The sequence below is a fragment of the Eleutherodactylus coqui genome, chromosome 2 (assembly GCF_035609145.1).
Source record: "Eleutherodactylus coqui strain aEleCoq1 chromosome 2, aEleCoq1.hap1, whole genome shotgun sequence".
Lineage (NCBI taxonomy): Eukaryota > Metazoa > Chordata > Amphibia > Anura > Eleutherodactylidae > Eleutherodactylus > Eleutherodactylus coqui.
The window spans coordinates 211,138,140-211,404,439 of record NC_089838.1 but is presented as its reverse complement, the minus strand read 5'-3'; the positions used below and the strand labels follow the sequence as shown (position 1 = coordinate 211,404,439).

General features: G+C 42.7%; 4 protein-coding genes across 4 annotated transcripts in view; 3 read left to right on the top strand and 1 right to left on the bottom strand.

Annotated features, from left to right (window-relative positions):
- Positions 1-9,784: 9,784 nt before the first annotated feature.
- CYP1A1 (cytochrome P450 family 1 subfamily A member 1) lies at positions 9,785-19,349 on the bottom strand. Its single transcript, XM_066592406.1, has 7 exons — positions 19,118-19,349; positions 15,970-16,811; positions 15,460-15,586; positions 15,052-15,141; positions 14,384-14,507; positions 11,890-11,976; positions 9,785-10,861 (listed from the first exon to the last, which is right to left on the bottom strand). The coding sequence occupies exons 2-7, from the start codon at positions 16,804-16,806 to the stop codon at positions 10,558-10,560; spliced, it is 1,569 nt and encodes a 522-aa protein (XP_066448503.1). The 5' UTR covers positions 16,807-16,811; positions 19,118-19,349; the 3' UTR covers positions 9,785-10,557.
- A 63,857-nt stretch (positions 19,350-83,206) lies between these two features.
- On the top strand, positions 83,207-153,019 carry CSK (C-terminal Src kinase). The gene is made up of 13 exons (XM_066592405.1): positions 83,207-83,566; positions 120,230-120,307; positions 124,614-124,727; positions 127,880-127,992; positions 131,081-131,300; positions 136,325-136,418; positions 140,070-140,135; positions 142,701-142,800; positions 144,998-145,088; positions 145,210-145,283; positions 147,088-147,283; positions 147,821-147,907; positions 150,182-153,019. Exons 2-13 carry the CDS (start codon positions 120,290-120,292, stop codon positions 150,362-150,364), a joined length of 1,356 nt encoding a protein of 451 aa, XP_066448502.1. The 5' UTR covers positions 83,207-83,566; positions 120,230-120,289; the 3' UTR covers positions 150,365-153,019.
- A 12,004-nt stretch (positions 153,020-165,023) lies between these two features.
- LMAN1L (lectin, mannose binding 1 like) lies at positions 165,024-239,079 on the top strand. The gene is made up of 13 exons (XM_066589950.1): positions 165,024-165,228; positions 165,930-166,084; positions 167,740-167,847; positions 168,641-168,702; positions 174,687-174,792; positions 175,337-175,460; positions 177,507-177,562; positions 181,601-181,718; positions 183,038-183,225; positions 187,829-187,896; positions 190,489-190,630; positions 191,561-191,682; positions 238,898-239,079. The coding sequence occupies exons 1-13, from the start codon at positions 165,069-165,071 to the stop codon at positions 238,932-238,934; spliced, it is 1,446 nt and encodes a 481-aa protein (XP_066446047.1). The 5' UTR covers positions 165,024-165,068; the 3' UTR covers positions 238,935-239,079.
- Positions 239,080-256,474: 17,395 nt separating this feature from the next.
- The window catches only part of CPLX3 (complexin 3), a 16,292-nt gene continuing 6,466 nt past the window's right edge, over positions 256,475-266,300 (top strand). Inside the window, exon 1 of the mRNA XM_066589947.1 lies at positions 256,475-256,638. Within this exon, the coding sequence (XP_066446044.1) occupies positions 256,475-256,638 (164 nt within the window). The remainder of the gene's footprint in view (positions 256,639-266,300) is intronic.

Genomic DNA, 266,300 nt, shown 5'->3' with positions numbered 1-266,300 from the left:
ACCTGATAACTTTATTCTATGGGTTGGTACGATTACTACGATACCAAACATCAGTTTTGTGGGGTGTTTTTTGCTGTATTACTTTAATTTTTTTTCAAAGATATTTAATTTTTTTTAATTACTTTCTGCCGCCATCTTCTGTGCGAGGGCTCATTTTTTGTGGGACGTAGTGTAGTTTCTGTTGGTACCATTTTGGAATACATATGACTTTTATTATTTTGATTTTTTTTTTATTATTAATATGGCAAATATATATATATATATATATGTATATATTTTTAACTTTAATTACTTTTTTTTTTAAATTATTAGTAAAACTTTATTAATCTTATTTTTACTTTTTTTTTCTTAGTCCCCAGAGGGGACAACAACTAGCGATGCTTTGATCGCTCCTGAAGCATGTTGTAATGCCATAGCATTACATCATACTGCAATCGGACAGGCATTCTATCAAGCCACCCCACAGGGATGGCTTGATAGGCATTCTGCCATGACAGCCCTGAGGTCTTTCAGAAGGCCCCTGGTTGCCGTGACACCCGCACGGCTCCCTGCAATCTCATCGCAGGGGGCCATACAGGACCCCTGAACATCAGCAGGGGGATTTAAATGCCGCTGTCAGAATTGATAGCGGCATTTAAAGAGTTAACAGCTCTGATGATTGAGTGGCTTTATCGGAGCTGTTGCCTATGGGTATCAGCTGTAAATAACTGCCGGCGCCTGCGTTGTATGGAGAGAGATAGCCCCGCGATCTCCCTTCATGCATATCCCGACGCTGCAGGACGTAACTGTACTATAGCATTAGTGCTAATGCCAACGGATGGATTATCTCTGCGGAATTTATGTCCAAACACCCTCCACAAATTCCGCAGTGCTATGCTGTGTTAAAAAGATCCTCACCTGTCTACGAGTGGAAATCAACTGCGATTTTCCGCTCGCAAGGAAGAATCGCAGCATGTTCTATTTTGTGCAGAAAATATAAGCGGTCCGTCTTGCGATATTCAGCGCAGTGGGCACAGCGGCAGTATCGCAGGAATCCATGTCACAGCCCAGCGCCGGCTCACCGACACTCGCCGCAGATACGGACAGATGAGTATAAAGTCTCAAGGGGGAGTCGGGTCTGATTCTGCCACCATATTTTGCAGTTGGAATCCGACCCGGCCGTGGGCATGGGGCCTATAGGGGTTAAAACCGCTGTGGAAAAATGAAAACATCACTATTATTAGTTGCTATGAGCAACAAGTATAGGTTTTCTGTTAGGTTTAATAAATGAGGACTGATGTTTTAAAACTGGTCTAGTCTCCCATAGCAACCAATCATGGTCCAGGCTTCATTTTCCTAATTTTAATGTAACGTAAAAAAAGAAAAGCGGCTCTGATTGTTTTCTACAAAAAACTTTTTTTTCTAATGTTTTTCGTAGTGCTTTACCAAAACTTAAAAAGGAGGAAGAAATGGCCAAATCCATTAAGAAGGATTTGCCGCATCTTTAACTGATTTGTTCAACCAGTCAATGGAAGATGGGAACTACAAGCCAGTTAGTTTGCCATCTGTGATAGTTATCCTGATAAAAGATATCTGACCGCTTAAAACCAACAACCTGCTGGACCTTAAAAGACTTTACTGTGTAATGTAAGGGGGGTGAGCGGTGCCCACTCCCCACTTGCACATAAAAGCGGCATACAGCCAGTTGCAGCAGTGGCCGACGGCTGTGAGATGCTCTGCCCACCCAGTCTGCCCAAGAAGCAGCCAATGGGGTGGTGAGCTGTGACAAACGCCAGAACGCTGGTGAAGGTTCCCACTGCCCAGCCCAAGTAGAGAGCAGGAAACAGAAGGTCGCGAGATGCATGGAAGTGCCTGTTCAAGTCCCCTGTTGCCCTGTCAAAGAGCAGGAGCAGGGGTTGATGGGCGCAGGAGTTGTCATTTTGGAGAAGCTTCATGAGAGGCTGAAAGAGGATGCTTTGCCCCACCAATAATGTAGTGCTATCGTGGCTAGTGAATCAGCCTGTGAAGAAACAAACCTCTGATAGGGCAGTGTTTAGGGGCTGAGCCCTTTCCCCCCTGCAATGCAGCCGGTAGGAAAGTGATTATAGCTGTGTCGCAGAGACAGAACTGCAGGAGACGCAGCAGACCAGAGAGCAGGGCACTCTCGTGCAGAAAGAAGGCCTGTATCTGGCAGTGTTCAGGGCTGCAGCTCAGTGGCCAGAGCCGCTGAAGGCGAGAGACTGACTAAAAACGGTCCCGATGGCCAAGGGACCAAAGTGAGTCTCAGCTATGGAAAATGGGAGAGAGAAGGATCCCGCAGCGCATGGGAGGAGATGGACTCTCCCTCCCTGCAATTCCTGGCAATGAAAACGGGCTGATTCATGCTATGAGATTTGTGCTATGGGAAGCAGTTGCGATAAAGGCCTACGGTTAGTATGTCGTACAGGTGACTTGCTGCCGCCAGAGATCTAGTATTATGTAATGTTACTGCAAGTTAATGCGACGGAGTCAATACAGCTAACTTCCGATTTTAGTCTGCCAACTTCCGAGGGTCTGCCACTTTGTATCCACTCTTTGTGGGATTATATACCAAGCAGCTACCCCCTCTATATTAAGAGGCTGTGTGAGTGGCTGTCTCATCGGTGTCCCTCACAGGTGCAATTAGCCCCCTCAATTGGTAGTCTGCTGCCTGCATGGTGAGAGGATGCATCTATCTATATGCACTCCTTACTTAGTAAGTATATGGCTCTTTTCTGTGATTGTTTTTATGTTTTTATATTTCCCCTTCTGTGATGCTCTTGTAATCTGGGATGAAATTCTCCTGCGTCTGCTAAAATTGGATTGAGTATGCACGTTGGTATTTCAAGGGTACATAGATCATGAAACCTAGTTTGCATGTCTTCTTTTGCTTGCTGAAGTGGGAGCAAAAAATTTCTATGTCTGCATCTTAAAATTTGTCTCCGTCTTTGCGTGCAATTTCTTGAAGACTCGGAAATTGACAGTTTGCATCGACTCAGGTTATTGGTATAAAGGTCCAGTTTGGCAATGAAGGAAGAGATTATACCTTTAGCCTTAATTAAATTCATTTTGTCTCCTTGTAGCTTTGTGTTGACCTCGTTGAGTTTTTCAAATATGTCTGTGAGATATGCAACGTCAAGATGTCATAGTTCGATTGGATCTCAAAGGCTTGTGTCAAAAAGTTCAGAGAAGCATCCTAAGCACTTTCCTTTCGACAGCCACCTCACTTCGGTGTGTATGTAGAAATCAGACCTCAGGACAGCAGGGTTTCACTGGTGCAAATATTTAAAACATCCCAAGGGATGTATATTTATTCCTCACGATCAGATAATACAGCGACGTTTCGACTGCTAGCTGCAGTCTTTGTCAAACGTCGCTGTATTATCCGATCATGAGAAATAAATATACATCCCTTGGGATGTTTTAAATATTTGCACCAGTGAAACCCTGCTGTCCTGAGGTCTGATTTCTACATATGCTATGCGTGGATTTGGTTCCAGTCCACTACGGGGCGAGCAATATTAATCACTGCATGTCATCTATATAGTGTGCTGCTGTAACCAGACTGCTTGGAAGATTCACTTCGGTGTGTAGGAGTAGACATTCGAATTCTTCGTCATGGTCTTGACAGAGCTTGCAGAAAAGACATTTGTTCAAAGAGTGCACTTTTATCTTGTTAACAGCATTAATTACATAGTGCAGAGAATCATGCAATCTCTCATAAATGTTTAGCAACAAGGTGCTGCCGATGGATCACACAGTGGACTGTCGCTATGTCAGGTATAGCAGATTTTAAATGGGCTATAAATCCGTGGTATCAACCATTCATGGATGCAGCTCCATCGGTAACACAAGCAAATACATTTGTTAAAGGGATGGTTACATTTCTGGTAAAAAACAGTTCCTCCACTACCTCTTCATTCCCATTAATGAAACGAACGTAAGCTATCAGCAATGCTTCATTGTCTCTAACCGTTGACTCGTCAATTTGCATTATAAATTCTAGGTTCTTTAACACGTCCAAAAGCATTTCTTCCACATCAGCAGCCATCTCGTCAATTCTTCTTGAAACAATGTCATTACTCAAAGGAATCGATTTCACCATGGCACACGCGTTAGACCCAGCATAGTACTGACAATCTCTTTAATTGCGGGTAACAAGTGGTTTCCCAATAGTATGTGATTTGCCACATTGTGCTATTAATAAAGAGACTTTATAGGAAGCAAAGAGGCCTTTGTCAGCATTGAGAGCAGATTTTCTAAATAGCTTGCCTACAGTGCTGCGGTTCTCAAACTTTGACTTTAAACCCTGGAAAAACGAAATAGGCTTACCCACTTGGTCTGAATACATTTTTGCAAAGTGATCACTCAGTCTCAAAGGCTCCATAGCTTCATTTGAAAATGCCTTTTCGCAAACAAGGCACAAGGTAAACTGTCTGTTTGTAGGAGAAGGGATAAATACGTATTTCAAGTATTCAATTAAATACTTGCCATTTCTTTTCAGCCATTTTTATAAAATATGCTTCAAGAATGCACTGCTTATGTCGCTCTATTATATAATGACGTATGACTTTTATAACTCCATGACTCCGCTAGAGATCAATCACACTCTAAAGAACAACCTAACCCCCTGTTTTCCATAATGCCACTGATTGGCTGAAACTTTCAATTGTGTGGGTCTCTGCGAGCTGTAGTTTATATCAGTGTTCTGAAAAGACACTTGGCGTCCACCAAGACTACACCTCCCAGAGACCCACACAAGTGAAGGTTTGAAGCGGTTCCAGCCAATCAGCGGCATTATCGAATACAATGGGTTAGGTTGTGCTGTAGGTTATCCAGTGTTATGAAATGTGATTGATCTGTAGCGGAGTAATGGAATTATATGTGTATGTGCTGCGGGTATATCCGCGCCCATTGAGAACAATGGGCTCTGTGTCGCGGATGTCCGCAGTAAAATAGAACATGCTGCGTTCTATTTTCCACTAGCGGATTATACAATTCCGAGACGCTAATATGAGTGTAACTGTGTTATTCAATTCATTTGGTTAAACCACGTATTACCGTGGATCAAACGCTCGCGGAATCCACAATTCAAATTCGGTCATGTAGGTTCGGCCTTACTCATGACAGCTAAATATTGCTTTCTGCTGTACGGAGGAGAGGTCAGCACATTATCTGAGAGCTGATTATGATGCGCCCATCATGTGGTACTGCATTACTGATCATGAAATTCATGCGCCAGTTGTTCCTAATTCAGTGATCGTTAAGTGTATGATCATCAAGTTCTGTGTGCCCAAAAATGGTGCCATTATTAAAAGATATAGTTCTTTAAAAAAAAACATCATATGTCTACATCGACAAGAAATAAAAGAATTATGACTTTCGGAATGCAGAGATGCAAAAACAAAAAAAACTGCGTTCTGGCTGCATCTCTAGGCTATGTTCACACAGCAGAATCTGCTGTGGAATTTTCTATACAGATTTTGCCTGTAAAGGTGACTACCCACTACAGTTTTTTTTCACAGCGAAATTCGCAGCGTTTTTTTTGCTGCAGGGGTCTATGGGACTTGTAATGTTAAAATCGTGATTGCGCAAAATCGCAATTTCGCGGTAAATTGAGATTTTAACATTACAAGTCCCATAGACCCCTGCAGAAAAAAACCGCTGCGAATTTCGCAGTGAAAAAAAACTGTAGTGGGTAGTCACCCTAAGGCCTCGGTCAGACGGGCGATTTCTGGTGCGATCTGTGCATGCGATCGCCGTTTTTATAGAACCATTGCTTTGCAATGGTATCGAACAGATGAGCGCTTTTTATGCGCTCGTCGGATTTATTATAGAACAGAAATCGCTGTTCGCGCCTATCTGCGATCTGCGATTCCTGTTCTTCTCTATATGCGCTCAATGGGGCCGGCGGCAGCAGCGCCGACCCCATTGAGAACATATACTAGACAAATCATTCTCCTCTGCCACAGCTGTAACAGCTGTGGCAGAGAAGAATGATGTTTGCCCATTGAATTCAATGGAGCCGGCAATACAGCCGGCTCCATTGAAAGCAATGGGCTGCGGGCGATCTCAGAATGAATTTTCGGGAACTGCTTAAAAATATAAGCCCTTCCCTGAAAATCATCCAAAACTGTGTAAAACGTAAAAAAAAATATATACTCTACTCACCTTGTCCCGGCAGACGGAGTTCAGCTGCGGCCGGACGGCAGTTCTCCTGAACTGCTGTGAGTAGTATTCAGCAGCCGGGGATTTAAAATCCCCGCCTGCTGAATGAGCTGCCTCTGATTGGTCACAGCCCTCACCAATCAGAGGCAGCTCTCACTCATCCATTCATGAATTCATGAATGGGTGAGTGCTGCCTCTGATTGGTGAGGGCTATTACCAATCAGAGGCAGCTCATTCAGCAGGCGGGGATTTTAAATCCCCGGCTGCTGAAAACTACTCACAGCAGTTCAGGAGAACTGCCGGCCAGTGAGTATATATATTTTTTTTACTTTTTACACAGTTTTGGATGATTTTCAGGGAAGGGCTTATATTTTTAAGCCCTTCCCGAAAATTCATTCTGAGATCACCAGCAGCCCGTTGCTTTCAATGGAGTCGGCTATATTGCCGGCTCCATTGAATTCAATGCACTGGACAGCGCTGCACTGCTCCGGCCCGTTTCTAATGAAACGCGGCTAGGAGCAGATTTTTCGGGCGATTTTTTTTCAGCCCCGGTTACGCGATTTGCGGATGCGCATCCTTCATGCGATCCGCAAATCGCGGGAAAAAACGCCCGTGTGACCGAGGCCTAAGACTGCGGATTTAGCCGTGTTAATTAGCAAAATCCAATGGGGAATTCTGCAGTGTTTAGGTGCAGATCACTATCAAGAAGTGATATGTAACAGGCTTAAAACAGTCTCAGAAAACAAAAATCAAAATTCTGTTGGAATTTAATAGTTATATTAATATGTGCAATATGAGTATGCTCCAGCTATGTATTTTTTACTAACAGGTGAGTTTTTTTATGGTAGAATAGCCACAGATTTCTGCCAAGGTTTTGCAGTTGAAATCTGCATGGGAAATTCAGTGGCGGATTCTGCCATGTGAACATAGCCGAAGGCCCAATGCCCACGTGCAGATTTTAATTATAAAATCCGCATGTGTCTCCTGCGCGGGAGATCCGCACCTCTTACTGCCCAAAGGAAAGCATTAGCATCCGCACGGCAAGCAAAAGCATCCGGATGTGATTATTTTTTTTCCCAGGCATGCAGATCGCCCGCGTGGGAAGAAATCGTAACATGCTCCATTTTCCTGCGGATTCCACAGCAACAGCTTCCGTTGAAGTCAATGGAAGCCGTCCCCACCACAGCATACCCGCAGCTGTCACTGGGGGTGCCACAGATCCGCGGGAAAGCAGGAGATTCAAAATAGAAAAAAAAAGCACTGCACATGCACGTCGGCCGGCTCGGCCGGACACATTGCAGAATGGCCACGGGACGGACGGCTTCCATTGACTTCAATGGAAGCCGGTTATGCGTAGCCCGCACAAAATCGCAGCATGCTGCGATTTCTCCTCAGCAAGCGGAAAATCGCAATCGATCTCCGCTCATGGGCAGAAAGTCGCGTATTGTCGTAGCATGCTATGGGGTGGATTCTGTGCAGAATCCGGAGGCGGAATCCAGCTCCGGATTTTGCAATGCAAATCCGCTCTTGTGCAGGAGGCCTTACAAACATCTATAAGGGCTCCCACACACTTGCGTTTGCAGTTTTTGTTAACGCGATTGTCAATGGGAGTTTCTAGTGTTAAAAACGGAACGCAATGCACCAAAAACACAATTGCGTTGCGTTTTTAACATTAGAAAATCCCATTGACAATCGCGTTAACAAAAAACGCAATTGCAAGTGTGTAGGAGCCCTAAGGATAGTAGAGGTTGTAATTTTTGTATCTTGTCACCACCGGAAGTAGGGGTGGTGACAAGATGTAGGCTGCTTGACAGTGCGGTGACACCCCCATTAGCTGATTGGCTGAAGTGTCTGCTCACTGTTCCGGGAACCTGTAGCTTACTGTGGGGCTGCATGATTGAGTTCCGGGAGCCCTTGGATCTCCGCTGCATTCCGGCCACTGCGAGCATTGTCCCCGCTGTGAGTACCGCAACCCTGTAGTATGATGATGGACCAGGGCACACAGCCGCACCTGCTTTTCCTTGTTCTCTGGAAAGACTGCTTACTTGTGAATGGCTGCGGTGTCTGGACAGCAGGATTGGACAGCGGCCCTGTGGAGCAGACCTCGACATGGGCAAGTGGGGTTGGGGGGGGGCGGAGCTGTCAGCGCCCACAGCGGCAGAGAGCCAGCTACTGGGATGAAGCTGTGAGGCGCAACAGAGAGACAAGGGGGAGCGCCCTAGACAACGGATCCGTAAGGGCCAAGTTGTTGCAGTGTGAGTGGAGCAGATCGGCAGGGGACATGCTCTGCGCCTTGCTAAGTGACAGCGCCGCAGGGCTTTGCCAGGGGAGATGGGGGGGGGGGGGCAGAGGCTGAGAGCAGGTGGATTTGTACTGCAGCAGACCCACAGTAAGCTACTGCTTCCAGGGACAGTGAGCAGCCACATCAGCCAATCAGCTGCTGTGGGCATCACCACACTTTCAAGCAGCCTATATCTTGTCACCACCCCCTCTACTTCCGGTGGTGACATGATACAATAATAGCGGTAAAGGTTACCTCCTTTATATACACATCTATATATTGCATGGTCAGCAGTATGTGCATACAGCTTGTAATTAGTGGCTTAAACGACAGCCTACTTACATATTAGCAGTAAATGGGTCATAATTACCCTTTAAGGACACAGTCTACTTTGTTACATAAAGGGGTTTTCAGGGAGCGCTGTCTGTCAGTGCCAGGCTACACTGGAGTTGTAGTGGAAGCTGCTGCTGTGACACCTGTGTAGTGGCTGGTGTTCGTAATTGCAAGCACAGCTCTCATTGAAATCAATGCCTGAAAACCCCCTTTAGGCTGCATTCCCACCAACATATATCGGCTCGGTTTTCACGCCGAGCCGATATACGTCGTCCTCATCTGCAGGGGGGGGGGGGTGGAAGAGCCAGGAGCAGTGCTCTGAGCTCCCACCCCCTCTCTGCCTCCTCTCCGCCCCTCTGCACTATTTGCAATGAGGAGAGGTGGGGGCGGGGCTAATTCTCTGAACTTAGCCCCGCCCCACCTCCTTTCATTGCAAATAGTGCAGAGGGACGGAGAGGGGGTGGAGAGGGGGCGGGAGCTCAGTTCCTGCTCCTGCTCTTCCATCCCTCCCCCACTGCAGATGAGGACAACATATATCGGCTCAGCATGAAAACCGAGCCGATATACGTTCGTGTGAATGCAGCCTTAAGGACACAAAGATTTTTTGGAAGGTGAAATGAACACAAAAGCATTTAGGCTCAGCTTTTTTTTTCCACAATGTTTGCTGCGCATAACAAAAAGTGTGTTCAATTTAGTGTACTAGTCATTACAGATGAAATTATTCCAAATATATGTTTTTTGTTTTGCGGGGGAAAAAGAAAGGGGGAAAAGCGAGCAGAAATTTTTTTAACTGGTCCTATGAGCGATCCTATGAGCACTCAAATAATACACTGCTGTGTTATTATCTCTAAACTTTGCCATTGCAAGCCATGGCAGATGTGGAGGCCACTGTCAGGTGTCTGATTGCAACCCATCTTCTCTCCACAATTAGATGACGGAAGGCTGATGACATCTCAGAGGGAGCTTACTTACATTGAATACACACTTATGAATCAGAAATAATGGTTATTATACACCTGTTTTATTATCTCACAGAGATTATAAAAGTATACAGATATTCACAGATACATTATAAGAATATAGCATTCACATAAAACGTGTTTCTCAATAGCTTATAAGAAGGCCAAAACAATCAGCTAATAGTGATAATTCTGTTCTACTTGTATTTAATGCCCAACTTATCCTGGGTTCTTCTACTACGAGACATATAATATTAGCTACATAGATCTGTGAGAATACAAGTCCAGATATGATTCACATTATATCTCAGGAATATATGGCAAGGTTTGGCATTATTTGCATATACAATAGTTAATAAGCATTTCCATTTAAAAACAAGTTGTGAGACCCTGAAACAAATGTTTTAGGCTATGTACATGAAGTTGTATTCACTTATCTAAAAATATTAAATGGATTTCAGATACTACGGTAAGTAATAGTGGGTTGTCCATGTGTCTACCATAGTTCCAGCAGTACTTGACTTGGATGGCAAATGTCAAAAAGTGAGTTCAGAAAACCCAATCCAAGTTTTAAGATCCATTCATGACTAGTTCTGGTGCCAGGTACGAATATATTATTGTTTTGATGTCCTTAGGAATGTTTCACAACACAGGCAAGTGCTGTATAATATTTGGTTATTATGCATGATTGGGCATCTATGCAAGAATACCTAAGAACATTAGATAGCTTAAAAAATATCTATATAGGTTCCTTCATATTGAACAATTAGCATAAGCTTTGTTTCTCTGAGCCTGTTTGGGTAGATAGTAATAGAATTTCTAATCAGTAGCCATCATCGGAAACCGGAGTTTGGCAGTAAGATGGAAGCGCTTATGCTTCATTGTAAGTCCATACTGCGCTGACATGTCCAATTTCTCTCCATCTTGTCTAAAGAACTGCATCTGCTGAAGCATAATAGTGAGAAATAGGAACACCTCCATTCTTGCAATGGCCTCACCAATGCATCTTCTTTTACCCAGACCAAAAGTCATGACTTTTTCAGACTCTATTTTGTTTATTGATGAGCCATCTTCATTCAGGAAGCGTTCTGGGCAGAAGCTGAATGGGTCTTTCCATAGTTGCCTGAAATTATAAAATTGCATTTAGAGTCTATGAAGAATTTAACCCAAAGACACAAATACCTAAATTGTAATCAGCAAGAACAATTTAATGTTTTTTTATTTAAATACTTCTTCTATGTGATGTTATTATGTTTATGTGTGCATGGTATAATCTATTAGGCAGTCTATCCGTGTGATGAAAACCTGATTTAACAATCTAAGCATACTGATATTGCGGTAAATAGTCCTTTGCTTAGAATATGGTCAGAGATGTCCAGTAACTGCAATAGCTGAATAGCTTTGAGAGCTCCAAGGAATCTTGCAGCCCATTTGTTTTGTAAGTTACTTGCGATTAAGTTCATGGCCTACACTGATTACTGATGTCTTCTGATGACTATTTATGGCATTTAGATTAGCAATGTTAGATGGATTTCCCTTTTAAAAGTAGAAGATGTATTTTAAAGTACGGTTAGAAAAAAATGTCTCTATTATGAAAGCATGCACAAGGGCGGTCTTTCCATAGTAAAACCTGCAAACATTGGCCAGTTGATGAAACTTTTTCTTTGCTTCAACTAATGGGTGGGACTTGATTGGAACGTTTTAGGTAAACATTAGAGATGAGCGAGCGTACTCGGAAAAGCACTACTCGCTCGAGTAATTTGCTTTATCCGAGTATCGCTGTGCTCGTCCCTGAAGATTCGGGTGCCGCAGCGGCTGACAGGTGAGTCGCAGCGGGGAGCAGGGGAGAGCGGCCGGGAGAGAAAGATCTCCCCTCCGTTCCTCCCCGCTCTCCCCTGCAGCTCCCCGCTCCGTGCCGGCACCCAAATCTTCAGGGACGAGCACAGCGATACTCGGATAAAGCAAATTACTCGAGCAAGTAGTGCTTTTCCGAGTACGCTCGCTCATCCCTAGTAAACATACTTTCAAAGAGCATTTTATTAGGGGTTTTCAAAAGTAGTTATTCATTTTAAATGTTCTTTTCTCAACATTTCGTTTGAAATATTCCTTAAATTACGTGAATGTACATTTTCAAAATCTGCAGATACTTACGGATCATGATTGACTTGCCATTGGTTAATCAGTACACATATGCCTTTAGGGATGAAGTAACCATTCAATACGGTATCAGAAGTTGTGCTGTAACATGAGAAACAGTTTTACTCCAATGTAGTGAAAAATCAATGAAGGTGAAATCAAAAACTGTTTTGTAGATTTAATAAAAAAACAACAACAACCCCTTAGTGACCACCAATAGACCTTTATACGCTGGTCACTAATGGGCTTTAAATCTGCACATACATCCTTTTAAGGCGGTGGCTGATAGCTAGGCTCCTACTCTAAGGGCTTATTCCGACGTGCGTATATCGTCCAGGTTTTAATGCCTGGCCGATATACGTTGTCCCTCTCTGCAGGGGGAAGAGGCAGGACGGGCCAGGAACAGTGCACTGAGCTCCTGCCCACTCTCCGCCCCTCACCACTGTTTGCAATAGGAGGGGGCGGAAGTTAGCTCTGTCCCGCCCCTCCCATTGCAAACAGTAGTGAGGGGCGGAGAGGGAGCTCAGTGCACTGTTCCTGGCCCGTCGAATAAGCCCTCACAGCCAGAAATGGAGAAACCTTAGATCCTGGCATTTTAACCCCTTACATGTCACAACCAATGGGAACTGCAGCCTGCGAGCAAATGACAGAGGGATGGAGTTCTGTCACCCATCAGCACCCTGCAGTGCTTTGCGAGGTAGCAACGAGTTCCCATGGCAGCTGGAAGTCTGACAAAGGCCTCCATGTCTGTTATGTAACTCAGCCAAGTAGGCCGCTCCTCCCACAGAGTCATTGGCTTAGTAAAATGCACTACATAAATAATGCAGTGTACTATCCTAGCAAGCAAACGTTTTCAAGTCCGCCCCCCCATAAAAAAAGATAGCGTCAAACAAAGTTGACAATTAAAATGTTTTGTTATTTAATTATCTCGCATCATGAACGTCGTAAAAATCATTTTAAAAGATAGAATTGCTATTTTTCTTTTGTTTACCTCCCAAAATATGTAATAAAAAGCAATTCAAAAGTCACATCTACCTCAGAATGGTTCAAATAAAAACCACAACTCTTCCCACAAGCCCTCACATAGCACTGTTTTCAGAAAAATCTTAGGATGCAGTGATGAGTCTTAGGCCTCCTTCCCACGAGCGTGACGGGGTCCGCCGCGTAATATTACGCAGTGAAGCCCGTCACGGCGCCCCCCAGAGCCCCTATACTTACCTGCGGGAGACAGCGTGAAATCGCTTCCCCGCCCACCACCGCCGCGTCACCGCCCGTCACCGCCCACCACCGCCGCGTCACCGAGCGTGTCACGTGACGCGGCCGGCCGTGTCACGTGACGCGGCCGGCCGCGTCATTTGGCGTCAGATGACGCGCGGCGGTGGGCGGGAAAGCGTTTTTTCACGCTATCTCCCGCTGGTTACAGCGGGAGATAGCGTGAACGGACGGCTTCCATTGACTGCAATGGAAGCCGTCAGTGCGTACAGCCCGTCCTCACCCGCAGAAAATAGAGCATGCTGCGGGTGAGGACGGGAGAAATCGCGGTGCGTAATTCCGCGCTGGAATTACGCATCGTGAGCATTGTGCTATTAGGTTCAATAGAACCTAATAGCTGCGGGCAACGCAGCGGATTTTCGCCGCGAATTACGCGGCGGAAATCCGTTCGTGGGAAGGAGGCCTTAGGATGCAGATCTAATTGTTTTGCTCTCAAAGCATGTTTTATGGTGATAAATTAGTAAAAATAAATAACATTTGGTATTGCAGTTACTCGTACTGATCCAGATAAGAGCGTTATTGTGCTATTTTGTACCAAATAGTGAACACAGTAAAAACAATTGTAGAATTTCTGGCTGTTTTTACCATCTGCTCTACCCCTCCCCAAATGTAATAAAAGTTCTACAGCACATTATATGTACCCAAAGTGGTGCCATTAAAATGATACAACTCATCCAAAAAACACAAGCCCTTATACGGCTATGTTAACGAGTCATGGCTCTTGCAATACGATGATAAAAATCTCTTGGTCCTTAAAGCACAAAATAGGCTAGTCACTGAGGGGTTAAAGAGAATCTGTCACCAGGTTTATGCAACCCATTCTGAGGGCATCATAAATTAGTGACAGGCATGCCGATTATAGCGGTGTGTCATTCGTTTTCTTGAATCAATTTTCATTAAATCATGGTATATCAACTACAGCGCAAGCTGAGTGCTGAATCCTTCTGAGGCCCAATGTCCACAGGCACATTTGAATTGCGGAATCCGCTCGAAATCGCTCATGAACACAAGTCACATAGTAATCAGCTTGCGCTACAACTGATAGGCAATGCTTCTATGAAAACCATTGCAAAGAGACAGGTAAGTGAGACAGTGCTATGAGGGCGTCTGTCACCAATACTCAGATAAGGCAGCGTAACTTTGACAGATTTCATCTAATAAATTATGTTCTATATGTCCTTATAATGCAGTATACGTAAACTATACTTTTTAAATGTCCATTAATATCCGCACTTACCAATGTGGAATTGTGAAGGGAACAAAAGTTGAATGGCGTAACATCTCTAAGATGAAAGCTTCTGTGTAAGGCAGCTGAGCTCTATCTGATAATTTTGGCCTTCTCTCTCTACCAATGACCTTATCTGTAACAAAATAATAATATCTCATTTAGAAGTGGTAATTACATTCTTATAGTTTCCAGAATTTGCTAAATTAGAGAATGTGGCAAGTGTGATCAATCATAAATAGAACTGTGCAGAGACAAAGCACTTGTTTCTCATTAATGACTACTAGAAACTTGCGCTGTCACAAGTGGAGGTTTTGCTCAGGATTTTTAATGCAGATTTTTGAAGCCAAAACCAGGTGTGGATTAAAAAAAAGAAGAAGAAACAATATCAGTTCTTTATACTTTCCTATGATCCACACCTGATTTTAGCTTTAAGGTTGAATGTAGACGGCCGGGTCAGATTCCGACTGCGAGAATTCTCACAGCGGGATACGACCCATGCCCATGCATTCTCTAGAGGAATGTTCTGATGATAGAGAAGTAATCAAATCTACGCATTTAATAAATGTGCCCCAATGTGCGTACAAGAACTACTACTTCAGAGAGTAATTTGTTAATGATTTTACATTGACCTGTGTTAATTTATCAGAAAAAAAAACATTCAGCAGAAAATAACTCACCAAGTTCTTTCTGGATCTTTTCCTGTATGTCTGGGTAGACCACCAGATACATGAGACTCCATGACAAAGCAGTTGTAACAGTATCAAACCCTGTAAAACATTAAAATGTAAAACTCTAAGCTTGTGTACAGAAATACCTCTTAGGATCAATATAAAACGGCATGTTGCAAGTTAATTGTCTATTTTCCATATGTGTGTGTATATACAGTATGCACTATATAGTGTATTCATTTACAATAAGAAGAAAGAACACTGCTCAGAGTATTGTTTCCAAGCAATAATATGTCATTAGAAATCATTTTACAGTTTTTGGAAATCATGAAATATAAACCCTGTATCAGTTAGATACTACAGTGATACTTGTGATTTCTTAGGAAATTAAATGGCATACTATGACTTTACACTCACCAGCTCCAAAAAGGTCATTTACAATGTTCACAATTTTCTGTTTTGATAACTTGACATTGGAGTTTTCATCTAATTTCTGTTCTTCAGAATGCTGGATAAGGGAGTCCGTAATATCCCGAATGGCATTCTGAGATAATGAACAAAGCAATTGTTATTAAAAATACATAACTTTATGCTGCAGAGAATACACTGTATTTTATAAGGTCTGGGTTATTTAGCACAGGGGTCCCCAACTCCAGTCCTCAGGGACCACCAACAGGTCATGTTTTCAGGATCTCCTATAGAGAGAACACCTGTGGCAATGTCTGAGGCCCCGACAATAATTACATCACCTGTGCAATACTGAGGAAATCCTGAAAACATGACCTGTTGGCGGTCCCTGAGGACTGGAGTTGGGGAACACTGCTTTAGCAGACATATCTAGTAGAGCTTGTGAACTACATATTAAAGTAGTGAATAAAATGACTTATTTAAACTCCACATCACAAGCTGGCAAATGCAAGTACTTACTTTATCTATTGTTCTGTAGTGTTCCTGAACAATGTTCTGTGTGAAGGATGCAAACTTCTTATTGATTTCAATAAAGTTCTTCATGGTGCGACTTGGTAAATATTGAAGAATAGGGATGAAATCAGCTGGATTCCCTGATGCAGCAGCTGCTCCGAACTCATCAGTCAAGTTGACTAGCCCCACAAACTCTTGATCATCATGGCTGTATCGTTTTCCAAAGCACATTGCGCAGATGACATTGGCCACAGAAACAACCAAATATCTATAATGATCAAATTCACCATTCTCTTCAATTAGCTGGTTGAATTGTCTTATCAGATACTCTGCTTCTTTAGATATATGCTCTTCCACTAGAGTTATGTTTGAAAATGCCAAGGAGGGAGACTTGGCAAAGGCTTTAAGGGAGTTTTGTGCTAGTCTACGACGTGCTCGCCATACTTCACCAGAATCTTGACTGAATGACAGACTCTGCCCATCAGCAACAAGGCGAAAGGTAAAAAGGTCTGGACGTGCAGAAAACACATCACCTTGCTTCAAAAGGGCCTGTCGGAGTGTTTCCAGTCCACTTAGCACTAAAACGGGCTTTGTGCCAATCTGGATTTGAAACACATCTCCATAGGTCTCACTCATCTTGGTTAGGCTAAGGTGTGGATTCTTACTTAGTGAGAGCAAATTCCCAATCAGTGGCAAAGGCATTGGCCCTGGGAGTGGCATTGTTCCTTTTGGGACATTCTTCTTGTAGGTCTTGATAATCAGGAAGAAGATTGAGAAGAACACCCAGGCAATAAACACCTCTGTGGCAGATATACCACCAAAGGAGCTGAGCAAATTAATCATTTTATCTATAAAACAAAACGTTAGAACCCATATTAAGAAGAATGATTACAAGTAAGGAGAAGAATGTGATCATGTTTATAGAAGACAGTATTGTATTACTGTAGTGTATTGTTAAACATGAAGACATCAGTCAATTAAAGGATTTTAATTATGACATAACTTTAATTTATGCAGCAGTAATATAGCCTCAGGTTTGTTATAAATTCAAGTTGACAATGCAATTTCAAGAGCATGTGCGATTATGATAAATGTAGACTATTTCATATAAGTCATTTCAATTATATCACAGAAACTAATACAAATGCTAGTAGTTTTCAGATCTTAGTATTGTATTTTTCAGTTCTTTGGATTTAGATAAGACGGATACTTTAGGCTGGGTTCACACAGGGCAGAATTGCCGTGGAATTTTCATGCGAAAGTCTGCACGGCAATTCCGCCACAGCCCCTAATCCCGGGATTAGCCTGAAAAGTGGATGAGATTTAGCAAAAATCTCATCCACACACTGCGGCATAGCCACACGAAAACTGACATATGGCGCAGAATTTAATTCTGCAGCATGTCAATTCTTTTCTCTTTTCCGCAGCGGCCTCTCTCCTCTCTATGGGGAGAGAAAGTCGCAGCGGAATGCCGCTGGTGAAACCACTCCAAAGCTGTGCTTTTCCAGCGGAATTCTCGTGTTTTTTCGGTGTGGCCATTCTGCGAGATTTCGGCTGGAATTCCGTCCTGTGTGACCCCAGCCTTAAGGTTCTTGATTTGCATGTCATTTTAATTACAATAGGGCTTCAAAGTTCACACTTAGAAAGCCATGGATAATAGCTTCATCCAAGACTAGAATTAACACAAAATACAATAGTAAGTGTTCCACATGCAGCTGCTGAGGTAGGTGCAGAAGTGATCAATATGTTAAAGACACAAGACTTTCCAGGTATCCAGAGCCATCTGTTTTCAAAATAAAAACCCATGTTAGGGTATGTCCACACATGTGGGAGATTTGCTGTGTGTGGAGTGTCCACAGCAGATCCGCAGCGCAGATTCAGCATTAAAAGCTGCACCACTTTGCTGTTACTGTAAATGCTACAGGTTTTCCATTTAAAGGGTCTGCATAGAAAGATCGGTGGCAAATTTGCCCCATGTGAGTATATACTTATAAACCCTTCTTACATTACACTTACTGAGAAAGAAAGCTCAAGTGCTTATTTGTATACTTTGATATCCACTATCGGTCTACTCCTGCTTAAGCCACTCAATCCTCCAGGTGATGTTCATGTGGCTTCAGGAAAATAAGTTAAGAAGACCCATTTAGACACAACGATAATCGCTCAAAAGATGTCACTCAAGCAACTTTTGAGCGATCATTGTTATGTCATTTACAGTGCAAGATGAGTGATCACCTTGCGCTGCCAGCAGAGGATGAAGAAGACAAGCGGGGTATCCCCGCTTGTCTTCTGCATCCAGCTGTTCCCCGGTCCGAGCTCCCGGCTGTCATACAGGGAGTTGTCTGCCAGGTTCCTCAGCAATATCACCAGTGATACTTCTCTGCACGGTAAGGCTGGAATTACATTTGCATATTTCATGGCAGTTTTTGATGCATTCTTTTGAGCCAAATAGAGGAATAGATGCAAAAGGGAGAAAAGGGAATCTTTTTAAATACAATTCTCTTCTTTTTTGGATCTCCTTCTGGCTTTTGCACATTAAAACTGTCAGTAAACCTACCACAAATATGCATGTGTGATTTAAACCTTAAGGTTTTTTCTGTTTATTTTTTTTATTAATTACCATTAGCTACCCTAGGGCACTTTTTATGGAGAAGCCCTTCCATTGACCTAAAGTATGAGAACTTTGCCAGAGTACTCTATATTTCAACTTCTCCATACCAACACCTAAGTAAGTGTGACACGAAATTAGGATAACATTGCGTTTACTTGCATTATCAGGTATGGAGTGGAATTATGCTCTAAACTGATATTTTATTGCCAACAGATTTATCTAGAATTCCTTACTGAAAAGTCCAATTTACATTATATTGCAATGGCGAGCACGAATTTAGCCTCTAATTAATGTTTCATGATAGCATATCTAAGACAACCCTTTGTAACAAAAGCCAATACCAATGCCTTAAAACAAAAAATAGTTGTGACTATACAGTGACAGGGATTTTAGCTAGACAGTGTCACATCTGTTATACTCTACTCCCCCAGTATATAAAGCATCATGCTTAGGACATACATCAGAACTAGCCAATACATAAGACACCTATAATGTAGAATGTATGATAGGACAAAGTAATAAAGAGCAGCATTCAGTACATACCTGCAGTTTATTCCTCTGCTGGGATGTGATGTGATAAAGCTCTTCTGTGTGAGCAGGATTCAGTGCTGAATAGTACCCACAAGAGTACCATAGTGAGTGAGCTGCCGGCACTCTCTTATATACTACTCACTGACTCTTGATTGGCCAGGGCTCCACCTCATGTGACAACAGTACAGGAATGTTGCCAGCATTAACCCAAATTCTTGGCACCCGTGCAGAAGGTTGCGTGAAGAACCAGGAGCCTCCTTCGTGCCAGCTATTCCTAGAAGAGATCTAATAGCCAGATATGAAGCACAGGCTGCCAGCTCCTCACATGCTGTAAGCAGGGAGCATACCAAGTACACACTTAATTACTTCCTTCACAGTATTTATTACAGGCTAGGCGGATCCTTATGATATCGTGCAAGGAAATACAGCTTCAGGCTCAGGTAGAATATTGAATGGGCACACTGCACGCATCTACTAACTTCAGTACTAATGCTCATAAGCTGCTGTCGGCACATTACAGCACTGCTACTATGTATTGTACTTCTGATGTCCCACATACTTATAATCTGAACTTCATTGCTGCACAGACTCTTAAGGTGGCTTCACACACAGCAGTTTTTGATGCACTTTTTTGACCCTAAGCCAGAAGTGGATTTAAAAAAGGATGAGAACTATACAGGAGGGACTTATACTTTCTCCTTCCTGCAGGATCCACTTCTGTCTTTCCAAAAAATGCTGTGTGTGAAGCTACCATAATGCCAGGCTCACACGAGCAGAAGTTTATTGTATATTACGCATGTGATGTATGCAGTGAATGGAGTCAATGAAGATACATTGATTTTCATTAATCCATTCCCATTTGCGGATATTCATTGCATGTCATAAGTGCGCAATAAAGAACACAGCATGTTCTATTTTGTCGCATATTACGCAAGAGATAGACCATTGTTCTCTATGGGTGTGTAATCAAGGCTGTCAATACACAAGGACTTTGTGTATGGGCGGCGTTTATACGCGCCGTTGCGAAGCGACCGTGCAGGAAATTTAAAGTAAAAAATAACCAAGTCAAACTGAGCATGACAGCATGCGTTAAGATACGCTGTTATGTGCAGTATAAAATTGCTGCTATACGCTGCGATAGGTTGGCTCACCGTTGGCTCCACAGCGGTAAAATGCTGCGTGACCTAACAGCGTTTTACTCATGCAGTTGTGTGAGCCTGACCTAAGGGTGCGTTCACTTGTCATGATTTGTCCCAGAGTTTGGTGCAGATCTGCAGCAGATTTCACCTCTTCAATTTGAATTCAATTTAAAGGGTGCAACCTGCTGCAGATCTGCACCAAAACCTGTTGCATATCAGCGACATGTGAACACACATTTATAGTCCCTGTATGTAGTTTATGATTCATGTTACTGGGACATTCCTTGTGAGACAACAGACTACGCCTCTCATTATTCTATATGTGCAGTAGTGTGCAATCACTAGTGTTATATAGGTACATGGACAGAATCCTTCTTTTCATATGAGGAATGATCCTGTTAGGAAACCAGTCATAGCAGTCATCTCAGCAAGCATTCCTCTGTGGGTTGTAAAATATATTGCACTGCGGTAGGGAGACGTCTTAATTCCTATCAGGGACCTTTAACATGGTACATAATAGACCATCCAATGCATCACACGCCTCAGTAAATTCCATGTTTCTACGGATTTTGATGCGGATTTGAAAATGGCTGAAAACCTGCACCCCAATTTGCTTCAAAATCTGCCGTTAGATTTTGGTGTGGAATTCCACAGCTACGGATTAAGTGGTATTCTGTCCTGTGTGAGAGGGCTCTTATAATGTATATTCCCCAGGACACCATCATATAATCTGACATTACAGTAAACAGTGCTGGGGCACAATACTTGGGCACCTGGACTTATATAATACCAGCACATATTCTGCTGAATAATAATTATTCATGCTATTTTCACTTAATTTTTTTAGTGTTTCTATGATTTTCTTTCTGTGTGATTTTCATTAGTTTTGCATCTGATTTTTAAGCACATAAAAGCGCTTGATCAGTTCTGCACACTTCCTGGTTATGCGCACTTTTTTTAAGATAACCATCGTTACATGTGATAAAAACGGATCACAATCAGATCAAACAAGTGCAATCTGTCTTTAAGGCCTCGTTTAGACGAGCGTGCTTTTAGTGCAGTATGGGCGTGCAAAGATCGCGGCTATACTGCACTAAAGATCCCATGAACGGGTGATTTTCAGCAAGTCTCAAGTTTAATTACCTGTGAAATTGCCTGTTCACACGATCAGGAGCTGCGTGTTGTGTGTTATCCAGTTCCCATAGGAGTCTATGGAAACTCCCACGCATCACGCACCAAAGATAGGTCAGGTTCTATCTTTTAAAGCACCATGGACCTTAAATGTGAGCATCGCATGTCCTATCTTTGTTAGGTTGTGCATTTTGCGTGTCTAAAATTCCTTCATGCGAACGCTTCTACAGGAAACCATTGGTTCTATTAGATGCGATCTTTTCATACGCCTATAATGCGCTAAAAGCAAACTTGTGTGAACGAGGCCTGAAGCACACTCATAGACTTGAAGCGGCAATTTTTGTCCAATAATCATAACAAAATAGGACATGGTATGATTTTTTTTTTTGCTCAGGGCTCTTTCACACAAGCGTATATCGGCCCGCCATTTTCACGGTCGGACGATATATGCTGTGATCTGATGCATTGGATTCCAATGCATCAGATCACATGGCCATATTTCTGCGACGTAAAAGCACCTGGCTGGCCAATATAGCACCGGGTGTTTTTACATCGGCCCCAAAAGATAATCCTGTAACTATCTTTTGGGCCGGAATACATTGGCCATTGCATGGGCTTCTATGGGAGAAAATGACAGCGGCTGGAGAAAGTAGGTGGGAGAGAGTTTAACAGCATGACTGCTAAACTCCCCCCCCCTCTTCTCTCCTCCCCTCCAGCTGATTTCAATGGGAGGGGGCGGGGGTGGAGCTAAGTGCCGCAGCGTCCTGCCTCCTCCCATTGCTGGCTGCGGGCAAGGGGTGGAATGGGGCGGAGCGAAACTCCCTCCCTGCCCCTTGTCCACAGCCAGCAATGGGGGGAGGTGGGACGGGGCAGTGCTTAGCTATGCTCCTGCCATTGCCATCAGCCAATGGGGAGAAGAGAGGAGGTGAGCTGGCGAGGAGGAGGGAAGGAGAAAGCTCAACGGCATGGCAGCCTGTGCGTATATGCGCTGGGGCCCATGCCATCTGAATGGGCGCACAAACATTAGATTTGTGCGACCGTTTACGAGTTTTTACTTCTCACATCGTAGCGTATATCAGCCGGCCATGAAAATGGCGGCCGATATACGCTCGTGTGAAAGAGCCCTCAGACTGTTCATCTGATTAAAAAATCATATGTGTGAATATCACCATTTAAAATAATATGCATTTTTTCGGTCCAAAAATCAGGAGAAAAAATCATTAATGTGAATATACACTTAGGCTTCTTTCACATGGGCGATTTCAGATTTGCGCCGAAGATTCTCGGGTACAACTTGAATTGGACAGCAATTAGACATCCCATGAACACACCACATTGATATGTGCAATTCTCATCTGAAAATCGGACAAGAATAGGACATGCTGCCATTGTTTTTTTACTTGGACCATGTGCATACACTTATTAAAATGATTATGTGCTATTTCCGTCCGATGTAATTAACGGTTCTGCACACTTGTTCATGGTTACCATAGTTGCATATGACAAATCCTTTCTTAAATTGCTCTTGAATAAACTTGAATGGGCAATTTAGCTCGGACTGCTCTTGTATATTCACATGAATAACTTTTCCATCCAATTTTCGAACTGAAAAAATCAGACTGAAATTGTTCAGAAATAAAGCATATTATTTGAAATGGTTTTATTCACACATTTGATTTTTCAATCAGAGGAACAGTTCAAGCAAAAAAAATGAAAAAAAAAAATTACAGCATGTCCTATTTTGTTTTCTATGGGTGTGATTAAAAAAATGGATTGCACTCTTTCGATGCAGTTTCAATCTATATTTATTGCATGCAACCATAGTAACCATAAAGAAGTCTGCAGAATCTTTAATTACATCATTTTGCCCTTTTTTTTGTACATAAAATTTGGATACAAAATGGCTAAAAATTTTGCAGAAAAATCACAGACGAAAACAATTTGTGTGAAAACTGCACAAAATATTGTTCCAATTTTTCAGGACTGAAAAAACCCCACCCTTGTAAATATACCCTTTGTCCGATTTAAAATAATACGCTTTATTTCCCTCCTATTTTAGTCCAAATTTTTTGGTCCGAAAATCAGATGGAAAATTTGATGGTGTGAATAATATATCCACTTCTGTATGATCAAGCTGCCTCCCCCCCAGTTATGCCTAATAGTCGGGTGTAATACTTAGTAGGTGTCCACAGGCTTTTCACTAATACAAGACATACTAGTCTAAATGGTATAGACAGCTTTACAATCATGTAATATTAGCGAATGAACACTGAATGAATGATATGGAAATAATTAAAACACGTATTATCAGTATCCACCTCCCTTCTTTGGATATAGAGCTCAGTTCTTTGCAAGTCGTTATATTTCTAGTTATAGAATGTTGTATATGTATTCTTTTGTGCAGTAATAAAATATATTATATCTATAAGGAAATAAGTCTGATGGAATCCCAACCCTTCACTGTGACAACTCCCTATGTAACATTAAATGTCGGGATAACGTTTATAACAACCCCATTTAGTCATTATTAATATTAATTAATATTTGTTTTAGTTGAGTTATTTTATGTTTATTCTTTCTGTAACGAAATAAGAGTTTTAGCATGAATTGTTTATTAGTCATAGTAGATAGATAGATAGATAGATAGATAGATAGAATCACTACGTAAGTAATACAAATCTTATTTGCTAGTATCATTAAGTGACTGTTTCTCAATAATTGTGCGAGCTAAACCCATGAGAGCTAAAGAGATTAACTGTTGAATGAATCTTTGATTATATTAAGCTCATTTGTTCTGTAGATTAATTATGTCGTGAAGATTCTATATTATATACTTAGGCTGTGCAATATTGTTACATTATGATGTACTGATTTATACTACTATAAAAACTACTATAAAACACTATACTATACTGCTGCAGTAATAATAATGAATCATACAGTGCTAAAATAATACACTACTATACTAAGCTATGCTTCACTATATACTATAGTATAACATACTTCCATATTCTATTTTTTTTATTATACTCCGCTATACTACACTAAATAATATACGATACTGTGATATTAAATTATACTATATTTTCTGATGTACCATACTACTGTACCATAAACGAACACACAAAAGAAAACTGATATGCTCACCACCTCACTCCATGTAACACCCGCTTCAAAGTCTCAGCTAGATCTTCTTGTCCACAGGCAGCTTAACTGCACAGTCCCTCCACGGCAATCCATCAAAGCTACTTCAGAAAAATGAATATGCTGCTTGCGTGTGAAGATCCTAAGCCTTTATTTCTTTAAGTGTCAATACATAGCAGTCAGATATAGAGGACGCGTTTCGGTCTACTACATGGACACACTTGTTATATTAATATGGATGACATAAACCATGCCTACCAATATTACAGATTTCATTTATTACGCATATCAAGAGAGAATATAAATAGATGAATAAATTGAATACTAGAAAAATATCAAAATGAGTACAAATATTAACTATACATAATATACATAGATGCTACTCAATCCTTAAAAAATTGATGTTTATTAAATATTTGATGTTGTTCAGATAAATACTCTAAATATGAACTTCTAATACATTAATCCACCAAGGAAAACTCCATCAAAAATATTCTATAATCTAAATAAATTCATAATATATTTACTACATGATATAACAAAATGTCAAAATTACCACAAGATAAACAAAATTTAATGTGAATTTATAGCAAAAAAATAAAAAAACATTTTAAAGTATATATTCAATTTTAATATTATTTAATTCATTCTATTCCCTGCCAAAGATTTTTAATAAATGTATAAAAGATCAGATCTATAGTTTAAACCTTTGGGGAATTTTTAATTTCAATATTCAGAAAGCTTCCCATTTGTATACTTGTTCCTAATTCACCCTTAATTTTCTATCGTTCCGTATTCGTTCTATACCATAAAATGACAATGTATCTATATTTTGTATTATGTTTTTCAGCAAAATGTTTTGCGGCACCTGAACTCCCCAGGTCACCATGTTTAATGTAACGTACGTGTTCCATAATTCTTGTATTAAGGTTACGGCTGGTACACCCGACATATTTCATATCGCATGCCGTGTACTCAATAGTGTAAACCACATTAGTGCTTTCACAGTTAATGTAACTATTGATAGAAAAATATTTAGACTTATCATTGTTACTGAAACTATATGTATTTTGTGTTCTACTACATGCCCCACAACGTGGTTTGCCACAACCAAATGAGCCTTTGTTGTTCTAACCATTGCGAGTGTTCTTTCAAGGGGGATTTAAATAAGCTAGGAGATAGTATGTTGCCTAAATTTCTGCTTTTTTTGCTATACAAGTAATACCTTCCCTGAATATGTCATTAATTACATCATCCGGTTGAAGAATCGGCAGGTGTCGGAGAAATCATTTTTTAATTTCTTGGAAAATTTTACTATAGGTCGTAGAGACGATTAATCTACTTTGATATTTGGATTGTGTACAATGATATTTGTCGCTAAGAAGCCTCGTCCTATCTCTATGTTCTACTTTTTCAATTGCTTCCTTTAGATTATTATTTTTATATCCCTGTTTACTCAGTCTCTGCCAAATCAGATCCTTATGTGTGTCAAAATCCTGGACATTGGAGCACAATCTTTTTGCTCTCACCAGTTCACCAACGGGTACAGCATTTATGGTATGTTTGGGGCGGGGAACTTGATGTGTGCAATATGGTGTTACCGGATGTAGGTTTTCTGTATATACATATATTAATTTTTTGTGTTGTATTATTACCTTTAAGTAGTAAATCCAGAAAGGGTGTCTCTATCTTTTGGGTGGTCATAGTAAAGCTTAAGTTAAACTCATTGTCATTGATATATTTTGCAAAATTTTCCAGGATATTGTCACTACGATCATCATTTGGAATATCTTCCTATATCATTACAATGTCATCTCTATATCTATTATACCGCAACATGTGACCACAGAATGGATTATTATCCGAAAAAAAAATTCTGAAAAATAAAATATAAGAAACCCATCGGGGTTTCCAGGCTAGATTAATTAAAACTGGAGGTTTTACCTTCAGTAAAAAATTCTTCTGCTTCTGACGTGGAGAAAGTGACATGATTACCCCTTCTTTTTTATGAAATCTTTTTACTTCGGATAGATTTGTTCCTTCTATAGGCAGGATTGCTTCTCCAGCTATATACTTCATTGTGTTCGTAAGCTCTCTGATCTCGTTCCAGTTTCCTTTTTTTAACCATCATAATTGAATCTTCCATTTTTTTCAGACTATTTTTTAATTTATTATTGAAGATTTCTTACTCCTCAGATTTAATCATACCTTTTAGCATAATTTCCGTATTCTTAATATACTTCTCTAACTCTTCAAGTTTAGATTTCTCATATTTCACAATTAAATTAATCAAACTCATGGAGCACTCTGATAATGTGCTGTTCCATTCTTGTATAAACTCTCTTGAAATTTATTTCGGAAGCCCTATGGTATCATATTCAATTCAAGATATTTGCTATTCCAATCCCACCATACTCTTAGTTAATTTTTCTTGACTTTTTCAAGTGTATAGAGGAGAGTCTTGGCTTCTCCATTATGCTTGTGGGAGGGAGAGGTGTAATCAAACACCTGCTGTAGCCTATTGCGGCGTGCCTCAATCTCTGTATCTTCCAGAGAATAACTACCGTACCATACTATACTACTATATCATGTTATACTATACCACACTATACTACTCTGTACGATATTGTACTATACTGCATACTACAGTAAACTATGGTACTATACTAGTATATACTATACTACTACAGTGTACTACTGCATCAAGTATATTCTATACCATAATCTGTACTATGCTATACGTAATGCCCAATATGCTACACTATAGCATACTCTATATTCTCTCACTATATTATGATTATATATGCTGTACCGTACTGTACTTTAGAATACATGATACTATAACTATAGCATTCTCTACTAAACTAGTACTATATAATTCGTTAAACTGTTGCACTATACTATAATATTGCTTAGTTAGTATATTGATATACTGTGCCATACTTCATGGGCATTGTTGGATTCCTAGGCACATTACTTCCTAGCTCTCCCCATCATTGTGCTACATGTCTTATGTACAGTGATCTGACTTTTGTTCTCCAGTACTACACGTGGTTACATTGGCTGTGGGGCTTCGAATTGGTGGGCAGTGATATTTGATTTCAGTGTCAGAGCCAGCAGTATCCCGATTAACGTTTACCCTGCACAGACAGGTTAAAGATTGGCAAATGTTCGTGACAGCTCCAGGGACACTTCGCTGGAGGTGTAGCAGTGCCAAGACAAGGTCTGATAAGGGACCGGTGTGCAGGCATGGAGGATGGGGTCTAAAGGGTGCTAAAAAGGGTGAGGGGTTCACGTAAGGGTAAAGATTTATAGAATAGGGGCTGCTGCCCGGACTGCACTGCATGGCATATCATCACACTGCTAGACACAATCACTTATTGTCTACTTTACATAAACTACTCCTCAGTGGCACAACGTTTGTGTATATGTGGCACTGCCAGATTACCTGGCAGAATATAACAGGTCTTTATTGATAGAGAAATTTTGTTCCGTTCAAAAAAGTAGTTGACACAATACTAAAGAAAGTGAATGCAAATAGCAAATGAGAATGAAATAGCAAATGTTACTATGTCACTGGTAATTATAATATTACTAGCTCTCTGTGTACAAAATCTATAGCAGCTACTCATTTCCGTTTCTTCAGTTGAACATGGCCTATACATAATAATCATCCTATAGAAATTCTACCTTCTACCATGCCTATTCCTCTTATCAGCTCATGTGTGATCTCCATTCTATAGAGTTCCATCTCTCCACTGCTAAATATATGAATGTGGGGTTTGTCTCTTTTACAAATTGTCCACAAGTAAAAAGAAAGTAATAATAAAAGATGATTAATTCTGGTATCAGTAGTGGTGGTAGTTCTGATAGGGGGTAGAATAATTATTACATACTCTTGTGATTATTGCACTTATTGACTAAACTATAAATAACACATTTATAATTAATTGTTTCAGTTATCATTGGATCCCATATTGACTCTTCAGACTTTGTGTCTGCCTGTGAATACAATGTAATTCTGGTGTGGGTGTAGGTTGGGCTACCTAGCTTTATTTTACTTTATATACATGTGGGTGTATTCGACCCCCTGTGTCTGCAGCTGTGTCTCTATATTGCATTACATGGGGGATGGGAGAGGGCTCCCTCCAGGTGCTGGCAGGGAGAGAGGGGAGAGGTCACTGTGTTTGGGGCATTGCGTGACAAGGGGACTGGGAGATGGTTTAACTCTCAGGACAAAACTTGCCAAACTTTCCTGGGTCAGTCACGCAATGGGCGGACTTAAAGAGACAGTGCGACAAAGGAGGAGATTACACTTTTTTCCACCTTAACTGTTTAAGGTGGCATGGAATCTAGTGCAGGCTCTGCTGTGTATTCTTTACTGTGTTGTATCACTTTAATGATGCCAAGGGATTGAGGTTGTAAACCTACATAGCTGTATTAGATCATGCCTTTTCCCTCCTGGCTACTGCTGTGTTTAAATGCATAACTTAATATTTGTGAGGCAGTCTATACATGTAAATCCCAAAATTATTTAATTGCCAGAAATTTCACATTAGTAATGAAACATGTAAAATGCCTACAAATACTAATTTCATAACATTAATTAATATTCATAATATTGTTAATATATACTATGAATGGGAAATATCCACATAATGTGTAGATGCCTGTAGAGGATCTGTAGGGCCAGCTATATAACCCTTAACATCTCCAATGCTCTGAATGCTTAAAAAGACTTACATAAAATGTGTGCACGCAAGAGTTTTAGGCAGATGGGGAAAAAATACTGTTAAGGAAGAATACTTCCAAAAATGGAAATGTTCATAGTTTATTTATCAAATAACAAAATGCAAAGTAAATGAACAAAAGAGAGATGTAAATCAAATCAATATTTGGTGTGACCGCCCTTTGCCTCCAAAACAGCATCAAATCTTCTAGGTACACTTGCACTTTGTTTTTGAAGGGACTCGGTGGGGAGGTTGTTCCGAACACAGATCTTATGCACGTAATACGTGGGCAATGTATGCTCGTGTGAGTGAGCCTGTGAGTGCAGAAATTGGTTAATGGGTATACAGAAAGTTTTGATTTTTATTGTTAGTAGTAGCAGCAGTAGTATTGGTATTGTTATTTATATTATTAATTTATATATATATATTATGTTAACATATGATATGTTTAATATTTTACAAAGTTTTTATGATAATTTTAAAGACATGTAGCTTGTTTTACTGTACTAATAGATTTTAGGGTGGTTTAACATCTGCGTCGGAACCTCCAGCCAGAGGTTCCATCGCGGATCCAGCTGCACATACCAGAAGAAAAAGCGTTGCATGCAGTGCTTTTTCTTCTGTCCCAAGACTGGGCAGCAGGGCAGAAAGTGGGTGGACCCCATTATAGTCAATAGGGTTCGCACAGCGCTGATCGGTTCCATCCAGAGATAGAACTGTTTCGGCCGCGAGGATTCCCCTTTCCTGCTCCCTTTAGCTACCAGTATTGGGCTGCTTTCAGATGAGCGTATTTTTAACCCATATTTGGTCCATGTTTTGCAGACCATAATACAGAGCTAATGTAAATCTATATATCTATTTACATGGGTGTATTTTTCACTGCCATGTTTTAAAAACGCAACATACCTTACTTCTGTCTGTATTATGTGAAAAATGCTACTATTAACCCCTTGAGTGGCAGGTTTCCTACCACCCTGTCGTGCCCACCAGGGCAGGTTTTTTAAAATGGTCTAATCATTGAATTTCAACTAGTTTTGCAGTAGCGTCTCAAGAGCCATAACTTTTTCATTTTTACATTGACACGGCCATATAAGGGCTTGTTTTTTGCGGGACAAGTTGTGATTTTTTAAACAGGGGGGAGGAAAAAAAGAAATGGGGAAAAAAGAAAAAAGGGGCCATGTCATTAAGGGGTTAAATAATGTATTAACTTCCTTCTCTGGGTCATTACGACGCACATGGATACCACATGTGTGATTGTATTTTTGATTTTTTTACAAAGTAAAGGGAGACAAGTGTTTTTTTTATTTTTTTAATAATTTTTTAACTTTTTTTTTTTTTACTTTTTTAAAATTTTTTTATTTTTTTTTGTCCCTTTAGGGGACTTCCACAGGGACCCATCAGGACCCCTGATCACATTCCAGGGGTCCGATGGTGACAGCCCTTTACATGCTGCAGTGACAGCCCTTTACATGCTGCAGTCACATAGACTGCAGCATGTAAAGGGTTAACACAGCAGAGATCGGAGGTTTTCTCTGATCTCTGCTGTAAGAGCAGGTACCTAGCTGTCCTCTGACAGCTAACAACCAGCTCTCCCTGCCACAGAGACCATCGGCTTGCTTCTGACAAGCCGATGGTCTCTATGGCAACCTGTAAACAAAGCAGGACATTGCCGACATGTCGGCAATATCTTCTGCTGGTTTTTCAAAGCCCTTGCACTGCTCTGTGTGGGTCTGTGCAGGCAGAGCACACTGTCACAGCTTGTGGCATTGTGCTCTGCAGCTCCCATAGTGATACATAGCCCGGAAATCTTCCGGGCTATGTTGCTATGAGCAGTGGAGCTCGTCACAGAACTTTTCCGGGCGTGCCACTCAAGGGGTTAAGGTCTAAGAAAAGTGCTTTAAAATATTGTCATCAGCATTTCATCTGTATTTGTATTCATTGGTAATATTTTCTATTTGGCAAACATTGATTCATATTTGCCTAGTAGAAAATAGAAACAATAACAGGAATTACTGTGGAAAATACAGATCAAATACTGATGACAATACTGATGTCATATGGTTGCAATAGCACCTGTAACATGTCTGTGCTATGAATCCATATTATGAACATGTTACAATAAGCTTGTGTGAAATTGGCCTTAAAAAAATAATAAATGTTTTGAAATTCAATAAATTACCAAAAGTGTAAGGCCGGCTGGGAGGAGGAGCCGCAGCCTAATCTCCGCCGGTCAGCCCTATCTAATAGATGGGCTGACCGCGGAGAATCGAGGCAATTCGCAGCATGCTGCAAATTGCCTGCCACGAGTGGAGATTCGCAATGATTCTCCGCTCGTGGACAGGTGCCGGCGCTTTCCATAGCAATGCTATGGGAAGCGTCGGCTGGCGTGATTCACTGGCGGTTTACCGCCGGCGAAATCATTGCCGTGGACAGGGGGCCTAAGTTCACACATTGGAAATATGTTTCAGAATTTCTGGTTAAGGGCTTCTACCCACTATATCGCTGCGTTTTTTAAAATGGGACTTTCTAATGTTAAAATCGCATCACACAAAAATCGCAAGATATCGCTGTGTTAAAAAAAAAAACGCTAGTGGGTAGAAGCTGTTAGACTGGCTTCACACAGTCCTGCTTGCAAAAACACCATGTTTCTCAGTACTTTGAAAACAAAGATCTGGTACTTTTTAAGTGCGAACCAATCACATCCATATCTGTGCCTTGTCATAAGTATGTATGTTATAAGTGTGTATAAATATGCATGCCTCTTCAGATCCAATCCATTTAAGCCGGAAGAAGTACCCTGCGTTGGTACGAAAGCTCGCTATTATTACATCATGTATTTTTGTTAGCCATTAAAAGGTATCATATCTACAAGATTACGTCGTTTCTCTTGCTGAGAACAATCACATTTTTCTCAGTACTTTGTCACAGTGGCATTGTTTTTGCAAAAGACACTGTATCCAGATGTTTACTGTAGGCCAGTGGTAAGATATAAAAAGCCCTACAAACATCGTGTTTTTTGCAGTGCAGTTTTCTTCACTTTTGCTACCTTTTTTTGAATCCATGGCATTTTTTTTGCAAATCACAGCACACTGTCGGCATTTTTTACTTGCATTTTTCTGTAGGCATTGCTACAGATGTTTAAAATGCATCACATGAAAATCGTAAGTCTGTGCGTTCCAATAAAAAAGAGGCTCCATAGGTAAACATGGGCTAGAAAAAAAAATCGCTAAACACAGAAAGTTAGGACATGCCGTGTATTTCAAATCTCGTATTCACTCACTCTCTGTGCAAACGGCCTTAGGGCATTTACGTGCATGAAAAGAAATGCAAAACGCATGTAAAAAGATTTGCATGACTGAAGCAGCAGACACATTTTTAAATTTGCACTTGTTGTATGGTCACACAATGGCAAAATTTGCACATAAAAATGTGTGGTCCCATCGGTATCCCCTGCTGCGGCTTTGACATGCTTTCAGATCCAGGGGTTTTGCCTTGTGGTCAATGGGGCCGCACTTTATGTGGGAATTTTAGGTGCATTTGCGAATCACTAGTTTTTTTTGCAGGTGCAAATTTTTTCACATGTAAAAAATGGACATGTGACTGCTTTCATTGGAAAGCATTGGTTCTAATAGATGCAAATCGCAAACACACCTAACATGTGTGAAAGAAATGTTCATCTGACTGAGCCCTTAGGCTGTTTTTCCACACAGCAAAACCCACTTGCGACTGAAAACCCACCCACCAATGGCCACACAATAATGTTGGAGGTTTGGCAGAAGTTGGAACTGAATCAGCAGTATGAATTTACTCCACTTCATATCACCAACCTACTATTGGGCTTGATTTATTAGATCGAATCGTGCTGCCAGACTTTCTTTTAAGATATAGCAACATGTAAAAGCAATACTGCGCATGTACGAGACTTTACATGGACATATTTATATAATAATAGATTACATCATATGCAGAACTGATATTCCTTGTACAACATACAAATGTACCTGATATTTGATAGTCGGATTATCAAGGCTAGTAATTTATATTCAGACACATACCAGTGCCAATGAAAGGGTTAATAAGGATCTTACAGGTATAATGAAGAAGGAACTGTAAATAAAAAGATTAGGGGTGGATAGTGTTTACAGGCAATAAGATTAAATAATATGCTGTCGACAAGTGTACTATTATCCTCAGAACACACACATACGCACGCACCTTGTAAAATGACACTGTAGCATGCAATGTGATAGTAGCAGTGACACAACTCCCTTCTTGGCACGCAAGGATCTTATCATCTCAGTAGTATGGACACAGTTGAGAGCAGCACACTGATATTTTTCACTGCTGCCTTTAGCAAGCTGTACTCTGCAATTATATTTTGGGGTTTCAAGAACAGTTAAAAGTAATGTCTTAGTAATAAAACAGTATGCAGAAGATCAAAAAAGATCTTTGACAAAGGGAAACTGAATACATACATAGCATACTACTTTTTAAGGCTGGCTAATAGCGGGGCAACAAGCAAGAGGAACCCTCTTCATCACATCTCTGTGTTCTGATAGGGTATAGGGAAATAGACTCTCTTAATGAGACAACCCTATTAGAGATGAGCAAGTATACTCGCTAAGGCACATTACTCGAGTGAGTAGTGCCTTAGCCGAGTATCTCCCCGCTCGTCTCTAAAGATTCGGGGGCCGGCGCGGGTGAGAGGTGAGTTGTGGCGGGGAACGGGGGGGGGGAGAGAGGGAGAGAGAGATCTCCCCTCCGTTCCTCCCTGCTTTCCCCCGCCGCTCCCCGCCCCCCGAATCTTTAGAGACGAGCGGGGAGATACTCGGCTAAGGCACTACTCGCTCGAGTAATGTGCCTTAGCGAGTATACTCGCTCATCTCTAAACCCTATTAATCCTTGTATAATGAAAAGCCCTGCAGCAATTTTAATATGTTTTGTGTTTTAGTTCCCAACCATTTTCAACATTCCAGCTTGCTGTCAGTTAATAGGAACAGTCAGAAGCGTATAACCTGTCCTACTACCTTGTTATATCACTGTGCACTTTGTATCCGTTTGAACAGGTCTCAGATGGAATACTGGGATGGAAAGGTAGGGTGCTATGAACCAGGCCCAGGGAATATATCACCAAAAATGTATTTTTTATTAATTAAAACTAGATAGTGAAACACATTCCATTTTTCTAAATTTTTTTTAAATTTCTGATTGTAGAATTTTTCTTATTCTGTTGTCTGTACATGACTATGGGAGTTGCCATCTTTACTAGAAAGTGCTAGAAGAGTCCAGGTTCCAGCACTTGGTTTTTATTTGAAGTCTGATTGCATTGACTGTTTCTGTTCAGAATTTCGCTCTGTTTTTGACAGTCATATAATATCTAGAAGGAACCCAGTTTATCTAGAACAATTAATTCCATAGTTTGTGTCCCTGAACAGTGTAACATTATAACTCTTCTAAATAGTTTCCATGAATAAACAGTCCAAAAGGTAATGCAGAGTTCCTGTGAAATCAGGAGAGCAATGAATGGATAGAAGGCGATGATTCTTGACACTGTTCCCTGTATCAATCTGAGCATGGTGGTATACTCTTTCCCCTTGCAGTGAGTGAAACTTCGACTGGCTATGCTTTACTATCTGTATGCATATGAGTTCTGGGTGGAGTTCCTTTTCTATGTGGTATGCATAACCTTGTGTGTGGGTGTGAACAGCGACTTGTTCTGTATGTCTGTGCAGGTGGCCAGATATGAGGTGTGAACTGTCCTGTTCTGTGATCAGTGTGTGTGAACAGTGTCCTGTCCTGAGTGTTTTCTGCATATCTTCAGGTTCCTAATCAGGGAGAGCCAGGTCCCATATGCAGACAGTGGGGCTGTCCTTATCAGACAATCACCCCGCTTTTAGGCAGGGATGCCCCACTTTCCCTGATCAGTAAGGGACAGGGGTCCTCCCATCTTTTCTTGGAGAGGAGTAATTGCTTCTTGCAATTGCTATAAGTGTAGGTGTATTTTTATTAGGACATCAACCTGCGTCCGTGCTGAGGCATGGCACTTTAGTCTGACGCATGGACGTAACACTCTACCTGCCTAAACGCTCTGAATGAGCACTAACCACCTAAGGCCGCCTGTCCGAGGCCAAAGCGGAATATCACTAGTGATATTCCGCCGTGGGGGAGCAGGGGGCAGAACTGACAAGTCTCTGCGGTGACAGATAGGCTCACCGCAGAAAATCGTGGCAAATCGCAGCATGCCGCGATTTGAATCCCGCGAGCGGAGAATCGCTATGAGTCTCCTCTCGTTGACGTCGGGCTGCGCTTTGTATAGTTAGCTAATGGAAAGCGTGTCATGCGAGGTCCACAAGCGTTTCATCGCCGTGGATCTCGCAATGACAACTCGCCTGTGTACAGCTAGCCTTAGCAGTGATGTCAGCGCTTGTGCAGTCATTTAAACGACTCTCGTCCCTTCTAATTGGGACATAACTATAAATGCGTATATAAATTATATATATATATATATTCATAGGAATCACTGATGGTTATGGTCTATGTCTCAGGCTTCTTTCACATGAGCACATATCAGCCGTAAATTGGGTGTCTACGATGACATAATAAACAATAGGTAGTGCTTAGTGTTTCTAGTGTCTTTAGCTGCCAAGAGTGAATGATCTCCAGGTTTAAGGTTAATAATACACTGGAGGATGTGCTGTGATTAAGAGTTTTGCTGATGAAGACTTTGCGTGACAAGTTCTCATGCACATGAAGAGGGGGGTGTCATTTGCTTCAAGCAAATGGGAGGTTTATGACAGCACTCAATTATCTTTTCATGATTGATTCTAAGTATTGTGCATATATACACAGATAAGAAAATTCAGCTCTTTTCAGTGTATTTGAAGCAGTAATACATGTAAGTATAAGCAGATTAGATGTAGGCTATACAATCCAGATGTTGGTAATTACAACCCCCTTCATTTTGCAATATCATAGTTTTCCTCCCCTTGACTTAAGCCTACTCTGACTCCAGAAGGTTATACCACTGGGGATTCATAATTGATTATGGCAGTAAAATTGGAAAGGAAGAGCAAATATTTGATTGTCTGAGCTACAATTACAGACAGAATTTGCTTGCGGTACTAATTTATAGAAAAAAATGTCAAGAAAGACATGTTGAGAGAAAGACTTCAATGAGAAAATATACAGTATAAAGGCTCCACTGTGTTGCTGTCCTCCATCATTTAGCACAGAGCATTCAAGCTGTGGAGTGTCAGAGCAGAATGATGTGTTGAATGCATTTATAGACTGTGAAACTTTCCTTCAATAGCTGTGGTCCTGAGCCCACTGATATGTCACTGTGTTGGTCTGCATTGTTTAAGGTTGGCGTGCAGACAAAGAATGCAGGGTAAATAGGAAAGGAAGCAAGTACTGCGAAGCTTGTGATGTCAGAATATGAGGTCTGAGACTGTCTGTCACACACACATCTGCTGGCTCCAACGTTTACTTCATGCTTTATATACACATCTACAGCACTAGAAATGTCATATTCTTTCATTAAAGCATATCTGGATACTTAACTTTTACCTAGCTGAAAAAATTGATAATATAAATAAATCTACATGGGATATTGGTACACTTTTGGGGTGCATACAACTTTGATCACTTTTTATTCAATTTTTTTGGGGGGAGATGAGGTAACCAAATCAAATCCCCACAATTCTGGCGTTGCATTTTCTTTTTTTTTCCACAACATTCACAAAGTAGAAAAAATAATGTATTTTAATAGTTCAGACATTTTTTGAAACGGTGATACTTATTGTTTTTTATTGTTAATATTTTTTACATAAAAACTTTTTTAACTTTTAATATTTTTATGCAGTTTTAAACATTTTTTGTTCATTTTTTAATATTTTCTTTCAGTACACTAGTGGGACTTAAAGACACAATCTTTTAATCACTTGTACAATGCAGTGAAATAATTATATATTGCAGTGTATTGTGCCTCTTCCTGTTATCCTATTAACAGAACTACTGTGATAATGGGTCTGGCAGCCTTCACTAGGACCACAGATGCCATGACAACTATTTGAAACCCCATGATCATGTTTTGGGGGGGTCAGTTGAGTGACAGAGGGAGTCCAATCTATCTAACTGCTTAGATTCTGTGGTCAGCAATGATTGCAGCATCCAAGGGGTTAAACGGCTGGAATCAGAAATCTGAGGTGCTGCAGTAAGGTTTTAGCATTGTAACACAGTCGAAACCTGATGCATATGGACCAGGTTTGTCTCCCAAGCCCACTCCATACTCCCCTTCAGATATTATAAAGTACAGTTACGACAATGTCAGAAAAGGGTTAAAAGTGTTATCCCACAAACAACATTTATCACCTATCCATAAGACAAATGCTAAATATATGATTGCTTGGTACCTCACCACTGTGACCCCCACTGATAACTTAAATGGGCCTCCGATCTGAAGGAGTTTGAATACAATGGTTGTCACGCTTGTGCACTGGCACTCCATTTAAAGTGTCTGACAGAGATAGCTGAATGCAGCACTTGGCTATCTCCATCAGTCCCTTAAAGAGCAAATTGAGTGGCAGAGTGCATGTGTGACCACCGCTCCATTCCAGTCCCTCCAAAATGGGGTTTTGGGACTCCAGTTCTATGGAATGCTGGGGTTCCAGCAGTGGGACCTCTCAGGATCATACATTTATGATCTACTCACAGAATAGGTGACTAAAGTTTTTAGGGGATAATCCTTTAAAAGATGACATCTCAGTGATATCATAAAACAGCTTCAGATGTTACACACAATTACATATTATTACAATTTTTCTATCTTAATAGGTCCAACTCTGTGGTAATTACTTTTTGATATGTTTTATGCTATTTGGGACTCTGTTTTTTTGTTTCCGAATTTGAAATATCCTTCATAGAGTTAAGTAATGAAATGCTGCTATAATTCTGGGGGAGCTTACTGTTTATACATTCAACTTAATAATATCAAAGTATGCAGTAAGCTTCTAAACTTCCTTAGTGGTGGCAGAATTGAAATTGCCACAATTACAATGATGAATGTTAATATTGGGGTACACAAAATTGTGGATTATAATAGGAGCAATTGGTGCTGTCGCCCAAGCTTGAACCTCCAGGTGGCCATCCCAATTGCCCCTATTAAAATCCATTCTGATAAACCTCTGGCTGCAGGGAGAGGAGGGGGTTAAATTTATTATTATACAAATATCCTTTTGTCTCTGCAGGTGATCTCACAGGCTTACAGCATGCCCTGGCCCTAACTCTTGACCACCCAGGTCATCACTCTTTGCCCTGGCACTCTCTCTTCGCCAAGTACTGGAGCTGGGAAAGGACTGAAGAAGTCATGTAGTGAAATCATCTGCAGAGAAGGCTGTGTGTGTAGTAATGAATTTAACCCCCTCCTCTCCCTGAGACCGGAGATTTAGCAGCAGTGGAAGGCTCTCTACTATGGTGTCTGAAGGGCCTTATACTATAAATAAATAAATAAATAAATCTTGGTATTTGTATAGCACCAACTTATTACGCAGCGCTTTCAGGTAATTATTACTTAATTACCCCCCACCAAGCTGGGTTCTCATTTTACCGACCTCAGAAGGATGGAAGGCTGAGTCAACCTTGAGCCGGCTACCTGACGCATGTGGGGATCAAACTTGCAACCTCCAGGTCGTAGGCGAGATTTAGGGAACAGAGGGGAGGGGAGGTCCAAGTTGTGTGAATAGTCCCGGACCTATGCTACAATTAAGACACCACTAGGCACTCATACTTCAAGGTGCTATAATCAATGCTTTTATTAATCATGTTTACCAAAGTTAAAATGAAACAGCAATGTCTATAGTGGATAGTACTGTAACTGCAAGGACCTACAGGGCTGAAAAGATCATATCTCAACCTTTCAGGCTCCAAGATTTTTGACAAAAGGTTCACTCTATTTCATACTGACAAAACACAAAGGAGCAGAACAGCAAACACAGCAGGGAAGTTCTATAGACAAAAAGACCAAGGATTGAAACATTGATCTTTATAGTCTTTTCATTCTTTGTCCTTGTAATAGCTTTGCACGCCATTTACCATTTTGTTCTGTGGTTTAGAGGCAGGAGAAAACTTCTAGAAAGGAATGGTAGTGAAGGGGCAACACAGTATAAAGCAGTATATAAACTGACAGAAATGTTAAAATATGTAAAATGTAAAAATGTATGTAAAATATTTTTCAAAATGTTTTCATATATATTTTAAATTTATTGTCATTTAAAAAAAAATGCTATTAATAAGTTATATTAATTAAAATGCCTTAACAACAGGAATCCTCAAGAAGGTTGGGCTGTCTACATTTGGGCATGGATCGTGTCATACGATTCCTCCTGCTTTCTTCTTGTATGTCGTGACTGGTCTCTGATCACCACTGTTGGGGTATGTTCACATTTAGCAGAAAATGGTGCAGATTTTCCACAATGGAATCTGCACCAAAATCTACCTAAAAATGCACCAAAAATCACATAAAAATCTGCAGGTGCAGATCCATAGCAGGCTTCACTCCATTTATTGAAAAGGTGAAATCAGCTGCCAATCCGCGTCAAAAACCAAGTCAAAATCTGCACCATTGATTTTGATGTGGGTTTTCAATGTGGAGTTTGGTGTAGATTTTCCACTGCAGAAAATCCATTTCCTTTGCCATTTCCATTACGTGTGAATGTAACCTTAGAGCAGAACTGCAGCTGTGTATGACTGCAACGGTCCTGTTCCAGACTGTACAGACACAATGGCAGTGCCTATGGAAAGTGCCATAATGGCATGGTGCGGATTTTTCAATAGGTTAGGGCGTTGAATCATGCCAAATTGAACGATCGGTAGTTAAACCGAATAATTAGTGAACGAGCCACGATTATTTTTATGCCATTTTATGCATAAAATATATGATTAATGAAAAGCGAACAATTTATCATTTGTTGATTGCTCGTTGGCTACGGTTACACTGAATGATTATCGTTCATTTTCACTCGTTTGTACGATTTTCTTGAATGACAATCGTTCCATGTAAGGGCTTTTACCCACTAGTAAGTTTGTGCTTCTGCAATTTTTGTGCGATGCGATTTTAACATTAGAACGTCCCATTGACATTCGCTGTAAAAGAATGCAGCATTATCGCAGCTTTAAGCTCTAGTGGGTAAAAAAGCCCTAAAAGGGCTGTAATTTAGCTCCTGCCAGAAATGTTATATGTGAGCTATGTCTTTAACTCCACTCTACATTGTTTCAGTAAATGACCGTTTGCTCTTTATAACTGTGCTGATTGGACAGGGTTTTCTTGGGTGGAGCTGGTTAGCATTGACCAATCAGCAGCCCCTTTATGCTTCCACTCTATTTTCACAGCATCAGTCTCACACAGACACTGAGGGCTCCTTCACACGGGCGTATTTTTAATCAGTATTTTGTGAGCAAAAACCAGGAGTGGAGCGTGCAGCAAGAAAGTATAATGGAAAGATTTGCATTTTTTCCGTATTTTGGACCCACTTCTGGTTTTGGCTCCCAAAATACTGATTAAAAATACACCCGTGTGAAGCAGCCCTGAGGGTGAGACAGAGTTTTGAGTGACTAAAGGTACTATAGAGACAACCTCTCTTGGTCACATTCCTTAGCAAACAGATGAGGGTTTGGCATAAGGGTGATGGGAAGATAATGAGGAGAGAAAAAAAGCACCTGATTGGCAGCATCCCACCCCATAATTGTAAATACATACATACCAGGATTGCTGCACAGTTTCTGTGAGAATGAGCACATAGAAAATCTGCAGCAGATTACTGCAGCAATAATATCAATCAGACTTGAAAAAGTTTCATCCGCATGGCATGGAATTTTTTTGTACGGAAATATACACTTCTGAGTCACTGATGGCTGAAGTGAATAACATTGATTATATCATTATAATGGCAATAGAGATGAGCGAGCACACTCGTCCGAGCTTGCTATTTGCTCGAGTATTAGGTTACTCGAGATGCTCGGTACTCGAGTCGAGCAACACGCGGTACTTTTATTTCCCTTTCCCACATGTTTAGGGCCATTTGTTAGCCAATAAACATTCGGTGAAGGCATTACCACTTCCTGCTGTGACGTGCCAGCCCTCAGTGAGTGGCTGGCGGGATCAGGTGACCGCCGAGTACTTAAACTGGTCCCGCCCGCGGCTCGCCTCGGTTTTTTTAAGTATCTAGGCCTGTGCAGAGCATTACAGCTATAGCATTCTCAGTGTGCAATGCATTAAGCAGAGGTCTCATTGCTAAACACAGTACTCTAATATTTCCTGGGCCACTGCAAACCATTTCACTTATACAGTTCTATGTCTGCAGTGCATTAGGCAGAGGTCTCATCACTAAACAGTACTCTAATATTTCCTGGGCCACTGCAAACCATTTCAGTTATATCGTTCTATGTCTGCAGTGCATTAGGCAGAGGTCTCATCGCTAAACAGTACTGTAATATTTCCTGGGACACTGCAAACCATTTCACTTATACCGTTCTATGTCTGCAGTGCATTAGGCAGAGGTCTCATCGCTAAACACAGTACTCTAATATTTCCTGGGACAATGCAAACCATTTCAGCTCTGCCACTGTGCAGAGCGTCTCACAATACCCTTTCCTTGGGTGCAGTGAAGTAGCCGCAGTTATTCATACTATCCACTGGCTGTATAGTTTTCTGCCCCTGTGCAGAGCATCTCACAATACCATTTCCCTGGGTGCGGGGAAGTAGCCGCAGTTATTAGCACTATCCACTGGCTGTATAGTTTTCTGCCCCTGTGCAGAGCGTCTCACAATACCATTTCCTTGGGGGGGTTGAGGTATCCGCAGTTATTCGCACTATCCACTGGTTGTATAGCTTTCTGCCCCTGTGCAGAGCGTCTCACAATACCCTTTCCTTGGGTGTGGTGAAGTAGCCGCAGTTATTAGCACTGTCCACTGGCTGTATAGTTTTCTGCACCTGTGCAGAGCATCTCACAATACCCTTTCCTTGGGGGGGGGGGGTGAGAGGGGGGGTTGAGGTATCCACAGTTACCAGCACTATCCATTGGCTTTAGAGTTTTCTCCCACTCCATACAGCCTCTCTTATCTACAAGTCTCTGTGAGCGGTAAATAACCCCTAGGTATCAGCGCAAGAAAGCGGTTTAATTTTTTCAAGTCACAGCATAGAGCCTCCACTATCGACAAGTCTCTGTACAGTGGGGTAATTTATTTGGGCCCTGCTCTATCCTTAATTCATCATGATGAGGAGTAGGGGTAAGGGTCGACTACGTGGACGCGGGCATCCAAGTGAGGGTGTGGGCACAGGCCGAGTTCCTGGGCAGGGTGAATCGCAGCCAGCTGCTGAGGGATTAGGAGAGAGGCAAGTTTCTAGGCTCCCCAGCTTCATATCACAACTTGCGGGTCCACGTGGTAGACCTTTATTACAAGAAGAGCAGTGCGAGCAGGTCCTGTCGTGGATGGCAGATAACGCATCCAGCAATGTATTGAACACCCAGTTTTCTACGCAGTCCACTACTCCCGGCCTAGGGACTGCAACTCTGAATCCTCTGGCTGCTCCTCCTTCCTCCCAGCCTCCTCACTCCATGAAAATGACAGATTCTGAGCAGGCAGATTCCCAGTAACTGTTCTCGGGTCCCTGTCCTGAGTGGGAAAAAAGTGTTCCTCTCTCACTTGAGGAGTTCGTCGTGACCGATGACCAACAACTGGAAAGTTCCCAGAGTCCGGGTGATGAGGCTGGAGACTTGCGGCAACTGTCTCAAGAGCTTTTTGTGGATGAGGATGATGAGACACAGTTGTCTGTCAGTGAGGTAGTAGTAAGGGCAGTAAGTCCAAGGGAGGAGCACACAGAGGTTTCGGAGGAAGAGCTGCTGGATGATGAGGTGACTGACCCTACCTGGCTTGCTAAGCCTACTGAAGACAGGGCTTCAGAGGGGGAGGCAAGTGCAGCAGCAGGACAGGTTGGAAGAGGCAGTGGGGTGGTCAGGGAGAGGCAGGGCCAGAGCAAAGAATCCCCCAACTGTTTCCCAAAGCACCCCCTTGCGGCAAGCCTCCGTGCAGAGGGCTAGGTAGTCAAAGGTGTGGATATTTTTTAGTGAGAGCGCGAACGACCGACGAACAGTGGTGTGCAACCTGTGCTGCACCAAGATCAGCCGGGGAGCCACCACTACCAGCCTCACCACCACCAGCATGCGCAGGCATAGGAGGGCCAAGCACCCCAGAAGGTTGGATGAAGGCCATTCACCGCCTGCGGGTCACACCACTGCCTCTTCCCCTGTGCTACAAGCTGCCGCACAGATCCAATCCCCCTCGCAGGACGCAGGCACGAGCACCACCCGGCCTGCACCGACACCCTCCCCTCCATGGTCCTCCACTCCATCCAGCAATGTCTCTCAGCGCAGCATTCAGCTATTGCTAACAAGAGGCGTTGGAGCAAAAGTGGAAATACGCCGCCACCCACCCGCATGCACAAGCTTTAAACGTGCACATTGCCAAATTAATCACCCTGGAGATGCTGCCATACAGGCTTGTGGAAACTGAGGCTTTCAAAAACATGATGGCGGTGGCGGTTCCCTGCTACTCGGTACCCAGTCGCCACTATTTTTCCCGGTGTGCCGTCCCCGCCCTACACCAGCACGTCTCCCACAACATAAACCGTGCCCTCACCAACATGGTTACTGGAAAGGTCCACTTAACGATGGACACGTGGACAAGTACTGGCAGGCAGGGTCACTATATCTCCCTGACGGCACATTGGGTGAACTTGGTGGAGGCTGGGACCGAGTCAGAGCCTGTGACCGCTCACGTGCTACCCACACCAAGAATAGCAGGTCCTACCTCGGTGCTGGTATCTGCAGCGTTTTATGCCACCTCCTCCTAAAACCCCCTCTTCTCCTCCTCCTCTACCTCTCAATTAAGAAGTGTGAGCACGTCGCCAGCAGTTGGTAGCGCGTGGCGCGACAGAACAGTGGTGGGAAAGCGTCAGCAAGCCGTGCTGAAACTAATCAGCTTAGGTGACAAGAGGCACACAGCCCCCGAGCTGTTACAGGGTCTGATAGAGCAGACCGACCTCTGGCTTTCGCCGCTGAGCCTCCAACCAGGCATGGTTGTGTGTGACAACGGCCATAACCTGGTGGCGGCTCTGCAGCTTGGCTGCCTCACACACGTGCCATGCCTGGCCCACGGATTCAATCTGGTGGTTCGGCGGTTTCTAAAAAACTACCCCCACTTGTCTGACCTGCTCAGCAAGGTGCACCGCGTGTGCCCACATTTCCACAAGACCACCACGGATGCTGCCACCCTCAGGACACTGCAACGTCGGTTTCAGCTGCCAGAGCACCGACTGCTGTGCGACGTGCCCATGCACTGGAATTCTATGCTGCACATGTTGGCCAGGCTGTACGAGCAGCATAGAGCAATTGTGGAATACCAGCTGCAACATGGGCGGAGGAGTTGTAGTCAGCCTCCGCAGTTCTTTACAGAGGAGTGGGCATGGATGGCAGACATCTGCCAGGTCCTCCGAAACTTTGAGAAGTCATTCCAAATGGTGAGCATAAAGGCCGACACTGTGCAGTTACAACAGGAGACGGGGGATGGCAGTATGTCGCTTGATAGCCAGACCACCCTCACGTCTTGCAACAGAAAAGTTTCAGGGTCCGCCAATACACTTGCTACTAAAAGGTTTGAGGGATTCGCCTATACTCTTGCTACAGAAATGTTTCAGGGGTCCACCTATACACTTGATACTGAAAGGTTTGAGGGGTTCACCTATACTCTTGCAACAGAAAAGTTTCAGGGGTCCGCCTATACACTTGCTATTAAAGGGTTTGAGGGGTTCGCCTATACTCTTGCAACGGAAAAGTTTCAGGGATTCGCCTATACTCTTGCTACAGAAATGTTTCAGGGGTTCGCCTATACTCTTGCTACAGAAATATTTCAGGGGTCTGCCTATACACTTGTTACTAAAAGGTTTGAGGGGTTCGCCTATACTCTTGCAACAGAAAAGTTTCAGGGGTCCGCCTATACACTTGATACTGAAAGGTTTGAGGGGTTCGCCTATTCTCTTGCAACAGAAAGGTTTCAAGGATTCGCCTATACTCTTGCTACAGAAATGTTTCAGGGGTTCGCCTATCCTCTGGGTGCACAAAGGTTTCCCATAGCGGTGTTCAGCTGTTTGGCACAAAAACACTAAATGACTTGGGCAGAAGTTTGGGCCGAGGTCCTTGGCGGGGTGAAACTCTGCCATGTGTGGGCACTCTGTGTAATACTGTCCTTGAGTTTCATGAGCTCGCCTATGTTTTGGGTGCACAAAGACTTCCCATTGCGGTGTTTTACCTATGTGGCACAAATACACTGAATGACTTGGGCAGAAGTGTTGGCCGAGGTCCTGGCCGGGGTGAAACTCTGCCATGTGTGGGCACTCTGATTTCTTTTATGTGTAATACTGTCTTTGAGTTTCATGGGCTCGCCTATGCTGTGGGTGCACAACGACTTCCCATTGCGGTGTTCAGCTATCTGACGCATACAAAGAATGAATTGACCAGAAGTGTGGGCAGAGGCCGAGGTCCTTGGCTGGGTGAAACTCTGCCATGTGTTGGCACTCTGATTTCATAATATTTAATACTGTCCCTAGGTTGCGGAGCATCGGTCAGCATTGAAAAATGCTCGAGTCCCCATTGACTTCAATGGGGTTCGTTACGCGAAACGAGCTCTCGAGCATTACAAAAAGTTCTACTTGAGTAACGAGCAACCGAGCATTTTGGTGCTCACTCATCTCTAAATGGCAACTGTCCAGAGGTGGGATTTATTAGCCAGCAAGTAAACAGTTAGTTCTTCAAGTTGATGTGTTGGAAACATAAAAAATAGACAAGTGTAAAGATCTGAGCCAGTTTGCAAGATCCAAATTGTGATGGTTAGGTGGCTAGGTCAAAGCTTCTCTAAACTGTCAGGTCTTGTGGGGTGTTCCTGGTACGCACATGTTAATACTTACCAAAAGTAGTGCAAGGAAGAACAACCGATGAACCAGTGACAGGTTCATGGATGCCCCAAGGCTCATTGATGCTCGGGGCAGGGAAATGAGTCTGGGAGTTGTGCTGCTGATCTTTAAGGACACTAGCAATAACCCTGGATGTTAGTAATTTATCCCTAAAATATAGATCATGCATGTAAAGGGGTTGTCTCATAAAAACAACCCCTGCTTATATATCCTACTAGGCAATATGGATGTCATAGAGTGGTATCTCCTGCTCGGTGAACTAGAACAGAGAACTGCTCTGGTAGACCCGTCCTGTCCAGGTATTAGGCTGTTGTCCATTCTTTTGCATGTAATGCTACATTTGTTTTGTCATTGTGTATAAGAACATTAGTTGATTCAGATGAAATTTGTAGGATCTGCCAACAAAGTCTTATGTCTATTGCTAAAATTAGATGCAATGTTATGGGCAGGCAATTCTGGAACAGCAGTTACCATCTTCCAAAGAAACAAGAGTCAGTTCGTTTGAACAGTAACCTGTTTCATCATTTGTCTCCTCTGCAGATAAATGTTGCAAGATCTGTTCCTCTACGGAAACCACATGTCCCATTAGGCTCAGCCAAAGAGTCCGATTAACGTGAGAGTCAGGGAAAACAGCTGATTGTTTAGCTATTCTATGTCTAATTCGCTTCTTTCCTACATCATTATAGATTGCTCTGTCTTTTGCTGTATCTAGTTTACATAATACTTGTATTGTCTCTACACATCAGCAATTGTAGATGTATGTAATTTCTTATTTTCCAATGCACATACCATATATCATTATTAAATGTATGGATATATTGCTGTGATTTTACACTTCCTTAATAGATTTACTTTCATGCTCAAAAAAGGCATGGAATAGGAAACCCTTGCTAGAGGGGATTAACAATGAATAGCTTTTTCTGAAAACCAATGGACTGGAAGATAAAAAGGTTGAATTCTAGAAACTGATGATCTGAGGATTTTTTTAATGCTTCAGCCTGAGGGATGCATGTTAAAAACCTAAATGGATTACAAGCTCCAGGCTCCTGGCTCCTGGCTCCATGGTCTCTTTCTTTCTGATGAAGCTGCTGTCTTTGGTCCTGAAAGTGTTTGAAGATTTGGGATGGAAAGATTCCAGAGTGACAGTGCACTTATGTTGTTAACCCACCAGCCAAATACTAATTAAACAGTATGTGTTAAACGTGCTTATTTCTTTTTATTTCTATCTTACTGCAGCAGATAAAGGCAAATGCAGAACTGTTGGGTGTGAAAAAATGGAAAAGTACTGTGCCAATATTGAAATTATTTACATTATATACACTTAAAGAACTGATTGATGAATGGTCTAAAAAGACACACAACCTAGAGATCAATGAGAAAAAAGTAAACATCTGTTAGTCTACAAAGCTTTCTTCCAGCTCCTTAAAAGCCTTGTGTCATGACTATATAATATTATAGAGGCCAGAGAGAGCTGGGCTGGCTTCATACGACAAAAGGCTCGTAGAATCTCGGTAAAGAAATGGGTCACTTTCTTCCTGTTCTTTTCAACCAGGAGATGGAAGGTTGCTTTGAAGAGCTGGATGAGCATAGATAAGGAGGTAGGACCTGCTTGTATGTTCTCCAGAGTAGTGAGTGATGGTTTATTCTGCATAAAAAAATCTAATGGCTCATTTATACGCAAAGATAATCTTTCAAATGATTGAAAGATTAAACGTTTTAGCGATATTTTTGCGTAAAGTGTTAATGGACACTAATGTAATTAACACTTTATCATCTTCATTTGCATGTAAATGGGCCTCCAGGAGCTGTTTGGAGAGCGTGTGATTAGCTGCATTGTTCTACTCAGGCTTCCAGCAGAATACAATGTATTCACCCGACTCCTGCAGAGAACACAGCATGTGGTTTGTTGAGAGATACTTTATCTCTCTGCAGCTGAATGATGGATTTTAGGTTCACCTTAAAATGATTGTTCAGATGAAAAATGCACGATGGCAGCGTTTACATGCTTCGGTCGTTTGAACGAATTTTGAGCTATAATCATTACATGTAAATGGGCCTAAAGTCCATCACATTTCCTAAGTATATTGTATGCTAAATAATAGCTGTGGGAAAAAGTGAAGGAGGTGGAACATCAAACGGATGCTGCTGGTTCGCATACAGAAGACTTTTTCATTTTCTTTTGGTTTGGTTGCAATTTACTGTTTCTTGTATCTTGTTTTTCAATTTTTGACCACATGCCTCCTTATGAATCTAGTGGCAGCCGGTGATAACTTCCTCTTTCTGCTACATCCAGGTAGTGTATCCAGTGTAAAACCATAGAAGTAAAAGAAGTCAGTCCAGCTTTTCCAGTGAATCAAAATTTAAATGTTAAAACTTCACTTTATTGATTACAATTAAAAGTCCATTTTGGCAGCAACCCAAGACACAATCACTTTGTCTGTGTTAAGCCGGCTACCCGGGTCAGCCGTCCCCCCGCTATTCCGCTATGGTTTCTGTTTTCACTCTGCCTGTTCCGACACCAGACCAGATTCTGTTCATAGCCCAGACTGTTCACGGTGCTTTGCACTGGTGTCTCTGACCCCCGCGGGTTAGCTGTCAACCACACCGGGACTACTCCAGGAGGTAATGACCTGCTTGGTTCCTCGCGGCTAAGTCAAAATATCTGTACAGGGGTTAAAGGATGAATACTGGGGAACCACTGGGACAACACCCTTAGGTTAATTTTGATTCACTGAAAGAGAAGAACTGACCTTTTTCCTTTTTGGTTTTCCTACTTGCATCTGGTCAGATGTGACATGCTGTCTTCTGAACTTCTTAGCTATGATTCTAGCTGTATATGTAGGAATGTTTAATGCCTTTGCTATCTTTTTGTATGCTTCTTCTTGTTTGTGCAGTGCAATGATCGTGTGTCTTCACTTTTTAGACCATTGTCCTAACATTCATTAAAATGTCCCAACTGAAAAAAACCTAGCCAGTCCAGGTATTTGATGTGTACACTTATGAGGGGCAAACATCCTGAATAAGCTGTCTGTGTATGGATTCTGACTTGGCTTTCAATTCCCAGCCATTGTAATAAGGCTTATATAAAGAGTTGAACATTGACTTGCAGGAATGCTGCCTTCCAATAGGTGGCGCTGCAGAGTTATTGTTTCATCTCCCTTATTTGCTTATTTCAAGCACATCGGATGCAACTAATGAAGACATTGATTAGTTGTCTCAAGCATACTTGATTCAGCCAGAGGAGCCGGAGATTTATTTAAAATGTGTGTGGGAAAAAAACCACATATATGGAATGTATAGAAAACTAGAAAGCTATTGTTAAAAGGGGCACTTAAATCTGTTGATTACAGTAAAGCCACCAATATTCATTCATATGGCTATCATTATGACTATTGGGTGCTGCCGTATCTGCATTTAAACTACGTGTCTTTATTCTATGGTTCAAAACGTATTTTATTTTAACAGAAAAAATTACACATAAAACCAATGACTTCACTGTTATCATCAAACACCCTTGTCTGAAAAATAAAACTGTTTTCCATAAGCCGGACTCCATTTCTCATTATATCAGAAATAATCAAAAAGCTACGTAAAATCCTTCATCCCCCACTATGGAGAAATGTAAAAATAGTGTCTTAAGTCTCCTCTTCCCTATCATGTCTCGTGTCCTGGGAATCGAGCCTGCTTGACCCATCACCAACTTGGTCACCACTGTCGCTCCCCTGTAAAAAGTTAACAACTCAGGGCTTCCCACTAATGGTGTGTCTTTATTCTATGAATCATTACGATTATGATAACCCTAAACTTATAGAGGTTTTATTATCTTTTACCACTTTTTTCCTAGAAAAATACTTTTTGTGTGTGTCCACATTCCAGGACCAGAGCATTTTTATTTTACAGCTTACAGACTATATCAGGCCTATTTTTTGTGGGAGAACTTATAGTTTATATTGTTTCCGTTCTGAGATATATATGATGTTTTAAAAATTATTTTTAATTCCCGTTTAGGGGAAGTGAGCAGAACAAAAATGGCTATCTTGGATTTTTCTTAAAATTGAAATTTCTGTGATAATGCAATATTTTGTAGTACGGACTGCTATAGAAATGGCGATACCAATTATGTGAAGGATTTGTTATTGTTTTCATTTTTTCAATATTGAAAGCCTTGTCTAAAGGGGATTTTTTACAGACTTTTTCTGTAAAAACGTTTAGATGCCACAGTCAGCTATGACCGCAGCATGTGTGGGGTTAAATGGTGTAGAGGAGTGATTAGATGAACAAATCCTCATAATTTCACCCCATTTCTGGGAAAAACCCTGGTTGTAACAATTGGAGAGCAAATATGCTTTCTGATTGATGGGGGCTGATAACATGAACAAAAATGAATGTTACTTCTCTCCTGGGACCAGGTTGAAATACAGGAGAATCACAGATGTTCTCTGTTGCGGCTGGTCTCCTCTTCCTCTTCCTCTCTCTTCTCTACACACAAATTTAAAAAATGACAGCTGTGAATTCAGTATTCCCAATTCCATTTCAAACAGCTGTAACACTAAAAGCATGTTGGTAGCCCTGATAGCCCGGAGCTACCGCCATTTAAAGTAGAATGAGCTCTGTTCAACCTAAACTGTAATGTCCTTTTCCTGCAGAATGAACAGAGCTTGTCCTAAACTGCTGGTGGGTTAATGAGTTAATGACATTTGTATAATGTCCTGCAAGCTTTTTTGAAAATTTCAGGGTGATTTATGTTTTTTTTTAATCCTTATCTTTACTCTTTCTTTTTCTTTACAAGGGCAATGTTATAATAGTGTTGCTTGCCAACTTTCTTACTGACATTTACCTGGACTTCTTTCTGATTGGAGTCCAATTCCGTTCGTGCTATTCCTGTCTGGTAACCATATTTGTGGCGGGAATTTTATTTTTGGTACTTTCCTCAATTTTCTTTATTGCTTTCCAAAGTCAGTCTTTTGCTACTAATCTGGCACAGCAATGACTTACAGTCTAAGATTTGTATGCAGAGTGGAGCCCAGCAATTTTTCGGTTTAGTTTCTGATACGTTATCTGAATGTCCTTCTGACTGGAGCCCAAAACTCTTTATGTAAACTTTACTTGAGCAATACTGTCATAAATGTTTGATTTTTTAATTATGATCTGATTTAGCATTTTTACCAGTCAATTCTCGAAATAATCATTGTTCGGCATAAATAAGGCTTCAGTATTAGGCCTTAGTCACACGGGCGTTTTTTCGCGCGATTTGCGGATCGCATAGCGGATGCGCATCCGCAAATCGCGTGACCGGGGCCAAAAAAATTGCCCGAAAAATCTGCTCCTAGCTGCGTTTCATTAGAAACGGGCTGGAGCTGTCCAGCGCATTGAATTCAATAGAGCCGGCAATACAGCCGGCTCTATTGAAAGCAATGCGCTGCGGGCGAGCGCAGGATGAATTGTCGGGAAGGGCTTAAATATATAAGCCCTTCCCTGCAATTCATCCAGAAAAGTGTAAAAATAAAAAAAATCTATATACTCACCTTGTCCCGGCAGACGGAGTTCAGACTGGAGTTCAGCGCTGAGCCAATCAGGGGCAAGTCTGACTCACACCCCCTTCACACCCACTGCAGGCCGGCCGCTCTGAACTCCGTCTGCCGGGACAAGGTGAGTATATATATATTTTTTATTTTTACACATTTCTGGATGAATTGCAGGGAAGGGCTTATATATTTAAGCCCTTCCTGACAATTCATCCTGCGCTCACCGGCAGCCCATTGCTTTCAATGGAGACGGCTGTATTGCCGGCTCCATTGAATTCAATGGGCAAGCATCGTTCTTCTCTGCCACAGCTGTTACAGCTGTGGCAGAGAAGAATGATTTGTCTTCTATATGTTCTCAATGGGGTCGGCGCTGCTGCCGCCGGCCCCATTGAGCGCATATAGAGAAGAGAACAGGAATCGCAGATCGCAGATAGGTGCGATCTGCGATTTCTGTTCTATAATTTATCGGACGAGCGCATAAAAAGCGCTCATGTGTCCGATACCATTGCAAAGCAATGGTTTTTAAAAATCGCCGGACACATGCGCAAATCGCGCGAAAAAACGCCCGTCTGACTAAGGCCTTAACCGCATCTTTTACAATTCTTGTAGATTTGCCATTATTGACAGGAGGTCAGTACCTAGGCCAGTGGTCTCAACAGCCTGTGGCTTTTGGGGCCTATTGGGTCTTGCAACAGTTGGAGAGCTACAGTACTACAGGAAAGGAATTACATCAATTTGACATTGTTTGACAGTGACAACTGCTACTTCTGCACAGTGAAGATCGTGGGCCATACCTGTATCAGTAAGTGTAACATTGTGTATCCCAATATGCCATCTGCCATGAGAGCAGTGCCCCATAGTGAATCCATCCCTGTGCCATCCCCATCCAATGTCAAGCCCCCAACAGACAGTAATTCAGACAGTGATACAAGTGATGAGATGTATCAACCAGACAATATGGAGGATGAAACCCCAGTGCCATTTTCCCAGCATCAACTAAATGATTTGGTTCGCGATCTGAATTTACCTAAAGACGTATTAGAGTTGTTAGGATCAAGACTTTATGAAAAGCATTTACTGTGTCCTAATACGAGATTCTCCTGGTACAGACACCGAGAAGCAGAATTGCTTCTGTTTTTTGCTGAGGAAGGTGGTTCGGTATATTGTCGAGACATTCCAGCAGTCATGAAATAGTTCAACAATTCAGGAGAGTGGAGGTTGTTCATAGATGCCAGCAAATCCATTTTAAATTGTGTTTTACTACACAATACTAACATCCATCCATTCCAGTAGCGCATTCTGTGACTATGAAAATACATACGAAAACTTTACATTTCTGCTGGAAAGTGTGCAGTACAAGTTTCATGAATGGTCTGTGTGCGGGGATTTCAAGGTGATTGCAATATTGCTCGGCCAACAAGCAGGCTGCACCAAATTTCCTTGCTTTTTGTGTTAATGGGACTCCAGAGCAAGGAGTATACATTGGGTTCGGAAGCAGTGACCAGTCAGAAGTACCTTCACACTTGGCGAAAAAAACATAGTTTCACTTCTACTGGTTGATCCCTTGAAAATACTGTTGCCACCATTACACATAAAACTAGGCTTAATGAAGCAATTCATGACAGCTTTCTTTAAGAAATTCATGACAGCTTTCTTTAAGCAGGGACAGTAAATGCTTCCAGTACCCTGGTGTTAAGTTTCCATCAATCACTTCAGAAAAAATCAAAGCCGGCATTTTTATAGGTCCACAAATATGAAAATTAATGGTGGACAACATATTCGAGAAAACCATGAATGAGTGCGGATTGCAAGCATGGACTGCATTCAGAAATGTGGTACAAAACTTTCTGGGGAAAGCGAAGGCTGCAAATTACACCATTTTAGTTGACAAGATGTTGGAATCCTGTAAACTGCTTGGTTGCAGTCAAAGTTCACTTTTTTCATGTTCATCTAAATTACTTTCCTGACAATCTTGGTGATTTTATGGAAGAACATGGCAAGCGCTTTCATCAGGATATTAAAGTGATGTAAAAGAGATACCAAAGAAAATGGACTGCACATATGATGGCCGGCTCCATTGAAAACATAGGGAATACATCGTGGACGTCTGCCTGTGACAGCTGTGGCAGATGTCCGTGATGCTATCCCATTTCTTTCAATGGGGCCGGCACTGTGTGGCCCCACTTAAAGCAGTGGGTTTGCAGCGATGATTTTCAGGAAAGGGGTTGAAATATAAGCTCTTCTCTGAAAATCAAGGCTATCTGTAAAAAAAAAATATATATATATACTCACCTGGAAGAGCCGTCCAGCTCTTCTCTCCGGCCGGCACTCTTCTTCTGTGTTCTGGAGGCCGGGGATAGAAAAATCCCTGCCTCCAGAAAGGGCTGGTGTCATTGGTTGAGCGCTTAGCCAATCACAGGTAGCGCTCAGGCATTGATTGACAGCTAAGCGCTGCCTGAGATTGGTCACAGCGCTCAGCCAATCACAGGCAGCCATTCATTTATTCATTGATTGTGGCAGAAGTCTGCGATGTATTCCCTGTTTTCAATGGGGCTGGCGGTGCTGCTGCCGGCCCCATTGATAACAATGAGTGATATCGCAGCTTTTTCTCTGCGCTGCGAGGCACTCGATCTCACATCGCTAGAGAAAAACCGCTAGTGGGTAGAAGCTCTTACAGTAAATGGAGGTGGGCAACTTTAAAGGGGTTGTCCCGAGGCAGCAAGTGGGTCTATACACTTCTGCATGGCCATAATAATGCACTTTGTAATGTACATTGTGCATTAATTATGAGCCATACAGAAGTTATAAAAAGTTTTTTACTTACCTGCTCCGTTGCTGGCGTCCTCGTCTCCATGGTGCCGACTAATTTTCGCCCTCCGATGGCCAAATTAGCCGCGCTTGCGCAGTCCGGGTCTTCTCCTCTTCTCTATGGGGCTCCGTGTAGCTCCGTGTAGCTCCGCCCCGTCACGTGCCGATTCCAGCCAATCAGGAGGCTGGAATCGGCAATGGACCGCACAGAAGCCCTGCGGTCCACGGAGACAGAGGATCCCGGCGGCCATCTTCAGCAGGTGAGTATGAAGACGCCGGACCGCCGGGATTCAGGTAAGCGCTGTGCGGGTGGTTTTTTTAACCCCTGCATCGGGGTTGTCTCGCGCCGAACGGGGGGGGGGGTTTAAAAAAAAAAAAACCCGTTTCGGCGCGGGACATCTCCTTTAAGAGATCTCCCGTGTACTTCACCTCCATTCACTGAATATCTTGTGTGAAAGCACAGGACCAATAGTAATTAGGACAACTTAGGCGCTTATAAGCATATAAAGGTACCTTAAGAGATCAGATGCCAACTGAATTATATGAGCCTTTTTCCTTCTTCATTAATGCTCCTTTTAGATGAGCTGATTTTCCTTTGAACAAGTGAATGACATCACCCTAACTCGTTCGCACTTGTGCAGCTTTTTTAGACAGGCAGAGGCATTGTTGGCTCGATCAAACGAGAATTGTTCAAAAGGATTCAGTCCCTGTATGAACGAATAGAGAGACTGAACGATTGCTGTTTAAACCGAATGATGAATGAACAATAATCATTACATCTAAAAGCACCTTAAGAAATGTTCAGTATTGGCAACTCTGCACTTGAGAGCTTGTCTAGCGCTTTGTATAATCACATTGGCGATTAGGCTCCCTTGTATCTTATCTGTACATGTTTGCCAAGTTCATCTTGTAAAGTTATATTCAAATATAACTGCTTACATGTGTGCATAAAAATGGTTCCGCTAAAGAGGTTTAAGTGTGAATAGTTTTCTAGAAGTACATGTTTCATACTGCATACCTCCCCAGTCTATAATTCCCCCATAATCACAATGCTTTTGTTGCAGCGACAGTCTGTCCTCTTGTGTCTGAGGGGTAAAGGGGATTTGAAGAGAGTCATGCACCAATCATAGGTGTATTTGCAGGTTGAGTTGACAACCAATCAGACATCAAGGCTCAGAGGGAAGAAACAGGAATAGATGGTTGGGTGTGAAGACCCATTTTGTAACTAAAGTTAAAGGGGTTGTCCCGCGAAACAAAGTTGGGGTATACACTTCTGTATGGCCATATTAATGCACTTTGTAATGTACATTGTGCATTAATTATGAGCCATACAGAAGTTATTCACTTACCTGTTCCGTTGCTAGCGTCCTCGTCTCCATGGTGCCGTCTAATTTTCAGCGTCTAATCGCCCGATTAGACGCGCTTGCGCAGTCCGGTCTTCTCCCTTCTGAATGGGGCCGCTCGTGCCAGAGAACTGCTCCTCGTAGCTCCGCCCCGTCACGTGTGCCGATTCCAGCCAATCAGGAGGCTGGAATCGGCAATGGACCGCACAGAAGACCTGCGGTCCACCGAGGGTGAAGATCCCGGCGGCCATCTTCGCAAGGTAAGTAAGAAGTCACCGGAGCGCGGGGATTCGGGTAAGTACTATCCGTTTTTGTTTTTTTTTAAACCCCTGCATCGGGTTTGTCTCGCGCCGAACGGGGGGGCTATTGAAAAAAAAAAAACCCGTTTCGGCGCGGGACAACCCCTTTAACTTCTAAGGTAATGTCTTCATCTGCAATATCAGTGTCTTCATCTGCACAATTAAAAGGGGTGTTCTCAACAGAGACCCCCATGTGAGGTAAGTTCATCGACTTTTAGTTCATTTTAATGTCTGCAATCCCTATAGCGCTGGGTTTTATTCATTCATTTTAATTTCTAGTGTCTTCATCAGTACTGTAGCTACTATGCAATTGTGTCAATTTCCATTGATTTCTACAGAGCATTATTGGTTGTTTTTAACAAACGCTGGCATCAACTGGAACATGTCCAGTGAGTACAATTCCTCCTGTAACTCCGACCCTGTTTTGTTGGCTTTGAAAGGCCCTGATGGTCTTTACCCTTTATTATCATTATGCCACTAGCAATGGGAAACAATTTGATAATGCGGCAGTTTTGTGTCCAGTAGGCTAAAATAACAACACAAGAAGTGCCGGTGTGTCGGAAGTGTGTGATTTCACTGCTGTTTATCTTAGTGTTCCTCCTTGCACGCAAGGAGCTGTGAATGAAAGAAAGCTGCTTTTCAGGGTGTAGCAAGAGCATGTTTTCCTAAAACTCGCTCCACCCTTTTGTGGTTGCAGATTCTCTGATATCCACAGACTCGCACGCTATGTCTATCACAGCCATAAAACTTATACACACATCCAGATGAGGTGCCGGAGGTCACATGTGTGCTACATACCGTAGTGGTATCAGAATCACGCTAAGGGTGTGAAGTGCACAAATCAATCAAGTTCAAAGTATTAACTCTTATGTGAATAAATGTGTCATTAGTAGATAGGGAGCAGAGTTGTAGAACAGAAGCCAGCATTTTCTTACACGGAAACAGATGCAATTATACAATTATTGTCCAGTGAATATAACAGGAGCTGTGTAGCACATATGTGCCTCAGCACAGAGGCATAACTTGAAGCTCCTGGGCCCCAATGCAAAACCTGTAACAAGGCCCCCCAACTATAATGCTTTACTTATAGTACTGGGTTCCCTATATGGAGAAGAGAGGCCTTATGGGCCCCCTAGGCTCCTGGGCCCAGGTGCAACCATATTTCCTGCATCCCCTATAGTTACACCAGTGCCTCAGCGCATAGGATAATACAAGACATGTTTAGGTTAAGGCTACACCCTAACACGACAAAGTGTCAGCTCTATGTACAAAATATGCTTTAGTTCCTTTATAGACAGGATATCACATAGCACAGAAGACGCGTTTCTACCGACAAGCGGCCTTGATCACATCTGTAAGGCTAAACCTAGTCTTTTTATCGCTCACTACAAGAAAACATCACTATGATATCGCGGTCCATGAGAATGCATTAAGGCCGAATGCACACAGCCGGGTTGGATTCCACATGTGGGATCCCGCAGTGAAATCAGACCCTGTACCCGGCCGGAGACCCCTGCGTACCTGTCCGGATGGTTCTTTTCTGTGCTGCGGATGTGCCAGCCAGCACACATGTGCAGTACAGAAAATGCAGCACCGTCGTTAAACGATGACACAGAATCCGCGACCCTTCCGCAATGTCATTGTGAAAGGTCAGCGGATCGGATGGTTTCCATTGGCTTCAATGGAAGTTGTCTGCATGGAATCCGCGCTGGAATAGGACATGCTGTAATTTTCTCTTTCTGAGCGGAAAATCCCAATTGATTTCCGTTTATGGATATGGAAAAGCAATTTTCATAGCATGTCTATGGGCAGTATTTGCTGCGGAATCCAAAGGCGGACGCCCGCTCTGGATTCTGCAATACTAATACGCCCGTGTGCATTGGGCCTAAGTAGCTGCAAAATCTTTTCAAAATCACTCCATTCAAGTGACTCACTAGTGCTACTATTGTCAAATTACTACATGCTTGGATGTCTGGTTTGAAAAAGTATTAGCTACTTAGCTCCTCCACAGAGTTATGTGAAAATCACTTGGAAATTGCTAATTAAGGTACGGAGTACTCTGTAGAATAAGGCTACATTCACACGGGCAAGTATGATATGAGGTGGAGAAATGCAGCCTGATATCCCACTTGCCAACGTGCATTTTTCATTTAAAAACGGCTTCAATCGCTTCTGTGAAATTGTAATCCTCAGGCTCGTGTTTCACCTGCATCAGAGGATCGCAAGTGTTTCTCATTGATTTCCATGGGAAATATTGCATCGCACTAGCATGCACATCGCACAATATGCGAGTGCCATGCAATGTCTTTGAAGCTCTGATTAGAAAAAATGGCCAAGGTATTCCAGGGGAAGGCTAAAAGATAGAACATTCTGTGATTTTTATCCTCATAGAATCGCTGCAAAGGAAAAAAAAATCACTTATGTGAATAAGTCTATTCAAAAGAATGGAGTTCACATTTGCGCATGTTTTGTGCATCTTGCAGCGCACAAAACCTGCACGAGATTTTCATCTGTATGAATGTAACCTAAGGCTGCTACCGTATTACACAAGGTCTAGTGGTGGCTGCTAGCGCTCACATTTTACCCAATTGCAGAGATGAACCTGTAAGCACAGGTGCCGCCCTGCAGTTAACACTACTGCGCGAGCGTGGACGACGCTCATGTAATAGCAACCGTATGGGCTCATTCACGTATTGCATATTTTGATCTATGAATATGTAGTGTATTCAGGGACCAAAATATGATGATTCCCTCTGGATTTCTGTGTTTTTTTTTACATGCCTAAAAATGCAACATTTTTTGCGTAAATCGATTTAAATGGGCCATTTTGGTGCGGAACACAGCTGTGATGACGTCTTGGCACAGGAACATGTGACTGATGCAGTTAGTCACTGCCCAAAAGAAGCCAGTGATTGGCGGTGGTCTTTACACGCCCCTTCTGTCTGTAACATTTTTGCTGCAACAGAAAATGGAGACCCGCCATCATCGGAATAAGAATGGGTGGGGATCGCGTGAGGTGAGTATGGCTGCTTTTATGTTTTAACTACAGGATGAGTAGCTTCCCAAAAATCTTGTTTGCCTGGATAACCCGTCATCACTTCTAATAGAACTTCTCAAAATTAGGCAATAAAGTGTTGGTTCCAGTGTTAGTTCATCTTATCATTCCATATGCCCTTTATACTTACCAAATGTTAACTTAATACCCACATACTCATTTCAGTAACAGCATTTGCAAGTTTTTTATACTTTTTTTTGCTTGAGTCCTTTATTCTATTACTGTATATTTAGTAGGTGAAGGTTTGCCATGTTTATACTCCAACTCTGCACGCTATCCTCCTGAAATTTTCTAATCAACTTGTCTATCTACAAGGACACTCTGTAGTTCATTAACTTATTAACTAAACAAGCTTGCTGTCCCAGTACTATTACACACGTACAGGACAAAAGGAGGAACAAGTTTGCAGCAGATACAAATTTAGGAGGACAGTATACTATGTTTTAAAGGGAATTTGTCACCCACCCAGATTCCAATCATTGGTCTCTTTATTTTATCAGCTTTCCTAAAATCGACTTCATCATGGACTCCTAGTATTCATGAGTTCTGGTTGCCCTTGTCCTCCCGCTGTTTCTGGTATTTTAAGCGGTGTGATAACTTGGGGGTTATTAGAACACGGGACCGCCATCTTTCCTCCACCAGATGCTTGGCAGCAGACCCGGAAATCACATCCAGACTAGATTTTTATTGGAAACTGGCTTTTCTAGTGTTTATTTGCATCAAAACACACAAATCTTCATAGTGTTCCTCACAGTGTACATACCAGTACCATCAAACCAAAACCTAGCCATCTGGCTACTAAGTATACAGGATACTCATATCCCAACTAACAAAGCCTAGTGCCTTAACATGACATCAACACATGTCCATATATCATACCCTCCCGGGTGTCAGTCTAGGGGTCATCCTCCCCTGTCAGACTCATGGCACTCTCAGACAGGCAGAAGGAGCTCAGTCTCTTAGCACAGTGGACCAAGGCTTGGTCTGTAATGGAACCACAAAGGACACAGAGCTGAGAAGCTCAACAGTTTTTCTCTGCTAGAGACACTTCCAGTCAGGTGTCTACTAATTAATAGGCAGAAACACCCTTTTTCTGCCACAGTTCTCCAAATGCAACCTGCAACTAAGCCTCCTAATTTCCATCTTTGGTACAACATTCCTTCAAAGGACGGAATAGCGTAGTAGACTAAAATGTTGCGAACGAGCAGTAACTTACTGAAGAATAACCAAAGCTGGCAGCTTTAATCTCCATTTTAATTTTGGCAGCTAATGGTTTTGCTTAGGGTTCCGTTTGAATGCCGTTTTCCCACAAACGCAATGTGAGACTACCCATAAAGAAAAAGCACTAGTTTGTGCATCAGTCAGGAATCTGACCTCGGGATAGAAGAAGAAATTTCACAGACAAATCAGGCCTCCCTGCACGCAAACCTCCAAGGAGTAGAGCTTCAGGCCAAGTCAAGGAGAGTTGTTCCTGTCTATTCTTTGTACCATTCCTCTTCCTCTATCTGTACATTTAATTGAACTGTAAATCACTAGAACAGCCTCAGGCTTACACAATTTATATTACAGGCTGCTATCTGCACGCACAACATAGTGTCCCAGCTAAAAAAAAAGTTTATATAATTTAGACATAATGAGAGGGAGGAACAAGTTTAAACAATCCTCAAATGTGTTCACATTTATGACAGGAAGTACATTCTATCCATGTGATCAAATTAATAAACGTATCCTATTAAATGTTAGAAGACTCACCAAACTGCTTTATTGTATGTCAGTTTGACAAGTGCTTGGAGGAAACATTAATCCTCCCCAGCCTAATAACTAAATATATTCTAATCACAAACAACCTACTTAGGCTGGGTTCTCACTGGGCAGATTCCCGACGGAAATCCCGCGGTTTGGCCGCAGCGAAAAACCGTGAGATTTCCGCCGGGAGAACCGCTGCTTCAAAACCTGCGGCATTTTTGAAGCGGCCCGGACGCTCGCCCTTCCGCTGCGGCCGGCGCTCCCATAGAGGAGAGCGTGGCCGCAGCGGGAAAAAAAAATGGACATGCTGCGGTTGGCAAATCCGCGCCGCAGCAGCAGTTTCTGCCGGCTTAGCCGCAGCGGATTTGCCGTCCCGTGTGGACGAGATTTCTGAGAAATCTTGTACACATGGCTGGCTAATCCCGGGATTAGCGGCCGTATGCGGATTTGCCGCGGCGAAATTCCCCGGCAAATCTGCCCCGTGTGAACCCAGCCTTACTGTTGAATCAATTGGTTTAATAGATGTATACTATATAGCATTTGTAATAAAGTAACTATACTGCTATTTAGAGTTTGTTTACTATAAAATTTAGGGGAGGAGGTACAACGCTATAAGGCCTTTTTCCCATAAGCATATATCAGCCACCCGTTTTCACGGCCGGCAAATATACTCTGTGATCTGATGCATTGGACTCCATTGGTCTGTTGAGAGACACTTTATTTCTCAGTGTCTGAACTATGGATTTTAAGTTAACTTTAAAATCATCATTCAAACAAAAAGTGCACAATGCCTGCGTTTACATGTAAGGCCTCCCTCACACAGGGCGTTTGCAGAAACGCAGCGTTTACTACAAATTCCGCCCAGTTTCAGCAGCGCTGGCATTCTTTATGCCAGCTGTGCTGAAAACGCAGCCAAGGAGGCTGGAAAAAAAAAATACTCACCTAGCCGCTGCGGTCCGGATCGTTGCGGCTGGTCTCTGCTGCTGATCCGGGCTTCCCCTGTACTCAGAAGTCTATTGCCGTAGACCAGGTTTGAGAAACCCGCTTCCAGGAATAGATTGCTCTGATAGGTTCTCGGCGCTGGCTCGATGCCCAATAACAGTCCTTCATTGACTGTCTCAGCCGGCTCTGATTGGCTGAGACAGTCAAATGAAGGGCTATGATTGGGCATCGAGCCAGCGCTGAGAACCAATTATTGCATCTATTGCTGGAGGCGTGGTTCTCAAACCTGGCCTACAGCAATACACTTGTCAATGCAGTAGAAGCCCGGATCAGCGGCAGAGAGCAGCCGCCGTGGTCCAGACGATTTCTCTATCTAGTGTAGCTCGGACTGATTTTCGGGATAGGGCTTATATTTCAAGCCCTCCCCCCGAAAATCGGTGTGCCTTCAACGCTGCTAAAAACGCAGCACCAAGTATTGCCGCATTTTCAGCAGTGCTGCAACCGCTGCCCATTCATTTCAATGGGCGACACAGGGTTGAAAACGTCCAAAAATAGAACATGCAACGCTGTCAAGGCGCAGCGTTGAAGACGCTGCATTTTCAGCCCTGTGTGAGCAGCCCAATTAAAATGAATGGGTGCGTTGTACAGCGTTTAGCACAGCACTGAAAACGCAGCGCTAAACGCTGTACAAAAATGCCTGTGTGAGTAAGGCCTAACGATTAGCACTTTCGGTCGTTTCAACAAATTTTGAGCGATAATCGTTAAGTGTAAATGTGCCTTTACCATCCTCAAAAAGCCTGAAAAATCATTTTGCATCCTCAAAAATTCTGGAAAATCATGCTATGTCTTATTTTCAGGGAAACAGGGTAGTTTCTATAGGGGTGTAAATTGAAGCTAGTGTGTATATTGTGTTGTTTATAAAACAGACTAAGATAACAAGTATGCCTTTTGGGTATATTATCTCTTGGATAAACTGAAATGCTACAGAGTTTTTGTCATCACAACTAGAACATCTCTTGATTTATTAGTAAGAGATTGAAAAATTGTGGGATATCTAGGATGCTTTATGTGGAAGGCATCTTTCGATATTATGTGTGTTTCTTGTGCACAAAAATATCCAGGGATAACTTTTTTACATTTTCCCACATAAATGCACTTTTTTGTGGGCTATTAAGTCCCTTAACATTTAATTATACTATCTTAATCACCATCATTAGCAATAGCGGAAGCATATTTATGTGGAGTCCTTTGTAGTAAAAGCAGTACAAGAATGTCATTCACGGAAGCAGCTTTCTTCTGCCGTGTTGGAAATTGTTGATGCTTGGTACGTAGTAATGGAGGAAGAAAAAAAGCAAACAAACAAAAAGACATGAGAGTAACAATAAACAGCTCTTCCCACCTTGTGAATGGGAAGGAAGAAGAGCAAAGGTAGATTGCAAGGAAATTTGTAACACTTTCAGCATCGCTTTCATGGCGGTATCCCTCACTATTATGTCATTGACAAGAATATAGTCGAAACCATCCTTGATGGTGGGTGATATAGTTTTAGAAGGAATTTGGTCACACACATCTGCATCAGGTTGTCCCCTTGGAGAGCCCATGCTTTGTATCTGTTTCGCTAGGCTGGCCAAAGAAGAGGAGGCCGCATTTGCTATTGCTATTTGCTATTGCTCAGACACAGGGGAGCTTCTGGCTGTGCCATCTTTGTCCCGCGCCGGGGACTGATATGTCATGACCAGAAGTTTGATTGATGGCTGTTTGGAGTTGCTTTAGAGCCTTGGCGATTCAGGAGTTCTACAGTCAGGCTGCCATTCACTTTGGCAGCCAAGTAATGGTCCCAGGCGTCGGCTGTTGGAAGCAGCTGACACACGCCACACATGGACATGATCAAAGCCAGCTCAATTTTCTGTCTCTGAAAAGCTGACCATGACATGTCAGCCATCACCTGGGTGTGCCCCTCCATCACACCATCAGCCCCTTGCAATGCAATTGTGGGGTGCTAATGCTTGCAAAGTCAGCTCTGGGCCTGGTAAAGGTTCCCTAGGCTTCTGTGTATTCAAGCCAACTAAGCCCTTTAGCAGAGCTTAATAGGCTAATGTTAAAACCACAATAATAGGCTAATGTTAAAACACTAAAAACTGCAATACATTAGTATTGCAGTACAATGTAGAAATAATCAAATGATTACAAGTTCAGGTCCCCAAGTTAAAATAAATTTTAAAAATTAAAAGAAAAACTCTTCCCCTTTTCTCCACAAAACAAGTGAAACAATAAAAGTAAACATATTTGGTGTTGCCACTTCCAGAAAAGCCCAAATTTTTCAAGTATTGTATTATTTATCCCATGAGGTAAATGCAGTAAAAAAATCATCAAAAAATTTAACAAAAATTATACCTAAAATAGTTGCAGTAAACACTACAGTTTTTTCTGTAAAAGCTCTCACACAAGATCATGTTTTGGAACTCCGAATATGACAACAAAAAGCATTTTGAAAATTTTTAAAAGTAATAAAAAAACTTCTAAAAGCATGGTATAGTTGTAATTATATTGGCCTGCAAAAAAAAGTAAGCATGCAATTTTTATGGCACTGAGTACGGAATAAAAGCAAGCCCTCCCTCCCCCCCACCCCTCCAGCAAAAAAAAAAAATACACAATTTCTTTTTTTTTCCTTTTTCATTTCATCCAGCTTAAAAATGTGTAAACGGTTTTCAATACATTATATGGTACACTAAATGGTACATTTAAAAATGCAACTCGTCTCTCAAAAAAAGCCCTTTTTTAAGCATGGTTATTTTTTTTGTAAATGAATTCTTTTATTTAACTTTTTCAAGAATATAACAAGAACAAAGGGGTAGACAGAGGAATATAGACAGCACAGTCTTCCCACAAGAAAAGAAACTACCAGTATTTAGCAGAAAGAACTGGTGCGTATGAAACAGTTGTATAGTTGTAAAGTGCAGATGCAGAAGGGAAGGAAACCAGACCAGGAAAAAAGTAGGGACAAAAAGAGAGGGGAAAAAGTTAGGGGTAGTAGGGAGGAAAGGGAGGGCGGGTTTAAGAGGAGATGTAGGGGCAGGGGCGTAACTATAGAGGATGCAGGGGATGCGGTTGCACCCGGGCCCAGGAGCCTTGGGGGGCCCATAAGACCTCTCTTCTCCATATAGGGAGCCCAGTACTATGAATAAAGCATTATAGTTGGGGGCCCCATTCCAGGTTTTGCATTGGGGCCCAGGAGCTTCAAGTTACGCCTCTGTGTAGGGGTATTGTTTACTTCCATAGTACAAAGGGAAGCTAGGAGAATTTGTGGTCCTGAAAGTCCAGTAAGATGTGATGTATCAGTGAATATTTAATGCCTTATTCTGAGAAGTCTTAGAACCCTATCCAATAAAACCAGGACTTCAAAAACGTATTGTGCCTACCCTTAAGTGAAGCAGTAAGGTCCTTCATCTTCATAATATTCTGCACTTTATTCAACCACAACGTTAGTTAGAGAGGGGAGGTTTGTCACCACAATGTGGGTATACATCCTCTTGCCACATCGAACAGATGGTGCACCAAAGAACACTTATAGGTAGATAATTGAATATCGCTAAGGTGCAGTAGAAAGAAATCGGGCGATTTGGATAACACAAAGTTTGTGAATTTTGAGGTATTGCTCTAAACTTCAGACCAAAAGTCTGCCAACACTGGATGATAGGGTTATTTTGGTGGAAAAATAAAAAAGTGAAGTCTCTTGGAAAGGGAAGATGAAAAAAGGAACTGAAAACCTGATACCTGGAAACTAAAACCTTAGTTTGTAGTCAAAGGGTTAACAGCTGGAATATGTTGATGTTATATAAAGATTATGTTTTTAAATTGTGTGTAAAAATTGAAACTATGTATATCCTGCAAGCCACACTGCCCTCTAGTGGATTAAAATTCTCTCAGCTCCTGCTGTCACTCGGTTGTAAAACTAGAATGAAAGAGTCCTAAAAACAGGAGACTTACTTCATATTTATTACACAGTTGAGACACTTGTGATTTGCCTTCAGAAGGGACATTTTTGTTGAGGGCAATTGGTTTATTAAAGGGGAACCTGTCACCGGATTCATGCTACCTGAACTGCAGATATACATAGTGCCTAAATCAGCGGGGAAAATTTGTATGTAAAATGGATACAATTTTGCGGAATATAGGTGCTTCCAGCCTAGTGCACTGGTCGACCGAAGGTACTGTTAGAATTGCAGGTGAGGTTAAAAGAGGTAAAGTACTAGGGCTCTGGCACAATGTGTTGGTAGGTGGTAACCCATAGAATAGTGAAGACGATGAAATCGATACAACTAGAACAATGCTTTATTTCAAACCATTAAGTACCTTTAATCGTCTTCACTATGCTGTGGATTACCACCTACCAACAGGTTGTGCCAGAGCCCTAGCTCTTTACCGCCTCATAGAATGGTAGAGTTGAAAGGCACCTCCAGGGTCATTGGTCCCAACCTCCTGCTCAATGCAAAATTCACTAAATCATCCCAGACAGATGTCTGTCCACCCTCTGTTTGAAGACTTCCATTGAAGGAGAACTCACCACCTCCTGTGGTAACCTGTTCCACTCATTGATCACCCCCTTTGTCAGAAGGTTTTTTCTAATATCTAATCTGAGTCTCCTCCATTTTTAGTTTCATCCCATTGCTTCTAGTCTTTCCTTGTGTAAATGAGAATAGGGCTGATCCCTCTGCACTGTGACAGCCCTTCAGATATTTGTAGACAGCCATTAAGTCTCCTCTCAGCTTTTGTTTTTGCAAGCTAAAAATTTCCAGATCCTTTAACTGTTCTTTATAGGACATGGTTTGGTACCTTGGTAACTCTTCTCCTGTTTGTCGGTGTGTTTTTTTAAGTTAGGGGTGCCCAGAACTGGACAGTATTCCAGATGAGGTCTGACTAAGGAAGAGTAGAGGGGGATAATTACCTCACGTGATCTAGACTCTATGCTTCTCTTAATCCATCCCAGAATTGTGTTTGCCTTTTTGGCTGCTGCATCACATTGTTGACTTATGTTCCGTCTATGATATATTAGTATACCCAAGTCTTTTTTTTTTATATGTGCTGCTGCTTAGCCCAATTCCTCCCATTCTGAATGTGCTTTTTTCATTTTTCTTGCCCAGATGTGGGACTTTGCATTTCTCCTTGTTAAATACCATTCTGTTAGTCGCTGCCCACTGTGCAAGCTTTTCTAGATGTTTTTGAATACTCTTTCTTCCCTAGTGGTAGCTATTCCTCCTAGCTTTGTGTCGTCTGCAAATTTGATCAGTTTCCCATCAATTCCCTTTTCCAGATCATTTATAAAAATGTTGAACAACACTGAGCCTAGGACAGAGCCTTGCGGTACCCCACTTGATACATTCTTCCACTTGGATGTTCAGCCATGTATGACCACTCTTTGAGTACAATCACTCAGCCAGTTGTGAATCCACCTAACAGTTGCCTTGTCAATCCCATATTTGGTCATTTTTTCATTTGATCATTTTTGGTCCTTTCTTCTTTGATCACTAAAATGCTCTTCCCAGTTCCTTACTCTCAATTATACTTTGAATCTAAAAATAAATAAGCATGAATAAAGCCACTAGCCTCCATACAGTGGTGATAATAATAATAATCTTTATTTATATAGCACCAACATATTCTGCAGCGCTTACAAAACAGGGAGAGCAGAAACAAAACCACGGTTACATGTGGTAATCAAAACAGTAAGGGTGAGGGTCCTGCTCCAACAAGCTTACATACTACAAATAATGGGGTGTTACAGAAGGTAAAGGTTCTGGAGATGTGCACAGTATGAGGAGGTGGAGAGTGTGGGATGCTATACACATAGACAATGGTCAGACTTAAAGGGGTTGTCCCGCGCCGAAACGTTTTTTTTCAACAGCCCCCCCGTTCGGCGCGAGACAAACCCGATGCAGGGACCTAAAAAAAAGTCCGCACAGCGCTTACCTGAATCCCCGCGCTCCGGTGACTTCTTACTTACCTGGTGAAGATGGCCGCCGGGATCTTCTCCCTCGGTGGACCGCAGGGCTTCTGTGCAGTCCATTGCCGATTCCAGCCTCCTGATTGGCTGGAATCGGCACGTGACGGGGCGGAGCTACACGGAGCCGCTCTCCGGCACGAGCGGCCCCATTGAGAAAAGAAGAAGACCGGACTGCGCAAGCGCGTCTAATCTGGCGATTAGACGCTGAAAATTAGACGGCACCATGGAGACGAGGACGCTAGCAACGGAACAGGTAAGTGAATAATTTCTGATAACTTCTGTATGGCTCATAATTAATGCACAATGTACATTACAAAGTGCATTAATATGGCCATATAGAAGTGTATAACCCCACTTGCTTTCGCGGGACAACCCCTTTAAGCCGCATAGTGGCTGAATTAATATAACTGCAGGGGGTGGTTTATTGCAACTAGCAGGGATTGCAGTCTGTAGGACAATGTTTGTAGGGATTGCAGTCTGTAGGGAAAATGTTATCAAGGGGAGTACAGAGGGGTTTGTTTTAGGAGATATGATAAGCCTCCCTGTAGAGGTGCATTTTTAGAGCACGCCAGAAGTTTTGTGTGTCAAGGAATGCCCGGATAGTTTGGGGTTGCGCGTTCCAGTGTGCTTTAGGCCGATGGAGCGAAGCATGTTGAGGAAGAATTTGTAGTCAATAGTGTGAAATGCTGCGGAAAGGTCAAGGAGGATCTGTAGGGAGTAGTCACCCCTCAATTTAGCCGTCAGGAGGTCATTTAACACTTTAGTCAGGGCGGTTTCTGACGAGTGTAGAGGGCAGAAGCCGGACTGTAGGGGGTCAAGAAGAGAGTTTTCAGAGAGATAGCTTATAAGGTGGGAGTAGACCAGGAGATCTAATAGTTTGGAGATGTAGGAGAGATTTGAGATGGATCGGTAATTGCCAGAATAGGACGAGTCAAGAGTCAGTTTCTTTAGTAGTAGGGATATATTAGCATGTTTGAATGAGGAGGGGAAAATGCCAGAGGTCAGAGAGAGGTTGAATATAGTGGTGAGGTGGCGAGCAGAGGAAAGCAACCTAGAGACTTCTTCCTCTGTTGTTGATCTGAGTACAGAGAGTGAGCGGGAGCTAGATGCAGTATTGAAGAGACTAGGGTCAGGGCTAGTCTATGATTGGAAGGTTATTTCCTGCCGGATGTCATCAATTTTCTCTTTGAAGTAATCAGCTGTTACGATCGTGTGGGCTAATAAACAGAGGGCCCACACGATCATGACCCAAGGATGCACACGGGTTTCAAGCAACTTCCCATGTGCTACAGGGAGGAAGACATGGCCCTACCTGAGCGGGGACATCGCCGTGATAAAGGGCGGCCCAGCAGTCTTCTGATCTGGGCACTAACTTCTCCTAGGAACCACACCACCACAACAGGACACATTCATATGCCCCATGACAGGAACAAGTGGACAGAACAAGAAGACACACAGAGCCAAAAAACATAGCATAAAACAGCCAAAATGCAACCACTAATAGCAGATGATAAAGCTGAATATAAATGCCAGGTATTAGTTGACATTTTGATCAAAACATGTGAGCCATGGTTGCCACTATCTGCACCGGATGGCTTGGGTCAAGGGGGGTGCCAGTTCATCCAGGGCATGTTTGAGAGCGGTGTTGTACTGTGCGCCAGCCAAGTTGGGGCAGGAAAAGAGAGAGATAGGGGATAGAGAGGACTGTGGGGACTGAGCAAAGTTTTGGGTGTGAATGGCCTGAAGGATCCAGTATGTAAGGTGGGTAGGAGGATCTGGGGGGATGGTAGGGAGTTTTATAGAGAAAGAGAGGAGATTATGGTCCGAAAGCAGGAGAGGGGAATTAGTGAAATGGGAAGCAGAGCAGAGACGAAGGAAGACCAGATACAGAGTGTTGCCATCTCTATGAGTGGGAGAGGCTGTGAATTGTGAAAGACCAAAGAAGGAGGTAAGCACTAGAAGCTGAGAGACAGATTGGGAGATGGGGTCATTGGTGGGGATGTTAAGGTCACCTAAAATGAGGGTTGGAATTTCACAGGAGAGGAAGTGGGGGGGGGGGGGAGGGGGGATGGGCAGATGGGAAAGTGAGTGAGGGTACCAGGGGGATGACCTGGAAGGTGCATTGCAGGGAAGAAGAGCACCTATTCGTCCACCACGCCTGTTTTCCGGTCTTGGGGTATGGAAGATCTGCAGGTCATTGTAAGACAATGCGGCATGGGAGGCCGTGTCCAACTGCTGTATCCACGTTTCTGTTAGAGCTAGCAGGTTTAGGGATTTAGCAGTGAAAAAGTCGTGGATGGTGGGAAGTTTGTTGCATGCAGACTGGAAATTCCAGAGTGCACTTTGAAAGGAAACCAGGGAGGGTATGCATGGTGGGCTTTAAGGGTGTCTAAGGAAGATGAGGGGTAATAGTTAGGGGTACTAAAGGGTGGACCAGGATTGGGAGAAATATTCCCCACTGTTAATAGCAGCAGGATAGAGAGGGTGAGCAGGTCGTTAAGAGATTTTTGAGGGCAGCTGTTATGTTTCTCTGTGGCTTTAGGAGGATTGAGGCATCTTAGGAAAGTGAAGAGTGTGTGTGAAGTATGCGGGTGAGGAAAGGAGAGAGGGGCTGATATGGAGAGAATGCACAAGAGGTGGATGTTGGAGGTAGGTTTGAAAGAAAACAGTAAAGATGAGGATAGAGGCTACAGTAATAGTGTTTCAAGTCATAAAACCACAGAAGAATTTGGGAATATAAATTTATAACAACTTTTGATATGCTGAATAGTGGGTTAAATTATTCACGAGGATTTATGGGTGAATGGGAGGTATGAAACATCTATAACACAGATGAAACTGCTGGCCTGGTGAACCCCCTCCAACAGTAATTCAGGGGCCATAAACTTTCACTCCCTTATCAGTGTCTAGTTAAAAATGTTTGTGTACGTGTTGCGGCATTCCTGGCCTGACAACCTGCCCAAAAGTAATTCAGGGACCATAAAACTTTCACTCCTTTATCAGTGCTTGGTCAAAAAAGTTTGTTTCTGTTGCAGTATTCCTTTTAAGTTCAAACCAATCACATCCATGTCTGTGCCTTGTCATAAGTATGTGTGTTATAAGTGTGCATAAATATGCATGCCTCTTCGGATCTATTCCATTTTAGCCTGACGAAGAACCCGAGAGGTTTGCAAGCTCGCTATTACATCGTGTATTTTTGTTATTTATTAAAAGGTATCATATCTACAAGATTAAGTGGTTTCTCTTGCTGGGAACAATCACAGTAGTAGTGATAGTAATGAAGTGAAAGGTGTTCAGGCAATTTATGTGACATACCTGTCTCCTGCCCTGTCGAACAGCCATTGGTGATGCAAACTTGCAGAATTATAGGATTGGACTCTTTGTCTCGAATTTACCAGCATAACAAAAGGAGACAACCAAGGGCAACAATTATGGTATTAGAAAAAGCTAAATTGAATGTTAATTGAATTATAACATATAATTATTTCATCGAGTTTTATTTTGAAGGTGCATTATAGTTATTTATCACAAATTATATAAATTTATGATAACTGTGATACTGGTCACAGCAGCCCAGTATTTCGCAGTTGTTGCCTTGCACCACCTCGGCTTGACAGCATCGAGTCTCAATGTTCTTCCCATGTTTGCGTCTTTCCATCTATTCTCCAAAATGTACTTATACTTAATTGTCTTTCTATAAAACTGTCCTCTGTGTGTGTCTGAAATAGAGAAAGTACATTGTGAGCACTTTTGAGGACAGGCATGATGTGAGTGATGACAATCTCTGTACAGTGCTGTGGAATATGTTTGTGCTTTGTAAGCAATAGTAAATAAATTGATGAACATGTTACCCAGCAGAGGAATCTTATTCTGCCCTGCAGTTTGTAATGTGATCATAAGTTGCCTTTACTGGACAACTATAGAAATTGACCTAATATTCTACAAGGTAGATGTCTGCTATAAACATATCTAACATATCATTACTACAGCAAAATGGTATATCATGAGCATCATAAGACTTTCTTCACATCTGACCCGAAATGCTGCACTATTTTGCGCAGCAAAATGCCAAGTGGCAAGACAGAATCTCTGTTGACCCTAGTCAGTGGGGTCTGTCAGTCACCACTTGTGTCAGTGAAGTGTCAGATCTGGCAATTCCATTATTTTAATTTTTTGCTCCCATTATACAGCTGAACAACAGAAATTAGCACAGATGTGAAAGAGGACTTCTCTGGAAGAGGAAAACAATTATGCCCTGCGGTTATGAAACTAGCCACAAGATGGCTCCAGTGAACAACTACCGAAATGGAGCTGGTATTCTACAATGCCTGCTCTCAGCATAGCAAACGTTGCCAGTACTGCATACATATCATATTTGTCTGATGAGGCTGGTCTAAATGTGTGATCATTTACCACAGAGACTTGTGGCATAATAATTACTATTTTTTTATAAAAATGTTTTTTTTCCAGTAGATAAATTTGTATAGGTAAAATTTTGTCACTTCTATTCTGATAGTAAGTACACAAAAACAACATTTTCACACTAAACTTCAAGATGATCCCGTGTTAGTAAAATAAGTAAAAGTTTGTTAGTAATATCTTATTTACTTACATATTGCCATTTTCCTATTCTGCTAAAATTTGTCAGTGCCTTGTCATGTACCATTGAAGTCTGATTCTTAATGCATCCCCTGAGGAAGCCATAGTTGTTGGCAATATATGCAGGGACTCTAGGCACTATTCCTATAGCTCTGACACATTGGTGATATTAGTCTTTAACAGTTAAAGTGGTTGTCTGAGCTATTGCATTTGTTTAAATAGACTGCCCATGTGTGAATATAGAAACATATTCTCTCCTCATCTGTCTGGGGCCCCCACTGTGTCCAGCACAGCAGTCACAGGCTCCCTTGTGACACTGCGTTTAAAGGCTGCTTTTAGCATGTATACGGGACATCACAAGCTGCTGCAGCCATTATATGTTTGGCTAAGATATTCTGCATGACAGAAATGTATTAATCCATGAGCACCTGATACTCATGGAAAAGGCGTTCGTCTTATGCATTATGTTTAAAATTGCTGTATATGGATTTGTAGAGGTGTGCACTTTTGGGGAGAGAGCAGCTTTTTTTTTAGTTTTTTTTCCACATTTTCTTTATTGTTGTTTATTGTATTTATTTTTTACATTCTGTGCCATTATTTTCCTATGGGCATACAGGTTAGCAGGGTTCCCGACTCACCCCACATACAGGTCATTAATTAACAGTGATCCAATGGTAACAGCCCATTATATCACTGCTAGCAGAGTAGTAGACATGATGATTAGTTAGCGTAAAATGTCTATTGATTTGTATAAACTAGATGTATTACGCAACTGTAGTGATTTAACTCTGTAGAGGCTAATGGCCACATCATTTCATTATGGTAATTGCTGGACAATGGCATGGTGAAGGATGTGTGCTATAATGTTAGCCTAATGTAAAGCTCCTTTGCAGCCTCTTAGGGGTTAAAATCACATTGCTATACTGTAAGACTGAAAGTGAATCTTGAGTGTTTCCTCAGCCCCCTTCCCCCACTCTCAACTTCTGAGACAAAGAAACTAGTTTTTGCCTGACCACATGTTGAGGAGACAAAGGCTGACTTGTACAATGGACCTGAGAGGGGTGTGGAGAGGGGCGGGGTAGAGTGACAGGTATAGTGCCTCTTAATTTTATACACCTTACCCGTATGTGGATGGGTAAAGCAGTCACCCCTGAGTAAATTATTGCAATTAACGCAATTGAGACAAGCAAAATTGCCATTTCTCAAGGGGGACAAAACTCGTTGGCCACTCAACTTGTGACTAGTCACCATATTGTGCACCAATTCATCCTTAAGGCTCCGGCCCCGTCGGTCCGACATCATGGGAGGTTTGCGGAATTCCGCTATAGTCGGATGACATTGAGTAAATAGGTGCCAATGTCTATTAATAATCTTTTTCACACGACAGCTCTCTACCCCATAGGTGGATACAAAGGGGATCCTATCCGATTTCGTTTTTTTTACACCACAAGTTAACAGGTCATCTCTGTTTTTATCTAATGCCTTCACCTTATATTGTTCGGCGATACAGATCCAAGTACTTGCAAAAGGCTTGACATTCTGCCCTACACATAATACCGATTGGTTTAGACTGGATATTGATTGCAGGGCATTTCTCAGGAGTTGAAACTTCTTAAAGCAAGATGGATCAATGAATTGGACACCATTCACCCAAGGGGACTAAACCTTGACTACAACCCCTTACTATATATATAACGATGCGTTAGTGATGTTATGCAAATGTGATTTACTAGTGGTGTTATATTTAATGAAGCCGTATATTGATTTTTTGTTTTTATCTTCATAGATCTTTCTATTGAGGTCGGGACGATGCTGTTGGCTGAGGGCACTGATTTTTGCTGTCTCTCCTTTGAATAAGGAGACAACTTACGGAGAGGGTCGCAGATAATTCCTATTGTTGTTTGCAAGCTTATAGACAAGGATGGAGAATTGGACATGAACTATGTTGAAATAGTAATAAACAATGAGTGTTTTTGCAAATTAATGAGGTGTATTGAGTGAATCAATTGTGTCCATTCTATATATACTTGTATTGTATTGGACTCCTTTTAGTCAAGTTATGACCCTCATGTGGATTCGTCCATTGAGAGCATATAATTAGATAGGATTTAGAGATGCTATTGGTTCATCGGTAGGATGTCTAGACATTGGACTACGCCCCTCATAATACGATTCTAGGGTTACCATGGCAATATCCGGCATACCATTTTCTGATTGCACGATTGGTAGGATGAGTGGCTGCCTGCTGGTGATTATGTGTTACCATGACGACTACTATGCTGTGAAAGCAAGTCTAATCTATGTGTATCGGTAACCTGTGCTCCTCTCTGCCGCTGCAGCGCATGCACAGTAGGTTGGGCGGTGATGTGATGCGGATAGGTTGCTGTATGGGTCCGGCGCATGCGCCGGGGATCAGCGACGTCAGGGCGATTAATATCGCGAGAGTTCAGTAGATCCCGCACCTGCGCAACTGGACAGTAAGCTTTCTATGGGATATATTAGAGCAGCAAAGATTGCGATAGGTGTATGGACCTCGCGCCTGCGCACTTCTTAGGAGCGAACGCTGGTTTTCAATCAGTTGCTGACGATGTGTATGTATACTCTGGACACAATCAGTGCACGCAGCTGACAGGTAATGTCCCGCACCCAATGGTGATCTATGTTACTTTTAAACATGTTCTGTGTATGTTGGTGATTGGTGAACTGTTTTATTGTTTGGGTTATATATTCACTGAGTGTGCCTTGTTTCTGTATGGGCTTGAGAAAGACTGCAGCAAGCAGTTGAAACGTTGCAAAAGATGGATTAATAAAGAAGGATGCTTTTTACAGAAAAGCATCCAAAGAGGACACCCATGTTCCAGATTTTCAGATAAATCAAACAATATAATAGAACGCAAAGTAAAATAGATGAACACAGGTAGTAAAGGGAAATCTAGCGGAGGGAAAGGTGGGAAGGGACATCTGGGCCTCAAAAGAGGTTGGAAAGGAGAAATCAACCCTGCTGAGTAGAAATGTTGGCAACCCAGGCTATCTTTGACATTCTCTCATGTGAGGCCGAGGGAACCAGGGTCAAGCCCAAAGATAGCTTTTACTGTGCCATGTCCGAACCTACAGACAACCATTCTTCCATTCTGGGAGATGACCTAAATTCCAGCCATGGCTGCCACACCGCATAAAATGCATTAAGATCTTGGTCCTCCTCAGCTCTCATCTCTTCATAACGCACCAGTGTGTTGGTTGCCTCCACCCACTGAACTCTGGTTGGGGAAATGTTGGTTCTCCACAATCTTGGGATGATCTGCCTAACGGCCTGGACAAAGAATCCCAGAGCACCTTCAGCATATGGGCGAGGCTTGGGAAAAAATTCTATGTAGGTGCTCCAGTATCCTGTACCATCGTGACAATATCTTCGTTCAAAAGGTTTTTATTAGGACAAAGTTCAATACATACAAGTAATATCTGGCTGTGTCACAGCAGACACCAGATTATTTAACACATGACATGTCATATCAACTACTCTCTTCTATTCTTTACGATCTCTGGCATCCTGCTGCGTTGTTATGTTGCCCTGAGGTATTCCTAAACTAAACCTATTAGTCTAACCAGAGAATTAACACTAAGACTTAAGAGAAGGAAATGGAAAGAGAATTAGAAGCTAGAAAGAGTTTAACTACAGCAGAGAATAAGTAGAGGGAGAAAGCATGGGGGAGGAGGGGGTGGGACTGTGGTGGATGGGAGTTGGGTCGACATCATGCCTCTGTGGTCCTGATTTCATTTCCGCAAGTTGAGCTTTACCAGGATTATGCTGACCCATCCAGGAGCCAATATTGGGTTGTTTCTGGCATGTTGGTTTCTAGTGTCTCTCCTTTCCCGGTCTCATGGAGTTGATTGCATAACTAAGTTGAGACCAGACCGTGTGCTATCCATTCCGCTGCCCTGGGGATGACCTAAAGTCTAGCCATGGCCTCCAAATTGCATAAAACTTCTCAGTGGTCATGTCTTTGTCGGCCCTCATTTCCTCAAACCTTGCCAGCTCGTTGACCGCCTCGACCCAATGACTCCTGGAGGGGTGAGCAGAAGACCGCCAGAACCTTGGAATGACTTGCCTTACTGCCTGCACAAAAAAGCGAAGTAGTCTCTTTTTGGTGGTTGATACAGATCTCGGGTACATGGATAGCACCGCTATCTCTAGTGTGAGGCGCTCTTCCCTTCTGCACAGATTATTGTGCAACCCTGATACATCCTCCCATAGTGCTGCTATTGGCGGACATTCCCACCAGATGTGTGACATGTTACCCCTTACGTCTGGGCATCTCCAACATGTGGGTGAAGCCTGTGGGAACATTCTGTGCATTCTCCCTGGGGTGCTGTACCAGCGTGACACAATCTTGAAGTTTAATTCCTGTAATCTGGCAGAGACAGACCCTTTGTGTGTAAGAGCAAACGACTTCTCCCATGCCTCCAGGGGGAAGCAGCTGCCTAATTCCTTCTCCCAAGCCGCAATGTACCCCGGCGGCGTGTCCCCCATCTCCCACTCCAGCAACATCTTATAGATCAGTGAGATCAAGTGACCAGGAGAGCCAGTGGACATGCTTATTTTTTCAAAGGCAGTGAGATCCTTTGCTAGGTTCGATCCAGGTGTCAGGGAGTCCAGTGAGCCCCTCAGCTGTAAGTATTCCATCCAGGCCCCTGGAGGTACACGACTCTCTAAACAAAGTTCCGTCAGGGGCTTCAGCCCTGACTCCCCCAGTACATCTCTCAGGCGTGGTGTTGTATTCGCGGGGACAATCAGCAAGGACTTCCGCTGTTCAAATGCTTTAAATTGGGGATTTGCTAATAGTGGGGTGAGCGGTCCTGGGACCGTGACCAGCGGGTGTCCTCTCAGGATGCCCGTCCATGCCTCCACCAGCTGTCTCAGTAATGGTGATAGTCTGTGACAATATCTTAAAGTTAAGTTCCTGGAGTCTAGAATACACCGTCCCCTTGTGTGTTAGAGTGATAGCTTTTTGCCACTAGTCCCGGGAAAGGTGCCGACCCAGCTCCCTTTCCCAAGCCCCAACATACTCCGGGGGTTCGTCCCCACCTCTCGAGACAGCAGTATCCTATATAGGTACGATATTGGGTGTTTAGGAGTATCTATGGAGGTGCAAATTACCTCAAAGGGCAAAAAGTGTTTAACTAAACCTGTATCGGGTGTCAGGGAATCCAAGGCCCCCCGCAGCTGAAAATATCTCAGCCATTCTCCTGGAGGAATCCGAGTTCCCTAAAAGAACTCTGCCAGAGGCTTCAGCCCACCGGGTCCGAGGACATATAGGTACGATATTGGGTGTTTAGGAGTATCTATGGAGGTGCAAATTACCTCAAAGGGCAAAAAGTGTTTAACTAAACCTGTATCGGGTGTCAGGGAATCCAAGGCCCCCCGCAGCTGAAAATATCTCAGCCATTCTCCTGGAGGAATCCGAGTTCCCTAAAAGAACTCTGCCAGAGGCTTCAGCCCACCGGGTCCGAGAACATCCCTCAAACACGGAATGGGGTCCGAGTGCATAGACAGGAGATGCATACTGTCTTCAAAGGCCTTAAATTGTGGATTAGCTAGAAGCGGGGTGAGAGGTCCGGGGATAGAGACCAATGAACTCTGTGTGGCAAAGCATATCTAAGCGGACCTTAGTTGTAAGAGTAAAAGGGACAAATTAAGAGACTCGTCAATGCGCCCCCCCCCCCCCCCGGAAGCCATAAAAGCCCCTGGGCTAACCTGGGATCAGTGGTATATTCTATTTCAACCCAAAGCTTGGTTGCTTGATGTTTGAGCAAGTTCCATATGCAATATGCAATGTTAGCTTTGTAGTGTAGGGAGAAATCAGGAAGACTAAGTCCCCCCGAGTCCTTTGTGCAGGTGAGAATATTATATTTAAATATAGACTTGTGGCCCTTCCAAACAAACTTGGTTATTAGGGCACCAATGAGGAGCAAGTATATCCTGGTCAATCTAATTGGTAAAGCTTGGCATAAATAAAGAAATTTGGGGAGTGAGTCAGAGTTAAAGGGGTTGTCCCGCGGCAGCAAGTGGGTCTATACACTTCTGTATGGCCATATTAATGCACTTTGTAATGTACATTGTGCATTAATTATGAGCCATACAGAAGTTATAAGAAGTTTTTCACTTACCTGTTCCGTTGCTGGCGTCCTCGTCTCCATGGTTGCCGTCTAATTTTCGCCGTCTAATGGCCAAATTAGACGCGCTTGCGCAGTCCGGGTCTTCTGCTCTTCTCAATGGGGCTCGGTGTAGCTCCGTGTAGCTCCGCCCCGTCACGTGCCGATTCCAGCCAATCAGGAGGCTGGAATCGGCAATGGACCGCACAGAAGAGCTGCGGTCCACGGAGGTAGAAGATCCCGGCGGCCATCTTCACCGGGTAAGTAAGAAGTCACCGGAGCGCGGGGATTAAGGTAAGCGCTGTCCGGTGTTCTTTTTTAACCCCTGCATCGGGGTTGTCTCGCGCCGAACGGGGGGGGGGGGGGGGGTTGAAAAAAAAAAAAAAAACGTTTCGGCGCGGGACAAGCCCTTTAACTCTTCCGCACCAAGACAAGAAGAGAGGATTCCATTTGTTCAGGTCCTTTTCGAGACTGGACAAGAAAGGTTTGAAGTTGAGTGAAAATGTTTGGGCAGGGTCAGCTGGGAGTTGTATCCCTAGGTATGTAATGGAGGTACTTGCCACCGAAATGGGAATTGCTTCTGAAGGAGTGACCTCTCGGCCTGCCGCAGGGAGATATTGACAAGTTCTGTTTTTTGTAGATTTATCTTAAAATTGCTTACCTCACTCAATTTATTAAACTCCTGTAGCAGAACTGGGATACCTACGTTAGGGCAGGACAAATATAAGAGTAGATCGTCAGCAAAGAGGGACAATTTATGATCCGTTTGGCCCACTGTAAATCCCCTGATGGAATCATTTTGTCTGATGGCATTAGCCAGAGATTTCATAGTTAGGCCATATAAGAGGGGGGACAACGGGCAACCCTGACTAGTTCCGTTTAGTATACTAATAGAATCAGACAAAGACCTGTTTACTGACACCCTGGCAGATGGATCAGCGTATAAGGCCATTATCCAGGCTCTCATGCATGGGCCGAGGTCCACCTTCTGCAGAGTGATCTCCAAGAACTTCCACCTCACCCTATCAAAAGCCTTTTCGGCATCAACCGCCATGAGACATAGTGGGGACCCCATACGTCGAGCCATCGACACCAGAGAGAGTCATGAGTATTTTGACCCCACAGTTTCTTTTAAGGAATTAATGCAATTTAGAGGAGAAAAAAATAAAATTTCATATTTTTGCAAATGTGTCATTTTAAAAACAGGATTTTTTTCTATAGTGAACATGAAAATGAGGATTTGCACCCAAAATGGATACCCCCGTTTGTCCTGTGTTCAGAAACATACCCATTGTGGCCCTAATCTTCTGTCTGTATGCACAACGGAGCCCAAAGCGAAAGGAGCAGGGGGTGGGTTTCAGAACAAACATTTTGCTTGAAGGTGATTCTGGCCCCATAGCACACTTGTAGAGCCCATTGAGTGGCCAAAACAACAGAGAACCCCCACAAATGAGCCCATTTTGAAAACTAGACCCCTTAACGAATTCATCTAGGGGGTTACTGCGTATTTTGATCCCACAGTTTTTAAATGAATCTAAGCAAAGCGGAAGGAAAAAAATGACGATTTTTTTTTGTCATTCTAAAAACAGTTTCTTTTGTACAGCAGATACATGAATGCAGACTTTCACCCCAAAATGGATCCCCCTACTTGTCCCGTGTTCAATATTATGTTCGTCGATACAACAGGGCCCAAAACAAAAGGAGCAGCCAGTGGCTTCCAGAACAGACATTTTGGTTGAAGGTGTTTCAGGCCCCATTGCCCACTTGTAGAGCCCTTGAGTGGCCAAAACGATGGAGAACCCCCACAAAAGACCCCATTTTGAAAACTAGACCCCTTAACGAATTCATCTAGGGATGTACTGCGCATCTTGACCCAACAGTTTTTGAATGAATTGAAACAAAGCAGACGGACAAAATTACGATTTTCAATTTTTGGGGCAATTGTGTCATTTTAAAAATAGTTTTGCTTGTACAGCATACATATAAATGAAGACGTTTACCCCAAAATGGATCCCTCCGTTTGTCCTGTGTTCAGAAACATACCCCTTGTGGCCCTAATCTTCTATCTGCAAGCACAACGGGGCCCAAACTGAACAGAGAAACAAACTTTAACTGTCTTTTAACTTTTACGTGATCACCATTATCCATTGGATAACGGCAATCATGTGACTGGAAACCACTCACCTCGGCCCTGGGTTAGTGTTCCAGGCTCTCAGCTACCTTTAGTAGTCAGGAGCAAGGAGATTTTAAATTTCCCGGGCCCTTCCCAGTTTCTGCGCTTGCGTCCGCCATTTTGGTGACGGGCGCATGCGCCAAAGCAGGGGTAAGGTCCATGGATAAGGATCCCGTAGGGGGAGATCGCCACAAGCCTTAGATAAGTAATTTCACCTCCCCTCACAGTTCGGACCTGTCACGGGAGGTGAACGTTAGCGTTTTAAAATTATTACATGATCGCTGTCATCCATTGGATAACGGCGAACATGTGACTGGGAAATACAGCAGCTCCCAGTGACAGCTTGTGCTCTCGGCTACTCATACTAGCCGGGAGCAGGGAGTTTTCAAATTTCCTGCTCTGTGCGTGACATAATGACGTCTGGCTCACATACACAGATGCCGACTTCAGGTCCTGCAGGACCAGAACCCCGGGGGACATCTTCAACTTTTATTTACTTTCTATTGACTTTAATGCCGCCCGGGATGACAGCTCCAGGATGTCGGCTACGGCATGGAGCTGTCACGTCTACAGCCTGCAGGGTTTGAATCCCCAGAGGAAGCATGTTTTTACATCCTCAGGGATTAAAGCCCAGCAGGCCAGGATGTAAAAAGGCAATGGGGTTAAACTTTTAAATGCCGCAGTCCGTTATACACTTAGCTGCCCTGATTGTAGTTTGGTGGTCCTGAACAGCCCCTGAGGTGAGATTGTGTGGTGCTGTTCGGTTGCCATGGCAGCCAGGGGTCCTTCTGAAAGCCCCAATGACATCATTGAATGGCTGTGATTGGTTAACACCGCGCTGAGTTAGCCAATCAGAGCATTAGCTTTCTGGAGGCCCGGCATTCAAGCTCCGCATCCAGAAAGCAGTACTCTGTCGGCATGGAGGAGGGAGCGACAGCCTGCAGCTGCGCCACAGATCATCACAGAACGCTGCGGGAGGTGAGTATTGATTTTTTTTTCTACAGGTAGTTAGTTTCCCTATTGGAATGCATTAGAACGCATTAATGGCATTTCAATGTGGAAAAGTGCTTTGACATATGAGTTTTTTGCCTTACGAGCTCCGTCTTGGAACAGATTAAACTCGTATGTCAAGGCACCACTGTAATTGTGACTTAGGCTTTATTCACACTGGCGTGCGGCCGCAAATCGCATAGGCTAGAGAAAGCTGCAAACAAGTCGCAGCTGAATTCCACATTTTCTTTATTCACATGGCCAGGTGCAGCGTATATACGCCGCAGTATGGAATTCCGTTGGCTGGGGGTAGAGAGTTTAGCGATGCTGAACTCTCTCCCCCTCCCTCTGCTGGCTGATCGTGGCAATAGAAGCTCCCATAGAAGCCTATAGGAGCCGCCAGCAAAGTGAGGGGGAGGGAGTTTAGCAGCACTAATCATGCTAAACTCCCTCCCACTCCGACAGCTCTCATAAGCTTCTATGGGAGCTGATTGCTGATCTTGCCCAAAAGATAGGGAAAGACCTATCTTTTCCGGCCATGTGTAGAAGTGGACGGCCCGAATCGGCAGCTTATGTCCTATCTTTTCCAGGTGGCCAATTTTAAGCGCCAGAAAATCGCCCATTTGAAAGAATGCATTGGAATCTAAGGCTTCAGATGGCGGTGATTTTCGCAAAACAGCTGCAATAAAACATTCGTGTGGATAAGGCCTTACGGCCATTTACGCAGACGTATTTTCACTGTGTATTATGCGGTGAATGGAGTCAATGAAAGTGCATTGATTTTCTTTGATCCATTCACACTTCCAAATATTCATTTTGTGTAATATTCTCACAAAAAAAGAACGCAGCGTGATCTATTTTACCGCATATTACGCGTGTACAGGCCTATTGTTCTCTCTGGGTTGCATATTCAACGTTGTCCATATGCAATATATTGCGTATGTGCGGTGTTGAATATGCAACGCTGCTATGAGTCGCCGTTCTCAGTCATTGATGCCCTATTTCTCCCGGCATGATGTTTTTATGTGGCTGAAAATCGCTCATCTCGATTCCATGATTGCGTCCGTGCGGACGTTACGCTGTAATACGCGGGCATTGAAAGGTATGGACTTTCGAAGTTTACTGCTCCCTATAACGTTATACTACACAGTATACCCCCATACACCGCTGTTGTATACTACACTTCCATGACTCCGTCGCCCTATTATCCCGTCAGCCGCCAACCAGACGTGCGGCCGCCATCCACAACATGGAGGAGGGAGGCGGGGCGGATCACGCCCTGCACCCCTGCTCTGGCCGCGCAGGCGCGGTGCGGTGGTCGGATCTGGCACTGTTTCCTCTGTCAGGGCCGCGTCTGCAGAGACAACTGAACGGAGGCCTGTGCCTGCCGCTCCGGAGCTGCACCAGGGTCCTCTCTGAGCTGCTGCACACCGCCGGGACCCGCGCCCTGCACGCCCTCTGTTAACCTCTGCCTGCCCGGCTCCGTTATTGTAGCTCCATACATCCAGTGCTCTCCCCCGGCTCTGGTCCCTGCACTCCCCGCATTGTCCTCCTGCATGGTGCAGGGTCCTCTGGTGTCAGCCCCCTCCTCTGTGCTCCTGCCTCGCCCCCCATCACCACTCCAAGCGTCACCCCAATGGGAGATCCTGGACATCTGCCCCTCCAGGTGAGCCTGCAGGGACGTGTCAGGGAGGACGAGTGCTGCAGGGGCTCCTGCTGAGTGCTGTGACAGTGGTTGTACATGGGATGTATAGACGTAGAGCGTGGCCGTGGGGTGATGGCGGTTGTACATGGGATGTATAGACGTAGAGCGTGGCTGTGGGGTGACGGCGGTTGTACATGGGATGTATAGACGTAGAGCGTGGCCGTGGGGTGATGGCGGTTGTACATGGGATGTATAGACGTAGAGCGTGGCTGTGGGGTGACGGCGGTTGTGCACGGGATGTATAGACGTAGAGCGTGGCTGTGGGGTGACGGCGGTTGTGCAGGGGATGTATAGACGTAGAGCGTGGCTGTGGGGTGACGGCGGTTGTGCAGGGGATGTATAGACGTAGAGCGTGGCCGTGGGGTGACGGCGGTTGTGCACGGGATGTATAGACGTAGAGCGTGGCTGTGGGGTGACGGCGGTTGTGCACGGGATGTATAGACGTAGAGCGTGGCCGTGGGGTGACGGCGGTTGTGCACGGGATGTATAGACGTAGAGCGTGGCCGTGGGGTGACGGCGGTTGTGCACAGGATGTATAGACGTAGAGCGTGGCCGTGGGGTGACGGCGGTTGTGCACGGGATGTATAGACGTAGAGCGTGGCCGTGGGGTGATGGCGGTTGTACATGGGATGTATAGACGTAGAGCGTGGCTGTGGGGTGACGGCGGTTGTGCACGGGATGTATAGACGTAGAGCGTGGCCGTGGGGTGACGGCGGTTGTACATGGGATGTATAGACGTAGAGCGTGGCCGTGGGGTGACGGCGGTTGTGCACGGGATGTATAGACGTAGAGCGTGGCCGTGGGGTGACGGCGGTTGTACACGGGATGTATAGACGTAGAGCGTGGCCGTGGGGTGACGGCGGTTGTGCACGAGATGTATAGACGTAGAGCGTGGCCGTGGGGTGATGGCGGTTGTGCACGGGATGTATAGACGTAGAGCGTGGCCGTGGGGTGACGGCGGTTGTGCACGGGATGTATAGACGTAGAGCGTGGCCGTGGGGTGATGGCGGTTGTGCACGGGATGTATAGACGTAGAGCGTGGCCGTGGGGTGACGGCGGTTGTGCACGGGATGTATAGACGTAGAGTGTGGCCGTGGGGTGACGGCGGTTGTGCATGGGATGTATAGACGTAGAGCGTGGCCGTGGGGTGACGGCGGTTGTGCTTGAGATGTACAGACATAGGTTGTCCTATATGTCTTCCTACTGAGCAGTCCTAGAACAGTCACAGAGCAAAGTAATTTATGATCTCAACTTTTTTTACTTGTTTAACCCAAAACAGAAAAGTCTGCAGTTTTTGTAGCCATGGTGTTTGTGTCTGAGGACTGTCGTTTCTAGTCCTGATCTCTCTAGTACATCACACACCCGGGGAAGCACGCAGAAATGTTTTTGCTCAATGCTGCGCACTAGAGGGACGTTTTCCCCCTGATTGGCAATCTGGTATTTTTGCCATTATTAGGCCAGTTTCAGATGAGCGTATTGTAATAGGGTCCCGTTCTGCAGAGCTGTTCCCGACGGCCTGACAATCGGATGTCATCCATATTTCATCTGTACTTGCTGTCATTGGTGTTACTTTCTGCTGGGCAAATAGTGATCGGGATTTGCCCCATAGAAATGAATGCGACACAAAAGTGAGAATAGGTCATGCTGGGTTTTTAAAGTACTCGCATGTGAATTGATTCACATTACTACAACATTGATTTACATTACTACAGTCAGTAGAACATGGATCTAATACGGAGTTAAAATATGCTCGTCTGAAAGCAGCCTTAGACTATTCTCCTTCTTATAACTGATGATGAGGGATGTCCCAAATACCCCATTAGGGCAAATGAAAGATGTTGAGTGGGAACCCTCCATGTGCCAAGTGGTGAGCCTCTGAGTTCTGGTAGTTCTTGTACTGACAGACAAGGCCATCCATACGGCCATATGTATTAATGACTGTTAACTTCTTAAAATAACAACTCAGCGGTTGCTTACCGGTCCGCCAGCTCCAGTCTCTACAGGCTGCGGTCAGCCTAAGTTCGTCTACAGACAAGCATGGAAAAATTGCACCAAAATCTGCATGGCTGATGTGCGTCTTTCGATGCAGAATTCTGCCACTTTCAATTTTGTATCAAAATCCGTGGGTTTAAATGTGGATTTTGCCAGCAGAATAAACTGCAACGCCCCGTGCAATATTCTGTTCCCTGTGAAGGCAAGTCTTGTTTATAGCCTAGTGAACACCATACAAATGACTTGTAGTGCCCGACTATTGGAATATTTAAGTTTTAGTAGTTTGAACTTCCATCGACCACAATAGAAAACAACCCAAAGTGTTAGCACTTTTTTACACGGGCCGATAAGCGGAAATCTGAATGATTTATCGTTCAGTGTAAATGCATGCACCGACTGAACGCTGGGCAAGCATTCATTCACTTCTCGTTCAGTTTCTGCATGAACGATGGATCCGCCCGTGTAAACAGAACTAACCGCGTGATTTGAGGGGATGTTTAGAGGTGGGAGATTTGTTGTAGAATATATGATAATCCACGGCCTACACACCAACGGGGTTGTTCTGCAGCAAGTATGTGGTTTTCAGAAATCCTCATTTGGATGAATGGGACAGTTGTAGAAATTCTGCAACAGATCTGCAGTATGCATGTACACCGATGGGCACACTGACAATTAGCGCTTGCTTTAACAAATCTCATCCACACATTGCAGAAGAAAAGTTAGTGCGGAAATTGATCTGTGGTGCATATTTATGTCAATGCTTTTTGTAGATTTTTGCCACAGGTTTCAAATCCACAAGAAATCTGTGACAAAATCCGCATGGAAATCTTGCGTGAAAATCTGCGACAAAAGTTTTCCTATACAAGTGGATGCATTCAGGAATGCTCTGGAATCCCGTTCTCCCAATTGCTGGTGGTCCCGGTGTTATGTCCCCCAACGATCAGCTATTTATCAGCTATACCATACATGGGAAGCAACTTAATTTTGTGGGACACCACCTCTTAAGATACAGTATCCGTTAATTTGGCGTTGGGTGATTTGGGCTTCTTTCACACTTGCGTTATGGGTTCAAATTTCCAGTTTTGAAAGCCAGAAAAAAGAATCCACTGCTGAATGGATCTGTCTTTTGACGAAACCAAATGGCGTTGGGTTGACTATAATGGGGTCCACTCTGTTTCCGTCTGGCGTTATCCTGGACTAAATAGTGTAGCTCTGCTATTTTTTTAAGGGATTTTCAGCTACATTTGGAATGGAATCTCTGATGCTAATGTGAACATATGTGCTGTACTGTAATCACAACTGGTCTTTAATGGAGTCATGGTCACTAGGGTGGGATATTATTTATTTCAATGTACCATTAACCCTTTCCAATCCAATTTTGGGTTCAGGGTTTCCGAAAAGCCTTTCTCTTTTTGCTGTTATACAACAGTGCCATCTGCTGGCTCCAACAACGGAGTGGCTGGCAATAGACGGTAAGAATACCCTTTCGGACTTCTTCTGACATTGGAGCTGTATAAGCTTCAATCAGAATGCATGAAACCTGCTGTAAGAAAAAGGTCCGTGTCCAACAGTATTCATGTGGCCTATTGTCCAGTGTATGTACCATGTATGAAGCCCCTCTGACCTACTTCTAAGGACCCTTTTATACGGCACGAGAATCTCAGTGAATGGAGGTGGAGTGTTCTAGAGATCACTCTGGCCGCCCGTCTCCATCCACAGTAAACAGGCAGTTGTTTATAGACGAACGGCAGCCTGTTTACACGGCCAATGATCGTTCTATTTTTTTTTTTGCCTGCAGAAACTGTATTATCGTTCGTTAGTGTAGTTGCTACTGGTATTTACACTGAATGACTAGGCTGGGAATCTCATAGCAATCTTGCAAAATGTCCACAGCGGGACTGCACGGAAATTATGTGGGATTTCCGCAGCGAAGTGGCTGCTTCCAAACCAACACCATTTGGAAGGGCCTCTGAATGGCTTTTTAGCCTGTATAACGCTGCGGAAATCTTTCCCAATAGAGAAAAGAGTCTGCAGCGGAAGCGGCAGCAAAATTGACATGCTGCGAATTTGAATTCTGCATGCATATCAGTTTCAGCGCGGACTGTCTGCAGTGTGTGAACGAGATTTTTGCAAATCTTGCCCACTTTGCTGTTTAGTCTGTTTTAAGAATGCATGTGGAATTTTTGTGTGGAGGGTCCGCACGGAAATTCCGCAGCATTTCCGCTGCATCTGAACCCAGCTTTATTGTTCAGATACTTGCAGTCCAGTGAGAATCTGAACAATTATCGGTCAGTGTAAAAGAGCCCAAAAGATGATGACCTATCCTCAGGAAACGTCATCCATAGCCGATCATCAAAGGTCTGCTGACCAGCTTCCCCACCAACCAGCTCATCCCAGTGGCCTGGTGAGTTACTGCATGCTGAGTCCTGTTCACTTCAATGGCACTGAACCTGCAGTACCATGCCGGGGCCACTGCGCAATGTACGGAGCTGTCTGCTTCTGACAACGAAGCAGCTCTCTACATTAGAACACTACTGCCAGCAATGAGCTGTTCGGCAGTGGTTCCAGTCAGCAGAACCCCTCTAATTAGCTGTTGATGACGAATGTAAGGATAGGTCATTATTCTTAGAAGTGGAACAGTCCCGTTTAAGAAATCACATTGATTTTTTTCAAATTTATTGCAATGCCCATTCAGTTGTTTAAATAGCAGTATTATCTCTATAAAATATATAGATAGCATTGATAGCATCTCATGTAGTAATGAATAACATTTTGTATTATTCTATCGCCAGTAATTCCATAATCATAAATGGTTATATTGTGCCTTAATTACAACCCTCGTACCTGGATGTCACAGTGTAGTAGGTGTTGGAAAGTGATGTCTGTACAGAGGCATGGACAGCAGCTTGTGCTCAGTAGAATGCTCACATCTCCTTACATATAATGTATGTGCATATTTTGGATACTTGTATATCCCCAGATTCAAGGCAGAAAGCCTTTTTATGTTGCCTTGGGCGGTATTTTTCAGCCTTGCTTCTTGTGATTACCACAATGTCAGGACAGTGTGTTATCTTGAGAAAGGGGGAAGGTCTGTGGCTGTCTGTGTTCCCTGGAGATGTCCATGTCACTCGCTAGCTGGGCAGCTTCTGAAATTCCAGCTGTCCGGCTTGGTGGAGGCTAGAAAGGCTGTCATTATTGTTGGGTTATTTTTGTTCTAGTCTAACTCTCAGTAATCCTTTTTATATTTAAACAAAATATGTATCTTATTACATGCATAATACGCCCCAAAATAAGCCATGCTGTGTGTTTTTTTTTTTACACGTCTGAAAGAAACGCAGGTGTGACTGGTCCAATAGAATTCAATGGGCTTTTAGCACTGCGTATTGCGTACGTGAAAAAATATACACTTATTACATAGGCAAGATACACCCGTGTGAGTAAGCTCTGAGAAATCTCCTCTATTCACAGGATAGGTGATTGGTGGGGGTCTGACAACTGTGACCCACACCAATTATAAGAATGAGGGTCCCTTGTCTACCATTAGAATAAAACGTTGGTCAAATATGTACACTGCCATGTAATTTAAACTCAAGAGGAAAGCAGAAGGTTGTTGCTCCATTCAAGTGGGGGAAAGAGACCCAATTCTTGTCGACGGTAGGGCTCCCAGCAGTTGGACCCTGATCAGACACTTAAAGCGTACCTTAGTTTTCAACAAGTTTTCTAAAAAATACCTGGTTTTCGTTTCCTTCTCACCTGCTGCTGTTTGCACTCTGTTTCATGTTTGTAAGTTCTGTTTTTCCTATTTTTCTGCTGTCCAGCTGTTTGCAACCCACTTTCAGGCAGACGGTATGTAGCAAGCCTAGCATTCTGCCTATAGTTCACTGTCCTGTACTTATTTCCCCTCACTTCCCACACTGCATTGCCCCGTTTCTGGTCCAGTCAGGCAGGTAGCATATGAATGCCCGCCCCTCTGTTTTCTCAGGACAATTGTTTGAGTTAGGCATTCAGAGACGCGGATGCAGAATTTACCGCTGCGGAACAAAAATGTTTGAGAGTATATTAGAAGATTGATGAGACGCACAGGCTATTACAGGAGTATAACTTGTCTGAAGGGTTAGTGCCCCCTGTAACCTCTACCTGTGAAGGGACCCTTAGACAGAACAATGATCATTCAAACGAGCCTTCGCTTGCTTTTCCTTGCTCATTTTCTGCAGGCATTAAAAGCCTCGTTGGCCCGTTCACTAATCGTTCAGTTAAACGTCCCTTGTTCAGTCTTATACAGCAACTGTGTAACGCTATATGATGCTGAACAATACTCGTTGGAACGAGCCAACAATGCAGTTACCTGTCTGACCTGACTGCACGAGAGCGAACGGGTTGGCGGTGACGTCACTTGGTCGTTCAAACGAGAATCCGAAAAAGGCCACAAGTTAAAAGGTAACTTTCATCTCAGCAAGTTACTTCCTTTCCATAGGATAGGAGATAAGTTGCTTATCAATGGGGGTCCGGCCGCTGGGACTCCTTCCAAGCCAGAGGAGAGATCGATCTTGGCACATCCCTAAATTTTGATAGCGGTAGCTGTGTATATGCACACTGCTCCATTCACTTTAATGGAAACTGTTGGAGCTAGCTGCTGTCAGACTTTAGGGATGTGTTTGGGAATATCACTGAATGTGGGGGGTGTCCCAGTGGTTGGACCCCCTCCAATCGGCAAGTTATTCCTTATACTGTGGATAGGGGGATAACGTGTCAAGATCGAAGTACCCCTTTAATCCCTTCCTGGTGGAGTGACAATGCGGGCTCGCAGCTCTGCTTATGCCATTGCTTGTGGGTGTCAGCTTTAGTATGCAGCTGACGTCTCGCTCTAACAGCCAGGATCGGTGATGACTTTTATTGTACCTTCATAGACACAGCAACCTGCTAAATAAAGTTATGTCATTTATATCTTATGGTGAACACAGAAAAAATAAAGGCCTATGTTGCTGTGTTTATCCACCTGCCCACCACCACCATAAAAAGTTGTATATATGCACCCCAAAATGGTGTCATTAAAAAATACAATTCGTCCCAATAAAAAAAATCTCTCAAATGGCTGTGTTACCGGAAAAAATAAAACGTTTTGGCTTTTGGAACGAGGAGAAAAAAAATTGCCCTGTCATTAAGCTCCAAAGCAGGCCCATCCTTAAAGGGTTAATGGTGCGCCAATATTTCCTTGCTATGCATACATTTACATTTTCACCATGCTGAGAAATAAATGAATGAGCGATTGTAAGGCAAGGAAGGAGTTGTTAGAGGAAGTAAAGAAATTGCCTTGTTTTGTGACCTGGGCAGAACCTGGGATACAAACAGGAACAAACTAATGAGATTAACAGGCCTAATATTTCCCATCCCCCATCTGATAACTAGCTGCCGTAGGGAAATTAATAACACCTACCGGTAATTGTTTTATATGACCAAATGTGATTGACTTGTAATTGTATTTCTAACTGTGCAGGGAAATGTGTGTAATCTAGTGATATTTAGCAATGTTGCTTAGAACCCGGCGAGTGGAGCCCAGAACTTGTACTGAGGAGCAACTAGAGAAAAAACTTCTTGTGTAAGAACCTCACATGTAGGAAATCACACCCCGGCGTGCTGCATGATAACTGCAGTATTGGTTTCATAGCTCAGACTGCGAACATATCCGATATGAGTGGACCTCAGGGTGACTGGTTTTAGGGATGTGACATTGTTGTGTGGGGTGTGAAGCCCAGGCCAATGCAAGAGAACAATAGTGCCTAGAGATTGGGAAGGACTCTAGAGCATTACACCCAACAGTCTACAGAAGTCAATGTTCTAACAACTCTCACATTCAGAAGTGTAAACGTTTCGTAGGGTACAGCCATATAATGTGGACCCAAAGCTGCTGGCCATTAATGCTGATCTGCCAGTGAATACTTAAAGGGGTTGTCCCGTGGCAGCAAGTGGGTCTATACACTTCTGTATGGCCATAATAATGCACTTTGTAATATACATTGTGCATTAATTATGAGCCATACAGAGATTATGAAAAGTTTTTTACTTACCTGCTCCGTTGCTGGCGTCCTCGTCTCCATGGTGCCGACTAATTTTCGCCCTCCGATGGCCAAATTAGCCGCGCTTGCGCAGTCCGGGTCTTCTGCAGTCTTCTATGGAGCCGCTCGTGCAGAATGCAGGCTCCGTGTAGCTCCGCCCCGTCACGTGCCGATTCCAGCCAATCAGGAGGCTGGAATCGGCAATGGACCGCACAGAAGAGCTGCGGTCCACGGAGACAGAGGATCCCGGCGGCCATCTTCAGCGGTAAGTATTGAAGTCACCGGAGCGCGGGGATTAAGGTAAGCGCTCCGGTAAGCTTTCTTTACCTCCCTGCATCGGGGTTGTCTCGCGTCGACCGGGGGGGGGTTGAAAAAAAAAAAAACACGTTTCGGCGCGGGACAACCCCTTTAATTCAATAGCGAGATGCATTGACTTGCATCACAATGGGGGCTCTGCCGCAATCAACACATCACCCAGCTGCTTCATGGGGACCGTACCATGAATTTTTTACCTGGCCTAAACAGGAGGCCATGCCTTCCATACACACAGACCTATATATTTGCACATCTGAGGATTTCTGCCCCCTTGTTATGTTTTCTATACTGACTGTATTTTTACTTGTTTTGCTGTTTAAACAGAAACTGTCAGGGGAACTAGAAGTCGCTAACAGGAAGCACTCCATCCCTGAGAGGGTTACAATATCTAGTATACCTCACCCTAAAACCCTGATTTACCCAGTTCATCAGGGAATGGTGTCTGTCTGAAATTTGGGATATTTGCTTGCAAAGTTTAACGAGTTTCTAGGGTGGAGATACTGAAGAGCTGTATCTGGGGTCTCTAGTAATATAAAAGTGGGATCGGACATCGCCATGCGACTCAAACTGGTACTGGACGGTATGTTTAGAACAGCGGCCCCTTCGGAAGCTTCTGTTGGATGGTGCAGTTTTCCCAATTTACTGGCCCTATGAATTCAGCATTGTTGAGAAATTACAAAACTCTGCTTTCATTGGGCATTTTTCACATAGTGCAGAGTATAAACAGGTAAATAAGAGAAAAACAAAGGAGCCATTCACATAGGGCTGTGCGTGGTAATTTATAATAGCAGTACCCAGTGGATATGGCCTTCTACATCTCCCGTTTATTGTTGTATCAAAGGCTGGGTTTGCATCTGTCGGAGGTTCTGTTCTGATGAAATAACACAGCATGCTGCGCCATTTTGTCCGGGAAAATGCCTGTCAAATTCCAGAACCCAAATAGACCTCATTATAGTCAGTGGGATCCGATCAGTGCTATTTGGGTCCAAAATGTGCGGGATCTTCTGAGCAGAACAATGGAAATAGGCTGGGCCCACGGACGCAGGGGTGAATGTGCCATAATCCTGGTTTTAGTTTCAATAATCTAAATGCTAAAACCACAACAAATTTGCAAACCATTATGAAACGCGCCGATCCCACACTGGATTTCCTACTTGGTTCTGCAAGATCTGGTTCCACCTTGGAGCCACTGGCTACATGCACAGCTCACGTACTGCTGAGAAGTGCTTCCCCTTTGCTGTACTTGGTGAGGTGACCTCAATAGGTGCTGCATCTTCTTTAGACTTGTGGGCGGAATTTATTATGAGGGTACTTTTTTAGTCTCATATTGCATTACTGCCGTTAGCAGCATAGTTTATCTTTCAGTATATCTAGAGATGAGGAGTCCCTTTTTACGCCTCCCACCCACCAGTGTGAGATTGTGACAAATTTAGCTACTTTTTAAAAAGTCACAATTAAATCTGTCTAGAAGCCCCACTCCCCTCAAAACCCTGCACCCTTTTCTCTTTCCTTTTGGAAAGTGGAGTGAGAAGTGTAAATGGCACATTTTTTACAAAATACCACTGGGGCAAAAAATAGGAACTTCTTGATGACAGAAGACCACCACACAGCCCTTCCTATGTGGGCTGAAATAGTTTGAGGACCATTGTTTTATGGCCAGATCCTAGCTGCACACTAAATGACCAGCCACTGCCTGATCTCATATATCTTTATTCCGCTAATATCATAAAGAGTAAATTGAGGCTGCTGCTGTCTTATAATTGGCTATTAGCGGCAGAGCACTGCTGTTATTCTTCTCCATTGTGTCCTCCTGCTTTCTTTCATGATTTCCCACTACTGCACATGTCAATACAATCTAGTTTGGCATTAAGAATCCACCACATTTGGCTGTGCATGATGCCTGTGGTAGTCATACACAGATACATAACATTACCAGCGGATGTTACTAAAAATATAAATGTGGTCGTGATGGCTGGAAATAGAAGAAGCTGGACGGTAGTGCTCCTCGGTGACCGTTTAGCCACAGTTCTGCCTTGGCTATGGGGGACTTTCTTTCCCTTTTATAGAAGACATACGAGGCGGGTTCATATGGTTAGATTTGTGAATGACTGTATGAGTTGTATTATGTTTGCTACTTGTTTCAGCACATATTTTTCTAACAATTCTTGGGTTGTTCTTTTATACTTTAGGCCTCATGTCCACGGGCAGATCAGGTTCCGCGTATAGGAGCCCGCAGTAGAACAAGTCCCTGGCCAAGGACACTGCGGGTCTTCATTTTTTTTCACTGCGGAAGTGCCGGCCAGCACGCCACCGCACATGCACAGTGGAGTTATTTTTTCTTTTTAAACTCCTCCTTTCTTGCAGAATCCATGGGCCTCCTGCAATTCATTTGCAGACGGGACGCGGATTGGACGGCTTCCTTTGACTGCAATGGAAGCCATCCGTGCGAGATTTGCACTGAAATGGAACATGCTGCGATATTATTTCTTTTTTGATTTTGAGAAAATTTTTGAGCTGTTGAGAGCCTATTTAGCCAACACGCGTTCACTATGATGTCTGTCCATTTTTTACCTTGGAATAATAGAGGAAGTTTTGGTTGAAGAAGCAGACTTGTTTTTGGATCTCTTTTCCTTATGCTGGTCACATGACCATCTGAGGAGAAATTTTTTTCTATATCTGAAACTAGCCGATGTTACGCTAGCTCACACATAGATTAGCTATCAATCTAATCTTTAATATCGCTATACTGAGGAGATATCTACGTAATGAATGAAGAAAAAAAATCACTGGAGTGGTTTTTGGATACTTTTATTTTTTTTTTGCTGAGATTCTTTTTATTGCATTGGTTGTAATTTTAAAACCTTTTTGCACCTCATGTAGTCTGCAGCTTGTATGTTGATATCTGTGTCGGTCACAAATTGAGGTAAAATGGTGGACGTGATGATGGCAACCCAGCCCGACTCGCCTCAGGTGATGTGGATATAGCACCGCTGTCATTTTTATAGTTCTGCTTCTGTGGTGAAGTGGGAGAATGGAAATAAACAATGCACAAATCTCACACGATTTTATCGCCGGTGTGAAGTCGGCCTGTCACTTTGTTCTTGACTATAAGTCCATAGTACAGGCAGTGATGAGAAATGTTGCGATGTATCTTATACAAAAATTCCTCTTTCTCCACTCACCAGACTTCTTTCCTCCCCTGCACTTATCACTCAGGGCACATGGGCGTGTTTGCGCCGCATGCAGTAAATAGAACCTGCTGATTTCAGTGGGTTCGTACACATGGGTGTATTTTGTTTTTCACACGATGCTCAATCGCATAAAAAAATATGCGACATAACCTATTTAGGTGCGAATTATGTGCCGCCATAGTCCATTGAAGTAAATGGGCTGGTGGAAATATGCAGTGAATATGCAGGAAACCTGTATATTTGTGCAACAAAAACAGCAGCCCATCTTTTTTTGGGGTGGGGGTGCAGGCAAAATACGCAGGCATATGCGATTTTCTTCCCCCCCCCCCCCCCGCATTAACTCCTTAAGGACATGGCCTTTTTTTTTCTCCATTTCAGATTTTCCTCCCCCCCTTTTAAAAATAGTAACTCTTTAATTTATCCATCAACATAGATGTCTAAGGGCTTGTTTTTTGGGGGGAGGAGTTGTATTTTTCAATGGTACTATTTAATGTGCCTTATAATGTACTGAAAAACTTTTTAAAAAGTCTAAGTGGAGTTAAATGTTGAGAAGGCTGAACTTTTAAATTCCTATTTTTTTTATCTGTTTTCTCTCAGAAAGTAGATGGAACATCAACTGATTTTTCCCTGTGCTATTGTGAGAATAAAAGAATGCAGGCTATCTATAAGCAGAGAGATGGTGAGGTAACACTTGGCTTAAATAAATTCAAGTCCCAAGGTCCAGATAAATTGCATCCTAGGATACTAAAGGAAGCAGCAGAGGTAATTGCTGAACCACTTGCCATAATCTTTGAAAATTCCTGGAGAACAGGAGAAGTCCCAGAAGATTGAAAAAAAGGGCAAATGTTGTCCCTAGCTTCAAAAAAGGGAAGGAGGTGGATCCAGAAAACTACAGGCCTGTGAGCCTGACTTCTATACTGGGAAAGAGCTTTGAACAAATTATTAAACAGCATGTATGCAAGTACTTGGATAAAAATGGAGTAATTAACCAGAGCGAGCATAGGTTCATAACAAACAAGTCATGCCAGACGAATCAAATTTCCTTCTATGACAGAATCACTGACTTGGTTGATCAGTGAAATGTGGTATATATAGTATATATTGACTTTAGTAAAGCATTTGACAAAGTATCTCATACCATACTTATTGAAAAAATGACCAAATATGGGATTGACAAGGCAACTGTTAGGTGGATTCACAACTGGCTGAGTGGTCATAAATGACTGAACAGCCAAGTGGAAGAATGTATCAAGTGGGGTAATACACGGCGCTGTCCTAAGCCCAGTGGTGTTCAGCATTTTTATAAATGATCTGGAGGAGGGAATTAAGGTGAATCTGATCAAATTTGCAGACGACACAAAGCTAGGGAGGGATAGCTAGGGAAGAGAGAGAGTATTCAAAAAGATCTAGAAAAGCTTGAACAGTGGGCAGCGACTAACAGAATGGTATTTAACAAGGAGAAATGCAAAGTCCTACATCTGGGCAAGAAAAATATAAAAAGGCACATACAGAATGGGAGGAATTGGGCTAAGCAGCAGCACATGTGAAAATGACTTGGGTATACTAATAGATCATAGATTGAACATGAGTCAACAATGTGATGCAGCAGCTAAAATGGCAAACTCAATTCTGGTATGCATTAAGAGAAGCAGAGAGTCTAGATCACGTGAGGCAATTATCCCCCTCTACTCTTCCTTAGTCAGACCTTATCTGGAATACTGTGTCCAGTTCTGAGCACCCCACTTTAAAAAAGACATAAGCAAACTGGAGCAAGCTCATAGAAGAGTTACCAAGAGGGTGAGTGGTCTGCAAATCGTGTCCTATGAGGAACGGTTAAAGGATCTGGGAATGTTTAGCTTACAAAAAAGAAGGTTGAGAGGAGACTTAATAGCTGTCTACAAATATCTGAAGGGCTGTCAGTGCAGAGGGATCAGTCCTATTCTCATCTGCACAAGGAAATACTAGAAGCAATGGGATGAAACTGAAAGGGAGGAGACACAGATTAGATGTTAGAGAGAACTTTCTGACAGTGAGGGTGATCAATGAGTGGAACAGGTTACCATGGGAGGTGGTGAGTTCTCCTTCAATGGAAGTGTTCAAACAAAGGCTGGACAAATATCTGTCTGGGATGATTTAGTGAATCCTGCACTGAGCGGGGGTTGACTAGATGACCCTGGAGGTCCCTTCCAACTTGCCATTCTATGAAATATTAAATGAAAATCCTGCTAGCTATGGGTGCGTCTTGTTTCTACGGTGCACAAACTGCAACAAAAACGACATTTTTGAGATAACTTTATTCTATGGGTCAGTAAGATTACTACGATACCAAACTTGTATGTTCTTTTTTTTTTGTTTCAAAGCTATTTAATTTTATTAAATCCTCTTCTGCCGCCATCTTCTGACAGCTGTAACACTTTTATTTTTCCGTCGACATAGTTGTGTGGGGGCTTATTTTTGTCGGGGTCCTCCTTTAGTTTGCGTTGGCACAATGTATTTTGCAATACATATGACTTTTCAATGACTTTTTGTATTGCACTTTTTCTTGAAGACGGTGACCAAAAAAAGCGCATTTCTGGCTTTTTCCCCCCCCCCCTTTGACTACGTTCATCGTGCTGGGTACATAATGTGTTTCTTTGATGTGCTGAGGTGGCAACAAGATGTACTAGTACCGATGTCCTCGCAGGGGGCTGTCTGGGACCCCCGAGAAATCAGTCAGGGCATTTAAATGCTGCTGTCAGAATTGATGGTGGCATTTAAAGAGTTAACAGCCCCGATAAGCCACGCAGCTTATTGAAGCTGTTGAGGGCAGGTGCAGTCTGTAAGAAATAGCCGGCATACCTCCCCCGATGCTGCAGGACGTAATTGTATGCAGAGTAATTATGCAACGAAAACATGCATACACCCCGTGTGAACGAGCCCTTACCATCACATGACTAAGGTTACAGCGGCTACCATAGATGTGTATGGAGACAGTTGCTGCAGAGGCAGACGTACCGCTGCTGTACCTTCTAGTAAGTTGTGTTTTTTTTTTTTTTAAATATCTCACCCCCAATACAGAGATTATAGCTACCCAGCTCAGTATTGCTGTATAATATAGTCCCCCAAACTGCTGCATCTGAGGGTGTACAACTTGGAGCTAGAGGAACTGCTTTACTGCACACTTTAGATATAAGGTTATTTGAAGTGCTATATCCATGGCAACTAGTCATGACTGAGATGGGAATACTCATCTGTATGACGTGGCCAGAATGACAGAGCCAAGTTGGCTGCTTTGTGCTGTTTCTGTAACTCCAAATCGATTCTATGGGAGTTGCGGAAAGTATGTAGTATAACCAGCTTGGCTGTTTCTGTAACCCCAGCCAACTCTGAGATGGGTATTCCCATCAGCTTGCTTATGTAAACTTGTATGTAGTTCTCTGTGCGGTAGGTGTTCACAGTTACTTTCAGTTCTGCTTATGATTTGTTCTGATATCGCACATTTCTGTGGTAGTAATGTCTTTATTATCAGTAGGTTAGTATATCTGATATGCGGATGTAGGATACACTGAGGTGAAACTAATAACCTGTAAGGCTGCATTCACATGATGCAGCAATGCGCTAAGCATTGGCACTGATTTTCTGTTACAATGATGAGCTTTCCAGCAATACTGTTACCATTTGGCAGCCATAATAAACTGCTATTAAAAAAAAAAGTGCACAAAATACTGCCATATTTCCTGTTCACTACTCTGTTCTCTCCCTTTATATGCCAGTCTCAGCGTGCTGGAGTAAGATATGCCCAATTTCTTAAGAGGTGCATGTCTCTAAATTGGGCACAACTCTGGCCTCCGTGCGTCTGAAATTGAAATCTGAATTTATGAGCTGGAGTAGATTTTCTCTATAGATTAAAGGAATTTCTGACAATTAAATTATAGTAAATCTGGCAGATCGTAGGAGGCTACACCCCTCATAAGCCTCGCCACTTTTCAAGTGTTTTGAGCAAAAGTAAAAGTTTCACATTTTGGCGCACATCTGGTGAGTGCCAAAATGTGCTGCTTTATACACCAGTATAAACTGGCATAATAGTTCGGCCAATGTGCCCTTATGTGCGCTGAGGTCTTTCTCTGCACCTTGTGAATGAGGACTCCCTTTTAAGGCAAGCTGTCACATTGAAAATTACATTCATTCCGCAGGAGGAGCTGAGAAGATTGATATATAGAAAATATTCAGTATAACTTGTATTTTATCCATTTCCATCTCAGCTCATCTGAGCGAGTTGTCCCATCAGTGATTCCTGTATCTACAGTCCTACACAGCTGCCAATCACTGATAGGACTGCCTATTGGACAACTTGCTCAGATGAGCTGAGATGGAAATGAATAAAATACAAGTTATACTGAATCTTTCCCCATAAACTATATGTCAATCTGTTGAGCTCCTCCTTCTCTGTAACACAATGCCTGCAGTCTGACAGCGGGTTCACACACAGATTCCCTTTAAATGTGAGGTCGGAGTTAACTCAGTAGTACCTTTTTCAATACTTTTCATTCCCCATCTAAAGATTTCAAGGGGACGCTCCAGAACCAGTGCAGAAGCTTGTCAACAGGATTCATAAGGCTGGCTGCTCACGCCTGGGTCCAATTCCACATACAGGAGCCTGGAGCGGAATCCGACCCTGTGCCCAGCCGGCATCTGTGCGTACTTGACTTTTCTTTCTTTTTGTACTGCAGAATGTCCACACAGCGAGCCCTCAGACATGCGCAGTACAGTTTAGTGTTTTTTTTTTTTTAAATCCTGGCTTTTTTCACATCGTCGCTAGTCGATGACGTGGAATCCGCGACCTTCCGGCAATGTCATTGCAGAAGGGCCATGGGTCAGACTGCTTCCATTGACTCCCAATGGAAGCCATCCGTGCAAAATTTGCCTAGAAATAGAGCATGCCCCAATTTTTTTCTCTGTGAACGGAAAATTGCAATGGATTTCCACTTGTGTTTTGCCATAACATGCTATGCGCGGTGTTTGCTGCGGAATCCGAAGGCAGACACCCGCTCCGGATTCCGCAATGCAAATCCGCCCGTGTGCAGCGGGCCTAAAATAATGCCTGCAGCAGGGTTGTGAGCACAGCCTGTTACGGTACACCATCTGCACGTCCCTAGTTCCCAAATGCATCATGAACGACTCACAAACTCTCTTACTTGTTCGTATTTGGGATGTTATTTTTAGAAATTAATTTTCATTGTATGCAAAGAATCTTTGTACTGATGGCAGCAGTTCCTCATTTTTTTTTTCTATTTGCATCTTGAGGTTCTCACTATCCAGCAGCCACTTCCTCCTCCACTTCTGCCCTTGCTGTTGAGTGGTGAGAAATGCCAGAGGACACTTTGTGTCTGCCTATACAGCTAGTCGCCCCACCTATGCTTTTCTGCACTCTTCTGCCAGTAGGCTTTTCGGATTTTGGGACTGTATTGCTCATAGCAGACTATCAGATATGACGTTTCAGTTTGTGGCGCAGTTGTAAAAAAGCTCAACTGTGATTTTTATCTAGCTGCTCTTGATGCCTGAGGCTATACATTGATTTGGGGTTTTCTGCAGCATTTTTGTTGACTGATTCTTAGTTAAACCAAAATCGCTATCGAAGATTAGTTTTCATTTTCAGTGAATCTATATTTCCTTAGGTTATACCGTGTTCATTTACAGTATTTGAGTGCACAGTAGATATGTTGGGTGGGATGTAGTGGACATGCTCATCCATAGGGCTCCTTCACACGACTGAGATTTCGGCACATATTACGGCCATGTGACACACGGTGAATGGAGTCAGTGAAAGTAAGTGGACATTCATTGATCCATGCACATGAGTGTGTAAACCTTGCGTGTACATACGTGTGAGAAAAAGATCACTGCATGTTCTTTCTCCGCCTACCATGCATCTTCAGCCCTATACTTTTGTGTGGGTAGTGTATGTAATGCTGTCCATACACGATAGACTGCGTATGGGTGGCAATACATACACAACCCCACAATAAAACAAGGGAATTAAAAAAATAAGTCGCACTGAGTCATGACGGCGAGTGTGAGATACGCGGTCATGTGCAGTGCCATACGCAGTCTCTGCCGCCTAACAGATCAGTAAAACCCTGCAGGACTCCCGCAGCATTTTACAGATACGGTCGTGTGAATGAGCCCTTAATGTCCCAGTACCCAAGATCTCTCCTCCAGGAACAGTATTTTAAATGTATTTTCCTTAAGGGTTAATACAACCTATATGATTATTTTATTTAGGAACCTTTTAAAGGGTTTTTCTGAGAACCTCAAACATTGATTTAGATTTTTTTAATAAGTTGTCTCCTGAATGTCCCAAAACTTCTAAACTCCTCTCCTGCTTACCACGCTGCTTCCCCGCCGCTGCGGTGATCCTCCGGTCTTTGTTTACATCGACTGCAGCAGTGATGTGGTTGTTCACACATGTGACTGCTGCAGCCAAAGGGAGGTCGGCAGGGATGTTGTCAGTGACGCCCCTTTAACCTGCCTTGGGGCTCCTACATTAGAAGGGTGTCACCAGGCCTGCTGGCTGGGTGATGTCACCTGTCAGAAGCCTCAGGGGCGGACCACTGAATTGTTGGTCCAGGGCTGTGTTTAGTATATTTCTTTTATGGAGTTTTGAGCTTGGGGAACCCAAAACAATATAAAAGTAATAACTTGGAAAACCCCTTTAAGCTGATTGCGCATGATTTCCATTTTCACCTTTTTCGCCTTTCAATTAGCAGGAAATGTTGAACTTCAACTGTCAGATTTGGAGGGCTGCAGATAGCCGCAGAGAAAACTGTATGTTCATTCATCTATCATTACTAGTGCTGGCACAGGTCTTCCTCTGGTAGTATCAGCAGGTGCCGGAGAGTCCTGCGGCCAGGTTTAATTGCCAGCGATCTGCGCTGTCCTGCTTGTGAAGTTCTGTCTGCATCTTGTGTATGGTAATGCTGTGGGCACAGGATGCCGAGCAGACAGTCACAGGACAGACAGACAACTATGTTTTCACTCGCTGAACTGTGACAATGACATGCTGTGTTCTCTCATCCAGAAGCCTGGCAGATTAAGTTTGTGTACTGTGACTAATAACGGAAATATGACAGTGTTCAGCTCATCGAGTGTCTATATGGACTGCTATGAGAGGGTTTCATTTATTTCACCATGTTTGGTTCCAAATTACATACCTTATTTCACGTGTACTCTCCAGTTATTGGAAGGTCTAGCCAGCTTAAACAACATAATCCGTTTTTCCAATACCTAGTTTCTTAAAGAGGACTTGGCACTGGACAAAGACAGCGGGGCTGGCTGCATAGCTTTGCTATATTTTTTTGTCAAACTCTTTGCCCAGATGGGATCTTCTTAAAGGCTCATTTACACGCAAAGACAATCTTTCAAAGGATTGAAAGATTGACAGTTTTAGTGATCATTTTGCATAAACTACTAATAGGCACTAATGTCAATTAGTACTTTATCAGTTTCATTTGCATGCAAATGAGCCTCCAGGAGCTGCTTTCAGAACACAGCAGGTGGTCTGAGCTCTGCAATCCCATGGGTTGTCAGGGGCTGACAGCATGAATACAATGTAATTAGCTGCTCCCTCGCTAGATGGGTGAAAACTAATAGATCGATGGGGATCTGATTGCTGGGATCCCCACTGATCCTGAAAACGGAGAACTTATGTCTTCCCATTTTACAATGCAGGATCCCTACATCGTATTTCAGTAGTCTAGGAACAAATAGGATGCTGGTTGCATATGTGCGCACTCTGCTCGATTCATTTCAATGGTACAGACAGATAGCTGAGCTCTGTGCTCTATTTTTGTTAGCCTCATTGCAGTGAAGTGGTGCTGCTCCATTCATTTTAATGGGTCTGATGGAAATGGCCAAACATGGCACTTGGCTATCTGCGCCATTGAAATTAATGGAGCTGCTGATGTGCATTTGCGACTAGCGGCCCATTCCTAATGGTTGATGGGATCTAACATCTTGGGCCCTCTTCGATGCTGACAATGAAGCGTCAGCTCTGCGGTGTTCCCGGCCACTTGTTATCAAGGGGACTGTAGCCGACACCATTCACTTGAATTAAGTTCCCTGTATAGACTGGGAAGACCCTTTATTCTCAGGATCTGTCTGGGTCCCAGAGGTTGTTCGCCCATCGATCATAAAATCTCCTAGGGGTATGGTATCACTTTATGACATCCGAATTTAATTGATTAAATGATGATTAATAATTGCATCCCGTTTGTGGTCTGTATTATTGAAGTATGGCTGTCTGGGGTGTCTGTCTGCACTACACTACAAAGATACTGGAGTGCTCTACAAGTCCTTAAAGATCCTGTCCTCAACATATAAAGTGATTTACAGCTTCCAATAGCTATTTCTGATTTATATTTAGGTTTTTTTTTTTCTTTACTCTTAAGAGCCACTCCAGTGATTTGATTTTGTTTTTTTATTTTTATTTTTTTCTCCCTCCCCCCCATTCATTATATAACCAGCCCCCCAGTAGATATAAGTCGATTAGTATTACCTTGATTAGTTATTCCTTTCTATCTAAAGCTCCTGGGGTCGTCCTCCTCAGGCGGTCATGTGATCTCATTCTGACCACTTGAGATTTACTTGATATCTGGCAGCATAATTAGGTGCAGAAACTAATTATTAGTTCTATGGAAAAATTAGACTGTATCCTGGAGCAGTAGATTTGTTGTGAGTTCTCAGCATGGTTTCCACAGCAAATTAGACTGCAATGCAAGTGGAATGAGGTTTTACACAACGAAATTTACATATATTGGGGGAAAAAACTATCCATTTCAATAAAACAAGATTTAAAAAGAAGTCTCTCATCTGTGCCGATGATGGATCCATTTTTCAGCCTTGTTCCATTGTTGAACTCTGAGGTGACACACTGTTGGAGACTATCTAAGCTGAGATCAACTTTTTAAAGGGCTTTTCACACCACCTAAAATTGCTTCATAACCTCTCTATCCTTCCTGGTTGCTGCTGACTGGTACCTGCGACCGCTGCAGCCAATCACTGGCTATAGAAGGTCACTGCAGTGGTCAGTGATTGGTTGCAGTGGTCACCAGTCGTGGTCAGCAGCAACCAAGGAGGACAGAGTGTGAAGCAATTTTAAGTAGTAGGAAAACCCCTTTAAATACATTAAACTCTTTGTAGAGATTCTGCTTGTACAATACCAACAGTGAGTGCCTGTTCATGAAGCTGCCGCTGTACTGATTGTCCTCCGACGCTGCCTCTGCCATAAGAAAGGTTTTTTTATTAGTCCCCTTTTGTGATCCCGCGTTTTGTTCTAAATATACGGCTTCGTCATGGAGCAGTGATGTCGGTGTGAAAGGATGTAATTTCTAATTTTTGTTCAAAAGGTTTAATATTTGTGGGTGGTGTAAGTAAATCAGAGCTGTATATGATGGGGCATGCTGCAGAATAGCATTGGCTAGGAACTCGTGGAGCGTAGGGTGACCGGGTGACGTGCACAGTGCCTTCCTTCACTAGCACTGTTACAAATTTGGCGCAGTTGACTAAGCATGTTCGACACATGACTCTTACTTACGCCACCTAATGGCTGGTCTTCATACACAGCAATATTTTAGACACAAGTGATGGCACATGTCTTATATACGGTAACTTCTCTCAGCCAGGCATGTTAGACACTTCATGATCTGCGGACTTGGGGCTGTTTTACACGTGATGACAGATGTCGCAGCAATGATTGCCCCAGTGCTTTCACGTGAGAGTGATTATCACTAAGTGTATCGAGACTGAGCAGGCCGGACATGGCTCCATCCACGGGCGGCAGTTCATAGATGAATGTAATGGGTGATGAGGAGCGTTAAACGCTGAAACACACTAAAATAGAGCAGACGGCATCTGAAGCCCTATTGCAATCAGTGGAGGCATTTTACAGAGTTTAGCGCAGCGTTTTAAACGCCATACTAAACGCTGCTGCAAAAACTGTGTGAGAGAGGCCTAAGGCTGGTCTCACACGACCGGATCTCTATTGTGGAATTCGTGGCCGGCTTCTGCACAGAGGATCCACAGCAAACGGCATGCATTGAAAGCTATTTTGCTGCGGACTGCCTCCATTAAAGTCAATGGAGGCCATCCGACCCGCAGCCCATCTGCAATTGAGATTGTGGATAGGCCGCAGGCACCTGCGTCATCGCCAAGCTACAGTGCCGGAAAAACAAACATACAACAAACCTGTACTGCGCATGACTGACGGTGAGTGTCTGCAGTACAAGCAAAGAAGGCACATGGGGTCGCTGGCCGTGGCCGGACTCTGCTGCAGGCTTCCACTCGTCCATGTGAGACTGGCCTAAGGCGCACAAAGTGCCTAAAATGTATATTACACTTGTCGGATGTCGGATGCTGCATTATCTGGGGAATTTTGGGACGGAGTTCTGGTGCATTTCACTTAGCAAATCCTCAGTGTTGGTGTTCTTGCTAAATTGAAACTGTCAGGCAGCAGTTAGTAGCGTGTTCTTAGCAGGAAGTAGTGTGATATCAGCTACATTGTATATGTATAACATGGGTGAGTGTAGGCTGGGAGGGGAATGCCCGTACACTACACTGTATCACTTCCAGAATCTATCCCTTTTATGACTGCTGGACTCTAGACACAACCTTTGTATGAATGCTTTTCTAGGTGGAAATCCTCATTGCTGCAGCCGGTGACTGTCTTTACATCATCTCAGGAGTCTGATTGGCGCTGTACCATCGCTAAAAAGCTTGAAGGGAAAAGTATGTTTTTTATTTTTAGCTTTGCTGGCCATTTATGGTGAGCTATGGTTTGTGTGACAGGAAGTGGCTTGCGTCAAGTGTTCCCCCTCCACCTCCTCCTCCCAGGGAGGGTCCTCCACGTGAGAATTTCTGGTGGTATTTTTTGCATGTGACCCGTGTTGTTCACTTTACATGGTCCTTAGGCTGGATTAAACACTATATATAAATGACTAGGCCACGTACATTTTCTCAATGTAGGTCAAAGCTCTGAGCTTCACCTGCCTCCGGAATAGCAGCATCTTTCTACTTATACTATGTCCGCACCAAATGTCGTTCGTCACATGCTTTGTTAAAGCGCATTTTCTCCACACACGGAGGAAAAATTACAGCACGCTCTATTTTGCTGGGTACAACGCACGAATGTCCGACACGCAACCCTTCCACAATTGACATTGTATAAAGGTCGCGGATTCTGCATCATCGCCTAGCGCCGGCGCGGAAAAAAATATATAAAGAAAAGATCTGTTCTGCGCATGTCCGATGGCGAGCCTTCCAGATTATCCGCAGTACAGAAAATAGAGGTACGCGTGGATACCGGCTGGGCACAGGGTTGGATTCCATTGTGGGCTCCTGCATGAGAGATTGGACCCATTCGTGTGCGGGCAGCCTAAGGGCTATACCTAAATCTTTCACCTCTTCTTTTTTTAAATTTTTTTTCCCCTATAGGGTTCTATTAAAAGAGATTTTCAAGTAGCTTCTGCTATTATTTTAACTTGTTAGATGAGATTGCCAGCAGCTCTCTTGACTGGGTCGCTACTAAAGAGATTTTTGAGCTCCTCAATGTATTCATAATTCATTTTGTGGATCCACTTCTGACTTTAACAAAAAATACTCTATAGAAAACTCTGTTCAGAGCAGGGTCACGTATCAAAACGCTGCCCGTACACAATGTATTGCCTATGGACAGCGTATCATATAGCGTTTTTACGCAATTCATATGAGTGGCAACATGGCTACCTATGATATATTGGTACAGCATTTTACGTGCGCAGAATTTGTGCTTTTAATACGCTATGACCATATGCTTGTGTGAGACAGCCCTGATGTGCACTACTTTTCAATGAGCCCTTCTTATGACCTGCGCATTCTTAGCAAAGGTTTCTTCAAGTAATTTTAGTCATGTGTGTCTAATTGAGCAGTCATTCTAATTGTGGCAATCATATATTGTGCATGCTACATTTTAAATTTTTAAAAATCATTTTAGGGCCCCCTCGGTGGTCATTAGGTCATTAGCGTTGCCCTAGTGAGACCTACTCTGGAAATACAATATATTTTAAAAGTAGACTTTGTAGCAAGAAAAAAGCTTACTAAAAAGTCTACATCTTATGCAATAAAGTTCCCCATCCTGCAGGTCCTCCTGAATGTAGCAGACCCGTGTAATAGAGGTCTACAGGACCTTTTTGATGTCACCGTTATGTAGCCTATTAGTGAGAGGAGTCGTACGCGGCCAGCAGGAGCGCACCTTTTGGAATTGCAGCTTTTGCATTGGCAATGAGTGACACTAACTTCTACTCATTAACTATTAAATGGAACTGTGTGTAGAATGCCATAAATGGAGTGAAAAAAATTACCTAAAGGGGTTTGCCCTTTGAGTAAGACTTTATTTTATTTCAAAGTCTGCTGGCTATGCTTAAAAATCAATAAAAAAAAAAAAAAATTACTCCTGCCCCCTGGGTCTACACAGCTCCAGCGCTGCATCTCCGTTCTTACCGCCACTGATTTGTTTTATAGACAGCAGCCTGTTTACAGAATGTCATTAGCTGCTGTAGCCAATCACAGGCCTCATTGGTCCACTTCTGAGATCTGTGATTGGCTGCAGCCGTCTGTGACATTCTGTTTATAGGATGATGCTGCAGCTTGTAAACACTGCAGGCACCCTAGATGGGGGAGCCTAGGTGTTTTTATTTTTTATTTTTGGGTATGGCCAGGCACATTAAAAAACACTCAGAAAATCTCTTTAAATTAGTAATAAAAAAACGAGCGTAAAGCAAAGATAAAGTAGGACAAGCAGACGCATTTCACAGATATTTAAATGAATAGAAAATGTAATGAGGCACACATGCACCATTGCAATCTATTTCAGTGATGCAAAGTTTAACAAGATCGGACTTTTGGCTATTAACCCCCTCACCTACCCTAGAATGCCTAGAAAGGATGCGCCATCCTAAACAGTTAGTGGTATTGACCCCTCCACTTCCTTAGACCACCAGGGAAGTTTTCATTGGTGTGAAATATTTTTTCCTACATTCGGTCTAAACCAGGCTACAATCTAACAGGTGCAACTTTCTATATTACCTGTACAGGTAGATTGGAAGAAAACCACAACTAAATGGAACTCGGACACATGGTGTTATGAAGTCACAGGTTTAATTTTTGTAGCTGCACGAAGAGACAAATATTGTATGTGTAGCGATGGCATGAGGCCAGTGCTGCAGAAAACAGGTCAACCAGTATAATCCCAAAGAAGTTACATTTATTACATGTTTGTTCTACAGATTAGAGCGTAATTTGGATTGCTAAAAGTTGTGATTTGTCCAAAACCCTCTTCTGATTCCTAAAACTCGCAGTAATCTCAATGCTTCAGGGACATAAAGGGTTCAAACATCATTCATGTCACAAGGGTGACCTTCCTCCTTTTGCAGTTTGGCACACAAGGCATCTAATTGTTGGGACTTCCTACACATAATGGGCATTTCATACCATTAGTGGGTGAAGTATTTGGGTATGTAATGGCAAAGATGGAAGCTGGTAGTGTGTTAATGTGTATGCTCATGATTGTTATCAAAGCAAATGTTCTGTAGTTAGGGATATTAACAATAAGGGCTGGATGCATTGTAGAGCCAGGTATCCACGTAGAGTACTCTGCATCGGGCACCTAATGTTTTCTGTGTTTTGTTTTTTTTTGTGTTTTTTTTCTGTACAGCTCTTTCTAAAGCCCATTTTACAAAGGAAGACTGTCGGGCACTTAAGCTTTTACACAGGAGGATCAGTGAATGGCGATGGAGCGGGATTGAGATAGCTCCGGCTCACCTGCCTCCATTCATAGACGAACGACTGTTTAAAATGGACAATCTAGTGGTAGACCAAAGATTGTTTTAGTGATTGGTCTTTCACTGCATGCATTCGCACTGCACAATTATCGTGCAAACCACTCAATTTAACGAGTGATTTGCACGATAATCGCCCCTATGTAAAAGGGCCCACTGAAATATGCCCCAGATATTGGGAATTCAGTGGGTTTTCTTTATTTTGTAGGAGCTCCTTCTGTGAGGAAATGTAGCTGACTACGCGTTTCAATACTGTTTTTAAAAAATGATGTATTTTTTACACACTTCAGCATACTAAATATGATATTTGGTTCATCCTTGATGATAACCAATATTTATATAATGCTTGCATACTATGCAACACTTTTTTACAATCTGGAATATCTGTATGAAAACAAAGACAAGAAAAACAAATGGGCATCAACGATGAGGAAGAGGAGAGAGAATCTGGCTGCTTAGGAGTAATCCTTGTAACCACTAGTTTAACCGGTTCCCAACATTCTAAGTACATACTGCATGTTTCATAATGTGGTGTATGGGGTGGATTTAGGAGCTGAACCCGCTCCATACACAATGGCTGCCAACTATGTTGTACAGCAAAAACCTGCCTGCGGCAGCCAGAATCGGCAGTAACTTTGATTCTGGACATTAACCAGTTAGATGCTGCAGTCAATAGTGACAGTGACATCAAAGCCATTAGACTGGGTGTGGGACTGTCATCCAGTACCCACCCTCGAAATAATTGCCGGGTTGCCAAGTGGTTGTAATGGCATCTGGAGGCCTAGCGAAGACTCCCGGGCCTGCCATCTTAGTGTGTTTATAGGATAGCATTGACCGCACAATACACAGCAATACAAAGGTATTGCCTAGCATTGTATGAGCAATCGCATGTCCAAGACATTCAAGAAAATTTATAAAACATACAAAAAAAAACTATTATAAGGGGGTCCTTGGCTTTGACTACAGAAAATTAATATAGAACAATGACATTTCATAATAATTCTTCACAGCCCGATTTGCCACCTTTGGTTGGGTGGTGAATCCGGCATCAGCCACTGCAATTGTGCCAAAGGTAGAAGCAAATTTTGGTTCTCTTGAGGTGTTTCTCCAAATTAGAAAATGGATGATTGTCCAAGGGTGCTAGATCAGGCAAATAAGAATGATGATCCATCACCTTGAAGCACAGGTCAGCTACCTTTTGGGTCAATTTTCTGCACCTTTTAGAATTCAATTTATCCAGAAGTCTTGTGCAATAGACAGTTGTAATAGTAGACCCCTTTGGAATGTATCCCATCTTTATCTCAGTAGACAGCCGCTATCACCTTGAATTACAAGTTTTGCGCTGTGAACCACTGTGTCTCCATTTCTTTACTGCTCTTTTGGCTCCGGATCATACATAAAAATTAACGACTCCCCACCAGTTGAGACGCCGCAGAATTTCCAGTGAAGCTTACACTCGTGCATCGCTTTTGATCTGCTGTCAAACATTTCAAGACCCACTTGGCTGACACTTTCCTTATGTCGAGATGATTGTGAATTATGGACTCAACTATTTTTCTGAATGTTTAGAGCCTTACTATATAGTCTTTGCAGAAATTCACCAGTCTTCCAGAATCAAGTTCTAGATGGTGCGTATGATTTCTGGAACGGTCACCACCGGAGGTTCCCCTGGAATGCTCATCGTCTGTGTTCAAGTGGTCGGTTTTAAATTTGGCAACCCAATTTTTCACTGGAGTTCGAAGGACACTTGTTGCCTAATGTGCACCATGAATGTCTATGGCCGACATCCCTTTCAAAACAGGAACTTCACGACTGCTCTGCTCTTCTTTGCAGTGAAATCTGTTGCAGACTCCGCCATTTTGTCTTCACACCTGCATAACATAAGAATGCATATGAAATCATGCCAAAGTTTGCTCAAAGTATTGCAAAGACTGAGTTTTCAAATGGTATAACTTTAACTGATGCAAAAACAAACAAAGAACAAAAAGCCAAGGTCCTATCAGCACCTCCCATGAAAAAATTTACAATGGCCTTTTCCACTCTTGCAACGTTCGGTTTAACAGAACCTTTCCCGAGGGACGCAAAGCAATTATTCAAAATTTTCTTTAATTTTTTTTTTTTTTTTTTTAAAGTAGTAATTATCTACCCTGTAGAGGCACATCCTTCTCGATCCTTAAGGGCCCTTTAACACGGGATGACCTGTTGGGTGCAGCTGCCCGACATGTTATCCCTGTTTTGATCCTTGCTGTGCTTTTAGTTTCAACAAGGTTTTATTGAATATTTTTGCAGAATTAAATGGCATTTAAAAAGTCTTAATTCCCCACGCAGGGGGGTTAAATATTGCAAATTTGAGAACTATAAACTTTAATAGAACACTTCATTCAAATAGCAAAAGGAGTAAGAGGGAGGGGGGTAACCAAAACCATGTAACGGGGTTTGTCAAGAATTCACATTTGTTCTCCATAGCTATTGTAGTTGGGAGTCAGACCTGGTTATTGGTGGGCAGGTTAGGTAGTTAAGATCTAGTATAGCCCCGGGGGCTTCCAGGTAATCAATCCAGGGTTGCGAAACATTCATGAAATTGGCCAAAGAATCTGTTCTGATTGCATGAAAACTTTCGTACCTTCCTGTGCTTTTACACTGGAACGAACATCAATCGATCAATGGAGGCGGAGCGGATGGGGATTGTTCCGGCCCTCCATTCACAATAAACGGGCACATAAAAAGATTTAACCACTTGCCTTTGCTGTCTACCAAACTAAGCTGTTAGGACGCACAACAGAGTCGGGTACAATCAGTAAACTTGCTATTGCTTACGACTCGTTTCCAGGGCCATGATTTACAACATTGTGCCTTTTGGAAAATTGTATCGTCTTCAGACATGTGGGATATAGGCAAAATACAACAAGATCACTTGCTTCTGTTTCTTTTTGTGTACAACTTATGGAAAAGGACAGATTTCCTTATATGGATCTAAATGGGACTGTTGCAGTTGACGGGGCAGAGTGAGCGAACCTCTGTCCCTTCTATTTCAGTAATACAGGCTGGCGTATATGTGCCTATGTTGTGAAAGCAGTGGCTGCCTCTTAAAGATGACCTGGCCGCTTTCTCTGTACACGTCAGTCTTGAAGAATTGTATTTCCAAACCATTCTAGAGAATTTTTTCTTAGAACTGTGTTCCTCCATTATTCCTCCTGGAAACCTATGAATAAATCGACAGCTGGGCATTAGTTACAGTGAGCATTGATTATTAGTCAGTATAACACAGTGTTCTGTCTGACAGGTAATACTCCTACAAACAAAACATTTGTGCTAAAATTTGTAGATGCCTAGTGGCCCAAAATAAGATGAAATATGAGAAATACAGTGATATGAACAGATACGTAACTTCTGTCTTACAATAGTTTTACAGGGCATCGTTATCATATCCTACTTTGTAGACCTCCTTTTCCGTTCTCTTATTGCTTTTACTGATGTACGTTGTGAACATCTAAAGGCCTGAATTGGGGAATAGACGCACCACGGCATCATGATTTTTCTGGGAGGTTAGTGTGAACTCAGAAGACATTGAAAGGCTTCTGCTTAGACAGCTGTAGGAATTTAAAGAATGGAGAACATCCGCCCCTACTGACTGACCCTTCAAGCATTTATATACAGCATGCTCGAGAAAGTAAGACAAATGTTGCATTTTCTGAAGCATAGTGCATATATATAGATATATACATATCTCCTAGTGTGTGCGTATATGTATACAGACAAGCAAACAGAGTGCAGCATTTGCCTATGGGAAACCTAATGTATATAAACCTTTGAAGGGTCAGATAGATACAGTTTGTGCTTATTATAGCTCTTCTGTGTGTGTGTGTGTGTGTGTGTGTGTGTGTGTGTGTGTGTGTATATATATATATATATATATATATATATATATATATATTTATATATATATATATTTATATATATATATATATAATCTTTTTTAAGGAATTCTCCAAGTTAAATATAAATAAAAAAATGGCCAAAAGTAGTAATCACAGGCCTCAGCGGTCAAATGGTGTAGTTCTGTTCGTATGTCCAGCAGTACCATGTGATCTCACACTTAGGCTTTGTTCAGATCTGCGCTGTTTTAGTGCAGCATGGGTGCTCGAAAAATGTGCACCTATACTGCGCTAAAAATCGCATGAATGGGCAGCTGCTCACTGCAACAACTACACTTGAAAAAGCGCAGCTGCTCCAGGAGGGGAGAGAGAAGCCCCGCAGGGCTTTGGGATTTTCCCATATCAGGGAGACAGAGCGCGGGGCTATGGGGAATTAACCCATAGCCCCGCTGTCTCTCCCTGCTATGGGTTAAACTTTGTAGCTCCACTCTCTCTCTGCTATGGGGGATTAACCCATAGCCTGTCTCTTGCTCTCCCTGCTCTGGGAATCCCCAAAGCATATCCCCTTAGTGCAAAGAGATTGGGCAGAGGTAGAAAGGGGCAGGGCAATAGGGCTTCTCACAGAGATCCCCCATTGCAAAGATAGAGGGGCTGGGTTTAGTGGGTGGATCCCTCTAGCCCCACTGTGCCCCTCACATTTTTGGGGGAAGCTCTGTAATCCTGCCCCCCACTCTCTCCTCGCTGTAGGGAAATTTCTTGGGGAGAGAAGTGGAGGGAGTCCCCTACTGACCCCCACTGCTGGGGAATTGCCCAGCAGGGGGGCAGGAGGAATACCCTGCTTTACAGCAGGACATTTTAAAGGTGCTGCCCAGAAGCAAACTTTAAATGTCCCGTTGTAAACTCCTGTTAGTCCCTGCAGCGATTATGGGAACTTTTTGGGAGCCCCCCTCATCCCTGTGGGGACTAACGGGAGTTTACAGCGGGACATTTAAAATGTGTTTCTGGGCAGCACCTTTAAAATGTCCTGTTGTAAGCAGCGGGGAATCTATTCCCTCTACAGGAGTTTCCATTAACTCCAGTTCCCATAGGAGTCAATGGAAACTCCTGCACATCGCGCACCAAGGATAGGTCAGGTCCTATCTTTTTGCACAGCACAGACCTGCGATGCAGGCATTGTAGCCACACATTTCCTATCTTAGTTAGATGCGCTAATTTAGCGCGTCTAACAATCGTCCATGTGAACGCTTTTGTAGGAACCTATTGGTTCCTATAGAAGGGCGTTCTGCGGGTTGCGAGTAGCGCGAAAATGGCGCTCGTTTGAACGAGGCCTTAACAGTCATATGGGGCATTATTAGGGAACTTTACGCAAATGGCCACCTTTCATCAATTTTGTACTGTTCACCTTTCTATTTGTGATGCTCTATATAAAATTAGGGCAACGACACTTGACAATAGATATCAAATCATGCATTTATACATTCAGGAGTCTATTACTACACATCATTCAGATTCTGCATCTACAAAGAGTTGTTACTTCGCCCTCTATGCATTTTTCTCTGTACCTGTACTTTTTGTATGTAGCCACTATTGGAGAACTGGCGCAAACAAATCCCTTTATTATTTTTGTAGTTCTCCTTTGTTTTCTGTACTACTGTGGTTGTTTATTGTACTCTCGTTAATTTGTTCTATGTGCTTTAATATACCAGGCGTCTTGGGGTTTGCCATATTATAATACATTTGCTAACTACAGATCTTGTGTTCTTTTGTTCACGCTGACTGCTTAGCTTTCACCACCTTGTACGTGTGATAAAACATGAAAATTGTGCCTTTTATCGATTTTATAAATAGAACTTTTCACTGTTGATAAAAATGACCAGTGAGAAATAGAACATTTCTAGAAATTGGCATAACAACTGTTTGTATGTCTGATCTTGGCTATCATTGACTCATGAGGTCGCTGGCGACCAGCTTGTAGGGGTGCACCAAGTGGCTGAAGGCTGGGGTGATCTCTACACCTTCCTACCCCACTCTTAATTCCACCTGGGCAGATGCTCTTCCTCCATGTGGCAGTGTCCTATGGCGCTAAATGAATCATCCTCCTCCTCCTGGCTCTGTCTGCTCCTCTTCTAATGTGTCAACATGTTGCTGTTAGCCCACTGGCGCCCCCCAAAACGCAATTGTATAGTTCTACTACCGTACTTGTTATGAGCTGGGTTCTGTTATTGTATCTATGTACTGTGATTGGTTCCTGTTGTATTTCTGCAATGACCTTGAGTCTGGTGCTGTATTTATGTTAAGAGCTTGATTCTGGTACTGTACCTGAGCTGTTCTGATATGGATATACTGTTATCGTACTGCTCTTTATAAGCAGAATACAGACTGGCGATTGGTATAGTTTTGTTTTTATCTTATGACTGGGTAAATGGCAACCCGTGTCAGAATTTGTTCTAAGGCTGGCACTGACTGTTGGCATTAATTTGATGCATGTCTTTTGTTGCATTTCTAATGTTTGCGTGCCAAAAGGTCACATCTTTATGCATAATCTAGATTGAGTAGAGTTGTAACACTGGGGATTTATAAAATCCATTAACCTGGCTACTATTGGCCTACCATGGCATATTTACAGCCAAGGTTAAATAGTCTTTGCATGTGCCTCCTGTTATGACCTCCATTGCAGCGTTCCCCTTGCTTTACCGTACCCTCCATGCCACATTTGCTGCTGTGGCCATCTGTAGTCCCTTTTTTCCATGAATCCCCCTTGTCCTCCATGGTCTGCATCTCTTGTATGCCAGCATTCTCTTCATCCACTTTTCTCGTCTCTTTCCGGCTTCCACAGTATTCAAATAATGTCCGAAAATAGCATCAAACAGCTGGGACTCTTAAATATTACTCTTTGCGCCTTAAATGTCTGCCGAGCGGGGGAGGGGTAATAATTATCTCTGGTGCAGCTGAGCTGTTGTCCTCTGCATCCAGTATCTCTGGGGAGCCTCGCTGCGTGGTCATCGGCCGCTGGTATTAATAACCCCACATGACATATTAATCCTTCTTTTCAGTTCATGCATCAGATGTCTTGCGGGGGCTGATCAAAGGGGGGCTTCTGGGTGCCCAGAAATTCAGTTCAGGATTAGCTGCCCTGCTGTATGGGATGACAGATGCACTTCAGCCATCTCCTCCCAAATGTTCTCTACAGGACATTTCAGCAGGTTTTTGTCCTCCTTCAATATAAATACATTTTTGTTATAGACTGCAAACTTAAAGCGCTCCTCCGGTCCAGAAACAAAGATGGCCACCCCAGCTTCTCTGACTACCTGTACATTAGTCTAGGAGTATATAAAGTCCTAGTAGTGTCTTGGACTACTGATGCGTAGTAATACACGGTGTGCGTCAGGTAGTCGGAGAAGTGGTTGGGTTGTCTTTGTTTCTCCAGGATCGGAGAGTCACTTTAATAAAAGTGAAGGTTTATAAATTAGGATTTTTGTGGAAAAACAATTTCTTATCTACTCTGGCTAAAATAGCGTTGACTTGATTAGGAGAACTCATTCACATGTGTATACAGATTTCAGTCTGTGAATGCACTACATATTCACGAACCGAAACCCTGCGCACTCCATGCATGTAGCGGTTCTTGGGGATTTTTGTGTGCATGAGTATTGTTTTTCGCGAGCGCAAAAAAAAAAAGTCCCATTGATATCCAGTGTAAATGCACAGTGAATACAAATGTATCATGCACATTCACAGTGTATTTGTGCATTCTTATTGATTTTCAATGAGGGCTTTCTGTCTGTAATATGGATCAAAACAAGACACGCTGTTTTTTTTTTTTTTTCACGCAGCCAAAAATTGCGTGAAAAATGTGTACTTGTTAATTAAACCGATTTGAAATCAACAGGTTCTATTAGCCCCACATTATGTGTGTAATATAGAGCATATTTACACCCATGTGGATGAGTTCTTACACTGAAATGCCAAACGTCCTGGGCTAGCAGTAGGATTATGAAGTGGCGTTACCTCCGGTGGTGCTTGGGAACAGCCACACCGGTATAAGTTGTGAGGTGGTCTCTTATGAGTGATGGCAGGGCAATGTGAATTAGTTTGACCGAGGCATGATAGTGGGCGTCAGATGGAGAGGGCATTCCATTACCTACGTTGTGCCTACAAAGGCATTACCACTCCTGGTGGGCAGTGAAACTGCTGCCCATGGGTGCTTCATCATCACAACCGGCTGTGTCTGGTTAGAATTGTCCATGTAAACCACTCTGGCAGAAATAACATCAACATTCAATGCAGGAGGCCCTGCAAGCATGTCCCACAGGTCAGTGCAGCGTTACTAATGGGAGCAGAAGACCCACCAGAGTGGTCTTGTTAACACCACGACAAGTTGTGCAGAAGAGGTTTGAGGAACATTCTAGAGCGTTCCTGCACGTTCCCCCTACATGAGCCTTTATGGGAAGTTGTAGAGAGGTCCATTTGCACCTGCAAATACCGTGAAGCTGTGGGTGGCTATTCAGATGGCGTGACTCAACATCCCTCCACACATCTACCATCCACCTATGGAATCAATGCCACGCCGAAGTTGCTTCACCTCACCGGACTGGAGATACTCCTGCACAATATTTGTACCCATTCCATGAATTTTGATATGTTGGTGTATTTTTACCACCCGGTTTGCATGTATAATTGCAACATATTCCATGGTGATTATTGCATTGTATGTATTCTTACAATGAGTCTTGTGTGGTGCAGAGTGCCAAGGTAGCAGAAATGCAGTCCTAAGCTCTCACTCATGACCTGAAGGGTTGCAGGTTAAATCCCCATCTGGTTCAAGTAGCTGGCTCAAGGTTTACCCAGGCCTCCATCCTTCCGAGGTCGGTAAAATGAGTGCCCAGCTTGCTGGGGGGGTAAAAGATGACTGGGGAAGGCAATGGCAAACCACCCCACACAAACAGTCTGCCAAGCAAATGTCACAATGTGACGTCCCCGTAGGAGTCAGTCATGACTCGGTTCTTGCACCAGGGGACTTTACCTACGTATTACAAGTTGACACACTCGTAGACCACACTATCACATCTTAGTACTTTAGCTCTTCAGTTATCTAGTGCTGACATGCCATGTGAAAGAGCATAGCTCTTTCGGCCATGTGAATACGGCCTAAGGCCACATTCCCACGGAAGTACTTTGCGGGTAAAGGTCCAAAACATGGATGAGATGTAAATCTTTCCTTTAGATTTTCTCTCTGAAGGCTCCATTCCGGGTTACACACACTATTGTAGAATACAGCAATTTGAAAATAGCTTAAGGCACATAATTAGTGTAGTAGCTGTAATTATTTGTCAACTTTAGGTGTTTTTCTGCTGTAAAAACCAAAAACAAAACAAAAAACCTACCCATAAATGCAGTAGTAAAGGATCTGATTTTTATGATAATGCAAAATTGCTACATCTTAGCTAATGTCGTTAGGAATACATGAATGTTGTAGGAATAAAGTACAGCACAATATTCTACAGGACCAAAAAAAAAACCAACCACCTTGTTATGGGTTTTTCTTTTTTTGATCCTGTAGTATATTGTGCTGTACTTTATTCCTACAACATTCATGTATTCCCAACCACATTAGCTAAGATGTAGTCCTGTAATATAGTTTGTATTTGTAGCAGCTGTCTTGGCCATGCAGGTGTATGTGCAGTTTATCCATTAATCTGAATAAGAAATAATAGGAACAAACGTGGGTTATAACTTTACATAGAGATTCTCTATACATCCGTATGTCCCAATCATAGGACTTTGGGGTTACCTTTTCTGAAAAAATAGCGAAATAGCAAATTCTTTGTTTTTAGGCAAAAGTACATCAAATTAGGATACAGGAATTCTGAGATTGTTTAAAAAAAAAAAAAAAGTTATAACTCTAGAGTCCCTGGAAGGTAACAAGCTTTTGTGCTGGAAAGAGACCTGTGCATTTGACATCCGTGCAGAGGCACTGGTGAAGTCTTGCCAAATTTGGTACATGTGCAAATGAAGCCAAGCTGGATACACTTTGCTTCACTGCGCACGCTTGGAGTGTAGTACCGAGGGGAACAGAGCTAGCGCTGACGTCAGATGCCCATGGTATGTCAATTAAGGAGGAGTAGGTGGGATTAGAACTTCAGCACTGCTCCGATGACTCCAGATAAGTGATTTACATGCAGCTTGTACCGATATTTAATAAGGGCATGTTAGGAATGCGGTGTACAAGTTCTACAGTACCATGCCATACAATTCTGATGCTAGGTTCCTATTAAGAATACCCACAGTGTTGTGTAGGTTGCTGTTGTACATTTTCCTGGCTGTCAGAAGTTGTAAGTGATGGATTTACCTGATTGCTGATTCTGTTAGGTACTCAATAAGCCTCATACGTCTATGTAGAATTGCTATGAATAGTACAAAATCAAACTGCCATCTATGCGGGTGTCTGCAAACTTTCCACCCTGCGCACCGATTCCACTTCCTGTACTGTGGCTTGTAGCTAAGGTGTCTAGAATGTTTTGGGGAACTGATAATGAGAAGCCTTTTCACCCTGTGTTCATTTCTTAATTATTCATGTGATATTACTTTTACCTCTGACGATAGTGATGATTATAGAAGGGAAGAACATGGGCAGTCTGAGATATGACAGTAAATGGTTACTATGGCTGCACACTTGTGTTCTTCTATAGTTCTTCAGTAGGTTTATGTGGCCCTTTCGCTATTCATCACATAGGTCTTTCTGGCTGGCATGGTACCACGCTATTTTTGCTTTACTTTTTGAGAATAAATGGCTTTTAAGAGCTAGTGAGACCAGAGGCCGGACTGTTCCACCCCCACCCCCTCCTCACCCCCCACCTTCTTATCTAGTATCCACGCAGTAACGATTACCATACCAAAAATTAGGTGCCAGCAGCAAAGTTTTTAGGGCCATTGGGAATTCTCCATCCTGGGTCTAATCATATGCACGAGAGGATGTTTGAGTGTTGAAAACGTCATGAACTGTGAGTTCTGCGCTCTCTATTATCTACCCTGCAGCAGTACTGAGCTCAACATTGTAATTGTAGCGCTGCCATAATGGTAGGATATTCACCCTGGTGTTATAGGGTGTATTGTATGGTTGTGCCATGTATCATTTTAGTGAGTAAAATGGAATAAAAGATGCACCGCTGGTGGTATAGGGTCCTTATAGTCAAGAAGTAATATAGAAGATACTAATAATTTGGTGTCTTTTAAAAACTGTGGACAAAAATGGAAATGCTGAGCATGTCTAGTTTATATCATGGTGTTCTTTATTTATACACATTAAATACATTTTCTGTTGTGTAATTCTGATTTGTTCTCTTATTTTTAGGTCTGATGATACTCTGCAGAATACCGTGACTGAGTCTCCCTTGCAAAGATCACTCCCAAAATGTCTGTGCAGGTGCAGGTGAGTTTCAAGCCTCTCTGATTTTGTTTTCTCCTAACTTTTTTTTTTTTAGTCCACAGCTCCATAAGGATTTTTTTTTTTTTTTTACCCATAACCTTATTCCTCTGATACCCTTGTTGTGACATGTTTCTGCTGTCTCTGTCTTGCAGAACAGTATAGTCTGCTAGTATTTTTTGCCTGTTTAATAGATGAAAATAAAATAGAATATTTTATTCATTAAGAAGGCACTTCTCTAAGGCTGAATGCACACGGCTGGGTCAGATTCTCCTTATCTGTGCTGCGATTGTGCCGGCCTGCGGATGCCTGCTCCGGATTCCACAATGCAAATCCATCCGTGTGCATTGGGGCCTAAAGGTTCTTTTTTGACTAGCGTATTTATGGATTTCTGTACTGGATTGAAACAGGCTTAACTAGATGGACATTGTCTTCACTCTGCCTAACATACTATGTTCTGTTAATTGCAATTGATGCACATCGGATTTATTCACACTTGGACCTGACCTGCCTCTTCCTATATTCCCCTAACTAAAAAATGGGGAAAAGGTAGGAGGGAGAGGTACTGGATACCCAGGTCAGGAAAAAAAGGAAAATAATTTCAAAAAAGTATTAACAAAAAGTACCACCACTAAAATGAAAAATTACAAGCAAAATATATTTTTATCATCAAATACTCACGACATCAAACAATACAGATTGCTTTTCTATTCCTACACGTTTCACCCTTATCTTCAAATACAATGTTATCCGTAAACCATGCCAAATTATTAATGGATCAAGTCTCAAATGGAGAGGGCTACAAATTACACATGATTTCTACCTCACCATTTCAGGTACCAATAAACGGGCGCAGTTTTTGTTTTTTCTATATGATTTCATTACTACTAAAATTTTTATTTTAACTAAGAATACAGTACATCTTTCAAAACTCTTTGTAGGGGGCATTCATTCCTGATATTCTGTGAGATTTCTGGTGAGAGTATAAGCCTAACAATATTCCCTCACTTGGAATCCTCCTTTAGGATCTGTTCACACAGGTCATAGAAATGCTGCAAATCTTCCACAGCATTTACATTACAAGCCTTGTGAATGGGATTTTAGAAGCCTTATCCACACTTCGTGGACAAAATCCACTTGTAGATTTTAAAGCTGCTTCATGTCAATTGGCTTTTAATGGCGGATTTCATCCTTTCAAATGAAGAGGTGAAATCCGCATCAAGATCTGCAGCAAATCTGCAGCAAAACTGCAACATGTAAACAAACTTTTAATCTTTTGTTCAGTTAACTGAAGTATGAAAAGTGGAAAGTGGAAAGAAAACTGACTTTTGTGTATTAGCACTTTTATTGTAGTAGTTTGGAAAAAACATAATATATAATAATAATAATCTTTATTTGTATAGCGCCAACTTATTCCGCAGCGCTTTCAGGCATGGATAAATGCAAAACAATACAATTGCAACAATTACAATGTGAGATACATTGGGTTAGACACAAATGGGTTTGGGGTGGTACAGGAGGTGCAGGGGTTGGGGAACACAGGCAATAGGAAATTTTATGTACAGATCATTTATCAGAAGGCAAACAGGGTGGAGCACCATAGGGAGGGGCGAGGGACTAGGTCAGGAGATTTGGTATGCTTCCCTGAAGAGGTGCGTTTTTAAGGCATGTCTGAAATTTCGTGCATCGGGAATTGTCCGGATGCCTTGGGGTAGAGCGCTCCAGAGGATGGGTGCTGCTCTAGTGAAGTCCTGTAGGCGAGCATGAGAGGTTCGTATTACAGGGGCATTTAGTCTGAGGGTGTTAGCCGATCGGAGTGAGCGCGCTGGGTGGTGTACTGACAGTAGGGAGGTGATGCATGGTGGCGCAGCGCCATGCAGAGCTTTGTGAGTGAGGTAGAGGAGTTTAAATTTAGTTCTGCAGTGGGTGGGCAGCCAATGCAGCGACAGGCATAATGCAGAGGCGTCTGAATAACGACTGGATAGAAAAATGAGTCTAGCTGCTGCATTTAGTATGGATTGGAGTGGAGCGAGTCTAGTGCGGGGGAGGCCAATGAGTAGCGAGTTGCAGTAGTCAAGGGGGAGTGGATGAGCGCAACCACGAGCGTCTTTAGCGTGTCCGTGGTTAGGAACGGACGTATTTTAGCAATATTTCTGAGGTGCATGGGGCATGTTTGGGCCAGAGATTGGATATGGGGGGCAAAGGAGAGGTCAGAGTCCAGTGTGACCCCAAGGCATCGGGCATGCCGTCTGGGGGTTATGATGGTGCCAGACACTGGAATGGAGATGTTGAGGGGCGGTCGGTTAGAAGGTGGAAAGACAAGGAGGTCAGTTTTAGAGAGGTTTAGTTTGAGAAAAAGGGAGGACATAGTGTTAGAGACAGCGGACAGACAGTCAGTGATATTTTGGAGGAATGGTCCAGAGATCTCACGAGAGGAGGTGTATAGTTGGGTGTCATCAGCGTAGAGATGGTATTGGAGGCCGAATCTGTGGATGGTTTGTCCAATTGGGGCAGTATAGATAGAGAAAAGAAGGGGACCAAGGACTGAGCCCTGGGGTACCCCGACAGCAAGAGGAAGTGGAGCAAAGATAGAACCAGCAAAGGAAACACTGAAAGAGCGGTCAGAGAGGTAGGAGGAGAACCAGGAGAGAGCAGTGTCCTTTAGACCAATAGAGTGGAGCATAGTGAGAAGGAGATTATGGTCGACAGTGTCAAATGCAGCAGACAGGTCAAGGAGGATTAGTAGGGAGTAATCACATCTCGACTTTGCAGTCATCAGGTCATTTGTTACTTTTGTAAGGGCAGTTTCGGTCGAGTGTAGAGAGCGGAAGCCAGACTGGAGGGGGTCGAGGAGTGAGTTGTCAGAGAGAAAGCGAGTAAGCCGGGAGTAGACCAGGCGTTCCAGTAATTTGGAGATAAAGGGGAGGTTTGAGACAGGTCGGTAGTTGGCAGCATTAGTCGGGTCCAGGGTTGGTTTTTTAAGCAGAGGGGATATAATAGAGTGTTTGAATGAGGAGGGAAAAGTGCCAGAGGTTAGGGAGAGGTTGCAGATTGTGGTAAGGTGAGTAATGAGAGCTGGGGAAAGGGAGCGGAGGAGGTGAGAGGGGAGAGGGTCGCTAGCGCAGGTGGTGGGGCGGACAGCGGAAAGGAGCCTAGAGACTTCTTCCTCTGTCGTTGGTTCTAGCGTAGATAGTGAGTAGGTGCTGGGTGCAGTCCTGATGAAACTGGGATCAGGGCTAGCCATGCAGCTTTCAGAGATTTCTTTTCGAATGTGGTCGATTTTTTTCTTTGAAATAGGCAGCTAGTTCTCCAGCAGTCAGGTCTGTCGTAGGGGCCTGTTCCTTGGGGCTGAGGAGGGAGTGAAAGGTCTCAGAGTTGTTTGGGGTTGTGGGATAGTGAGGAGACAAGGGAGGTGAAATAAACTTGTTTGGCATGGTGAAGGGCTAGGTTATACGTTTTAAGCATGAATTTGAAGTGGAGGAAGTCTGCCGGCAGCTTTGACTTTCTCCACAGCCGCTCGGCACACCTAGAGCATTGCCAGATGAAGCGCGTTTGGGACGTGAGCCAGGGTTGCCGTGGTCTGCGTTTGACGGCTCGCGTCACGGGTGGTGCCACTTCATCCAGGGCACGGCTGAGGGTGGTGTGGTAGTATTCGTGGTGTGGTATTAGTTGACGACCCTCATTAGTTCTTTTTTTCCATGTTGTATGCCTTTGTATGTTTTAAGGTCTTTCACGGTTTCTTTTTTCCCTATGCATGTTAATAGATTGTTACACAGCTACTATAATAACATATCCACCGGTACTCGCCTGTCCTCAGCCCTGGCGATCCAGAGCTGCAGCCCTGCTGTCGTCCTAGTATTTGTTGTGATGCGGACACCATATGACTACTGCAGCCAATCAGAGGCTGCAGCATCCCTGAGACAAACTCCTGGCATCATGGTGCCCAGGATGTGAGCGCTGATGTCAGGACATTTGGTGGTAGTGCTGCAGCCTCTGATTGGCTGTGGTCACATCGTGTCCATTTCACAACACAGATCGGGAGGACATTGGGGCTGCAGAGTTGGATCATGGGGCTGAAGACCAGTAAGTACTGCTGGATTTGCTATTTTAGCAGCTTTGCAGCTGTCAGTAAGATATCTTATAGTAAGTGGTCAAATAATTTAAATAATATAGGGTCATATATTCCAGAGCTCCACCAGGTATCCTAGCAGCTCATACCAGTGATGGCTCTTTCAACTGAAATCCTAACTGTCTTATTGTTGATATTAACTTCTTAAAATAATTAACTTAAAACTCTTCCTTGAATCCATAGACGCCTTGGCAAGCTGGTACAGAATGTGTCGCTAACTATGACTTCCAGAGGAGAACAGATCAGGACCTTCCATTTACGAAAGGAGAAGTCTTGACTATTGTGGCTGTGACCAGGGTAAAGAGTGTTCCTATAGTTGTCAGCATGGTATTCTATATTGACAATTCGATTCTAACTACATCCTGCTCACATTATCTAACACAGAGCTCTGCACTCTTTGGTCCTGCTGTTTTTTATTGCTGCCGGATTCCCCTAAAGTCACTGTTAGTACTCGTTCACACGGGCTACAAAATCATCGTTACAGAAAGCATGTATGTGAAGCCCATTGTTTCCAATGGGTTCTTGCAGACTACAAAACATAGCGATGATTTTGTAGCCCTTGTGAATGAGGCCTTAGGCTGCGATTCTGCCTGCTGTCTTAAGCCTGAGACTAAACAGCACAGTGCACGAGATTTGCAAAAATCGTATCCACAGGCTGCGGACAGTCAGCTGCGGCCAAGCCGCTCTGAAACTGACATGCTGTGTCAATTTAAAAAACGCAGCATGTCAATTGTATCGCTGCTTCCGCTGCAGGCTCTTCCCTCTCTATGGGGAGAGATTCCTGCAGCGGAAAACAGGTGACAAGCCTCTTCAAACACGCAGAACGGCAAGGATTTGAAGCTGCCTCTCCACTGTAGGAATCTCTGGCGATTTACGTGCAGTCCCGCTGTGGACATTCCGCAGGATTTCCGCCCCATATGAAGCAAGCCTTAATTGTAGTAGAGAAATGGCCAAATTAAAAACTGCAATTTCTGCATGCATTTTCAGTTTCCAATAAAAGCAGTTCTAAGCGCAGTAATAATGCGAATAAATGAGAAAGCAAATGCTGAATTTGTCAGCATGTAAAGTATATTTATGTTTTTCAAAATATTAGAGGGAATTTATTAAAACGAACCTCCGAGCCTGTATGCCTTTGACCATCTGCTTACTATGCATCATTAGTCTAAGACACTACACCTGCTTTGATTAACCAGTGCTGCCCCCATGAGCAGTGCTGACCGGCCAGAGCAGCATGTAGTGTCTTAGGCTGCCAATGTTTCAGGTAGTCCAAGGAGCAATTTAGCCATCTTCATTTCTCCAGACCCCAAGGGTCACTTTAAGCAGTTTACGCCAGATTTTGACACCTAAAAGTTGCAAAATTTGGTGCAAGGCTTTTGACTGCTGTCTGCTACCAGGACTGTGGAATCGGTAAGCCAAACCTCCGACTTCTCAATTTTTCCCAAACTTTACTTTGACTCCTTCATATATGACTGTTTAAGTGATACATTTACTGTAGTAAAATGCTAACATTAGGCTATTCATCACTAGTATGATAAAATAATCAAGCTATATACTGCATTCCACGTCCTAGTTATTAATAATTTTGATAAGTAGGGGCTTAGAATATATATTTATAGGACATTTTAAAACTTTCCTAAATTTCTATGAAAGGAAATGGTCCACAAATTTAGCATTGAATTAATTACACCATATATGTGTATGTATATAATATACACTATATACACAGTGTTGACAAGCAGTGCTTTCGTGTAATTTTGTATAAGAAAATTGCCTCATATGGACTCTTTTGAATAGGCAGCCCCTTTGAATCATTGACATAAAAATTGTCAAATTTTTCATAGTTATCCCTTTGCAATCCAATTTTGGATTCAGGGTTTCCTAGGGGGTTTTCTCTTTCTGCCATTATACAATGGCGCCATCTGATGGCTAGAGCCAGTACTGCGGTATTGGACATGCTAGAGAGGCCCCCAACAACAGAGCGGCCAATAATAAGAATACTGTGCCGGACGTCTTTCGACATCAGAAGCTGTACCGCCTTCAATCAGAATGTCTTTGGACGTCAGACAGTGGATTGGAAAGGGTTAAGGTTCTGGATGAAGGGGAATTGGGCTTTGCTTGATTCAGACATGATGTCTTGGATCAACCATCTTTACTGCTGCGTATAGTAATGAACAACTTGTCTGAGGTTCCTCATATTGGAATAGTTATTTGTATGAACGGACTTACTGGTGTAATTTCATCTGTACATGATCTCATCTTTGTATTTTACAAATTCTCTTTTGGGGACCAGAGGCCAACAGGTAATCATCTGTTAGTTTAATGTGCTTCTGGACAGTAGTTGGACATGCACCAGATGGGCCCCTGAGGGGACACTATTGTGAGGTGTTGTGGTATAGGTCATTGAGTTACATGTAAAGTTCATATATTGGCAGATTTACAGCTTCCATTAGGGAAATGCTGTGGCAGACAAGAGACCTGTTAGTAGCAGCTGATCAAATTGAAACCATTGATAATATCTATTAAAAGTGTACAAGTCTGTTCCTTTTTGTAAAAAGGATATACAAACCTTGTGTAATCATTGGCCACTGCTCTTTGATGCCTTTTTCCTAACTGGTCTCGTCTTACCAATATATTTCTGTTTGCTTCCAGGACTGTGATTTCCAACAATGGACCTTACTGATCACTTTCATTAGGCAGAGTGGGAGTCTGTCTTCTATCTGTCCACCATTCTGTTTCTTGTTAACTCAGAGAATCATACACAAAACATACAGTAATTTATTTTCTTTTATGCCGCTATTGATTTGGCATAGAAGTGAGTCCAAGCTGAGAGGTCATGTCCATGGTGCCTGTTACCCAACCAGGTCTATTGCTTTATGTAGTATTCTTTAGCCGTACACTGGGAAATGCTTGTGAAGGTGGACCTTCATCTTTAGGGCTTATTTCTCCCTCACCGGCTCTCTGCCTCTCCACTCCAGAATTTTGCAATGGGAGAGGATGGGGGCAGAGCTAGTCCCGCCCACTCCCATTGTTGGCTATGGACAAGGGGCAGGGGGAGGATGGGAGCTTAGCTCAACTCCCATTGCAAACCACTCGGAGTGGAGGAGAGGGGCAGAAAGCTGGGCAGGGAATGGGGGGGGGGACTGCTTAGATGGAAGCATATATCGGGCAGCCATGAGAACGCCGGCCGATATACGCTCGTGTAAATAAGCCCTTAGGCTATAAAATAATGGTATTTTGACAGACATGGAGCACCACATTTTGAAGAATAAAAGTCCAGTACTGCTACTCCCTTGTAGGATGGATGGCCAATATGGTCTGATAGCACCCATATTGTTCGCTCATCCAGCTGAAAGTCATGGAATCTGCCAATAAAATAGTAATTTGTGTGTGCATATATAATGTAGGGTTTCCTGATACTTTGTTATATAATTGTCTGTGCTTTCATGCAGGATCCCAACTGGTACAAAGCAAAGAATAAAGTTGGCCAAGTTGGCTTTATACCTGCCAACTATGTACAAAAGAGGGAAGGAGTAAAAGCTGGGACAAAGCTTAGTCTAATGCCGTAAGTATATGTGGCATAAATGAGAGTGCTACACATCTTGTTAGAATGAATGCTTACAATCATTCTTCTGCTACAGTATATAACAAGGCTGCCCACTTGTTGACTTGCCAAGATTGCTACTATATGCTCATTATCAGCATCTAACAAATTTCATAGCAGACAGAGAAAACTGTCCATTGTATAAAGGCATGCCTTTTTTTCTTTTTTTAATTCGGCCCATCCAATAAAACAAGCCTGCTATTACATGTGTGTATGTTATTACGGTATGCAATATGCCAATGGTTTAACCCATTCGCTGCTGGTACAATTTGGCATCAAAACAGAACATGAAAAATGCATAAAAGTTCAATTTTGTGGTTGTCTGATCTGTGTGGAGCATGAGACACACAACGCTTTCTAAAATTAAAAGTTCTAAGATGTGCGAAATTCATACATGCAGATTGCCTATCTCTACATACACATCTTCACAACTGTCAACGCTAAATAGACCAAATCTATCATCCAGATGCCAATAAACATTTGAATCACTAAGGGGACAAATGTCCTGATTAGGAACAGGGCCTGATTAGACATTGACATTTGGAAATTGGATTTTGATTATATCTTTAAAAAAAATCAACATATTGCCATTTTACTCTGTGTAAGCACACACTAGGTTGACATATTTTCTGATTTCTGCAACCAAGTTTTCAGCTTTGCTGTTTTAGAATATGACAAAGCTAGCAAACGATGATACATGGCAGCTCTCTTGTATTGATGGAGACCTAGATGAGTCAGGATAGTAACACTATAGAGACACAGGATCTGTATGCATCTCACCTGTCACTTCCTTATCTCTCATTGTGGACACTTTTCTGATAAGACAGTTCTTCAGAAATGACAGAATGTGTGTTGTCAGTGCAGCCTCTGGAAACTTGCCCTACGACCGGAGAAAGTCTCTTTTGATGGGATCGCTCTCCAGTCCCAGAAACTCATCGGCATTATAATCTGTCGACATTATTGTTTTCCATTTAAACACTCCCGTTTTGTTGTTTTTCTGTCCCATTTCCCTCCTGCACTTTTCCTCTACCCTCTTCTATTCTTTGACAGTTACAATCCTGGTCATAAACTTCTTTACCTTCCTATTTGTGCCTCATGCTGACAGTCATGACACTTCTAATTGTGATCATCTATGATTTTGTTTTTCTGGGTATGTGTTTTTTTATGCTACACATTGGTTAGTAACTGCATTGTTTCCTTGTACATTGAAAAAGTGAATATTAGAAAAATGAATGCATGAATCATTAATGTGCTTCCATGCAGAAGCCTTATGCTTGGAGCCAAAAACAAGATCAGATGCAGTCATGTAATCAGGAATCCCGAAGCCTTTTCCCTTTATAAAAAGTTTGGAAAAGGCATTTCTTACTAAACCTGTCTACCAGATCCTGATGCGAATAGGTGTTCTGCATAGTGCCTTATAATTCGATTAGTATACTTAGTGTCTGATATCTGTAAATAACAGATATTGTGTATATTTCACATGATCTGTTTATTATGTACAGTGATTAACGAAAGCAGGAAGACTATCCTAAACCCCCATCCACTTACACTCTTGGCCAAGTGTACATCTGTTCTGAGTGAGGAGGGAAGAATCTCACCCAGACCAAAAGCATCTGGCAGTTTAAATCCAAATGTTCGATCCTTATCTCCTTTGACATCAGGAAAGAGTTGGGAGACCCCCATACATATCAGATGATTCCAAGGTTCAGCCAACATACATTTAACGTGTATGGCCACCATGAGCCATGTAAAACAGTTGCCAATTCATTTAGCCATCCTCCTTCATGTGCGATGGTGTTGTATTATTGCCTACCTGCTAAATAAGATAATTAAAGCCGACTATGCAAATTCAAGACCCTTATTTTGATAACTCTGGGTGCCGAAGTATTGAATATAACAAGTAATTATGATGCAGGCCATTTGAAATGTCTGACCAAAGTAAAGCTTTTTTTAGAATGTAGGCATTTCTAGAAATTCCGTAAGTAGATTTTTCGAAACTAAGAAATGTACCGTATATACTCGAGTATTAGCCGACCCGAGTATAAGCCGAATCAATAAGTTTTACCACAAAAAACTGGAAAAAACTTATTGACTCGAGTATAAGCCGAGCTATACTCGAGTATATGCTGGGTAAAAAAAAACCCCTCCATACTCGCCTCCCAGCTCGATCTGTGTCTGTGCGGCAAGCTGCTTGAATTCTCCCCGCTGTCCTCTCTGCTCAGCTCTGTCATCTGTCAGTACTGTGTAAGTAAGCACTGTAATTAGATCGAGTTCCAGCCAATCACAACCGGCGCTCGATCGTTCACAGCCAATCAGTGAATGTCATTCACTGATTGGCTGTAAATGATCAAGGGCCGGCTGAGATTGGCTGGCACTTGATCCAATCACAGTGTTGACAGCTGGGGATGACAGGGCCATGCAGAGAGTACAGCGGGGGATGACAGCAGGGAGAATTAGAGCCGCTTACCGCATCACCACTGGGAACAATGGAATTCAAGCAGCTTGCCGCACCACCGCCGGGGACACAGACACTGATTGGGAGGTGAGTATGGTGTTTTTTTTTTGTTTTTTTTTTAAACCTTCCCTGACTCGAGTATAAGCAATGGGGGGCTTTTTCAGCACAAAAAAAAAATGTGCTGAAAAACTAGGCTTATACTCGAGTATATATGGTATTTTTATTGCATGTGTTTGGCCATACATTTATTATATAAAAATAATGAATGAGTTGCTGCAAGTTCCTCTAACCTTTAGCCCTGTATGGCAGCATAACTTAAAAACCATAAATGGAATTTTTTATGTCTGTAGCACATTGGTTCCTGAATTAAGAGCAAACAGTAGGACTTCATATAATTTATCTCTACCATGTTTTTCTAGTGCTGGATTTAGTGATTTTGTTGTATCCCTCTCATTCACATTTTACTGTCCACAATAGCGGGTAATAGAAGACGCATCTACCTGATTGTTATCAATAATTGGGATGCATTAGATAAAGTTACCAAGATTTTCAACCAACAAGGCAACTTAACCTTTTCCTTTTGTCATCTTGCAGATGGTTTCATGGCAAGATTACTAGAGAACAGGCGGAGAGATTGTTATACCCTCCAGAAACTGGGCTGTTCCTTGTGCGAGAGAGCACAAACTATCCTGGAGATTACACACTGTGTGTGAGCTGCGAGGGCAAAGTGGAGCATTATCGAATCATCTACAAATCTGGCAAGCTGACTATTGATGAGGAGGCATACTTTGATAACCTCATGCAGCTGGTGGAGGTAAGGGGCTTTACCCACATGACTCACTTCCTTAATTCACTGTCATATGATGCTTGGCCATTTTTATTTTCAGAACCAAGGACTGAAATACATCCTGGTTTGTTAAGAGTGGTTTCTTGTGATCAGTTCAGTTTTTATAAAATATTAATCACAATGGTGCTATTTTTATGAGTAGAATGATTTAAAAACTTTTTAGGGACTGCCGCTTAGCCAACACTTCAGCACCCTCTGGTTTTCAATCAAACTACTAATGACCACTTGTCTGAGAGTATGTATGTATGTGTTTGTGATTCTTATGCTCCACCCCTGGTGATGTCATCGCTCTGCCCCCTGGTGATGTCATTGAAGGTCCTACAACGTATATGCTCACATTGGGTGGTATCTGGGGGATGAAACCCTATATGACATTAGGGCTTTTGTGTTTGGAGACTTCAGCATCATGTGGAACAGAAGTGATCAGTTCATTTGGGTTGGTTCTAGCTCACAGACCTCCATTGATGCTGACAAGTCTCTGTGACGCGTCAAATGATCGTTTAAATCCGAGTTTTATTTTACATTAGAATTCTGCCAAATATATTGCACCTCTATTACAGTTAATATCCACTACACTTTAGGCTTCATACTTGAAATAATTTGGGCTGCTTACAGCCACCGCTAGGGGAAAACCAACCAACTGCATAGAAAGCTAATACTGAACTCAGTAGGAACCCTATAAATCTGTATACGGTGATTGTTCCCTAGTGGCATCTGTAGGTATCTACTATGACAGTATTCTCGCAAGCAGGGGGAGCCGTTCGGTGCAGCCACTTGCCTTGACTCTATGCTTGGGTACTAGGACAAAGAATCTTATTTTTCACATCCACTACTTTCTTTATTGTATTTATTTTTATAAAGAGAGGCAGTTTCCACTAACTTGTCTGAGCAAATATTGGATTCACAGCGGGATACAGCTGATACAGGCTGGGTATGAAGAACAGAGCGGTCCAGCTCTGTTCTCCATACCCTGCTCGGAGCATTCGGCTATATAACAGCCGAGCTCTCTGAGCAGAGCACAGCTGGATGCAGAAGACAAGCGGGGACACTCCGCTTGTCTTCTGCATCCTCTGTTCGGAGTGCTTAGCTGTATAACAGCCGGGCGCTCCAAGCGGGGAACAGCTGGATGCAGAAGACAAGCGGGGACACCCCGCTTGTCTTCTGCATCCTCCGCTCAGAACGCAAGGTGATCGCTCAGCGTTTGAGCGATCACCCTGCGTTTAAAAAAAACCCACAACGATTATCGCAAGATTTTTTGAGCGATAATCATTGTGTTTAAACCAGCCTTGAGAATGTTGAATTCTCTGCAGCCATGAATCTTATGGAGTCACTCTCCTCTCCTTAAAGGGTATTGCGGTCTATGTACTCTCCTAAAATACACCTAGATATGTTAGGATCAGTTATTTAATTTTATGCAGGAAAAAAATAGTTTATTGAAATGTAAAGCGCTGAACTTTGTCAGGATTTCCCAGTGAATGTGAGTTATTTTCCCTGGTACTTGTGCAGTGCAGTTGGTGTGACCTAATAAGATCAAAGATGTAAGCAGAACAAAATGAGTAGTGTCCCTAATGCATTTATGTAGTTGTGTCGCTAAAGGGAAGGTCGCCAAGTAATTAACCACCACACAAGAGAAGATGGAAAATACGAAAAAATTTGCTCTCCAGTTTTAGTAGTGTGCTCTTTTTTTTTTTTAAATTAATTTTCCGAAAGCTGTAGCATACTAAATTCTGTAAAAACTCTCATTACATAAAACCATGTGGTGCTAACATCTTCCTGAACATGACTAACCTCCTCACCCAGTTTCCTGTGCCAGGAACTGAGGCTGAAACGATAGTGCACAGCCAGTTCCTCTATGTGACGAGCTCTGCTGCTGTCACATTCTGCTGCGTAGTTTTAATACTTAAAGCCCCCATTTACTCAGCCATGCTGTCACGTTGAAGATATGAATAGATTATTAGCATTTAGGAATATAATAGAGCCATGTTCTAAGAATTCAGAAATTTGGCATATAAAATGTAATAGAAGGGAAGTGTTACACTAGCTGTGCTGTTATACTATAAAATTACAGATGTAGCCAAGTTTAACCCGACTATGGTACCTTTCTGCAACAAGCTATCTGAAGCCATTGAAAAGATATTGCCATCTTCACTCAAAAAAAAATCTTATTGTAAAACTATTGATAGGGTATAACTTTTATCTTAAAGGGGTTGTCCAAGTTGTAAGATGTCAGTACCACTCCTTCTGCATGCAGAACCCTAAAAGTCATATACTCGCCTCGCTCCGCTCCTGCTGTGTCCCACGCCGGTGCACTGTCCCCTGCTCCGATCTCGGTTTACCGCTGCAGTCCCGCGCAGTTTGTGGGGTGTCACAGGGATTGCAGCCAATAACAGGGCTCAATTATTGATTGCTGAGCTCTGTTGTTGGCCGCAGCCCCTGTGAAGTATTGTAAACCAGGCAGGAGATGGGAGGTGCTGCTGTGCTGAGGACCGGAGTGTAAGCCGGACTGCAAGAGCTGTAAGTGGCTCGGGTGCTGCGGTCTGCTGCTTTGCTGGGCGCCTGAGACCAGGAGCGCAGTGAACCCTAACCCGCAGCGCTCCTGCGCTGACAGCCTCCCCCGTATTCCTGTATCAGCTGTAATGTGTGCTGCCGTCGCTGAAGATGGCCGCACCGCTACCTTGCCGGCCCCGATGTCTGTCTTTCTGTCCCCTTCCCACAGCAGCTGTCATCCACTTTCTTCAACCTCCGTCCCGCATTTTCTTTGCCGCCCCTGCTGTCTCAGTCCCTGTCTCCCCGCCGGCTCTCAGTTCTCCCCTTCCCCCGATGGCTGTCGGGCACTTTCTTCACCCTCTGTCCAGGTAGCCAATCGGCACATGTGGGCGTTGACTATAACTCCACCCCCACAATCCCAGGTTTCCACCCATAGTTCCGGTGGAGACCTGGTACAAAGGTACCTGCATATTCACTGTGTATTTGCGCAAGAAGGCAGGAGAAATCCTTTGGTCATTCTTGCTGCTTTTTAGCGCGTGTGAAATACATGTGCAGAAGAAACAAAGCAACAAGGACTAAAATACGCTGCGTATTTCACAGACCGACGCTGCTTACACCCGGGTAAGCGGGGCCCTGCCGTCCTAGAGTTTTATGCATATATCAGGGGTGTTTGGTGGTTCACAGGTATCACTTGCTATATTGTCTTAAATAGGTGTAACGTTGCTGGCTGATATATCCTGTGTATGCAAATACATTTCATTTCTGCTTTTTCTGTTGAAAAGCAAATAACACGGCTTTCAAGTGAACAAGTGAGACAACCTCCACTTCCTTTTTTTGAATATAGAAATAAAGTTCTTGCCATAACCACATCACGAAAAAGTGACTTTATTAAAAGGTTTTGATAGAATGTTGCTATGTTACTTTTTTAAACATGCTGTTTTTATTGGATTTTTGAGAAAACCTATAAAACAAAACTGAGTAAGACCTATAACTGCAGCTTTCCAAGTGCAAAGTGGCTGATCAGGCACAGCTGCCTAGTTCATAATACTCATTACTCAGATATAAGTCTGTGCGCAGTCCAATAAATAACTGAGTATATCTTCTCAACATTTGAGTATCTAGCAAAGTACCATCTTTTCTCATGTAAATAAACTAATTATCTGAGCATTAAAAGTTTGGCACTTGTGCCTGTAAGGTCTATGGTTGCACTTACTCAGGCAGCACTTGGCTTTCTGCTCCCTTGGGGATGTGTCTCTTCAAGGCTTACTTAGCAAGCAGACCATAGCTGCCTCATGAGAACACTGTTTCATGTATGTATACAGAACCACATCAAAAAATCATGGTCCTATTATAAACAACCAAACCTGCCTTCCCCTTTCCTTCATCAAAAAATTGGTCTCATCCTCTCAGGATCAATTCATATAACACTTCTAGAATTTAGAAATTTGTGGTATACATTGCTTTTTTCCAGTTTGGACTCCTTTTAGATGGTTGCAACCAGTGATGGAGTAAGCATAATGCATTACAAGAATAAGATATGAGACACACAACCATCTATCTAATGGTAAAAGTATTAGATTACAACATGGTTCTACCAAAGAGTTAATGGAAAATCCTAAAACTGCATGCAGTAATGTCTTTTATGTGGAATTGTATCAGAATTAGCAATACAAAGGGTTAAATCTGCTGCAATTCTGAAGTAAAGGCCCATATAGACACAACGATTATTGCTCAAAAGCCGTCTTTGGAGCGATAATCGTGTGTAACTGCACTGACATCGTGCAGTTTTCGTTATGCCATCGCTTATCGTCGTCTTTCAGCATGTTGAAAGACAACGATGAGTTTTATCAGAGATTCACAGCAGGATACAGCTGATACCATTGTTTCAGCTGTAGCCCGCTCCCTAATGACAGCTGGGTATGAACAGAGCGGTCCAGCCCGCTTGTCTTCTGCATCCTCTGCTCGGAGCACTCGGCTGTATAACAGCCGGGCGCTCCGTGCAGAAGGCAAGCGGGGACATCCCGCTTGTCTTCTGCATCCTCCGCTGGCAGTGTAAGGTGATCGCTCATATTGAGCGATCATCTTGCGCTGTAAATAACACTATTATCGCTCAAAAGTCGCTTGAGCGACGTTTTTTGAGCGATAATTGTTGTCCAAATAGGTCTTAAGAGCTGGCTTTCTTCCTATGTTTGTGTGGACCATGTCTTATCTTTTGTACATTTTGCTCTTTGGAATGTCCTCCAAGTTTTTGAACATTTTTCATATTGTGATATGATAGAATCTTTAAATAAGAGCTACTGTAGTTATTTCATTTAAGAAAGGTACATTTTTTTTGTAGTTTTTCAGTTAATTAAAAACCAGTTAAATTGTCAAGTGTTAAAAATGCTGCATCCCTTGGACATCACCCTCATCTACCTGTAATATACTACTACTGTTTGTGGTTTTGTCGGCCTCTAGTGGACATATGAAGGAATGTCAGTGACCTTGTACTTTCCCATTTTCAGCACTACACTAATGATGCGGATGGCCTCTGCACCAGTTTAATGAAGCCCAAATTGATGGAGGGGACAGTGGCTGCTCAGGATGAGTTTTCTCGAAGTAAGTTTATAGTGCTGTTTGAAACTGCATTTCAGTGACCATAATTTTATTTTTTCATTGATGTGGCTGTAGGAGGCTTTGTTTCATGTGGGAGAAATTGTATCATTTTTTTTTCTGTGCGGTTTTTTAGGTATTACATATAACTTCATATGCAATTTCATTGTAGAAAAAATGTTTTTGTCCCTTCAATTTATTTATACAGTTTTTTTTTCACACTAAATAGTAAGATAGTTTGTAAGGCCTCTGGCATACAAACGCTTGTGATGCTGTCCGTGTTAATTCATGGACAGCACACAGCCCCATTTTAGCCTGTGGGGCTGTGCAGATTACAGTAAGTTTTTTTTCATGCGGACCATTGGTCTGCTTAAAAAAACAAAACAAAAAACTAATTGCATGGTCCTATTCCTGTCCTTATCATGGATGAGAAATAGGACATGTTAAAGGGGTTGTCTCGCGAAATCAAGTGGGGTTATACACTTCTGTATGGCCATATTAATGCACTTTGTAATATACATCGTGCATTAAATATGAGCCATACAGAAGTTATTCACTTACCTGCTCCGTTGCTAGCGTCCCCGTCGCCATGGTTCCGTCTAATTTCGGTGTCTTCTTGCTTTTTTAGACGTGCTTGCGCAGATGGATCTTCTCCCTTCGGCTCGGCTTGGCTCGGAAGCATCGGCGTTTTGGCTCCGCCCCCTTGTACGCGTCATCGCGTAGCTCCGCCCCGTCACGTGCCGATTCCAGCCAATCAGGAGGCTGGAAGCAGCACACATCATGGGGCGGAGCTACGCGATGACTGGTTGTTTGACGATGATTTGTGTTCAGAGCTGTAAACTACTGTGGGTTTTCGGTGTGGCAACCTGTGACATCAGCAGCCGCTGCGCTGCCTACTGTCAGTGAATGGAGTCATTCATTTTCATTCAGCAGTGAAAGGGTTCATCCTGCGTGTTGCGCCGCTTCCTGCTGGTGCTACAGTTCTCCGAAGCTGTAAAGTGAGTGTTAGGGGCAGAGTGACCGTCCTGAGCTCATTGCCATCATAGTCTGGGATGGGCAGCAGCGTTACCCGCCTGTAACCTGCCGCATAACCACACATAGTGCCCAGATCATAAGGGCTGCCACGTACAGCTGAGGGCTTGGATGTCCAGTACTGAGGCGGAGGGGTATATGTCAGAAACACAGTGATCAATACAGCACCAACCGCCTGGTACCTAGTGGTACAGCAGTCCTGTGCCAGCATCTACAACCTGGTAGCAGAGCAGACCTGTGCTAGCCTCAGCACCCACAACCTGGTAGTAGAGCAGACCTGTGCCAGTCCCAGGACCTACAGCCTGGTAATAGAGCAGTCCTGTGCCAGCCTCAGCACCCACAACCTGGTAGTAGAGCAGACCTGTGCCCCCTTGTACGCGTCATTGCGTAGCTCCGCCCCTGTCACGTGCCGATTCCAGCCAATCAGGAGGCTGTAACCGGCACACGTCATGGGGTGGAGCTACGCGATGACGCATACAAGGGGGCGGAGCCAAAATGCCAATGCTGCCGAGCCGAAGGGAGAAGATCCATCTGCGCAAGCGCGTCTAAAAAAGCAAGAAGACACCGAAATTAGACGGAACCATGGCGACGGGGACGCCAGCAACGGAGCAGGTAAGTGAATAACTTCTGTATGGCCAATATTTAATGCACGATGTATATTACAAAGTGCATTAATATGGCCATGCAGAAGTGTATAACCCCACTTGATTTCGCGAGACAACGTCTTTAATGCATGTCTTATCACTCTGTGTAAATCAGCATGGCCTTAAGCAGTACAATTATTTTATACTAAATAATTACTTTTCTCCTTTTACTACATTGTTTTACTTGTTTGTTTTTTTTAAACCCTTTCAGGCACAAATACTATTGTGACCTATACCAAGGATAGGTCATCAATAGAGATGAGCGAGCGTACTCGGAAAAGCACTACTCGCTCGAGTAATTTGCTTTATCCAAGTATCGCTGTGCTCGTCCCTGAAGATTCGGGTGCCGCTGCGGCTGACAGGTGAGTCGGAGCGGGGGAGAGCGGGCAGGAGAGAGGGAGAGAAAGATCTTACCTCCATTCCTCCCCGCTCTGTGCCGGCACCCGAATCTTCAGGGACGAGCACAGCGATACTCGGATAAAGCAAATTACTCGAGCGATTAGTGCTTTTCCGAGTACGCTCGCTCATCTCTATTCATCAATAGTTGATCCGACGGGGTCCCTCATTTCGGAACCCAGGCGGACAGCTCAGCAGGTACATGCTGTTATGCGCAGATATACACTGGGGGTCAAAGAGGATGCTGCTGCTCCAACCCCTTTTTTTAGTGGCTGGCGCTTGTAATTGCAGGCGTAGCAACTAGAGATGAGCGAACGTACTCGGATAAGCACTACTCGTCCGAGTAATGTGCTTTATCCGAGTACCTCCCCGCTCGTCCTGAAAGATTCGGGACGCGCTGCGGAGCGGGGAGCTGCAGGGGAGAGCGGGGAGGAACGGAGGGGAGATCTTTCTCTCCTTCTCTCCCGCCCGCTCTCCACTGTTCCCCGCTGCGACTCCCCTGTCAGCAGCGGAGCGCCCCGAATCTTTCAGGACGAGCGGAGAGATACTCGGATAAAGCACATTACTCGGACGAGTAGTGCTTATCCGAGTACGTTTGCTCATCTCTAGTAGCAACCATTGATTTCAATGAGAACTGCACCTGCAGTTACAAGTGCTGGCCACTACTCAGCAGTGGAGTAGCAGCTTCCTCTCCAACTCCAGTGCATTGTGGTGTTGACAGCATGCCCCCGACTCCTGAGCAGGAAACCCTGGCCGATCAACTATTGATGATGACGTATCTTGAGGATAGGTCATCAATAGTATTTATGCCTAGAAAACCCTTTTAAGCGATTTTATTTTTACATCTTTATTTTAGCCCTATAACTTATTAGCATATGCTTCTATGTTAGTCCATTATCTTCTATGTCACTATAGCGCAAGCTGCTATTAGAATAACACTTGGGAGGGGGTGCTTTCACACGGGCTGGAATTGGCCCACATTCTACACCCAAATCTGCATTTTAATCTGCTGCTGTGAATTCTGCACCCATGTGAAAGCACCCTTAGTATGCCCCATAGCAGATTTAAAGGGATTGTTAGGGACAGTACTGTTGATGACCTATCCTCAGTGTAACGGGCCATTTACACGTAACGATTATTATCGCTCAAAATTCGTTCAGACTAATTCTGTTCAGTGTAAATGCACAAACATCGCTGTCTATTCGTTTGCAGTTTATTAAGCTGACCTTTCAGTCAGTTTAAAAAACCATGTTGGCTCGCTGGCTTCTCCTTCCGTGTAAATGCTCCCTGCTCAGCGCTTCCCATAGGAGGTGAAGCACTGAGCGAGAAACAGACAAGAACCCAGCAGCAAGTCTGTGTAAACACTCTGCACAAGCCCCGCACTTATGTAGTTGTTTAAACGACTGTCAGCCCATGTAAAAGAGCCATCACTTGTTGGGGTCTGCTGATCAGGAGCGCTACTTGTCAGCTGTTTGCCAAACCCGCTGTCTTTGGGAACTGAGCCGTAAGCAGACCGCTCTGTCTGTACTGCAGCGCACCTGGTTGGTGTTGCATGCGCACTAACGATAATTTTTTTTCTATTTAGGTGGTTGGGCACTGAAGATGAAAGACCTGACTCTTTTGCAGACCATTGGGAAAGGAGAATTTGGAGGTACTTATTTTTCTTTCCGTAAATGATCATGGAAGAGGCAACATGGGCCTTAACTAATAAATTAGGTACAGCGGGTAAATATTGGGATTCCATACTTTCTCCAGATTTGTAACATCCATAGAAAAAGTAGATTTTGCTTAGGTCTTTAAGTCCTTTTATTTTTTCCTAGAACTAGGAGCTGTGTGCAGCTCTGAGAGTAGTACGGTATACTGATTGTTTTATATTTAGTCTGTCTTAACACGGGTGGGCGCTATATTGACCAAGAAACCCAGCCAAACATCACAATTGTCAATGGGCGTTTTACCTGCAGATATGTGAGTCGTGTTTCATGCAAAAACGCCTCGCATCACTTCTCTGAAATTCCGATCCTCCGGCACTTGTTTAATGTGCATCAGAGGATCATCAAGTGTTTCCCATTGACTTCAATGGGAAACATCACATCACACTTGCGTGCACATCGCACGGCATGCATTGTTTTTATCCCATTGGGACAAAAAACAATTGACAATGTGTTCCGAGTGTTGCGAAAAAGTCGGACAAGCAGCAAATGTTTTGCATCGCTGTGAGGGGGGAGAATCACTAATGTATATGACTCCATTCTAAAGAATAGAGCTTCTATTTGCACGCGTTTTGTGCATCTCACAGATTCCACATGTGGAGGCCCGCAGCGGATTCTGTCTGTGAGCCCAGTCAGTGACCCTGCATACGGCGCGTAATTGTATTGCGGATGACCATGGAGGCACACAAGAGGTCATGTGCAGCACAGGTTTTTTTTTTTTTTTTAATGGGTTGTATTTCCCATGCCTTCTCTTGGCGATGACGCAATTATTTTTTTGTCACTGCAGCTTTTTATTTTGCGGGATGAGTTCTAGCTTCTTTAAGAACCAATTTCGGGTATACATGGTGTATTTGAAAACCCTTTCTTTTTCAGTCGATCAGACCTGTTTTTTGTGGGAAAATTTGTAAGAAACAGGCTGCACCCAACGTGGTATGGAGCGGGATCGCCCGTGACCTCCCTCCATACAAGCATTTGTTTGGTATGGGTTGTGATAGTTGTGGCGATACCAGTTATGTGTAGGATTTTTGGTTTCTTTTTTTCAGTATTTAAAGACTTGTGGAAGAGGAAAAATATCCTTGCATTTTTTTTTTCTGTAAAACGTTTAGATGCCACAGTCAGCAATGACTATAGCGTCTTTGGAGAAAAAAACAGTGTAGAAGAGTGATTTAGATGAGCAAAGTCACTCCTTTTCTGGGAAAAACCCATATGTGACAATCTGAGGACAAATATGCTCTCTGATTGATAGGGGGGATTGATAACATGAGCAAATTTTCATGTCACCCTTACTTTGGGACAGAGGGATATGCAGGAGAATCCCAGATCTTCTCTGTTGCCGCTGGTCGCCCCTCCTTCCCCTCCCTACTCTGCGCACACACTAAAAAAATATAGAACAGCAGTAAATTCAGTATTCCCAACTCTACTTCAGACAGCTGTTTCTTTGGTTCTGTTAGGGCTATGAACATTGCTTTAGTGCCATTTTTAAAATAACACCAATTGTATGTTGGTAGCCCTGATGGAACCCGAGCTTCAGCCATTTAAATTAGAAGTTCTGTCCGTGCTAAACTGTAATGTCCTTTTCCTGCAGAACGAACAGAACTAGTCCTAAACTGCTGGTGGGGTTAAAGTGGGGATTGTTACCAGAATATATATAATATTGGCACCAGAGGCAGAGGTTGCGCTCTTTTCATGTGCCATCTTACCTAATATCACAACAGAGTTATGGCTAGAAGATCTGCCCTTACATAAGGCAGCATGCTATGGTGACAGATCTGCTTTAGTGTCATCCTTACTGGGTATTGTCATTGCAAGTGACATTTTGAAGATCTAGTTTGGGTTTTGTGTGTCTGCTGCAGTTGTATCTTTTTGTTTTTAGCAGACAAAACAGGAACCTGGTGTGTTCATCTACCTTTAAAGTCCCTCTGTGACCAGACCAGGTGTGATCCATAGCACTTTGTCTGCGCTCCACCCTTTTTATTGCGCTGCCTTTTTTGTTTTTTGGCGTTTGTTTGCTTATTTTTTGTGTGTTTTCCTTGACTTCTTGAACTGATGATCTATATTTTAAATCACATGAATGCATTTGACTAAATCTTTTATTTGTCACCGTTTTCTCTGCAAACACACTGAATGTGTGCATGAAAAGTTCAGCAGGGTGGCTGACCTGATACACCTGAACCTGTATCGCGCACAAGCTATCATCCCACGCTCAGAGGCTTACGGCACTTTTGACTCGTACTGATTTGCAGCTCTCCGACAATTGGTTTCCTAAAATTCCCATAGAAGTGGCATCATGCAGTTACCTACAATTAAGCAGCTCCTAGACTTTATAGATTAGTTGAAAGGCTTGATTGCCCTTGGAGGCTTCCAGATCACCTGCAAGACAGTCTGATTTTTGAATATGACCTGATACGTTGCACGTAGCAGCTGTATACATGGAGAGCTAGCATTTAGTTACTGTAAGAATGTGCATTATTATTTTTTTTGAAGATATGACTTTACTTTTCTTACAGATGTCATGTTGGGTGACTACAGGGGATCAAAGGTAGCAGTCAAGTGTATCAAGAATGATGCAACGGCACAAGCATTTGTTGCAGAGGCTTTGGTGATGACGTAAGTGCAGAAGTCTTTGCGTGACTGCACAGTTTTAACATATTGGTTAAGAAACGTTTTAAATATCTGCAAATCCGATGACACACAGTACATGACTGGCTCCGGCCATACTCTTGTCTAGCGGGGCATGAGATTTTGTTATAAACTTAAAGATTTGCCCAGTAAGCACATTTTGGCCTGGGTTTATGGTCTATTTGTTACTCGTTGGGTATGTCATGTCTTTAAAAAAGAAATTCAAGTGCTCCCTCATCATTCTGCACTCAGTACCCCATAATGACAAAGTGAAAACGGAATGTTAGTTTTTTCATTTTAAAAAAATTTACAAAGATTTTTAACATTTTGCATTGACATAAGTAATCAGACCCTGTACTCAGTACTTAGTTGAAGCACCTTTGGCAGCGAATACAGCCTCCAATCTTCTTGGGTGTGATGCCACCTGGATTTGTGGACTGTCTGACATTCTTCTCTGCAGATCCTCTCAAGCTGTCAGGTTGGATGGGAGCCGTCTGTGGACAGCCATTTTTAGGGGTCTCTGGAGATGTTCGATTGCGTTCAAGTCAGAGCTCTCTCTGGGCCACTCAGGGACATTCACAGAGTTGTCCCTCAGCCACTCCTGTGTTGTCTCGGCTGTGTGCTTGGGGTCATTGTCTTCTTGGAAGGTGAACCTTAAAAAAAACAAAAAAACCCCGTTTCGGCGCGGGACAACTCCTTTAAGAATATCTCTGTACTTTGGTCAGGGTTGATGGAAAACTGATTGAAGCAGTCACCCTGTCCCAGTCCCTGAAAAACACCCCCACAACATGATGCTGCCACCACCATGCTTCACTGTAGGGATGGTATTGGCCAGGTGATGAGCAGTGCCTGGTTTACTCCAAATTGAACGCTTAGAGTTGAAGCCAAAAAGTTCAGTCTTGGTTTCATCAGACTAAAGAATCTTGTTTCTCACAGTCTGAGTGTCCTTTATGTACTTTTTCGCAAAATCCTAGAGGGCTTTCTTGTGTCTTTTACTGAAGAGTCTTCTTTCTGACCACTCTGCCATAGAGCCCAGATTGTTGGAGTGCTTCAGTGATTGTTGATCTTCTAGAAGTTTCTGCCATCTGCACACAGGATCTTTGGAGCTCAGGGCCATTAGGTTCTTGGTCATCTCTCTTGCCAAGACCCTTCTCCACCTGATTATATAGTTTGGCCAGCTCTAGGAAGGGTCTTGGTGGTTTCAAACGTCTTCCATTTAAGTATTATGGAGGTCACTGTGATCTTGGAAACATTCAGTAGAGCAGAAAAAAATTTTTGTAGCCTTCACCAGATCTGTGCCTCCACACAATCCTATCTTTGAGCTCTATGGGCAGATTTGGCTCAGATACGCATTCTCTTCTACAATAAATTATATAAATAGGGGTGTGCTGAATTTGCCACAGGTGGACTTCAATCAAGGTGTAGAAACAGCTCAAAGATGGTCAAGTGTCATGCCAAAGGGTCTGAATACCCAAGTCAATGCAAAATTTTAGTTTTTAATTAAAAAAAATGAAAACAGAATATTAGAAATCTTAGTCATTTTTTCTTTGTTGTCATAGGGTATTGAATTTTGATTGGGGGGGGTGGGGTAATTTTTTCAAAAATTTTCACTAGGTCACAATACCTAGGGTCTAAAGACTTTCCAAATGTACTGTGTTTAGAATGATCTATGTACCAAGAGATCAGGCATATCCCCCTGATTGATAAACTTGCCCACAGTGTTTGTCCTTCATTCATAGGTTTAGTGTTCCCTTTAAACCTCTTTTTCTTAAAAGGAACCTGTCATAGGATAAAGTCAGCTGAGCTGGCTGAATGGCTCTGCGACTACAGCCCTGCTGACTCTGTCCCCTTATATGTATATTCTTTTGATCCTCTCCTGTTTGCCAGATGAGCTCTTTTTAGGTCCGGCTCATGGTGCTATCAGTATGTTGAATGCACGGAAACAGCCCACTTGAAACACTTATAGCATCAGGAGCTGGACTTGACAAGAGCCCGTGAAGATGAAGGAATGCAAATGTTTGCGGTAATGGGTAAGCAAGAATAGAGTCCGCAGAGCCATACACCCAACCCAACTGACTTTATCAGATGAGAGGTCCTCTTTAATTTACTAGTCATGTATTGGCAATCTACAGTAGATAATGTTACCTACCCTTTAACTGATGGGCATGATTATTTGTATTTTCAGGCAATTACGACACAAGAATCTGGTTCAGTTACTGGGGGTGATTGTTGAAGACAAGAGCAGCCTGTTTATTGTTACAGAGTTCATGGCAAAGGTACATTTTGAAACCTGCTGGTTCAGCCGGAGCTCTCAGAGGAATACTGACCTAGTTACTTGTGACCATGTATTGTGTACAGCATTGTTCTGATTGGTGTTTGTATATCTTTGTTTTCTAGGGCAGCTTAGTAGACTATCTAAGATCTCGAGGAAGATCGGTGCTGGGAGGGGAATGTTTATTAAAGTTTTCTTTGTAAGTAATACAAAAAGCTCTCTCCTTCTGATGAAATATCTGGTTATCTTGTAGTTTTTTATAAGAGTCTTTTATGGTAATGAAATCAATTTGCTTTGCATACATTGGTAAATGAGCTAAACAGGCTGAATTCAGACAGACATATGCAAGTTGTGCCTAAAGGCCCTATTTACATTGGACGAATATCGGGCAAACGATGCCCAACACCCGTCCCCGCATCTACTCGCTGTCCGATACCTGCAGGCTGTGGACATTGCATGCCTGATTCTTGTCTAATACAGATGAAAATAGGACACTGCAGCCTTTTATTTTTTTTGCCATGGGGCACCCATTTTTTACAAAGAAAAAAACCTTTTCTCGGACAACCATTTCAACAGAGAAAATATAAGACAGACAGGTTAGGACAGTCAGCAGGTCCTCTAACCACTGTTGGGGGGGTTGGAGAGAGATCTCCCCTCCGTTCCCCCCTGCTCTCCCACCCGAATCTTTTCTTCCGAGCGGGCAGGTACTCGCTAAGGACAATGCTCGCTCGAGCAATTGCCCTTAGTGAGTATGCGCGCTCATCTCTAGTTGCTATCTAACGGCATATCACTGATACAGGCAATTCAGATCTTTGGATCAATCTGTGTACCAGTCTGATGAAAAAAATAAAGTAGTCTTGAAAGCTTGCTGTAACATCATTTTATTAGCCACTAAGAGGTATAATTTCTACAAAATTTTGTTTCCCTTATATTTACCAGCGTTTGTAAATACCAGGTCTGCTGGCAGAGACCTCATATGGCTGCGAGTGTACTGTACATTCCCGCTTATCACACGCACAGTCATGCGCAGTGACAGTTTGTTTTTTTTAGTCCCCCCCCCCCTTTTTTTAAATTTCCTGCTGTTTCGTAGCAAGATTACATATGTAAACTCCGCCCTTACGCAATATATTTTTTATGGACAGCGTTGCATATGCTACCTATAAAAAAACAAAACAAAAAAACCCACACCTGTGAATGAGCCCTTACTAAAAGCAATTACAGAAAGTGGTCCAATTTAGGCTTTTTGTCTGTCCACAATTTCTCTATTGTACGGCCAGCTTTATCTATCTTAAAAGGGAGACGTGGGAATATTTGGTGGTTTAGGGGTTTTAGCTCTGCCAAACCTTTCCCCTTTGTCAGTTTATGCAGACCATAACGTGTACAGTCTAACTTTTATGCCATTTAACCTCCACTGGCATGGTTACTGAACAAACTGTAGCTCAATTGATTTGGTAAATTTGTTACTACTCCTCCTACACAGTGTACTGTGTTATAAATATACATCTCTTTATTATCCGGTCTCTAGCTTGTATGTGAAAATGCTAGGGCCAGATTCTTATTAAAGGGATTCTCTGTTTTTTTTTTCTTCTTACAGTTAACCCCACATGCCCCAAACAATTAATGTACTCAGCGTGGCAAAACGGCCCTGCTGCTCCAGGCCATGTCACCAGTGACGTCGCTGGGTCTTCTGGCCACTGTGACGTCCCATATACAGGTCATGTGGCCTTGTAATGGAGAGGCTAAGGCCTGTTTAAGGGATGTCGCTGTTGACGTTTCCTTTTGGGGTCTCCCATTGGCTGCAGTATTTACAGGAGTACATAGCCACGTCACCAGTCATCCTCACCCCCACTGCCACCAATGTCTTTCTAATTGCATAGTTCCTATGCATCAAAGTATGTATTTGGAATGTGGAACGAAACCTGTGTAACCTGAGGTAACCACAGGCAGAATGTATGAAGTCCTTGCAGTGCCTTGCTCACTATATAACCTCTTCTCTTCATCAGAGATGTGTCGGAAGGTATGGAGTATCTAGAGGACAATAACTTTGTACACAGAGATTTAGCGGCACGTAACGTGTTAGTCTCAGAGGACAATATTGCCAAAGTCAGTGATTTTGGACTCACAAAAGAAGCATCTGCAACGCAAGACACCAGCAAACTGCCTGTGAAATGGACCGCACCAGAGGCTCTGCGAGAGAAGGCAAGTGGAGGTTGAACATGGGCTGCAATTTGATCAATAAGCTCTGCATATAGGCTGTGCTAAGCAATGTATATAGGCTGTAAATGTGAAAAAGCAATATTTTCCGAACAAAATATTTTGCTACTTATACCATTTTTCCTACTACTATTGGAAATCTAGCATAGTTAGTGGAATAGCTGTAGTGGGTGCAGATGTAGCAGGCGCATCTGGGCCCTGCTGCCTGTACAGAGGGCCAAAAGCTGTTCTGCCACATAAGATGACACTACTTTTACAGATCGTACATGGTAGGTGTGAGCTCTTACACTACGTTAGATCTAATTCTAGAAGTTGAACGTCAGTCAAAACCCCAGATTTTTTTTTTTTTTTTGCAGAATTTAAATTTTTCTTATAGGTATTTTTTGACATTTTGTGCAAGGATGCTGGAAATGTCACTATTACATATCTTGCTACTCTTTAGTTTACATTTAAATGAAGGTGTAATGCTAATGTATGGGCATTATTTATATTTATCACCAAGGATAATGTGTGTTTTTGCAGCTTTTTTCAACAAAGTCTGATGTATGGAGTTTTGGGATACTGCTATGGGAAATCTACTCGTTTGGGCGAGTGCCTTATCCACGCATTGTAAGTATATTGCTGGCTCTTGTCAGTATAATTGCTGTTGCCAGCAAGTAGAACTGATGTTTTATATAGCATGTAGTAAATACAAGGGATAAAATGAGTGAATTAGCATTTTTAAATCGTTAGTTTGAATAACATGAGAATCCTTCATGGGATGTTTGCAGTGGTAGAAGTGTTTAGTACAGTAGAGTGCCAGATATAGCATTTAAGATTACCATTGCAGTGATAGTAAAGTATTGTCCTAGAGTTTTGTCAGCGAGAATGTCATATTGTTTGGCCACTAAATCCCTCCCAATAATTGGGGATCCAGCTTTTTATTATTGGGCACATTCTTCAAGGGATGGGTTTGTGCCATTCCAGTCTAGACATGGCCAACTTTGTTACACTGCCCTTTTCATGCATGGCATAGGATGGCAACACATCTGTATGTTCAGGTATATACTGTAGTTTTCCATTATAATATTCAGCTATACTCCTGTGAGTCCTGTTTCTCTGACCTCACAGATTGGATAAACACTTTGCCTGTATGATTTCATGTACAAAGCAAAGCGTCAGTTAAAGGGGAGCTGGCAGAGGTCTGTACACCGCACCTGTGTATGTTTTATTCTGAGAAGCTTCAGCATTTCAGAATAAACTTAATTTGACTCAAACTGCACTCCAAGTCATGGGGGGTGCACTATGCCAACTCTCCCTGCCCGGATCATCTAGAGACAGCTCCTATCCCTGCTTGAGTGTAGGAAGACAGCAGTCACGTCTAGATCGAGGAGAAGATGGCTCAACCCAGCCCTGTGACTTGGAGTGCCATTCCATCTCAAACGTTCACAGTATATTTATACTGAATCGCTGCGGCGGTTGCTGTGTACATACCCAGTTTCCCTGAAAATAAGACCTACCCTGAAAATAAGCACTAGCATGAGTTTTTGAGGAAGCAGGATTTTTGAGGATGCTTTCAGTCAGTATAAGCTCTACTTCAAAATTGAGCCCTAGTTACAGTTAATAAAAAAAAGATCATATAAATAGTGTCCAAGCAGCTATCAATGTAAAAAAGTTTAATCATTTGGAGCAAAAATTATTATAAAATACTGTCTTATTTTCAGGGGAAACTGGGTACCTGACACGGGTGCATGCTGGCCATGGTTTGGTCAGAAAGAACCTGATGACAGTTCCCTTTAAGTAGTAGAAAACAAAATCACCAAATTCAAGCTCTCACCAGCTATACTATGTTGTCCCCAAAGAGGGTAGTGTAGAAGACGTAACAAAGCTGCTTTAAAAGGATTTCCTGACATTCAGCAGTACGTACCCCAGGGTAGGTTTTTTCCCCCCCACTCTTCCACTGTGCCTCTGGTCCAGCACTGCTGATGCACAAAGCAATGATGTCCTGTTTATCACTCGTGACCACTGCAGCCAATTGTGGGTCACAGCGGTCACATGCCATTCATGCACACATAACCACTGAGGCCAGCGACTGGCTGTAGTGGTCATGTGAGCGATGTAATCTTATCGCTTCATTTATCAGCGGGGACCAGATTGGCAGTACTGAACCAAAAGCATGGTGAAGGGGAGAAGTGTTTTTTTTTTGTTTGTTTTTTTACCCATGATCACTTTCTTCTGAATGTCTAACAACACTGTTAACCCTCATCAATCAGTCATATAATTTCAGGTTTCCCTTGTTTGCTTGCTAAAAGGAACCTGTCACGTCATTTATGCTGCCTTAGCCACAAGCAGCCTGACATTGGTGCTGGTTCCCGCATTACAGAGATCTATGATTTTAAAGTGAAGCACAAGTAAACTGCGTTTTAGTAACAAGCCAGGTATGGGAAGATGAGTCCACTGTGTGGTTTCTCTCCGCCCTGCTCGATTTGATTGACAGATCTTTCCCTATTTGGGTATAAGGAGAGATTTGCCAATCCCTCTGAGTTAGGTGGGAAAATACAACATAGTGGACCTTACTCCCCATTCAGGCCGGTTATTAAAACGAAGTGTACTCTAAAGTGTTGCAGTGTTTCACAGTAAAAACTAGCTGTCTATAATGTGGGTGCCAATCAATGATGTCGTACTGCTTGGGGTTCAAGCGGCATAAAGCTCTTTAACAAGTGTTAGTAAAATAATTCTGTTGATGTCATATATATGTAATTATCTACATAATTATAAAGCAGTGGAGACGCTGTGGAATAACAGCCAGTTTTTCACCACAATAAAATAAAAAAAATTCTAGAAAGCAGACTTTTTGAAGTTGCATGCCTTTTTTAATAGGCATTTTCATTGTTTGCCACTTAGGCCCTAAAAGATGTCGTCCCTCGGGTGGAGAAAGGATATAAGATGGATGCCCCAGATGGTTGCCCCGCTATTGTGTACGAGTTGATGAAGCAGTGTTGGCATCTAGACTCCAACCAGCGACCATCTTTCAGGAAACTACGGGAACAGCTAGAGCATATCAAAGCCAAGGAGCTGTACCAGTGAAGTCAAGGAGACCACATGTAATCACAGAGCTAGAGACTCAGCCATATCAGAATTGTGGGTATGGGCATAAATAGGACTTCTGTGACTACAGTAAATATATATTGGGCTCTCCAAACTCCCCTGCCTTGCACTACCTACCACTCTTGTGCCCAGAAAACAGGCTGAAGAGCCCTGCTGGTCTGTGGATGAGTTCTGATGTTCTCCAAAAAATGGTTTCGTTGTCACATCTTACATTTCCTAGTGTCCTGAGTGGAAGGTTTCTGCTACGTGGGCACCCCTCAGAGCCTAGGTTTTAAGCTCTTGCGGAGAAAATCACATGGCCAACCTACAGGAAATATAGAGACCAACACCGAAATCCGTTTTGAATTCTAGTTCTGTTTTTGTCATTTCTTTTTTTTACGATAGAGACCTTTCACTTACTGAAAAATCATCAGAGACCAGGGGAATCATTGCTACATACAATCAGCAATGGGTACTTTTGAAGTCCTTTTAACCTTTAATGCAAATAATAATGCATGCTTCGGACCAGGACCTTTATTTTCTGTTTTTTGTTTTTTTTTCTCTGCCTTACTTTAATGGGTTAAATATAAACTGACATACTGATCTGATGAGACCTCTGCTGGAATGCAAAACTATGGCAGTTGCATAGCTCCTATCTCTATTTGCAAGCCTTCCAGCAGAATGTGTCAAGAAACAAGTGGGATCTCTTTCAAATTCAGAATGTACCACCCTGTATACATTATGTATTATAATTCTCTGGAACCCTACCGTCTACTTACCCAATTTGACAAACCCATATACCACATATAGGAGTGCAGACATTTCATTGGGACGTAAATACGGTATTACCATTATCATTTCAAGTGAGTGAGGTGCTAACCTTCTGTGCAATCATCACCTGCTACAGTTTTGGGGTTTGGGTAACCTAATCACTGCCAGAACAGATGGCAACACATTTCTTTGCACCTTACAGAGAGCACTGAATTCTGAGATGGTCCTTTTATTTGTCGGTTTATTAATCACTCAACCTTTATTGGTTGTGTTAGTTATCAAATTTTGCAAGAAAAAAAAATTATTGGCAGGCTCCAATAATAATTTCCTTTAGGGTCACAATTTAGCTTCCCTTTTGTAGCAGAGCACATCCCCATGATGCAGTCTCATTACCCCTTTTGACCTATACATATTGCTTCACGAATCCTCTTGTCTCCCCGCTTGTTTGGAGTGCTTTGTTCAGACTCTTTGTCATGGTGTAAATATTGAAACCTTTGTAATCCAACATGATTGTAAAAATCTATCTCCAGGACCCAATACAATGACAATGGTAATACAGCATGATACAGTAATGGTTATCAAATACAATAGCCCAGCATATCTCCAAGCCCATTTATCCAAGGGAAGAGATTCCAAAGAAATGGGCGTGAATCTCGACCTTCTCAAGGCTGAATACTTGGTCTTGATCATTTTAGTCCATGTCTATGTTCAATTCAGAGTTTACGGTTTACAGTTTTGTGATCCATACGGTCATTTTGAATTTTCAAGCTTGCTCAGGGAAAGGGTAGATCAAATCCAAAAGCTGCAGCTGATTTAGGAGATGATGGTAGCATAGCAAACACAACTCAGTCCATCTTCCCCTCCCCGTGTCCTTTTTGTTTCTCACATTTTTATAAAAAGGTGACTGTTGTGCTGACTTTGAGCCTTATCATTGGCCTATAAGATTTCCTGCCTTCTTAAAAAGAGAGAACTAGAAGTCAAGATTTGTTGAAACTTACAAATTACTATATGATTTAATGAAACTTTTGCATGCCTTTTTGTTGAAAAAAAGCCTTGTACTTTGAAATGAGCAGGTACAGTATCCCCAAGAGTCAGCAGGACAGTGAAGAACATTGGTCATGCTTGTACCTACAGTATATGCCTCTTCAGGCTCTGTTCACACTGACCTCCACTAATAAGATATGGTGGATGCTCTTTCCAACTTACATTTACTTGTAAAGGAGTCCGTCAAGTTTGTCAGAGTTCAGGTATTTTTGATAGCAAAAATACCACTTCAGAGTCTATTCTTTCTTTTAAAAATGCCAAAACTCCGAATAGGGAAAAACTATTGTGTGAACAGAGGCAAACATTTAAAATGTATGTTTAAGATTACTATTTTTACGTTGAAGTAAACTGGGTATTGGTAAAGGCTGTAGTATTACTCGCTTTGAATTTCGGCAGGGGAAATACTCCCAAATGAAAGGCCCTGAACTTCCATCTGACTGTGTTCTTGTCTTTTGTTTATAATTTGCCATATTTTTGGAGAGGGGTATAGGAGGGTCCATTTTGTCATATATGTTTTTTACTGGGTTTTTTTTGTTTGTTTTTTTAAGTCACAAAAATCTGCCTTTCTGGTTAAGGAGGTGTTTTACTGAAGTACGAATCTTATTTTTATTGTATACAAAAACAAAATGGTTTGGGGAGGATGGGTGGGAAAAAGATACAATCACGCTGGAAAGGTGAACTCGCTTGGATTTAATCTTGTGGAAATTGTGTGCATGCTGTCTTGTGTCTTCATTTCCAAAGGCCTTTCCTTTCTTCATTCCTGTCCAGTGCTTTAAACACATGTATATGCTGCATTTGGTGGGATTAAAATGTAATAAACCATTCCATATGGAAATTGTATTTACTGAGTTTTTGCTTGATGAGAATACAGAACATACTTGTGGTGTTTTTGTCTTTGGAATCGCTGCTTCAAGGCCTCCGACACACACTAGTACTTTTGGCAATGTGCTGTCTTAGACTGATGATCCACGTGAAAAAAATGCATTGCCTGTCCTATTCCTGTCCGTATCATGGGTGACAAATAGGAGGTGCTAAGGCATGTCTGTGCACTCAGTCCATGTATATTGGATGGCACGGTGCTGTCTGGCGTGAGTCGTACCTAAGGCTCTCAGGCACAACTTGCACATGCAGTAAAGGTAATATCTAAAGGGTTTATTTGCTTCCTTTAGATATCATACTGTTGGATAATAGCTTTTCTGTTCATTTCCTGTATGTCAACATGAAGATAAAAAAGGGTAGTTAGAAAGCTATACAATGACCGTTCTTCTGAAAAAGCATTTTATGACTAGTATTATCAGCAATTATTTAAAGGAATATTATTTGGAGAACCAGTAATTGAGGCATTTTTCTCCTCAGCAGAGTTAATCCATTAAGGACCAAGCACAGTAAATTTACAGCGCTTGGTTCTGGCCTTTAACTCCAGCCGATAGTAAAAATACGGTGGGGAATTAAAGCCTCTGAGAACCTGGAGGTGGGGGCGAAGTGGTTTTTCACCACTTCTGCCTTCTCCTTTTCCTAGTACACAGCGCTCAATGAGTGCTATTTACTAAGTGAGAGTGGAAGTTTTTTTTCCACTACATGAGCCGGCGGTCATGTGACTGCCTGGATCCCTTGGCACAGCAGAGCTACAGGGTCCTAGAATACCCTGATCACATTTGCCAGTGACTATTGTCACTACAGGGGGGTGTTTTTCCCTGTAACTGTGGCTCCTGTGAATGCTCCAGCTACAGTGGAAAAAATGTAAAAAAAAAAAAACTCCCAAAAACGTGAACGTCCCTCAGAGGTCTTAGATGACGTCACGGAGGACATATGTATTTTTTTTTTTTTTTTACTAAGTATAACAAAATTACAGAATAAAATAAGAATGTATACATAAGAAAGAAAATAACCCAAAGCAGACGCAAACCCAAAATGCATCCTGTAATTCAAAACCATACTTGTATATTAAAACGTCCGAAACAAAATGAGGAACCCATCATCATACTTTATTTTAGCGAAAATATACAGCTTTAAAAAAAACACTAAATGTTGACTTTTTTTTTTTTTGCTTTTTACTCCCTATAAAACTAAAGCATGTAGTAAAGTCAGTGACAAAGATATAAAAAGAATAGCCCTATATGTAACATAGTATGTAAGGCTGAATGAAGACAATGTCCATCTAGTTCAGCCTGATTATCCTCCTGTGTTGTTGTTCCAGAGGAAGGCAAAAAACCCCAAGAGGCAGAAGCCAATTAGCCCATTTGGGGGAAATTCCTTCTCGACTCCCTAATGGCAATCAGACTAATCCCTGGATCAACCCCTAATAGTTCCTACCTGCATGTATACCCGGATTAACAATTGACCTAAGATTTATATCCTGTAATATCCTTCCGCTCTAGAAAGACATCTAGTCCCCTTTTAAACTCCTCTATGGATTTTGCCATCACCACATCCTCAGGCAGAGAGTTCCATAGTCTCACTGCTCTTACAGTAAAGAACCCTTTTCTGTATTGGCGATGAAACCTGCTTTCTTCTAGACGTATTGGGTGCCCTCTTGTTACAGTCGCAGTCCTGGGTATAAACCGATCATGGGAGAGATCCTTGTATTGTCCCCTCATGCATTTATACATATTTATTTGATCACCCCTTAGCCTTCTCTTTTTTTCCAGAGTAAATCCCAGTTCCTTCATGCCATGTATTAGTTTAGTTGCCCTTCTTTGAACCCCCTCAAGCACTGCAACATCGTTCCTGAACATCGGTGACCAGAACTGTACGCAGTATTCCATGTGAGGCCTGACAAGTGCCTTATATAGTGGAAGGATAATGTTCTCGGTCCTCGCCCCTATACCTCCTTTAATGCACCCCAACACTTTATTAGCTTTTGCAGCAGCTGTCTGGCATTGGTTACTCCAGTTTAATCTACAATCCACTTTTTCCATATCACTTTTCCGTAGCAGAACCCCATTCAGTGTATATTGGTGACATCCGTTTCTCCTGCCCATGTGCATAACTTTACATTTATCAACATTGAACTTCATTTGCCATTTTTCTGCCCAAGCCCCAGCTTATCTAGGTCCATTTGTAGCCGTACATTGTCCTCCTTTGCATTGATTATATTGTAGAATTTTGTCATCTGCAAATATTGATATTTTACTGTGCAGTCCCTCTATCAGGTCGTTGATAAATATATTAAACAGAATGGGGCCTAATACTGAGCCCTGTGGCACCCCGCTAGCAACGGTGGCCCATTCTGAGTACGAACCATTTATTACCACCCTATGCTTTCTGTCTCTGAGGCAATTCTTTACCCAACTATACACGTTTTCACCCAATCCGAGCTGTCTCATTTTATATATCAGCCTACTATGAGGCACAGTGTCAAATGCTTTAGAGAAGTCCAGATATACGAGATCAATAGACTCTCCCAGGTCCAGCCTAAAGCTTACTTCATCGTAGAAGCTGATCAGATAGGTCTGACACGATCGACTCTTCATGAATCCATGCTGGTGAGGAGTTATTCTGTTGTTCTCCTTGAGGTATTCTTCAATGGCGTTTCTCAGAAACCCCTCGAATATTTTTCCAGTTAGTGACGTGAGACTTACCGGCCTGTAGTTACCAGGCTCACTTTTGGACCCCTTTTTGTAAATTGGAACCACGTTGGCAATGCGCCAATCCAGTGGTACAACCCTAGTCTTGATAGCTAGGCCGCTAATATTTATGGATACTATCTCATCACTTAGTACCCTTGGGTGTATTCCATCTGGGCCTGGCGATTTATCGATTTTAATCTTCTTTAACAGGCTCCGCACTTCCTCCTGCGTTAGGTATGAGATATTTTGTGAGGGGTTCATTTTATTGCCCTGCATCTCGTGTGGCATTTCCTTTACGTTAGTGAATACGCTTGAAAAGAAACTAATAGGTTTGCCTTTTCTCCATCATCTTCAATGCTTTCTCCTGCATTATTTGTTAAAGGGCCCGTGCTCTTGGTGCAAATCCTTTTGCTGTTAATATATTTAAAAAATTGTTTTGGGTTGTTTTTGCTCTGTTTGGCGATCAGTTTTTCTGCCTTCTCCTTAGCAATTTTGATCTGATCTTTGCATATTTTATTTTTTTCCCTGTACGATTTTAGCGCTTCTTCGCTGCTTGCTTTTTTTTCGTTTATTGCCCCCCTTACAGTCTTCTCGAGCCACATTGGTTTCCTTTTACTTGAAGTTTTTATTTTTAAAGGGAATGAAGTGCTCGCATGAGGAGATTAGGATACTTTTAAACTTTTCCCATTTGTACTGATATTTTTGAGGATGTTGTCCCAATTAATGTTACCAATAGTAGTTCTAAGCTAATCAAATTTTGCTTTACTAAAGTTGAGTTTATTTGTTGCTCCCTGTCCCGGGAAAAAAAACCCAGCAAAAATAATAATTTTGATTTGAGTTGAAGGAAAAAAATAGGGTAGTTAAACCACTACATGGTTAAAATCCCTAAAAAATGTCTGGTCCTTAAGGGATTAAAGAAGATCAAATGACTTTGGTAGAATGCACGTGTATGTTTGAACCTGTATTTTGTGATCGCTGGCTATGTGCTACTAAGCATTATGCCACTTTCTATCAGAGCTTAGTTGTCACAATACAGGCAGCCACAATTGACACCTGAATTTGCTGACAGACTGCAAGAAGCTGCTGAGAATATGATTTCAGATTGTCTGTACAAAGGCTACCCTTCTCTCCATTCCTCACCTCCATCTTTGACTTCGCTCAACCACTTCTCTATACAAGAGAACATTAAACCACCACCTCTACTGCATTATCAGCCACTCGGACACATTGTCCAATTAGCTACAAAAGGGAATAAAAGGCCAAAGCATGATCTTATTTAATTTTTTAAGCCAGAAATTGAAGCCGCCTCTATGTTTGACTTCCCAGGGAGGACAAGAAGTCGTAAAATCGGGCAAACAATAAAGCGTGGCCGTATACTGATCATCTTCTGTAACCACTTCTCTGATTTGGCTTAAAAACTGCATTTACAATAGAAAAAAATTACTGCTGAAACTCAAAAACTTGCTATGTTAAGTGTTACTGAAAAGAGGGATAGCAAAGCCTCATGGAGATATAAAAGATCCTTGGTCAACACAATCTGTATTTGATCAGAAATAATAAGCTCTTCTTCCATTATGTATATTTATCTCAGAAATTATCTGAGTATTAAGTCCTGTTTCCAATTGTTTGCATGTTCCCTACCTTCATTGACCTGGGCTAATAATCGCCTCTCCGCGGCATCTTTTGTGGGTCCCTGGTGCCAGAATCTGATCGCCTATTTCTTCTAGTGCTTCTGGGGAAAGCAAAAACGCGGACCTTCTTTCCTTCCAGGAGGTCACATAATGGAGTCGGCAGCATGCTCAATGAACCAGAGGGCAGTAATGTTGCAGCTTCACAAGTATCCTCACCTGATCCTCCTCAAGGAAGCTCTGGTAATTCACCCTCTCATCACCCTGCACTTTTGCTGGAGCTCACCGTGCAGGAAGAAGGACCCAAACCTGTAAGTGCCGCAGCTAACTCAAATGGTGACTGCAGATGTATCTGATTAGCAACACATTATACAGCAGAACTTGCTTCAGTATCGCTCTATAGTCCTCAAACCAGTTTTTGATGAATCTCTTAAAACTTTGTTGCTGGAGGTGAGCTCATCACTTCGGAAAGATATGAGTGCTGCTTTTAAAAACCTACAACCAGAGAGGTTACCGCACTTGGAGACTGTACTTCTCACACTGAATCTAAAGTGGCAGAATTCTCAACAGCTCACAATAAGTTGGTGGAAATAAATAATTCCCTAGTGGAGGATGTAGGCGCACTGAGATGGATAGTAGCAGATTCGGAAGATCCGTCTCACCGTAACAATATGTAGTTCAACGGCACAGCTGAAACAGTTAAAGCAGAGCAGTTTGCGAAATATCTTGCCGATTTCTTTGTTGTGGTCCTTCTAAATACACCTCAAATTGATCTGTTAATCGAGTGCACTGAATACCAAAACCTAAATCTCCGCCTGTATTGACTCCAAGGGATGTTATTGCTTGTTTTGTATTTCTACCATTTTAGCGTTAAACTGTTGCAAGCGACTAGGAATGTACAAAACCTTCCAGACAGATTTAAAGACATTTCCGTGTTTACTCATCTATGGCCAGACATTGCCAATTTGCCATGAAAATTCTACCTGCAAATGATATCCTCTACAAATGGGAGTTTCCTGTGAAATTAGCAGTAACAAGAGGGGGAAAAACTAGTTTTTGACTCTCCTGCCAAGGACGGGGGTGGGGGTGGGGGGGGGGGGACTCACTAATGTTTCAAATTCACCTAGAGGGAAGCAAGCTATGAGAAGATGAATGGGTGACAAAATCAAGTAATTAAAAACATAAATTATATCACTTAGTGTTCATACATCTCTCACTTGTGTGTGTTGAAGCGCATGCATAACTACCCTCATTGTCATAAAGAAGGAAAAAAATGCACCTAAAAGGAGATGTTGGAATCGGACGAAACTTTTTATGTATAACAATATATAACAATATCAGAACAAAAGGATAATTTATAGCAAAACACTTGAAGAGAAGTTCAAGTACCCTCTTGTACCGCCTCTAGCTTGGATGCAAGATGTGATACGGGGGGAGGGGGGGAATGGAGACATACAGGTTCCATATGACATCATGCAGCATATTGGTCCACATTTGCTAGAACGGCCTCTAGATTGTTCAAAATAGTAAAGTGTCGAAGTTGGTGTCCCAGATGGTCCCATATATGTTATAATGACGGCCAGGCAGCCAGGGAAGTGTGGCAATGTTGTGGAGGCTCCTGTGACACCCCCTCCCCCCCGTCTGTGTGGCCGAACATTATCCTGCTGGAAAATGCCTCTTGGAAGCCGCCATGAGAGGAATACATGTGGCTGCAGGATGTCCTGAACATATCGCTGAGCTGTCATTGTCCCTCGTACCACTACTAGGGGTGACTGACTTTTGTATGCGATGGCCGCCCAGACCCTCACATTATCAGTGGGCAGTGTGCTGCTCCACAGTAAAAACATAATTGAGGTGCTCACTCCTAGGTCTCCAGACACAAACACTGCCATCATATGTGCCCAAACTAAACCTGGATTCGTCTATGAAAACAACCCGGTTACAGTCTGTAGCGGTACTTTTTGTCCACAGCAAACAGAGGTGACGGTGGGTGTCAAAGACTATACACATAATTGGCGGCCTCGGACCAATTGTCCTTTGGCCAAGTGCCTGGAAATGGTTCAGACAGATACAGGGGCCTGTTACGATGGTGTCACTTGTCTCTGGATTGCAGTCAACAAAACAGTTTGAGCTGCTTGTGCTTATTGGCCGATCAAGCGATCCTCTCTACTGGAGGTCTGTCGAGGACATCCTGAGCCCAGTCGCCTTGTGTGTGTGCCGTCACACATCCACTGGTCCCAACACCTCCTAACAGTCTGGTCAGAATGACCCGGGTCGCAAGCAATTCACCAATAAGACCATCCAGCTTCTCACATCTTAATAATGCGCCCCTCTCAAACTCCTAACTGGGTGCAAGGTCTTCGATTTCGTCATAGAGGTCTGTTTAGTGATTAACAAGCTGTACACAAACCGAAGAGAGGTCAACTACACACAAGCAGCCTCTGAGAGCCTTTTTATAGGCCAAGGGTGGAACCACTTTTAGGGTATCAGTTGGCAAGACCGTTCATCTAATCATTTGCATATCTGCCTGAGATTTAACTACATGCCGGGTTTTGCAGCCAAACAACAACTACTAGGAGCTTGTTTTCTTACAACGTGTATTTACCTTACAAAGTCATTTATTGTGGTTACATTTTGTTCAGCTTTTTTGATGTTTCTTTTAAGTATCCTTACCTGGATGCCTTACATACTGCCTTCATCATAGCAAAGGAGTGGCAGAATTTAAATGTTCTTAAAGGGGTTGTCCCGCGCCGAAACGGGTTTTTTGTTTTTTTTTAAACCCCCCCCCCCCCCCCGTTCGGCGCGAGACAACCCCGATGCAGGGGTTAAAAAAACAACCCGCACAGCGCTTACCTGAATCCCGGCGGTCCGGCGTCTTCATACTCACCTGCTGAAGATGGCCGCCGGGATCCTCTGTCTCCATGGACCGCAGGGCTTCTGTGCGGTCCATTGCCGATTCCAGCCTCCTGATTGGCTGGAATCGGCACGTGACGGGGCGGAGCTACACGGAGCTACACGGAGCCCCATTCAGAAAAGAAGAAGACCCGGACTGCGCAAGCGCGGCTAATTTGGCCATCGGAGGGCGAAAATTAGTCGGCACCATGGAGACGAGGACGCCAGCAACGGAGCAGGTAAGTATAAAACTTTTTATAACTTCTGTATGGCTCATAATTAATGCACAATGTACATTACAAAGTGCATTATTATGGCCATACAGAAGTGTATAGACCCACTTGCTGCCTCGGGACAACCCCTTTAACTTTTAAACCCCCCTCTGTATCATCACTAAAAGGTTGTTGCGTACTCAAACAGGTTTGTGTTATTTGATGTTAATTCATGTTACTATCAGTTTTTGAATTGTTCTTGCAATTTACTAGTCTACTACAGAAGATTCTATACCCACGTATCGTTAGCTGGTCCCAAAGTGTTTCACTGTTTTATATAAACTTCAGAATTTGCTACATAATTGTGCTCAATGTAAAAGAAATTAACAGTTCTTTTTAAAAGATCTCTACATTGGAAAGATGTTAAAACCTTGAATGAAGATATTTTGTGCATACAAGAATCGCATCTTAATCGGGTGGATATTTTCCGCTTAAGATAAACATTTCCATTATATTCTTACTGCTCCGGCAATTAACAAAAAGGGAGTAGTGATTGCGATGAAAAATACTTTTGGTTTTTTTCCTCCAATTTAGACCCCTTTATCAGCCCAATGGGAAGATATATTATCTTGGTTTGTACAATAAATTATACAATAGGAGTCATTTATGCCCCCATTCCCAAAAAAGTATTTTTTTTCAATTGTAATAAGAATTATGTCCTGACTGCCAGAGAGTTTAACAGTTATGTGGCCATCTCTAGACAAATTTTTTTATTATTGATATATGGAACTTGCATCGCCTTGCTGCAAAAGATTATACCTTTTTTTCATATGCGCAGAAGACAAACGCCCAAATAGACATATTCTTCACTGATATCTGTTGCTTCAGCGTGCAGTATCTTCTAAAATTGGTATAATTACTTGGCCTGATCACATGCCAATCTCTTTAATTAAAAGGGCTCTGTCATTAGAAAAAAATTCAATACTTACCTATTCCTTCCCAGGCAATCTTCTTAGTCCCCATGGTCCCCTTCTTCCTGTGGTGTAGCATCCATTCTCTGCATTCTGTTTCCTGCAGGTCAGTGTATGCTACATCACTAGTGATGTAGCATTCACTGCCTAGCAGGGAATACAGAATCCTTGGCACTTTGCTTTAGCACGCAGGCTGTTGCCGTAACTGCGCATGCACAGTGTCTAGCTGCGATTGTTCATATACTTTTTATTTTACTGCTGTTTCCGGACTCGGGTTACTGCATTCGACAGCGGTTTTTAGTGCACCCTATCATTTTGATAGGTGATGTGGTGCGTTAAATGTGAAAACGCAGCAAAATAGAGCAGACAGCTCATTCCCGTGCAGGTCTGCGAGGCCCCATTGAAATCCAGTTGGAGTGCTTTACTGCAGCATTTTGAAAACGCTGTGGTAAAAATCGCATGTATGAGAGTGGCCAAATTGTCGATATAATAAAGCCATTGCATTATTAGCATCAAATGGCAAATCTAGAGCTGCTACCTCAGATGTACCATTTTAATGCACAAAATAAAAAAATATATTTAACCCCCAAACTATAGCCAATAATATAGCTGATTATTATGCTGCACGTTATAATCTCTGACGACTATAGATGAGCGAGTATACTTGCTAAAGGCAATTGCTCGAGCGAGCATTGTCTTTAGCGAGTATGTCCCCCGCTCGAAACTGAAGGTTTGGGTGCCAACAGTGGGCACGGAGCTGCGGGGGGAAGGGGGGCGGAACGGAGGGGAGATCTCTCTCCCTCTCTCCCCCCCCCCCCGCTCCCTCCTGCTGACAGCCGCTACTCACCTCTCCCCCGCACCGGCACCCGAACCTGCAGTCTCGAGCGGGGGAGATACTCGCTAAAGGCTATGCTCGCTCGAGCAATTGCCTTTAGCGAGTATACTCGCTCATCTCTACTGACGACCCATCAACTCCCCAACCCACTACGGTGGAGATGCCCAACTTAAAATTTTATTTAGTTCCCTATATCTCTCTAGCAAAAATCAATAGCGCTATCAAGTCACTTAAACCACATAAAACTCCTGGCCCTGATCGATTAACAAGCAATTGCTGTAAAGTTTTTCAGTCTATCTTATACCTTCATATTCTTTCTCTTTTTAACAATGTACACACCGGATAGAATCCCCAAAGAGATGTTATGTGCCACGATTATTACTCTCCCTTAACCAGGAAAAATCCCAGAGAAACCTGGAAACTCCCGTCCTATGTCATTACTTAACACGGAAAATTCTTTAAGGAGTTCAGTACTGGTGGTCACAAATGCCCAGTAGTTCAGCTCCAGTGTCTCCATCCTCTTACATGAGTGGTGGAGTTATTCATGTTATTGTACAGGCCAGTAAATAAAGCCCCATTTACACACAACAACCCTCAAAATTTGTTCAAACAATGTCTTTTGAGCAATATTCGTTGCGCGTAAATGCTTTTATCTTTCACTCTTTGGCTGAATGATGATTTTTAGGTGAGCATAAAATCCATAGTTCAGCCAGAGAGAGATAGCAGAGACCGCACGCTGTGTTCTCCACGGTAGCAGCTGATTACATTGTATTCAGCTGGCAGCCCATGCAAAGACACTGCAGTTGAGTGCAAAGTCTAGACCACATGCCAGGATATGCAAACAGCTGCTGAAGGCTCATTTGCATGCAATTGAAGCTGATAAAGTGCTAATGCACATTAGTGCCCATTAGTACTTTATGCAAAATGATCGCTACAACTATCAATTTTTCAATTATTTGAAAGATTGTCTTTGCGTGTAATTGAGCCTTAAAAATGTGTGCTGCTTATCAGCATTTTTTTAAATACATTAGCTGGACTTCTTGAGAAAATCGAAAAAAATACTAGGGAGAGTCATAACAGGTATGAAACACCAACATCAAGGTATGGGAACATTTGATTGTAATTTGAATTATACTCTGCAGGATCTAGAAAAATGTAATATTTGTGAGACACCATTAAGGCCTTATCATGTTTACTGGAGCCAAACAGATGACTTTAATGAATAAGGCCTTAATTTAAAGAATTCTTTGCAAGCATGCACATTTCAGAGCTTCGAATCAGTTTCCTTAAGACACAAGGATCTTCAGAGGGGAGGTATTTTAAATATCTTTACATGACTGAATTGTGAGCTGAACTGCTACTGTACTAGAGGGAAAAAGCCATTGTTTGACTATGCACTTTCTTCCCAACACGGATTGTGCTAACATATATCATCCATATTAAAAAAAAAAATCTGATTAGTGTGCCATTATTTATGTCCTCGTTATTTTTATTGAATTTTTACCATTTTCCCGGTCAAAAGAACTTCCCCATAACTCAGTAGTTTTAAAAGTTCAACCATACATTTCGGCGCACAAATATGGTTGGACACCATTGAGAGGGAAGCAGAAAATCTTTTACCAATATTCATGTGTCCCCATTTACTTGAAGCTGACATGTAGTCACTAAGACTTTTTTTAGACACACAGATTGAATGGCTAAGGGATAATCCACAAAGCACACAAATGTGTTCAGTGACTTTTGCTGAGTTATATTTTAAAATGAGCAACAATAGAGCTGACTGGACATCAAGTATCACACAAAATGCAAACTTTCTGAGCATGGCACATGTACACAGTGGAAATTGGCAGTCATTGAGGCAAAAAGAGGCCACAGGATATGTGAAAATACCATATTATGACCCATTTAACTTTTTTTTCCGTTGCCCACTATCTGAAGTATCAAGTTCCTGCAGAACAACGGATTCGAATTTGTTTTTTTTGCAGCATCGTTATCCTCTAAAAAGAGTTTTTTTGTTATTTTTTTAGTTTGAAGCCCTGTTTACACAGAATGATAATCATTAAGTTTAAACATGAGCAAACAACTGGATGACTAATGAGAATCGTGTGCTACTCGCTGGTTGGTCAATTACGGGCAGCATAAAAATCATCACCTGATCAGGCACTTATCGTGCCATTTTAACACTGATCATTCATAGGAATGTGAACCATTGAACGATAAGTGCCCGAGGACAGTACATTTCTTAACGAGAATTGTGTAGTCTAAACGGGCTGGCCGAGCGTGAACGTTCTGGTTATGATATCACCAACTTGTTCCGTTGGGCTAATGAGAATCGTGAGAGTCTCGGTCCTTGTAAAAGGGCCACAACGTTATAGTAGAGAATTGTCTGGAACGTCATTCCCTAGTTTGTAAAAGTAGCTACAAACTAAAGTTTTAACTGAATTCTTCTATTTTTTAACCACTACATAACCAACCCAGATACGGAGAAATTTACTTGGCTTTCATGCAATTAGTTCAGAAATTCCAGATATATTCTTGCACATGGTATCACAGTGTTCAGTATACGGTACCTCCGAATTGAAAGTTCTAGTTTGTTAATAACCCTTTCTATGTGTGGGAATATCCAGATGCTCCTCTTCTGCTAACTGATCAATGCATTCTTTACCCAATCAGCAAATGCCGGGTTAGTTTTACTTCTAACCCACCTCCTTGTCTCTGCCTAGTGTGGCTAGTGTAGTTCTCCTCTGGTCATAGTCCAGAGATTGCCACAACTGATCCACTAATGTGTTTCCCAAGCTTGCTTTTGTTTCTATCCCTTCTTTCACCTTGTTTCCCAGCACAGGATGTGCCCGCTCACCGTAGGTTTGAGTACAAGTACAGTTTCAAGGGGCCTCACATCACCTTTCCTGATGGAACTATACCCTTCTGGGAGACATATGGAGGTAATTATATTTTATAGAATATTAAAATAGAAGGCTATATTAAATATAGGTTATTTTAGGGCATAAAAACAAAGCTCCACCAGTAATAGTAGTAATATAATGTTAGTACTTATACAAATTTTAAAGAATACCAATGAAAATTGAGGCCACCTGTGTAAATGAGGCATCATGGAAATAATATACCACATCCTGATTCACTTTTTTTGTGCATTATGGTAAAAAGAATGGTGAATACCATGTGCATGCCACTTTTGTAAGTATTTTAAAAGAATCACTGTTTGTGCTACAAGAATTACACTTTGACATAAAAGTGACAGATGTAAGAAGTGGCATGTAATATTTGATAACTTTGTCAGTAAATTAACCTAAAAAACAGCAACAAAGTGAAATGAGTGACAAGGAATAATGCAATATTTGTCCATGTGCGCCAATCTGTATAGTATGTGCCCTGACGGCAAAAACTGCATCTGATTAGATGAAGAACCTTATAATGAAAGCTGGTATTTAAATAAATTAACAATTTAGTAACATGAAATAATAAGTGGTATATTTTAAGAAACTATTGTGATTTTGGATTATAACAATGTAATATTCTAATACGTAGGCTTTAAGTTTTAGATCTTATTTTTTTGCAGATGCTTAAATTACTGTGACCATTTTCATTACTTGGTTAAGCATCTCATATGTCGGTATTCTTGTAGATGTGACTTCTGGTCCTGATGAAGTTCGCCTTGTTTCATCTCTGAAAAATCACAAGGGCTCAATGTGGACAAAGAATAATTCTTCTTTTTCACACTGGGAGGTGGAAATGTCTATAAGGATCTTCGGTCATGGACGAGTAGGAGCTGAGGGACTGGTAATAATAGAATTTTTATATTTTATAGAAGTGTAAGGGAAGAATACGAGTCTAGGAGAATTACAGGTGACTCTCCAAGTTCCCACCTATTTTAGACTACTTTAACATGACAGAATTTTGAGCAATACTTTTCATCAGTATTTCTAAGCCAAAACCATGTAAAATTTTCACATTCATGTTAATTTTCAAATCATTCAAAATGAATAAATATATATATGGTACTTTTACACAGGCTGACTATCTCAATTGATAGATGTCCTGTGTAAAAGCAGGGCCCAGCAGAGTACTGAGCAAGAAATCTCTCATTAGTCACTAGAAGCATTGTTTCTGCTCGCTCAACATAAGTGACTAATGAGCAACTTCTTGCTTGGTGTAAACAGGCCGTTGTTTATTTATGAACGACTGCCTGTTCACTGTGCATGGAGGTGGGCGGCTGTTGGAGATCTCTGGCACGCTCCACCTCCATTCGCTAAACGACTATCACTCCTGTGTGAAAGAGCACAGGAACAATAATGGTCAGAATAGCTGTTGAGCACTTGAGCGCCAGACAGTTGTCCTGTCTAAAAGTAACTTTACTGTAGTTACGGTTTATAATCTAGATTAAAGATTAAAGGCGTTGTCTCACAACAAACTTTACCTGTCATGGAGAGAATCAAACTGTGTCTCATGCCAAAGTGTATGGCAGTGGGGCCCACACATGTGCACCACCACTCCTTTCACTTTGGTAGGACTGTTGCATCCGGACTCTGCATGAGACGTGAAAACCGGTTGTGAGATGGCCCCTTGAAATGATTGTGCCAGCCACCATCACAGTCACATGACTAAATCAGGTCCTTCACTCAGTAGTTTAGCAGCAGTCTGCAGGAGGTTTGGTAAGAAAGGAACCTATAAAGCTCTCCTTACAATCTCCCTCCAACAACAGCTGTGCTGCTACTACCACCCATTGTCACCATGGATTGGCATGCTGAGGCCCGCATAGAAGATATTTGAGAAGCCGTCATCTATTGGTTTTATCTACTATATAACAGCTGATAACATTACCATCCTTGCTCCCAGGCTCCTCTTCTGCTTAGAGAATAAAGCACAATTTCTCACAGTGTGCATTGCGTGTCACTGTTTTCCCGCAATATTGGGGAACAGCATTGTATGTGGGCTGGTGGGGCTTGTATGCTAGGACTGCTTTTTAATCCCAGTCCATTGGTGCTCTATAGGCTGCACTTAAACTATGTAAATATTGGGAATTACCATCCATTCTATTCCAGAATGGGGCTCCAGCTCATCCTGCAGTAAGGGCAGTGCAGCCGCACATGTGCATCACCACTTCATTCACAGCCTGTCTCTGGTGTCCCATTGAAAAGAATTGAATGAAGGTGCGCATGTACGACTGCTGATACCTTCAAGTTAGAATGCTCTAGAGCTTCGTTCTTAGGATTAGTGGGGGTCACAGCAGTCAGACCACGACCAATCGGTAAGGTATCCCCTGTCCTGAGGGTGGGGGATAACTTGCTTTCATCGGATGAAACCTTTAATACCATTCACAAAAAATGATAAATATCTTTTAGCTTTGTATTTCAGGCCACATTAATTATTTACACCTGACAAAGATAAGAAGTGTCATTGTGGTATCATGTGCGATATAGTGATTTTTCTCTTAGGCCTTTTGGTATACCAGGGCAAAAGGAGAACTGGGCACAGTGTATGGCTCTGCAGACCTTTGGGATGGAGTGGCAATCATTTTTGACACATTTGATCATGATTCTAAGGTAGGTTCATGTATTGTAGGTACGCACACGCATCTATATCGTTATAGAATATACAGTAAGCACTATCTGAAACATGCTCTTGGCATGGTAAGGGTTACGCTGTACTTAGTGTTTCAGTCTGCCATGCTTCATGACGTCTTCCTGTGCTGGCTGATGATCTGATCTCCGCTGGGTAGCACAACAATTGTAGTTGCCTCATTAGTTGCCACTTATGGTGGTGTATATTTTGTTCTGTACCTTACTTTTTACCTTGTTTCTCTTTGCTTGCCATTACCTTTTCTAGTACCGCATTTATCCGCTGTGGCAACTTGGATTCAGACTTGGGTCCATGTTACAGTAAGGACGTGGGTGCTAACTAGAGATGAGCGAATGTACTCGTTTAGGGCAATTACTCGATCGAGCATCGCTTTTTTCGAGTAACTGCCTAATCGGGCGAAATGATTTGGGGGGGCGCCGGGGGTGAGCGGGGGGTTGCAGAGGGGAGTGTGGGGGGGCCGAATCTTTTCACCCGAGTAGGCAGTTACTCGAAAAAAGCGATACTCGATCGAGTAATTGCCCTAAACGAGTACGTTCGCTCATCTCTAGTGCTAACGACTGCGCCACCACACCACCCTGCTAGTATGCTAGTATCTACAATTTATACATTCATCCTACACCCTTCTGCTAGGGTTATGCATATACAATATTCGAGCCACGCCTAAACACTAACTATATACGCATTTCACCGATCTTTATATATATATATATATATTTTTTTTTTTTGAATAGTGATTTACTATTTTCCTTCCGTCAGGGAAATAATCCGGCTATAGTCATTGTGGGTAATAACGGCAAGCTGCAGTATGACCACTTGCGGTAAGTGCAGGTCTGATATTAAAATGTGTTGTTTTTTTTCTCCTCTTTGTAAATAGATAACTTAAGTGAACTTTTCACAATTAAAAATGGCAGAATTGAAGCATAGTAATATATTTAATTGAAAATTGTAACCCTTCTTCAGGCTGCTATATTTACAGAAATCTAGCTGCAGGAAGCAATAGAGTTATTACTTGGTGCCTATTCAAAGCTTTCAGAGTAGACGGAGGTAGATGACTGTATGGCAATTGTCATACATAATCTGTATGGGAAGCATGTGGCTTATGGAGTTCAGCCGTTGTCATCACACACATGCATAGACTATTGTACGGATGTATCAGCCGAGACAGATTCCTGCAGACGTTTCATGATGCAGAGAGCTAGCGTATACAACACTGATTTCAGACACATTTAAGATAAGAAATCACATAAAAAATTCTTTGATTTTGTGGCATTTTCCAAATATGATGCACATATTGCCCAACTTTTCTTATCGGCATAACTGTGTAGTTGCATAGCACTGCACATATGGATGCATTTAACTTCTGTTTCTGTTTCTATTTTGTTTGGAATGGTTTCAGAACAGTAACTCCCTCAGTTTCCTAGAAATTACATTAGCTGTATTGTGAACACTAAGTTGTGCAACCGTTTATTAGTCCTAAAAATAGAGGAAATTGCAGAATTGCAGCGTCACAGATTGTAAAAAATAAAATGGGGATGGTGAGAACAGAAGAAATTACAGCATTTCAGCAATATTTCTTCCTCCTTGTATCTGTTTATTTGTACATATTTGGTTGATGTAGCTTCATGCCCCCTCCTTAATGAGAGGAACACATGCCATATGGCTGTTCCCTCCATTCCCTCCAAGTTATAATGTCCCCACGCACATATGTGCAGAACTCAGTGCGCAGTGTCTTCCTTGCCTGGAATTAAGAACATCTGTTAACTCTTGCTCTACAGCATCACTGTACTAACGAAGAAAAATAATGGCATACATAGAAATTGTCCATGTGGGTTTTCTCTTCTAGTATACATATGTAGGCATTTTCTTTTATTACATATTAAATGTGACCCTGCAGTTATTGTGGCTCGTGCCATCAGGCTAATGACATTGTACTATATATGATGTCTCCACAGATTATATATTGTTTGTCCCTGACAAATTAATTTGCCACCATCTGAAATCAATTACCAGGAAAACTGTGATGTTGAGAACTAGGATGTGTTGATGCAAATCATTCTGTATAGACTATGCCATACCACTTCCTGATTGCTGGCCATAAACCCAATTTTTGAAGTTCATATCACAAACACGTTGCAGTTCAGCAGACATATTCTGTAGAGCTACTCTTAAAGTTTAACTATTACTGTCTTCAGACCCTTCCCTTTTTATTATGTGGTGCCGCCACAAAGCACTCTGGTGAGCGCTAATTTTATTATTATTTGTGGCTCCCAATTAATTGTGATTTGTTTTTTTTTGTTCGGACACCAGTGTCCTTGGGCACAATTTGTAGTTGTGAGTTGTGAGGTGTGGAATAATACACAGAGACAGATATTTTGCTTAAATTGTTGTAACCACAATATTATTAAATAAGACAGTCAGATGAGGTAGTTTTCTTCATCACATTCAGTGCATAATAACTGATACACAAATTGCAACACTGTAGACACCGGTGTCTAACTCATTTATACACTGGAAGATTACTCTGGATTTCTTCTCTCTATCCTTCTTTGTATTTATATCTCCTTATTTCTTTATTTCCCTCTCTTCATATTTACATCTTTTATTTTATTTTTTTATTCACAGTCAAAGCTGTCTCTTCTTCTCAGTTACTCACGGTTTCTCATTTTTTTTCCCTCTTGTTTCTCTCTTTGTCACAGCTGATCTTTCTCTTTTCACTTTTCTCTCCTGCCTGGCACTTTCTTTTCTCCTGTCGGGTGCTTCTTTTTTGCTGGTGCTCTCTCTCTGCCTGGCACTCCTCTTCTTGGCACCTCTCTTTTCTCACTACTCTTTTTACTTATTGCTTAAACATATTCTGCCTCTACTCTCTGGCACTTGCTTTGCCTGGTGCGTCTCACTCACTCTGGCTCCTGCGACTGTTGTCCGGCTATTTATCATCTCTGTCACTTGACCAGTTTGTCTGCAGCCAATCACAGCCTAACTGGTTGCTAGGTTACCTGTATCCCTTGTGTAAACTGACTCAGATTAAACCCTAGGGCCGGTTAATATATTATCAGTCCCCATAACTAAACTGTGCTATGCAGTGCCTATTTTCCAGGCTACTACAATTACTATTTGTTATATTGTGGCCTTGTGGAAGTTTTCCCCCATTATTCTGTACTTAATACCCCATAATGGCAAAGTGAAAACAGAATGTTAGAAATCTTTGTAAATTTCTTAAAAATTAAAAACTAACATTTTGCATTGACATAAGTATTCAGACCTTGTACTCAGTACTTAGTTGAAGCCCCTTTGGCAGCGATTACAGCCTCCAGTATATGTGGGTATGATGCCACAAGGTTTGCACACATGGATTTGGGGATTTTCTGCCATTCTTGTCTGCATATGCTCTCTAGCTCTGTCAGGTTGCGTGGGAGCCGTCTGGACAGCTACTTTCTGGTTTCGATTGTGTTCAAGTCAGGGCTTTGACTGGGTCACTGAAAGGCATTCACAGAGTTGTCCCTAAGCTACTCCAATGTCATCTTGGCTGGCGATAAGTCCCCTTCCACACAGGCAATTTTGTCGCAATGCGGCAGTGCTACAAATCACATATATATAAAGCCCAAGTTTTCCTTTAGGTTCTTTCACACGAGCGATGTTTTGTAGCCTGCTACATTGCGAGACTACAAATTTGTGGCATGTTCTATACGGCCGCAATTTGCGATATTTTGTAGCTCATGTTTCCCTATGGACCCTTCCTTTGTGTTGAATCGTATCGCATGAAAACGCGGTTTTCAGGCGGTGCAATACAACTTTGACAGTAGGAAATCTTGATGAACCAATCACAGCCATTCAATAAATGGCTGTGATTGGTTCAAAAAGCGCTGGAGCTGATTGGCTGAGCACCACGGCATTCAGCCAATCAAAGGCAGTGCTTACTGCAGGCGGTGATTTTCCAATCCCTAACCAAAAGAGATGCTTTAAAACAACTGCCGGGAAGAAGAAGCGCCAGAGCTGACAGCACTTCTTAGGTGATGTATGCGTTTTTTAATATTTTTTTTTATGCAGCCACGGTGCAATTGTCGGTGTAGGGCTTATATTTCAAGCCCCTACTCCCCCACCCCCCTAAAAAAATATCCTTGCACATGGTGCTATAAAGTTGTGCGACTTTGTATCGACACAAAATAGCAATATCGTTGTGGGTGAAATGGCAGCCAGGGGGCCTTCTGAAAGGCCTCAGGGCTGTCTTGGTAGTATGCCTATCAAACAATCCCTATGGGGTGGCCTAATAGACTGCCTGTCAGATTGCAGTATGATGTAATGCTGTGGTATTACATCATACTGCAGGAGCGATCAAAGCATTGCAAGTTGTGGTCTACTAGAAGAACTAAAAGAAAATGTAAAAATGAGAACAATAAAGTTTTACTAATTATTAAAAAAGTAAGAAAAGTAAGAAAAAAAACAACAAAAACCTTTTCCCATATTTACAATAAAAGAATCAAATAATAAAACAAAAATACATATTTGGTGTCACTGCGTCCGTAAAAGTCTGATCTATCAAAATAAAACATTATTTACCCCACACGGTGAACGTCATCTGAAAAAAAAATGCCAGAAGTACGCTTTTTTAGTCACCCTGTCTACAAGAAAAAATTTAATAAAAAGCGATTAAAAAGTCATTTTTTTCCATTTCTCTCCACTTACAATTTTTTAAACGTTTTTCAGTACATTATATAAGACATTAAATATTACCACTGAAAACTACAACTTGTTCCCCCAAAAAACAAGCCCTCATACAGTTCGATCGATGGATAAATAAAGGAGTTACGATTTTTTAAAAAGGGGGAGGAAAAACAAAGATAGAAAACAACAAAAAAAGCTTGGCCACCAAGGGGTTAAATAACATTCTTGCTACCTGCTATCACCTCTATAGGAAGCTTATCAAACACTATTGATACATTGAATTTCATGTTAAAACAGTTTGCAGAAAACACCTAAACTTTCTATGGTCTAGACCAGTGGTCCCCAACCTTTTTGGCACCAGGGACCGGCTTCAAGCAAGACCATTTTTACAAGGCCCGGCAGGGTGGGGCGGGACATGGGCGGGGCTTTGGTTATATGGGACGGGGTTATGAAGGGGGTTGGAGTTTAGTGCATACTTATTTAATTATGACATTTAGAATGTCCTGGCAATACACACATAGGGCAGTATAATATACCCCCCCCCCCGCCTGGCAGCACACACACAGGGCAGTATATAATCTATTTCCCCTGCCCCCTCCCCCAGCACACACATAGGGCAGCATATAATTTATCCCCCCCCCCCAGCACACACATAGGGCAGCATATAATTTATCTCCCCCCCTCCCAGCACACACATAGGGCAGGATATAATTTATCCCCCCCCCCAGCACACACATAGGGCAGCTTATAATTTATCTCCCCCCCCAAGCACACGCATAGGGCAGCATATAATTTATCCCCCCCTCAGTAATTGGCAGCCCCCCGAGTAGTAAGCAGCCCCCTCAGTAATAAGCAGCCCCCCAGTAGTAATCAGCCCCTCCCCAGTAGTAATCAGCCCCTCCCCAGTAGTAATCAGCCCCTCCCCAGTAGTAAACAGCCCCCTCCCTAGTAGTAAGCAGCCCCCTCCCCAGTAGTAAGCAGCCCCCTCCCCAGTAGTAAGCAGCCCCCTCCCCAGTAGTAAGCAGCCCCCTCCCCCAGTAGTAAGCAGCCCCCTCCCCCAGTAGTAAGCAGCCCCCTCCCCCAGTAATAGGCAGCCCCCCTCCATTAATAACCAGCCCTCTGCCCACCCCAGTAATAGGCAGCCCCCCCTTCCCCCACCCCAGTAATAGGCAGCCACCACCCCTCAGAAATAAACAGCCCCCCCTGGTAATAAGTACCCCTCCTTCCCAACCCATATACTTACCTCCTCCCTGCTGTCAGCGCCGCTCCCTCTCTGCTTGCCCTGAGCCCGGCGCACACTGTAGTCAGTGTGTAGCCCGGCACGCTTCCTCCCCGAGTCCTCTCCTGCGGAACTAATGAGCAGGGGACTCAGGGAGGAGGATCCTGGCTGCACACTGACGTCAGTGTGCGCCGGGATCAGGGGCAACAGCGCGATTACCAGCGGCACCCCAGCTGGTAATCGCTTCAGTGGTGAGCGGCGTCGGCACACCGCGGGCCACATAACATGAGGCAGCGGGCCGGATTCAGCCCGCGGGCCTTGTGTTTAGAACAAAAGTTCCCGGCGGTGCCGTGGACCGGCGCTGAACACCTAACGGCCCGGCCCTGGTTCGCAGACCGGTGGTTGGGGACCCCTGGTCTAGACTACATGAGAGAAACTGACCTTTGACTGCTATTAAGAGTTTTTTAAGAACGTTATCAACCCAGAATATTAGGATGGGATTTCACTATACCTTTAGCTATGTAACACCGATTGCAGGCAAATTCTGCAACTCTAACTAGATGAGTTCACAAGTCACATCATTTTATCCTGCTCCAATTGAAGAAACTTAGGAGAAAGTTGCTCAGCAGTTGTGTGACAACTGATTATTTTACAATCCACTTCTATTAGATACAACATTTTCACAACCTTTGAATTTCTTCCTTTTGCTAAAGTGGTAAAAGTCACATCAGTAGTTTGAAAAGTTCATGTAATAATTGCATGTTTGCAATGTACCCTAGCCTCAGAATCCACCTTAAAATGTTTATATTTTTATTTCATTTTTTTCAAGCAAGATTTCACAACTGTTCTTTTTGATTGATAGCATTTCCTGTACCGTGTATGCTGTGCTTAGTATCCAGGGGGTTATGATCATTTGTTTTTTAGGGATGGCTCAAGTCAGTCATTAGGCTCCTGTGTGGAAAATTTCAGGAACACAATCCGCCCATTCAGAGTAAAGATAACCTATTATAAAAGAACACTACGAGTAAGTGTACCAGACAACAGATTTATAAATTAGAATTAGACCCGAGTCATAGATTCTGAACATTTCTCAGAAGTAGATGTATTGGTGTAACCAATGCAGTGGTTTTCTGTTAGGTAACTGACTAATAAAAATTAGTTGGTGGTTTGCTCAAACTCAAACCAGACCGCTTGGCTTTATAGTTGTTCATGATGTACAGTAATTATTGCTTTCATATCCTGCCACCTAGTGGTGACTGAGTTAAATGGCTATACTTTATATCCACTATAAGAAAGAATAAGAAAATTATAATGAGACAATATTGTAATGTTGCTTTGTGACTGTGTTAATATCATAAGTGTGTTAGTAGATCTCAGACATAATCATATCATTCTAACTCCTCTTCTGTCCTCTAGTTATAGAAAGCTATATAATGTGTTAGGTACATAGTGTATGACTTGCATGTTTGTTAAATGAATAATAGTTACAAGGCATGCTCTAGGTATAAGTCATTGATAACTGATAATTCGGCCGCGGTTCCTACTCAGTATCAGCTTGTTTGTTGTTTGCTCAGGTCTATGTACAAATCGGGTTTTCGCCCGGTGACCGTGCGTACGAGTTGTGTGCTGAGGTGCCCAATATGGTGATCCCATCCACCGGATACTTCGGAATCTCCGCAGCTACATCAGCACTAGCAGGTGACTTCTGAATCTACATATACTGAGATAGTTTTATGTTTATAGTCATGTTTGTAGGTTTTTAGCTAATCAATAAAACTAAGAATTATATAGTAAAGGGTTTATAATAATGTGAAAACAAATTTGAAAACTTTTAGATGTCCACAGGGATGAGCGGGTGACAAGGCAGGGTGGCATCATGGGCAATGTCCCTGTCAAGAAAGTTACCCTGCCCCAGTCTTTGTACCCAGCAGTGGCTGTTTAAATCTGGTTATAGAACTTGTAGTGCGGCATTGTGGGGGTGTAAAATGGCAGCACGGTGATTCAGCGGTTAGCACAATTGCCTTGCAGTGCTGGGGTCCTAGCTCAAAATCCGACTAAAGACGACATCTGCATGGAGTTTGTATGTTCTCCCCGTGTTTGTGTGAGTTTCCTTACACACACTAAAAACATAGGTAAATTTAAAAATTGTGAGCCCCAATGAGGACAGATCCCATAATATCAAGTGATGTATATTGTATATAACCTGTTTCCCTGAAAATAAGCCGTAGCATGATTTTTCAGGATTTTTGAGGACACAGAATGATTTTTCAGGGTTTTTGAGGATGCTTGAAATATAAGCCCTACTCCACAATTGAGCCCTATTTACAGTTAAAAAAAGACAATGTTAATAGTATCCGGGCAGCTCTGCATGTAAAAAAGTTAAATCCTTTAGAGCAAAAATTAATATAACACCCTGTCTTATTTTCAGGGAAACAGGGTATGTACTATACGACTTTAGGCACGCAAGGTTTGGCCCATGGGGACAGTTGAATGTTCCAATGGGCCCATGCTAGGAGTGGTCCCCCAGCTCCCCATAAGTACATTAGCTACATTATATGCAGATAGGATGCACACAGCATGTCGGTTAGCCATACTGGTATGTCCATATAATAAACTGGGTAGTTTATCTGTTTATATAGACGCATAAGCTAACTGAGATGACATCTAGGCAAAGTTGCAATTGGGGTATATTCCCTCTTCCTGAGCCCCGCCTTCCCAACTGCCCTATAGGGGCCCCCATTATCATAGCGAACTAAAACTCTCTGTATACCTGGACAACAGCTGGGTGTTGTAGTTTTCTCCACAGATTGCATTCTACAAGGAGGTATGTAAAGGGTAAGGTCGCATGAAAACTATGCTGATATGCAGTTTTCCTGCAAGTCAGCACAGCTTCCAAATTGACATGGTTTTGTAGGTAAATCTGCTGTTCACCTTCAAAACTGTACGACCGTTAAAAATCAATTTTAGAAGTTTAATTTTGCAATAAAACTACATGTCTGCATATTTGCTACGCTATGGCCATTGCAGGATATGCATGAATGCCACCTCTAGGATCTGCACCTATCAGGTGAACAAGCAATTCCTCCCCAGCGCATTCTCCGTATATTTCAGTGGAGACAGTGGGTCTCAGAAGGAATTATAAGGTAGCCCTAGGCATGCCAGTCTGACACTGACCAAAGGTTACTAAAGTGCCAGACACTATGTAGGAATGCAGGAGCTGCATTTTGAGAAGCAGTAATAATCATCCTTTTCTTATAATGAGATGGTTATTAATATATTACATCATATTGATATACAGAGATTACCGCTAAATTATAGTGTTAAGTTTATCACTGTAAATTGATGGACATTGTACTGTATTCTAATAGGCACTGTAAAGACATTGGAGAAGTGTTCGAAGATTCCCATTAGTTTAAAGAAAATACACTGATAAATCATCTGTTTTGTTTGACACACAAAAATTTATAAAGAAGCCTCTTACGGTTACTTATTCGGTAGCTTTGTATATGTGCTACTAGGTGGCGCTGTTCTTCTGAAAGTGATGTATAATTTGTACACTAGACAGGGAGGCCTCACTGAATATTTACCCTATAAGGACTGATATCTTGTTTGGGATTAAGGTTAGTTTGTAGAAGGACATTTTATCCAGTATCATGTAATCCTGTTGGAAGCATGCTAGATGTTCATTATTTTCTGAGCTCAGACCTGCATTTACATGGAACGATGCTTCCTTATATCTTACAGATGACCATGATGTTCTCTCTTTTATGGTGTACAGTCTAAGCACAACCTGGGAAGAGGTAGCATAACATTTTTCCATATATTATTCATTTATTTAATCCTATTGGCTTTTGCTGAACCTGTCAAGGGCTGGGATATATTAGACAGCAAGTCAACAGTCAGTTCTTGAAGTTGATATGTTGGAAGCAGAAAGAATGGGCCAGTGTAAGGCCGCTCTCACACGAGTGTCTGTTAAAACGCCACGTTTTAACACATTGTGGTACACTGTTTTCACACACTACTGCGTTTTAGCGCTTTTTGCAAATAAGGAAGATGGAACAATACCTCTGCAGCGCCACCTATTGGATGGACCTATTGGAAGGAATGCTGCCATCCAATAGGCGGCGCTGCAGAGGTATTGTTCCATCTTTCTTATTTGCATATACTACCCAGAGGAGGATGCATGGCCTTGTAAGTCTCCTCACTCACCTCCTAGGTGTCTTCACACCCCTTCTGGGTTATCTCCTTAAGTAGAGACGACACCCTTCTGACCCATTGGCGCTTTTTAACGCACACCATCATTACAATGGCTGATGAGGTGCGTTCAAACACTAAAATGCACTAAAATAGAGCAGACAGCGCTCAAAAATCGCTGCATTCGAATACTAGTGTGCGAAGCCCCATTGAAATCATTGAAACGCCGCACTTGACGCTGTAAAAAGCGTTGTGTGTGAGAGTGGCCTAAGGATTTGCGCAACTTGCCAAGGGCCAAATTATAATGGTGAGACAACTGAGTCAGCATCTCAAAATGGCAGATCTTGGGGGATATTCCCGGTAAGTAGTGATCAGGGACTAGCTGGCAAATTTTAGCCTGGGGGACAAGCACACAGCACTGGCTCATGAGCAGCAGCCTATACAGCATCAAAACAAACCTCAGTACATTAATACGGCACTAGAACCAAGCTCATAATATAAATCCAATACCCGAACCAAGCTGAGTGCATAAATAAAGCCTCAAAAACAAACACAGTACAGTAAACAATTGCAGAGTGAGCTTAACCGCTGGCATATAATATATTTGTGTAATATGTATATTTGTACCATGTGAAACTACAACTTGCAGTATAACGTTAACAATGGTAAGGGTATGCTGGGAGTTGTGTTTTTCATGTACAAAAATATTACAACCCATCACTCTGGTGTTCTCTGATTGGCACCAGTTTCTTTTCTCATTTAACGACACTTACTTGGCCCGACTTAACTTTAAAGAATTTGGCTTCTAGATGTCTTCTGCTCCTTGCTTTTGTAGCACTTCTCCTCACTGTGCCCTTAAAAAACAAAGTGTAACATATGGTTTCCCATAAATAAAAGTATGCCCCATTCTGTCAGCCAGGCTCACACGGGCATATGCTTGATGAATGATATGGAATGTATTGGTCCATGGCTTTGTTACATAGACATACCATATTTTTCGGCGTATAAGACGACCCCCAACTTTTCCTCATTAAAATGCATTGAAACGCCATTAATGCGTTCAAATGCATTTCAATGGGGAAACTAACCACCTGTCGTCTTATACGCCAGACTAACTGCCTGTAGAAAAAAAAACAAAACAATACTCCCCTCCCACGGGGTTCTGCGATGATCTGCGCCACTGCTGCAAGCTGTCGCTCCCTCCTCCACGCCGACAGAGCATTGCTTTCTGAATGCGGGGCTTGAATGCCCCGCCTCCAGAAGGCTAATGCTCTGATTCGCTAACTCAGCGCGGCATCAGCCAATGTCATTGAATGGCTGTGATTGGTTAACCCAGCGCTGGCTTTCATTGGCTGACGCCGCGCTAAATTAGCCAATCAGAGCATTAGCTTTCTGGAGGTGGGGCATTCAAGCCAGAAAGCAATGCTCTGTCAGCGTGGAGGAGGGAGCGACAGCCTGCAGCAGCGCCGCAGATCATCACAGAATGCCGCGGGAGGTGAGTATTGATTTTTTTTTTTCCTACAGGTAGTTACTCTGGCGTATAAGATGACCCCCGACTTTTGAGAAGATTTTCTTGGGTTAAAAAGTTGTCTTATACGCCAGAAAATACGGTATTCTCTTTAATGCCTCTGATTAAAGAGAATATACTTGGAGAAAAAAGAGTTTATAAAAGGGCTGCAGAAATGCGGTAGCAATTTGGTGTCCGGGGTTATCCTGATCATGTTCTATGACAAGCTATTCCAAAGGGCTTCACATAAGGATAGGACAACTGCAGGGCAGGCACAATCACCATATACCCTAGTATCATGCAGAAAGCCAGGTTGCAATATAGAGGAGCTAAATGTTCAGTGCAGGCGTACAAAAATATTACAAACCATCACTCTGGCTATTAAACACAGAAAGAGAATAAACATTTATATTGAAGTTACTCACAGGTCTTCTCTGATTGGTGCCCGTTTCTTTTCTTTTTCTCATTGGACGACACTTACTTGGCCCGACTTAACTTTGCAGAATGTGGCTTCCAGATGTCTTCTGCTCCTTGTTTTTGTAGCACTTCTCCTCACTGTGCCCTTTAAAAAAAGTTTCAAATATGGTTTACCATAAATAAAAGTATGCCCCATGCTGTCAGCCAGGCTCACACGGGCATATGCATACCGCGTGTTACGCAAGCTCTGTACGCCCGTGTGATATTCGGTAACTCACAGGCAATCGATTACATTGCCTTATGCAGTTTCAGTCACCTTATATAACTCATGAGGAATAGAGGAATAAAGCACTTCAACATCAATACAAGTGAGGATAGGACAACTGCAGGGCAGGCTCAATCACCACATACCCTAGTAGCATTCAGAAAGCCAGATTGCAATATGGAGGAGCTAAATGTTCAGTGCAGACTAATGTGCAGTCAGTCAACCCAACTTAAACCTGCAGTTTATCAGGTGGTGCGTATTTGGCTTCTGTTTCTGTGTGTTATGTCTTTGTACATTTTTTCTCTCACCTCTGTGATTTCAGTTTCACCTCCTGTCAGAAATAGACTACATGAGGGTGGCATGAGGGCTGTTGGTTCTGTGGAGGCATATCCTTATAGGGTCTCACAAACTTCCGCATGATAGCCAATGGTACCCTGACTTCTTGTAGGTACCGGAGTTAAATCTTCAGAGGCATTGTCAGACCTTACACTTGTGCAGTGGGCCCTGGATTCTACCTGATGCAGGGCAATGACAATCCTCATGTGGCCAGAATGTGTAGGCAGTTACTTGATGACAAAGACATTGATGCCATTGACCTACACCCGTGTTCTCCAGACCTAAATCTAATTGATCACCTCAGTTACATTCTGTATAATTCATACATTCAATGCCGTCAAGTAGCGCCACAAAATATCCAAGTGCTTTCTGATACCCTGATCCAAGTCTGGGCGGAGATGCCCAGGACACCATCCGCTGTCTCACTAGGCGCGTGTGCAGACGTTCTCAGGAGTGCATACAGGCATGTGTGGTCATACACACTATTGCGTCACATCATGGGTTGCTGTGAAATTCGCGCAAATTGATCTTCTGGGTGATTTTGAATCTAGCCCTCATTTGCTTGGTGACTTCGGTTTGCATAGGTTATTTTGTTCTCAACAAATTACACACGTTATATCATTAAAGCTTTTCAATTTGAATCTTTCATTTGTTGGGCTCCAATGTGCAATTTAATTATTCCCTTAATTTTTGGGAACAGTTTATTAAACATGTCAACACTATGGGTGGTGATGTCACAGTGGTGACAACATCACTGCCTCAACAACATCCCAAATTGGTATCATCCTCAGGTTAAGAAGTTTTAATGAGTGATGTCAGTGATATTACCTGATGTGTCCCCTTTAAGGTCCCAGATAACTTGGAGGGACCTATGATGCTCAGAGTTTGGATCAGTAACACCACAGTCAAGCAAAGACACACACCGTCTTATGGACACAAAAATGCGCCCGCAATACATTTGTCTGAAACCAGGCTTGGGTAAAGAAAATTTGAGCTATCCATACTAATATGAATACGTTCTGTTCTGGAGATGTGTTGGTTTGTCTGAACTTCTGCATTATTGGATCGATTGCTGTTTCATGTAATTGGAATGTATAAACTTCATGTTTTACATGAAAGTCTCCAAGAGCTCAGATCCCAAAGGATGAGAAGGAGAGGTTTGAGAAAGAATATGAGGAATTTCAGAAGGAACTGGAAAAGAATATGCAAGACTTCCAGAAGAAAAATTCTGTACAAGGTTTGAATCTTAATAATCTCCCTTGCCATGTCATATTTTCTCAATTCTTATATACAGAAAGGGTCATGTACCAAACTGAAGGTAATCTGCAGTACACTTCTAACAAATTGCCAATTGTTTCATCAATGTCTCACAAGTTGAACTAGATTGGAGACTGTATCATCGGCTTATCCGGAAATCAGTAGTGCAAGAGAGCATAGGAAACTTTGTAGCATATCTTATTACAGAAAAATGTCTCTTTCTCCACTTATAAGGTACTGTTCTCTTCCCCCTAACTCCTTCACTGATTACTCACTGTCAAGTACCACTAAAATCCATCTCTAGATGGATCAGCTCACTGAGAGATCGGGTTACTGATGCTGTCCATAAAAGTCTTTGCAGAGGAGTTGCAAAGTGACACATACTCTGTAGCTTTCTAGTAAGTGTTTTACTATCTCACCCCGATGCTGGCTTCATAGCTACAGTGTTCAGTACTGCTGTATAATCTCCTTCGTGCTGCAAGTTGTAAGTTTGCATATTTTGGTGAAAATATTAACTAATACCTCAAATTCTAGTTATTTTTGCAAGCAGAAGTGTGGCTTTTATAATATTGGTGGAGCTCAGGGTGTCTCTACTTTCTGTGGTTCACTTATAAGGTGAAGGCAGCCGACCTGATCTAATACGTTGGCGCTATACTACTACTAATAATAATAATTATTATTATATTAATAGTATGGGCATCACTAACAGACTGCATGTCTGCATGGCGGCGCACTATACCTATATGTGTGACTGGCACCTATACAAGCCTTATCTATGTCTAAGTATAATTTTAAGCAGTCCTACAATATATGCTAGGTTTGTGAGTGGCTGTTCATCAGTACTTTGCACCTGCGCATACTAGTCTATACATCATTTTACCTGTTCTGCATGCCACTGGGATACTGGTGTTTATACCCGCCCTTATATCTCTATATCAGTATATCAGTAAGTATGGCCACCTTCTGTAATTTTAGTTTAGACACTTGAATTACACTCTGATGTGCAGATCATATGATGTAATGTATGGTTATTGGTTTATATGATGTATAGACTTATTTTGAGCACTGCTACTAAAACTTAGTTTGGCTTTCTGTTGTACTCTGCAGTCACTGGAGCTGTATGGAAACGTTGTGGTTTGTAAGTTGTGGTGATCTTCTATTAGGAGGATTCTTTTCCACCTGACTACTGTATATCTTTGTATAAGAGGCTGTAGGAATACTGATTGTTATTTTATGTTTACTTCTGTTCTTTCCTTATCCATAAACTCATTCCTACATGTTGTTGCTGATGATGATCAGATGAGGATGAGTTTGAATCCAACAGTCAACGGGAACTAGAGATGATAATTTTTGGACAGACTCGGTTGCTGGAGGAAGTGAGAGTACTGAGAACCAGGCTGAATATGACTCTAGCGGAACAGGTCAGACACAAAAGCATTTTAAGCCGCTTGAAAGCCAATGAGACCACCACTGTAAGCCTTGAATATGTAAGTATAAAGCAGGGTTCAGCATACTACATATGCCTATAATCATTTTTGGATCTGAATCCTTAGGTAATTAGGCTGAGTGTCCACGGGCGGGACGGAATATCGTGAGCAATATTCCGCCACGGGACAGCACTAATGTCACCACGATTTTCCGCAAAGAACTTCTCTTAATGATAGGTTCATCGTGGAGAAGCGCGGGAATTCGCTGTGATTTTTAGACACGAGCGGAAAATTGTGAGCAATTTTCTGCTCATGTACATTGCGCTGCGCTTTCTATTGTTATCCTATGGAAAGTGTGTCATACATGCTCAGAGTGCGATTTATCACCGTAGATCACGCTATGACAAATCGCGCATGGACACACATATAGAACGTATATATACTTGCCAGGTAGACTCAGTACAACAACCGACTGCCAGCAAAGGAAAACTTTGCAACTATATCCAGATTATGAGCTGCCCCCTCCCATTCACTTACTCATTCATTCATTACTTAGATGCTGTGTCCTTAAACCGCTTATGATTTCAAGGATTAAAAGCTTAGAGAAAGGGTTTTCTGCTTTTGTTTCCTGTTTTTTTCAGCAGGATAAAATGTTTTTGTATGTGTTTGTATTAAAAATGAGACCTTCAACTCATCCAAAGGAATGTATCTGTGGAAAAAGTATTTCTACATAATTACACCCATAACAAATACATATAATATCCATGTACTGCACTCTGTGTATAAACGGTGCAAAACGTATGGGAAATATTAGGAGAAAATTGTTAACCTGCTTATTGAAAAAAATATTCTAAAGATGCTTAAGAATCTCAATATATATGGATTTACAGCTGTATTTTTTTTAAAATAATGTTCACTATGAGGTCAGTATTTTATCTGCTGTTAAAGGCCTCCACTCAGGTTTCTTTTGGGCTATTTTGTAAGCTGATCAACCGTTGACAGACATGAATCAAAATATAGGTGGTCCGTGTATCTTCAGTCACTGTGGGCTATACAATAAACATAGTATGGATCTTACATATGCAAACTTCCAAAACAAAGTGAAATAAATACAGTGGGATCATAACTAAGACGTTCCTAGAAGAACCCAATAAAGTTGGTGTGTATAGTCAATGGAGTATGGAGTTTAGGTTTCTTGAAACGATATCACATGAAAAAATATGTGGCATGACCTATCAAGAGTACATTGAAATGAATGGGCATGCATAAATGCCCATTTACACAGGACGAATGTCGGGCAAACGATGTCTGTCACTCGTCCTGGTGCTTCCTCGCTCCCATGCTGTCACACGGGAACTAGTATTGCTGGCTCGCTCACAGAGCAGCCAGTAGGGGGCCGGGCAGTGCAGGAGATTTTACTCCTCGCTCCCCCATCCCTCTCCATTGATTTAATATAGTGGCTGTTTACTACTGAAAGGCCACTATTTACACTGAGTAATAAGCTCATTGTTTATGCAGCATAAAAGATCAGCAATGAAGCTCACAAAAACACACCAGAGCAGCTGAAAAACGTGGGCATAAGCGGTTTTCAGTAAAGCAAACAACTTGCATATTCGTGCAACAGACATGTGCTTACCCCCTTGTGAACAAGCCCTTAAGTTTAAGAAATTTAACACATGGCCAGTGTAGTCAATTCATCAGTTGGCTTCACTAAGGCATGTGTAGTATTTGATATCACTAAGCTGTGTGATCATGACAATCCATATTTGATCTTAAAGTTGCTCCAGTAATCAGCTGTTCACCATGGGTCCAGCTGAAGAAGCTGTCGGGTATCAGCTGTTATGACTAGGTTAAAGGGGTTGTCCAACTGCAAACTATTGATGGATAGTAGCAGATTGGTGGGGATCTGCTGCCCAGGACCCCTGCTAATGAGCTGCTTTCTGGGTCGGTCTGCTTGCGCACTGAGCTGACGTCTGCAGGAAGCAGACAGCTCTGTTCCCACTGCAATGGCCAGGCTTGGTATTGCAGGCCAAGTTCCCATTAAAGTGAATGGTTGTAATACCAAGATTGGCCACTGCAGAGAGAACAGAGTTGTCTGTTTCCTGCAGAAATAATCTCAGTGCGTTAGTGCAGATGTCCCAGAAAGCAGACCGCTACCAATCCACTATCGATAGTCTACCCTGAAGCCAATAACCCCTTCCCACTCCCGGACGTACATTTACGTCCTGGAGCGTTGGGGTATGTATGCATGGAGGTCACGGGGTGACCTCTCTGCATACTGCACGGGCTTCAGCTGTTTACTACAGCTGTTTAATACCATTTGGACGATCTCGGCTATTAACCCTTTAAATGCCACTGTCACTTCCGACAGCGGCATTTAAAGCCCCCGAACGATGTTCGGGGGTCCCATACGTCCCCCTCCCCGTGGTGAGATCGGGGAAGCCGTGCAGGTGTCATGGCTGCCGGGGGCCTTCTGAAAGGTCCCAGGGTTGCCTTGAGAGACTGCCTATCCGCCTATCAAGCCATCCCCTTGGGGTGGCTTGATAGGCTGCCTGTCAGAATGCAGTATGACGTAATGCTATAGCATTACGTCATACTGCAGGAGCGATCAAAGCATCGCATATTGTAGTCCCCCAGGGGGACTTAAAAGTAAAGTGAAAAAAAATCAATAAAGTTTTTATATTTGCAAAAAAAAAAGGAATACAAGTTTAAATCACCCCCTTTTGCCATATCTGTAATTAAAAAATCTAAATCATAAAATAAAAATACATATTTGGTAACGCCACCTCCATAAAAGTCCGATCTATTACAGTAGCACATTATTTTTCCTGCACGGTGAACGTCGTCCAAAAAAAAAAAAAAAAGGAACGCCAGAAATGTACTTTCAGTCACCCTGTCTCCCAGAAAAAACGCAATAAAAAGCGATCAAAAAGTTGTATGTATTACGAATTAGTACTAACGTAAACTACAGGACATCCCACAAAAAATGAGCCCTCGCTGAACTACGTCGACAGAAAAATAAAAAGTTATTGTGCGCACAAGTTGATTGCAGAAAATAAATTAAAAAATGTAAATATCTTTGAAAAAAAAAAAAAAGAGTAGTATAGTAAAAAAAAACAAACAAAACAATACAACTTGGTATCGTAGTAATCGTACTGCCCCATAGAATAAAGTTATCATTTCGCTTTTGTTGCAGTTTGTGCGCTGTCGAAACAAGACGCACTGAAAGATGATGGAATGTCGTTTTTTTTTTTCATTTTACTTCACTTAGAATTTTTAAAAAGTTTTTCAGTACATTATATGGTACTTTAAATAGCACCATTAAAAACTACAACTCGTCCCGCAAAAAACAAGCCTTCATACAGCTACATGGATGGATAAATAAAGGAGTTATGATTTTTTTTAAAGGGGGGGGGGGAACGAAAATGGAAAAAAAAAAGGCCTGCGTCATTAAGGGGTTAATAGTTTACAACTAGACATCCCCTTTCAGCTCTGGCTGGCTATCGACATGCAGCCTCTACAGGGGAAATAGATAGTTGTCCAAGTAAAACACGGGCAGGCTGTGACTGCAGTGGCTGTTTACTGTATTCCATAGAGGAGTGTCTCTATCTTCAATATCGAGCTGCAAAAATTCTAAAGCTGTAAGTCTGAGCATTTATTGTGCAAGGCTGCTCAGGTTTATTTAGGTGTCAATACCTCCAGCAGCACTCATTTAGTTGTCATAAACATTGTCGCGTTACGTAATAAGCCTTCTTAGCCTACAGAAAAAGATCATAACTGCGTGGTCTATTAAAATAAATTAACCGCTAATTAAGGGGAACATAAACATTTTTTAACCATTTTGATTTGTACAGATGGGAAACTACGAAAAAACAAAAGCTTGCACCTAGTTTGTATGATTAGACTTTTCATGTTTCACTTTACCCCCGTTTACCTTTCTTCCTGTCAAATGGACAAATACCTACGCAAGCTACACAGGACCTATTACTCTACAAAGTAATAGGTTCTATGAAAATACAGAATAGCTAGCACCTATAAAAGAGCACAAAGTATAGAAAACCAACATTTATTTGTATTAGTAAGACGTAGAAAAGCACTAGGTATGCATACTAACAAGTATAGTAGATGTACAATCTAACACCTATATAGAAGACACTAACTGTCCCAATAAACAAGTGTACAAAATAACATGGAAAAGGAACAATTGCATACCTATAAGCCTGAAAAAGTATACAGACCAGGAGGATGGCACAACTCCCTAAATGTTCATTTTGCTAGATGCTTCATTTGGGGACAATATCAAGACAAAATTAAGACATTTAAGTACTTTGTAGCCAATAGAAGCTATAATAAGACACCAAAACAACAGCATCCATTTAATATGGCATAGAGAGCATCACATCCGGACTGTGATAACATGGGACAATGCAAAAAGAAGAAAATGAGGCATGTGCAATCCATATTGCTTGGGTGCCTGCATAATGCATATCCACCACTCCGTATCAGAGCTAAGTCCAGGCACATATGCAATGAGTACAAAAAATAACAGGACAACCCTGAGCATTTTAGTTTATGGTGGCAAATAGACACTGCTGTAACATGTAAAATATATTTGCAGCTGCTCTTTGTATGTACTATACTATTCCTCTCACTTGTCTCAAAGGTGCACCGTAGTCTTGAAAGTATCACAAATGGCATGCCAGATCTTCTGTCCAAGATAAAGGAACTCAAGTGAGTAAAGGCCCATTTACACACACAGATATTTTTCAAAAAATTTAAAGATTAGCGGTCATTTTGCATAAAGTACTAATAGGCACTAATTGCTATTGGTACTTTACTAGCTTGCAAATAATATTCTGGGAGCTGTCAGAGAACTCAACAGGAGATCTGAGCTCTGTAATTAGCTCCATTGTTCAGCCACGGGCTCCCTGTGGAGAATTCAGCACCATGGACAGCAGACACAGCCTGCAGTCCTGCTTATCAGCTGTTATGCTGAAGAACAGTTTTCAAGCAGTTCGGTGAAACAGTGAATGGTGGGCATATTTAGACACAACAATATCGCTCAAAAGACGGCTTCTGAGCGAATTTTGTGTGATAATCGTTGTCTAAATGGACCTTAATGTCCTACTTCTTGAGTGAAAGTAGAAGCACATGCAGGTTAGACACTTTTTCGGAGCCCATGGCTTGCATAAGACAATGATTGCAGAGGAATGAAGGTGGATTTAAATAGTCAAATGCATGCAAGTATCACCACCGCTTTGTAATGTAGATTGTAAATGTAGATTTTAAGCGTTCCAGAAAGCATTAACATTTTTTGAATGGAGGCTGAGTTGATTCTTTTTGGGCTACATTGTAATTGACTTAACAATTATATCTTCTGACTGACTCTAGGGTCATCAGTGAAATATGTTCATGCTGTTAACTTATCATTTGGGTTGTTGGGTTTGCTGGACACCATTATGTTTTTCTTCTGCGTGCTGCATATATTGGTACTTATTGTAGTTATTTACAATGCAACCCTATCATATGGGGCTGGCTTCTGGCTGGCTTTTGCTGGCAGCATAGTATCCTATACTTTATTTAGAGAACAACACAATCTGTATAACTGTAGAAGCCCAATTACATATGAAAATGTAATCTACTTGGGTTCATTAAGCCCTAAGAAAAACGTTGTTACTCTTTTAATAATGCTTTGGTGGCAAAATCTGTGTAATGTGTTTTGACATAGTAATGTTTGGGTCACTGACTTTTCCCCCTGGTGTTGTCTTGGCACACACTAGATTGCCCTTTGCATATATCTGGACATTATTTGACCCACAGGCTTCAATGACTCCTAGATGTGTGCAATCAGATCTATGACTTATTTTCTAAATCTAGTTCTTACTAATGAATCTACACATCAGGGCTAGGGGGAGAATAACAATTTAATTGATAAATGACTTTCAGTGCTGACCTTGTAGAACATTATAGTTCTAAAGTTCTTTTTGCAATTGAATGCTGCTTTAGAACCTTAGTGTTAGCACTGCTGCCCTGCAGTGTTGAGGTTCCGGGTTCAAATCCCCATCAAGGTCACATGAGCTCTTCTCATGTGTTTGCTATGTAAATGTCAGCACTGCTCGGCTGTGTGTTAGCTAAAGCCAAGTGTTTGTATAAGACTAACAGACCACTGAAACCATCAGTGAGTAACCATCTAAATAAAATAACACACAAAAGTGAATTTGGATGTATAGGTGAAATCTGTAGTGGCCAAAATGCACAGAGAGCTCTGTCATGTGGTCTTGGACAGTCCATTCCACCAGCATTCATGAGACAGTGTCAGAGACCTGCAGGGGTCCCAATTTTAGAAAGGAAATCAGTATGAGGTTGGTGAATAAACATCTAGAGGTCTTTTTCAATATCTGAATGTAGTTGAGAAAAACATTAGATATTGGAACAACCCCTTTTAGTACAACACATAAGTCAGTAGCTTGTAGAACTACCTTGGCATCAATAACTTAAGATAATCATTTGCTGTGTGACATTATCAATCTCTCACATTGTTTTAGGGGAATTATGGACAATTCTTCTTTACAGTGTTGCTTCTGTTCATTGAAGTTTGTGGGCATTCCTTTATCTACAGCTCTCTTAATCAAACCTGTCAGCTTTAACACACTGTCCAAACTGCAAACCGCATGCTATAGAGCAGGAGGAGCTGAGCAGATTGATGGAGAAAGACTCAGTAGAAACTTATACTTTATTCATTTAAGCCTCTGCTTATTCTGAGCTAAACAGTCCAATGGGCCGTCCTATCAGTGATTGACAGCTGTCAGTCACTGATAGGACCGCCTCCTGGACCTCTAAGCTCAGAATGCGCAGAGATTTCAATGAATTAAATGCAAGCTATACTGAATCTTTTCTAATAAAACTATATACAATCTGCTCAGCCTCCTCCTGCTCCATAACATGATGTCTGCAGTTTGAACAGCACTTTTGAGCTAACCGGTTCCCTTTAAGTTTCCACCACGGCATTTCAATTAGGTTGAGGTCTGGACTTTGACTGAGCCATTACAACACCCTGATTCTTTTCTTCTTGAGCAATTCTAATGTAGATTTGCTGGTGTCCTTGGGATCATTGTTCTGTTGCATGGCCCAGATTTTGCCAAGCTTTATCTTTGGATAGATGGCTTCACATTTGATTTTGGTATATAGAGGAGTTCTAAAACCATAGAATTCAAAGAGGATTTACTTAGTTTTTCTCATGACTGGCATATATATGTAGTGTAATGTATGTATATATACAATACTGTACATCTCCAATAACAATATCATGTGCCATATTCACAGAGGAGACATTAAAAGAATAGCTAAAGATCTGTCTTCGTCTAAGACGCCAATCAGCACCTCCAATAGTCCAAGCAATTCCAATGAAGTAAAGGAGGATTTCAGCAAGATTAGGAAAAGCCTGCATCACCTTATGAAAAGTCTGGTAAGACATCCCCACATACAGGCATGTACCCTACTAGGATTGCCTACTGTGGCTGTTTGGGCAATTCTAACCTGAATGTAACGATTATCTGCTCTTAGAGGAGTTTTCCATTACTTCAGTATTGTTGTTCTATTCTTAGGATAGGTCATCAATATCAGATTAGAGGGGGTTCACTACTCGGGATCCCCACCAGTCAGCTGTCTGAAGTGGCTGGGGGTGCTTGGGTGAGCACAGCGCCAAAGATAGAATAGCGACTTTGCCTGGTATTGGAGCTTAGTCCTATTTACTTGAATGGGACTGAGCTGCTCTCAGGCCATGTGTCTAATGAATGTCAAGTCACAGACCTGAGAAGAGGCTGTTGTACTCAGTTAAGCACTGCAGTTTAATTGGCAAGTTTCTCCCTGTCCATAGCTCTTTAGATAAAACAAAAAAAAGGGCTTTTGGTACCTTGTTAGCCAGAAGAGCAAAATGTGATTGTTCCCAGTAAGAGAAATCAAGAAATCTTGTAGATATCATACCTTTTAATGGCTAACAAAAATACATGATGTTACAGCAAGCTTTCGGGTCTTCCATTGTCCTCATGTATTTTTGTTAGCCATTAAAAGGTATCATATCTACAAGATTACTTGATTTCTCTTACTGAACCATTCAGCCTGATGAAGGGTTGATAGTAGACCCGAAAGCTTGCTGTAAAATCATGTATTTTTGTTAGCCATTACAAGGTATCATATCTACAAGATTACGTGATTACGTTTCTCATACTGAGACCAATCACACTTGGCTCTTTAGCGTAATACATAGTTCAACAGGATTGGTTTACCTATCATTGAATCAGATTGGCCAGTTAGAACAACATAATCTTGCTAACAGGTCCCTTTTAAGGGGGCAGCGTATTCATTTATAGATCTTGATTATATTGCTTTCTTCTAGGCTAGCTCGCATACTACGAAATGTCCCTCAAGCAACACTCACTCTTCCTGTTTGTCCAGCGGCATTTTCCTGACATTTCTCCTCCTTCAGTGTGTGTGCACAGTGGCTTTCATGTTCTACAGGTGAAGTGGTTTCTAATCTCAAAATGATTTAACTCTTGCAGTTCCAAGTTATTACATCATATGAATAGTATTAATCAGAGCATATGTATAAGGAATTTCAGAAGGATCCCTATTGGCTTAGACCTTTATAGCAGCGGCAGGTCTTATAATTTAATGTTGTTACATACGTTTGGTTAGCAAAACAACTTTTACCTCTAATAGCGGAAAATAAACTGATAATGGAGGATCAAATAGATTAATAAATGACTGATCTAGTCTTACCATTGAAATTAATTCGGGAAATCACAAGCCTATACTCCAATCCATCCGCGTCCGTTAGAGTAAATGGCCAGTTGTCAGAATCATTCTCCATCTCAAACGGTACAAGGCAGGGCTGCCCTCTATCGCCACTGATTTTTATAATATGCCTGGAACCACTGCTGTCACAAATACGTAACAACCCAAACATTAAAGGGATTGCGGTGGGGGAGGAAGAATACAGGATCGCCGCATATGCGGACGACCTCCTGTTCTTTGTCTCCAACCCACGAATCTCCCTACCTAACCTATTGGCAGAAATTAACCGCTATTCCAAAATATCAAACTTTAAAATAAATTACCACAAGTCATCAGCTCTTAACATTTCTCTCCCACAACAATTAATGGAGGAGCTGAAGGATTCGTTCTCATTCCAGTGGGAAAGGAATCATATCCAATACTTGGGGACCAAGCTAATGCCAAACACCGAGGACCTATACCCCGCCAACTTCCCAGTACTCTTAAGCAAAATCCGACAAGACCTCAACTCTTGGACCAAAGGGACTTTCTCTTGGTTCGGCAGGGGAGCGATAGTCAAAATGAATATACTCCCCAGAGTACTATATCTACTCCAGGCCCTTCCCATACAGATACCTAGAAAAATTTTTCAGCACTTACAATCACTCACGTCCACATTCATTTGGGCAGGAAAGGCCCCATGGATAGCAAGAAACACGTTATCTCGGCCAAAAAGCGAGGGGGGCATGGGACTACCAGACTACGTAAAATACCACCAGGCAGCACACTTAGTACGCATGGTGGACTGGCACCGGCACACAGACCTTAAACAATGGATAGCAACAGAAAAAGCAGCAGACCCGGCGCCATTGGCAGCACTCTCATGGTCTGAGGAACAAGTCCCCACAGAATTGACATGCCACCCTACAATCGGCCCCACGCTAGCGATCGCCACCAAAATATTAGCCAGGAAAGACATCTCTCCCAGGCCCTCACCTATGTTCCCGGTTCTGGGCAACCCGAGATTCCCCCCAGGCAATGAGAACAAAGTGTTCCGGGCAAGGATCGCCGAAGGCAGATTCCGGGCAGAGCACTTTATGCAAGACGGCCAGTGGCTCCCACTGGAAACGCTCAGAGGAAATAATGACTCAACCCAACTCTCATTATGGCAGGCTCTGCAACTAAGACATTTCCTATCGTCGCTGCCCCGCCCCGCCACCTTCGCCCGCCCAAAAACACAATTTGAAGTCATCTGTAGCGAGAAGGGACCCCTCAGGCACACACTTTCCAAAATGTACAACATACTAAATACACAAGCTGAGGCCTCACCACCTAAGTACATGGACAAATGGGAAGAGGAGGTAGGAGTCACATTTACACCGGAGGAAAGAGATAGAATTTTCACCATCACACACTCGGTCTCAATATCTAGCAAAATACAAGAATCCGGATACAAGGTCCTCACCAGGTGGTATAGGGTGCCCTCCCATCTGCACAAAATATTCCCGACAGTCCCCCCAACATGTTGGAGATGCGGGGCGGAGCAAGGGACAATGCTACACGTCTTTTGGGACTGCCCGATCCTGGCGAACTTTTGGTCAGAGGTGTGGCAGATAACATCTAGATTCACCCACTACTCTTTACCAAAATCCCCGGCGTTTTTCCTCCTGCAACACAGCGATATACCACTGGCGACCTACAAAAAATCGGTAGTGCGTTTCCTAGTGAGTGCGGCAAGGTCGTGCATTCCCAAACTCTGGAGGCAGACAACCTCACCAACAATAGCTCTATGGCTCAATACAGTAAGAGGGATTATGGAGATGGAGGACCTCACTGCGGCACTAAAGGGCACACAGGAAAGGTTCAGGAAAATATGGTATCACTGGATGGTGTACCAGGAAACCGAGGAATACCGCTCGTTAATGGAGCACTAGCAGATAGAAGCGAAACCTGACTACACAGCCTTATCCTGCGCAACGTAACGACCGAGTCTTATTTCCCCCCCCCCCCCCAAAGGTGTCCCCCCGGTCAACCCCCTTTGTGTCATGCCCGTTTAACGGGATATGTTAGTTTCTACTGTATAGAAAGAAAAGAAGCACAGTTGACGAACAGAAGAACACTAAGCCTGGAATGTTGCAATATGTTAAGCCTTTTCCTTACTTACAACAAAGAAAAACCGTTTGAACTCTTTAACCCCTTCATGACATGGCCTATTTTGGCGTTGAGGACCAAGCGATTTTTTGGTATTTTTCCATCTCCATTTTTCAAAAGCCATAACTTTTTTATTTTTCCGTGGACGCGGCCGTATAAGGGCTTGTTTTTTGTGTGGCGAACTGTAGTTTTTATCGATGCCAATTTTGGGTACATAGACTATATTGTAAATTTTTTTTTTTTTTTTTAATGATAGCAGAGAGAGAAAACGCATCAATTCTGCCATAGATTTTTTTTTTTTTTTTTACACTGTTAATCATGCAGCATAAATGAGACTTTCCATTTTTTCTGCAGACCGGTACGGTTACAACGATACCAAAATTCTAACTTTTTTTTTAGGTTTTCCCACTTTTCTGCAATAAAAACCCTTTTTTTTGGAAATCTTTTTTCTATTCTAAATTGCTGCATTCAAAGTCACGTAACTTTTTTATTTTTTGATGTACAGAGCTCTATGAGGGCTTATTTTTTGCGAGACGAGCTGTAGATTTTATTGGTACCATTTTGGCATACATACGACTTTTTTGATCACTTTTATTGCGTTTTTAGTGAGGCAAAATGCTAAAAATGAGCATTTTGCCTCAGTTTTTTAGCTTTTTTTTTAGCGTTTTTTTCGGTGCACAGTCAAAAGCATGTGCAACTTATTGTACGCATCGTTATGGACGCGACAATACCAAATATGTGGGGTTTTATTTTTTTTTTACCTTTTTTTATGCTAATCTGAGAAAAAGCATAAAAAATGGGTTTTTTACTCTTTTTTTTTACATTTTTTTTAATTCGTTTTTTAAATCTTTCTTTTTTTTATACTGTTTGTGTCCCTCTGAGGGACTTTAACCACTGCCCTGATGATCGCTGTCATAAGGCATGGCAGAGCTACTGCTCTCCCATGCCTTATCGCTCATACAGCGATCTCAGGCATAGGCAATACAGGACGCCAGTGTCTGGCGTCCTGTTGCCATGGTGATAGGCCGGGCTCTCGCGATGACATCGCGAGAGCCGGCCGGAGACACAGAGGGAGCCGCGCTCCCGCTGTGAACTCTTCCCCTGCCGCGATCTACTTAGATCGCGGCAGAGAAGGGGTTAAAAGTGGCGGGCGCATCTCCGATGTCCCCCCGCTGCTGCAGCGAGACGCCGGCTGTGACTGACAGCCGGCTCCCGCTGCGGGATAGCGCTGGATCACATATGATCCAGCGCTATCTCCAGGACGTAAGTTTACGCCCTGTTGCGGGAAGTACCCCGCTCCCAGGACGTAAACGTACGCCCTGCAGCGGGAATGGGTTAATACTGTAATATTCACAATGTTTGCATGACGGTACACAATGAACACACTTTGTAAACTGTAACCAAATATAATCTGTAAAAATTAAAAATAAAGAATTAAAAAAAAAAAAGAAATTAATTCGGGAAAATTACGCAACAAAAGCATAAAACCATGATTCATAGAATGAGAATATTAGTACCTTGGGCAATATGTTTATGTGAGTAATGTAAATAATAGTATTTAACCCTCTCCAATCCAATTTGTACTCTGGTTTTCCTAGGGCGCTTACTCTTTTTCTGCTATTATACAATGGCACTATATGCTGGCTAAAGCCAGTACTGCATGAGGTGACATGTTGGATAGGCTCCGACAGCAGAGAGGCTGGCAATATACAGTAAGAGAACCCCGACAGACGTTTTCCAACATCGGAGCTGTACAGCTTCAAATCATAATGTCTTCAGAGGTTACACAGTGGATTGTAAAGGGTTAAAGGGGTTTTTAAAGATTCCAAAGACATGGCTGCTTTTATCCCAAAGAATGAGTCTCGTGTACAGCAGAAATGCAGTCCTAAGCTCTCGCTCACGACCTGAAGGTTGTGGGTTCAGCCTTCCATCCTTCCGAGATCAGTAAAATGAGTACTGGGGAAGGCAATGGCAAAAGATGACTGGGGGTAAAAGATGACTGGGGAAGGCAATGGCAAACCACCTCGCAAAAACAGTCTTCCAAGAAAACGCCATGGTGTGACATCACCCTAGGCGTCAGTCAGGACTTAGTGCTTGCACCAGGGGACTTTACCTTTCATCCCAAAGAATAGTGCCACATCTGTCCACAGGTTGTGTATAGTATTTCAGCTCAGCACTATTCACTATAATGGAGTTGAGCTCTAATACCAGACACAATCCATACACAGGTGTGATGCTTCATCTGGAAGAAAGTAGCCATGTTCTTCTGATTATGGACAGTCGCCTTAAGAGTGCCTTCGTTTTTGCAGCGGAAATGTTTACTATTAAAGTGAATGAGATTATATCAAATCCTGTCACATGTAGAGGTAACAAACTGCTGCAAATTTTCTGCTGTTATAACCCTGTACATCTATCCTGTGGAATAGCTGCATTTCCGCAATGTGTGAACTTATTCTAAAGGGGCTTTCCAATCTTCAAAAATGGCATGCCAATGGTTTACCTGCATCGTGATTTATCACTTACTAATATGCTGTTTGTAGCTGAAATGCCTGTGTGAGTCTCACATGTAGTCATGTGACCATGGTATTGGTCCTGGTGTTCATCTCCTAATTTTGTGGTGTCCCTTACTCTGACCATGTGGTTAAAGGGGTTATCTAGGGACTGAAAAAAAGTCACCTGGAGAAAAGGCGTCAAAACAGCCACATTTGGGTAAGTTCCAACAAGGGGTCTTGTGGTACTGCAGTCCCTCAATTGATGGTGTCGTCATCGCTGGCAGACTGGTAGTCAGCTCTTTAGTAATTACTAAGCCACACCCTCTTTCAATTGCTGCATTGGCCATGATAGAAAGATGGCTGGCGTAGGTATTATTATGAACCAACAGCCATTCCCTCAGCACTGACGTCACCTGCAACAGAGGGGCTGCAATACCACATGACCAGTCATCGGAACTCAAACAGAAGTTGTTGTTCTGATGCCCTGAATAACCCATTTAAGTACCCTTGACTCCTCCCGGAAGTCCAGGATATCATGTCCTCTGCTCTGCCTACTGTCTCCACCCCTACCTCTTGACCTCGGGAGGAGGTGTGTTTCACATGCTGGGCAGCCAATCATGTGGTGTCAGTCTGTATCAGAGCAGTGTCCAGCAGCAGATCTATGTTTTGTGTGAATATAGTGAGTAATTACTATACTCCTTTAATGACTGACCCATTTTAGGCCCTAATGACCAACCAATCTTTCAGTTAGTTTTTTTTCATCTAGAGCCATACATTTTTTATTTTTTCCATTGACATTATTGTAGGAGGGCTTGTTTTTTTGCAGGACAAGCTTTATTTTTGATGGTTTCTTTTTGAGGTACATATAATGTATTGTATAACTTTTATTAACCCTCTCCAATCCAATATCGGGCCTGCCCCGACATCATCATTTCTCTCCACAGCTCCGATGTCGGGACAGGCCCGACACTGCAGTGCAGGAGTGCATCTGCACCCGATCATCAGACACATCGGGTGCAGATGCACTCCTGCGCTGATCCTCATCTAGGACCCTGAGGAGAAGGCAGAAAGGGTTTTTAACCCTTTCTGCTTTCTCCTTTACACATTACATAGTGCTCAATTAGCGCTATGTAATGCAGAGAGATTCCGGCCGGCGATCATGTGACCACCGCTGTTACCTGACCCCCAGCGGTCACATAAACGCCAAGCCGAGAGCCTGCACCATGGGGGGAATGCAGAAGTAATAGCTGGGAGGCAGAAGGGAGAATGCGGAAGTATTACTTCCCATTCCCCCCACGGTGTAGTGAGCACCTGCACCCTCCTGAACTCTGTCAGTTCAGGAGGGTGAAGGAAAAATGTAGTTTTTCTCATCCATTCTCCCCAGCTCCAATTTATTTGGAGCTGGGGAGAATGGATGAGAAAAAATAAATGGATTGGAAAGGGTTAAAGCGACTTTCCGGACCTGAAGACACAAAGCTGGCCATACCAGCTCCTCTGACTATCTGATGCACACTAGTAGGCATCATTAAGACACTACATGCTGTTTTTAATGACCAGTGCTGCCCATGTGAATAGCATTGACCAGTCAGAGCAGCATCTTAGACTACCAATGTGTCATGTAGTCAGAGAAATAGTTTGGCCAACTTTGCTTCTCCAGGTCTGGAGGGTTGCTTTAACTTTTTGGAGGAGATTGTGAGGGAAAAAAATAAATCTGAATCTAAATTTCTACAGAATCCTGAACATGTTAACATGGCCTAAAAGAATAAATTTCCATATTTACAGATATATAGGATAAATAACACAGCAACTCATATACCATAGAAAGATTTAGAGGACTTTGTATGGCAAGTAGCAAAATTGCATATAAGAGGGGTGCGCTGACATCAGTGGTGACTTTTGGCTAAACGGATTGGGCAGAAGCACTTGACCGCAGCACCCAATCAGAGGCTATCACTGTTTGCACTCCTGGCATCAGTGCTCATATCTTGGTTGCCATGATGCAAGGAGTTCGTGGATGTGACACTGCAGCCTCTGATTGGCCACAGCAGTCACATGCTTCCACCCAGCCAGTCTACCCAAAAGCCAATGCCAGCTGTCAGCTGTGTCCCAGCGCCCCAATAAAGATGAGTATGCCCTCATTTGTTATTTTAGATAGGCCGCAGCTGAGGGACAGGGTTTTGTTTTAATGATAAAACCCCTTTAAGGCTAATATGATTAACCCTTTCCAATCCACTGTCTGACCTCTGAAGACATTATGATTTAAGCCTGTACAGCTCCGATGTTGGAAGACGTCCGTCGGGGTTCTCTTACTATATATTGCCAGCCTCTCTGCTGTCGGAGCCTATCCAACGTGTCACCTCATGCAGTACTGGCTTTAGCCAGCAGATAGCGCCGTTCTATAAGGGCAGAAAAAGAGTAAGCCCCCTAGAAAAACCAGGATACAAATTGGATTGGAAAGGGTTAAATATAAGATTATGTGCTTGGGTTATGACAACTGTGCCAAGCAAAAAAAAAAGTTTCCTATTGTTTCACAACTCTATTACATAACTGTACCATTAAAACAATAAACATACTGAGCTAGTAATCCATCTAAAATATGGCCACAATGAATTAATTGCATTCTAAGTGCTTCCACTATGCCGCTCTGCGAACCAAAATCTGAGGTCTGCACACTGACATTTATACTTACTGAATTTGTCAAGTAAAACAGTGCAGCTTACATGTGGACTTCTGCGTTTCTCAAGGGGCTTAGTAAATCGGCATCGTTGTGAATCCTCTAAACAGTGTTGATTCGTCAGGAGCCGAGAAACAAGCAATTATATCTCTATAGTCCATATTTCAGCATCAACAATGCATGTCAGATGTGGGTCATTGACTTAGAAATTTATTGCAATTACCAGTCATGAAGTCGGGAAGAATTTCTCCCCTTAAGAATCCTAAGAGGTTTAACTTGATGGTTTTATGTCTTTTATCAGCCTCAATTACTACAAATTTTATAGAACCTCACAAATTTTAATGTATGGCATAATAGGCAGTTAAAGCTAGCCATGTACTTGTGAGAAAAGTTTACTAAATCCACCAATTTTGATGAGCTTGGCTGAAAGTCTCACCTGCCTGTCCCCCAGTGGCAGATGTGAGGTCCAAGCAAGATGGACGATATTGGAATTCAACATGCCAAAGTCTTTCTTTCCAAAGAAGACAAGTGACTGCCAAAGGGGTTCGGTAGTGTCTTATTACCTGCTCCCTATGGAAATAAACATGCATGCCCAACTGAACCGATTATGAATGCTTATAGCGCAATCAGATATATGACCAGCCTATGTTTTATTACAACATTTAGCAGATTGCTCTTTGACATGTATTGACAAAAAGATTAAGATAATGTATCACCTTTCATAATGCCCTCTGTTTGTGAATAGACATTTATTCTAAATTCTGTAATTGAGATAACAAATGTGCATTTTAGTCTTTTAGCTCTTTGTCTTTTTCTTAAATTGCTGAAAATAGACTAGATCAAGAGTTTAGGGAGAACAGACGGCAAAACAGAATGATCTCGACATCCAAATGAATGTTTTGATTATGTAATCCCAGCCAAACAAATGTTCAGTGTCCGAGTATCTGCTTCAAATACACATGGCATGGTGGACCCAGGAAATCTGTTGTCTCTAGAATGTCTTAGAGAAAGCAAAACTTAATCCTCGAACACAGTGGAGTTCATTACTAAACTAGTGGCCTCTTTACCTCTGATGCATTCCGCTCCCTTGCGCTGTGTACCTGAACAGGTGTTGTCTTTTGAGTCATGTTAGGGGTGAATTCTGACAGTTGTTAGTGGCGCTATTACTCGCTTTATAGGCTGTCTAATGATATTTCATTATTACTGATCTAGATCATCCACAGAGTAGTCTTCCTTGTTACATAACTACAGATAGCAGCATGCAGGCCTTTTCCAACCTTTTGTATCCAATGTTGCACATTTTTGAGATAATGAGGATGTTTATACAAGCTGTAAGCAATATTGGTTCCTTGTCACATTTCTGAAAAAAAGCTGACCAGTTTTAGGAGCGTATTGAGATTTGTAGATGACAGAAGGACTCGTGTGCTGCTAGATCATCCTAAATGTGTCAAAGAAAATGGACAAAAAGTAAACCCATGCAGTATGGGAAGTTGTTAGCGCAAACACATGTAGAAAAATGTATTTGAACTTCTCAAAAAACTCTTTGAATGGGTATGGAGTCCCCAGTGAACATCTATGCTGAACCACAATCAAGTGTATTTACTTTTATCTAAAAGACTGTGCAGAATATTGGAGATGTTCACCTTTAGGGCTAATGCCCAGGAACAGATTTTTACTGTGGTTCCCACGGCGTAAATCTGCAGCAATTAGGTTCCGTTAAACCTAATTTGCCAGTGCTGAAACCTGGGATTTTAGCGCGGATTTCCGCCGTGGGAAATAAACCGCGGCATGTTCTATTTCCTGCGGATTTACACCATGGGAGGTCACCATTATAGTATAGTGTTAATGGAGACCACAGAAAAACGCGCAGCGGAATTCCGCAATGGCCGCGGGCATGAGCCCTCATTAGGGTGAACACCCACTTGCGTTTTTTTAAATGCTTTGATATCATTGTTTTGTTTTTTTTACGCGATTATCAATGGGACTTTGTAATGTTAAAAACGCATTGCTTTGCAATTTTTGTGCGATGAGTTTTTAACATTGACAATTGCGTTAAAAAACGCAGCGATATCGCAGCGTTAAAAGAGCCCAAGTGGGTGTTCACCCTGAGGGTGCGTTTACATGTTGCGGAAATGCTGCGAGTTTGTTGCCAAATTTCCACAATGGATTAGTTGCTGAAATTCTGCACGTTAGACTTATAGTACAGTTACAGAAGAAAATCTGCAGTGTTTTTTTTTTACTCTACATGTGAACAGGATTTGCTTTAATCCCGTTCACTTTCATAGTAAACTTTTTCACTGCGGAAAACCTGCAGTGTTTTTTTGAAACGTGTGAAGGCAGCCTTAAAGGTGTCTTCCTAGTTATAATATTACTTTGTTTATGCTGGGTCTCCAGAACTCCAGCACCATTCCTTTGTTCTTTCAACCAGCATTCAATATACAGACTGCATTCAGTAGTGATTGGACATCACAGGCTCCTGCACCCAATCGCAGACCTCAGCAGTTAACTGCCTAGCTCTACAATTGGCTGCAGCAGCCTGTTAAGTTCCATTCACAGACGGACTCTGCAGCTTGTACACAGACGACTTGGCCGGGTGAACAAAGGTGGTGCGCTGAAGTTCTGGAGACCCAGAATGGGTGATTATAGGGCTTATTTGTTATTAAACATGGGCAGCATGAACAAAGTAATATTTTAACTTGGACAATCCCTTTAATCCTACAATGGCTCAGTGGTTAGCATTGTTGTCTTGTAGCTCTTAGGCCCTGGGTAGGATTCCAATCAGGAAAAACATGTGTCTGAAGTTTGTTAGTACTTCTAGTACCCTACAGAATTTTCATGTGACAACTTGTATACATGTACCTGCATTTGCTAAAATTTAGTTTTAGACCCACAATATAGGAGCATTACTTGCTCACTGAGCCTCTTGTACTGAACTAGCAAAACCAACTGATAACTATTACATGCCAGTGGTAATACCAAACCATTTTCCAAATTGTCAGCATTCAAATGTATCATACTGGGCAGCACAATGAAACATTGGTTGGGAATGCATCCCTAGAAATCATACAATCAGATATGTTGGATTGGAATTGTACTAACAGCAGAGGAGAGGAAAAGCAACGAGGCAGCAGCCAGTACATGTCATTTCTCTTCTCAGGCTGTAACATTAATAATTTTTTATTAAAATAGTTTAATTTTAAATTTATTTGTCAGTATGATAGAAAAATTGTTAGAGAACATAAACATGTATGACCATAACCTTTAATAAACCATACTAGACATTAATGTTCTGTAGATCTCTAATATGGCAACAATAGAAATCTATGGGTCCATCAATGTCATTTCTGCAATCTCACATGGATTAATACTAAAGAATTAATACTACAGTATTCCTCATGGATCCCATAAGGGTATTCTCCCCTAGAAGTATTGTCTTTCATGGGGAAGCACTGTTGCAGACAGAGGCAACAAGGAGTGCATGCAGCTCCCGAATATGGAGTTGTAGCCGCTCTTTGTGCCACTATACAAGATCTCTGCATGAGGCCTTGATTCGCAGCAATGTCTTTTTATACTCCTTTTTTGAATGATGTTTCTGTCAATTTATCTTTCTAAGGCTATTTTTACATCAAACAGATCCACAGACAGTGGCAGTGTACATTCAGTGGATGGAGGCAGTTTTTGCCTCCTTTTGGTCATTATTAGTCAAGGATGTATTTTTTTTTTAATGTAATAGTTCCACAGACTGCATTTTCCCATCCAGATGCATCCTGTAAAACAGTATCTGTTAAATGGTTGCCATGATATGCTATGGGCGACGGCATCCATCACAGGCATCAATTTAATGGATATGTCATGAGTTTATTAATAACTTTTCATGATGTATCCATTAAATGGATGCCATTGTAGCCTATGAGGATGTATTAAACAGATGCCTAACAATGGCATCCATTGATTAGTCACTTATGGCATCTGTTTAACAGATACAGTATGTTTTTTACAGGATGTCATTGTATCATACAGGTGATTGATGCAACTGTTGGGTATCTCTCACAGCCTGTGTTATATATATCTACTAGCTGATATATCCGGCTTCGCCCAAGTTAATTTGGTACTGGTGTTTATCTGGTGTTCACACGGAAAATCTTATGAAGTCGTGGTTACTTTAGAGATACTGAGGAAAAACATATGTTCATCATTTTGCATAGTTCTCTGCGTTACCCAGGAAACACCACGTGGGGGCAACCATGCGACGTTTCCTTTATATAAAATGACATCAGGAAGTGAGAGAATTAGATTACGTACATAAAATTTGGACACTAATTCTTTTGCGCTTAGAATTGAATAATCGAGTTGGGACCCATTAGCTTTCCCTATTTATGACATAATCAATGCTCGTGCCAAATTTCCCATTTCTATGACACCGAAAAATGAGAAAATTACATTCCGCACGTAAAATTTTGACACCAATTCTTTTGCGCTAGAATTGAATAATCAAGTTGAGACCTATGAACTTTTCCTATTTATGACATAATCAATGCTCGTGCCAAATTTTATGTTTCTATGACACCGGAAAGTGAGAAAATTACATTCAGTACGTAAAATTTGGATGCTAATTCTTTTGCGCATAGAATTGAATAATCGAGTTGGGACCCATTAGCTTTTCCTATTTATGACATAATCAATGCTCATGCCAAATTTCACGTTTCTATGACACCGGAAAGTGAGAAAATTACATTCTGTACGTAAAATTTGGACGCTAATTCTTTTGCGCATAGAATTAAATAATGGAGTTGGGACCCATTAGCTTTTCCTATTTATGACATAATCAATGCCCGTGCCAAATTTTAAGTTTCTATGTGAGAAAATTACATTCTGTACGTAAAATTTGGACGCTAATTCTTTTGCGCATAGAATTGAATAATCGAGTTGGGACCTATTAGCTTTTCCTATTTATGACATAATCAATGCTCGTGCCAAATTTCCCGTTTCTATGACACCGGAAAGTGAGAAAATTACATTCCGCACGTAAACTTCGACGCCAATTCTTTTGCGCTAGAATTGAATAATCGAGTTGGGACCCATTCGCTTTTCCTATTTATGACATAATCAATGCTCGTGCCAAATTTCCCGTTTCTATGACACCGGAATGTGAGAAAATTACATTCCGTACGTAAAATTTGGACGCTAATTCTTTTGTGCATAGAATTGAATAATGGAGTTGGGACCATTAGCTTTTACTATTTATGACATAATCAATGCTTGTGCCAAATTTCCTGTTTCTATGACACTGGAAAGTGAAGAAATTACATTCCGCACGTAAAATTTTGACGCCTATTCTTTTGCGCTAGAATTGAATAATGGAGTTGGGACCCATTAACTTTTCCAATTTATTACATAATCAATGCTCGTGCCAAATTTCATGTTTCTATGACACCAGAAAGTGAGAAAATTAGATTCCGTACGTAAAATTTGGACGCTGATTCTTTTGCGCATAGAATTGAATAATCGAGTTGGGACCCATTAGATTTTCCTATTTATGACATAATCAATGCTCGTGCCAAATTTCACGTTTCTATGACACCGGAAAGTGAGAAAATTACATTCCGCACGTAAAATTTCGACGCCAATTTTTTTGCGCTAGAATTTAATAATCGAGTTGGGACCCATTCGCTTTTCCTATTTATGACATAATCAATGCTCGTGCCAAATTTCACGTTTCTATGACATTGGGAAGTGAGAGATTTAGATTATGTATGTAAAATTTTGACGCCAATTCTTTTCCGCATAGAATTGAACAATCGAGTTGGGACCCATTAGCTTTTCCTATTTATGACATAATCAATGCTCGGGCCAAATTTCCCATTTCTATGACATTGGGAAGTGAGTGATTTAGATTATGTACGTTAAATTTCGACGCCAATTCTTTTGCGCTAGAATTGAATAATCGAGTTGGGACCCAATTTCTTTTCCTATTTTGGAGATAATCTATGCTCGCGCCAAATTTCATGTTTCTACGACATCGGGAAGTTGGAGAACTTTTGGCGAGTCAGTCAGTCAGTGAGGGCTTTCAGCTTTATATATATAGATTGGGAGATTTTCCCAGCACATATGCTTAACAAAAGACATTAATGCAGTGTGAAACCAGTCTTAATGTGCAGGTAGGGAAATGTTCTTCAAAATGACAAAATAAAAAAGTGAAAAGTGTCAGGAGCATTTCAAATCAAACAGAGGCTTATATGTTTACGGTATCTCGTTTGCTTGAAAAAACGTGTTAAGGATTATTTAGTTTTGGATATAATGCAAGATAGACAAATGAGATTAACATAGCTGCCTCCTGTGACTAATTTCAGTCAGTTTTCTCCTAAGAAATTTCTGCTTCTGGAAATATTCAGATTTCTTATACATTGCATTGGAGGACACAGCCTAGGGACCATTCTGCCACTAGGAGGCGGACACTAAGCAAGGAAAGTCTTAGCTCCCCCTATAGGTTATAAAACCCCTGCAGGCACCAAGCTAACCAGCTTATAGCTTGGTGTCAGTAGAAGGCAGACCTCTTCCTTCATTGACCTTCGGACTAGGGGACTTCAGCGCTGGCACTAGACTCTCCCTGTTTACCCCACTGAGGAGGGCGAACAGAATGGATTTAACCTTTCTGTTCACAGCCTGACCCTCAGAAGACAAGAAGGGCATGCTCAATGTTGGTTTGATTCTGACCCACCAGCCATAGTGACACCCTCCTCTTCCTCCTCAAAGGAAGGTGAGCACGGGGGGTTACACTGCTGAAAACCAGGAGCTGCACTTTTTTCAGCGGAAATGGTAAGCATCCTTCTCCCATGCGCTCTCTTCCCTCATATCCTTTTAGTGCACATCCATCCACTGCTATTATCACCAACATGCCCCCCCTTCCTCTGCACATACCTCCAGTAGCTGAGGGGGCCTCTCTTCTTCCTTTTTCCTCTGCACTTGGTTCCACCATGGGGAGGGTAAGGGGGGTTGAAGGTTTGCTGTTCTTGTGCCTGGGGAATGTAATGGCCACTTTGTTTCTTAATCTCTTGAGGGATGAGGACTGCTCCTGTTCCCAATGCTGGTGCTAATTCTTTTGCCACGGACATGATGTCAGTGGCAGTGGGGTACCTACCCAGGGTCAGAGGATCTTCCTTGGGGGATGTGTCCGGCAGTGTCCCACTCTTTAGACCACGTGAGGTGCTTCCTCCTGCACAGCTTCTTGGAACTGGGGGCAACTTGCCCGCAAATTTTAAGTCCTGGCTGTGGCTTATTGCTGGACGTTTCTGGTGGGGGTGGGCTTCTTCTCTCTCTTCACCAATAAAGGTTTTTGTTGTTGAGGGGTGGGCTTCCAGTGCTGGGAAATGGGTTTCTAGCCCACTCTCCAATCTTCTGGCTTTTCGCCTGAATGCTCTTTCCCCATTGGCTGCAGCCCTCCTCTTCTAGGAAACCTGCCCTCAGGTCCTGTTTGTTCCCTCTACCTAAGCACATTGCTCTCTACTGCTGGCATCGGTAATGCACCTGATGATCTCCTGATTCATGTTCCAGAGTATCATCGGCATCATAGCTCCATATCCACACCAGCCTAGGACTGGGTAAGCGGGGAGCTCCCCTCCTCTTTTGCTCCTCCTGCAGCACACATAGCAGCAGGCACATTTAAAGGGGCAGTGCGGCACTATGTCTGACTCGAGGGCCAATGGACGCAGACAGGGTCCAACCAGAGCCACGCATTTCTCTTGTTGCAATACAAAAGTTCCATATGGTCAGTCAGAGCCTTTTTTGCCCCAGCTGTCTTCCACCGACCCGAGCTGTCTTCCACTCGTTCCCTCTCTCGGGCGGTATCTGACCGTACCAAAGTATCTACTGTCATCTTAGACAGTCTGGACTGCTCTTTCCATCAACCTTGTCTGACAATTATGATTTTGCCACATGGTAGACCTCGGAAATGAGCAAGGTCTACTTGCTTGAGGCATTTCCTACAGTGGTATGCTCAGGGCTCTCTTTTAGAGACAACAGCCGCTCCGAGGAGGAACTTTCCAGGTTTCATTCGAACCCCCGACCTGGATGAGGAACTTGCCTCTAAGCTGTCCTCTATGGTCGATAGTCTGATAGTGGCTGGAAAGAGATCCTTCTGGTGAAGGATCAGCTGTCAACTGCATCTATGGAAGCCTTCTCTTTTTGATGCCCAAAACATTCCCTGAAAGTACGATTCGAAATTTGAAGACGTTTTAGCTCAGGAATGGAACCTCCCCGACAAATGCTTTACCAAGTATTAGCGTTTGGATGTCATGTATCCCTTTCCAGAGGATTTGGTGAAGAAGTGGTCCTCCACACGACTAGTGGGACCCCCTTCTCCTGTATCTTCAGCCATACTATCTTGTCTTTGCCCGATACTGCGTTCTTTATGCACATGATAAAAGCTTAAATCCCTTGCAAAGGCTTCCTTTGAGGCTGTGGGTTCGGCACTGTGTTTTCCTCTGCCAGGCTCAGTAGCTCCACTAATGAATGGGTTAAGCAACTTTCTCTCTCCTCAGAACAAATTAGCTGACATTGCCCAGCATATCGGCCAGGTGGGGAAGTTTCTCTGCCAAGCTTCTTTAGATACGGCCAGGCTCTTTGTTAGAACCTCAGCTGCTTTGGTAACCTTGCACCGAGCACTATGGCTGAAGTCTTTGGTTGCACATGCTGCCTGTAAGTAGTCATTAACTTGCCTTCCCTTTGTCGGTTCATGTCTTTTTGGCACCACACTGGACAAGGTCATTTCTGAGGCCACTGGGGAAAAGAGTTTGCTTTTGTCACTCCAGCCCCAAATCCTTGGGTAACGAGAAATCTTCACAGGACCACCATCGCAAACCCACTTTCAAGCCACTGCCTTTCTGGCGTCCCCAATCCTCCAAATGCGCATCCGTAAAAATCTTTTGCAGGAAGGGCAGTCTCCACCTGATCCTTCGAGGGGAGGAGGATGACTTTCCCTGGAAGACCTGGTTTGGCCACATTTCCGACACCTATTTTGTGGAGGTCATCTCTTTGGGCTACACCATAGAAGTTTCAGCTCATCCTCCAGATCGCTTCTTCGCTTCCAGAATCCCAGCATCCTCTTTACAGGCCACCGCTTTGGATCAGACAAAATAGCACCTCTGTTCTGTCAAAGTAATACGGCTGATGCCTCCTTCAGAACACTTCAAAGGTTTTTATTCCAACCTTTTTGTGGTATCCAAGATGGATGGCACTGTCAGACCTGTTCTGGACCTGAAGAAGTTGAACCGCTTTGTCAACGTCCGTCACTTTCACATGGAGTCGTTATGGTCAGCCATAGTGTCCATGGAACAGGGGGAGTTCCTGTCTTCCATTGACATGTAGAACACTTATGTTCATGTCCCAATATGTCGAGCACACCAGTGTTTCCTCTGTTTTGCTATCCACTCGGATAGTTACCAGTTTGCTGCTCTGGCATTCGGGTTAACCACTACCCCCCGAGCTTTCACCAAGCTTCTAGCATCTGTGATGGCCCTCCTCCACTCCAAGGAGATAGTGGCCATTCTCTACCTCGATGACATTTTGGTAAAGCTCTGACTCGGTCAGACAATCTGTACGGTCTCCATGATTTTCAACCACCCCAAGTGCTGCCTCTCAACATCTGTCTGTCTTTTGGTCTGTCATTTGACATGACACAGGCCTGAGCTTTGCACCCAAACTGCAGTCACCATTTGCCACTGCATGAGAGTCCTGGGACTGATGGTCTCACTCTTCGAGGCCATCCCATTTGGGAAGTTTCATACACGGCCTCTCCAGAGGGCGATTTTCTCTCAGTGAGACAAATCGGCGAACTCTCTCAATCACAAGATCCAACTCCCTCCACGGCTTCAATGTGATCTTCTCATTTCAAGGACACCCCTTCTGACACTTCACTGGTAGGTCCTCACAACGGATGCCAGTATACTCAGCTCTGGGGTGCGCTACAGAAACGAACAGCACAGGGCACTTGAAAAGTACAGGAGCCCACCCTTCCAATAAACATCTTAAAGCTTTAGGCCATTCTTCTGTCACTTTAGCACTTTGCATCCCAGGTAATAAGCCTCTCTATCCAGGTCCAAACCAACAATGCAACAGTGGTCGCATACATAAATCATCAAGAAGGAACCCACAGCTTGGTGGTCATGAGAGAAGCAGCGAAGATCCATCCATGGGCTGAAGATCATCTTCCATCGTTCGGTAGTTCACATAGCAGGTGTGGACAATTGGATAGCGACTTCATGAGCAGAAGAACAGTTGACCCAGGAGAATGATAGTTGCACCCCAATGTGTTCCATGAGCCCTGTCCGAGATGGGTTGATCCAGATTTCAAGCTGATGGCGTCCAGATTCAACCACAAACTTCCCATCTACGTGTCCAGATCCCATAACCATCAGGCTTGAGCAGTGGACTGAATTCCAGTTCCCGTACATCTTCCATCCCTTTCCTCTCATACCTCGATTTCTCGAGTAAGTAAAGATGGAGGGCCTGCTGGTGATTCTCATTTTGGCTCTTCTTTTGTCCTGTAAGATAGTCTATGTAGTAGTGATGCCTTCCATCAGCAGGGTTTCCAAACTTCTATCTTCCATAAGAACAAGTTGGTCCTACATCCTGTGTCCCCTTACTAGCCTAAAGTGGTGTCAGCCTTTCACATCAATGAGGACATAATTATGCGTTCCTTCTGTCCCTCCGCTATGCATCTGACAGAATCCGCTGTGAATAGACTACACTTGGTTCGAGCCTTGAGGAGCTACCTCTCATAAACACTGTCTTTCAGGAACTCAGACACTCTTTTTGTGATTCCAGATGTGGCCTGGTGGCTTCCAAATCTGTTATCTCGCTTTGCATAAAGTCCGCTGTAGTGAAGGCCTGTTGCACCAAAGGCAGGGAGCCTCCCTTTTGTGTTACTGCACACTCTACTTGGGTGGTGTATAAGGCCGCTACGTGGGCTTCTCTGTACACGTTCTATAAATTCTATTAAGTGTGCAATTTTTGCATTCGCTGATGCATGTATTTCAGTTTGCTCTCCCCAACCTTGAAGGACTGCTCTGGAACGTCCCATGGCCCTAGGCTGTGTTGCCAAATGCAACGAACGAGAAAATCAGATTTTTGTACTTGCCGTAAAATCTCTTTCATGTCTCATTCATTGTTGGACACAGGTCCCAATTAAAGTGTTTTCAAACATTGTTCACTATTTAGTATGTTCTCAGCCTTGCGTTCTCCCTGGAGTTGCACATGGTTCTGAGCTCTGTTGCACTGTTTAAGATTTACATTTTTCTTTTCAATGTTGTGTAACCTGTTTTTTTCCTGCTTGCTGCATACAAACTGGCTAGCTTGGTACCTGCAGGGGGGATATAGCTGGTAGGAGGAGCTAACATGTTTCTTGCTTAGTGTCCCCAAATGAATGAAACGAGAATTTTTTTTTATGGCAAGTACAAAAATCTGATTTTCTTAACACTGATGAAGTACACGATACAGTTTTGGCACATTCATGATAAAACTGACTTGCACAGCAGGTTTTTGTGTCATTTTTTTAAGAGCTAGGTTTATGAAAGCACGAAGAAAACCTTTACGTTTCTAGAACATTAAGCTGTGAATGGATCATTTTTTCCAGAATTAAAAAAAATAGAGCATTTTGCAATACAAATAGTTGTTTGCACAAAGTTGTTGGTCACTTTTGGTTCTATTGAACCTATGGCTGCCAGCAAAAATATTGCTGCCCTTTTAGTAGTTGGCTGCAAAAGCTATGATAGCAATTTTTGGCTTATAGCTCCCTGCACAATACCTGAACACTTGGTAGTGTGGGTCATGTGAGGACCTATAGTGTCCATAATTAGCACTACGGAAATGTTGCATTCATGCTTTTAAGATAAAGATAGCAGGTGGCCATACTTATTGAAATAATTATATACAAATAAAAGGGCAGGTGAAAATACCACTTCCATATAGCATTTTGCTTGCTCTGCATGCTACTGGGAATTGGTGTTTTCTCCCGCCCTTGTATTTGTATACCATTATATCAGTAAGTATGACTGCCTGCTATTTTTTTCTTGAATGGATTTGTTCCATTTTGTAGTGTTTTACTTTTAATGTTCTATAGGGAGTGAAGTTAGTGTAGGGACTTACAAGATAACGAGGAACCTTGACAGGGATTGAGAGCTTGCGTATTTTGGCCAAAATGTTAACTGAATACCTAATATTTATTATTGTTATTGTAATTGTTGAAATTCTTGAAAATGTCATATTTTTGTTGTTGTAGATTTTGAATTTGTCTCGTGTAAATATATTTAGGGCCAAACTTAGTCGCTTTAAGTGCATTTTAACTCCTTAGTGACATAACTAATTTTAGCCTTAAGAGCCAGTAAGTCGCATCCCTTTTTGTGTTCCAGCGGTCATACGTTTTTATTCTTGCATCAGTGTAGCTGGAGGATATTTTGTATTTCACAGGACGAGTTCTAGTTTTTATAGGAACAATATCAGGTACATATATTGAATAACTATGATAGAAAAAAAAATTCTTGGGGTGAATGGAAAAAAGCTTTATTTTAATGGCATTCCCAATGAGGTATAAATATTGTGATATCCTTATTCTACAGGTCATTACGATTATGGTAACACCAAATTTATAGTCTTTATTCTATTTTACCACTTTTGCACAATATAAACACTTTTTGTAAAAGAAAAAAAATGCTTTTTATGTGGAACCCCATTCCAGGACCGGAGAATTTTTATTTTTCAGTTGACAAAGCTTTATCAGGCCTGTTTTATTGTCGGACAACTTTGAGGTATATATGCTTTTTAATTATTTTTTATTCCTCTTTTCGCAAAGCGAAATGAGCAAAAAACTGCTATTTTGACATTGTTATTTATTATTTCGTAATAGAATTTACCATGCTGGATAATTATTGTAAGAAGAAAGGTTTTACATTTTTTTCCTGTAAAAATGTTTAGATGTCACAGTCTGCATGTTTAAACATTGTAGAGGAGTGATTAGATGAGCAAGTTCTCATTAGAGATGAGCAAGCGTACTCGTCCGAGCTTGATACTCGTTCGAGTATTAGGGTGTTCGAGATGCTCGTTACTCGAGACGAGCACCACGCGATGTTCAAGTTACTTTCACTTTCATCTCTGAGACATTAGCGCGCTTTTCTGGCCAATAGAAAAACAGAGAAGGCATTACAACTTCCTCCTGTGACGTTCCAGCCCTATACCACCCCCCTGCAGTGAGTGGCTGGGGAGATCAGGTGTCACCCGAGTATTAAAATCTGCCCCGCCCGCGGCTCGCCACACATGCAATCTGACAGAGATCAGGGAAAGTGCTAGTGATGTTGCTGCTACTATAGGGAGAGCATTAGGTGTTATTTTAGGCTTGAAGAACCCCAACGGTCCTTTTTAGGGCCACATCTGACTGTGTGCAGTACTGTTGAGGCTGCTTTTAGCAGTGTTGCACAATTTTTTTTTTTGTATATCGGGCGTGCAGACCATAGCGTCCTCAGTCTGCAGTCATTGTACAGAGTATAGGGGCAGTACTGGTGAGGCAGGGAAAGAGGGGAAGATACTATATTTGGGCTGCCTGTGGCCGTCTTCAGTGTACTGCGTGTCTGCTGGAGGTAGTAGTCCTAATTAATATGCAGCTAAGCGTTACAGCAGGCTTGCGCAAAATTGTTTCCTGGCTCTGCTGTGCCCGTTACATCACCGCCGTCATAGCGCCAGAGGGAAACAGTAAACATAATATACGCTGCATACAGTATCTGTCTGCTGTTTCAGCTCACCATTTAAAAAAAGGGAAGCCAAATACTTAAGGCGTACCACTGCCCTTTGGCGACTTGACTGCTTCTGCGCTGTGAATTCCACTAGCTCAGTCCTACGCACCTAGGTCTCACTACAGGTGTGCGCAAAATTGTTTCCTGGCTCTGCTGTCTCCGTTACATCACCGCCGTCATAGCGCCAGAGGGAAACAGTAAACATAATATACGCTGCATACAGTATCTGTCTGCTGTTTCAGCTCACCATTTAAAAAAAGGGAAGCCAAATACTTAAGGCGTACCACTGCCCTTTGGCGACTTGACTGCTTCTGCGCTGTGAATTCCACTAGCTCAATCCTACGCACCTAGGTCTCACTACAGGCGTGCGCAAAATTGTTTCCTGGCTCTGCTGTCTCCGTTACATCACCGCCGTCATAGCGCCAGAGGGAAACAGTAAACATAATATACGCTGCATACAGTATCTGTCTGCTGTTTCAGCTCACCATTTAAAAAAAGGGAAGCCAAATACTTAAGGCCTACCACTGCCCTTTGGCGACTTGACTGCTTCTGCGCTGTGAATTCCACTAGCTCAGTCCTACGCACCTAGGGCTCACTATAGGCGTGCGCAAAATTGTTTCCTGGCTCTGCTGTCTCCGTTACATCACCGCCGTCATAGCGCCAGAGGGAAACAGTAAACATAATATACGCTGCATACAGTATCTGTCTGCTGTTTCAGCTCACCATTTAAAAAAAGGGAAGCCAAATACTTAAGGCGTACCACTGCCCTTTGGCGACTTGACTGCTTCTGCGCTGTGAATTCCACTAGCTCAGTCCTACGCACCTAGGTCTCACTACAGGCGTGCGCAAAATTGTTTCCTGGCTCTGCTGTCTCCGTTACATCACCGCCGTCATAGCGTCAGAGGGAAACAGTAAACATAATATACGCTGCATACAGTATCTGTCTGCTGTTTCAGCTCACCATTTTAAAAAAGGGAAGCCAAATACTTAAGGCGTACGACTGCCCTTTGGCGACTTGACTGCCTCTGCGCTGTGAATTCCACTAGCTCAGTCCTACGCACCTAGGTCTCACTACAGGCGTGCGCAAAATTGTTTCCTGGCTCTGCTGTGCGTTCCGTAAGCGAAGTCAGCCTCCAACCACAGGCCAATAAGCGGCACATTTAATTACAGTGTTCTGTTTCTGCTCTACTCGTAATACACCATGCTTAGGGGTAGGGGTAGGCCTAGAGGACGTGGACGCGGGCGAGGACGCGGAGGCCCAAGTCAGGGTGTGGGCACAGGACGAGCTCCTGATCCAGGTGTATCGCAGCCGACTGCTGCGGGATTAGGAGAGAGGCAAGTTTCAGGGGTCCCCAGATTCATTTCACAATTAATGGATCCACGCGGTAGACCTTTATTAGAAAATGAGCAGTGTGAGCAGGTCCTGTCATGGATGGCAGAAAGTGCATACAGCAATCTATCGACCACTCAGACTTCTATGCCGTCCACTGCTGCAACTCTGAATCCTCTGGCTGCTGCTCCTCCTTCCTCCCAGCCTCCTCACTCCATTACAATGACACATTCTGAGGAGCAGGCAGACTCCCAGGAACTGTTCTCGGGCCTCTACCCAGAATGGGCAGCAATGGTTCCTCTCCCACCGGAGGAGTTTGTCGTGACCGATGCCCCACCTTTGGAAAGTTCCCGGGGTCCGGGGGATGAGGCTGGGGACTTCCGGCAACTGTCTCAAAAGCTTTCAGTGGGTGAGGAGGACGATGACGATGAGACACAGTTGTCTATCACTCAGTAGTAATTGCAGTAAGTCTGAGGGAGGAGCGCACAGAGGATTCGGAGGAAGAGCAGCTGGACGATGAGGTGACTGACCCCACCTGGTTTGCTAAGCCTACTGAGGACAGGTCTTCAGAGGGGGAGGCAAGTGCAGCAGCAGGGCAAGTTGGAAGAGGCAGTGCGGTGGCCAGGGGTAGAGGCAGGGCCAGACCGAATAATCCACCAACTGTTTCCCAAAGCGCCCCCTCGCACCATGCCACCCTGCAGAGGCCGAGGTGCTCAAAGGTCTGGCAGTTTTTCACTGAGAGTGCAGACGACCGACGAACTGTGGTGTGCAAGGTTTGTCGCGCCAAGATCAGCCGGGGAGCCACCACCACCAGCCTCACCACCACCAGCATGCGCAGGCATATGATGGCCAAGCACCCCACAAGGTGGGACGAAGGCCGTTCACCACCTCCGGTTTGCACCACTGCCTCTCCCCCTGTGCCCCAACCTGCCACTGAGATCCAACCCCCCTCTCAGGACACAGGCACGACCGTCTCCCGGCCTGCACCCACACCCTCACCTCCGCTGTCCTCGGCCCCATCCAGCAATGTCTCTCAGCGCAGCGTCCAGCAGTCGCTAGCGCAACTGTTTGAGTGCAAGCGCAAGTACGCCGCCACGCACCCGCACGCTCAAGCGTTAAACGTGCACATAGCCAAATTGATCAGCCTGGAGATGCTGCCGTATAGGCTTGTGGAAACGGAGGCTTTCAAAAACATGATGGCGGCGGCGGCCCCGCGCTACTCGGTTCCCAGTCGCCACTACTTTTCCCGATGTGCCGTCCCAGCCCTGCATGACCACGTCTCCCGCAACATTGTACGCGCCCTCACCAACGCGGTTGCTGCCAAGGTCCACTTAACAACGGACAAGTGGACAAGCACAGGCGGGCAGGGCCACTATATCTCCCTGACGGCACATTGGGTGAATTTAGTGGGGGCTGGGATCGAGTCAGAGCCTGGGACCGCTCACGTCCTACCCACCCCCAGAATTGCGGGCCCCAGCTCGGTGCTGGTATCTGCGGCGGTGTATACTTACTCCACTAAACCACCCTCCTCCTCCTACGCAACCTCTGTCTCGCAATCAAGATGTGTCAGCAGCATGTTGCCAGCAGTTGGTGTCGCGCGGCGTGGCAGCACAGCGGTGGGCAAGCATCAGCAGGCCGTGCTGAAACTACTCAGCTTAGGAGAGAAGAGGCACATGGCCCACGAACTGCTGCAGGGTTTGACAGAGCAGACCGACTGCTGGCTTTCACCGCTGAGCCTCCAACTGGGCATGGTCGTGTGTGACAACGGCCGTAACCTGGTGGTGGCTCTGCAGCTCGGCAGCCTCACGCACGTGCCATGCCTGGCCCACATCTTTAATTTGGTGGTTCAGCGCTTTCTGAAAAGCTACCCATGCTTGTCAGACCTGCTCGGAAAGGTGCGCCGGCTCAGCGCACATTTCCGCAAGTCCAAGACGGACGCTGCCACCCTGCGGACCCTGCAACATCGGTTTAATCTGCCAGTGCACCGACTGCTGTGCGACGTGCCCACACGGTGGAACTCTACGCTCCACATGTTGGCCAGGCTCTATGAGCAGCGTAGAGCTATAGTGGAATACCAACTCCAACATGGGCGGCGTAGTGGGAGTCAGCCTCCTCAATTCTTTACAGAAAAGTGGGCCTGGTTGGCAGACATCTGCCAGGTCCTTGGAAACCTTGAGGAGTCTACCCAGATGGTGAGCGGCGATGCTGCAATCATTAGCGTCACCATTCCTCTGCTATGCCTCTTGAGAAGTTCCCTGCAAAGCATAAAGGCAGACACTTTGCGTTCGAAAACGGAGGCGGAGGAAGACAGTATGTCGCTGGATAGTCAGAGCACCCTCATGTCTATATCTCAGCGCATTGAGGAGGAGGAGGGGGAGGAGCATGAGAAGGAGGGGGAAGAGACAGCTTGGCCCACTGCTGAGGGTACTCATGCTGCTTGCCTGTCATCCTTTCAGCGTTATGGCCTGAGGAGGAGGAGGATCCTGAAAGTGATCTTCCTAGTGAGGACAGCAATGTTGTGCGTACAGGTACCTTGGCACACATGGCGGACTTCATGTTAGGATGCCTTTCTTGTGACCCTCGCGTTACACGCATTCTGGCCACTACGGATTACTGGGTGTACACACTGCGTTACCCACGGTATGAGGAGAACCTTTCCACTCTCATACCCGAAGAGGAAAGGGGTTCGAGAGTGATGCTATACCACAGGACCTTGGTAGACAAACTGATGGTAAAATTCCCATCCAACAGCGCTAGAGGCAGAAGGCGCAGTTCCGAGGGCCAGGTAGCAGGGGAGGCGCAGAGATTAGGCTGCATGTACAGCACAGGCAGGGGAACACTCTCCAAGGCCTTTGCCAGCTTTATGGCTCCCCAGCAAGACTGTGTCACTGCTCCCCAGTCAAGGCTGAGTCGGCGGGAGCACTGTAAAAGGATGGTGAGGGAGTACGTAGCCGATCGCACGACCGTCCCCCGTGACGCCTCTGTCCCCTACAACTACTGTGTGTCGAAGCTGAACACGTGGCCTGAACTCGCGCTGTATGCCCTGGAGGTGCTTGCTTGTCCTGCGGCTAGCGTCTTGTCAGAGAGGGTGTTTAGTGCGGCTGGGGGAATCATCATGGATAAGCGTACCCGCCTGTCAACTGACAGTGCCGACAGGCTTACACTCATCAAGATGAACAAAGCCTGGATTTCCCCAGACTTCTCTTCTCCACCAGCGGACAGCAGCGGTACCTAAACAATACGTAGGCTGCACCCGTGGATGGAAGCATCGTTCTCTATCACCATCAAAAACGGGGACCTTTTAGCTTCATCAATCTTTGTATTATATTCATCCTCCTCCTCCTGCTCCTCCTCCTGAAACCTCACGTAATCACGCCGAACGGGCAATTTTTCTTAGGCCCACAAGGCTCAGTCATATTACTTTAGTAAACAATGTTTATACGTTTCAATTCTCATTAAAGCGTTGAAACTTGCACCTGAACCAATTTTTATTTTAACTGGGCTGCCTACAGGCCTAGTTACAAATTAAGCCACATTAACCAAAGTGATTAATGGGTTTCACCTGCCCTCTTGGTTGGGCATGGGCAATTTTTCTGAGGTACATTAGTACCGTTGGTACACCAATTTTTTTGGGCCCTCGCCTACAGTGTAATTCTAGTAATTTTTATGGGCTTCGCCTGCACTCATGGTACAGCAAGGTGTGTGGGGTTGGCCTACACTTTTGCTACATAAACATAAATGTAACTGGGGCCTTGTCTATACTGCAACTACTGAAATGTGAAAGAGACTGTTATCTCCCTAAACTGCTGCAACGGGAATGTTACTGTGGCCTGTCTTGACTGCTACTACTACTGAAATGGAACTAATACTGTGCTCCCCCTATACTGCTGCTTCGGAATTGTTACTGGTGCGTGTCTGGACTGCTACTACTACTGAAATGGAACTAATACTGTGCTCCCCCTATAATGCTGCTAGTGATATGTTACTTGGGCCTGTCCCTAATGCTACCGCTGAAATGTTACTAATTCTGGGCTCTACCTATACCGCTGCTAATGCTATGTCACTGGGGTCTGGAAACGGAGGCTTCCCAGAGACATGATGGTGGCGAGGCCATTTCCCACCAATGTGATTACTGTTAAGGTGCATATAACCACGGACACGTGGAGAGGACACGTAGTGCCTCAAAAACATCCCCCTCCTCCTCCAACTATGAAAACATTCTTGGCAAATACCTTTGCATTGGTCCGTCTGGTGGCAGTCCAAGAATTTCACCTTTACCGACACAACAAGAGAGCCCCCCCACCATCCCCCTGCCTCGGCCCACTTAATCCTGGCCATATTCCGAAAACCAACTAAATAAAACCGCGCTACTAGGTCCGCAGTCGCCACCACTTTCCCACCAACGCGGTTACTGTTAAGGTACATATTACCAGTCTGACTGGGGCATGCACTGTGGGCCGAAGCACACCTATATTGTATGTGACGTTAGCCCTGCTGAGCAGGGCACTGCAATGGGATACATTTATGTACCACCGATGGGTTCCAGGGAGCCACCCATGCTGTGGGTCCACAGGGACTTCACATTAGGGAGTTGTACCTGCCAGTGTCTATGTATAAAAAACCCCGGTCAGACTGGGGCATGCAGTGTGGGCCGAAGACCACCTGCATTTAATCTGACGTTACCTCAGCTGTGATGGGCAATGCAATGGGATATATTTATGTACCGCCGGTGGGTTTCAGGGAGCCACCCATGCTGTGGGTGCACACGGAATTCCCATTGCGGAGTTGTACCTGCCTGTGACTATTTAGAAAAAGCCCCGGTCTGACTGGGGCATGCAGACACCTTGACAGAATGAATAGTGTGTGGCACATGGGTTCCCCATTGCTATGCCCACGTGTGCAGCTGCTGATTGGAGGTGGCACAGGATTGGATTTCTCATTGCTTCTGTACAGCATTGTGGGCTATTGCCCCGCCACTTTTAAAGAGGGTCGCTGCCTGGCCGTGCCAACCCTCTGCAGTGTGTGCCTGCGGTTCCTCCTCATGGCAGACGCACTTATAAATAGACATGAGGGTGGTGTGGCTATGAGGCCAGCGTGTGGCATGAGTGCAGCTGAAGGCTGCGCAGGGACACTTTGGTGTGCGCTGTGGACACTGGGTCGTGCGGGGGGGGGGGGGGGGTTGGGCAGCATGTTACCCAGGGGAAGTGGCAGCGGAGTGTCATGCAGGCAGTGATTGTGCTTTGTTGGAGGTAGTGTGGTGCTTAGCTAAGGTATGCCTTGCTAATGAGGGTTTTTCAGAAGTAAAAATTGTTGGGAGGGGGGGCCCACTCTTGCCGCTATTGTGGCTTAATAGTGGGACCTGGGAACTTGAGATGCAGCCCAACATGTAGCCCCTCGCCTGCCCTATCCGTTTCTGTGTCGTTCCCATCACTTTCTTGAATTGCGCAGATTTTCACAAATGAAAACCTTAGCGAGCATCGGCGATATACAAAAATGCTCGGGTCGCCCATTGACTTCAATGGGGTTCGTTACTCGAAACGAACCCTCGAGCATTGCGAAAAGTTCGTCTCGAGTAACGAGCACCCGAGCATTTTGGTGCTCGCTCAGCTCTAGTTCTCATCATTTTACTCCTTTTCTGGGAGAAAAAACCCCATAAGTGACAAACAAAGAGCAAATATACTCTATGATTGACCAGGAGAGGGTGATAACTTGAACAAAAGTGGGACAGAAGGAAAGACAGGGGAATAATAAATATTCTATGCTGCCAACTCTTTCCCTATACTGCAATCTGACAGGCAGTCTATCAGGCCACCCCACTGGGACAGCTTGATAGGCATACTGCCAAGACAGCCCTGGGGCATTTCAGAAGGCCCACAGCTCCCATGACACCCACGCAGGACCCACGAATATAGTTCGGGGGATTTAAATGCCGCTGTCAGAATTGACAGCGGCATTTAAAGGGTTAACAGCTTCGATTGACCATGCGGCCGATTGGAGCTGTTGCCGCCGGGTGTCAGCTCTAATAAACAGCCGTCACTTGGAATGTATAATGAGAGATAGCCACGCGATCTCTCTTCATAGATACCTTGACCCCTGTATGTCCTATAGCGGGAAGGGGTTAAAAGGCATGCTGGTAGCCCTGGAGTTACAGCCATTTAAAGTAGAACAAGCTCTGTTCGTCCAAAACTGTAAAGTCCTTTTCCTGCAAAAAGAACAGAGCTTGTCCTAAACTGTTGGGCTTAAAATGCTCGAAAAGCCTAGGATGTCTCCACTATTGTGGTCCACTTGAAAAAAGTGCAGGACAGCCTACTGGATTGAATAGTGGTGTCAATAATAGGCTGTAGCCTGTGGGGTGCGCTACATGTATCTGTGTGGTTGACACCCTTTCAATACTTTATCTATGTGCAAATATAATACAGTACTGAGCAGCTCCCCCCACCCCAATGTGTAGTAGATGTTGAATGGTTGTTTAGTAGTATTTTGCACCTCGGCATGCTCCTCCCTATGCATTTTGCCTGCTCTGCTTTGTGCTGTGAAGTGGTGTTTCTCCCTTCCCTTGTATTTGTATACAATTATATCAGTAAGTATGGCCATCTGCTATGTTTTTCTTGAATGGATTTGTTCCTTTTTGCTGTGTTTTATTCATGTTTCCTACCTCAACAGAGGTCAGTTTTGTGAGCAGGGATCAGCGGCACTGCAGATCTACGTGGGAAATGCTAATTGCTGATGAAATAGCGCCTATCTCATAGATGTATGGTATAATCCTATGAAGCACTTTGAAGTAGAATTTTAAAGATACAGGAGGTTTGATTTTCTCTTCTTTGGGCCTCATGCATACAGGCGGATTTTTGCTGCGGAATCAGGGGCTTGCCTCCCCCTCGGGGTTCTGCAGCAATAACCCTCCATAGCATGCTATAGAAAAGTGGAAAACAATTCCGGTTGGCTGAGCCAGCGGCACTCGTGATTCAATCACAGGATACGCTTGCTGGGGGCAGGGTATTTAAAGCTCGTTAGTTACCAGGAAGACAATGCTGTCAACGTGGAGGATACGGCAGCCTGCCACAGTGCCGGAGACCAGTGTGAGGCACCGGGACGCCATCGGCTAGTTGACGCCATCGGACAGAAGACACTGTGCCTCTTTTGGGGCAAAAAGTAATATAAGACAGTGTCTTCTTTTCAGGAAAACATGGTAGTTTTTCATGGGTTCATATTACCGCAAGACAATGATCTAAAACATACTTCTAGGTTATGTCAGAACTATTTAAGAAGACAAGAAGCCGTCAGGCTTCAAAGAATGCAATGGGCTGCACAGTCTCCAGACTTAAACCTCAGTGAGCTTGTCTGGACAGAAAGATGATAGCAAAGCAGCCTACAAGTGCAGCACATTTGTGGGAATCTCTGCAATACTGTTGGGAAGAAATTTCTGAACAATATCTGAATGCAACTGTAGAAAGAATGTCTTGATTGTGTAAAGCTGTTATATCCGCTATAGGTGACTACTTTGAAGAGTCAAAAATGTAGATTTAATTTGGTGAAACAATATTAATATATTTTTATTTAGATTGTTTTTGTTCAAGGCTTTCATTTCAAAGTACATTTAGCCATTAAACTGTGTAAATATTACTAAAAACTGAAAAATTGAGGCGTTCTAAAACTTTTGACTAGGGGTGTGCACCAAATTGCCCCTCCCAATTCTTAATACCCTGAAATAACGCAAAACCACTGAAGAGCTTGTTCTCACATCTCCAAAGTTTCACTTTTCCACCAGCTGTGTCTTTTTGATTAAGGACATGGCCTATTTTGATGTTGGGGACTCAATGATTTTTGGGGGATTTTCATCTCCGCTTTTCAAAAGTATGAGGGCTTGTTTTTTGCATAGCAAACTGTAGTTATTCTTGGTGCCATTTTTGGGTGCATAGACTATATGGTAAAATTTTTATAAATTTTTTGTTATGATGTAAGGGAGAGAAAAAAACATTAATTTATAGTTGAAAAATCTCTGTCCGTAAAGGTTGTAGAACTACGTAACCCCCCACCCCCCATATATGGCTAGAAGTTCCAGTGTATGAAAGGCACCATCAGCAGGAATTAGAGGTTGTTGGAAACATCTTACGGAGGACAGTAGGGCATCTATTCCAACGAGACAGGATTTTTAAATTATTTTCCTGGCATTTCCCAGATATAGTAGATTTATGGGTCAGGTTATACATTTTGCTTTTTTTCTGTAGAGAAGGTCCGCTTAAATTCAGTCTACATTTTGAGGTTCTCTGGATGTGGTAGAATCATCTCGTCCTGCTCTCAGCAGTGCATAGACTTAGAATACTGTATGTGGTGGAGGTGGGAGTTGGAGACATGCTTGTTCAGACTGGGTGAGGAAATGGGCCATATTTGACAAGGAGATTAGTGTAGAAAGGAAGTGCTTAAATTGAGAATATGGAAAGCAGTCCCCATCGGGAAATAAGGAAAGCTCCCATAGTAGACATAGTGTGGAAGGGCCCATGAGTCGGTACAATTACAACTATACCAAAATTCGGGGTTTTTTTTTAGGTTTTTCCACTTTTCTGCAATAAAAACCCTTTTTTTTTGGAAATTATTTGTTTTTCTAAATCGCTGCATTCAAAGTCCTATAACTTTTGGGAATGAAGGTTTTATGGTTCCTGAGTTGGGAACTCCTTTGCCAGTGACTCTTCTTTTAAATGCAAATTATTAACATCCATGTATGTGCCTTGTCATAAGTATGTGTGTATAAATATGCATGCCTCTTCGGATCCATTTCATTATGCTTTGATGAAGGACCGAGAGTAAAAGTCCAAAAGCTCGCATTAACATCATATATTTTTGTTGGCCATTAAAAGGTATCATATCTACAAGATTACTTGGTTTCTCATACTGGGAACAATCACAGTTTATTTATTGCTATATACATATAGTCTTTACTAGGGCTGAGCTAGAGTCTAAAAAAATAAAACCATCCTCCTCTGCTCATTGTAGTAGTGTGGCTGATGTTGATATGGGGCATTCTTATCACATTTATGTACATTTTACGCTAGGATAACATGCCGGCTTTGCCCGCAACATGAGTTCCTGCTTCTAAAGGGAGGGATTTCAGTAATTACACTATAATAGGAAATATATCATAGATGACCCTACACTTTCAATTAAGTGTACTTCAAAGTACTTGTGTTGTAATTGCAAATATTCACCCCCTCAACTTTGAAATCGCAACACCAAGAAGAAACAATTATGGAAATTATAGGATCGATAGACATGATAATGATATGCAAATGATAAAAAGAATAGAAACAAAATATCTAAAGCATCTTGATTTATTCAGTATGGAGTTTGAGCACCACACGCAGAAATACACGCACAAACACATCTTGACAAGTTATCAATGAGGTTATTAATGGTTGTCTAAGAATTTTTCTGCCATGCTGAATGCACTTGGGCATGCAAATCATCGAGATGTGCTGTTGCCAAATCCCTTTGCAATTGTCAACCAATGACATCCCAGATGCACGTTTAGACAAGCAGGCTGCTTACAGTTGCACAAGCAACATGCAGCCTGGCATTGTAGTGTTAAAAAACGGAACACTTAGGAGAAATAGCCGTTAGCTGTTAGTGTACCTGGGTTGAAGACTAGAGGGGTCAGGTTACTGTACATCATACCTCCCCACATAATAATCCTGGGAGTAGGATTGGTGTGATGTTTCCTTGTGAAGGCTTCATCTTGGCTTTTCCCGCATGGTCTCCAGATCAATCTCTGGCTTTCATTGCATTCGAGGCAAAAGTGGGTCTCATCACTGAAGAGGATAGACCTCCATTCCAGCCTCCATTGCCGTCTTGCTCTACATCATGATAGCCTTTGAGAGTGGTGGAGAGAGGTCAATGGAACACCTGTCACTGGCTCATGGCCCAATGTAGTGCAAGCATCTTCTGATGGTTTTTATAGACACTGTTTGACACCCTAGGCTTGGGATGTGATGTCCAATTGCACTCACAGTTCATAATGGATCACTATGAGCTATTCTTCTAATCTTATGATCTGTCCATGCAGAGGTTCGCCTCTGTGCACCATTCAAGTTTTTTTCCCCCAACCACTGGGATACATAATGTGAAATAGTGCTGACATCTTGGCCTACAAGTGTAGTGTTCTGTCAGAGTGATAAACCAATGTTTTCAGTTTAAAGATTCTGTCCCTTTGAGTTTGCAACAAGTGGTGATAACTGGCACGTTGATGAACAGGAGGTATCGCACAATCATACCACAAGACTTTATCCGATTTTTGAGGTTTCATGTGGCTGAAGAAATTTGCCTTTGATCTGGCTTGGATACCATGGAGGCCCCTCCCACATGCCACTGATTGAAGCTAGGTGCTTGAAAATTTTAAGATTTGCATATCTTAGTGACACCTTCTTCTTTGTTGATTTGCATAACCTTACAGCTTGTCCTTCTTGTTGTTGCAACTTGAGTGCTGAGAAGTGTATAGAGCTGAGATGACAGATGGCGGCTAATTTATGATAAGTGGTACTGCTGTAGTGAAACAGTGCACTACATGATGCTAATGTAGGTATTCAGCATGCTATTGCTGTGTGGAAGATCTCTGCTATTTGAGCAGTTTATTATGATTAGTATTATTTATAGCATACTATGCTTGTATGTGACGTGATCTTTCAGTTTTAATGGATGTTGATTTCCCTTTAAATTAGTTTTTTTTTTAAATTAGAGGGTAAGTTTTGCCTTTCTCCATTTTAGTTGACAAGACTCAAAGATCAGGCCTCTAGTCAGTTCTGCACCCATCTGCTATAGGTCATCACACAGCATAAGCCATAAAGATCAAAGCTATGTTTCTGTATTATACCACCACATGCTCATGTTTTTCTGCCGATGACAGATTGTTCCATTCTATACCATTCGGTGATGCGGCACAGGAAATGTTACGCTGACGGTTGGCCAGAAAGAACGTAGTATAGCCCTGTCAATAACACACATCTTGTTGGATCCCTGGAAAAATCTGTACAAAGTGATAAGTAAGCGACTGTTTAGCATAGACACCTGCCAGAGCTGTCATTAATATATTCTGGTCGCAGATGGTGCTTTATTTAGGGGTTCCATCTGGAGAGAGAAAATTTCCTGCTCCCTCCCTTTCATCCATTCCATTTTAATCTGTGAGTATATCTTAACTACTTTTCTTTAGCTCAATTAACAGTTATTAAAAGTGAAGCTCCACCTTTAAAATACACTAAAGAATCCTATAAATAGCTAATTCTAATGTAATATTAGTAGTACTACTCTGTGTAGTTGTTAATAATCCCTATTTTTGTCCTTTAGACCTAAATGTGAAATTTCTTGACCTCTCCGACCTCTAAAGGGAGCGAGTACAATAATTTCTTAAGTGACTGCTATTTATGCTATTGCCTTTTACATTCTTCAAAGTTTGCCATCGTACTGGACACAGATGCAATCACTGAAAATAGCAAACTGCAACAATGTTTTTGTGTATCAATATCAAAAGCAGTTGAACACAAAAAACATTTAATACAATGACCTTAAATATTACGACCGTCCGTATCAACCATGGGTGCTACCAATAATTTGAAGACTGGATCCCTCTCTATATTAACACAAAAATAATGGCTGTTACCGTCTAACACATAAGTCTCTAGACTTATGATTGTGATGATAATATGGGCATCACGTATATCATATGGTAAATTGGTTTTATTAAAATCAAAACCGTAAAAAGTATAAGCAGTAAAAGATTTAGCGGAATGTGATTGTTCCCAGCAAGAGAAACCACGTAATCTTGTAGATCTGATACCTTTTAATGGCTAACAAAAATACATGATGTAATAGCGAGCTTCCAAACCAACGCAGGGTTCTTTTTCAGGCTTAGAAGAACCCTGCATTGGTTCGGAAGCTCGCTATTACATCATGTATTTTTGTTAGCCATTAAAAGGTATCAGATCTACAAGATTACTTGGTTTCTCTTGCTGGGAACAATCACATTTTGCTAGCTAACACGGTACCAAACCTTTGTTTTCATTAAGATTTAGCGGTACACACAAGTGGAAAGACGAAAAAAAATCACTGATCAAGCATGAAACCAGTAAATGAAGCACTATCAAATGCATCAATCCATAAAGTATGTCCATAGAAATCGTAGGTGATTTAAGATGACATGTAACTCTTGAGAATTATAAGCAAAGCAAATACAACCAAAGACTAAAAGGGGGAAGTAAAGGCCCATTTAGACACAACGATTATCACTCAAAATTCACTCAAAAGCCGTCTTTTGAGCGATAATCGTGTGTAACTGCACTGACCGTGCACTTTTCGTTATGCCATCGCTCATCGTTGTCTTTAAGCATGCTGAAAGACAACGATGAGCCTTATCAGGGATTGACAGCAGGATACAGTTGATACTATTGTTTCAGCTGTATCCTGCTCCCTGATCATAGACTGGGTATGAAGAAGAGAGCGGTCCAGCTCTGTTCTCCATACCCTGCACAAAGCACTCGGCTGTATAACAGCTGGGCGCTCCGTGCAGAAAACAGCTGGATGCAGAAGACAAGCAGGGACACCCTGCTTGTCTACTGCATCCTCCACTCCAAGCGCTCGGCTGTATAACAGACGGCCGCTCAGAGCAGGGAACAGCTGGATGCAGAAGACAAGCGGGGACACCCTGCTTGTCTTCTGTATCCTCCGCTCGAAGCGCAAGGTGATCGCTTATCTTGAGTGATTATCTTGCGCTGTAAATGACACGATTGTCGTTTAAAAGACATCTTTTGAGCGATAATCGTTGTGTGTAAATGGGCCTTAAGGTGGGAAAAGGAGAAAGGGAAGGGGCGGGGTAGAGAAGGTGAATATGAAATCTCCCTAAAACAGTCAAAGATTACTACCCTGTATCCAGGCGTACATGGCTGGGGAGGATCGGAAAGTATCCCAGTAATACCATGTAGCAACAATAGAATCATAGCAATATTTTTCTATAGCTGTTAGTTCCTTGTTCCTCCATATAAATGATGCATCTGAAGCAATCTGCAAATTCTACTCTAGAAGGAATAGAGCTGGACTTTTGGTAGCTAAGGATCAAAATTCTAGCAGTGCTCATGAAAGGTTGGTAAATACCATTTTTAGAAATAGGACTGGGATACAGAGAGAGCAGTGCTATATCAAATGTCGTAGTAACTGAGCTCAGCTACTATGTTATATAGTTGAAAAACCTCTGTCCGTAAAGGTTGTAGAACGACATAACCACCCATATATGGCTAGAAGTTCCAGTGTATGAAAGGCACTGTCAGCAGGAATTAGAGGTTGGTAGCTAAGGATCAAAATTCTAGCAGTGCTCATGAAAGGTTGGTAAATACCATTTTTAGAAATAGGACTGGGATACAGAGAGAGCAGTGCTATATCAAATGTCGTAGTAACTGAGCTCAGCTACTATGTTATATAGTTGAAAAACCTCTGTCCGTAAAGGTTGTAGAACGACGTAACCACCCATATATGGCTAGAAGTTCCAGTGTATGAAAGGCACTGTCAGCAGGAATTAGAGGTTGTTGGAAACATCTTGCGGAGGACAGTAGGGCATCTATTCCAACAAGACAAGATTTACAAATTCTTTTTCTGGGACTGCCCAGATATAGTAGATTTATGGGTCAGGTTATACATTTTGCTTTTTTCTTCTGAAGAGAAGGTCCGCTTAAATTCAGTCTACGTTTTGAGGTTCCCTGGATGTATTAGAATCATCTAGTCCTGCTCTCAACAGTGTATAGACCTAGGATACTGTGTGTGGTGGAGGCGAGAGTTGGAGACATGCTTGTTCAAACAGAGTGAAGGAATGGGTCAGATTAGACAAGGAGATTAGCGCAGAAAGGAAGTGCTTAAATTGAGAATATGGAAACCAGTCCCTTCCGGGAAATAAGAAAAGCTCCCATAGTGGACATAGTGTCGAAGCACCCATGACATCTCGGACTCGTAATCGGGTAAATGAAGAGGAGTTAAATGAGGAGTGTTCCACACCCGGACCAAATTGTGGGTTACCTACTCTAGGGGTAAGCGGGCCTGTTTTAGATGAGAGAGGCCAAAGGTGGAGGTTTTGGACCAAAAAGGGGTAAGTGATATGGGGCTGTGAGCCATAGCAAGATAGTAGGGGTGTTTAGGGGATGTTAGTAGTCTCTAAAGCTATCCATTGTTTGTGTGTGACGTTATTAAAGAGATCAAGAATGCAAGAACCGCTGACCACTTTATGGTACATATTCAAATCTGGAATGCCTGTACCCCCAAAGGAATTTGACCAAACCAGAATATCATACTTAATTCTAACATCCTGACGCTTCCATATGAAATTGGTGACCAGCTACTTACATTTCTCAAAGAAGGGTCTGTGTAATAGTCAAAAGTATGATACCTGGGGAAGAATGTCCATTTTAACAGCTATTCGTCTAAACCAAGAAAAGAGGATTCCAGGTAGTGAGATCCCTTTTTATGGAGCGTGATAATGGAGGAAAGTTTGCATTAAAGGGAATATGTAATAAAAAATGAATACTGCCCTTAGACTCCCTCTAAACTTACCAACCAAATCCAAGGAAGGCTAATTGCTCTGACAAGGGCAGCCTCACACAGTAACCTGTCCCTAATGTACCCTAGAATGCCCTAAAGTCTGATTTGCCCAATACTGACAAGCACTGCTAGAGCAGCCCAGTTAGTGTGGTGTCAGGGTGCCTATGGGCATCCTGGCTTGGGGGCAAGCAGCAGTTCAAGAGGCATTTTCTGCTAAAAATATACAGAATAAGCTGATTAAGCATCTTGCAAAAATGCTTAATATTGTATAGTTAAAGAGTAGAAAAAAACTAAATGGCAGTTACACTTTAATCAATGAAAGTGGTAATTAAGGTTGGGAGAAATATAGAAGGAAATACAGTACTGTGTAAAATTGTATATTGGTGTGGAAAAAATGCTGCAAAGTAAGAATAGAAGTGGTGTTTAATTTTGTCAAATTACAAAAAAAACAAAGTGAATGAATAAGACAAATCTAAATCAAAGCAATATTTGGTGTGACCACTCTTGCACACAGTTTCTGAAGGAACTCAGCAGGGCTGTTGTTTCAACATCACCTTGGGAGAACTAAGCACAGATCTTCTGTGGATGTAAGATTGCTTAAATCCTTCTGTCTCTTCATGTAGACCCAGAAAGACTTGATAATGTTGAGATCAGAGCTCCGCAGGGGGCCATATCATCACTTCCAGGACCCCTTATTGTTCTTTACACTGAAGATAGTTTTTAATGACATTATCACATTGTGTTCCTGGGATCTGCAGTGCTATGTACTTCCAGGAGCACACTGCTGCAGGCGTGGTTGGTTTGCCCTGGGTGATGGTGTGGATTTCTCCAGCCAGCCAATCACCATGTGTCTGTATATATTTATCAGCCCCTCTTGTTAGAGGGTTCTGGTTATTATCCATTCCCTATCCTTCCCTTTTAAGGCCTTTGGTGTTTGGAGTCGTGCATTTAGTCCCGAAAGATGGTCTGGACACCTAATTCCCCTGTTTGCATGGTTTGTGGGCTCCTTCTCCCTTACCCTTCTGTCAGGTGTAGTTCCACACATCGGAGGTCCTTTATGCTATCTGTGTGTGCTGTTGGATTTCACCATGCTATACTATCTGACAGAGAAGGGTGATGTCTGACACCTTGTCCCTTCTCTGTCAGATAGTATAGCATAGTGGAATCCAACAGCAAACACAGACAAATTCCAATTAGGCAAAGTGGATACAATGAAAAGCCACTCTTTGGTTGGGAGCCCCTTGTGTCTGTCTAGGTGTGCAGACACCTGGTGTGAACAATGTCTTTTTCAGTGTCTGTTGTTGGTGTGCAGATACTTGGTGTGAACAATGTCTTGTTTAGTGCTTCTCTGATTTTTCTGCCTATTCATATCAAGGTTGAGACTGGTGGTCCCTAGGTTTCAGCTTGGGGCCGTCCCTATTGGGACAATCAGTCCTCTTGTTGGTACTGTTCCCTTTCCTAGGTTTAGTTGTCTTGTTAGAGTAGGGACTTACAAGATAACAAGGACCCTTGATGTGGGATTGTGAGTTTACGTACTTTGGCCAAAATGCTAACTAATATATCGTACTTATTTATATTCCATCTGTCTTGTTGTTTTAGTACTTTGATAAGTAATTGGCCACCTGGTGTGGTGTAGGGTTCAATATCCCTGTTTTCCTTTGTTCCATGCATGTTCGGTTTATGTTTGGTGTGAACGGTGATAGATTGCGTTCGTGTTGGCAATGTGAAAAAGACCTGCAAAAACGTAACAGACATTGTTCAATCTAACAAAATAATAAATCCCCCTTAAAAATTCTTTTATTGATATCTCATTAAAATCTCTGACCCAAATAGGTGTAATATAGGTAATTGAATCAACCAATCAATCAAAATGGGCAACCTAAATTCAAAGTCAGACAAATTCATAGAGGACACATGTATGCAGCAAATAACATCAAACCATACCACATGCCCCTAAACATGCCCTTCACAGTGAGGTGGTCTCCCTGAAAGGAGCAACCCAGAAATCCTGAAGATTCACCCTCACAAATTCCCAAATGTCACCCTACCTTGCATAAACAAGCTACCAAGATCTCAAGAACTTGAACCAGATATTCTCCAAACAGAAATCCTGAAGCATTTATCCCGTGGTCTCACAGGTTCATCTGGGTAGTAACAATAGGAGCCTTGCTAGATAGCATGCTGCAAGCTCCCATACATATGACATCTCTAGATGAAAGTGGATGCCCTCTTTTATCTAGGGATGTCATGTGTCCCCCTGTGAATTGATCAGACCTTGCAGTAGTGGAATCCCTGCTGTGAACATCCACGTGCTTCATTTCTGGGCAGTCCGTAAGTACCACATAGTGAAGCTCCTTCTGTTCCTTAAAAATTGTATCTTTGAACATCCTACCATGTTTCCCCAAAAATAAAACCCTGTCTTATATGAATTTTTGCCCCAAAAGAAGTACAGGGCCTTATTTTTGGCGGATGTCTTATACTTATCTAGCGACACTAGAGAACCAATCAGAGCCAGGGTTTGATGAACCAATCACAGCCACTCAATGAATGGCTGTGATTGGGTCATCGAGTGTCACAGGGATTGACTGAGCTGTGACGCTTGAGAACCATTCAGAGCAATCGCTTGCTAGAGGCGTGGTTTACAAACCCCATTACCAGCAAGCGATGTTCTGTCGGTGCTGAGAACTGCAAGCAAGCCTTCGGGAATGCTAAAGAGCAGCGGGAGGGAACCAGACGGCGCCTGCTAGGTAAGGCTGTTTTTACACAGTGTAGCCAGGGCTTATTTTTGGAGTATGGCTTATATTTCAAGCTCCCCCTGAAAATCAGGATAGGGCTTATTTTAGGGGTCTTACTTTTGGGGAAGCACAGTAGCTTGTAAAGTTGTGCGAATTTCTGCCAGGCCTCTTTTGAGGAGTAATTTATGTAGTCCATTTTGATTGGTTGATTTAATGACTTATATTACCTTTTGGGGTCAGAGATTTTAATTAGATATCAATAAAAGTATTTCTAAGGGTTTATTATTTTGTTGGATTGAGGAAAGTGATTAGGAACTATCTTCAGTGTAAAGAAGAACAAGAAGTCCTGCAAATGATGATATGCCTTCTACTGAGCTCTGATCCCAACATCATTGAGTCAGTCTGGGATTAAATGAAGAGACAGAAGGATTTGAGCAAATCTACATCCACAGAAGATCTGTGCTGAGTTCTCCCAGCATGTTTGGAACAACATCCCTGCCAAGTTCCTTCAAAAACTGTTTGCAAGTGTACCTAGAAGAATTGATGCTGTCTTGAAGGTAAAAGGTGGTCACACAAAAATGTTGATTTGATTTAGATTTCTCTTTTGTTCATTCACTTTGCATTTTGTGAATTGTCAAAAATAATCTACTAACACTTCTATTTTTGAAAGCATTCTTATTTGCAGCATTGTTTCCACACCTGCCTAAAACATTTGCACAGTACTGTAGATTGGTGAGAAATTTCAATTTAGCAGGAGCTAAGAATTCTAGGTGTCAGAAATACGTGTAATACCTTCAGTGTAAAAAACAAAAGTGACGCTTGTTCCCATAATGTATACAGAGCTGGCATTAATAAGCTGTGTGGTTCCCTTAACCTGTGATGTGAATTGTAGGGGAGCTAACAATTTAATAAAGAAGTACGGCATAATTGCTACTGTTTAAATAAAGATAAGCAGCTACAGGAAAAGAACGGCTTGATACTAGTAATGTATTCATGGGACTGCAAATGATACAACGTGACAGATGGTCTTGGAACAACAAGTTGAGTAGACTTCAAGACTTCTTGAGTGTTGGGAAAATGAAATCACAGATGTGACTTGATATTTAAGAGCAAAGATTGTCAGGATTTGATTCAGCCATATCACACCTTTCACTAAATGAGGAGCATGGCAATTTATAGAATTTACAGACATAAATAACTACACAATCCACGCAGGTTAATAGCAATTAATGGATTGGCTTAGGCTTTATGTATATATAGCACTAATAATAAGATCAGATCCTCCTGTCGTGGGGATGAAAGAAAATCTTCCCAAAGGTGTTTTTTAATTGGCTGGCGAGGGGGCGGTTTTCCTTCATTTCCATTATACATGTCTAAATAAACCTACTGTAATACATTAGAACAGATAATGAGGAATACTACATAGCAAATGAAGAAAATGTTCTCATATTTAAACCTTTATTCACTGTGTTGAGCTATTTTGAGCCATAAAAGCTTTCAAGTGGACTTCAATGTCTGTTTTATTAAAAAAAAAATTAATTTATCAGTCTCAATTAATAGCTAAGTGTGACTGATTAAAAAAAGAAACAAAAAAGCTCCAACGCTTCATTATCTGCCTGAACATAGCTGGACCCCCTTCAGGGGTTTTCTCATGCAGCAGTGTTGAAAGTATACTGAGAATGGTGTGACCAAGGAAGAACATACAGCAAAAGGGGATACTGTGGGCATGAACACCTCAACAATGGAAGGACCCAAAGAAGGGTGTCAAGAACTGCTCTGCTAAATCGGTGGTGCACAGTCAAGCTGATTGCAGCCAAATACAATGCTGGTGCTCCAACTAACACCAAGGAGCCAATGACCAGGAGAGAGAGTAGCAAGCTGAAGAGTGATCTGAATGGTTCTCAGCCTTGAGAGGCTGCATTGCAGGGAGAGAGAAGTGCTAGAGGAGTGAGGAATCAGCTGAGGGTGCCATGCCAGATGAGTCCTGGAGATTTTGTGTCTCTTAGAGAGGGCCAGTGGCACGAGAAAGGAGGCAGCCCATAACTGAGAAGTGCAGCCTCATGACGCAACAGGACGGACATCACTGAGAGAGCAACGCTGTAGGGGCTACAGCTACAAAGACTGCTACAGAGAGTTCACATCATCCTGCAGCACTGTCCGTAAAGGTACCCTCAACAGATGTCCGAAAACACTACTTCTACACTATGGTACCAAACACACTAGAGATATGTAAGTGAGGTGGGTCCTCAGAAAAAAGACGGCATCTGCATATGCATAGTAGCTAAAGCGCAAGCCAGTGCCAGAGAAATACTTCTTCATCTGCCAGTTGCAGACAAGATTTTGGCCACCAGTTGCATTACTTGCGGACTGTATGCAGACATCCACCACTGTTGGGTTGAAACGTTCAATAGTACTACCATGTGATTTGTAACTGATGTGTATTGTTAATTTCTATGATTTGCAAAAGATTGTTATAATATACTATTCTGCCCACGTTAGATTTGCGCATAACCTTAGAGTTAGTGAGGATATCCAACGGTTCTCTTACAACGGCAAACTGCTTATCTATTAACGGAAGATTCTATTGACAACTTATTCCCCAAGTCTATTTGTTATAATAAATACATGTACAGTTTATATTTGTAAACCGAGTGAAAACAATGGGAAACACTTGCCGATCCTCCAACTTGGCTAAAAGCTGTGCCAGAAGTTCGCTACTTTACTGAAGTTATGGGACGTTTCTTGACATAAAAACACCTCACATCGCTGTGAAAACGCACATTGGCGAAGCCCGATATCACGCGATAGAGCCCTATTCTGTATGGGTGTTTAATAAATGCTGTACATTTACTATTACATTGCATATATGCTGCGTTTATACACAAAATCGCTAAGCGTCAGAGTAGGAATTTAAAAAAAAATGTAACCAGGAGGACTGTGTATGACAACATCCGTGAGATATGCTGTTATGCACAGTCAAAAATTGCTGCCATACACAACAATACACTGGCCCACACAGCGGTGAAATGCTGCGTTATATACGCAGTGTTTTACAACACGCTTGTGTGAGTCTGGCCTAATTTGCATTTTAGCAGCTGACGGTCAAGCCGTTATCTGTCTCTTTTTTCCACAAAGTTGGCATTTGAGTGGTTGATGGTCGAGCGATTCTCTCTGTTAAAAGCAGCTGTAACATGACGCTATAACTTGGATTTGTATTTCCAAAACTTTGCCTGGTTGATGGACAAGCAATTGCCTATAGCATTATGTAATATATAATAATTAGAGATGAGCGAGTGTACTCGCTAAAGGCAATTGCTCGAGCGAGCATTGCCTTTAGCGAGTATCTCCCCCGCTCGAGACAGAAGGTTCGGGTGCCGGCGCAGGGGAGCGGTGAGTAGTGGCAGTCAGCAGGAGGGAGCGGGGTGGAGAGAGGGAGAGAGAGATCTCCCCTCCGTTCTGCCCCGCTCTCCCCCGCAGATCCGTGCCCGCTGCCGGCACCCGAACTTGCAGTCTCGAGCGGGGGAGATACTCGCTAAAGGCAATGCTCGCTTGAGCATTTGCCCTTTAGCGAGTATACTCGCTCATCTATAATAATAATAATCTTTCTTTGTATAGCGCCAACATATTCCGCAGCGCTTACATAGACAGGGGGAATACAGAAAGACAAAAGTACAAAAATTACAGAACCACAGTTACATAGTAATCAGTTGATGGAAACAATAGGAGTGAGGGTCCGGCTCCAAACGAGCTTACAAGTTGCTGTATTTTACATAGTACTATAGGCAACTTCTCCACTGTTTTGCAAATTAATGTTATGACTAATTTTATTTTCCATTATATTGCTATAGGCAATTGCTCAACAAGCAACCACTCTGCTTAAAAATGACCTTTTCTGTGCCAGGGATGGAAAATCTACCACAGGGCATCTCCTAATCTCGTTCCTGGGTGATGTTTTATTTTCATTATCATGGCATTTAGACCGAATGAAAAAAATGTAGGCACAAATCTAAAGGAAATCTGAGCAGGGGTTACACTGATCAGGGTGTCACGCGGTTGGCATGGGAAGCTTATGAATGATGTCACAAAACACCTCAAATGGCTTCACCTGATTTCACACTGGGACTGTATCAGTATAGAAACATACTGCTCATAGGACTGCAGCTGGGGAGCAAGCCGATCATGTGTGTAGTCAGCACCTGTATTAGGGAGGGCAAACTAGGCAATTGTTCAGGGTCTTTATCCCCAAGGGGGACCCCCAGGTAATCTGAGGCTCTCACTGGACTTGCCAATGTGCAATTGTACAGACAGGTTGTGGCACTGTCCCTGAGCAGTAGTGTGGCAATATGGGTTGCAATTGTAGGGCCCATAAGCTAGGAAGGCCTAAGGGACCCCCTCCCCACTAACATGAACTTACATATGTGTAGACAATGTGCAGATTTGCCCCTGAAATGTCATCTGTTGAAAATCCCTCAGTGGGCTTAGTATGTAATGTGCCCCCCACAGCCCTGCTATATGTGCTATACCTGCTACAGGGCTCAGGGGCCATGGAATGTTTACATTGAATAACCCTTAAACTCCAAACTGTCTTCACTGCTGTGTGAGGAGCACATGTCACTTTCCAGCAGTGAAAGGGTTACAGCCTGGGGTCACAGCCCAACACATTACATCAGGAGATGTGAACAGATGTGGAAAAGTTTATATATAGCTGGGACACATTTTACCTGGATTGTGATGTCATACAAAGTTATCTTAACCCCTTAAAAACTATTCTTCTTTTGTCTAAACAGAGGAAAACCTATTGTAAACTAATTCAAAGTGTAAATAAAGCAAACAGTTAGCCCAGCACTAAACAGTTAAGGCCCATTTACATGGAGCGATGATCGCTCAAAAATTGCTCAAAAGCAATCGGTTGAGTGATAATCGTTGCGTCTAAGTGCATGGCCATAAAGCACTTTTCGTGCACTGCTAGTTGATCGTTAAATTCAAGCCAGCCTAAAAATCATCATGTGGTCTTATCAGGACCGCACACTGAGTTCTCTGCGGGTAGTGCGGATAGCATTGTTTCCCAACAGAGAACAAAGGAGCTGAATGCAGATAAGAGGCTATGGCTATTAACTGCATTCCGCTAAGGCTTCATTTGCACCCTAATAAGCTATTAAGTAGCTGAGTAGCTACTTAATAGTTTATGCAAAATGATCGCTCAAAGCTGTCACTCAAACTATTGTTAGAGTGTTTTTTGAGCAATCATCGCTCCGTGTAAATGGGCCTTAACCCATCTGAACATACACATACATATATATATGTGTGTGTGCCTACACAACATTGCCACACTTCTGTGGCTGCTCATTCACCAGATGTATCACCAATAGGACATGTATGGGACCATCTGGGATACTAACTTCAATAGCCCATAAGTTTGCACAATCTAGAGGCTTAGTTACAGGAAATGTGGACCAGTATGCCACAGGATACAATATGGAACCTGCATGTGTCCATACCTGCCCTTATTACATCTTGTATCCAAGCTAGACACAGCCCAACAGGGAACTAGAGCCTCCATGCCCGCCCGTATCACATCTTGTATCCAAGCTAGAGGCAGTACAACAGGGTACTAGAGCCTCCATGCCCTCCTGTATCACATCTTGTATCCAAGCTAGAGGCAGTACAACAGGGTACTAGAGCCTCCATGCCCGTCCTTATCACATCTTGTATCCAAGCTAGAGGCAGTACAACAGGGTACTAGAGCCTCCATGCCCGTCCTTATCACATCTTGTATCCAAGATAGAGGCAGTACAACAGGGTACAAGAGCCTCCATGCCCTCCTGTATCACATCTTGTATCCAAGCTAGAGGCGGTACAACAGGGTACTAGAGCCTCCATGCCCTCCTGTATCACATCTTGTATCCAAGCTAGAGGCAATACAACAGGGTACTAAAGCCTCCCTGCAAGTGTTCCGTTTTCTGCAATTAATTATACTTTTGCTCTGATATTATAATCCCTCACTTATACCAATGTTACAATCACACAAAAAGTTTAATTTGATTCCAACAACGCTTTCTAGGGTCTTGATTATCTTTAGCAATGAGTCTGTGTGTTTGTCTACTGTATATGTATGTATGTGTAATATACATTGTGTGTACCCCTATAGATTTCAGGGTAAAATGTCTGTTTGGCTGATGTTGCGTCATTCAAAATCCACTATTTGCCAGGGGTGCGGGTTGATGTTGGTGTTGGGCGAACGATTCTTAAAGGGTCTCTGTCTGATATCACAGCCCCTTCAAGTTTTTATTTCCGTTCATCAAGCTGCTTTTTCCTTTCTTCCATCCTCCTGTTCCCGCTGCTCTATATAATAGTACTGGTATTGGGCATGGTGTAGGGGTATTGGTAATATAGATCATTATATAGTGTGTTTTATTCAAAAACAGTATGGAGGTAATATTTTTAGTCACTGTATGGTGATAGTATTTCATTCTGGTATTTGATAACCACAAATATAAATATTTTTTTTAGTAAAACCTGAAAGTACTAGAGTTCAGTACTGCAGCACTCTGCCTCCTGTGGTGTTAATGCAGTATTTCAGTATTTGGGGCCCCATTTCTAATTTTGCCCAATCCCACACTTTCTCTGAAACAGGGCCTGTGTGTAGTGGGCGGGCTTTAGTAACCATGAGGTGTGGAAGGAGAATTCTATACTGTCTGAGATATAGCCAAAGGGATTATGGGAAATGTAGTAGAAGCAGCACACAAGAAATCTGTAAACAGGATGTAAGCAGTGCGCTTATTAGCCTCTTACTCTCAAGCTCAGTACTATGGAGCAATTCCAGCAACCTCATTGGTTCTGATTCACAATTCCAGCAACCTGATTGGTTGTTTGGATTGTCTGATTTAACCTGATTGGTTGTTTGGGTTCCCTGATTCAACCTGATTGGTTGTTAGGGCTGAGCTTGAGAGTAATATAGATATATCCAAGCAGTGCTCCCTGGCTTTCTCAGGATGAAGAGAAGAAAATCAAGAGGAATGCTAATAGATGGACTTACTATAGTATTGTAGGATGATTTATGACTATTTTTAAACTTGGTCTCTGGTCACCCTATAATGTTTTGGAGCTAAAAGCACCTATTGTGTACGCTCATTAGTAACAAAACCAAAAGGTAAGTAGGAGAAGGTGGAAAGAGAAGGTAGAAGAATACAGAAAGATGTAAATGTATGCTTTAATGTTTTTATTTTATTTTTCTTTAGGAGCCAAACAAAACCCGCTACTAAGAAACTCTACTGAAGGTGGAAACAAAGAAGTGCAGTATCTGGACTTGTGTTACTTGTCCATGGGAGAATCCTTCCTGGAACAAGATCAGCACAACAAGAGCGATTATTTTCAAGATTCTTCCATGCAAAACGGAGCAATAAACAGTAGTAAAACACTTCTCACTGTATTGAGATCCTTGTTGTTTCGTACACTTTTACTGCATGCTTCAATCTAGTAAAACAACTATTAGGATTTCAGGGAATTTATCCATGGGTGCTTTCACATCTGCGCCTGGGGGTTCCAGTTTCCTGCTCCGCTCAGGGAACAGGAAAGGGGAATCCCCTCTCCAAGCAGCTCTGTCTTATGACGGAACGGAACAGCCCTGAATGGACCCCATTGACTATAATGGGGTCCCTTCTGTTTACACTCAACTGTATGGCATTTTACCAGAAGAAAAAGCGCTGTATGCTGCTCTTTTTCTTCTAGTATTTTATGCCAGATCTGTAACGCAACCTCCAAATTGAGGTTCTAATGCAAATGTGCGACCACCCTTAAGCAATTGAAATAAGAAACATTTCTTAAAATATACTGCTCTCTACTTTACACAATGTAACAAACATACTGTACTGTTGTTTCATAATATTCTCATGAAATGAGATATGGGTTCCTACCAATAGACTGTACAATAAATCTGTCTCTTTATATAAAAAAAACAAACTTGTTATTTGTATAGCGCCAACTAATTCTGCAGCGTTTTCAAGTAATTTATTTATTAGAAACTGTAGGGCTAATAATGAATTGAGGCTTGCAACACAGACTAAAAGCAATAAAAAGGGATTGTCAAAAGCAAAAGAAAAGTGCTTATAGGATGTTTAGAGGATGAAAATGGTGAATTAGTTAAAAAGGCTGAACTTTTAAATCCCTGTTTTGTATCAGTTTTCTCTCAGAAAGTAGATGTAACATCAACTGATCTTCCCTGTGCTACTGGGTGAATAAAAGAATGCAGGCTGTCTATAAGCAGAGAGATGGTGAGGGAACACTCGGCTGACCTAAATGAATTCAAGTCTCCAGGACCAGATGAATTACATCCTAGGATACTAAAGGAAGCAGCAGAGGTAATTGCTGAACCACTCGCCATAATGTTCCTTGAAAATTCCTGGAGAACAGGAGAAGTCCCAGAAGATTGGAAAAGGGCAAATGTTGTCCCTATCTTCAAAAAAGGGAAGAAGGTGGATCCAGGAAACTACAGGCCTGTGAGCCTGACATCTATACCAGGAAAGATCTTTGAACAAATTATTAAACAGCATGTACGCAAGTACTTGGATGAGAATGGAGTCATTAATTAACCAGAGCCTGCATGGGTTTGTAACAAACAAGTCCTGATAGCCAAATCTAATTTCCTTCTATGACAGAATCACCGATTGGATTGATCATGAAAATGAGGTAGATATAGTATATCTTGACTTTAGTAAAGCATTTGACAAAGTATCTCATACCATATTTATTTAAAAAACGACAAAATATGGGATTGACAAGGCAACTGTCAGGTGGATTTACAACTGTCTGAGTGATCGTACTCAAGGAATGGTCATAAATGACTACACACCCAAGTGGAAGAATGTGTCAAGTGGGGTACTACAAGGCTGGGCCCCGTGTTGTTCAACATTTTAATAAATGATCTGGAGGAGGTAATTAAGGGGAAACTGATCAAATTTGCCAATGACACAAAGCTAGGAGGGATAGCTAACACTAGAGAAGAGAGAGGACTCAAAAAGATTTGGAAAATGGTGACTAGATTTAGTGTGATGACTAACAGAATGGCATTTAACAAGGAGAAATGCAAAGTCCTACATGTGGGCAAGAAAAATGAAAAAGAAAAAAAACTACGGAATGGGAGGAATTGGGCTAAGGAGCAGAACATTCTAAAGAGACTTGGGTATACTAATCGATCATAGACTGAACATGAGTGAACAATGTGATGCAGCAGCAAAAATGGCAAACACAATTCTGAGATGTATTAGTAGAAGCATAGAGTCTAGATCACGTGAGGTAATTATCCCCCTCTACTTTTCCTTAGGCCAAATGCACACCGCCGGGTCATATTCCGCATGCGGGATCCCACAGCGAAATTCGACCCTGTGCACAGCCAGTAACCCCTATGTACTTCTCCAGATCTGTATTGTGGATATGTTGCTGGAGCACAGGCGCAGTACAGATTATGGCGCGTTGTCGCTAGGCGATGATGCAGATTCCGCAACCCTTCTGCGATGATGATTGCAAAGTGGCCTGAAAATCAGACGGCTTCCATTGACTTCAATGGAAGCCGTCTGCACAGAATCCGTGCTGGAATAGAACATTCTGCGATTTTCCCTCCGCAAGTAAAATCACAATTGATTTCCGCTCGTGGACATGAAAAAGGGATTTTCTATAGCATGTTTATGGGCACGCCCAATCCAGATTCCACAGTGCAAATACGCCCGTGTGCATTCGGCCTTAGTCAGACCTCATCTGGAATACTGTGGCCAGTTCTAGGCAACCCGATTTAAAAAAGACATAGACAAACTGGGGCAAATTCAGAGAAGCACTACCAGGATGGTGAGCGGTCTGCAAATCATGTCCTATGAGGAATGGTTAAAGGATCTGGGATTGTTTGGCTTGCAAAAAAGAAGGCTGGAAGGAGACTTAATGAGTGGAACAGGTTACCACGGGAGTTGGTGAGTTCTCCTTCAATGGAAGTCTTCAAATAGAGGCTGAACAGACATCTGTCTGGGATAGTGATTCCTGCACTGAGCGGGGGATTGGACCAGTTAACCCTGGAGGTCGCTTCCAACTCTACCATTTTATGATTTTACTGAGTGAGGTCCAGCCCTCCTATGCCATTGTGGGCTTCTACTATTTGGGTGTTTCCACACAATAGTGTTGCTAGTTTCATAGGTGTCTAGTTCATTAATCTAGATAAAGGGCCATGTAGAAATTAAATCAATTAGAACAGCAGTTAACACTATGATACAAGGACCTCTGCTACTATACTTTGTTACATTGCAACTCTGATACAGTCCTTAGTCTGGTATGTAGTATATCAGGCATATTTTTCAAGCACAGACCTGATCCACACCCCAACTGTTTACCCCTATCCCTTTCAGTCTTTTGTACTGGTTTCCTTCCCCCGTGATTCTTCTGTTTCCACAGCCATCTCCCACACAGGGCTCTGCCAACTGGTCTCTCGTTCTACTGCCTATAGAGGTAGAAAGGCAGCACAGGGGGAAAAATTCTTCTTACCAGATAGTTCTCATTAGATGTATTTTATTCTGAAATCCACATAGAAGACGCGACGTTTCGACCAATGTTGCTTTGGTCTTTGTCAAGCATGGTATGCTTGACAAAGACCAAAGCAACATTGGTCGAAACGTCGCGTCTTCTATGTGGATTTCAGAATAAAATACATCTAATGAGAACTATCTGGTAAGAAGAATTTTCCCCCTCTGCTGCCTTTCTACCTCTATTGACTGTCTATTTGCATTGGATGCTTGGAGTCCGGCAACCAGCTAGGCTTGCATGGATCAGATATTCCCACGGCTATTTTTCGCTGATATTTTTTATGCTGCAGTTCCTACTTCCATTGTCTCATTCTACTGCCTGACAGAGGCCTTGCCCGTCTAGTGTCTCCTCCCTGCCCCTCGGCATAGCCTCAGTTGGTCGTCCAACTGCTCCCCCTCTTACTAATTTCCATTTAACCCCCCCCCCCCCCCAGAATAATGAGAGATGAGGAAGGACCCAGACTATTTCTGCTGGTGGCCCTCAAAGCACTTACAATGAGCATGTCAAGAACAGAACTGGACCATAGAGCAATGGAGTGAAGATGGTCTGGTCTGATGAAGCATGTTTTATCTTTGCTGACCTTGGCAACTGTGGATGCACTATATGAGGTGGTAAGACACTCTGAACAATGTCATGCTGAGAAACCTTGGTCTGTGTCCAGGTAACAGCTATATGAATGCCAGAACTGGGCATCTAAGAAGTTCTACTGGGATTTAAAACATGTAAATGTTAATATCGCTATTATGTGATCCTTTGGGGAAAGATGTTATGGCTACCCTTCTGTTATCTCTCAATATTGTTAGTATAGACATATAGAACTACAGTAGATTAGTAGATTGCAAGTAGTTTATGGCAACTACAGTACTAACATTCAATGCATCAGCTATGAGCCCAATGTCACAGGCGGATTTGTGGAACCCGCGTGGGAGATCAGCAAATCAAGCCGCCCATAGGGATGCATTAGCATCCGCAAAACAATTTAAAGTATGCAGATGTGATTTTTCTTTCCCCCGGTGTGCGGATTGCACGTGCGGGAGGAAATTGCAGCATGCTGCATTTTTCTGTGGATCCTGCAGGGACGGCTTCCATTGAAGTCAATGGAAGCCATCTGATCCGTGGCACAGCCACAGCTGTCACTGTGGACGCGCCGTGGATCTGCGGGACAGCAGGAGATTTGAAAAAAAAAAGCAGTCCGCAGGCGTCCGGCACGTCGGCCGACGTGTCAGGACGCATCGACCATGCATGAAAGAAGAAAGAAGATCCGTCTGGCACGAAGGAGACCTGCGCTGGATCTGGACAGGTAAGAAAATGTATTTTTCTGTCTATGTCTGCAGGCATGGCTGGATTCTGCTACGGGATTCAGCAGATGGAGTCCGTGCATGCAAGTGGACATTGGGCTATCTTCTGACCATGAAAAGGCACTCTGTTCTACAGGGTAGTCCATAGGAATATACATAGGAGTCTGGACTACTTGATGAATGCTATACAAACGTGTAATTCATAGTACAAAGTACGTACATCTTGCAAACCTTGCTGTCATCTCAGAAAAGATGTAGCAGCATAGCTATATCTATGCAGCAGCCGATACTATGGCCCTTTTGTGGAGCAACAATAGTTGCAGACCTCCCCTCCTTCACCCACCGCCTTGTATTATTATTTCTGTTAACAGGGTATATTTTTAGTTGGGAGGATGAATCTTCTATCTATATAACCCCATCTTTGAAATCCTCTTACTGCTTCATGTGCAATAATCTCTGCTTTCAATCTCTTTTTCTATTGCTCCTCATAATCCATCCGTATAAGGTATTCTCTTACTATATTTGATCATTCTATAGTTCTTCCTACTGTAGACATAGTCTTAAAGAACATTTTTTCCTATATTATATTTCTTGATTAATGCAACCAGTGCTTTAAAAATGCCCAAAATGCATGAATTTTTCTTAACCCCAAAATGTATTCACTCCAGTCTTGGAAAACTTTGACCCTCTGTTCCAGTTTGATGGGGTAGGTAGCACCAACCACACTAAGCACTGCTATAGCTCACATCTTTGGTTGTCAGTTTTTGAGCCCCTCAGGCCTCAGGTCTACTTGCATGCATGGATACCACTGCTGAATCCTGCAGTGGTATCCGTGCATGCCCGAGGACATAGAGAGGAAAAAAACAATTTCTTACCTCTCCGGGTCCAGCGCCAGTCTCCTCTGCGACAGCCAGACCTTCTTTCTTCAGCATGGCGGATGCTTCTGGGAGCGCTGGCCGATGCTCCCGACGCTCCTGGCGCATGCGCAGTGCTATGTTTTTTATTTTAAATCTCCTGCTCTCCCGCGTATCCACAGCACAAAAACGGCTGCGGGTGTGCCGTGGATACGGACGGCTTCCATTGGCTTCAATGGAAGCTGCGGGAGCTGTCCGTACAGGAGACCCGCAGGAAAATGGAGCATGCTGCGATTTCTTTACGTCCGTGCGACCCGCGCGCCCGGAAGAAATCACATCCGCATGCTTTTAGCTGCCCTACGGATGCTAACGCATCCCTATGGGCAGCAAGACGCACGGATCTCCCATGCGGTACGGTATGATTCAGATAGTGTAATATGGCTTTATATCTAGCAGGAGAGACACTTGCATGTATCCTATTATGGTCAGTTTCCTAATATAATGTTATTCCTCTTATGTGCCAATAATAATTGGATAAGATCTGTAGGATTACAAGAAATGTAAGTGTCCTTCTGGTGCTGCAGGCACAATGCAGGCAGAAACGGCTTATAGAGCAGTCTTGGTGTCCATCAACAGGAACAGAGACACTCTCCTAGTAGAATACAGGCTGCTTTGAATAGTGTCAATGGCAGAGGCAGGCATTTCAATTTACTTCTAGGGGTTTGCTAAGAGTCACAAAAAAGTGGTTGCGAACGGCACAAAATAACAAACACAGCACTAGTCATTTAGAGAGGTGCCCGTAATCCAGTGTAGTCACTCCACTCCCAGAAGCTTCTGTAGCAGTCATATGTAGTTTGTGCGCACACAACTGCTGAGGCCAGCGATTCGCTGCAGCGGTCACATTAGTGATGAATGGCATGTGAGCGCTGCAGTAGCTTCAAGGACTGGAGTATGTGAGCAGGACTGAGGGACGTCTAACCAGTGAGTGGTGCATAGCAGCTCCCCGTATTGGATACAATACCCCTCAGCTCCCCATATTGGATGGCAGCATTCCTGCAAATCAATGTCAGACTCTTTATACAGGTCTTTAGAACAATAATTGGGAATTGAAAATTAGGCCAGAATCCATACACAGACAGCTGTTTCTGGGGGTTCACTTCATAGGCCTGCAAAGATTTTTCTACAGTTCAGGAAGTGACAGACAATATTACGCTTTGTGGTCAGTTTGAAAAGTGCAGGATTTAGTTTTTTTTAAAAAAAATGCAGATTGTGACTGAAAAGTTGAAAAGAAAATATCCAAAAATTCTTAAAAAATGTTTAACAAAAAGGTGATTTATATAAGGTAATTTTCTGATGACACATTCCAAGTCAAAGTTACATCTTTAACAAGCATTAAAATATCTGATTGCGTGTGCAATCTTTCTTAGTACTGTTTATAATGGTCCACATTAACATGGTTAGCTTCAGACAGTTCTCTTTATCTTATAGACTCCAGAAGCATTTTTGCCTCTCGACTTTTAGCAGCTTCTGTATAAACTTATTAGGGCTGGATCAAGGTATGTGGAGGCCCCTTCCATTTTTTTTAAAGAGGGGAATGTTATATAATGCCATTTAGCAGGGACGGGGCAAGGTGATTTGGCACCCAAGGCAATTTGGCAAACTGCCCCACACCTCTTTCTTCCTTGGAACCCTTAAATCAAAACTACCTCACCCTCTAATGAAAGAGATTTAAGCATATACTATTCAGCCTAGATTGCCCTGGTGACTTCTCTTGAAGACTGCAGAGATTGCTATCAAGACATCTTTGTCCAGGGGTATAGCTATAGTTGATGCAAATGTCGCAGTTGCATTCAGGCCCTGATTGGGCCCAAAGGCCCTTCTGACACCAAAAAAGACACCAATATGATAAATAACTCATAGTAGTTGGGAGACCTTGATGCAGATTTTGCACTGGCTCCCAGATCAGACCCCCAAAAGAATATAAACTCCATAATTAAAATAAACCCTGGATCTAACCCCATAATTGAAACAGATTCCCTATCCAAGCCTGTAATTAACACAGTTCCCCGATCTGACACCATAACTAACAGACACCCCAAGCCAGATCAGACCCCTAATGAATGCAGCCCTTGTTCCCAAAAATTAAGACTGCAGACCAGACCATAAGAAAAAAAAATACTCGTCTCTTATCATCTTTCTGCCTGTGCATCGTCCTCACTGTGCTCTGAGCAGAGAAGGTCCAGCTGGGAGTGGTGAGCAATACAAAACATGCTCACCTCTCCCCAGAACTCCCGTAACATTGAGCACGTCCTTCCCTGATGGAAGTGCTTATTGTTTAGACAGCTAAAAATTGCAATAAAAAACTTTTTTTCACCAATACAGTTTTGCCTCCTCTCACCTGTGGCAAAGTGGCACTCTGGACGATCGCCTATCATTTGCTCAGGCCCTGCTATTTAGTAGTTTAAAAAACTGTGTTTTGTCATGCTCAAATAGAATGCTATTGAAAATCTTGTAATATAAGTAGGAATGTAAATGGAGGGCTGAAGTGATTCACAGACAAAAGGGACCGGCTTACTGTGTAGTGGACCTTGAAAACATATCACTCAATTCTCAATAAATGACCTCAGATCTAGCTAAAAGGGAGGGCTATTGGGATGGGAACCTCTCTCTTTGAGCTTAAAATGCTGATAGGGGTTGTAGAACAACATTATTAATGCTTACATATGTTAATCATGGGTACTGGGCCCAATAGAGGTATTTCACTACTGACATTAATTCATTACTTGAGTGCATATACCATTTACAGTAGGCACTGTATACAGTAATTCTTGTGCTTTACCACAGAAGGCTGAGTTAGGGCTCTTCTACACTGGCGATAGGTTTTCTAGCGATGCGAGAGTGAGTGAAAACGCACGATTATGGAACCAATGATTTTCAATGGTTTCATTCTCATTTGCAATGTGTTCACTCAAGGATCGCTGCAATAAAAAAAATCTGCTAAATTGCTAGAGAAAAATCACTATGATAATCCCTCTAGCGCTGCCCATTCTCTAGCCCCATCCCAGCTCTCTAGGAAGCCCTGGGAAAGCCCTATAGCCCCGCCCCATCTCTCCAAATAAGGGGAGATATGTAAGAGATCCCCTGTAGCTCCGCCCCCCCTCTTCTCGCTATGGGGGATTCCAAGGCAATTTCGCAATCTTCTCCTATTGATTTCAATGGGGCCTTGAGTGAACACATTGCAAATGAGAATGAAACCATTGAAAATCATTGGTTTCATAATCATGCGTATTCACACACTCTTGCATTGCCAGCGGGTAAGAGCCCTTAGGCGGTTAGAAGCATTACTGTCAACATACGTGTTTCTGGTTGCAGTAAAAGTATGAATGCAACTTGGAATAGATCACATCTTTTTTGTAAGCTGTAAAATGTATCATTCACTTTCAGTCCAATCAGTCTTATAAGACTTTCAATTATAGACATATAGCTTCAGCTACTCATTTGTTCAGTTGATATAAACCTTCCTGCATTAATTACTTCACATCTATATAGTGTTTTTATGGTGCTGATTCACAAGTTATGTGGTACGGTATTATTGCATTTGATAAGGTATTACTACGGGTATTATTCTGTTCTCTAGAAAATCTATAGCTGTTATGCGAGATCTTGGGTGGTTGCCATTGACAGATGTAGGCTTCATATCTCAAGCTGTTAACTTGAGAAATGCTCGTTTTTACAGGAAAAGTAAAGAATCTCACAGTTTAGATTTATTTGATCTTTATCAAACTCCACTCATTGCAGTGCAGATTATCTGTTAACAAGTGGTAGTATTCTTGGTCTACGACTGGACCACATTCCTAATGTAATTCAATACACCCAGATGTTTTGGGGTGATCATTACTGAATAACTATAGGCTCCTATCTCGAGGATGTAGCTTGACTGCCAGGAATCGGGACGCTGTAAAGTGCTTAAAACCACATGAGAGTTCTTGGTGCATGATGAGCCGTAGTTAGCAGCACGTTAATAGTGCTCCCAGGCTGTGCTAACTTCATACAAATTCATGTGGCTCATTTTGCATTGCCCAAACTGTTATACAATCACAATTCATTGACTCTGAAAATAACTTGGGGTAAGAGTAATGTGAATCTGGCACTTCAGTGCTATTTAACATTCCACAGGTCATGTAGCATTTACGGCTGAGGGCATTTCCTCCATGAACATGCCAGGAGTAGGACCTACCTAACAAAGGAAGTTTGCCAGCATGAATAATAATTCTGTGCACAGTGATGACTCAACCTTTCAAGATACATACAGAAGACAGTGTTGTAAATTGAAACACATTATGTACATATTATACATTTACCCTCATGGTACTTTACAAATTCTGTATAATGAATACTCCTTTGCTATTAGAGTGTCATGGGTGGTGTTATAATGATGCAGATTCAGAATACGATGCAGCACAAGGAGTTATAAAAATAAGCAATATTTATTTACAAATAAAGGAATGAAAGTGTGCAATGCTATAATGACAAGCAATTAAACTATTACTGTAGAATAACTTGTCGCTAACATAACAAAAAGTTGCTTTTGGCTGGGTTAACACTCTACCAGTATCATTATGTCCTATGGGAAAACGGTGTTCACGTGACCAGGGTCCGTGTACCGCGGCCCCCCGTGAAATCTCCAGGGTCTTGGCTATGTTTGGTAGCCAGGAGCAGGGAGATTTTAAATTAGCCTGGCAATCTGTGGCTTTTGCATATGCGTTCGCCTTTTTGATGGCGGGCGCAGAAGCCGTGGTGAGGGCTGCGGATAAATGCAGGGGCCTTAGGTACATAATTTCATCTCCCTTCATGGATATGATCGTGAGGGGAAATGAAACGTCAACTTTTTTTTTTTTAAATTTACATGATCGCTGTTATCCATTGGATAGCAGCGATCATGTGACCAGGAACCACATACAGCAGCTCCCGGTGATATCTCTCTGCTCTGGGCTACACATGTAAGCCAGGAGCCAGAGAGATTTTAAATTTCCCAGGTCGCACACCCTTCTGTGCACGTGGCCAAGAGGATGGGAGTGAGTACTTTTAGCTGCCCTGATGAATCGGATCCATCAGGGCAACTGAATCTGTAACTTTTGTTTACTTCTCATTGAGTTTCATATGATCGCTGGCATTTGGTAAATGCTGGCAATCATGTGACCGGAGGGGGGTTCCCACGGCCAGGGATGACAGCTCCAGGTTGTCTGCTGCCTCCGGGAGCTGGCAGCATGGGCAGGCTTTTAATCCCCGCAGGGAGCATGCTTTTATGTCCCTGGGGATTAAGGCCCAGCAAACTTGGACATAAAAACATTATGGGGTGGTCACTAAGGGGTTAAGCCCCATTTACACGCAAACATGTTCACTCAAAATTCAATCAAAAGATAGCTTGAATGGCAGTTTGAGCGATCATTTTTCATAAACTACTAATGGGTACTAATGCACATTATTAGCTTCATTTGCGTCTAAATTAGGCTCCAATTGCTGTATGCAGATAACAGCAGGTGGTGTGTTATCTGCATACAGCTCCATTGTTCTCCTGCAGGAAAACAATGTTATCAGCGCTCCCGCGGAGAATCACAGCATGCGGTCCCTGCCATCAGCTGGCTGGCCGAACAATTGTTTTCATACTGAACTAAAAATCATCCTCAGCCGAAAAGCAAACAATGATTATAGCTCAAAAGACATACTTTAAATGCATTTTGAGCAATAATCGTTGGTGTAAATGGCCTCTAATGTATCTATATACTGCTAACACCTTGCTATATTGCTGCTATCTAAGTTGCTTCCTTGATATACTCCTATCACCATAGCAAGGTTCTATTGTTCCACTAGAGACTATAGCATTGGTCAGCCTTTTCGTGTTTCGTAATGTTCCATATCTGTAAATACATATTTGAAACTTTTTATGTTAATTTTTTAATTATGCACCTAAATGATATCCAGTGTCACCAGTACCACTGTGATAATGCACCATGTTTGCAGAGCTGTTTGTTGGCTGCTGCTACGTGGAAAGTAATGCAATTTGAATGTGTGTTGGATTTAATAACATCCAGGTCTGAGTCTGATACTGCGGTGCACAACTGACAATCCTGTGACTGTAAATTTGTGCTGCTTATATGCAGTCTATGTGGCTGCTTAGGACAGAACACTGAATGTCACGCTCCAGTAGGTAAGTTCATGCAGATGGGGATCTCCCGGCACACAATCTGAAAATAGCAGCTTGGTCCTGACAGACACTACGCCAAATTAGAGAAACCCTCCGGGAACTACACTTACAGTACATATACCCAGATCCTAGTGTGTTGCAAACACTGTACACACCACTTGATGTGGATATGTATTTAATTATGCTTCATACTTGTGATGGAATACAGAAACTACAAAATGGCTAAATTAGTTTACATATAACCATATAATAAAGGAGGTTAAGTATGTAAATATGTAGATAAATGGATGCTATAAAGTGAAACATATGTAACTGTATTAAAGAGGTCATAAAAATAAAAGCACATAAACATTCATTTATCTGTCACATATTGCTTCTCTATTACTTAAAGAGGTATTGCCAAGATCTAAAGTAATAGCCATTCTTCAGTATCTCTAAACTTATTAACGTGCTCAAATATAGTCCGTGAAGCCAAAATGTCTTGTTATAGAGCACTTACCCACCAAAGTACCCTAGTGCAAGTCTTTTTTGATACTTTTTAACTACTGCTTACGTTCACCAGAAGAGAAGTATAACAAAGTCTGTAGTTCTCTTCTGGCCAGGCAAGTGTGTGGGGAGATCTGCTGTTCTTCTATAATGGATTTCTCGCTCCCTATGCAGAGACCCAACACAATATTGGTTGCACATAGGAAAGAGGTGGACTGGGAGCCCAGGGGAAAGTAGAGGGCTTGTGGGAAATTTAAATTTCCAGTGTAAATCAGCAGTCATATGCTTGGCAATGCAGAACTGATGAAGAATAAAGGAAGGAAATTAAGAAAGAATGGACACATTAAACTCCTCTATACTATATGTATTGTAAAGTTGTGCAGATACTGGGATTTACAGCAAAATGTTACATTCTGGGACAACCCCTTTAATTATGCCACATGAAACAACACCTCTTCATGATTTTCCCCCTAGGGAGGTATAGTGTGATATAAGCTGATGCAGCAACATGGTATATTCACCAGAACATATACTCGATTAATTTGCAGCCAAGTATTTCTGGTGTGAAGAAAATTGTGAAATATATCAACGGCTGCCTTCACAAGCAAGATCAACATTAAATTACTATTTTACAGTCTTTGTTGTTTACTTGTGTGTTTTAATGTGCAAAGAGTTAATGAACATACAGTATATGGTAATAAATTGCTAGTATATTTGATTATCTTAGTATTGCGCAGGTGATGCAATTATTGTCAGTGCCTCAGACATTGCCTCAAGTGTTCTTAATATAGTTATCCTGAAAACATGACCTGTGGGGGTCTGTGAGAATTGGAGTTTGGGAAACACTGATCTACTCACTCTCTCTCCGCCCCTCTCCACACACACACACACACACACACATATATATATATATATTTTTTATTTTTTTTTGATCATTTTGGCATCAATACCTCAAACTAGCCAATTGACTACATTGGTTATATTTACTGACATTACTAGTTTCTATGCTGGGCTTAGTCACTGAAGACCGTCTAGGTGGTTTCTCCACACTAGGTGGCATAAGCATTGGATCACATGTTGAAGGTACAACTGAAGTTATATACAGTACTTTTTCTAGAGAGATCAAAGCTGGTTGAGGCACAGAAAAAAAGTGTTGGAGAGAACATGGGATTATTTTGTGACAAGGTGGGAAATCGGGTCATGTGAAGGTAGAGGTTTGTAGATGAAATGATGGACATTATCTTGATAATTTGAGCAGTGGATTAGTATAGCGAAAGGGTGTATGTGTCAAACTCATTTTCATAAGCGTGAAACTTAACACAATCACTGATATATAAATAATTAGGCTGATACTTTTGCAGTCAAAAATAATAAACATGATCTGTACGTATCAACTCAACAGTTTTTTAATTTTCACTCATTCATCGGGTTTAACAATAAAACGGAAACGTCCATTTTTTCTGTTTACAAATACAATGAGAATACGTTGTTACTCTCTTGGTACTAAACACCTGCCCTTCTCTATGGACTTAATTCTGTCTACCAGTTCGCTCCTAGAAATGCAGATGATCCAACAAAAATATGGGGCAATGTTTTTCTGGCATTATTCAATTAACTTAGAAAATGATGCTTTATTTTCACCTGTGCCTCAAGAGTATGGCGTTTATTTCAGCAAGACTTCCCATCTGCCTATGACTGGCCCTCCAGCTCACCCCAACCCTTAGACGAAACGTGACAGTGCTTCATTAATGTACACATATCTGATGCTTTCTACAGTGCAAGCAGAGGTGACGTGTACATGACAGGGTCTGTCACATTCTATATAAGATGTGGGGTGTATTGGAGAGGAGTCATATGATCGGCAGACGCAATGTATTGCCCCCCGATAAATGCCACTCCCTTGAGCCTCGTGACCATGGGAACAGCAGGAATCAAAGACATGGTGTGGAAATACAGTGTCATTGCAAAGTTAATTGTATAATGTTAGAAAAACATTACCCCCATATGTTTTGTTGTCCGGACAACTCCTTTAACCTATCTCTTTTGGTCATCTCCATTATCCAGCCTTTTCAGTTAGAAGGCATGTCCCTTTTTTTCCCAAGTTCTCGACCTTCAAATTTACCTAATCTCTTTCGTTTATCCCCTCAGTGTCCCTGCAACCTGAATTGGATGTTGGCCTACCAAGCTGCTCCTCCATAAACTGATTGCTAGATATTGCAGGTAACCCTTCCCTGCTACTCAGAATTGTACTCTATAATTAAAGGAAGTCTGTGATAAATTACTACATATCAAACAACAAAGTGTTTCTTTGAAGCAGTTTGGACCCCTTGGGACACTCATTGGATTCACTGAGGCTCTTACAGCTTTCTTTACTGTAGTGGTTCATTTCAATTTTGGATGTGTCAAACCTGCTTCTGCTCCTGTAGTCAAAATACAGCATATGATCTCCATGTTCACCCCCATTGTGGTCTTTCCTCTGTTAGCATTATTATTGTTCCCACTTAAAACTGCACTAGGCAGATAGTTCAAAATACTGGCTTATTCTTCAATCAGTCAACTACACTCATTGTCAAAAAAAAATGAAGCACCTAGAAGGAGTTGTTAGAATCAAATGAAACTTTGTGTGATTGTAACGTTGATATACGTAAGTGATTACAATATCAGAGCAAAAGGATAATTTATTGTGGAAAACTGAACACTTGAAGAGAGACTCTATTACCCTGTTGGGCCGCCTCTAGCTTGGATGCAAGATGGGATACAGGAGGGCAGGGAGGCATAAAAGTTCTGTATGGTATCCTGTGGCATATCAGTCCACATTTGATGTAACTGAGCCTCTAGATCATGCAAACTCATAGGCTGTTGAAGTTTGTGTCTCCAATGGTCCCATATACATTCTAGTGGTGATAAATCTGGTGACCGGGCAGCCATGAAGGTGTGACAATGTTGTGGGGACATTCCTGTGGCCCCCTTGTGTGTGCGGCAGAGCATAATCCTGTTGGAAAATGCCTCTTGGAAGCCGCCATGAGAGGAACACATGTGGCTGCAGGATGTCCTGAACATATTGCTGAGCTGTCATTGTCCCTCGTACCACTACTAGGGGTGACCGACTGTTGTATGTGATGGCCCCCCAGACCATCCCACCAGCAGTGGGGGCAGTGTGCCGCTCCACAGCAAAGTCAAAGATTGAAATGCTTACTTCTAGGTCTCCAGTCACGAACATGGGTGTTGTCAGTGCTCAAACTAAAGAGGGTTTCATCGCTGAAGACAAACCAGATCCACTCTGTCCAAAGCTTTGTTGTTCACAACACCACTGCAAACGGAGGCGACGGCAGTACACAATATGGGCACTGTGAAGCCAAATCTGATTGACCCACGGGTCTGTTAACTATCTGTCTCTAGCTGGTGAACAATGAAACAGTTTGAGCTGCTCATGCTTGTCAGGCAATCCTTTCTACTGTTAGTCTGTTGCCAGCATCCTGAGCTCGGTTGCCTCATGTGCATACCCTCACAATCCACTGGTCCCAATGCCTCATAACTGTTTGGTCAAAGCAGCCCAGACAGCAGCAATTCGTCAATAAGATAATCCAGCTTCTTGACTTCTAATAATGCCCCCTCTCAAACTCTGTTAACTGGGCAAAAAAACTTTGATTGCATTGTAGAGGCACGTCTAGTGGTCAACAAGCTCTACACAAGCGGAAAAAGAGGTCACTACACACAAGGAGCTTATAAGAGCCTTTTTATGCGCCAATAGTGGAACCACTTTTAAGGCCTCAGGGAGCAATTTCACCTAATCACACCACAAATATATTAATCATCTGCATATCTGCCTGAGATGTAACTGCATGCCGAGTTATGCAGCAAAATGACAACTTCCTCTAAGGCTTAATTTTTCTTTTTTACAAAGAGTGCATATGATTCTGTTTACATGTTCTTTTAATGGATTGTATAATATTTTGGGGTATAATATGTACCTTACTATATTAATATTTACTTCTAATAACTATGATACTCTTACAGCTATGTATTTCTTACATTCACTCAATTGAATATGTATATCTACATGTTATTTTGTGTTTTTGTGTTCTATACAAATGAAGTTCAGCAAAAAAACTCAGCAAGAAACTAAATGCAGTATTCCAACTATTAATTTCACCAACATTACAACTGTGTTACCTGGGGGTACAGTAGTTAAGTAGCACCAGTACAGTACACTCAATCATTAAAATTCTCTTATGCTGAAAATTCATTTCTGTAGTCAGAATTACAGATTTTAACCAGCTCTATTTATTGCTGTTAATTGGATTTAAAGCTTATATATTAGTATCCCCACGCATCTCAGCAGGTCTGCTGATATCTCTGTGACACATTATAGATAAAGCTTTAAGGTGTTAATTCTATCATCATCTCAAGATACTTGCTATAGTTCACACCAATAACCCAGCAGTGGCAGCCCTAGCATAGGTGTGAAGGAATGTTGTATAGGGTGTTTCATTGGTGACATTAACCCTTTTATAGAGGAATATAGAGAAATATAGAACAGGTAAAGCATGTGGTCCATTGTTGTGTAAACAAGTTTGGCTATCTTTAGAATAGGAGGGGTTTCAGAGGTAGAGAATAATAGGATTTGAAGGGTTTCAAGCTAATGGGAATAGATGTGTCTGTTATTTCTTAAACGTGGGATCATCCTACTGAGATATGTGAACAGATTGGCAAGGATAAGTGACTTTACTACAGCCAATGGCTGCAATGATGTAAGCCAGACTCAACAGAAGGGGCTGATTGTGTTTTGAGATCTAATGGTAGATGTGACTCTGTTGTCTCCCCTCCCTCCCTGCGAAGTCTCAGACAGAAAGGCACAGCCTGTAGGTTTAACTAGGAGCTTTCCACGACTGTGGTGCTGAAGCAACTAGGAGCAGTCCAGGACCAGGGTGCTGAAACCATAACTAGGAGCTGTCCAGGACTGTGGAACTGAAATATTACCTGGCTGCTGTTCAGAATGATAGTGCTGAACATTTAACTGCAAGTTGTCCAAGTCATCATGCTGAAACACTAACTGGGAGTTGTGCAGGACTGTGGCGCTCACTTAATGTTTAGGTGGAGACTATTCCGGACAGTGGTGCTGTAAGTGCATAAGGAGCTACAATTAGGAGACCTTTCAATCCTCACTTCTGATCTTGTCTACAGGATTTAACGTAAACTTAACATGACTGAGAAAATCCATTCAACTAATTAAACTGATCATACCTGAATCTACAAGCTCTATGCTGAACACAAGGGGCTGCACTGGTAAACTTACTGGCTCTGAAGTGATTGTGTACATTTAATCGGCTCCTATTGTGTTTGCAACATTTTACAGTTTTAGTTTAGTTGATTCATAAAACTGACATCAAGCCTTTTAGGTTTTCAACAGCCATGGCTTTTATGGTGAAGACTATGGTGGGTGGTCAGCTGAAGAACCTTACTGGAGGTCTGGGGGGCAAAGAAGATAAGGGGGAAGGAGAAAAATCTCCAGCCGAAGCCCAAGGAATGACACGGGAAGAATATGAAGAATATCAAAAGCAACTTCTGGAGGAGAAGTAAGATTTTATATACTCTTATTTATTTTGTCCCTTATTCCTTTAGGAAATCATGAAAAAAATAGCAAGGCATTTAGAGAGGGGTTTAATTTAATACTGGGGGTTAAAATGTTAAATGATAAAGTCTTCACAAATGAGGAGACTATGACCAGCACAGTGTATAGGCTGCTTCAGCAGTGGGAAACGTTATCTGTGATTCTACTCTGCTTATGTGTAAATTTAGTAACACACAGTGCGAGGTTATACAATGTATCCTATTCAACTGTACTGCATATTATATGCTGAATGTATTATATCATAAGTCAGGAGTGACACTATCCTTCTGTGTATTTAGATTCATCCACTTAATGACATTTTGAAGTTTACTGCTTTTGAGGTTTTGGGTATTGGTCACAAGAGTAGCTGATGTAAAGCTAAACAGTAGGAGAAGAGTAGTGTGCATATACATATATGATGCACAAGTTGGTTGTAGGTTCTAGTAGTGCAAGTGGAGGTATTGCTATTCATCTCAAAATGTACTTTTATAAGTGACAGGAACACGATAGATCCTTCAATCAATTGCATTTATGAGAGGCATGGAAATAGGGTGCAGCTACTCTTTGATTGTTACCTATTTTACTCGACTGTACTTGTACTTATTCCTTTATCAACCATGAGCATAATCTATTTAAAATTCCTTCATAAATTAATAGCAATATTTTATTTCATACAAGTCAGTTTATCTATTTGTTCTTTAATTGTGGTTCTACTATGAAAAGTCAAGTAAGACAGTACAAATGGGTAGGATATAACATGGTGAGAATGAAGGGAATGGCCCTTTAAGAGGTGCATCCAGTAACGTGCACTTTCAGTGTGAAGTCCTGTATTCACTTCACTGCAAACATGATCGGATGGCTGTTTTATAATTTCTGTAAAGGTTCACAATTTAATACCTTTAGATTAATGAAAGTAACGAGAAATCTATGAGTGTGCAATATATGAATGGGGAAGCATTGTGCCTTCCTGTGATATTACAGTAAGCAATAACCATACGAGATAAAACAACTGAGTAGCACCCTGCATGCAATAAACCCTCTGTTGTAAGGACTGCCTTCCACAATTTACATGTAGCTATTAGCCATTTCGATGATTGTGGCCATACTGATGACAAATATTTGAGAATATTTTTGAAACAGAAATCAGCTTATATAGGAACTTACTGCATGCTTCTCCAAAAACATTTTACCCTATTCTCCGTCTCTAGACGATAACATCAAAGCTAGAATGTTTTACCAAAAATGGAGTTACAGGAAAAAATTAAAAACAAAAAACAGAGCTTGTCTTATGAAGCACTACCACATTGCAGCGTGTTCTAAGCCATCCTCGCATCACATAGGTAGTTAGTCATAGTAACCACAGATAAGAGCATGGAAGGCCATAATGAACAGTCCTTTTCACCATACATTCAGACACTTATAGGGGTTCATATATTTACATGGCTCTGTGATACAAATCAGGATTTGCACAGTGTCTCATGTATAAATACGATTGATAAGTATATGTTGAGCATTTGCCTGCTTAGTATATAATGAGAACATTTATATCAGCTTCACATGTGTTGCTGAGAGCTAAAATGTTATTGATTTGCTATTCACAAATCTCCAATATATTACTCTTATTAAGGGCATTTTCCAGGACTGGACAGCCCAACACCCCACTGAACAGCCATTTGCCGGGCCACTGCATTAGTGCATGGAGTTGGAAGCACACAGCTCTGACATACTCTGCCTGGAATGATACTGCAGGCACAGTTGGCATTTAAGTGAGCAGAGACTGCGCCTACAATACCAAACCAGGCCACTGTGGAGTGTACAGAGCTGTGTATCTTTCTGACTCTGTAGACTATGATAGTGGCACTGGCAACCTCAGGATAGGTCACCAATATCTGATTTGGAAGGGGTCCACTGTCTGGGACGCCCACTGCTGAGTGGACCCCTGCCAATCAGATACTGGTGACCTATCCTGAGGTTAGGTGATCAATTATCCTGTCCTGGTAAACTCCATTATGAGCAGAAGATAAAAGTGGAGCGAACAGAAAATGACATAACCCACATGTTCTGTGTCAGCCCATCAGCAAGAACAGGCTGCTTTTTAAAGGCCTAAGTACTTCACAGAAAGGCAGTATTGGCAGAAAGCAGGCAGTGAGTAGAGAGTCTCTATATATCAGCATCCTTATAAAACTGATATTACCAAGTGTAAGTTCTATAATTACTTTATAATCGTGGTCCTATATTCTATATCTTTACAAAAGTAGACTCCTAAATATCACATCCATAAGTGAGCATCTTATTTCTTAAAAAAGAAGAAAATTAAAAGGGCATGTCTACCTTTTATGACTGCTATTATTTAAAGGGTTCCCTGAAAATAAACTGATCAAAGTGTGTCATTTTGTTGGGACCCCAGTAATCAGCTATAATCTGTAGGAAAACTGGCAGTTAGTGTTCAGTTTTCTTGCCATCACAGAGTAAATGAAGCATTACACAATGTCCATAGAAAGGAACAGATTGACTAGCAATGCATGGACTTGTTAGGTCCTCTAGAGACTCTTTATCTGCTCTCCACTTGCTAATTGATGCACATCATGAATGCAGGACATCTCCCAATTAATTTAGAATGACCTAAAAGGGTATTTAAAAATGGGTATGGTAAATGAAACAACCACGTGATATGGATTTGGTCTCTATTTTGCTGGTACAACAGGATTTTTACTAGATTTTGGAGCTTTTAGGATTTAGGTAAATGTATTCACCAGAGCATTAGTGAGGTTTAACACTGACAGTGGGGCAACAAAACCTGGCTTGCAGTTGAAGGTCTAACTCATTGTACTGTATCTTAATGCAATGTAGACATTGTCTCTGTGCAAGAAAGTAATGAACTTCTATAGCAAACCTGGCCAAATATTTTTGGCAGTCATACTTTGCGCATGTGGTTATGGTATTGCTAAAACGGGTGTTTTCCCAAGAGACCTTTTCCCAAACCAGAGAGATTTCCTCAAACTAAGGATTTATTCACATGGCAGTTGACATATTTGGTCCAAAAATTCAGATTAAAAAAAAATAAATAAATAATCAGACAGCACACAGGTGCCATCTAATTATTTGTGGGTTTGTCGGCTGCCCAAACACGGCATGCCCTACTCTTGTTTATGAATATTACATGCAGCCATGTGAATAGCCTAAATGGCTACTATGGGTCTACGTGCTGTTTGTGACCAAAAGTTCTGCCAGATGAATAAGCCTTTATGTCATAAAGCTGGAAAAAGACAATTTTGTAGGAACTCATGTTATTGCCTTTACGTTTCCCTTTACTTGCGCTAACTGACTCATCCTAAACTTGGCACTGCACATTCCGGCAAGCATTGTTCTCCTGGCAGCTGCCAACTCAGATTTGTTAATCAGATTACTAGTTGTGAAGCATGATTCATCACTTTAGAGATTTAGGAGAGGGCTTGTAATTTCTATATCCTTCACACCACTCCATTTAATGCTTACATACAACATTTTTTTGTGATACAGCTTCAGTAGTACCTGAAGAGCAGAAGCTGAAGTCATGCAATTTCAGTGCAACCTCCACACAACTGGCGTGCATTTTTTCCACCTCTAATTTTATAAGAAGATACAGGAGAATGAGAATCAGCCGGCAAAATATTGTTACATAGGAATTTCTATGCCATATTATGCAGGTATTCTTCCCTAGAAGCATTGCTTGAAAAAATATGATGCCTCAGTGACACATGTAATATGAACCTGTAGGGACTCTATGTGCCACCATACACAGCGCATTGCTGCAGGAATGAGTTCATATGGTTGCTTTGAAAGAGATTTTTATGACAGGTCTTTTCAAAGTAGTATTAATATTTATTTTTTCATGTTTGTCTTTCACTATAAGGCTGCATTCAGACGAATGTATATCGGCTCGGTTTTCACGCCGAACCGATATACGTTGTCCTCTTGTGCAAGTGGGGGGGGGGGGGAGGATGGAAGAGCCAGGAGCAGGAACTGAGCTCCCGCCTCCTCTCTGCCTCCTCTCCGCCCCTCTGCACTATTTGCAATGAAAGGAGGCGGGGCGGGGCTAAGTTCCGAGAATTCGCCCTGCCCTCGCCCCGCCTCTCCCCATTGCAAATAGTGCAGAGGGGCGGAAAGGAGGCACAGAGGAGGCGGGAGCTCAGTTCCTGGTCCTGGCTCTTCCACCCCCCACCCCCCCTGCACACGAGGACAACGTATATCGGCTCGGCGTGAAAACCGAGCCGATATACGTTCATGGGAATGCACCCTAAGATCCACATGCCTACAATTGAAATCAAAATGATTCAATCCCCATTGCAAATTAGACTTATTAGCCAAATTTCCAACTTTTAGTTGTTTGCAAAATAACAAAGAAGAACTATTTAAAGGGGTTGTCCTGCGAAAGCAAGTGGGGTCATACACTTCTGTATGGTCATATTAATGCACTTTGTAATGTACATCGTGCATTAATTATGAGCCATACATAAGTTATTCACTTACCTGTTCCGTTGCTAGCGTCCCCGTCGCCATGGTGCCGTCTAATTTCAGCGTCTAATCGCCCGATTAGACGCGCTTGCGCAGTCCGGTCTTCTCCCTTCTGAATGGGGCCACTCGTGCCGGAGAGCTGCTCCTTGTAGCTCCGCCCCGTCACGTGTGCCGATTCCAGCCAATCGGGAGGCTGGAATCGGCAATGGAACGCACAGAGCCCACGGTGCACCATGGGAGAAGACCTGCGGTCCACCGTGGGTGAAGATCCCGGCGGCCATCTTCGCAAGGTAAGTAAGAAGTCACCGGAGCGCGGGGATTCGGGTAAGTACTATCCGTTTTTTTTTTTTAAACCCCTGCATCGGGTTTGTCTCGCGCCGAACGGGGGGGCTATTGAAAAAAAAACAAAAACGTTTCGGCGCGGGACAACCCCTTTAAGTATTTCAATAGAACAAATATGACAAGTGGTTTCTCGAAATTCAACACAAAATGCCACGTTTAATGACTCCTGCAGTCTAGAACAAACATCTTTAGTACTTAGTACACCACCCTTTTGCTGTCATGACATAGGCATCTTCTGAAACCAAGCTTACTAAAGTTTTACACCTTCACACATACTGTTGAACCATAAGCCTGCAAAGTTCCAGTTTTGTTTCATTGCTTCTAAAACATCTGTAGCTTATTTATATGGTTTCAAGCATATTCGAACCAACTTTTCTACTGCATTTTCTTATGCACTCTCTTGAGTTAGCAAAATTTTTAAAATGTAATCAATCTCACAATCAACAAAGCCCTAGCCAGTCCAAGTATTTGATGTGTTTTATGTAAAGCACACCTGATGCAACTAATGAGACCCTTGATTAGTTACATCAGGTGTGCTTGAAACAAAACCTGATTTGCAAATGTATGTTCTTATGAAGGATTCTATCCAGGAAATGGTATACTTCTGAAACGGAAGTCATCATTAAGGGTGGATTCACACGAACGTATATAGGCTCGGTTTTCACGCCGAGCCGATATACGTCGTCCTCATCTGCGCGGGGGGGGTGGGGGGTGGAAGAGCCAGGAGCAGGAACTGAGCTCTCCGCCCCTCTGCACTATTTGCAATGGGGAGAGGTAGGGCGGGGGCGGGGCTAATTCTCGGAATTTAGCGCCGCCCCCATCCTGCCTCCTTTCATTGCAAATAGTGCAGAGGGGCGGAGAGGGGGTGGAGAGGAGGCAGAGAGGGGATGGGAGCTCAGTTCCTGCTCCTGACTCTTCCATCTCCCCCCCTCGGCGTGAAAACCGAGCCGATATACGTTCGTGTGAATCCAGCCTAAGGCTGCATATGTGCAAAACTCACGCAAGTTTTGTGTGTTGCGAGATGCACAAAATTCACGCAAATGTGAACTCCTTTCTTTTGAATTAAGTCATACACAAGAGCAATGTTTTCCCTCACAGCAATGCTGCGAGGTAAAAAAAAATAAAATAAAAAAATCACTCCATGTCCTATTTTTTTCAATGGGAGCTTAAAGACATCACACGGCATGCGAGTGCAATGCAATGTTTCCCATTGGAATAGAAGGGAAACACTTGCATTCCTCTATTGCGTGTGAACATCGGAATTTCACACATTCGCAGGTACAATGCACACTGACAAGCCTGATACCGCCTAGGGCCTTATTCACAAAAGCGTTTTTACATGGCTGATTTAGCCGCAGTAAAAAATGGTGACCATCTGAAGCATTGGTTTCCAATGTCTTCATTCAGATGAGTGATTTTTAGCTGCGTAAAATATTGCACTGGGAATAATAGGACATCGGCGACCAAACACGGCAACCGATTTTATATGCAGCCGGAAAAGATAGTTCTTTCCCTATCTTTTGCCAATATACGCTGGAGGATCCCATAGGCCTCCTGCACACGGGCGGATCTGCATTGCAAAACCCAGAGCGGGATTCCGCCTCTGGATTTCGCAGCAAATCCAGCCCATAGCATGCTATGGAAAAACGTGATTTCCTGCCCACGAGCGGAAATAGATCGCGATTTTCCGCTCATGGGAAAGAAATTGCAGCATGCTGCGATTTGCTATGGGATATGCATGACCAACTTCTATTAAAGTCAAGCCATCCAGGCCGCAGCCATTACGCAATCATCTTGGGGAATGGCCGCAGGAGCCGCGTCATCACTATGGTGACAGCGCGGCATCCTCTCAACTGCGTCTGCCAGCACATTGACAGCACAAGAAGCCACATCATAGCTATAGCGATGGCGTGGCCTCCCCTGTACTGCGCATGTGCCGCCCGGCACATTGACAGCACAGGAGAAGATGCCGGACAGGTAAGCAGGCCTGGCACCGGGTCGAACTCTGCTGCGGGAGTAACTGTATGCACTACTGGTGCTTTCTGTGCAAGAACTTCATCATTAATGCTGGAAACAAAATAGCACATCATTCTGTGCTATTTTTTCCAGTAAAATGCTGGAAACCATGGCAGATCCCATCATAATGAATAGATTCTGGCTAGCGCCACTGGTTTTAACAGATATAGCATATTGCCTTTTTTTTCTTTTGTTTCATGATGGAACAGAAGAATGGAAAAATGTGAAAAGAGTCCTTGGTAATGTTCATATCTGCATCAGATGCACAGATCTGTTATAAAATAGTGTAGCATCCTGTGCTATTTTGTCTGGTAAAATGCCAGGCACCACAATGGAAACCTTAGAGACTCATCATAGACAATGGGCACTGTCATGTTAACAATTGCTATGTCTGTGCACTCTATAATATATATCTATATATAATAATAATATAAATAATATAATAATTATTATATATATAAAATATACATATAAAATATTTGGGAGAGCTTTTCTCTCCTTTCTTTACATGGGTTAATTTTCCTTAAGCCAGTACATTTCCATTTTGTTGTCATAAGCCACAACAGCCCCTAAACATTAATCCTCCCATCTGCCAAGAACAGGCCCTTCAGAGCGCATGCACCTGTCAGCAGGATTAGATAGGACAGATAGAGAGATCAGATATGTTCTCCATATATCAAGCTGAATAGAAGCTGCCAGATGAGCCAACATTGCATCACACAGCACTATGTTAACACAATGACAACATGATATGACAGCCACTTTGTGATAGTAAGGGCAAGATAATGCAAAGGACTGTAGGATTCCATGACTGGAAAGCCATAACACAGGTACATCATGATACAACTCACTCTGATCAGGCCAAATCTAGACTCCCAGCGTAGGGGTCATAGTCTTTGGGCCTTCATAGAAACACCTTTCTGAGTCAATTCACCTGACAAATAGTTAAATCCAGTTTTAATGCTTGATATGAATGTCTAGATCAGGGTTTCTCAACTTCAGTCCTACGGGACCCCCAACAGGTCAGGTTTGCAGGACTTCCTCAGTATTGCACAGGTGTTCCTACTATATAGGATATCATGGCCTGCTGAGATGCCCTGAGGATTGGAGTTGGGAAACATTGGTCTGGATAATCAGGTCACAGGGTGTTTAAGACGTAGTAGTTAATGTAGTCCTCATATAAAAGAAATACTGCATACACTGTGACACTTACTGAATTTTGTGAATGAAGTTATGTTTAGCTTTAGTACTCTGTACAGGAAGTCAGGATATTTTCCATGTATGCAGAGAGAGGGAGAGATATAAAGAACACTTGTTTCCATGTGATCACAGATTGATATTAATTACAACACCATAATGGTAGAAACCTTTCCCGCCTTCCGCACATCTAAATTAGGGAATCATTAGTTATGTTTTCTCCTCAATTCTGTAATATGGAAGTTTATAATACCAGAATCCAAAGATTGATCATGCATAACCAGTCAGGAAAGTTTGGCCCTAAATTATCAGACAATTGTCTGTCTTGCGCTGGAATAAGATGTGCCACTTCATTTCTAGAAATCAGATAACTAAGAGCTGGTGTACATTTTCACGATAACTTACACAAGCTTCGGGTGCATTCACACGACCGTATATCGGCTAGGAGGCGGAATGGGGCGGGGCTAAATTCTGGGGATTAGCTCCGCCCTTCCCCGCCTCTCCTCATTGAAAATAGTGCAGGGGGGTGGAGAGGAGGCAGAGAGGGGGCGGGAGCCCATAGCACTGCTCCCGGCTCTTCCAGCCTCCTCCCCCTACAGAGAGAGACGCCGTTTATCGGCTGAGTGTGAAAACCCAGCTGATATACGGTCGTGTGAATGCACCCTTCTGGCGTAAATTGTGGTACATATGTCAGGATACTGGAGGCCATTCCCCTCACATTAAGACACACCCACTTCTTGGGGAAAATAGCGAGTGTGGCTTAGATATTTAAAAAATAAAAACATTTGTGCAAGAAAGTGTGTGCCAAAATGTGCAAGTTTTTAGCTTCAGAATATTTGCACAAGTGCACGGATGAGGGGGTCTCACACGAGCAGATTTGAATTGTGGATTCTGAGATCGCCATTTGCGCAGACGATAAGCAGTAATACACGGCCATTAAAAGCCATGGACTTTTGAAGTTTTGCTCACACTTGTGGCTGTAATTTACAGTTTCCAGGAGCGGAAGAAAAATCGCAGTTTGCTCTATTTTACCGCGGATTCCGTGCATATGGGCTCCATTGACCTCTAAGGATACGTTAGATTCGCAGTGCATACAGAATTACATTGCGTATGGACACAGATTCGTATGCAAGTTACTAGAAGACCAGATACAAATGGAATAAAGAAAGCAGAATTTGTGGACAGACAATGCAGGACAGTCTGGGGAGCATCACACCCATCCAGCCTGTCTGCAGCCTCTGCTTGTTCTTCTGGACTTCACAAGAATAAGTGTTTTTTTCTTAAAAAAAAAAGGTAGTATAAAACCAGCCAAGCCAAGAGAGCAGTATCCGTCCTGAATAGAGATGATCGAGCATACTCGCTAAGGCAAACTACTCGAGCGAGTAGTGCCTTATGCGAGTACCTGCCCGCTCGTCTCTAGAGATTTGGGTGCCAGCGCGGGAGAGCAGTGAGTTGCGGGAGTGAGCAGGGAGGAGCGGGGGGGGGGGGGGGGGAGAGTGAGACGAGCGGGCAGGTACTCAAGTAGTTTGCCTTAGCGAGTATGCACGCTCATCTGTAGTCCTGAAGGCTTTCAGAACA

Bases quoted from the DNA above. Each gene is read 5' to 3' on its own strand.
- CYP1A1 (XM_066592406.1), bottom strand. From the start codon at position 16,806: ATGATTAATTTGCTCAGCTCCTTTGGTGGTATATCTGCCACAGAGGTG. The intron at 15,142-15,459 runs GTGAGTGTAAAG...AATGTTTTACAG, and splicing joins AAATGACCTTTTTGGAGCTG to GGTTTGATACTGTTACAACT. The intron at 10,862-11,889 runs GTAAGTATCTGC...TTATAATTTCAG, and splicing joins TGGCAAGTCAATCATGATCC to GCAACTATGGAAAGACCCAT.
- CSK (XM_066592405.1), top strand. The intron at 124,728-127,879 runs GTAAAGAGTGTT...GCTTTCATGCAG, and splicing joins CTATTGTGGCTGTGACCAGG to GATCCCAACTGGTACAAAGC. The intron at 147,284-147,820 runs GCAAGTGGAGGT...GTGTTTTTGCAG, and splicing joins CAGAGGCTCTGCGAGAGAAG to CTTTTTTCAACAAAGTCTGA.
- LMAN1L (XM_066589950.1), top strand. From the start codon at position 165,069: ATGTGTTTCCCAAGCTTGCTTTTGTTTCTATCCCTTCTTTCACCTTGT. The intron at 183,226-187,828 runs GTAAGTATAAAG...CTTGTCTCAAAG, and splicing joins CCACTGTAAGCCTTGAATAT to GTGCACCGTAGTCTTGAAAG. The intron at 191,683-238,897 runs GTGAAGTGGTTT...ATTTTTCTTTAG, and splicing joins GTGGCTTTCATGTTCTACAG to GAGCCAAACAAAACCCGCTA.